The sequence below is a fragment of the Lathamus discolor genome, chromosome 9 (assembly GCF_037157495.1).
Source record: "Lathamus discolor isolate bLatDis1 chromosome 9, bLatDis1.hap1, whole genome shotgun sequence".
Taxonomy (NCBI): Eukaryota; Metazoa; Chordata; class Aves; order Psittaciformes; family Psittacidae; genus Lathamus; species Lathamus discolor.
In genome coordinates this window covers 19,689,434-19,977,791 of record NC_088892.1, presented here as the reverse complement: position 1 = coordinate 19,977,791, position 288,358 = coordinate 19,689,434, and the positions used below count along the sequence as shown (strand labels likewise).

The window sequence follows — 288,358 nt, the reverse complement described above, 5'->3', positions numbered from 1 at the left end:
TCTTCTTTCTTTAGATCATTTTTGTCATTCAGAGTGCTGGCAATCTTTCTGGCTAGGTGAGCACAGAAATGTTCAGGTTATAATATACGGAGCATCTGAAAGGCATGACAAGGAAAGGCAGCACTGTAAGTATCTCAGAGAGATTACAGGGAAGGGAGATGCGGTATTATAAGAAGTATTTGAGAGGCAGGATGAGGAACAGATATGCACTGTAAGGGGATCACTGACATAATACTATAAAGAGAGCTCAGCATCAAGGAATGGAAGGCATTTGAGAGAGACAGTAAGGAAGAGAAATACTATACAGACTATCTGAATGATGGGACAAGGAAAGGAGATCCGTGATATTCCTGGAGTTTCATCATAACTGTATCATTCATCACCAGTTGCAAGCTATTCAGGAATGAGTACGTTGCAGTGGGAGGTGTGGGACTGATAAAAACACTGAAAAGGCTGCTGGCAGCTCTGGAGTTACTTAGCTGTGACGTCTGACTGAAAACCTGCTGGGAGAAGCCTTGACGTGGCAAGGTGCTGAGCACCTTCACCGAGGACAGCAGGGGACAGCCTTTACACAAAGGTGCTGAGCAGCCACAATTGCACTGAAATCAATCAGACCCGCAGGGAGTCACCACCTCTGAACAATCAGGTTGTGGGAGCTGAAGGCACCCAGCAGGTTCGGGTCTGAAGTGTCACATTAGGGATATGGCAGCAATATCTAATAACTCTCTCTCCTCACACGTATACGTGAGCATGACTGAGCACACACACGCATTTTGCCACGCTCCTCCATCTTTCATTGTTAGAATTACACAAGCATAACATTTAGCAAAGGCAATCAGGGAACTGGCAATTATCACAGTGGGTCTGAAACCTTCGGCAGCCCAGCAGTGGGAAGGAAATGCAGTGGATCTTGACAGACAGCTCAGACACACCGAAAACTTCTTCCTTAACTACAGCAACCTGCTTTTGATTGTTCTATCCCTCCTTCAATAGCAGGCAATTGCGAACTGCAGAGCAGTTGGGCACATGCTCCGAGATGAGAACAACACTCTGCTTCCATTCACCAAAGAGTCTCAAACCCTGATACAGAATCATAGAATGGTTTGGGTTGGAAGGGACCTTCAAGATACACACATTAAGTGAGGATCCTTCAGTGATCCTTCTCTGGGTTAAACATTTCTTACCTCTCCCAAAGTCCTGTCCTGTCCTCACCCTTCAAGCCGAAGCGGTGTGTACAATAATGGTGCTGTACAAATACAGCGTGACAACACTAACAGAAGTGTGGTTCAAAGCACTGCCAACAACACTTGTTTCCTTAGGGCAGACAAAAGGAGACAAACATGGTGATCCAAATCCAGCAACAGTGCAAATGACAGTAGACTTAGCTCCTTGTAAAACACATGCAATGAGCAGCAAAACAAACCACCTTGTCTATTAATACAAATTTTTACACTTGCTGTTTACTAAATGATGCCAAGTAGCCTTTTCCCTAAATTTCCTCTCCTTTTTCCTCATGTCTTCACACTGACTACATGACACCTCATTTCTGCCAGCACAACTTTTGATAGACAGTCTCCTGTGGCACCTTCTTATAGCAGGGTAATCTCTGCCAGTTCCCAGAGGCTTAGCACACTTGTCAGAGGTAGTCGTCTCAGCTCTCCTTCCTTGCACTGGTTTGAATTCACTATCATGCTAATGCTGCATAAGCACACTGTACATCCTCCAGAACTCCATGCCCTCCATAAACACCAGCCCATGTGGGGCAAGTCCCTTTGTCTGGCACATTCTCACTGCTTTCCTTAGGGATTCATTCTGCATCTTTGAGTAGACACTCGAGAAAACCCTGTTTCAGATCTCAGTCACAAGCTGATCTTTTCTCTGGGACTCAATCCCAAAAGATCACAAGAAGGGCTCTTCAAACTTGGATTGGTGCAATTTGCCTTTTCCACCTTCCTTTTGTAATTTTTAAAGCTGCTCTTATACAATTCCTTTTGCAAGGAGTGCAGCGCTTCTCAAAACTGAATATAAAATTAGCTGGAAATACTAACGCTGTAAAAATGACTCCTTACCGATCAGCCCTCAGATGTGTTCTGATATATCTTACCTTCTGTGCAACATAAAATGTAGTTCCACTTGGCTCATATCAATGCCTCTTCATGATAGCACTTTCCATAATATTTGACAAAGCCAGACAAGTCAGTCAAAGACTGTTCTCAACCTAATGTCTCTCCAGACTCCTTGGCTTAGACAAGAACATTTCTGAAGAGGTGTCAAGGTTACTGTGAATTCTTGGAGCTATCAAGAAATCACAGTAAAGCAATGATTTAATACCTGCCCATTAAAAGATTACTGATAAAGCACCATATGCTGTGGCGAGGGCGATCTCCTTCTACAGACAACTTCAGGTAAGTGACTGATTTCAGAAGGATGAACAGAGCACACCCAGAGTGTCTACAGACAGCAAGCCAGCTGCTGTTGCCTAAGGGAAATTGCCAGTCAGTTAATGCATGGCTATTCGTGTAAGTAAATCAGATGTCAAGTCACTTCTGCTCTCGTGTTCTTGTAGGACTGAACGATCAGCAGCCCGATCTCACCCCAGAAGCAATGCTTTTTGGTGGCATTTGATCTTGAAGAAGACATTGCAGTAGAAAAGAGCTGCTCAGAGATAAGACAGAGTAATCATGATACCAGCTCAGCTAACTGCAATAAATCTGGGCTTTTTTACCTTTTAACATCTCTGGCATTCCCTTAGATAAGGCACAGGCTCCCTCTTTGAGCTCGTTTGGACAGAGAGAGCAGCACGATAGGAACTCTTCTGCCTTTTGCAGATCTTCTCATTCTGCTGCAAGTTTGTTTATCATTAACAGGAATTATGAGGGGTGTCTGTACAATTGGAACAACCTTTTCTCTAACAGCATCATCTCAGTCTTTTTTCTCTCTAAGCTGCAGTTCACTACAAGGGCTGTGACAGCTTTTATGTTTAACAGAATCTTTAGTCTGGCAATCATGATTAACTCGTCTCCACAGAGAAGTGCTATTTTAATAAGAGCAAGCGAAGAGTTCTAAGAAAATCTTCTCCCTGTTTTTTTTTTTTTTCCTTTTTAGAAGACTTTTACATCTAAGAATTAAGACTCTGTAAGTAAAGTTTAGCTACAGCAAAGCCAATTCTTCTGTTGGCCCCTTGCAATATTTTGGAAGGTTTCCAGCAGACCCAATTATTTCAAATATGCCTCAGAAGTTACATTAAGGCCAGCAAAACAGAATCTGGGAACGTGTTCAGTCCTTGCCCTCTTCCGACCTCTGATTTCTTTCCAAATCAAATGTTTAACATGACTTTTTCCTTTTATTTTACTTTTTTATAGGAGTTTCTGGGGCTCAGGCACTGGCATTATTTGAGATGGAAATTCTCCCAACCCTAATGGCTTCTTCAGGGTCATGGTCATGTTTTGGAGCAATGACAAATCAGGAAACCTTGTTCCACAAGGCTGAGACAAAAGAACATATTGTCCTTTCTTAGGAGGCTTTCAAAAAGCTCCATAAGCACCAACATGGCTTCTGCGAGCCTCATTCTCCAGGCAGTAATGTCATGGTCCTAAAAAGGCAAACATCCTCCTCAGAGCTTGAGAAGGAGCAAGATGAGGAAAAGATACTGAGGGGGTACAAATGCTAGAAACCACCTCATCTTCCCTAATATTGCTCAGAACAGGGTGAATCACTTCTCATTACACAGGAAGATTTGGAAATGAAAGAATAATGATGTAGAAGGAAAGCAAACATGAGCCTTTGTCTCCCTCATCCCTCTTCCCTTCCATTCATAGCCCGGTGCTGATAGATCTGTAGCCTGAATTGTAGGATTTAGCCAATCTCTGCACAATACCTACCTGGGGGCCTAAAAGTTTCTGAACAGCGAGGTCAGACAGAGGAAGAGGTCAGGTTAGGAAAAGCTTGGGAAAGAAAATAAAAGCACAGCGGGGCTCCTGCTTTTCTGCTCTACAGAAAGGTTTTTATGAAAAGAACATAAATAAAGAAGAAAGCTGGAGTATCTCATAATGCTGCAACCGGATAGCCTGATAAAGTCCTTGTTTGGTTTGTTTTATTGGAAACCCTGCAGGAATCGATTGGAAAGCAAAGCAAGGGCCAGGGGGATTTCTCTTCTTTGTCACACCTTCAGTTTGTTCCAGTGCACACAGCGTTCAGCTCCAGACAGACTCCTTGAGACATCACAAGATCAATAATCAACAGAGGTCTCTGATGCTTCCAAAAACTGGGAAGAGTAAAGAAAAGGCAGGTGAAGCTATAACCAATATGAACTTATTGGTAGGACTGGTCTGCCAGCTTCCTAAGGAAGCTCACCTTCTCTGTGGAAGAGGGAGATTTCTGGTCCTTGCCTCCCTTGTAAAACTCATTGCTGCATGAACAGTGTGAGATAATCACACTGGAACTGGATCAGTGGAAGAGTGTGAAAAATGTGGCAGCATCCGAGTTTCTGTTTGAGAAGCAGCATTTACCAGTCTTGGGAGAGAGAGAATAAGAAAGTGTATAATTCAACATTTCCTTTTGATCTGTAAACTGCTTTTTTCTTCTGAGTTAATTTGCTTAAAAAATGCACAAAGAGGGAGGGCAAAGCAAAAAGTAAACGTGCTAAAATGTTTGACAGAAATTCAAATGTTTGTGGAGAAATGCGCTTGTTATTCCACGCACACAGAACATCAGCATTTGCTTTGCTTAGTTGGGTGCATAAATCTAATGGGCGAAGAGGTCTTAACACAGGATTAGACTGGAGACAAACTCCCCAAACGGATGCCTTTTGTCCGTTAAAGGAACGTGATCCACTGTAACAACATCACTGTGGACGCGCAGTGCAAACCACTAACACAGACACTGTGCATTGGGGCAAACCCAGGTTTTCAAAGATATTGCTTAATCCAGAAAATTACTGGAGGCTGCATGGATAGACCCACTCTAATGGGAGCACTGCAGTGTAAATTCCCATGCAGGAGACATGCCCCGAGGAAATGATAAAGAGATGGGTAATAACCTAAACAAAAATGGTAAAGAAAGTGTTTTGAATCAGATTATGCTTTTAAGAAGATAACACCACGTGTATGTAGCTGCCCAACCTCTTCTTAATAACATTCTGGATTAATATCATGCATGGGAACACCACATGCAATATGAGCTCCACAATGTTAAATGCAGAAGGATTAACAATACTGCTACCCTGAGTCATGTTCTTTCCTTGAGGTCAGCGGCCTCAAGGCAGGTTTCTTGGGGGATCAATAAGATGGGATGTGGAGGTCTGCTGCTGAATGGAATATTTCCTGGCTAGCAACCGTGAGTGACTGAGGTGTAGGAGAAGGACACTTGAAATGAATTATTTGTGCTATGGGAAGTCTTGCTCAGGAAAGGTGCCCTTCTCCCCTAACCCACATGGACAGGAGACGGCAAAAGATCAATTTTAACAAGAGAAGGATCACCCTGCCTGTCCAGTACGCACCTGATGCAGTTTGTTGGGGAGGGAGCAGCCCACATCACTGTGCAAGGCAGGATCAGGAGCTCCTCAGTCCCTTGCAGCTGGGCTAGGGAAGCCAAACGCATGCTGAATTCCATTTGTGCTAGACACGCTATATAAATACTTGTTCACAATCACTTTGGAGTTCAGCACATTACTGCACATATTATTGTTGTAGAGCTAAAACTCATTGGCAAACTAACATGTTAGCCACAAACCTAGCGCTAATAGCACCATAACACTGCACCCAATGTGGGGGGTACAAATGAAATGTTAGGCGACAGTGCTTGAGGGCAGTCACTCTAAGTAGTAAAGAAGTTCCTTTCTCAACGCTCACTGCTCCTACCTAAACAGACCTTACCAGTGCACCCCACTGGAAAACAGGCAGCCAGCCAAGCACCTAAGAACCAAGAAATGATGGGCTCATGGCTCCCATCGTGCACCAGAGCTGTTTATTCTCTCCCCTGATGGAAGGAACACACGGATTACCGTCTAACGCCAATGCTGTATGACAAATGTTGAGGAACAAAACCAGGCTATGGTATATAGACGCTTAGTTCCTAAGGCACAAAAGAACTGGGTTCAAGTAGATTATATTTGCAGGCTCCATACAAGCAAGTTCCATCTATTTATTTATTTATTTTAAAGAAATAATCCAGGTCCTTGCTGTTCTATACTAAAGTGAAACCCCACGTTAATCAGTCTGGACGCTGGGGTATTTAAAATCTGTACCCAATTTCGTGATACAAAATTTAGGCCTATTTATATGCAATTTATATGTAAATTTTGAAAAATCAAAGATTATTTCCCTAATGATAGATTAGCCTGAATTAGTGATGAATACACAGATTTAACTCTTCTATTCCTTACGTTTTGCCTCATTTGCAAATGTCGTGAGCCCATTAGACACTTCAAAATGTATGTCAAGTAAAACCACAATTCCTTACAGAAAACAAAGTAAAATGTTTAACGATATAATGAAGACTCATTAATGTAATGCTTATTTTTAATATTAAAAATTCACAAGAATTGTCATAGCTCTTCTTAAGCAGATGAGCTCTTGTAATATTTATTTGTGCTGTAATTTCATAAATATTTATACATCCATTTTCAAACTTTACTGGTCTTTGCTTTATTAAATACACTTTAAACTTGTTACTATTTGAGGAATAATTTCTCCGTGTGTAATCACAGAGAAACTTAGGGGTACAACCCTCTGTGAGGAGCCTTTCTATACCAACCTCTACATGATATACGCACCTTCTTTCAGGATATATGTGCACTTGGAAATGATGTCAAATGTAAAGGGTGGAGAATCAGACAAAAGTATCTGAGATAGCATTCAGCATTAGGAATTTAACGGAGAAATAAATAAGTACGGTATGGAGTCTTTCAAGGAAGAAATCAAACATTATCCCTGAATAATGGAAACCCTTACAGAAAATCTCCCAAACAAGTCACTACTACACATGAATTAAATTAACATTCGTCTGGGATGAATACTTGGTACAAATTCATACACTGCTTCAGAGAAAGGGCGCAAGGCACAAAACTCCTTTAGTCTTCTCTCAGCTTTGCCACTTCCTACATCTTTACCTGTGGATTGAAGTAAGATTTCTCACTGTATTAATTAAGGATAAATTCAGCAAACGTAAAAAGTGTGTGGTGCAAATGCAAAGCTGTGAGTGATACTCAAAGTGTCTTTGAGCTACTGAGCTTGAATACTACTAAGTGCTATCCACACTAGGCTGGTACTGTCTAGGCTACTACATGCTGGTTCTCAGCAGAAGTAATTACACCAGGTGAGGATATACATGCATAAATGTGTAGCTGTGCTTACGTGTACCTGTGCTATTCATGCTGCCTCAGGTATTGCTATGAGAAGTATGCAACGAGCATTGCACTGTGCCATGCAAACACATCCTTTAGGATGAAGGGCCACAGCACTTGCTGAAATCACAGCCACCTCTCCCTCAGCTCCTCTGTTGGGTATCTGAGCATCACTTGCTGTCTGCAGCAAGGATGAAGAAACTCTAAGTTACCCAGCAGATCAAGATCCAACAAGTAATTTCCTTTTAGGTCTCCTGCTCATGCCAAATGAACTGGAGAGGTTTCATACCATCTACCAGAAGTGCTCATGCTAAGAGCACTGATGCCTTTGGGCTCCTCTAGCTATGGCAGGGAAGGGGCTGCCAGCTCCGGCAACAAATAGCCTCCGCTGGACGCAAAGCTAAGCTTAAGGTTTCCTGTTTACCCTTTTGAGTATCCGAGGGGCCAGCTGTGACTGCCTTGCTCACACAACCTCCTACATTAACTGCTTGACATTAGATGGGAGATCTTCCTCTAAAAGACCCAATTCTAACAGCATACAAATAGACAACCAGAAAGCACAAGAAGTGCTTACACTTCTAAGCCCTTCTGATACAGCACTGTGAGATAAATACCTAAATATCTTGAAGGAAAGTTTTTCACTTCATCTCTCTTGATTTGCCATCCTTCTTATAATTTGCATAGTAATATTCATAAACAGTAATTATTTATACACAGTTATGGACCTCTTGAATTTGATTCTCTTCTCACTCAAGCTATAAATATGGAATAAAATTAATTTAAGTCAGAAAAAACGAGGACCCTAAAGACTAGAATCTATGTAAAATCACTAACAGTCCTCTAACTTTATAAAGAGATTTTTCACTTGAATATTCTCCTGGGTTGCAAACACTACAGGGGAAAGTTTACATGCAATCAAGAACACATTTATTGAAGTGCTTAAAAATGCACAGAAGCAGCTCTGCTAATATTAAGGTTTCTAACCCTCTCTCCTGGATTAAAAACAAAGCAAGCCTTTTTATCCCTGACATTTTAGCATTTGGAACACATCAAAATGCTTCTTCTACTGCATTGGAAAGAAATCACAATTTTCTTGTCCTCCTGTGTTTGAGGCAAAGAAGCGAACACAGAATCTACAATCTGAACTGAAGAATCTTACAAACTGAACTCCTTTGCATTTGCAGCGAGAAAAGAAGGAAGAAGCAGAATCCAAACACAGAGAGAGACATCCATCCCTCTGGATCAGTAGCTAAGGGCCCATGCGCCTTCTGAACCTGGTTTCAGTGCCTTTTTGAAATACAGGTTTAGATCATGCACATTTTATGGGACTCAGGGTAAGCAAAATAAACAGCTGTGCTATTTAGGAGGTCGGACCAGATGATCTAACTCCTTCTGGCCTTAAAACTTAAAAATCTAAAGGCTAATTCTTCTGAGATTCAGATCAAAATGCAAGAAACGCCTGGCAGGCTCAGGAGATATCATGAGGATTCCGCCACTCAGTTTGGAGATTAGGAAATCTTTTTCACCATGGCGAAAACGAACCTGAAGCATCCTGCTTTCCAGGCTTTTAACAAACACTGAAACACAGAACTGATGTAGATCAGAACAGGCTCTCCTGTCCATCACTGCTTTGAATTTAACACTCAACTTTGAAGCTTACAAATTAGATACTTCTCTTTTTTTTTTGCACTGAACTTAGACACACTGAAAAGAGAGGAGGTTGAGAGAGAAGAGAACAGGTAGAAAACAGTTCTGAGAATAAGACCTTGATGTTTGTGTCATAAAACCATAAACAGAGTACATGCCCATCTGCAAAGATTAGCAGTACCCTGTTTAGCAGCAATCTTACTTTACAGCTTCTAGCCTCAAAGGTGACACCGTTATAGCCCACTCCAGTCTTAGGCTGCGACGTTTCACGTGGCTCTAATTCACTGTGATTTCTGTAATGTATTCATCCAAGGCAGCACCTGCACATATGCAGTTGCTGTTAATTTTAATCTGCTTCATTATTATCTTTGCCATTTGATAAATACAAGCTCATCTGAAAAGGACATTCAAAGAGTTGCCTTTTTCTTCCCCTCTCCCCTGGAAATGAGTGCTGAGTGATGCTCACCATAAATTAATTTTTCAAGCTTTGTAGAGGTTATGTAAATTTGCAGAATGTTCTTCTGATGTCTAAGGCACAGTTTGACAACAGCTTCAAAAACTGGTCGGAGAACTCTTCTTACTAGCATCTGCTTGTTGAAATATATGTAACGACATGGTTGTGTAACACTCCCCATTGATCTTGGGATGCCAGGTGATCACTCAAGCTAAAAAAAATGCATGTGCACACAATGGAAAAGGGGAATTTAGATCTTTAAAGCAGTGGAATGAGGAGGGGGGGGGGGGGGGGGAAGCAGTAAATTTCCTTCACCTTCTTTAAATTAGTATTTTAAAAGACCCAGGAACAGATACAGCCACAAGGGTATAACTAACACCCCTTCGACTATTGCTAGCCATTCCTACTGCTGTTCCTGGTAACTATTTTGTCTTCCTAGAAAAAAGCCTGAAATTGGGATCCTCATCACAAATCCCAGTTTAGGGGGTTTTAAGTAAAGTTTAAAGCAGCTCAACTGCTCATGGAAAAATGGGATCGCTGCAATTTCCTTTGAGGTTCAGCTGTTTGAGAAAGCACTCAATTAAAGCAGAAGGGAAACTTGTTTTACAGCGCCTGACATTCAACGTCTGTAACGCTTTTGTCACAAACGATGTCTCTTTTCAGCAACATGGTCTCCCTGCCACCAACATAAGGCTTGGTTTAATTTAAAACACAATTTAAAGTTTTATACATGGTGGGAACTCTCGCTGTCAAAACACTCTGCTGAACACAATGGGTGCAGCCTCCTTTCGAGCACACTGTGCTACAACGGAGAAACACAGACATGCAGTCAGTGCTGCACAAGGAGCAGGATAGCTGAGTCTGCTGGGCATTGCCAGTAGATAAAGACTGCACCGTATGGGCAGATGTGGCAATAAATAATAGAATTCCAACCTTCTCAAAATAATCTGTCTTATTTGATAAGCTGGCACGGTTCGATTTCCAAATATATAATTTTTAATTCTACTTTTATATAAAAAAGTAGATAAATCTGCAGCTTTGTTATCCAAGAAATTAAAGGACTTGAGGCTCTCCAGTGAAAAAAATTATCAGAAAATACAATGCACGAAATATTTTCCCCAGTAAACAACTTTGTTTTCAAATAGCTTTCTTTTATCAGGGAAGTAAAAACTCAGCATGATTTGTCTAAAAAGCAGCAAAGAGGATTTGGGATTAGTTATCAGGGAGAAAGAATTGTGTAAAATACTGCAGGTGACAAAAGTGTGGAGCAAGACATGCTTGGCTTTATTACTTCTTCAAAGCAAACAGGCTGTATATGATACATACATTAGCAAGCCCATTTGAGAAAACACATTGCTTTTCTACCATGAGAAAAAGAACCCTATTGCTATGAAAGCCTCATCCACTTCCCTAGCCAAGAGTCAATTATTTATGGAATTTCTAAAGAATGAATAATGGCATTCTTGTTACAGAGATGTGCTTTTGATTCTTAAAATGAGCTTGTGTTCTCTATGACAACAGGTTACATTAACTGGTGACCTAGGTAATACCACTCATCACCTCGCACAAGTGAATGCTCACTGCCTGGTGCAGTTACACCACCACGAGCTGAAGCAGAGGCTTTCAGGGAGCTCTGTTCATATGCTCTGTGACAGAATTTGGAGTCATGTCAAAAGTACTATTTAGAAATCAAAGTGACCAGAATCCCTTGCTTCCAAAATACACAACACTTAAGAACTTAAAAGTCCACAGCACAGAAAAAAAGGCAAGGAAAACTCCTGTGGATTTCTACCTAATCAATTGAGCAATAAATCCATCAAATCCTTCAATTGCCTTTTGACAGCATGTGGAGCCTGAATTTGGAGATATTAAAAAAGAACTACTAGGACACAGGCGCTGTTGGTATTGGACATTGCTGACTGTGTTCACCTTGTTAAGTGGCATTAAGTCATATTGTCGCTTGTCACTAGTAGTGCAGACGACCATGCCTGGTACAAATGGACAACTCAGTGAGGCCAGGATGATTTCCTTGAAACTGGAGCAAACAGGTCCTGCTATGCTTTTGCTAACCTCAGTATCTTCATCTTGACTTAACCTGACAGATAAATGTTCATTTGCTGGATTTTTGGGTATTTTTTTCTCAATATTTTCTTTCTTCCACATCTATTATGTATTCTGTCCATGCTTACACAATTTTTTAGCATGTTGTGTCCTTGTGTATTTGCAATGAATTCTTAGGTTAATTATTTATATTCTTTGGAGAAGTGGTGAGATTTTGAAAGCTGTTGGAAACTCATTGGAAAAGTCAGTATAAACAACAGATATTAACATTTATAAAAGGACTTGAATAGGGACTTAAGCATTGGCAAAGTCCCACATTTTGGAAGGGAGCATGTGGATAAGCACCAAAAATAAGGCGTCCTTCCCAGGCCCTCATGTCAACTGTTTTCCATTTCGCTTGTTTTTCACAATTTGGTGGAAAAGCTTTCAGTCTGGGTTTAACACGAGATTCCAAATAGTACCCACATCTGCTCAGGTTAGCAAAGTGTCAACACAGACTTTACAATGGTACTTCAACACTTTACATGAGCTGAAGCTGGCAGCAGAGGAACGTGAAAACAGCATGACAGGAGAGAAACTGACAAATCTCTTCCAGAATCCACAAACCCACTCTGAATTTTGGGTGGAATTTTAGGCAGTGATTTCTCTTGACAAACTGGTGATGAATTCCTATGGAGCCAGACACTGGTTTAGAAACATTGCCCTCCCCTCATGAAAGCTTTAATTTAGCTGTTGTTATGATAACAGGGACCTAGTACGTATGGCTAAATAAATTCTAGTTTATACAAAATACTGTCTGAATGACTGCTATAACCCTCACTCTCTCCCAGATAAAACACTGAAATTAATGATGTGATGCCCTCCAGTTTGAGCTCCTTGAGTAGATTTGTGTGTATTGCGTATCCTTGTCCATCTGTGCCATTGTTCTCTATGTGAAACACATTCTACAGGTGAGCATTTTCTAAGTGTAAATCATTTGGTTTCCACCTCCTGTTTCTTTGAGAGTAACTAATTCCTACTGCTTATTTAAACTGGCAGAGTGCCTGCTTTATTATCAGTTAAGAACTTGTGCACAAAAATGACACCAGTTTGCATAATTATCATGAAATAAGACAGGCTTTTTTAGGGGTAACAATCTGGTAACTTCATAATAAATCTGTCTGGAGCAATCGTAATTACACAGTAACTCATCTTAATACATTTGTATTTGCAGCAGATAAGTGTGGCGATAAGAAGTCCCACTATCATCTGTGCTTCCCTGAAGTGAGAAACTGCACACAGAACTGTTATATAGTACAGTTTCTAGAGCTTTCTACCCTGTGTTAAAGGCTTACTGCAAGAGCCCAAGGGTTTGTTTGTCTAATCTGGAAAACAGCTTGAATTTCGTCTTTTATTTTTTCCCCTTGGCCAATGATACAAAATTGCATCAGAAGGAGAATTTCCAGTGTGTGTAAATTTGTATACACCCAAACATGTGAACAGACGCTCCTTCGTGCCACCAGTTGTGCATGCAAATTGGTTAATTGCCTGTTTACCTCTTAATGTAATAAGCAACTAATCAATGAATGCAGGGACATGCACATCTATGTATCTTTTACACCATCCAAATGAGAGACTCTTCACTAATTCTGCTCTTATAGGGGATCACAGTAAGAAACACGTCTGAGGAAAGTCTGCTTGACAAAAGAGCACAACAAAGAAAGGAAGAGTTAATAGTTGTGATGTATTCCACACAACTGGATAATGAAAGGATGTTCTAAAACTTGTTTCTATGAATGGAAAATTGAAAGCAGCTATACGAGCTCACATCAATGGTGATAAGAATACAAAAGATGAGAGAGATTTACCACCATATAAAAGACAAGCAGGATACTACACAAAGTTGTCCAAACTTGGTTGTTAGTAACCATAGGCAAAAACTTGGAGAAAAACAGTTAGAGAAGCACCACCAACCTCTCAACAATATTCCAATGAAGTCCTAAAACTGATACCGTATTCTTCTCCTGCTAGACTCTCAGTTACTGGTGGACCTGGCTTTTATCAGTCCCTGTGCCACTGCAACCACTCAACAAACTGTTCTCCTCACTCTGCCTTCCAAATTTCATTTGTTTGTCAGCCATGGTTGTCCCTCTCATTTACTTCCCAGCTTATTAAGTCATATAAATCAGATCCAGAGGAATTGCACAGGCCGTATCACTGCCTAAAGCATAAATAACCACATCCAAGACATTCCTGACAGATGTTTGTCTGAGTTGCTTTTAAAAACTTGCAGGGAGTGAAAATCCATCACCTCCAGAACTGCTGCCACCAGGAGAAACATTTTCTTAACGCCTCTTTTACATTCTCCTTGCTAAAACTTAAGTCTTATACTTCTCATGTTATCACTTCTATTTTCTCTAAGTCTCCCTGGTTCTTTCGCACTTCCTATTTAATCTCCCTCTGTTATCAACGCCATTTATTCCTCATACAGTAAAACCAAGGGTTTATTTTTAATGACAGACAAAGCACAGAAAGACATACACCCACTGTCATTCTGTCGCTGTGCTTTAGATGGTTCTCTTCTTTCCTGCTTCCTTCCACTAATTTTTAACCCTTCAGGCTGTGCGAGCGAGCACACAATACAAAACCCAGGAAGTCATCAGTGCAAAGAAAATATCACTAGATTTCCCCAGACCCTGAGACCTAACAGACCGATGGTGTTCTGTGGACAGAGTTATGGAAGAAGAGGTGCCAAGTATTTAAATCAAGAAAAAATCTAATCTAACATTCATATATCCCTCACCAGTTTATCATCTCTGGCACTACTGGAAACGTTAAGCACAGAACTGTCAAAAGAGAAGATAGTCTACAAATCTGGCCCCCTGAACATAGACTTAATACAGCAATTCTTAATTGCCGCTAAGGAAAAGTCTGAGAAGATCCAGAAGTTCATGTGCAATGAAATGTTACTGAAAGTTGCAGATGGGGGAATGTAAAGGATATACAGGATTAATTCAATGTTGATGGGAAAATTCGGGGAATTAACTTCGGGGGAAACTCGGGGAATTAACTCCAGATGCAATCTGATCTTTTATGACACACAATGAATTACACAGGCAATAAAAAGAAATTACATTGATTATTATTTTTGACTCTTTGGTTTCAGGATTAATGTGGAAAATGTAACATTTGGTTCTATTTTCAGAGAGCAAGAATGTTTTTTTTTTTCAAGGAAAAACACCTAAACTTCATTTGGAGGCATAGAGGAGCAATGGCAACAGAATAAAAGCACATGTGCTCACTCTCTCTAAAAAGCAGAATTCTACATGTATGAACTAGAGGATGAGACCTGCAGACAAGATTCTCTTTAAAACATTGAAAGAAAATAGAAAGTGAGTATGTTCTAAGTAATGATTGGGGAAAAATACGGATTCCATCCTCATCAGCTCCAGCCAAGGAAAAAAACCCCACAACATCCCAACTCCTTTGTTCTTCCTAAATAGTAAGAGCTATAATATAAATAACAAAATACAGAACACTATCTCCCAAAGAAGTACCAAACATCCACCACAGCAACGGAAAAAGCAGAGATCTTGATGGTTCCATGTCAGTTCTTTGGGATACTACTTATGGTACTGGCTAGAAATACTGAGCAGGCATGAGGGCTCTGTGGTACTAATCACAGTACACATAATAATCTCTGCCTCAAAAACCTACAATGAAGATGGCTAAAAGAAGTTACAGGTACATAAAACATAAGTTAGGTGGAGGGAGGGGGAAAAGGTATCCCATCAAGGCAGATGCTTTCACTTGGTCCTCACCCACTGCCGTGCATCAGCAGCTCATGATGTATGTCAAAAACCAAGAGGAAAAAAAAGGCTTTTTCTCAGCTCAGAAAGCAGCACATACTCTTGGGAAGACAATGATTACAGTTTTCAAACAGAGGAGGAGGGGAAAGAGAGGACTAGTAACTGTCTTTTCTGGACTCCAGCAGTTCACCCCTATTTTGCAATCATTCCACGCATGGCCATGGTCAATGTTGTACTGCAGAGATAGTACTAATTTCAAGCTATATTTAGTTTTTACCAAAAACATGTAGTTGTATCATTATAAGATAACTTGAATAGCTTATCCCGGTAGTCTAAAGCTCATTTCAAAGCTAGTGTTTTAATAGCAGTTATCTCTTACCTACATGCTTAGGGTAACCTCATCTTTATCATGCCAGTCTCAACTACATTCATACATCTCAACTACATTCACAACTATTTCTGCCAGCACACTTAGAGTTTCAGAATAGTCTAAGTCTGAAATGTGACTTGGCTTGAGAAACTTCCCCTTATTTTTAAATAGCCCTGACGAACTGAAGTTCCAATACAGAATGTCCTTTTGGATAAGTGCACACTGGGCCAAAGACACTTCTAGCACAACCCTGCCAAGCTTCAGATGACGCAAGGGATGCATTTAATGTTTTTCTCCTTTTGTTCAAACTAGCATGAAGTCATTATGAGACAGAGAACTGAGACTGGATACAGTTTTACTGCTACAAATAAACCAAGATGATTGAAAGGAGGAAGCAGGAACAATGAAGAATTTTGTTTCGCTATTTCCCCTCCTAACCCTGAAGCTGGTGTTTTCTTTGACGTTACAACTAAATTTCTGGTGACCCACAAGGTGTCATTAGCACAAGACCTTTCAGCAATCAAACAGTGCCAAGGATTAAATAGGCTTTCATGTAAACTGAACGCAACATTTTCAGTAAGTTACAAACAGACTCTACTTAAACAATTACCATGTAAGCATTTTCCTCACACTCAAGGCTCTGCTGTATTTAGCAGATTCCTATAGATCTGGTTTCAGAAGAATCATTACAATGCCCCAATATGAGTTTGTAATATTTCCTGACCTTGTAGTGTTCTCTGACTACTGCCGTAATATAACTATATGATCTCCTGATTCACTTTATTGATTTGTTCTTTACTGTTTTAATGGAGGCGGGAGTGAGGCTGCCTTCAGCTGCTATATAGCTTCATTAGCTAAACATTACTGCATTTAGAAGAAAGCTTATCGTGGAGCCTTTCTCATAGGACTGTTGGAAGAAACATGCTTGGTCACTGCATTTCCGTGGATTGGCTGTAATGTTGCACATTGGGAATTAACAGGCTTTGCATTAAAATCTCAGAGGCTTTTGCTCATTTACATGGTATATAACAGAGGTGAAACTGAAACTGAAAGGTGAAGCTGACTTTTCTCTGCTTTGTTGAAGTATGGGTATTCAAGACCTAGGAAGTGGTTTTTTTTATGTCTGCCATCATAAACGTTGCTTTTGAAGTACAGAGTTATACTTTCTAAAGCAGTGTCCTGATTTTGCTTGTACAGAAGGTAGGAAAGCGTCAGTAATCTTGCCAATGCAAAAGGACTCTCAAGAACCACCTCTGGTAACTATGTTTGGGAAGCTCATGACAAATTGGGGTAATGCCTTCAGTTCTTGACCACCTCTTACCAGTGGGAATCTACATTTCCCCAGTCCATTGATATTCTGGAGCTGCAGAAAGCGGTTTTGACTTTCTCCTTTAACTTTGAAATATTCAAATAGCACAAATTTCTACATAAGCATTTATCTCAAGGACTGAATAAAATGATTCAAGTAACCTTAGAATATAGATAGCTCGGCAGTAACTAATTTGCTATCTTTGATACACCAGAGGTGAACAGATTAAGCAAGCTAGTTTGCTATCTACTAGATAAGAGAGGAATGTATTATCATTTTCTCTGATTAGTATCTTGTGCAGGTAATTATACTTCTCCTTTGCACATAATTAAAGTGAAGGTTGATTTCCATTCATTCTTCACAGTGGTAAAATTATCAAGTTACTTCTCAACTAATTATTTTCTGTAGTATAGCAGTGTTTCAGATCCCTGTCACATTCCATTTAGCAGGCACAATAGCTCTGCATAAAACTTATCACAGCCTGGGACTTTCATGCTATTAATTTGTAGGGGAAAAAAAATCTTTAGATGGATGCTATCCAAGCTGAAAATGAATTTAATTCCAAAACATCCGATCAGTTGTTGGCATTTTTTAATCTTGCACTGAATCTTGTGTCTTTTTTACAATCTCCATCTTTTGTTTGCTTAATTTCTCCTTAATTTGTTCAAGTTCGCAACATTTATCTGGCAAAGAGTCAGTGAATGAACTTCTTAAGATAAACTTTTTTACTTGATGATATTCATTTTATGTGAGCTACACCTTGTTTTAAGGCTCTCAGGCTGCTAAATATAGCAGTGAAATGTGTTTGTTGGGATTACTTTTTTTGAGACACAGGTAGAAACACGACCAGCATTGTGAATTGCAGAGGAGTAGCCATGCAGAATAAATTGGCAAGAAATCCCTACATTATCAACACATGCAACTGTTGGCCAAAACCACTTTTTAAAAAGGCAATTTCTTGTATTTTTTTTTTTTTTCCTGCCAGAAGCACTTAAAGGACTCTGAAACTGCCATTTACAGAAGGAAAATTTAGCTCCCGCTATTATTTTCCATCTTTCCGTTTAGTATCCTTTCAAAATAGCTCTAAATTACATGGTCTGTCCCCCTCCTGATTCTTAGATTTTATGTCACCCTCCTTCAATGGTTTTTCCCTTTTCTAGCAGTAAGAGCAATACATAATTAGTATTACCATTCTGCAGGTGTCAAATTTAAAGCCATCCTTCAGCTGCTACCACTTTGCAGTGATATTTCTTCTCCTGTTCATTGTCCTGCTTGGCCATTATGGTTCTTTGTTGTGCTTCAAAAGCACAAGTTCTGCACATTATTTTTTCTCTGCTCAAATGTAGCTCTTCCCTGCCAATTGGATCAATATGATTCCATTACAGATCTCTGAGAGCTGGATTCTCCCCTCTTATTCCACAGTAACTCCATTGAAAATGATCTTTTCCTTGACTTGCCTCAACAAAAACTAGAGTAGAAACTCCCTATCCTTTTTACCCCTTTTTTAACTTTCTTTTCCTTTCAATGCACTGGGATGTAGTGTTTGCCTACAACTGTCCTTTATCTGTTGTAGATAGTAACAAATTCCAGTTCCCCCTCACCTCCACTGCTGTATCCCTACAGACATAACTTGATAGCTTGAGACTTCAACATGACCCGCTACATTAGTGGTGCCTACTGCTGTTATCTGGCATCTGACATGCTATGAGTTATTTATTCTCCTCCTTTATTTCACTCAGTAGTATTATAATTGGACATACTGTCTCAAAGTTCTGACCCCCTTCGCTCTCCTTTCTCCTGAGTCTGTTTTCATTGCAGTCCAGGCAAGGTGCCATCAAAAGCCTTGAGCAATCCTGAATAGCACAACCTGCCTTTGTCAGCTCCCATTTGCATCTTGAAAATTCTGATGTCTGCAAATTATGGAGCAAATCAACCCCCTTCCCTGTGACCCCCGCGACTTATGACTCACTTATAGAATATTTAAAGAATAAGAACTTTTAATCAGGTGCACCACTCAATAATGTCGGGGTTTTTTCCTACTTAATTTAGTGCCGAGAACATTGCCAGATACTCAGCATGGAAGAATTAAGCTGATTTACCCATGGACAAGGTACAGCACAAGCAACACATACTTCCCAATACCATTTGATCATTATGCTTCAGGACGGACCATGGAGAAACCATATTTAAAGTCTAAGAGGTAGAGCTCTGTCACCACTCCTGCAGGCATTGATCCAGCAGAGCACTTGAGTACATCCACAGTCTGATTGATTTCAGTGGAAGTATTATATGCTCAAAGTTCCTCATGTATTTAAGTGTTTTGCTGGATTAAAGCCACAATCCCTTGATTCTGATAAAACTGGCCAGCGGCTGTTAAGCTCCTCCAACATGGTCTTGTGAAGATATGCTTGTTCACTGGGATATGGATTGCCATCACCAGTTTGATCACAGAGCTGACATTCAGCTGTCCTAAAATAACTGCTCTGTTCTGGAGGTAATACCCAGGAGTAAAAAATCCTCCTGTCCTGTTGCCCCTTACCTAAGCTAGCCAAAGGAAGCATTGACCTCCTCAAACTTAATAAGATTATTTTACAGACCTTAAGGAAAATGCTTAGGTTCCTTCTTAGAAAATGATCAATTATAAACTGCACTCTAAAACTAGCTTTGTATCTGGCATTTCAAATGGCTTTATTAGTGCTTGAGATAGTCCTTTCTCTTTCCTAAAGGGTACTGCATGCGTGTGTGATTTTGTTCTACAAGAAATACTTGTGAATATAGGGAAATGAAGTGAGAAAATATATTCTACCCTTTTCACACCTGAGAAGAAAAGCAATGCTATCAATTATACTCTTTTTTCCTTACTAAAAGTAGATTTAAGAGATATCGCTCTCAAAAGAATTCTGTCCATGGATATTGAAACCGTAAGTCATTCAAGTTCACGAATGAAAGTCCTCTAAGGCAAAAGAGAGCAAAGCTCAAAGATGGAGCACCTGCCCAGGAAAGGAATTTAAATTCAAAGAAGAAACAAGGCACTACAGGGTCTGCATTACCTGGCCACTGGTGCATGCCTTTGGTGCTTTGTTAGGATCAGTGCCAGGTTTCAAACAGCCAACAGCTGAGGCAATATCCACTTAATAGGCACCCCAGCAAGATTAACTGTAGCTTACTCTGAGAAAAAACCTTACCCTTTCTAATTATTGCAATGCTCTGAATATTGCAAAGATAGAACACAAATGAGAACTGTGCTTCTATACTGAAAACTACTGCATCATCTTATCTACACCCTTTGTCGATTTGCTAGTTGCTGTTAGCAGTGATGATTTAACCCCTTCCTTACACACAAGAATATTGGTGTTGTCATTCTTCACAAATGTAATTTCTAACTGGATACCAAGGGCAGGGCAGCTGCTCAAATGTCCTCCAGAAATTGTGCTGCTGAGTGAAGCAAAAGGAGGAAAAAACACTTACTTTCCTGAAAAAAAACCAAAACCTCCTTGTTTGCTCAAAACAATAATCAGTATGTGTCAAAACTGAATATACTCTATTTAGCTATTTATTTATCTTCTAATACACACACACAGAGCAGGAAGAAAACACTGACATCTCTGAAGTGATTTCTGAGAAGTTTCAACAACTGGGCATGAACCGAAATCAGTCCTATTCATCCCTCCAATTTGCACATTTTCAGGTAGAAGAGCAATTGTTTCCAACAAATAAAAGAAAACAAAGATCAGGAAAAACAAGCAATGATAATAGCGATTTCTTTTTCAGCGCTTTTCATCTGTAGATATTAAAACGCAGTAAGTTTACTTGGCAAATGTGGATCGCAGAGCACTGTGAATTTGCAAAAAGAAAAGAAAAAGCCAATTATCAGGGCAGATTTCTGCATCCATTTTAAGCATGATGTTTGCCACTGTTATCAAGGCTGTTGTCCAACACTTCCGAACTTCCAGACCTGGAAAATCCAGCGATAGGTGTGGATCCCTTATTTTTTATTCCTTAAAACCTAGGCAACTATGGAACACTAACCTTATTCTTAAGTACATTCAATCCAGTATTATAGAATCACAGAACGGTTTGGGTTGGAAAGGACCTTAAGATCATCCAGTTCCAACCCCCTGCCATGGGCAGGGACACCTCACACTAGATCATATCACCCAAGACTCTATCCAACCTGCCCTTGAACACTGCCAAGGGAGAGGGCATCAAGCCAAAGCCAGACTTACACCATCATCACTGCTGATTCCAAGGTCCATCTCTGGCTTCTGGGCACACAACATTCAGCAGCATGCTGTGACTAAATCCTTTCTTTCAGAAATCCAACTCCTAACCAAAGCCCACTCCCAAATTTAAAGGCACAAAAATCACTTTCATCAGAATAAAACATGGACCATCAGCCCTGCCCACATCCGACCTTCAACTAACATTCCATTACCTAGGAGATCCAACCATAAACTTACCTCTTTCCAATCCCCTTTCAACATCAGGTTCATATTACCTTTAACCATTTTCAAGTGATGAGAGTGTAAAGGAGAGCTGCATTCAAACCCCTCCTCCCTTGACTACTTTCAGGCTACACAGAATACAGCAGTTTCAGGACTAAGCAGTAAACTAAACTCTCCTATATTTCCTTCCCAAAATCCTGCTCTAATGCTAACCCTGTTCTTTTCTGTAACTGGCATTCTGCCTCACACCAAAACATCAAATACTACCTCAAGACTGCTATCAAACTATAGCATTTGGATCCAGGAGGATGTTGCAACAAACCTTGGTAAAAAATGATTTTTTCCTCCTAAATCTTAGTCCTAACCATTTCATCAGCTGAACCTCCCTGTAAAGGACAACTAGAAAACACTCAGCTTCATCGCTCATCTTTGGTGACATTACCACTTACACAAAATAATGCAAATTTACCCAAAGCAAACTCATAAATGCTTTTCATAGAACCACAGAATGGTTTGTGTTTCAAAGGACCTTAAGATCATCTGGTCCCAGGCCCCCACCACAAGCTGGGACACCTTCCACTAGACTCAAATTAGGCTCACATTCAACCTTAACCTATACCAGGGAACCTAAACACATGCAACTCCTCCCCACCGACCTCAGACCTCATCCCAGATTCCTGGATTGGCCAAATACTGCTATAAACCTAACTCAGAAATTTCTCCATCTAACTTCACTTAACCAATTCCCTCATCTGAATCCAAATGATGTGCTTCTGATGAAAACCAAACGTTATCTATTCTTCCATACTCGCACTCACATTTATCCTAGTAAACCAGCAGTGCTGCAGCAATAAACCTGATTCATAAGTACGTCTTTTCTTCGTCCCTAATCCTATCACTAGCCTTAACGATACCCAGGAGAGCAGAAACCAGAAGAAAAACAAACAGTTGTTGTTCATCACTGCTGACAACCTCACTTATCCTACAGTTCCACTCTGTGGAGAAAACAGCATTCAGCCCACCTCAGAAATATCACAAATACGTCACTCTAATCACAATCCCTCAAACATCACCCTAGTGCTAACCTTCGCCGTATCAGGGAGCCAACACCTAGAGGGAAGCTGATATCAGCCCATCAAACATCATGCATTTAAGATGAGTGCAAGCTCATGCTGCATTTTCCTGCCCTAGAGAATATAGAAATACATTTGACTTAGAAACGTTTGATGCCCCAGACTTCCCTCGTACCTAGCTTTCATTAAAACTGAGAGGCACTTACTTAGCCAAATACTGAACATCAGGCACTTATTCCTGCTAAGACTTGCAGTTAACCCAGCTTTCTGAGTCTCAAAAAAATGTAGCAATAAAATCCATTGATACAGGTGGGTTTTTTCCACAGCCCACTTTTAGTCACTTCTGTGTGACTGGTAGCAATTATTTAATTCATTTTTTATTTCCTGTCCAAAAGAAACCTTCAGTCATACATGCTTTCTTTAAAGCTAAACCTGAACACTAATTTCAGCCTTAACTGTCAACTATATGTGTGTGACTAAGGCAGAGAAGAAAATGTATCAGTCATTCATTTTGCTTGACAAAAGACCTACAAACCTCCTGGAAATGCTATGTTCTTCTGTGCCTAGAGGACAAAAAAGCATCAATCGTTCCTCACTACTGACACTTTCTCTTATATTTCCAGTCCATACAGAATGTGGAATCAGTTCACACACAATTCCTTTCCAAACATCTAAATCATAACCTTTTACCCCAAACTGAACTAGTCTTGACACTGGTACTTGCCCAGAAAACCCCCTCTACCAGAATTACAAGCATCCCTAGCTTCCTCACTTTCTAGAACACAGCTTCTCCATCTGCGACCTCAACTCCAACAACAGCCTCAAACATAGCTTTATCCTATACTGGAGCCCTCAGGACAAAGTTGGAAATGATTTGTCAGTCTCTTATCCCTGCTGGTAACTCCACTCACCCTTAGCTTCCGAGTGTCACTGAATGAAACACAAATGCAACGTATGAACACATTTTCCCCCCACCTTTAGCACCGGTTAGGCTTCTTCTGACCAAGACTGAATATCAGCCTTCAGCCCCTGCAGTCACTAGTGTCCACCTTAGATTTGAGGCCACACAGAATACAGGAACAGCCTTGATAATTTAATGTTGTATCTTCTCCAAAGCGCCAACCCTGCTCTTCATTAGATATTTAATCACAGCAAGAACTCACATTAAACCCAACACCTGTTATAAATCCTTGCCAATACTTGCACTCATCCTACTTTTCTCAGCTGCAGACTGCAGTGACAAGCTAAATATATAAACCTTGATTTTCCCACACTCAGGCTGGCACCTACTTCTAACTTTAAAGTGAGTTATGTGCAGTAAGTGGTACCTACAGCGAAATTACTCATTAGCTGCTCCTCCCCACTGACACACAGGCTCACCCCAGACTTCCAGACTTTGCAGAGATACTAGTTTCTCTACCAAGGATGCCACTGCATATGTGTGTGTTTATGCACACATACACATATATATGTAGAGTACAATACAGGGTTTTTTCCCCTCATTCTATCTTAATGTACGACCATAGCCAGAAGAAGGTTTACGTGGTTCAAGGAGAATGAGATGTGAGATAAAACACTGGTATCCAACTCTTTATGTGGAGACAATGGTCTCCAGGATGGTTAAATGCCTGCTGGCAATTTGTTTTACAGGAACTGCTCTGCTAGAAAAGAGCAGCCACTCATTGTGCTGCTCCTCTGCTAGGGCCTGCCAATGCCCAAAGTTGTCCTGGCTCTTAGGGTCCTGGAGTAAATTTTGTTTTGGTGGGCACAGGGACTATGCAAGTTTTATAATGAAAGATTGACTTCTTGGCTTTTCCCAGTGGATGGAAAAGCAGAAAAACCAGTGGTATTCAGCATTGCTGGGGCATTTTTCAGTCTGAGCAGGAAAATGCAGAGCTGATGGGACAATCCTCCTTATCACCTTGTGACTTCTTCACATTTTCTGTTCCCTGTGATACAGGCAATTGGACAAAGTTATGAGGACAAAACTGTGAGTGTCCACCCACTTCTTTGCATAGATAAATCAGCTAAATTGCAAAGTTATAGCACTCTTATGTGATCGGGAATACATTAACTATTCCTCTTATTGAACTCTGAGGGCTGTTGCTCGTTACCCTGATGGAGGACCTATTCCGCATTATAGATGAGGCATTTCTTATATAATCTTGCATCTCATATATAACTGAAGGAATGTAAACCTAATGATAAACACAGAATATCAAATAATCAATGGAACACTCACACTGAACTGCTCTGCAAACAGTTTATTCACCACATCAAATAAAAACTATTAATTGAGCAAGTTTGAACAAACACATCCATAACAGTCTTGATCTCCTCAGACAATCTGCAAACAGTTTAAATGAGCTCAGTCACACTAGCTCCTCTTCACAAACCCTTCCTCTTTGAACCTGCTTGCTGACAGATCTCTTTTACCTTGAAGACATCTATAGGGTATGCAAGTGACAAATGATGAGATGGAGCTGCTGCAGTAGTCACACAGCACACCAATGTGAAAGCAGACCCCCAAGCTCAGTGTGACCTGCCACATTCCAACCTCGGGTGCTCATTCGACACAGACGTGCATTTACTCATGCAAACCCAGGCAGCTCGTGAGGTTTCTACCTGCAAATTTTCTCACTTATTTGCTACCATGACCTGCCTACAACAAGAAAGTACAAGAAACGTAACCAGATGCAAGAAAAGCAATAAACAGTAAATCACACCAAGCCTACAGACTCAATGGTCACAATGAACAGCCAGGTCAGCTTTACCATTTCTTCTCTTAACATTAGCTTTGACTTTTGAGCTAATGGATTGCCTTTTGAGTGAAGTGATTGTCAGGTAAACCATCTACCCATGAGGCGCTCCACACACTAGCAGCCAAAGTCTTCTAGAAGACAAACAAAAGCACTTACCTGCTCCCATCCAACTGCATTTAGTAAGCTCCCAAGAACACAATCAGCCAAAATGTCACATCACAATCTCATAGCTTTGATTTAGGATGTCTGACAGCTCAATGTTTTTGTTAATGTACTGAGGTGGCAACAGTTAAAGCCAAAGGACAGGGAGCTGGACTTCAGGTGCAATAGCAGAACTTTTCTGAATATGTATCTTGCATTATGCACAAAGAACAGAATAATCACAGCTTGCATAGAACAGCACTTACATGGCATGAGTGTCAATCAGCTCAGGTAATGCATCACTTTCAAATTACCAGAGGAAAGTAGATTTTTTTTATTATCAGTCACATGAAAAATTAATTATTATTGCCATTTTCTGCAAGCTATCATAGGCTTCCTGTATCAAAATAGGTTTATGTGCCTTGTTTCAAGAGATGGGGGCTTTTCCAATTACTTCATTTTCTATTGGCTGTGTGGAGACTTCAGAGCAGCCTTTCAATATCTGAAGGGGGCTACAAGGATGCTGGAGAGGGACTCTTCATCAGGCACGGTAGCGATAGGACAAGGGGTGATGGGTTCAAACTGAAACAGGGGAAGTTCAGGTTGGAGATAAGGAAGAAGTTCCTTAACATGAGGGTGGTGTGAAGCTGGAACAGAGGAGCTGTGGCTGCCCCATCCCTGGCAGTGCTCAAGGCCAGGTTGGACACAGGGGCTTGGAGCAAGCTGCTCCAGTGGAAGGGGTCCCTGCCCGTGGCAGGGTTTGGAGCTGGATAAGCTTTAAGGTCCCTTCCAACTCAAACCATTCTGTGATTCTATGATTCCTCTGTCTGAGGACACAGAAAAGGAAGTTTGTGAAGTATCTCTGGGTTCCACGCCATTGCAGAAATTACTTCACCTTTTAAAAGCTGCTGAAAGTTGCCTGAGAACTCCCTGACTTGTCAGGATTCACATGCTAAGCACATAAAAGTGAGTATTTTCAAGCTGAGCAGCAGGCATAAATTAGGAATCAGCACTGATAGCTATTAAGAGCAGGTGAGAGTTAATGGCAGACATCTCAGGGATTTTTTTTTTCAGACTACGTAGATTTTTGACAAAAAACCCACATTTGCCAAAGAGAACAGGAGCTGCTGGGAGACTTTGAAATTAAATTTCTGTTGTGAACAGCGCTGAAGAATGCAAAGCACATCCTTATTCCAGAGATCTATCACCCGCAGCATCAGTATGCGACTCACTCATCATTAGAGTGAAACATTTCAGTTTGCTGTCTCTAGGTCTAACTTATTTTCAAAATACTCAAGTCTTTCTGCTTTTTCTTACCTTTTTTTTTTTTTTTGGGGTGGGGGATGTGTAAAGGGTTGGCTCATAAATAAGCAGCTCAGGCAGAATGCTATGAAGCAGAAGAGCAAACCATGAAATTAATTTAGTAAGCAAAGCAAACCTTAATATTGAGGTAAGACAAATTAGAAGAGATTGTCGAGTTAAGAAACCTGCAAAGGGGGACGGGCACGTTCCCGAGTGCTGGACCTGGGTCAAGGCTTTTCAATGGAAAAATATACTTTCGTAAAAGAAGATTTTTGCCTTTCGCAGAGAAGTAACAACTTCGTCGAAGTACATTTTAAAAGCGAAAATGTGATGGACAGAAAATGTGGCTTTCAGGGGATGGTTTGCATCTTTCAGTACATGGAAAACAGTAAATAGCTGCGGCTCTGTTTTTCCTCACTATTTGGAATTTCTTGCAGCTTTGCTGTCTAAAAATACCCAAGTATAAGAAAGCAGGAGAAAAGAGAGTTTTGGAATTGCACATGGTCTGCCGGCAGATGGAAAAGAGTGAAATAAAAAGAGAGAGAAAAGTTTTCCCCCTTCCCCCATCCTCCCTCTGTCCTTTTCATTCTCACACAGGAAGAAAGTTGCTTCTCAGGAAAATTTTCAGTGAGGTTTTCCCTAAAATCCCCATGGGAGAATTCTCATTTCTACTCAGCTCCATTGAGAGTCATTCTCATCCCTTGAGATAAGCGTGCCTTTTGCCTGTGCCACGCTGCTCTACAGATTCTTGACTATGACAAATGCTTAAGACAGTGATTTTATAGCCCTATTTACTTCATTGGCATTTTCAAGCACTGAACTTCAGGGACAAACATCAATTTCCACTTATTTATTAATAATTGAGATTACCTATAGGAGCCTTTTCCCTCAACCTCTCTCATGAACAGTGGGGGGTGAGACAGCTGTGCAGGAGTTGAGCCTTTCTCTGCTCCCTCCGATGTTCACAGCTTTATTCCAGCAAGGCTGACATAGCCAGGTTATATCTGAAGAAGAGAAGAAAAATGACGGCAAAAACCCCAGTAAGGTTCTCTGATGTACTGCTCCTTTCCGGGTAGCTACGCTGTACTATGATGTACTGCTTTCAAAAGCTGGCTACTGCTACTTTAAGAATAAAGATAAAGAACTCACAGAGGTTTCAGATGGGAGAAGTGCAATGGTTTAAACAGCAACAGGTCGTTCTTTGCTCCTACAAGACACTGGAATTTCACAGCTGACTGTGGAAGACCAGAGCACGTGCCTGCATGCATTCAGAGATGCCCAAGACATTAAAAAGTCAGCTTTTCCATATTGTACCCTATACATAGGATGCTTTCCCCATCTAGACTGTAAAGATATTAATATGTCTGCCTTTAACTTCCTTTCCAAGGTTTCAGGAGGCCAATTCTTATAAAGCTAAAATGGGTGACCTGTGTGAATTGGTGATATTGATTTTTCTTCCCTTTTTGGTTTAAGTGTATTTAACAAGAGACAACTTTAAAATGAACAATAGCGAGTGATCATACTCATAACCAGTGTATTTTTATATAGCACACTGCTGTGCCCAGGTCAATATTATTTAACTCCCAGCAGGACTCGATAGCTCAGGATCGGTGACCAGGCTGTAGAGCTGTTGACTGGCTCACCAGGAGTGCAGGCAGGGCAAGCTCACAGCTGCCTTCACATCACTGTGTGAATGCACAAATTCCCTGTAACTCATGTCCCCAGCGCTGTGATCTCTGCCCTTTCCACTGATTTTCCAGTTGTGAGTACCCATTTCTTTGCACACAAAAGGAGGAAAGAGTCTACGAAAACACATCTAAATAATATCATACGGTCAGAGGCATTTGAGCTGGACATCCCTCAAAAAATGAAAACAATCTAAAAGCAGACAATAGAAACAAAGCAGATGCCACAGCAGTTCAACCACAGAAAGCAGGAATTAAAGAGGGAATTTCAAGGCATTCTGCATCAGAAAACTTGTCACCCCTGCATACTTCTCTGAAGGGTGAGGAGAACATAGGGAAGACCTCAGAGACTCAGGATCTGGCACAGCTCCGGCATCCCTGTGTGCCATTTTCAGCGTTCTCACATTTGAATGAGGCACAAAACCTGTTTTATGAACGTATAATGATGATGATAATGCTTTGCACTTCAAAAGCTGCTTCTCTTATACAGTCTGAAAGATTAACGAATGAGACTTCACAAACGTGTGCTAGTTAGCATTTAACTGATCACAGTGTTTACACTGACACACACATCTTTATTCTTGAGAAATTATTTCACTGAAAGCTTCAGTAAATTGCCGAGAAGAGGGAATTATACTCATCAAGGGCCAAATCCTGCCTGCTCTCTTCATACCAATTCATCAGAACCAATTCCTGAGAGCATCAGGATTTGGTCCTAACCATTTCCCATAAGCAGCAGCACATTTCCCAGTTTATTTTCCTTTCTCTTATATCCTCATATACTATAATCTTCTTTTGACTCATTCCCTCTCTATTGATTTGATATCATTATTTCTTTTTCTTTCTCTTGTGATAGCAACTGTGTCTGAGCAGACTAAAGCGAGAGCAGCAGCTGAATTGCTTTCCTTGGCTGCTGAGTTTTCTTTTAAGCTGAAAGTATTCCAAAATCTACAGCATATCTGTCAAGCAGAAACCACAGCATGCAAATCAATAGACATGCCTAGGCTGCTAAGAGCAAAACTCTTGACAATCCCAAAATAGAGCTTGAAAACATGTCTTGGTGCATGGTGATTTCTTGCTCTCCCCCCAATGACCACACATACTTGTTATCCTTGCTCTGACTCCAGCTCCAGCAGCACTCAGCCAGTCCTGGTTACAAACTACAGGCTGCTCTTTATTCTCAGATCTAAGCTATTTTAGTCATTACTGATCTGCAGGAGAATGTTTTTTTGCTCCTGAGTGTTCAGCTCCTCTGAGACATTCAAACTCATTTGAAATACTTAGAGAAAATGTAAAGGACAGAGGGGAGGATGGTGCTGTCTGCAGAGACCTGCCAGACTAACCTCGCAAAAACATATCCATCACAAACACTAATCTTTCCCTGAAAACTAAAGCAGGTGTTTCCTTCCTTTTTCCTTCTGTTTACAAATGGTAGCCCCATTCTGTCCTGCTCACTCAGGCACAACTCCCAGTGAAATCCCTCTCTCATGTTGAGCAATGTTGTCTCAGATGACAGGACAATATGTCTGTATTGACTGGGGGTGACAAGCCTCATTTTCCCTTGCTATCATCATAATGTCTCTGATTAAAGTAAAATAACTCAAAAGATACATCTAAGTGGCAAACACAGTTGGGTGAATAAAGAACTATTACTGAACTACTCTGGATCTAAGAGCCATAAAGCTAGTAAAAGCCATATCTACCTGGGCAGGCATGGGCAGCAACATGCTAGTGTTCAACTGGCCCTGTCCTCGCTTCCAGCTGCCCTGGGACAGTGCAGATTCTTAACCCTCATCAGCCTGCTCAGCCTGTCATTGCTGTTGCTCTGAGCAACTGTGCACTTTTGTTTCTAGCGAGTGAAATACAGGTAGAGTTTCTAGAGACTATCCCCCCGCCATGTGCCTTTCCAACCTCCATTATTCTGCTAGGTTCAAGAGCAATCATGAAACCATGATTGTAACAAGAGTTTCAGCCCAGTATCCTCCAAGCAAAAGGAGAGCAAAGAAATCCCTGGTCCTTCAAGAAGAGGATGGCAAAAGGGTGGGTGCAAGCAGAAGAGTAAAATGTGTGAGGGGAAGAAAATCATCCTAAGATTGGACGTAGTATCTTGCAGGATGCTTTGCAACATACTACAGATCCCCTCTTTGTAAACCACGTATATACTACAGTGCATAACAACTTTCTTTGAAAAGAGACATACCACACTAAAAGGTAAAAATATGCTTAACACGCCTTGTTCAGATACCCATACGTCAAAATCAGAGCATCTTACTATTATTGTACTCAGAACTCTAATGACAATACTGAACAGAACCTACTTGTAGCGGCTTCACCACTAGTGAGTGAGGAGACACTGGCGAGTCCACACCAGGGCCAGGGAAAGAGACTGACACCTCTCCTTGGCTACAGCAAGAGCCACTAAATGCAGCAGTTAAGGTGGCTGCAATTAATGTCCTTTTAAAAAGCTGCAATGGCAATACTGCCACTCTGAGAGATGAATATGATGGCAAGACCACTAATGAGAGAGCTAATTGATTCAGCAGGTAGAGTAGTAATGAAGAATCATCTACTGGAAGCCTAAATCAGATCATCTGGCACCTGCAGAGTATGAGTGTGGCTCGTCCAAAGTAGTGGGCCTGCTGTTAGCCTATTAATAATTTCATTGTTCATTTCTCGCTTCTTAATCTATTTGTTTCACCCAACTTTGTGTGTTTGATTAAAAAGAAAGGCAAGCAAACAAACAAACAGCCACACGCTGAAATGATGACATTTCACAACAGCTACCCCTCTTGATTAATGCCATTTTCAACTCCTTGCAATGAATCAAGTAAGCCGGTATTTACTAGATCCTAACCATTTTTCTTTCCCAGGCTAGAAATGGGGCACCCTTAGGGGATTGTTGTAGCTGATACGTTGTCGGTTTATATCCTATTTTATATATTGGTGTTTTGAAGAGCCGTGGATTTTGCCGGAAACATGCTCATTTTTCCTGGTGTTACCACCAATTTCCTCAGGTGACCAAAGAAGACTGAATTAAAATTCTATCAGGCCAACTGCAACCTCTAATCACTGGCAGAAAGCCTGTATGTGAATAAAGCCTACCTGGTGAGTAAGAAATTGAACATCTGTGTTGTTTTCCTGCTAGAAAGGGTGGGTTTATGAGTGTAGAGATACAACCCAACTTTTCATCATGTCATCAAAATCTAAATCAGGCAGGGATGTCTGTCAGAGAGTCGCCTGCTATAAGACATTATGACCATTGTGCACATTTCATTAAGAAATAATCCTGCAGCACTTTATAACCCTGATTCAGAATACCCAAGTGTCCATATCTAAAGAGTCACTGCAGAGAAAGAAGCACAACTGAGAATTCCCCATTGTGTGAAGGATGCACTTATCCTTGGGAAGCAAGTAAACATTCTTGCCTCTCAAATAAAGTATGTCAATAAGCACATCATAAAGTACTGACCCTGGAAGGTACCCAGTATTTTTGGCTTCATTAAGTTGTTTCCACTGGGAGACAGCGTTGCTTGTATGAAGTAGGTATATGACAGAACAAGTCAGTGTACAGACAAAATGCTCCTGTAAATCCAAATGGAGAAAAAGAAGTCCTGACAATGATCATGAGTTTCTTGTTCAGAAACCCAAGCCCTCAAACCACCCAGCTCCTGTGTCAAAAGGAACTACTCTCGAGCTTATCTGGGGGGCAATACTCGCTGCTTTTGAGATCTGACACACTTCACCAGCCCCCCATCCTACTGCACCTGCAGCAAGGCCTGGGGAAATCTTTATTTAAGTTTTTTGTAAATCAGACCTCTCTGTGCTGTTCAGTGATTTGGATGGCAAATCTGACTTCTTCAGCTACCCTAAAACTGAACGATCTGTACCCACTCCCCTGTTTAACATGAAAGAACAGCAGCTGGTAAAACCCAGCCTGCTTCACTGAGGTTTACAATGAAATCGCTACCTTTTATTCCTCAACAACCATCAGCATGTCAAGGGAGAGAAATTCCATGATCGAAAAAAATGGGTCCTCATAGAGCAATGGAGGCTTTATCTGTGATGGAAACATTTAAATCATAGTTAAGTCCCAAATCAGACTTTCCAGCCTTTAATCTCTATTCCCACTCAGGTGCCAATTCAGTACACTGCTTTATTACAAGCTTTACATATACCAGTACACCTGTGTCTACTTACCACCCATTTGCAAATTAAATGAACCAAATTCCATTTTGCTTTCCTATCAGTAGGCCAAAGGTGTACATTAGCATTTTCTTCTTGTGACACTGCCAGCTTACGCTGACCCACACCCTGTGATACACAGCCTTCCCCTGTTCCCAGCACACAGTAGACCAGTATAACTGGTTTTGATGCTGTATTCTGAACTGGATCAAGGCATGGATCCAGATTACAGATAAACACTTTTCTGGCTCGCCTGTGCCCTGTAGAATTTCACTGATCAGGTTCAGCACCTGCACCCCGGAGCAATTGAGTGTCACAACAGACAGCGTGGCACGGAGATGGGTACAACCTGCTGAAGCCAGTACTGCCACCAAAAGAACTGTTTGTCAAACTACAGCTTTAAGATACAAACCAAAGCCATTTCACAGCTTTCTACTGCCACTCTGGAAGATGCTTTCTCAAAGAACAGCTTGTCAATATCCTATTTGCTCTCCGGTTCAAAAAGGTGGGGTTTTGTTTGTTTGCTTTAGCATGACAAACTACGCTCCTATTGCCACACTATAATCTAGAGAGCAACTCCCCGGGGTGTCAGTGGAGGTATGTAAGATCAGTCCTCTGCAGCTCCAGAGTCTCTCATTCATTTACTGGTGATGCTGTATACCACAGTGCTATCCCTTCTGTTTCCCCTCTTCCCTGTCAGGCAGATACCGTTTTTTCTCACTGCCCTCTCATGTGTCGTTTTTATTACCCTCCTTGCGCTGTCATTTATCTGAGTTTGGCCTTTCTCACGTATCTTCCAACTGTCATTTCCAGTTTACAGTCACTGTTCCTGGGTTTGGAGGAAGTCCGTCTCAAACGCTGAGCATTTTGCTATAGCAAGGTAGTGTCTGCAGGGACACTCGCAGCTTCTGCTCTTCGTGCCTTCCAGAAATGTTTCTTTAATAACACACATAAATATTAAAAGAAGAGAAGGAAAATTGGGAGGAAGAGAAGGAGGGTTTTGTTATTTTTTCTGACCCAATTTCCATCCATCACTTCAATTAGGTTCTCAGAAAGAGATGATCTTCTGCATCCTTTTCCCCTCTGATACCTTCTGCACAACTCCATATGGATCTTCGAAAAATCCTGTCGGGCTCAACCTTCCCTCCCTGTTCCCTGTCTGCATGAGTGCCCTATTTCTATTCCTTATTTCTTGGTAATTGTATTCAAACACTCTCTTTGTTCTTTGTTTGCTAACCTGCTTTTTTTTTTTCCTCTAGTCAGCTTATCTCTTTTTTAGTCCTTTTGATTAAACTTCTCAATTCATTTAGTATCTTTCTGTTTCTCCCCAGTCCTTCTAAAGTGAAACTACAAAGCACTGCAGGGAATGCTTGTATTTACCTCCCAGTTCTCTTAGCCAGGCTTTCAGGCTGACTTGTGAGCTGTACACTACTTTGGAACTACTAAAAGTTTCCAGTCCTACACTGAGCCATTTTACTCTTCCCTTCCCATTCTCCTCTGGCAACAGCGACACCTTTACTTTCTACCCCCATCACGATCTTTTAGACTCATGATTTGCTGCTGCTAAAGTCTTTTCCTGATGATCAGACAAACTGAATAACCTGCACAATTTGGAGTGAGCATCTCCATGCACTGGCAGCAGAACTGCAGCAGGAGAGGCGAGGTGACAGGTTGCTACACCGTGCTTTTTTCAACACACATTATGCCGCAGGTTTTTATCCACCGTCTGTCTGAGGTAGCAAGGAAATTGGATGAGTGTTAGACTGTAATTCTCCTTGGATTTGTCTTAGCTTTTAATACAAAATCCAGGGGAAACAGCACACAAGTGTGCATCACAGTCAGCCTGGTCTGATTTGGGCTCTTAGCATTGTTTCAAATGACTGTTTTTCTCTCTTCCACAGGCAACATCCTGGTTTGCAGCCCAGATGTGTTTCTACCCACCACCACATCAATACCAGTGAGTTCATCATTCCATTTTCACTGAAGTTGCTTAGTAACAGAAGATGAGGGAAAAGGGTATCCAGACTGCACTGCAATGTCTTACCTTCAGGTTCATTGAAAAAGATGGACTAATGGACCACCAATGTGACGACGTTGTTCACATTTGAATCACTGCATCCATCTGATACTCCTTAAAGAGCTTTTAGAAGAAAATTTGTCATATTTCTTTGCAGCACATACATTTCTATGTGAATGCCCTTTGACTATGCCGCAGATAAGAAAAAACAAAGAATTCTCTTATTGTCTATTTTCCACATTGATTCTGACCACTTTGGTAAATATACAGGATGAGCTTCCATGCTTCGGGCAGGCACACTTGGAATCGTTTTATAGTATCATTTTGAAAGTGAACTTACAGTCTATTAAAAGGACAGGCAATCTCAGAATTTTTAATAGAGTGGACCTGAGCTTCATAAAGATACAATGGCATGGATGAATTCTCTCACTACTATGATCCTGAGAACGATCTCCACTCCCACAGCGACCGTATAAAATCATTCAAAAGCAGTACTGCATTAAGGAAGGGTGAAGGTGGGATTTTCGGCTGTGGTCTAACTGCAGTTCATGAAAGGCAAACAGCAGTAGCATCATAGTGCCTCCAAAAGCTACTGCAACATTTTTAATTATCTTTCAAGAAAATTCCACATTAAAAAAAAAAAAAAAAACAACCCAAACCCAATCCAAATAAAAAGCTCATAAAGAAAGGTCAACAGACACCATTCTCGATCACCAACATTCAGACTAGAGTTAGGATAAAGTCAGCTCAGAACTCTTACGCAATGCAATCAAAGCTGAAGTTTACAACTGTGTCCTTCACCTTGATCTTGCAGTAAGGAAAACATCTCTCCTCTAATTCCTATCTTTACAAAAACTCAGTCCCTACAGGAACTAGCTCATCGCACCCAAAGACAACAGCAGCAGCCATCAGAGGGGGAAAGCAGAAGAAAGGGAGGATGCATGGAGTCATGGCGCTTGTCATCCCAAGTCACTGTCATGCATGATGCTGTCCTGGAGAAGGCTGAACCTGCCTGCCCGTGGGGAGGGGGGAGTGAATTTTTGGTTTGTTTGCTTGTGCACACAGCTTTGCTTTACCTCTTAAACTGTTTTACCTCAACCCACAAGATTTCTCAGTCTTCCAATTCTCTCCCCATCCCACCCGGGGGGGGAGCGAGCGAGCGACTGACGTTAAATCACAACAGGCGTGGTTTTCCCCACTCGCTGCAGTGACAGCACACAACCAGGCACTCCCCACAGCCCCAGCAACAGGACAAGCAGAGGGGTAAGGGCAGGCAGAATGCAGCTCGCTGCACCAACACCAGCTCAGCAGCCTCCCAGAGCAGATGCTGTGCTCCCAGCATGGTGAAAGCTTAGCCAGCTCCCTGCCCTCTATATATAGGTTGGCTGCAATTTTGGGGCTCCTTACGTAGGTGCAGCGTGGTGGCAGTAAATGGCTTAACCCATAGTGTGAGTTACATACTTTGACTGCCTTGTAATATGACTGTATGAACAACCTTTGCTAGTTCTGGTTGATCCATACCCATGAAAGACTTCTCCTACTTTTATGCAGATGAAAGTGGGTGATGGGAACAAATATCAAATATATGCTTGAATCTATGATATATGTGACTATTACAAACACAGCTTTTCATTTATTCTGCTAACAATGAATAATAAACAGCACTTTTAAAAGACGAGTGCTGGGTTTGGGTTTGGATGTATTTTTGTTTTGAAAAGGAGAACTGTGTCTGTATATCATTACAGGATACTTACAGCCTGTGTGAGACTACCTCTTGATCATTAGTTTGGGTTTTATTTTTATGTTTGAATCTTAAGAGGAAATGTGTTGCTGCTCCACAGCACTACTTATTCAACATCCCCAAATCCCCAAGGCAAAGAGTTTGGTTAGACACAAGCTGGCAGAGCACAGATCATAATTATACTGAAAGGGAAGGGTTTTAAAATTCAAGATTAAGGAAAAATGTGATCTGAAATACACAATTTCACTAAGAACTTAGAAGCGGATGGTCAGAACTCTACAGGAATATCTCTAAATACTTAAGGGTGCATTATGCAAGGCCTTGCATTATGCATTTATCATTACTCCCAACCTCAGTATCGTAGCAGAAAATAACGTGTGATAACAAATTACTCCTATAAATCCTAGCAAGCAGTTGATACTTCTGTTGGATGTTTCCCTCTGGATTCTTTAGAAACCATAGCCTGTATGTTGCAGAATGGTAACTGCTTTATCTGTGCTGAGATTACAGAAGTGGTTTTACTTGATAAATACATCTGAATTTGGCCCAATGAAGAAACTGCCTGATCTACACCACTGAAACTTAGTCATACATACAAATGACACAAAATCAAACACCTTTCAGTGCACAATGCCACTATGCAGAGTTTTGGACAGGAATTGAAGATACTGAAAATAGGTGAAACTAAAAGGAACAAGGATATTAATGTGATACAAAAATAGCTTGAGCCTGTACTTTCTTCTCTGCTAAAACGTCTCAAAGATTCTTAACTATCTATGCACACATGCTAAGAACAAAAACACCTGCAAAAGTTAAGCCAGCATTATGCTCGAAGCTGTAACGTGGCTGAAAGAACCAGCTCATGCACTGGAAACAGTACTGCCTTTTCATCCTCTGCCATCCAGCACTTACGCTGTGATTCACTGTACTGCAGGTTGCTCGACACATTCACAAGTGTAATAAAAGAACTAGACCATGTCCCAAAGGGATGGAATGAAAGAGAGGGAAAAAGACGCGAACAGTAGAATTCCATTGCAGATACTTCCAGCTTTCCTGTACTTTTTTCCCCCAATCTCCTCGTCTTTAAGAAAAGAGGTTCCCTTCTTGTTTTGTTTGCTTTGTAAATAGTAGCAGCCATTATTTATTCAACATATTTGCCTTTTGTAATGTTGGCTTTAATTTTTAATATTCACACTGATATTCCCCTTCAATAGCGTCGTGTGCAGGGGCATATCTGTTTGTATTTATTCATTAGTGTGTTGCTAATTAAATATGTGTTTCATTAAACTTGGTTAAAAAAAAAGAAGTCGAGAAGAATGAACACAGTGAAGTACAACACCCCAAGGCTCTGAAAAAGCTTCCACAGCTGAGTTGTTAGAAGTAATGTGGGCAGCAGGAGTGTCAAAAGCATCTAATGTTTTCTGCACGGTACCAAGTTTAAAAGAAATGTGTGCGCTAAAGGTAGCAGGTAAGGTTAACATGTATCTGTCTGCTTAGAATATTCATGCCTGGGAATCAAAGCGCTTCAGTGACTCTTCCTCTGGCTGCTCCCCGGCTGGCTTTTTGCCACATGCATTATTTTCTTAGAAGATTCCTTTACAGAGATGTACAGAGATACATCACGCGTAAATGAGTATAAAGTGATTGCCTGCTTTGACTATCTTTGCATGGTGAATACTAAAGAACTGTTTGTCACACCAGAGCCTAGTCAGCGCTGCCCCTCTGACGTCCCACTCTGGCAAACCATATTCCAATGGATGTGGATGTTCCCGGTGGCTGTGCAGCAGTCACTACATGCTTTCTATAGCAAGGCAGCCCTGAAGCACAGCAAATGCAGCAATAGAATGGCTCATGATAACCTTCACTTTAGGATGGGCACACGCTGAAACTCCAGGCACAAACCCACAAGGGACGTTTTACCAGTTTTTGATCCTGTGGCTGGATGAACTCTCACAAGTAATTCTGTTGAGCTTTGCCACTCAAGCCTATGCCTACTGGTCCTGCCATCACTGCCTCACCAACCTAGTGTGACAGCTGAGCGCCAAGTTCAGTGAAAAATGAAATCTGCTCTTCAAGTGAGTGAACGTTCCTCCTGAAGCTAAAAACTTGGTGCCAACACCACCAGAAAAAAACCCCGTTGAATAGCTCAGATCACACGCATGGGATACTCCTAAAGGGAAGTTCTTTGGTGAGTATCTGATCACATGAACTGGATGGAAAGGAACACATCCCGAGATGGTAACTGCCAGCTACAGAAAGGCTGGGTAAAGAGTCAGGAAGCAAGCATGCAACTGGCGCAGGAGCAAACACATCAAGCTGGAGCTCCAGGAATTATGACATGAACTCAGTGTATCAGAGATCTGCAGGGACATCACAGCAATCTGAAGAGCCTGCAGTAATAGCACATAAAATGAAAGAATATGCATGGGAAATCACCAGTTTATGCAAAACAAAAGTGTAGGAAGATTATTTTTTTCAGAAGGATCATTTATCACGCATTTACTTTGACTAATAACAGACAGGTATGATGATGGTGGACACTGAGAGAATGATCTGGGTGCTAGATGAAGTCAAACAGTACTAGCTACAAAAATGTGCTTGTCAGAAGGAATAATGATGGCTTCGAGAAAACAGAAATAAAAGATAAGTTTTAATAAAAGGTTGAAGGCATGAGGTAAGTCTGTTGTGAAAACCGTAAAAAGACATTTGTAACAACCTCAGCATATGTGAAGAATGGACTTGGAAGGATACCATACATGGTAATATATACTAGACCACGCGGAATGATAAAGAGAAGAAAGATCAAGAGTGTGCAGAACAGAGTGAAGAATGGCACAGAACAAAAAGGTTTAGAGATAAACAGAGTTATGGAGCAGATGAAGAACACAAAGTGCAAGGATGTCATTTGGCTCCACTGTCACAGCTGCACTGGCAGATGGAAAAATACAAATAAGGCATAAACCAATGCTCTAAGATCCGTAAGGTGCCTGTTCCATGGTTACAATTGTCCTAAATGCACCAGTTTAGTTTTCAAAAAGAATCAGTATTTAATTTCCGAGTATTTAAATACAATACGTTCTGTGAACATACAGACAAACAAATGCTTCTCACACAAGAATTTACTCTGTGTAGCCATTTACTTCTGGCTTGCCCTCAAGGATTCGGACAGCAGCAGGATCCTAAAGAAAAATCACAGATGACCACACAAAAAAAAAGGGATGCCTTGGTCTTTATTTGCAGCCAGTTGATCCCTGTAAACAGCAGCTGGCTGAGATGAAAACCCAACAAAAATGAATTCAAATGTAGGCGTATTTACCAACATATGGAGTGTTTTCGTTCAACTGGAAGATTAAATTTTTATTATTATTTCATCAAACTTTAACTATCATCTGGAAGAAGCAACTTGTTTTCATTATTTCCTCGGGATATTTAATTCTTTTACAGTAAAATATTAATGTTCAATCATGTATATTTTCCTTCTGTTCCTCATTCTCTCCAGTTTGTGTCCATTTAAATGTTAAAAAAACATAATTAAATAACTTCTCCCTCCGTGTTCAAAGGCTATTTTCACGAGGAAATGGAATTTATTTACCACTGCATGTTTATTGTACATGAATAAACGGAAACAGAAACTCTTCCTCAAAGACCTTATAATCTATTGCTCACAGAAGAAAAAAGGGCAATTTGATAATGGACAATAGGTTAAGTGACACTATCTGGGACTACTGATAAGGGAAAGTTAAGAGACTGCTTAAGACACTCTGCAAAATCCTAAAGTCACTTGAGTGTATTTACTGACTTCAAGGCAGAATTTATGGAAGAATTTAGTGAAACCACAGAAGTTACTCAGTAGACAAGAAAGAAAGATCGTTCCAGCTACGAACTAATTATCTCAGAGACAGTCAAGATAAAGAAATAAAGGTCATTCTAAAAGAGGGATGAATAGATCAAGTGAAATAGCACAACAAAAGGTTATAAGAATGAGAAGACAATTTTCACTGATGAACAGTACTGAGGAATCTGAAAACAAAAGGAGGAAAGAAAACTGAAATGGAAGTAAGACGGTTTCTGCACATCTGCAGGGGTAGTACAGGAGACTCAGGTTTGAGGAGTATAATTAAGATAATACATAGATTCCAGAGTAAGATACGAATAGAATGGAGGAAAGAAAAACAAACCATTATAAATGGCAAAGTTAACATAACATTTAGAAGATGGACAGTAAGGAATGACTGGATTAACGCTAAAGGTAGAGGAAGGGGGTGATAAGATCAACTACAAAGATGGTAATATTCAGATAGTAGCCAAAGAATAAACATGTTTTCAAAGTGATAGTTCAAGAAACTGGATGACAGGTCAGGAAAAGCGAGTTATTTAGGATTCATCTGAATATGAGTATAGGCTGTGTCACTCACGCATGTCACAGAAGTCAGAAGAGAGCTAGAGGCAGAATAATTTAACTGTAAACACCAGGAATCATTCTTCTATCATTACCATACTAGCAGAAGTCCCCCTACAAACTGACTGTGATGGTCTATCAATTAAACTGTCTGCTTAAGAAACTGAAGTAATGGTTTCTTAGATTACTTCTGGATTCTACTTGACTCTGCTACAGATAACCTTAACAGGGAGACACATATTAATTCATACATAACTGCTGATAGTGACATAGCTTTCACAACAAATAGTCAATCCAAATTAATATAATGTAGGTTTTGTAGGTATTGTAGATATAGAACAGGATTCTGTAGTATTAATATATAGTACATAAATGTAGCATTAGCCTCAGTACAGATACGAAACTGAAGTTTAAAAACTTTTCCAAAAATCTAAACACAATAATAACACAGCTTAATCCAATTACAACACCGATTAATCTACCACTGCTTAGCCAATCTTCAAAAGCATTTATTTCCCCGCAATTCACTCCTGATTGTCTATCATGCCTGATATAAAATGGAAACAAGAAATTATTTTAATGTCAGTATCCTGAAGAGTATTTAGAATTGTCCTACATAGTTATTGCTAAAAATCAGGGAAGTGTTAAAATAATGTCAGTATTTGTCATTCTTTAGTTATGAGAAGTGAAAACAGAAGTCCAGTGTAGATTTCCCATTCTCCTGCCAAAATACCATATGGATGCCCACAATTTAATTCTATATAGAAGTGATGGTATCATCCCATATCCATTCTGCTGCAAATGCTAACACTGGGCAAATACAAACAGGGCAATTACTTACACTGTTTTCCCTCATCATCAAGCCCCTTGGTTCACTTCCATATGTGAACGAGCAGCCACACTGTAGTACCAGTTCCTGGTCATTACCAGGTTTCATTCCAGTGCAGAGTTCTGTACCCGCAGCAGATTCTGCTGAAATCAGTGAGCATTACTGCTTGAACAAACCAAAGATGGAAATTTTTGCCATTTAGTTAATCCTTATAACATCCCTTTCCAAAATGTATACTGAAAATCTTGCAAGCATCCAGTAACTGGGTGAATGAGCTTGGTGCCTCTCACCACAACCACTTCCATTTTACTGTCTGCCCCACCTCCAAGAATTACCCAGTTATCTTGTCTCATACACAGGCAGTAAATCCCTGGGCACTCGGCAGAGGTTTTGCTCCAGTGCTTGTAGCATTCTACACAGCAAGATCACGGACTGATTTGGGGACTCTTTAAACTACTCTTCAAACCCAAACAAAACCCCTTCCAACATTATCTAGAATGTGTCAATGAACATTTGGATATAAAATCAATACCTAAAGCTTTGAGCCATGGAGATGTTGGTACATAACCTGGAATCACATTAGAACATACACACTTCATTCATCTAATTACATAAAAATACTCCTAACGTGAGATGTTAAAACAGTAACATATTTGAACTCTACCTCTGACGAGCATCACGTAATTTATACCTTCATTTCAGCTTTGAGTTAAAATCTCCCTCCTTAGTGCTACATATATTAAACCAAAATTATTATTTGCTTTCAATCCCTGCTAGTAAAGATAATGTTATTCCACCTATAGTAATGAAGCTCAGAGCTTCAGAAAGTCCTTCATGTGGCAGCATCATCTGTGTGCTAAGATGAAGTGCCCACATCTACCACTTCAAAAAACATTCTACTTGCTATGGATACCTGCTGACACATGCCCTGTGCAAGAGACCCCTTCTCATTTCCTGGAAACCGAGTGTGGTGCTTAGTGAAAAACTGTTCACCATCCATCTTCACTGACAAAAACGTATCAAATGGTGGAGTACAAAGAAAAATGACAACTGCACTAACACGATTTCGGCACCTCCAGTGTTCATAAAGAAATGACAATTTAAAGCTGTCACGCTGCTGAAAAATCCTGAAATTGCTGTTGATGCACCATGTAACCAGTGAACAGGTGCTAGAAATGATTGGAGCATGGTTCATATTAAATAGAGACCTTTGGAAAAGCAAGCTATGTTCTGCCAGGCAAATTTGGAGGGGTTCAGCTGATAAGGCATATTCATGAATGCTGGCAAGTGATGGTGAAAGAACAGGAGGTAGAAAGGAAAAAAAACCTTGGATGAACACAGTGATATCACAGCAGAAAAGCAGACTGTTTCTCCACTGAGAGATTATAGCCATACACTGTGCGGGACAGTCAAACCTTTAATAACAACAGTGACACAGCACAGACAAGAGTGCCCTCTTGAAAAGAAAATTCAGCCACTGTATTTAATGAAAATCCTATTTTCCTAACATTACTGGTATCTGAAGGACAATCTAGGTGCTTCGAGACACCCCTCAGCCATTATCTCACAAAAGGTTAAATGGAGTTGCCAACTCTTCAGCAACTTCTCTCTTTTTACTGAACTCAACAGCTTAAGATTCAACTACAGATCCAAAACAAAGATAGCCAAAGGTGTGTAGAAAGCTGTTTCAGCCAGTGCATAAAACAGTGGGAAGCATTTGGCAGGTTTTAATCTAGAACCAAGACAGTCCCTTCCAAAGAAGCCAGACAGTTCAATGCCCCTTTTGTACCTCTCACTTTCTACAGCTTCTACTCATCGTTTGACCAGTCTGCCTTTGCCAGAGCTACTGCAGTGTTGGGGACGGGGGTGTGGAGGGATTTGTGAGGGATGAAGAGAGAAAAGGTATTAACAGTTAGAAATAATAACCAAGCAAGGTCACTGAACTGTTGGAATTGGAGCTTAACTGGCTGATAAACACCTTCCATCCTGTTACCTCCTACACAACACAAAGTGCTCAGTAATGTGGCATGTCCGTCCTGTACCTGCTTAACCTCTGAAAATCGTGCAGAGCTCTAAAACATACCGCACATGATTTGGGTGCCACAATTGTGCCACTTTGATGTATGGGTTTACATTAGGCAAACAGGACAGAAAAATAGCTACAAGGGAAAGGAAGACAGAAAAATAGCTACAAGGAAAACAAAAATCTTTCCTCATGCTCAGTATATTAAACTGCCTCGGACTCTCAGGTTGCAGAAGCCACGACATGGCTGGGTGCAACACGTTGTACCCACTCACTAATTTCTATGTACATATGGGTCTGGAAAAGGCAAAAACAAGTTCCCCATCCATCTATCATACACAGCCATACCCAGATCGTGCTTCACAGGAGATGGGCAAGTATAAATTCCATTTTTATGGTCTGCTGCAGTATTTTACCCCTGTAATTATCCTAAACTAGACAATACCTGCAAGAGCAAACCCCTCCTCTCTTGAAATCCCCTGGCAATGTTTTGCCTTCCTGACCTTTTGTTTCAGTTAATTCCAGATTGTGAATACCGCATAAACAAGCTATTTTCTAATACAGAATTTCTTACCTTTATTTCAGTGGCTGAATCCTTAATTCTGTACTGTCGGATGGCAGAAGGCAGGGAATGATCTGATACTGTGGCAATGAAAGTGCTGATAAGGTCTCATCAATTTTATATTTCAGCCAACTGCCTCTAAATAAATCTAAACTTGCGTAACTTCTATTCTTTGAGCCTTTTTTTCAACTCAAATAAAACATCATCATTTAGGAAACAGAACCAGATCAACAAATACCCCCCTGGGAAAGCCAAGTACTTCCAGCTCCTTCTCTATGCCTGAATATTTCCCCATTCAGACAGCCACAGTAGACAGCGTTTTTCCAAGCCTAAGACACATGAGTTTGATTTCAGGAACAACTGCATAGAATCTAGAGAAGCTTCCAGTGCAATCCAGTTCACAAAATATATATTCAGAGCTCAACTTAGTAAAGCTCCCACAAACTCAAAACTTCTGGGTTTGAATCCATCCTTAATGAGAGTGAAGCCTTCAGATATCCCTTTGTATCTTTGAAATGTTGTTCTAGGTTAGCAGAAAACTAATATATAGGGAAGACTTTGGCAGAGTAAAGAATACAAAACACAATGTCAACATACAGTGTCTGAGAAGAACTTTACTAGTGGCTTGTAACTGATATGACAGACATGGGTGATAAAAGCCTTGTGTCCAACTGCCAGATGCCAGGTTCTGGGTTCTACAGAAATGGTATTTGTTAATACCTGCACTGTCAAGCCACCGGCAAGCGTAGCAAGAAGCATGTTTCTCGTTTCACCTAATGATGACACAAACTACTGCAATGACTCATGCAGGAAAGGCAGGAAAACAAGGATCTGATTTTTATATATATATATATATAATGTACACATTTATGTGTATGTATCTGTTACATATAAAAAGTGGGTTTATCCCGCCACGAAACGTATTATTGAGATAAAGACAAAACAGATATTCAAGTGGCAAACAGAACACAAGGCGACCGAATGACCTCAGCAGAATCATCCCCACGTCCCGACAGAGACTTTCCTACTAATTATATGGGTATTTCACTAATGTGCCAAGAGAGATGACTGTAGAGAACCCAATCACTCTGCTGTTTCTGCTTCTCAAATCTTTCAAAGGTCAAAATGAGACAGGAAGTAATCTAAAATGTTCTGCTTTTACCCCTCTGTCCCCAGTGATATTTTGGCATCACGTGCTGAACTAAGCAGCTTGCCACAGAATGTACTTGGCCATGTCTCCACAGAAGGGAGTATATGAAAAAGCACTTAACATTGACCTATTTGTGTTCCCATTTTAATCAACTGGAAAACACAGGCTGGTCAAAAATGGATGCATCCAAAAGCCCTACCTGTATGCGTTAGCGTTACAAAAACTTAGGTGTGAGCAAGTAAAACTGATAACCTGCAACGGTCTCCTAAAGTTTCATTTTCCCACAACAGCTGAAATGAGTGTCTTGTATCTCACGTTCTCTAGTGTAAGAGAGGGATTAGACTTAGACAACAGAGATGGACAAGTACAGGGGAAGGAGACACCTGAGGAAATATCACGGGTGTTAAAACAGGTGCAGTAAAGCACATAGGTGTGTGCTGCAGAGCAGATGGCAAACTGATGCTAGAATGACTGCCCTTAAACTGAGTGAGGTGCCCTGTGGTACCTCAAGATACAAACACATCCCCTTTAATACAACTGCTTTTACATTTTAAAGATAAATCCTGGCTTGAGCAGCAATGGTTTCATTGCTTAAGTATGACCTTTTCTTTTCAAATAAGGCTTTAAACTTTCTTTGACACAAGACTCCATTCTCTTTCTACTCCTTAAGTCACAGAGTGCAGATCTGGTTTCCTGCTGAATTCACACTTTTTGTTTGCTTATATATTTCAAGATCTCAATCAATCATGTTGTCAAAACAGTCTTTTTGTATCATCTACCTACCACCACTTGTCATTAGAGATGCTTAAAGCTCCACTGCTGTAGAGTCTGATTTACACTCTGACATCTCCCACACTGAGCTTATTATAGCTGTGTATAAACTGCCCTTTCACAAGCTTTAATTAGCAAATAACAAATGGTTCAGGAGCATGCTGTTAGGCAGTTTATTCTTTCTAAATTCAGCATTGCCACTGTATGCTACTGATCGCAATGTCAGGCTATGCAACAATCATGTTGATTTCTGAATTTTCACTTTAACATTTAAATCTCTTCATGACCTTTTCCCTTCTCCTCCTCCTCTTCTGCTCAATTTTACAGTTTTCTGAATTGTTCTAGATGCAATATTTTCTGAGCTGAAACAGGAATAAGCTAAAAATAACTACTGCACCATCAGAAAACGTTTATTTTATTAAAGGCCCACTGGAGAGGTGGCTTTCTTGGTTACACACAGTAGTCTCTGCATTCTAATATACCACTGCAGCCTTGCAATTTCACTGAGGACTTTAATAAAAAGTCTGAGATGAATTATATTGTTCAGTGGCTTGGAGTCACAAATTCCAGAAAGGGTTATATAGTTCAATTAACTAGTCACCATATTGCCAGAGCTTATTTTATACAGGAAAATTAACACTGGAGAAATGCATCTATAGCAGCTGCTGCAGACCACAGTATTATATCAGACAAGGTCTGAAGAGATAATCATCTAGATACCGTAATAAATGGAGGAGGAAGTTCTGAAGGTCAAACGTGAATGTGAGCTTTTGGATGCACATCTATGCATCTTTCGTTCGCAAAACTTTGTTCTTCATGTCTGTAAATGGAATAGTTTATTTAGAGAAAAAGACGATTCGAACCCCACTGATACAAACAGTTCTACGTTACCTGTTTCCTTGAACTTCACAAAGGAATGAGCTTTAGTATTGATGAGGAATAGTCACAGCCTAGTCCACCTGCAATCAGTCACTGCTGGTTTGCAGCAGAATAAAGACCTCTGAACAGATCCATCACTACAATTGCCTAACGAGAATTCTATTCTAAAATCTTGTTTGCACTGCACAACACTGACTGCAGCAACAAAAGGTTTGAATGGGCTCAAGGTGTTTCTCCAACTTGCTCAGCTGCTATTTCTCATCTCAGAACTGGTTACTACTGGCGTATGTATTCTCTCTTCAGTACCAGATCAGTCTACTTCAAGCCACTGTTACAATTGTTTAGGTACAAAACCAGCACAGGAATGCATATTTGGTTCAAATGCCTTTTCTCTAGTACTTTGCAACCACTAGTTACTGTCTTATATATAAGAGGCTTCTGCACATCTTGATGCCCAAGTGGCTCTGCTCTCCCACTGGCATTGGCTCCCCAGTGGCATTCTGCTGTTACAGGCACTTTTGCAAGGGCAACTAGAGAAAGTAGTAGGAGTTTTAACATTTTGAGTAGTCTTTCAGTCGAGCTTAGACTCAGCAAAGACAGAAGAATCAGCATGCATGTATTCATGAAGAACTCAGCAGCAAGCAGCACAAATGGCATTGAGCAGTATTTAGGCTTTCATGCTGTCTTTTATATGCTAGGAACAAAAGTGTGTGCATTGCACACTGATAACCTGTTGAGATGAACATGCTGACATAGCAACTTGCTTTGTCAATGCCTGACAACATAGAATACTCCCCTATTTGACTGCTGACACCATCTTCCTTCATGAAGACATGTCTTGAGGTCTGCTCATAAAGCCTGACATTTATCTCTATAATGGGCATTTTGCCGAGTTTCTTTCTGTGATTTCCATACAGTAAAAAATACATACACAAAATACTAACACGATACTTCATTAAACCCACCATGCAGCACTTTCCTCTATAACACGCAAATGTGCATTTGTTTGACATATGAAGACAGATGCATTGTTACAGGAGTGGTGTACTGGAGTGCGCTGTTGATCAAACTAAGCCTAACCTGTTGAAAATTGCGTTTCTGCTTTGTTGGCTCCAATCATTCATCAAACTTGCACAGAAATGCAGTGAACATCTTTCTTCAGGGAACAGAACACAGAGCATGTTTTTAAAACGGATCTATTTTGTTTTAATGAAATGTTTGGCTTTGAGTACATAGACTGATACACACTGTCAAAACGTGTTAGATCCCTAGATAACTGCATAACACCAGAGTATTATCTGACACATTTTTGAAGCCTATTTTTACTTATTTTTATCTATTATTTTATTGACGGTTGGCGCTAGGCTTTGTTTTTATTTATTCACATTTGTTACTTTCAAAGTTGAGTCCTGGCATTTCATCTGTACCCACTGTGTACTTTTGGCATGCTCAAAGGGCAACGGTTGGAACTGCTATGTGTAAAATTTGTACTGGCCCAATGAATCCCGCAGGACGTGGATCTAAAATGGTGTAATAGAGTTAAGTTGAGAGAGGGCCAGGTTCAACTGTGTGCTGAATGACTTCCAAAGGATGGTAATTTTCCACTTTCCAGGAATGTCTTTATTTCGCAGCTATAAAGAACTAATTTCCATTTCTTCTAGAGCTAACTCAAACTCTCGTTTGCTTATAAGGCCTTCTTTAAATCCTGTTTTTGTCAAGGTCATTTTGAGATACAATGTGTTGTACCATTCTTCTATATAAGAGTGAATCTCAAGGGTAAATTGTTCTATATCAAAACAAGAAGCAATGAAACAGAATGGAAATTACTTGTTTCCGAAGTTCCAAGGAATAAAAATAATAATGGAATTTTAAATTTCTAATAAATAACTGATTAGTTACCACTCCTTATAACCCCTCTGCTCTGCAGAATCTTCTGCCAGATTGAGCTCCCCAAGGCAAAAATACAGTCCTAGTTTATATGTAATTTCCTGAATGCACAGAAACACCTATACAGAAGTTACAGGCAATAAACCATCTCACAGATGTCTGGAATACCCTTCCTTCATGTCACTGGAGCTTTTTTACCCTGGTCCGTTTCGGCAGACAGACTCTGCAACCATTTTGTGAGTATCTCGCTTACTCCTCATTACAGTGCATATGCTGTGTTAGCAGGGAGATTTATTATACTAACAACAATACTTTACAAAGTCCAAGGGGTAAAAATCGGGTATTGTTTGGAAGGATCTATCTGGATCAGTTTAAAGGGTCATAAATGGCCAAATCCTGTGAAATCTGTATGTTTGGACTACTATATGAAATCCAAGGCAAGACTAACAAACTCAAAGGGGACTCTTAGTGTTCAGTTACCCATGACAGTTTAGATACACAATTTAACCCAAAGAAGTCTCACTTATTATTTTTTGTTATTCTCTATGAGATTATTCCAGTAATTTTGGACAGAAAAATCCCTATTTTTATTATGCAAACAAATGGAAGAAGTCAAATAAAAGTTTCCATTTTATTTCATTCTAATATTCAGCTGCTTCTTCACATTCAGAATTCACCCTCAGTTCCTTAAAATCCCTTTGTTATAGGTGAACAATGATAGCCTGACAATGCAGATATTCCTGCCATATATTACAACAATAGCACATTTTTCCTGCGAATGCATATCTGAAAAGTCCTAAATGAAGTTTCTCTGTGTTAGGAAGGTACAGAGATTGAACTGTACATCAGCTGTACATCTGTTCCTCCCAAATGCATGACAAAGGCTCTGGATACATAATGTACAGCAGCTGTCACAGATGCATTGCCTGCACAGAATACCTCAGACAGATATCTGCACTAGTACTGACTATAGGAGATGTACTGTTTATTGGGAAATTTATCCAAGTAAGTAGCTTTTGTAAGCAAAGAACTTCCTGCCTTCCAGTATATGTGAGGTAAAGAACAGATGCACAAACCCATTCCCTCTGTGGGTGCTTTTAATGCTATCAAAAATTCCTTCCAGGAATTCAATTTTCTGAAAGGCAGTAAAAGCAGAGTGAGGCCTAGAATTCAAGATAGCATGAAAGCACCAAAAAGTCTCTGAAAACACTGAAAATTTAATGGATTCAAATAAAAAGAGAGATCGAAGCAAGGGTATTATTTTCCTGTGATCTTTGTTTTCTTCCCTCATTTTTACACTCCGCTGTGCAGTCTCAAGCACAAGTACATACAGTCCTAATTAGAGTTGGAAACCTTCATGGGGAGGAAGAGCTGTGCCAAGCAACACCACAAAGCTTCAAATCTGTAAGGCTAAATATCCCCATAAAGTTGTAGTTAGCTTTTGCAGGGGGATGTGAGCTCACTGGGTGTGAGCTGAGGGAAAGCCACGGAGCAGTGACATTAAGCTGTAGTTAATAAGATCTGCGGGGAGGTATTTGCTGCAAAGGAACAGGTAGACAGGCTCTTTCTTTCTGATTCCAACACGTACTATGCTGACATTATGAGCGTTTTCCCAAAAAAATAACACAGGAATCTTGGTGGGTCACGTAAGGAGATCACGTCCTAGCTAAATGGTAGCAGAAGGGTTGATGGTTGTAAGGATCAGGACCAAAGTCCTAAATGAGTGACAAATAAGCAGTGAGAATCAGTAGAAGGTATTAAAACGTCAGGATGCTGAAAACTAGATGGATTAGAGAACCCATCGGTTTTGATAAATAGCCCTCTGGAAATAAAGCTGTAATACCTTACTGGATGAAGCACTGGTTGCTCTTCAGCTGAACAAACAGGTCAAGTACCTGTCCAGGCAAATATCTGCTCTTCAACATTAAAGAGAGAGTTACAACTCTGTTTCTCCTCTCTGTCAGTTTGCTTTTGGATCCATTTTGACTTCTGCTGTACTGGTGGGGATTTAAAAAGGACACACCAGACCTGGACAGGCCATTTACTGTGTGTGTATATTTGATTCAAAACTAGACTACTGACAGGAGTCATTCCTGATGTATATTTATACCTTGCACAAGGAACGCTGTCCTGGTATCATTGATTAGGCAAATATACTACTTTATTAAATAATAGAAATTAAGAGAAGGGTTCACCACTTCTGTGACTTAGCACTTGCAAGCTATTTATTCTCACAAAATGACACATTTCTAAAGCTTTTACACCTGACTAACTGAACTCCGCTATTTTTGCTAGGGGCTTCTATGATACCCTAGCTACAGTAGGTAAGATTTATAAGAGCACACAATATTTTATGTCACACCTTTCATCCTGAATTACTTTAAAATCTTAAATTAAATTCTACTTTGGACAAAAGTAATTTATTACACCTCTGTAGTACAGTCCTACTCTATGGTGTGGTGAACTCACCATTGTTTCAAAGACCACAGCACACCAGGGTTGCAAAAGAAACAATCCTGAAGTGACTGTTAACCTAAATGCAGATCAGGATCAACAGCAAGCCGTTTGGGTACACAGTTGGCTTTCAGGATTGACTAAATCCAAAATGCCAGTTAGTGGGGGGCTTTTGCTTATTTGTCTTTTATAAGAAGAAAGGCTTTTGCCTACCTGAGCTAGACCCAGACCTGTCAACTGCTCCTCAAACACCACTGGCATGTCCAGATCCTCAGAAGTATTTGAAATTAATATCTGAAACCATCTGGCCAAGGGATATACACTGAAGCTTGACAAAAGACAAGTGGCAGGAGACACAGGTAGAATTAATTCAATTTTAATACACGCGAGGAGGCAATACTAGGGCATGACAAGGAAAACCCAAGAATTTGCTTTCTCTGTTCCGAACTTTCTGCCACTCTGTAAGAATAAATGTGGCTACTGCTGCCTGAAAGTGCTTTCAGCAAAAGCCCTAACGTTCCAAATGATCCTGCAAATCTCATTTCTGTATGCTTTTTAAGTTGTTTAGTTCTGAATCAGCAGTCTAAAAGTGTGTTTAAACACTGCAGGTAACCATTTCCCATGGAACAAACAGGGAGGAAATCAGGTTACAGCGAGGGCACCCAGCAGGACTCTTCGACTGTCTACTTGGTGTCAACGTAAACTGATTCCTTTAAGAAAGACACTCAGGGAAAAGTGAACAGATTGGGAGGAACATGTTCTGCATGCAAGAAAGAGCATAGAGATGGAATACTGGATACTATGAGATAATTATGCACAGGGAAAAAAAGAAGAATCAGGCAGGATAGCAACAGAATAACAATATTTCAGGGGATGGGAGCAGTACAAACTAGGCTGACTTGCCGCAGCACAAAGCAGATAATAGATGAGCATCCCCTCTTCCACGTCTCTGCTCACTTACTAATTCTTTCATGCAAAATAACTGCCACATGGCAAGTTTCTGATGCTTTCTTTATCATTGTTCAGGTTACTAAAATTACGGGTTTTGACAAGCATTCAGTTGTGAACTAGATGAGAAATGTACTACAGAGAACTATAAATATTTATGCATTAGAATTAAAAAAAAAATAAAACCCAAACAAAAACAACTCTATCAGACGGACCAAAAATTTGATTAGGACAGCTGAAACATCCAGAAAGGTTTGCTGTAACAAGCACAGAAAACCACCTAGAAAGATGCTAAGTAGGCACGAATCTCAAATGTAGGTAGCCCAATACCTCTCTGCATGTACCCTTCCCTGGGCTATATGGTGACTATAAGGAACAACATCTCCCCAGGTACAATCTCCTAATACACTGTATCACAGACTACAAAAAGAAGTGAGAGCAATCAAAGGAGAATGCAGTCGGAAATGTGCTTCGCTGATACAACATCAAGCTGTTTAAATAGGGTTCAAATAGTTCTAGCAATGACCTAGCAGAACAGAACACAATGAGACTATCAAAAGGCAGGATGACTTTAGGGATAAAGAAGAATGCTGTTACTTCTGACACAAAGTTATGTTTTTCTGCAGTTCTGTACTATAGACTCATTAAAGGAGCTACAAAAAAGATGCACAGCCAACAGAAATGACCCACCAGAAACCCTCCTGGGGCAAAGCAGCTTCTCTAGATACATGGCAACAGCAGCTGGAGAAGAGGGCTCTGCACACACAAGGACCAGGTCTAGAATGCTACCGTGATCTCGCCCTACAAGTGAACTGAGTGCAGCCTAAAGGTAAAGGAAAATAAAGCAATGGTTCTCCAATTTCAAATCCATTTGATCACTGTGGGCTTCAAATTTCAGTACATCATAACGCATAACTCTTGATGCATTTTTTTTTTCAACAGAGATAATACAATTAAAAAAGAGAGGCTGAAAACCTCTATTGGGAAAAATGTAGTAAAAATGGAGCAGTGAAGGAAGCTACTGACAAATAGAAAACGGGTTATATGTATATATACACACATATATCTATGTATATAGATCTTGAGCACAAAGCACTGTGTGCATGAAGAACTAACCTGGGCCAATTGAGGTCTGCGAGCATCTTTTTTTTCCTTTTCTGCATATAGACAAGCAAAAAGTAAAAAAAAAAAACCAAAAAAAAACAAAACCAAACAACCCAACACCAAAACCTCCACTTTTAAAAGAATTCATTCTTGCAACATACATAAAGCTTCCGTGATAGGCAAAAAACTAGTCAAAGAAGTTCTTCAACCTGAAAATGGATGACCTCTCCTTGTCCATTTTAAATAGTCAGTAAGCCTACGGCAAGGTCTGAGCTTTTGTTTATCTTATTTCTCAATCTGCTGCTTCCCTTCTAAAACCTCTATAAACAGAGCAACAGCACAAAACCAAACACCGGTTTGAGCACTGTTCTGCAATACGTGGCATATCAAGAAAATAAAACCTAATTTTAGCCTGTGACAGAGTGAAAGCTATGATTTTGCTTTCGTTTAAAGCTTTTGTTTTAGGATAAAGGAAGAGGACCATGGCACAAGTCATCACTGGCGAGAGTTCTGAGATTCTCTCACCTCATGCACAAATTCAAGTTACCTCAAGAGCATGAGGACACGGTAAAATGAAAAGGGAACACAGAAGAGTCACCAAGGAATGGCAGCTGCGTAAATACCACTGTAACTTCAGTTTCCCATTAAGTCACACAAATAACAGAGGGCAGATACACTGCTGCGACTACAGAATGTGAAAGGTAAGGGGTGAGCACAGCAAGCACTGGTAGCTTTGATACTACAAAAATCATAGATTTCAAAACTGGAAAGGTTTCAGACCTAATGAAGAGAGAGTAAACAGGAACTCTCTGCATTGCTGCAAAACCAGTCAACAAAATTAAGGAGCAAATAAAACGCTCTGGAACGGCTAGTAATTACAGAAGCATACAAACGACAAGTGTGATACTCAATCACAAAAACCAGCAACAGAAGCCCCGATATTGTAATTGCAGGAAAAGATAATCATGTCTATAATAGAGCAACAATGAAAACTGTGGTAACCAGGAGATCAGAAAGGACTCTGTAAAGGGTAATACAAAAGAGGGAGTAATGGAGAATAATTTCAGACACCAAAATGAGGAAGCTGGGCAGAAAGAATGATAAGGGAGTAGGAGGGATTTTATATCAGGCTTGATAGAGCTTTTTTTTTTTGTTTTAAAGACCAAGCTAATTAGACACTGAATAGTCATCTAGAACAAAGGTTAAGTATCAGCTGTTAAGACAGAACAGAGCACTCAAGGTGAACCTATCATGGGCTTGCAAGTTGCAATAAAAGATAAAAGGAAGATGATGGAAGACTGGCTTAAAATGTTAGGGATGGAAATAGAAAATGAAGTAAAAAATTCTCCTCTGTTTTGTTATTGTTGGGGACAAGTGGTACCCATATCACTCATGGAGTATACCTTCCTGATGTGCTTTTAACAAGAACATGGCATGGTGCAATAGCTTTTTTTGATGGAAGTATTTTCAAGTGCATTCAGTAATCAGAATAACATCCACAGAAGTCAGAAGGATCGTCTCTTGTAAAATGCAGTTGGTTCACTTTCCTTCTTATTATGACATGACTCCTGGAGCTGTGCTTTCAATGAAACATAATCATGTTTATGCAGATCAGGACCTATACACCTCAGCTCCAAAACAGAAGGGGAAATAGATCCTACAAAGAGAACAGTACTGGCTAGCAATCCATTCCACTCATTATAATCCTTTATTCTGTTATCGTTTGCACCCGTAAATTATTACTCTTCTAAACCAAAAGAATCTGACATCATTTTTGTGGTCATATCATCAGTTGGAAGAATTTCAGTGGAAACTCAGTACTGTTTAAATGCTAGGAACAAACACCGGTTCAAACAGTTCTCTTCTTTGTGTGATCACTCAAACAATTCCCCCCAGTCACAGACCATGCTTCTGGGCAGTGTCACTCTGTAAAGGGCGGCTGCATCAACTCCTACAACCATGTTGCACTAACTGCTTTAGGCTGCAGTTGGGCTTTTTCCTGATGTCCAGAGGAAGAATGCCTTATCACTGCCTTTTATATCTTGCTCTCAAAAGAATGGCATTTGGTGGATTTATACTCTATGTATTTATTAGGAATGTCTGCACTTCTAAAACCTGACAGATTTTCAAAGATTCATATTAAAATAAACAGAAGTTTCAGCCAGCAAGTTCAGAGTTTGCCTGTATGCTCTAAAAATGTTTTAACATGTCTTTTAAAGAAGATTGTTTTACTAAACGTAACAGAAATATATGTGTACACAACTCATTTTATCTGAACACGTACTGGTCATTGAAATGTAACTTGTCTCTATTTTGAGCCTAAATGGACTTCAGTTGTTCTATCCTTGACATGATGCCCACCTATAAGTGGGCAAAAACATTCTACATGGGGTAAAAGCCAGTGAGAATAGAAAGCTAGAGAGACCAGAGTTGACTATTTTCCTATGTAAGCATTAGAAAATAGCATGACTATAAAACACAAAACACACATTTGATGTGTTATTCTCCAAGTGCATTATTTCTGGAACAACAAATTTGGTGAAACCTGGAGTATGACTAGATAAATAAGATATCAAACTGCAAAGCCAGTTAAGTGACAGGTAAACTAAAGCACAACAGAACAGGGACACTGATTTGGTTCAAAGTTCTATGTCTGCAGCAAGAATTATATAAATAAATTGGCAGGCAGGCACAGACAATTCATATAGAAGATGACAACAAAACCAGCAAGGAGTTATGAAGTAGTGAGTTGTTATTACAGCTCTCTGAGACATTTTTTGACCTTCTTCAAACTATTTATATTAGGAAAAACTCAGATACAAACACTGGAAACTGACCACACATAACTATTAGGTTGTGCTATCTTTGGAGACTCTAGACTAGGGCTACAGTCGGTGGACCCACTGATTTAAGGCCTTCTTAGCCAGTTTGTGGTTCCATGGATTATGTCTGACCTGCCAGGACAGCTTTCTGGCCCATTGCCACTCACTTTCCTAAAGACTTCACAAAGGCAGACAGCAATTTAGTCTGGTGGCTCAAAGGTTGTTCCCAACAACCCTCTTTCTTACAGATATGGTCAGAAGGAGTCGTGACAGGAACTCTGGTATGCTGATTAGCAGATGAGCCAATCTCAAGGTAGTAACCATTGAGTTACAGCCATTACAATTGAGGAAAGAGCCATTGCAGAAGATCCTGGAGTGGCTCTGTACTAGGGTATTTCACCTCCTGTTCAAGACTGGAAGACCTAGCAGGACTGGTGAAAGGGATGTGAAGCACTGGAACAGGCTGTGCAGGGACAGGCTGGGTCACCATCCCTGGAGGGATCTAATGGGTGTGTAGATGTGGCACTTAGGGACATGGCTTAGAGGTGAGCTTGGCAGTGCTGGGTTAATGGCTGGGCTTGATCTTAAAGGTCTTCTCCAGTCTAAATGATTCTACTCATTGTATGAACAGGTAATAGCATGGCTGTTAGCTGAAAGAAAATTAAGAAGAAAAAGAGAGAGAAGCAAAAAGAAGAAAGAAGTAGGATGCCCCAGCATTTGCAAGACCAAAAATGACACAAATGTAATAGTGCTGCTAAAAGTGCCTGGAGAAACTTTCTACAGCAACGACCTGACACAAAAATGACCAAATCAGGAGGTTTAAGAATGTCCTGGCTCAAAAAAGACCCCATCCTCAATGGAGACAGTGATACTGCATTTATTCCCAACCCAAGTTGTGTAAACTGAAACCGTCTTCATTAAAAGTGGCTTAACCTACAAGGTATAATCTTATGCAGTAATAGAGCAGGAATTTACTCACAGTCAATTATCCTGGATCAGCTGGGGGCAAGCAGTGGGAGGGGTTGTGTGAAATTCCCAGCTGAGTGTCAGTAATTTCTTAAATAGCTGAAACTCATTTGCTTGTTATAGTCCAAGCATCATTTAATTATCCTGACAGTTACTGACCAAAATCGCCAGTTTAATTCTCTGCAGTCCAAATACATCAGGTATAAACCGAGAGCGAATATCACTTCTGAAAGGTACTATACATGCCACTCTCTGCCCAGGATCCTAACGATTTCTGAGAGCTTCTGTGAGGAACGACTTGAATGAGAGTATAAGGAATTCGGTACCTTGAAGAAACAAGCCTACTTTAAAAGGTAAATCCTGTGTGCCTTGCATATGCAGAACTCCCCCAGACACGTTTCAAATGAGCCCTGCTGTCACTGCACTCACACTGCTCTATCCACAGCGAGGGAAAAAAGAAATGTAAACATGAAAGCTCTGTAGAAAGTGTACTTCCTTAGAGAGGTTTTTTCCTCTTTATATTTCAGCTTCTTGTTCTATTTCCACTAAAGCTTAGGTTTTGTCTTTGCTGAAAGAACTTTAAGTCTGATTGCTTCAAAGAATGCCCACAATCACATACTGCTATCCACAATATCTTATAGGAAAGCCTTAGTGTATGGAACTGCATTATCCTTCGCAACATTTTTAGATCAGAATAGCATGAAGCTGCTGTTTCTCATGCCACAGAGGTTAGCTCTTTTGTGAGGTTATAGGAAGCAGCTAGTGAAAAGTAACTATTATCTGAATCTAAATACACACAATAATCCTGAATGGCTAGCATTTCGCTGATAGTCTGTGAGACATGATTGTCACTCACTGAACTCAGTGAAACAGCCATATAACACATATAACATGAGCTGGAACTGTGTGAACAATTCTATTCAGAGCCCTGTGCCCCAAAATTGTATACAAATTGCAAAAACAGTAGAGGAGAAAACAAAAAACACCAACAAAAGCCTCCGTCCCCAAACAAATAAGGAGTTGGATTGAAAATCCAGTTTGGAATTATTCAGCTCCACCCAACTGAAGTGAGTTCCTCTCTTCCCTTCAGATACTTATGTGTGAACTTACAAAGGTATCTTGCCTAGAAATTACACATGTAGCCCCAGACAGAACAGTTTAAAGTCACAGAAAGTGACATCTCTTTGTGTGCTGTACATCAGTGTAAATACGTGAGATCAAGATGACAGGACAAAATGCAGTCAAGATACAGCAGCATACATGGAGAGATCTAATCCTATAATCCCTCCAGAGACTCCAGGACACAGACATTATTTACACTGATTTGTTATGAAAAATAACTTGATTTTTGCTGGTAGCGATGATTTATTTTTTTTTCTCAGCAAGAAAAGCATAAGCATTTACTGAAAGCTGAGCAAAACTTCCTTAACAATTAGAGTTATTAGTACCTTGTGAGAGCCAAATCAGACATAAAACAAGCAGGAGTAACTTACATGAAGGATCGTGATGAAGTTTCACATCAAGACATGGTGCCTCAGTCATGAAGAAGGTGAGCTACAAGAATCTTGTACACACTTACTCTTGTTCGCCCCTGGCTAAGTGAGAAGTTGCCACAAACCATACAATTTATGCTGGTTCTGCTTGAACCTGTGCAAACACAGACTGCGACACAAGCACAGGCAGATCTGACCTTCACTAACATCAAATTCAGAACAGGGTGAGAGGCTGCTCAGGCCATCCCTGTTCCTGTTTGTGTCCAGGGCCCTGAAAGACAACCAAGGATCCAAGCACAGATTTTAGCCTTGGCTGCTTTTTCCAGCTATGTCACCGGTCTAATATAAGATACCACCTCTTCTTCAACATTCTGCTTTCCTTATACCCTTCAATACTAACTGCACCAATATTACTCTTGTAAGGCAACAGCCAAAGCACACAGTATATCCCATGCCACTTTCTTCCCCATCACTGCGTGTCTGAGGAACAGCTGGCTAGCTGGGCCTATGGAGGACGTCTCGCACCTAAAAGAATCCTCTCAGCATCTTACACAGCTACAACTGTCACCGCAGAGGCAGCTGTTAGGAAATGCAAATCAGGTTGCAAGAGGTTGCAAGATCCTCCTATCTAATCTTAGCTACACATCACTTACAACTCTACTACAAAATACCAAATCAAAGCAAGATGCACGTGTTTTACAAGCCTTTTACAGCAGGCAGGTAGGCATCAATTATACTAAGCCATCATTTACATCCAATTCTTTCCGTTAGCCAGGTTTGCATAACTGTTGATTCTGGTTCTGAAGCAGTAATTTTAAAGAGTGTTCAAAGGTAGGTAGCAAGCACTGTTACCTAGGTATTTAACTTGTTACTAGATTGCTAGATCACAGTATGGGCAGACAGGAAGCAAGCTGAAAGCTGGTGAGTAAAGAGGTCTGCATAATCCAGGAATCTCTCTGCACTTCGATGTGACAAATCTACAAGGCTTTGCTGTACCCATCCCTTCAGAACACTCCTGACTAAGTGATGTCCTCGGGGATCGTACCCAGCACAGTACGCAACAGCACCACTCAACACCACTTCCATCACTGATTTTAGACTCCAAATGTTCTTTACTTCACAACAAAGTTAGAACAGCAACCACAAAAATGGTGTAGCAACTGACTTAACATTTCAATCTCAACTTTTCCAATTTAAAAACATTCAGAACTGGAGCTGCCTCTGTGTGCTCTCAGTATGTGCCAATTCCACTTTCAAGTAAAATCCATGATATTGATTATTCTTTGGGACAAAGACCATCAGTCTTTCATCCTGATCTCAAAGCACTCCCACAGTGTGCAATAGGGTCTTGGTTTAGCTCACTCGGGTGTGAAAAGCTGACCACAAAAATCACAGCAGAGTCCTGATTACCTGCCTCGTACTAGAGGGAGATTTTAAATAAAGTATTTAATTTGTGACATTTCTTAGTGAAAGGTGAACAATGGAACATACTGAGCACAATCATTAGCTCGCATTGCGCATACAGTTATTCCCCCATATTAACACAGTCGTGACTCTTTGAGAAAGCAAATTGTTAAGCTCGTAGATGTGAAGATGCACAGGAAATATTTTAAACTCAATTTCCATGAGCTCATTTGAATTATCTGCGTTGATCAAATATTATTCAAGTTACACTCATCTTATTGGCAACAGAAACAATGCCACGTGACTTATTATTTTAGATTTCTGCATCTAATCAGTGCAGCTGGAAAAGTGAATATTGAATTAACAATTGATCATTAATTCATGACAAATGGTACTGAATAAATCCACAGAGAAAACAACTGTGAACACTCAGTCTTCTGGCAAACGAATACTCACTCTGCTATCCAGCTCTTAGGGCCAAAATCTGGCTCATAAATTTCAGACTATACATTCAGCTCTAAGCTGCAGATTGATTTTCAGTGGGAGGGTCTGAGAAACTGTTTTGTAGGTTCCAGCACACAGATCTCAAAGATCTTTTAAATGTGGAGTACCTTATGTTACACATGGGAACAAGATTTCTTTTCAGTTCACTTAATTCCATCGGCTTTGATTAACATTTCAGGATATTGCTCTTTGCTGCTGTACGCGTGCTAAGCTGTCCTCCTGCTGCCTGCTGCTGTGATGCCCGAGATGGCAGCCACCTCTAAACACGCAATCCTGCCCTTCAACAGTCATTAGTTTGCCTTCAATTTGCAAGTTTAAATTAAATTGCAATTTAAAATGCCTATGTTAGTTGAAATTATTTATTAAAATACATTAGAAAGCAAACAGTAAAGAAATGAGAGGGGGCAGCCACCTCCACCCAGACCTCAGCAATAGGGAGCTCAGGGCTGACGCAGGGCGCTAAGTTCTTTAGCCAGAAAAGAAGTTGGGAAAGGGCATTGATATTAATCTTTAATGCTATAGCTATGACACTTATTTTTGGTATAAAATGTCCTTTTTCTAGTTAGGTCACATTCATTGCTGATTAAAAGCATCCTCATGGGAAATTATAAACAGGACTAGCAGTAAGGCTGTACCAATACATCTGTATTGGTAAATCACTTCATTTCGACAAACAGTGCATTTTTTTTCTCCATATATATAACTCTGCTAAAATCAATGTATTATCAAATTCACTTCAGGAGAGAGGTAAGTAGCCTAATTGGCAATTGAAGAGACTATCTAAGCTAAAACACTACAAGCATGGTACACTTTGCCAAAAGGAGGTGTCTAGGGAACTCTTCCTCCCAAACAGTTCTGAAACAGCACATCCTATTGCTAAACAGAGAGAGCTTGGGGAAGGGAAAAAGGAGTGAACACACAGTTGTACACACAGACACAAAAAAGATATCTGGAATCCATCATTCTCCTCCTAATTGACAGCTAGTTAAAGCCAAATGCTCTCTGATCCAGTTACATTTGTAGGTTTTGGATATCTTTGTTGGCAGAAGACCTACAAACACCAGCCGGTCATAATTAGAAGCATGCGAACTGGATGAAATTCAGTTTGCCATTAACTTTCAGACACTTGCATGCAGCCAGCATAATGGCTTAGTGACTTAATCATGTATCCCACAGCATGGAGCTGTGGAATTACATCCTTTCTTAAACCAGCGAGGCATTAGACACTAAATGGAGATGCAAGTGTCTGGGCTTTAGACTGGCCTCAAGGGGGAAAAAAAAGCAAAGCAAAGATACTGGAACTTTCTCAAAGCTGTACTAGGAAACCATAAAATCCTTAAGAGAAAGAATGTTTCTGTTTGGTGAAATCCGTAAGCTCAGATAACCAATAAACATTAGCTCAGAGGATAAACATGAATTAGATAAAGCCGGCAACAGCGATGCCGAGCCACAAGACCCTGAGAAGAGTACAGAGGTTTGCAACTACCTGTTTGCTCAGTCTGTGGCTAATAGGTAACACAAACCTCCCTTACATTGCTCATCATCACAGGAACCACTATTGCTCTTCCTGTCAACTCAGACTGTAATAAGGTGCAATCTTGCCCTTGAGCATCCCATTTTCTCGGTGTGTTGCCCATGGGGCCATTTTCCTCAGCCTGCCCATGTTCTATTGAGAGAGACTCTGAAACTTCTGCACCTTGAGGAAAATTGGCTCCTCTACTAGCAAACAAAAGGAATAAATCTCCTGTGTACAAATGCATTGTGCCCTTACACATCACAGCAGCTAACTTTGCTGGGCTTTTCTTTAAATACAAGTTGAGCAAAGGATTCCTAGCTCAATCCAGATATTTCAAGGCTCCTCGGCATCCCATTGCTGTGCAGCTTCATCCCTCCCCTACCAACGGCACATTTGCACTCTTGAGCAGAGCTTTCAAACAACTGATGGCAAAGCTGACCGTCATGGATTCTGTCCTTGAGTGTGTGTACACGAGCTGTTGGGAGCATTTTAATTCAAATAGCCTTATTTCCTTTCAGAAATAAAAAGGCAAACATAACACGACCGTAGCAAAGCTGGCTGCGCTCATCAAAGCCGCCTACCATTTATTCTGAACAGAACAGTCATCAAACCAACCCTTGCTCTCACGTACACATTCTGAGAAAGCTTTACTGAAATGGTAAACAGGGGCATTGGTGCAAAACTCCAAAGGAGATAGATGCTGATGCTCACTTAGGCAAGAGCTGCACAGGCATATCTGGAAGAATCTGACCCTTAAAAAATATTCCAACCCCCTATAACAAAAGACATTCTGCAACAGGACTTGTATTGGTGATCGGTGTTGCAGTAACTACTGAAAATCAGGACATGACACTATCTGTACACTGCCACTGGCACAAGTGCAAACTCACAAGCACTGAGAGGCCTAATATATGACTCACTGAGAAAAAAGTGATTATTACTTATTAATCTGTTAACAATAACACGTTGATTTTACAACTAAGTAATAACCGTTCTTATTATTACACCTTGATAAAGGTGAGAACAAGCCATGAGACTTCAATCATGGAACTTCACAATTTTAATGCAGTTTAAAGATTCTGGGGGGAAAAATACCATGGGACATACATATTCCAGAAAATGACTGTATTTCTCCCAAGTAGGATTATCATTGTGCTCAAATCTATAGTAAGAGTCTCACTGACTTCAGCAGAAGGAGAACTGCACAAACACTGACTGCTTCTGAAAAGTCAATGCTATTTATTTGCACAGTACTCTGTACCGGGTACCTTGGAGATCTGCACATGAAGGGAGGCAGCATCTGCCTACTTTTCTACACTAGAGTGAAAGAAAACGCTTGAGTTCAGCCCTGTAGAAGGGAAAGTAAGGGAAACGAAACTAAGTAACACATAAACCAAAACTAGTGGCTTTGAAAACCAAAGATTGGTAAGGGGCTAAGCATAGTCATGTTCTCGCTACATTAGGTATGGTGTGCAGCTCTAGCTATGTTAGCGACCAGCATCATACAATAGCAATGGATCTATAGAGTGGGACAGTTCGTGGCGTGCGCCTGACAGTTACGCTACACACATTCTGAGTCTGATCTAGTGGACCTAGCACCCACGCAGAGCTGGAAACCTTCCAGTGCATTCATTCCTGGAGCCCTCCGACACACGCTGCACTCAGCCCTCTCCAAGAGCTAATAGTGTTTTCTCTCCTGGACGTGTGCTAGTGGCTCATCTGCCCCCGGGTTCTAGAAAGCTGCCTAGAGAAATCAGAGTGTAGTTACCAATAGCCATTTGAATTCGGATTTGTCAAAATACACACATAACATGTATCTGCTGAAGGCAGAACAACTCAGGAGACACAAAGGAAGAGCATTGTACAAGTACACCATCATTTCAGATCGATGTTTATACTGTATGAAGTTTAGTAAGCATTAGCAGATTATAAAGAGGCCCAGATGAGTGAATGCTGTAAGGAACCTCACAAATAGTAGCAGCAATGCAATATAAATTACTGTTGCCCGACCTCAAGAACTAACCATATTTGCTTGTAGGAATGTTAGGTTATAATCCTCCACAAACTGCTGGAGAGGGACACATTTTCTATGCTGCCTGTCTGATCCACAATGATAGATTATATATCTGCTTTCTGTGAGAAATGAGAACACATTCTGATGAAAGTTAGCTGATCCCACCACTGTATTTTGGGGGGGGGGGAAATACTTTAAAGCAGCACAGAAGCAACCAAAACACATCACATGAAGGCATCACCACCTAATGAGCAGGGCGCTGGCATGTTCCTGGAGATCTGAATGCTTTTCTCAATTAAACAGTAGGAGTGGACTGGTTTGCAAATATTTAATTTCCAAGCCTCTAATTACAGTGGCTGAGCTTTTCCTCCTGAGAAAACAGGTGTTGACACAAGATCTGACAGATCCTAGCAACTGGCATTTGCTAGTCCCTTTCTCGGCTTTACAAACACACATGGCAGAAAGGGAAATGCATGCTCTAACCGAAGGGACAAATATTTGGGCTGCGCATCAAGGATCTCTTTGATGTGTGTTTGCATGGTGAGCTGATGATCATCTGGCTCAGCTCTTCCAGGGATGGAAGTTTCAGCATGCCCCATTTTGAAATGGCATTATCCTGACTGAGAAAACCTCCACACACGGGTCAGGTAATAGGAAGTAATTACATACATCCACAATTAAATCCTTTCAGTGAGGGGGATTTAATCTTGTCATCTCCCCTAGGCGCATCAAAAAGGGAAATAAAATGCATGGAACAAAATGGAAAGAGGATATTTGCTGTGCATCAAAAAAAACACCTGAAAACCTATGATGCTTCCAGTCCCGATTCAAACTACAAATGCGAGTAAAGTCAAATTTACAGCTTAAAGTATATTCTAGCTCATTTGCATGCTCTAATACTGCTAAGAATTTAATGCATTTGATGGAAGCAGGACAGCCAGGAAAAACATTACCTATTGCATTGTTTTGCTGTACTGCCTACATGTAGCTAATTACAGCCTCTGCCTTCACTCTAAAAAATCTCTTGCTTTTGTGTGTTTTATTCATTGTCCTTAATGCGGTTTAAATGTAGGGCTTTGTCTGGATTACCATTTTATTGTAGTGTTAAACCTGCATTGAGACATATTAACAGCACCGTGTTATCATGTCAGTCAGTTCAGTCATTAATACATGCAAATACTTTATTTAGTTTATTTCTGTGTCATGTCCCCACCCCCCAAAAAATAGTATTTGCTTTTTGGTTTGAGTACTAATCTGGAAATGCACCGTGCTTCCCCATTAGAGTAGCCTATTGTTCATATTCCTACCAAGATGTTCTTCAAAGTGCACTTCTGACACAGAGCAGTAAAAACTCTATGGGTTGGCTACCGTACACACACACTAAATCCATCCTTTGTTCATGCTTCTACTGCACTAGCATAAAGTTATAACTAAGTATGGTTTACACTACTAAAACACTCAATGGCTGACAAACCTGCCTTGCCTTTTTTTTTTCTGATGTTGAAATATTATTATCCATTGTCCCTTCATTCCCCTCATTAGATCAAGAAGACTCTATTAATATAATTTAGATGCTTTGATATCCTCAAATGAAAGATGATAGCTCTTGTCATCAAAGTGTCTCGTGTCTGCATCACATAACTCAGTTTTAAACAGAGGTAGCCCATCCAGCAAGGGCACTCTGCAGCTGAGAGTGGACCAGCTCAGATGGAGTCCAGGCTGTCACAGCTATACCGCTTGAGGGATCTGAGCTCAAATCCTTGCAGATATATTTCTTGAAACTAGCTATTTCAGAGCTATCTGAAGGAGTTCGAAATGACACGGAGCCATATGGCATATGTATTAAAGAAGGGCTTTTTTTTTTTTTCATCTTGCTCAAACCTTTTCTCTTTTATATTGAATTCCTTGCTATGTAAATAAGAAATCAGTTCAAGGTCTGTTACATTTTTCGTTACTTCCACATCATTCAAAGACATGCCAGACTCGGAGATTAATTCAGCCAGAAGGGACTTTTGAAAATGCCTGGTCTGACCTTTCATGTAACACAGAATCCAAAATACAAGGACATAGAAGTTAATGTCTTTACAACAGGGATGGATCCAGATGATTCGACCTGGACTACACAAAATGCAACCATTTTTAGCTCTGCTGAGTGATTGAAGTTACATGCAATTATTCAGGTCCCTGTGGTGCATTACCAGGGGTGCTCTTCCCAGGTTTTACAGAACCACATGCTATATTGTGTACTTTGTTTGCTCTTCCGTGCATTACAGGTTGTTATTTTTTTTTCCAGCCAACCATCTTCAGCAATGCAGAATATTTCAGTTCTCAACTCACTAAAATCTGTACAGTAGGTAAAGAGACACCAAGGCTTGAGCTTACAAAGTAGACGTGGTCCCAACAGATGGAATATACCCATGCTGCAGAAAAAGACAAAAATCCCCATGAGGTCTATTAATCAAAAAATAGTGGGAGAAAATGTATTCCAATCCAAATCTGGTAGTCAGTCTGCGCTAACCATATGCATATGATATAAAAAGAGAACCTTCTCAGGAACATACTTGCAATGTCCAGGCAGCAGTCCATCTTCGTATCCCACCTCCACCTCCTTTTCTTATCTATTTCCACACAACAGCCATGTGATTTCTCAGCCTCTTTATAAATCAGCTGAATGATAAACTCAATATGAACCTCCCCTCCAATCCCAGGAACATTTCTAACCCATTTAAAAACTCTGCTCAGTATTTCTGTACCCCTTGAAGCTCTGACACCAGAACAAGGTACAAAAATTCTAGTGATAATCTAAGTAAGGCTGTACCCAGAAGAAAGTTCACTTTCCCTGTCATATTTTAGACACTTTTGTCATTTAGCTAAAAGACTCCATTTCCATTCAGCCACAGCACTGTACTGAGAGCTCATGTGTAAGGGCTTTCTTATCCTTGGATATGCTCAAAAACTTCAGGTCCATGGAGTCTATGCTTTTTGTTCCTACACAAGGGAATGCACACAATGCAATGCCTTGCATTGGTTTTATTAAAGAGAGACCTTCACATTTGTGATCAACTGACTAACTTGGATAACTCAATAAAAGCAACTTCTCTTTTCTTGCTATTCCAACAATACTTGCAAAGCCTGCAAGTCTTGCAAAAACATTATATTGACAACTAAAATCACTGATATTAATACTGAATGTGAGAGCACAACTCAGTCCCTTACTGGCCTTACAAAGACAGTTCTGCACATTGATCTCTCTCTCCTCACAATTGTTTCTGAGCTCTACCAGTGACGCAGTTATCAAAAGACACCCAGCTAAGTCCAAGCTTTCAAATCAAAATGTCATGCAGTATTAAGTTCTGAAGTTCACGCAGGCAATGTCAGTTAATTTGCCTTTATCAATCTGCCCATAATCCATTAGAAAAAAAGGAGGATAGATACCAAGTGTCTGTTTGACAAGGTCTGTGTTTCCAAATAACTATGCTAGTACTAATTAAATTTTTAGCTGCCAAGCTTTGCTGATGGACTCCTGCATCTAGCAGTTTGTTACTTTGCATAGAATCAATAGCTGGCCAACCCGCCTGTAGCTTTCCTGGTCACTCTTCTTTACCTCTTTTAAGTAAGAAACAATACACACATATTCTCAATTTCTGTGACATTTCTTTATTTCCATCACTGTTTAGTTGGTGACTCAGAAAACTTCTCATCTTCCTAAAATGGTTCTTAGATATGAAAGTTATCACATCTTCCCCACACTCTCCTTTGTTACATTTGGCAAACCTTCTATTTCAGCTATAGCCATTATAGACAATGGATACATCCACCTGCTTCATCCCAAATACTGAGCAGATATGTCAAGTGCACATCTCACTTTTTTGGTTCTTCACTGCAAAAATCACCCTTATTTCAAACCATATTATTTAATGAAGGGCTGGTTGGCTACTTCATTACTTTCTAGCAGTGAATACTATCTCACAACACATGAGATGGAATCAGAGCTGGTACTATCCAAGTCTATGATTGAAAAAATACCATTTGGAGTTAAACCACATCAACCACAATATTCTGCTTTCAATGGAATCCCCCCGCTCAAGGCGAGAAGCACATCAAGTATGAGACCTGCCGAGATCATCTCAGCTCAGCTCTGAAAAAGCCAAGTTTGTGTCAGGCAGGAGTGAACAGATAATCAATACGGAAGCAGACACTGCTCAGGGAGGAAGGCTATTTGCCCTGGTAACAGTCTGAAGGAGTAAGATAGACAACTGGCGTCTAGAGACTGAGAAGAGCAAAAGAATAACACCTTTACTTATGTGGTAAAAATGAGTTTATATAAACTAAGGAAATGCAAACTTTCCAGGTGCATGAAGGAACTAAATCTAGGAATATTTTAAAATGTAACAGGCAGAAACAGTACAACAGGATAAAAAGGCCCCTTTGCAACCAAGCTCTGCACCGCTTACAAATGCACAAACTTCAGACTCTAAGTAGGAAACAAAAATGCTCTCGGTCTCTCCAGAGAGATGGTTCATGTTCTGGCACACACCTAAAAGGAAAGACCTACCCTCACAGTCACCTTGACACAGAATTTCTGCCTCTCAAGTTCATACCACTGTCCCCTTTTCAGAGCTATCTCTCTGCAAAGCAGAAAAAGCCCGTATCAGAGCTTTGCAGGTTGGTTTCTCTGGGAGAATAAAGTTAGTGACACAGAGGCGACAAACACTCTTGTACACAAAAAATCCTCCAAACACTCCCATTGTCTGGGATTTTCAGCTCTCGGCTCCCAAGGAGCAACTCCAGACCCAGGACAGAGCTTAATATGAGCTGGGCCAAAAGCTCTTTTGCCTAATTCTTTTTATCCAGAATCTCATATAGCCAAAAGTTAATGGATTGCTTCCAGCATGACTAAAAATTTACCAGTACCTCAATAAGCAGAAACTAGAAAGGTCTGTGCAGCAGCATTGCTTGGCAACACCTTCTGCATCACAAGTGTGAGACTGTCGGAACTTCACTACCCCACATCACTCAGTAAAGATCTTTGTACCATAGGGCTGAGCTCTTTCATCACACGCGCCCGTCTAGAAGAGAGGTTTTATCAAAGGGGTGCAAGTAACAGTTGATGTTAAATGATTTTTAAATAAAACAAAACTGGAAAGTTTCGATTGTTCTGCACTGGTTTATTTTCAACAGCCACTGCTGCTTCATAAAACCAATGCACTCTAAACCCCACAAAAAATTCCAGAAGCAAAACTCCAAAATTAAAATGTCACAATTAAGCTAATTTTTATCCCAGAAATGAGAATTTCTTTGGAATCCCAACAAAATATTCCACTGCACTGCTGGAAAATGGAAATGTTTCTGAACTCTCAAGCCTGCCACAATACACGAATCCTGAATTTCAGCCAGCTTCAGTAAACAGTTTATCAACACTCATTACTCACAGTCAGTGTACCACTGCATACAGCCTTAACATATGCTGCCTGACACCCAGCCTCCCAGGAAAAAGAGCGACTGCTCTAAAGATCTGGTTACTTAAGCCTGAGAGCTAAGAGACATAAAGGAGATGAATCTGTAATTATAGCCCAGTTACTATGCAAATACTTTAGCACACTATCTTGGTAAGAAATCTAGGTCTTGCCTTTCAGAACAGTTTCATTATTAGAAACGATTATTTTCTTTATTCTACCACTGTGATATTTCATGCATCTTATACAGCACAGATAAGGAGCAAACAAGACCAAACAGCTTTTACCTCTGCAATCCTCACTGGCAGCATCAAAATTACAGCCCTGAAAGGACCAGAGATGAGAAATACCCAGGGATTTTAAATCTGTGGTTAGCAGAAAGCCTGAATAATAAGTTGCATCTCATATCTTTAAGACAGCAGATATTTTTAACGAGTTCATAAGGTTGCATGCAGCTGAACCCACATGGGTCAGACACACCACGATACCTTGTGTCATGCAGGTGGTGAGTCTATAATGGATCGCTAACATGTTGTCCTGGCTGTGAACAGGGGTGTTTTAAGTCTGTTTTCTCCTGCTGCTGATTCTTGACTGTGTTTGTGTGATAGAATTAAGACAGGAATTTCACATATTAAAAAGGGTGGCACTGTATGAAGACTGATGGTTTGAGCCCCAGCAAGCACAGCAGCAGGCAGCCAGAGTCGCCAGGAATGCACTGATACAGACTTGGCTTTCTACAGGATTACTGCTGACAGGCACGGAGTCTGACACTGGATGTGCTAGGGTGAATGCTATGTGGACACAACTGGGGTACGCATACTGTGCTGGATAAGCACATCAGACCTAGCTACGCATAGCACGGCTTTATCTGTTAATGTAGGCAAGCTGCTTTAAAGCAGCTTGGCTGAAACATAATTCAGAAAGGAGAAAAAAATCACAGGCAAAGACTTGCCATTGAAGATGTCCTGCACCTTAGCCACAACTTCATTATCTCACATTCACTGGACTACTTCAAACATCCGACATGTTATTCACAGCCACAGAGTTTTCACAGAATCAGCAGAGGATGGAAAAAAAGATGCTTAAAAAGAACTTTCTGCTCGAGGAAGTGAAAAACCAACCTGTCCTCTGTACTTCACCTAGCCCCTCACGTTTATTAAGGGTAAAATAATTTCCCTCTCCTCACATAAAGGGAGCAGATACACCATCTCTCCCCAGAGCACCAGAAGCCACAAGGGCAGGCTAGATTAAGCTTGTAAGACTGATGCAACCTTGTGTGAGGTATTACTTCAGCAAGCGGTGAGTTAGGAACGTGTTTTTTGCGAAGTACTTTGTCTGCATCTCCTGTCGCGCAAACAAAAGCAGCAGTTGTGGGGAGATGTGTTTTGATTTTACTGTGCTGCTGCCTCATCCTTAGATGTAAGCACCCTGTCAGGCAAGTCACAAATGACACCTCAGCCTGCAGCCGAACGTTGATCATTAAAGGTTGCTATGATATTTACAAAAGGGATAATAGATAACTGGACAAAACACGAATATTACCTGATACATGGGAACAGATGTTTTTATGGAGTGCTGGATGAATTCACTGTAATTCTTCACATTTCCAGGCTTGCTACTTTTTCTCTTTTGGAGGACGGGTCCGTATTAGTTTCCAAACAGAGAGCATACTGTTCCACATGTTCTAAGCTCCTGAATCGCACTCATTTGTATTACTGCATTTTTAATTTAATGATTGATATGTTGGCTTTGCAAACTGACTGTCAGAATAATTCATATAGTATTAAAACCCCCAAGTGTACAGTAGTGTTATTAATGCACCCTTGAAGAATAATGAAACCTCCAGCCTTGCTCTAATGAATTCTGGTGAAACACATATGAATGATGCTATTCATATATTCCTGTCCCTCAGGTCGGGAGGATGGAGAGGGAAGAAACAAGGAACAAACCCCCCCAAGATTTTATAGTGATAAAATGGAAGCATTTTCTGAAATAACCTTCAGATATTAAGCCCTGCTAGGAAAAATGGCAGCTTCAAACATCCGCTTACTTATTCGCCTGCACCACAGCATTATGAAGGATTGTTCCATTTAAAGCCCCAGGCACAGCTTTTCCAGGCTCTCTAACAGGACCAAGGCAGGATCTATATACCTAAGGTCAAGTCCTGAAGCCCTAACTCAGCTTTTCAATGGGTATTTTGCTTCAGAAACAAATACTGTCCTTAGCCCATATCCATGGCTCCAGAGACTCATCAGCACACTACGAACATGATGCATGTGACTATACAGAAAAGGCTGAAGCCCTGTGTACAGGTACAAACAATGCATGTGTAGAATCTCTTTTCAGATAGGTTTGAGAAGGCCTGATTTCTTGCAAGGTGTGTAAGCCCCGTTCTATTTATTATGATGTGGAACCAAACCACCACAGCCTATTCTCTTTCATAACATTTTATCTTCCTCTCAGGGGTAATGTCAAGGCAGTTTCATTCCCCTTGGAAGATAGTGAAGAAGATAAGGATGAGGACCTGGACTTTGGTTATCTGTCACATCCTACTCTCCAGAAACCCACTCTATAAGGGACCTCTGGATCTCTGAAATTGACAGCACACCAACACCCACAAGTGTAAATTGCCTGAATTGTTGGGGGTCTCGCACAGAAAACTATCCAAGCTGCTGGAAGCTGGCAGCGCTGGAAGGGAGCCATAATGAGGATAATATCATCCAAGCCAGTAGCGACAAATGACTTTACTGGCCGTGTTGGGAGGACAAGATTTCCCCCACCCAGATTATGCTTCACAAACATGGTGGGTATTGTGTACTTTGTATTTTATTGCTTAGGCTCCTTACATTTTCAATACTCCTTCACTCAGCTGTTGACAAGGCAGCAACTTAACCGCACAAGATGTATAAGGAACAGAAGTAAGGAAATAACTGTTTGTCCTATGAGAAATTCTAACACATCAGTTGTTGACTCCTTTTCACCAGCAGTGTTCCAAAATGCAGCATTTAGAGAAGGTGAAACATTTGAATTTCAATATTTTAATGCTGCATTTTGAAGGAAAATACTTTGTACAGTCAGTTCAACATGAAGCCACCTTCTCTTCTGCAGTAGGCTGCTTTGCTGAAATCATTCACTGTGCTTCTTGATAGCTATATTCTCCATGGGACAAGACCACTGCTTTAAACCATTCCTCTTGAAATAGCCCCACCACCCAACCTGTGGACCCCACCACACCGTGCTGCGCCATGGAGATGAAGGCAGAAAGCATACCTCCTAGCAGAGTACAGCCACTAACTACAGCTCCTCTGCATCAGCACGCCACAACAAAGAAAATGAAATGTTTTATGACAGTCCGTTTAACTGAAATATTGCATGCAATTTAGACACAACAGGTCCGACAGCCAGATCTATTTCTGTTGTTAACCTTTCAGATCACTCACCTGTGAAAACTCCACCTCTCCCTGTCAATTAACAGCTATCATGGAAGCTAAAAGCTGTCTGAATCCCTTAGTGACAAGGGGTGTTGTTTTCCTTCTGCAGCTCCTGACTACCAGGGTAAAGACAAATTTGCATATGCAAGTAGTGGTGATTTACTACTGATTCAAGGACTTGGACCTAAACAAAGGAAAACTTTCCAGAGAACTCAGGAGAGAACAGAACAGATACTGGGAGCACATTTTACCATAACAGATTTCACTGTGACTGACTGAAGTCCAGCGGTTTACCCAAACACTAAATACCTTCTACAATAATTCAGCTGCAGAGGAATAAGAAAATCACCTCAGAAAAAGAGGTCCTTAAAAGCAACTTAAACCTTTACTCACTGGTGGGGTTTTTTATGCCAGCCATATGCTAGGATGGTTTTCTCTGCTTTCTGCCCATTGGTAACCCTACTCAGTTTCTCTCCCCAAAAGGAGGATTCACAACAGTGCAAAAGATTTTGCTCTGCAATAACCGTGTGCTTTACAGTACCATAGCATAACATTTTACCAGGAAGAACCTACTTTTTTTGCTTTTAAGAGTACATGAGTACACAACACAGAAACAGATCATGAATGCTGTTCAAGCCAAGCCTAAAGACCCGAAATGGGAACCATATCCAGCAAAGTGCCGAGTTCCTCATAATATTAATGGCACATTAGGACATAAACCATTGTTTTGAAGAACATGCAGAAAAATCCCAGCACTTACAAACAGAGATCACTTGCTGCCCTTTTGGGGTGGGGGAACGGGAGGGCTGGAGGAACAGAGTGGTTCAGGTTTTCTTGCAACTGTCCTGACATACTCCATCACTACAAAAACACTTGGGCTGTGTGTGACATGGTCCTGCCAGGTAAGAGACGTGTTTACCGGCTCTTACAAAATTTTTGTGACATTACTAGAAAGAATTATTCAGGACTGTAATCCTGATCTATAAGACAAAGCCCAGCGCAGTCAAAACAAACCAGCAACAAAACCCCTTCTGCAATGAAGCTGACAAGCAAGCCAAAGCCATTGGCTCTGACATGCCGGTACACAGTCCCTCGTCTACATGATGGAAAGGGGATGACGGCAGGCCACAGAAAGTGCAAGGAGGTACCAGCTACTGCAGTTGTCTGGAAAGCATCTTATTAAGTGCACCAAACTGATGGTGCAATCACGTGTTTCTCTTCTGACTGCTATGAAACAGGTTCTGTTTTATTATAGTAAAACAACAAGCAACAACAGAAACTTCAGAACAGAGCCATGGCACACTACAGACTCATTTTTCTCAGACCTTGCCAACACATCTGATGCATTCCACATCCCCTACAGAATATCAGATGTCACTTTTCTCAGTCTTTCAAAGAGTAGCTGCATCATGCCGCATAATTCCCAGTGGAAAAACATTCCAAGCAAGTAAAAAAATATATCCAGTTTATCTGGAAAAAACATTAGCAGATATCGGTAACAAATAAAGTCAGCAGTCCTGCTTTTAACTCTTGTCTGTACTTACTAGTTCAGGAACTGGAAAGGAAGTCCTGAAAGGGATGTTTAGGTGTAACCGTTACCAAGTACTAACTGCACAGAAGAATTGGTTTGGAAACTATCTAAATTCCTCATCAACAGATTTCTAGCAGCAAACCTTCTTAGTACATGAAAAAGAAACCCCTTCCAATGCTAGCAGCCCCATCATATCCTGACTTAGACCATGTGAACAGAAAGGGTTGCTTACCCATCTCTCAGGTATAAAGCAATTACTGGTAGAAGCTTTCCCACTGACATACCTACCTCTGTTCATAAGGCTATTCTTTGAAGGTGAGCAATGAGTTTATTCTTCATTATCTATGCAATTGCTTCTTTATCACTGTCAAATAGCGCTAGTCAATTTGTGGGTTTGTGGCAGGGGCACTTTTCTGTTAAAAAGAATTAGATGAACCACTTCCTGCACCTCAGGCTGAATAACTGCAAAATCACCATAGTTTCTGTGAACAGGGGAACAATTTAAAATGGTATTTTAGAGGTTCCAAATTTTACTAACAGCACCAAGAGCATGCCAATTGATGGTTCAGTCCTCACCCAAAACATGAACATTGGCTTCAGCTAGGTAAATTTCAGCAGCCCTACATTTGAACCCAGTTGAAAAGCAGCACATACTCTCATTTTCTGTTTGTTTGTATCAGTTTTACATTGTAAATTTACACCAAAATAAGGAGATTCTGGCTGGTTTTGGTAGAAACACAGTGCTTCTGAGCGACAAAAATCTGCCCCAGCCCCACAGCCTTTTGGACAGTAGACAGTTTGAACCCATTAAATAACTTAGACCAGTTTACTACCCTATGAGAATTCTGTTTGTTAAAGTGATTTTCAGTAAATGCCTTCTGATTCTCCAGTAATGTCAAACAAAACCCAAACAACTAAGAGATACTTTTTAAAACCAACTAAAGTGAAAGAGAACAAAAATTGCTTCTAGAAATTTTCATTCTAACTCCACTATCTATTCACTGAAAAAGTGACAAGTGTCACCACATCACCGTATCTGTAATGTGCGTGCTGCATCTTTACACAACAACTTTTCTCTTTAACCAGAGAGAGAACAAAGGAATAAAAAGATAAATGTAATATTAGTGCTGGATTTATGTGCTGCAGTAGAAATAAGATGAATATACAACTATTGGGCTTGTCAAAGACATATTTGGGTAGTGGCAAACACATTTCAGAAAGCAGGCTACAGTCTCTTGTCTGTCAGATGAAGTGCAGATACAAGTTCAACATTAAAACAAAGAAAAGGAAAAATCCAAGATGAAAGTAAAAATCTGAAAAAAAAAACAACCAAAAAATCTGAAAACTCCAAACACTTTCAGAGAAATTCATCATCTAAAGAGAACAATCAGCTCCGAGCGCTAGTGTCTGTTTTGGGGCACACTGACAGATCTAGTCTAGCAATAACATGCTATGAATACTTCCAAAGCCTCACTAGCCCCATGCTGCTCAGCCTGTATTTGTATCATTTTATTTCTTTAACATGCAAGTTTAAGGTTGATTCGGTTCTCTGCAAAACCCTTTATTTTCAAAGGTTGTATAGTTGGATTTACAGTGTCTGGTTATTGCAAGGAGAAGGAAAGGGAGGAGGGTGCAATCCTACAAGCCTAGGAAAATTGCAGGAATAAATCATGATGGAGACTTTTGCTTTTATTACATTTACTTTTAGAAGCACAGTATAAATAAAAGACTGCAAACAAGAATGAACCAGAAACCAGGAAACGGGAATAATCCTTTCCTCTATTCCTTTCGTATTCCTGCTAAAGCTTTTTCTGTCTTTACTCTAGAAACACAGCACTCTCCAAATCTATTAATATTCCTCGTTTTCCCTAGCTAACTGTCATTATTACGGAAAGTGAGAAATGGCTGTCAAGCTCCAAAGCAAAACCAAGCACATTGTAAATCCCCTACAGCCATACTTGTTCCATATAAGGACATTGCTGCTATTATGGCAATGAGCAGAGTAAATAATTTAAAAAAATAATTAAAAATGTTAATAATTAACAATCCCAAAGCACCTTTTTTTTTTCCTTTTTTTTTTTTTTTCCCCACAGTTTACTCTCCAAATGGAAGCAGGGATCTTTTATTCCACACGATGCTTATCAATGCCCAGGTCACAAGAGACCAGGAAATGTAGATCACAAAGCACGTATTGTATTAGTGGGAGAACAGATTTGAACGAGACAAAAATCTATACCCAAATGGGAATATCAACATGGATTCATCAAAATGGAATGTTGCACTCAGAGCGATGTCTGTGTGCTTCCATCCTAAGCACTCAGAGGACACGGCACAATCTGTCAGTGCTCTAAAACTTCGCCCTTCTTGGCTCCGGAGAGTAACTAGGGGAGAAGAAATATGAATGTCTTCTCACGAGAAGCAGACTTAAATACAGTCTGGAATTGGTTCATCAGTTCATATTCCAACGTAGGGTCAGACTTTAATGACGAGGCCAATGCAAGCCAGTAACTTCCAGTCATAATCACAGATACAGTGCCATGCAGACGTGGCTGGAAATAAAACAGGCTATTTCACCACTCCCAGTTTTCTGGGAAGCGTACGTTTAATCTGTCCAGCGGAAAGTCATTTCAAGTCATTTAGGGCTGATAATTCTTAGTGTAGCCCAGCTTTAGGTCTGGTCTGATATTAAAGTGTTCTGAACAACACAACTGAGGCTGCACCTCCAGTAACACTGTTGGTTCCACATCCTTGACACCTTTATAAAATGGACTGGTACCCAAAATGCAGAACACTTCTGGAAATGCAGTCTTCCTCCTCTGCTCACCGTGCTAAGTTAAACCCTCCACCTAAAGACTTTGAAAGAAGCCCCTTTACGCTTCACCTTCACCTGTGCTCTCATTCAAGGCAGGAGCTCCACTGTCTTTGCTGGGAACTGGCTTTTCTACACACAATGATTTTGACCAGACTGTCGAGTCATCCTGCTCTAATTGTTTTAATGACAATTAAAAAGCCTTATTTCTGATCACTTAAAAGCACATGAAAATTGAGCCCTGAGGCAATGAACAACTGGAAGAAGAGAAGCAGTCCCCATGAAACCTAGGATTTCCTTGTCTCTCTCTTTTTTATTTCTCTGTGTTTTGCCAAGTAACCTCAGAGAAGCAGGGTTTGCAAGGAGAGGTAACATGGACTTCATTAAACCAAATGATGCAGCCCGGAGAAGCAGGCAAAACTTCAGATGCAGTTCCTTCAGGTCAATCATCATAAAACAGTTTCCAAAGGATTGCAAAATTGTGCTTATCTCCAGTGACAGCAAATGTGCTTTTGAGCTTTACCACTTCTTATTAAAGCCTTAACGTGTTGGTTTGGGGATGGACACAAGCCCTGTACAGCACAAATGGAGCAGAAGACTTCTCCATTTGAGTTTACTATTAGAAAAAGCATAGGCTCTAGGAAACGATCCTTAGTTTGTGCAGTGCAGTACAATGCAATCCCAACATAACCTCAGATACCTCTAGTAGAAACATGGAGATGTCAATTCCATACAAGGAAAAGATTTTCACAATGAAAGCAATAAATACTGGAATGGGTAAAGAGGCTGTTGAACCTCCCTCCAGTATTTCAAACTATTTTCATAGAATCATAGAACAGTTAGGGCTGGAAAGGACCTCAAGATCATCCAGTTCCAACCCCCCTGCCATGGGCAGGGACACCTCACACTAAACCATACCCCCCAAGGCTTCATCCAACCTGGCCTTGAACACTGCCAGGGATGGAGCATTCACAGCCTCCCTGGGCAACCCATTCCAGTGCCTCACCACCCTAACAGGAAAGAATTTCCTCCTTATATCCAACCTAAACTTCCCCTGTTTCAGTTTTAACCCGTTACCCCTTGTCCTGTCACTACAGTCCCTATGAAGAGCCCCTCCCCAGCATCCCTATAGGCCCCCTTCAGATACTGGAAAGAACTGCTCCCAGGATATGTTATTTTTTCTTAAAGCTTAAAAATAATTTTAAAAATCAGAGAAATCACTGGTGGAAACATCTCCAGATTCATGCCTCAGCCTGTTGTTATTGTCACCTTTTGTTTAGGTCACTTCAGCAAGACCCTTGAAAACATCCTACATTGGAGCTTACTGCTGCACTTCGCATACTTCTTTGTCACTCTGTACCTACCTTTGGTCTGTTAAGTCACTAGATTTAACCCTTGTGAGTAAGAGCATGGAGAGGAAGGCTCTGCTCACCTCCTCAGGAGACCCCTTATGTGGGCTTTGCTCCTCTGCTTGGAAACGGCTGCTCTGCCCCAGTGCCCACAGCCTGAGCCCCAGCAAGGACTCAGACCCAGCAAACTGTGGCCGCAAGGATGCTAGGATGTGGAACAGGATAAGCCAAGCCTGAGGTGAAAGCAAGCCTCCCTTCTCCCAGGAAGCCATGAGGGGCTTATGAAGAGCCCAGGTCTGTGGCACTCAGCTGGACGACAAAGAAAGCCTGGAGGACATCCCGCCATGACAAATAGGGAGTACGGTTGCTTTTTAACCTGTCATTTACTTTTCTCTCTCACAAATCTGTGTTTTCTCCTTCTAAAGAGTTGCTTTATTATGTTGTGTTATAATGAAACACAGCAAAAGAAATTGCAAGTCTTTGGTCTCTTTCTGGCATGTTCACTTTGAAAAAGGGGAAGAGAAGATCCAGTGATAAAGGACATGAGGTCTAAACACACTCCCCTTCTTCCCCCTAGGTAGCACACTTTGAGGGTATTTTGGAAGGCAGACAGTGTGTTTTACTTTGCTTTGTGATCCTGGGTGCCGCACGTCTGCAGCTATTGCCAGTTTCCTTAAAGAGAGAACAAAGATGCCTTCTCAACTCCCCGAGGCTCTGTTATGAAGTATTTAGTAAGCGACAGTGATCTCATTTTGTGACATTCTTATTTCTAAGTTAGTACTGATAACCCCACATGGTGTTAAAAAGCTCCGAGATACCAAAGGCTCTATCAAAGGCAAAATATAAAAACTAGACCCTTCTGCTCTCAGGAATTACAGGCTCCTACACAACTCAGATGTTAAGGTTGGTGTCCTGGCTGAATTCCAGCCTGAGCACTGCCATCCTTTCTTCCTACTCCTCCTTGAGTCTTCCTTCTTCTATCCAAGGCAGGATTAGGGAATAAAAAACCCGACTCGCAAGCGTGCCCTGTCCCAAAGGCGCGTGTCACAGCACTGGGCTCAGAAAGACCCTGGTATTTACATCATACTCAGAGCATTAAATCCTGATTTAGAAGCTTTACAAGACTAAAAATACCATGAACACGTAACTCCACTGAATAGAAACTATATACACACTGTACATAAATATTTTACTATTAAATCATTGTAGGTCAGTATTAAAAAAGACTTATGACTCATTTCAAGTGGATCTGCAAATGCAGCAACTGTGGCTTTGCAGGCTGGTTGGACTTGTGTACATGTAAATAATTTTTGTGTATTTGTTAACATTCATGCAGCAGACAAATGAGTGGCTTATAAGTAACTGAGAAAACACAGTACCCTTCCAAAAGTTACACTTAACATTTTAACATCAAAAACCGAAGAGCTCAAAAGCAGCTCGTGCACAGAATTAAAGAAATGTGAAAAATTAGTGTCAGAAGCTTAAAAGGTAAAGTGACCAAGCACTTGAAATAGTGCAGTTCTAAGAGGTGATTTTTAGGTCCTAACACTTTTTGACTTCAATATTAACTACTGAATCAACATAAGAATCAAAAAGACACTCGTGGCAGCCTAGTGACCTCGAACTGCACTGTAGTAAAGAACTGCGAGGAGAATCCAGGTGAGTCACAAATGAATATATTTAAGCCCAATTTATTGCCTTATTGAGCCCTCTGAAGCCAAGAAGCTGAAGCTATTTGTGTGCCATCAGTAACCTGGAAAAAATTCTCCATGTAACAGCGGCTTCAGATGTGGAAGGTGGCAGCAGTGTGACAACATACACCAATATACTCATTTAGTTAGCATTAGGCTTAGTGCTAACCTCTGATAAATGTTCCACAGTTGATGTAAGGTCTTTGCATGCACCCTACTAACACAGTCGCGTTAATCCAGCAGAAAACTGTGCAGTGCCAGATTTCTCAGCGCCGTGGTCTGCCCTGTGTCAGCAAGAACACTCTTGCTTAATGTGTGAACCTGGATTAGGCAATTGAACTAACTGCAAATAACTCTCTTCTTTCTTATGTTGAATCAGTTTTTAGTCAGACTGTTGATTGAAGACTGCCCACCCCATGGATATAGAGATGTTAGTGCCAGGGAATGAGGGATTAGGGACACCACCAGCCCTTGGGGAAACAGCTCAGGCTTCTGCCATTGACTGCAGATTCACAGAGACCTGTAAACACAGAGCTGTTTGTTAAATTCATAGGGCAAGACTCTCTGTACGTGACTTGTGCTTTCCTTCAAGATCTTCAGGATTTAGTTTCCTCTCAACACTGGCTCAGTAACTGGTCAAAAGAAACCACTGCCTGATCACCCACTTGCACATCTGTAATAGTGGTGGCGTTTGACTGATACAGGTTTGCCAAGGAGAACTTAGTCTTATTCTGGAGAATTAAGGAGCATCCTCTTTACTGTAGAATTCTTTTATTCCTCCTTGAGTGTATGAATTAGTGTTTTCGTACAACTGAATCATTCCTTAACTTTACTACCCTACGTCTCAAAGTCATTAAATTATTTTCATATAACACTCTGCTCTTCCTCTTTATTGACTGTGCAACCTAAACTTGTGTAAATGGCAAATTTCATTAGCATACTCTTGATTTTTCATAAAGCTCCCTAGTGAAAACATTAAATCTGATCAGGCCTACATCTTGCACAAGCTGAATTTCAGATTAAACTTCCTCCATTGTTTTGGATTTGAAACCCAAGACTAAACCAAGGCTAATGTACTAAACCACAGGTATTTTATTCAAATAACCTATGTGCCAAAGACCACCAAAATTTAAGGCAGAAAATGGCAAACACATGGGTTTGCTCCATGTACTAATTTGCAGTTGCTGCTGTAAGTCCCCCTTCTCCCCCTGATAAATAAGTGTAGACTCCAACAAGTTGAACGGCCTTTTCTCGTATTTAGAGCATTCATCTAGAGAGTGACTGTAGAGATTTATCTATCAATCGTTCACACTTGGTGCTGCCCTCAACTGATCACCCCTTTAATTAACCATGTTAAACTAGCTCCCTGAAGCTTATGATGCTTCTGTCACTTGCCTGTGGGTTTCCTCTTCACTACAAGCCTGAGTGCTTCCATTAAATTTACAGTGAGAAGAAACCAATAGAGGAAATGATGAAGGATATCCCTGGGCTCCATTTGAAAGACTATTAAAGAAAGGCTTCACAGCAAAAGAGAATATAATAAAATATCTCCCCCCGCCTTTTTTTTTTCTTTGGTGCCTAAGGAGAAGAAACAGAAAGAATATATTTATTTTTACTGTATTTAAAATGCTTTTTATAACAGCAAAACACAAATTTCTAAGCAATGGTGCACCACCATAGAGGACTTAGTGTAATCACCAGTTATAATATTCTAGTCCCCTGACCGGCCACATCCATGGTTTCATCTTTGAAAATATGAATATTAACATCCTGTGTACAGGAAGAATTTGGAAACAAAGGAAGGTTTACTTGGACTGCAGATAGATGGACTATATCCTTATAGAATCTTCTGAGAAGTCTCACCTATATATTAAGAATGCAATGGCCACCTTAGAGATCTACCGGATTTTGTCAGGTCAATATTGGTGGCACCACCATTATCTCCTTTAATGAGTATCATAAAGGGCAAAGTGTCAAACAATTAACACATTTCTCCTAGTCTTGCACTTAGGATAACACATATTTCCCAAGAGTGGGAAGGAATTTATTTGGCTTACTTTCAATTTGTGCAACAAGGGTACAAATCTCACCTCAAGAGCAGCAAGTCTGGTATATCATTACCAGTTTCTGCAGGTACACATTTAAGAGTTAGGAAGGCTTCTTCTGGGCTCACAAAACTAATAAACTGACTGTTGGCAAATATGCATTTTGCAAAATGAGGTATTATAGAGCCTTGATAAAGTGATGGCGATGATATGAAAACACTCTTCCTCCTTGCCTTCTTCTGAACAAAGACAAAACCCCAGACCGTAGTCACTCTGGGTGAATTTAATGGTTTTCAGTGGTTAATGCTCTATGCAACCATCATCTGTTTTAGCCAAACATTTTTATTTTTACCAGATGTGATATAGAGTAAGCAAAATGTGGGCGATTTAGAGCTGGAATGGATAGATCCAAGCAGTGACCTCTGCAAATTCACTGGAACCGGTTTACTGGAGCCATGTTCCCATTCTGTGTGTACAACTCCTCTGGATAAATCAGAAAGTAATTCAGCTCCCTCTAATAAAATCCTTCATGCAACAAACACAACTTGAAGCAAACTGCAACATCCCTGTTCCACTCACTGAAAAAAAAAGAGTTTGGCCTGCCAGCAAATGCAAACTGGAATGCAATGTGCCAGATCTGAACAGCTGTATGTATCCCACTTCTCCTGAGGCTCCATCACATGCCACATGCCAGTCACCATAATTAGTGAGAGTTAGAAGGAAAACTCACAGTACAGTCAGCAAACGTAGAGCATTATACATAAATAAAAGATTACCGCTCCCCAGTGCTCTTGTTTCTTCTAATTCCTGTTTTTTTCTCCCCACAGACCAATAGCAGTGTTGAATTCTGATGAAGCAAAGTGTGGTTCAACCTCAGGCATTTTGTGAGGCAGAGAGCAACTAATTGGTGCTAAAGCAATACATAACAACACATGTTTTTCTGCTATGGAAATAGCCAACTAAAGAGTTAAGTTTGGCATTACCAACAAACTTTAACTATGAATTAAAGTTTACTTTATATATCTTTCCCTATTGTGAAATAACTGCTGCCTGATCCATTCCAGCATTTGAATATGGTTTTAACTGTAACCTGCCCATGTGGTCTATGGAAGCCAAAGGACAAATAACGTGCCTAGTATTAAATATGTGCTTAAATGTTTGGTGAATACAGCTTGGATGAATTACAGATTGAGTGATAAGTCTTGATAGGAGAAACCACAGCATAATTTTCATCCGTGGCTCTCCAGACTGCAGATTGGAACAGCAGCAGTTTCATTGTGCCCCTGCAAGAGCTAATGAACCATAACACAGTTGCTAATTTGTCTTTTGTTTCCTGGAAACACAGACGGAAAAGGCAAGTGGTAAACGGGAGATACGGATCCAAAATTCTACCCTTCCTCCCATCCTAGAGCCATCACTCACAAAAGGATTCTTCTGTTTCACCTCTGAAAGTCACTAATAACTTAATGCTTCCATATGCAGAGGGCAGCGATGGGCACACCTAGGAAAGAATGAAGGATGTTCAACATTCGTCTGGTTTTATTTACAAGCAGCAAAATCGTTAAACTATGCTATTTTTAGCAAAATTACAATTTGGGGCTGGCATGTTGATTCCGCACAGTTGGAGCCCTCTTCAATGCCAGCGAACATACTCTGATTTATTGCTCTTTTATTCAGGTCAAGAACCATAACCTCAGGAGCAGCCAATTCATTGGTCTTAGTGTTTTAGACAAGAGGTGAATGTGGCCTTCGGAATTAAAAGTGGTTATGCTGTGAAGGAGAGGACAATCTTCAAAGTGCTGAAACAAGTTTTCTCTAATTAGCTATAACCAAATTTGGCTGCAACCTACTGAAACAGACAACAGGGTAGGAAAATAGAATTGTTTGACATGTTTAAGGGAAATTAAATCTGGAAATTGGGAATAAGCTTGAGCATAAAAAAAGCCCCAACAAAACTCAAAGAGAAACATTAAAGAAAAAATTAAAAGCTGGGAGATGATTAATTTCAATCATAAATCATTCCTTAGATAAATGGGGACTGGCAGAATTTTAAGATGGTGCCAGTACAAACATCCTAAATTATCTTGAAATTAAAGTAAAACACAGTAAGCTTCTGACAGCAGTTAATTTCTCTCATCCAAACAACCACAGTTCAAATGTTACTTGTGCATTCTCTATGCTTTGATCAATAATGTACCAGCACCTGAAGTACAAGCAGCAGCATCTGTACTCAAAGAAAAGCAAACAACCCCAAACACCCTGTAGAGCTGAAGGAGGTACTAAGTAGTCCACTAGAGAATAGAACTGGTTCTCTAAATGCCCTTTCTCAAATTTACAGTAAAGAAGTTGGTGGTTATACAAGGAAAATTAGGAACATAAACATCATTGCTCCCAACAAAAGCAACACAGTTCATTCAAGTCTTCCTGATGACCTGTGTAGTAACAGGAGGCATTTACTGCAGTGTGCTGAGTAAAAGAATTGCGTTGATTCGTGCTGTTAGGATAGAACGAGAAGAAACTTGTTCTTTGTGGCAACCTGACAATTCACTGGCAATTCCTCTTAGGCTGATGGTGGCTAATGTTATGACAGGTGTCAAGGAGAAGCATATAAAAAAAGGCGATCTTAAAACAAAATCCATGAAAATATAATGAACCTTTTAAACTTGGCACCATTCCTTCAAAGTGAAAACAATTAAGCACCATTTTAAGCCAAGTAGCCAAAGGGAATGACAGAAATCAAACATTTTTATTTCCAGATTAAGTAACATTAAGAGAAGAAAAACACAAAACACAAAGAATAAAAAGGATTGGTTCTGCATTGCTAAACCATAAGGGACAAAAACCAGTGTTGGCATAACATTTTTCATTAACTACAGCAAAAGCAAAATGTACATATCGGTGTTACACATCCTTTTCTTGCCTAAGGCTCTGATTAAGTTCCCCAAACTTTCTTTGCTCTACAGCTTTTAATGCACCACCACATATTTTTTTCTGCTATCATTGAACATGTCAGAGAAATATCTCTGCAGCACACTAAATCTAGGTTAAGAATCATGGAGACAAGGAATTCTCTTTTCTTATGTGGGATATTAAAATGGCCACGGTGAGGGATTTTCTCCTAGTCAACTACATCCATATCTGTAAAATAACACTCTCAATTCTGTTACAGCATCAGCCACAAATACTCAGGTGACCCAAAGTAATCATTATTTGATTGATAATGGTCACTGGAGAATTTCTCTTGTATAAGAAACTCTCCTGACACGAATCCGACACAGGTGACATGGTCTCCTCCCATATAAATTCCTTTCTTTTTCTGGTGTATACCACAGGTGCTTAAGGTAATGCAGCAGAGGAGAACATGGTCTATGGGATTTTTCAGAAGTACATAAGAAAGAATAGTTCCTTAATTTTTCATCTCGCTGAATCTCCAAACTGTGAAACATTCCCCTGACAGAATTCCCTTTCCTTTGCAAAAGGCTGTAACACTTGCAATCCATAATAACTGCTGTATTGTAACATCAGGTAGGAAAATACTACTCCTGACACAGACATCCAGACAGTTAGGGGCTGAACAGTTACTGGTATACTTACCTGCGTAACAAGGTATGTACATTCGGGTGCTTGTAACACCTATTTGACCAGCTCTAAAAAGCACTATTCCCTTCAGTTTGTACAGGATGCAGTCAGGAGAAGGGGAATATGTGTTAACAGCATGTGTTATAGTGCACACAGAAATAATACAGTGCATATAGATAATACAGGTGTAACAAGTGAGCAAAGATTGCTAACAGATTTCCTTTGCAAGTATGATTTCCGTTGTGCTACAAACAACTAGAACTGTATCTCCTTTACATGTAGAATATTCTGGGAAGTGTGATCATGCTTCAATATCCATAAACCAAAGCCAGCTGTTAAACTGGTAGAAGAAACATCTTTAGCCACAAGCAAGTGAAATTCTCCCTGCAGCATAAAGCAGTTTTTAGCAGTTTCAGAATGATGCTATGCGCATTTGACTTCCACACATACTCCCCCTTTCACAAACACATGCTCCCTACCAGAGGAACAAACTGCACCTAAAGCTCTCTACTCCTCCCTCCACAGGATACTACAGAACAGCTGTGCAATCTGGATTTCTCATGTCCGCATACATGTGACCATGGTGGAGGAAAGACAGCAAGTTCATGTCTTCTATCCTCTGCTGTGCATCCCAGCAGGTTGCCTGCAGTACTCGGAAAGCCACAGCTCTACCAGCATCTAGGTGGGCATTTGGTGAATGGTTCCTGCCTAAAGGTGAAACTGATGGAAAACTGGGGGTGATCTGCATTTCTCACCAAACCAAAGGTGAAAAACAATAAGAAGACAAATACCAACTACAGAATGCTCAAACCTGCTAACTGCACTTCTGGTCATAGCTTTATCTGACAGTTTGCAGGCACCTCAGTAAGCTGATCATGAAGGCAGGTAAGAAAAATTAGTATTATTTTAGGCTTCTGTGACTGATCTTGATGTGAAGGTATTGGATTTGCACTGATATAGAGATCAATATAAAAATACTGAGCCATAAGCTTCATTTTATATATCAAACCCTGACGGAGTTTTTCAGGCACCATTAAAACCTCATTTATTCACTGAGCTTAGCATGAAGCAAATGTACAATCTGATTACTCTGTACTAGTGCCACTAGGATAACATCTTAGGATAGAGGACCACAGACATGTGGTCTTGTCACACCCACCAGAAAAGAGAGTTGCTTGTTCCAGTGAGGCTCCTACACCGTTCCACTCCCCATAGAATCAAAGGATAAAGAATAATGGCTTTTATGACAAGCAAAAGGAATACAGATCACAAGATCACCATTATTCAGGTGAATCACAGTGAATTTTATGCTATTAAATGTATCACCCTCAAAAGAAAGGCTTGAGTTTTAGGCAATCCAATTAGCATTTGAGTGCATGCCTAAGCAATTAACGTACAGTCCAAGTTAACACGTGATCCAAGTATATGTAAGTGTTTTGACATCTTGGCCAGAACTCCAGAACTAAATATTTGCATTGCATTACTGATGTCAGGTCCCCTCCAGGTCTCCTGGAGTATTCCGTTGTTTTCTTTTTCTCATTATTTTATTTTTCTACACATCTCTGCATGGCCAAGATCTGCCTGGAAACAGAATTAAAGGGAATTAAAGTAACAGCGAAAGCCAGCAAATCAGAGCAATTCAGAAGTCCACAATATTAATAATAGAGTTTTTCAGGAGCTCAACATGAGGGCACTTTCAACAAACTTCAGAATACTAAAGGCTGGCTAAGAGGACAGGTCAAAACAAAACACCAACACTTCTCTTGTGCCATATATCCCAATTACTGTTAACATACTGCACTTGATTTAATTCCAGTTTCACATTTCCACTGACAGGCTCCGTGAAGTCAATGAAAACTTAAGCTACTGGATTTCTCATGCCAATCTCCCCAGTGTGGAGAAAGTTTTAGCCTATGCCTAGGAAAAGATCATTTAATATTGCCAGTAAAACGTCTCATGCAGACGCTAGTAAATAAAACAGTTTCTCCTGTCTTATTCTAATGCACTATATAATGTGTGAAATCTTTCCTTGGCAGGGAAGCTGGAGAAAACAGCTCCTTGCTCTGTCTCTTTCCTTCAGCAATTTCTCAGTTGTGTATGGGCCTAGAAACACAAAAAATGACTCAATTCTCCTACCTGACAAAAACCTCAGCTCTTTATCTCCTAGAGCAAGAAATTAAAAGCCAGCTATTTTCTCTTTAAACATCACTTAAGGGATTATCCAGCTTTAACCATTATACGTCACAAAAATATTCCCAGCCATCTCGTGTCAGTAGAAATAGATCATTATTAGTATTGCTGAGAGTTTGGTGACAGCGTGTTAGCAGTTAGAAACTGCTGACAAGGGCAAAGAACCCAGTGAGTGCAGTCTATCACAAATCTTTTCATGACATCGGCATGGTGTGAGGGTTGAAGCAGCAAATACAACCTTCAGCAAATGTCCTCATTTGTAATATCTGGAAACGGGATGTAACTGTGTCCCAGAAAGATGAATTTGCTGTGGAATAGGCATGGAGCAAGCCTACTGGGATGGAGAGAAGAAGGGGGAGTTAATCTGAGCCTGATTTGTTTGGCTTTTCCAAAACGAAAGCTGCAAACTGTTACGACTGCTATCCGTAAATACACCCAGACAACACATATTCAAACTGAAAAATAACACTGAAAGAGGAGTAAGTATACATAAAGCACCCATACTGGTAGAGCAATGACTGGCCATGATGAAGATGCAGCTGAAAAGTCACATAAGTCATTGCCTATGGTGCAATGGGATTCTAAAACTCTCCCCTCCCATTGACAATTGGACAAAATGTTTGACCTGTTTGAAAAGGGAATTTGGTCAATTTATGTCAGGACTTGTACAGTCGAGAAGTCTGGATTCAGTAACCTCAGAGTACTGACTGAGGAGACTTTGCGATGGGTTGTTTATCTAGTTTGTGCAGGTCTACCATGATGCCACATCAACCGTTTCATGTTCCCAGTTTCAGAACCATTTTCCTTTACAAAGCATGCATACTGTTCCTTTAACTGAGTTAACTTAAAGCACTACGGGGATGCACAGGTTTAACATTACAGAGAACAATGTCCAGTGAATTCCACCTAAGGCTGGAAATCCAAAACTTCTGGAAGAAAACAGATCCTTTTCAGGCTCAAGCCTTGCAAAATTTCCAGGTTTTGTCCCTTTTATTTCCAGAAGTCTCCTTTCCATCTCAATTCACTTTTAACTAGCTCTAACATCACAGCCACAGACAGTCCGTGTGTCTACACCACACTGGCAGACATTATATTCTCAATATTTTATTACAGCTATTAAAAGCCATCACAGGATTGGTTTGTTTCTAAGCTGAACAAAGCCATATTAAATGAAAAGCGCAGTGCAGAAGTAGAGGAAGAACTTTACAATCACAGTTGACAGCTTAGCTATTTATGCTGTAAATGCATCATAAATTATTTCTGAGGTCTTCATACATTTCTCTATTTGGTCTGTAGCAGGCTCATAAATAGATTGATAGACCTTTATTAACCAGTGATGATATCTAAACTTTAAAGTAAAGCAGTGCCATAGCCTGCACTAAGCAGCGCTGGTTAGAATTCCCAGACCTGCTCTTCACAAGCAGACACAGTGAACATAGGAAACAGTTTCAACATGAGAATCAGATTGATTTTTCTCACTAAGGGTCTCAAACACATGAGAAGCACATTTCCACAGATGCTCAACACAGGCAAAGCCATACACAATGTCAGCTTTCCCAGGGCTCTCTCCTGTTGCTATTCCACATAGCTTCCATTCGCTCGTCTTTTCTACTAGCTACTGACTTTATGTCCATCCCTTCTTTGCTACATTCTGTACTACTCTTCCTTTCTTGGTTATCAGCGTTTGCTAATGGGACATCTTTTGTTTCTGTTTAGCAGATCCCTAGCCCTTAGAAATCCTTCAGCTTTTCTCCAGGTCCTCACTTCTACCCACTTTGTTTTCCCTCTCCTCCAGCCTGTGCCTGCATCTGTTTCTATTTGTTGCCAGGCTTCTTTTCCACCAAGCCTTAGTCTTCTGCCTCCTGATCTCAACCCTTTTGGCCTCGTTAATTGCTCCCCCATCTATATATATATACACACACACACCCCTATCTATACATATAGGAGGGTGCATAGATGTGTGTGTGTGTACATATGTGTGTATGCATATATATATATGTATATATATATTTGCACCCTCCTCTACCACTCGGGGTATAGAGGGGTTTGTTTTCCTTCTGTTGACCAACAGCTTCTAACAACTGAAGGACTAACTATATGAAACTCCTCCTCAACAGCTTCACGTCTGCGATGGAAACATCCTTAATTCATCTGCAGAGATGGTATACACTGAGATTTATTGTCCCTGTATGATAAAGTGACAACACTTTCTTTTTCATTAAAATATTATTGTAAAAGATAACGATTTCTGCTTAGAAAAGTTCTTCTAGAGTGGGTTTTTTTTTTCCTGCTTTTCCAGCAGGAAAAACTAAAGAGAGTAAGAACAAAAGAAGGGAACAATAAAAAGTTGCTCAGAAAATTGCAATTTACAAACTTAGGTATTTCTACAAAAATAGAGTCATTTACTCACATAAAACAATGTACAAGGCTTAAAAGTAAGATATTTATGCAAGAACAAGTCACCAAGAGGCAATAAATACAAACATACTCCCTGCAAAACCCCCAAATTTTAAATTATAACAATAAAATCACAACCTACAAAGTACATTTTCTGTAGGTATCTTATTTGACAGCTGCTGGATTCTGAACACGCAGACCCTTAGTCTGACCCTGTATGGATGCTTTTACACAGCCCTGGTACCTAACCCACCTTGCCTTCTACCCTGAACCTTCTCCCACATACTGCAGTCTCACCAGCCAGCCCACAGTCTCTGACATGCTCCCGTACACGCCTAGAGCAGGGACCTGCAAACCACACACATCAGATTACTTCGATTCCTGTCTCAATGTTTTTAATTGTTCTTGACAGACAAATTAGCCTGAAGAAGTACCTGGCAGCTCCGCCACAACACAGTAACAACAAACACTGAGCACAAAAAGGTAAAAAACAGTTGTTATTTAGACTCTTAAAACAGTCAATACTTCCCAGGCCAAGTTTTTATTCAGTTGCTCAGAAATGATAATTTAAGCCTGCTGCTGAATCCTCACTGCCCCCCTCTGTACATAACATGCCTAACTGTACTGCTCAGCAACACACACTCGTGTATTGTTAGCTTGGGCTGGGAGTGCAAGCACAGGCTCTGGAGGCAGAGAAGTGATGATAGCTTCATGTAGCGTGAGATTGCTCAGCTCTGTCCCCTTTGGACAGACAGCGAGAAAACTCAAGTATGTTCACCTCATATCCTGCAGTTAAAAGAGAGGAGACTATCAACAGATTCAGCAGTACTGTTCTCCTTAACAAAAACACTGCTGAGGAACACAGATTCCATAAGGCAACGTTGCGAGCCTTTCAATCACGCCTCTTCAGTTCTATCTGATCTAGGTTTGAAAGGTGCATTACGCAGAAGGAGAGAACTTGGCATGCAGAGTACCTGATTTTGCTATGGCCCTTGAGCAGTTAAGTAATTATGAAATATACAGCTTCTGCTTCTGTCTGGCAAAAGCCATGCAAAACTAAACAACCAGCATTTACACACATTTAAGGTTTTCAAAGTGCTTTACAAATACTAACATTGCAAGGAAAACTGCACAGGAACCCAAAATAAGGAGATCAATAAACAGGAAAAATGTGTCCTGCTTTGAACCTTGTCTTTAAAAGTTAAAGGGGTAGAAGGGGTTGGAAAGTGAATGAACAGTGGAAGAGACACAGAAATTCAGAGATAAGAAAGGCGATGTCGTCTGATGCAGTGGAGAAATTGACTGATGTTAACCAGAAAACCAAAAGTAAGAAAAAACCAAAGTGGGTTAAAACAAAGCTACTGGGCAGTCAAATGAGGACAGCCACAGAAAGAATGGGAATCAGAGATAAATGCAACATGACAGAATAGCAATTCTTAAGTGTACCACCAGTATTAGATGATACAAAATGGTAGTAGAGTAGCCTTATGCAATAACACTGTGAAGAAACAGGAAAAGAACAGCAAAGTCAGTGCAGAGCCTTTTGTGATCAAAATCATTTTAGAGAAACATAGCAAAAGAATAGTGAGGTCCATTGAAGATCTACACAATCAGACTTGGATGCAGGTAAAGTAAATTCTGTCAAAAACGTTTCCATACACTTCATGGAAAGACAAAGGGCAACGGTAGCAGGCAGATGTCACCTGGAGGTGATTACAGTGTTTCAGGGACTCGGGGCAAATAAGAAGTAGGGATCTCCCTCTTCAGCCATCTTATGAGATACTCTGTTTGACAGCCATATTATTAAAATAATGCTAGAGGAGACTTAGAATTACACCTCATTATTTGGAAACATAGACAAAAAAACCTGAATTGAATGCTTAAGTACAAAATGCCATGACACAACACACAGCTGTGAAAGGTTAAATCAGGAGAGGTATTTAAACAGGACCAGTGAGGCTTCATCTGGAATAACGTATAGAATTCCAGTCAAGGAAAAGAAATTCCAGCTGCACTAGTAGCATGTCTGATGGAATTAACACGTATTTTAAAGAGGAGGCTCTTGGTTTGTATAACCTCAAAAAATGAAAGTTGAGAAGGATTTCACCTATTTTCCACTCTTTCTCATTGCAGAACTAATCAGCAGCAAGGAAAAAGAACCGTTTCAGCTAAAGGTTGATGCTGGCACAAGAACAAATGATATAAATTGGCCATGAACACAGTTCAGTTATAAATTAGAGTCTATCTAGGAAGCAAGGGGAAAATGAGGAATAGAAACAGCAGAAGCAAAAAAACACAACTAGTTGGGCTAATCAGTATACAAAAATGATTACACAAATGTGGCTGCATAAGGCTGGGTATGATGATCAGCAAGGTTTCTGTTTGCCTATATGCCCATTTCCCCAGTTCTATCAGTCAGACTGTCTCTAACTGAGGTCTCTGTTTCCATGGATCACACCAAGGAAGAAGCACCCGCAGTGCTAGAGGAAGCCAGGGAACCGCATGCCTACCCTGCAACAGTGTCTTACTTATTCACACTGCCAGAAGGATCCATTGTGAATTACTGAGTCATGTGAATTAGGGAGTGAAAAAACAGCCTTGCCAGATGTGCTTTTTTCACATATTTTGACAATTATAGTTCAGCTTAATCATTTATGATAATACTTCATAATGTTCTCGCGAATGCTCTGGAGTATACTTCGGAAAAAATAATGAAGTCTTAAGTAACATGGCAACTCGCTCAGCTTTTAAATCTTTGCTGAGAAGCAGGAGGAAACAGCCAGTGTTTTGTGCAGATTATGGAGAATTATTGTAGTAAAATTAGGAACACTTCCATTATTGCTTCCCCATCAGTTTCTTAAACATCAACTACTGTAAGACTGATTATACAGCAATGAGACACTCACAAACAAGATCAAATAAGACCATAGCTTCTCAGCTTTAAAACCATGTAAGATAGGGCTAGGCAAAAGAAACCAGAGGAAGGGACCAATAATTTCTGTGCCTACATTCAATTCAGTACTCTGATTCTCATTGAAAGTCAGCTGTTAAGTCCTCCGTAATTTAACCGTCTACTCCCCTGCTTATCATGGCTTTGCTCAGCAATTCAGCTGGCTGCAAACTATCACAAAAATGCTTCTTTCACTTAAAAATTAAAAAAAAAAAATAAAAAAAAATTATTCTGATAGAAATTTTCCATCTGACTCCTTCATCACAACTTCTGGACAGGGCTGGATAAGCACCAGAAAACCATCACATGACCTGGCAGAGCTCATTTACACAACACATAAAGCTGAGAGAAGCAGTTAAACATCGTGTCAGTAACACCAACAACTATCTCAGCTTTGGAAAATGTCAACAACTGAGCAGTGCCTGTACTTAATTTCAAGGAAATTAAGGAAGCCTGTGGCAGTCACAGAAATTTGCTATTTCCAAACTTCCTTGTTTTGCTGATTGGCAGCAGTTGCCGTTCTAACATAAGGTGGAAAATAGGAACAACTTGCACAGATCTATCATATGTTCCACATTCTGTAAGTGTTTAGGTGGGAAAGAGTTATTGTTCCAAAGCTCAGAAAGAGGTAATAGAGTATTCACTGCAGATGCAAGTCTGAGGCACTCTCCATTTCATAAAATCAGAATCCTTCCAAATGTTGTGCCAATGGAGACAGTAAACTGACAAGAAATGTAGATCAATGTTCTTTAAACATTTCAGCTTTTCTGATAAGCAAACATTTCAGTCTGTGTAATATTGTCAAACTACAGCTGCAGAGAATTTTGAAGAGGCTCCTATGTACGCTTTAAATATTCCTATTCCTTTCTCCCAGAAAATGTTCTCAAGAGAGCATAACGCCAACACAATCCTGCTCACATTGCAGTCAGTTCCCTGTGGAGAGGGATTGTGACAGAGAACGGGCAAAACCTCAACAAAAGCTTGGCATTTGATGTCACTGCCTGACTGAGGTACTTCACAAATTGCACCAGTGCAAACAGTAAGCTAATTTGCCCCTTGATTTGTGCATGAAAAACCTGACTGATGTTGCACTGACAGGATTTGGCAAAGCAGGCAGAAGGCTACAGGCATTACATTGCCATTCCACCAGCATTCAATCTTTCCTTTGCAAGATGCAGCATTTTCCTGAGAAATGTGATCTTTGCAAGATACCAGACTCTGGGATCTGTCAAATAATCAAAAAGCTCATTTCCTGGCACAGGAAGTCTTCCCATGAAATAAGACTTTTTGAATGACATGGAGAAGTCACCAAACTTCTTGGTTGATGGGAAGAACAGAATTATAAATACCTCACACTAAGAGGCAAAAAGAGTCTTTAATGTTATGGTGACTTCATATATATGTGAAAGGATCTATATAAATTCCATCACTAAAGCTAAATCCAAGAAGTCCAAAGAGATAAACAGAGTAGCGCACCTAAGTCCCAATGGACTCAGGGACTTTGTCCGATGTAATCACAGAGGAATAGTGACTTGTACACTTTGGCCTATGTACAAAGTTCATGTTGTTTTGCTTGTGCAAAGACTAATAGACATTTGAAAGGAAGGAAGCAGCTTGGCAAATGGGTTGTATTTTGTAGTGTTCCTTCCACATGAACCAGTAAAACTCTCAAATTACTCTCCTTCATTGCTCACAGTTAGGAAAACAAGAGAATATTCTGTAAAATTAAATGATAATTCAGTATCCGCTTAAATTATTTTCTTTGTACCTTTTCCCTTTCTTTTAACTTTTGCTATCAAATCCTAGAATAAAGAACAATAAGTCTGCCTTAGGCTAGTACAAAAACATTCAAGCTGACACTTCTGGCTGCAACAGCAATGACTATTCACTTTCCAATACACACTATTCAACAGATCTGTTTTGATGATAAAAATTAACCCGTATGCTTGTGAGACACCAAGTAGGGGTGTTCTCCACGTAGCAGAAACTTCCTATACTTTGAAGATAAGAAAACAAATAACGTTATTAAACTTGCCACAAGCCAGAAAACAGTAACATGGCTTGCTAATCACTTTGCAATGCTTATCAATATGTTGGCTGTGGCTTTCCCCAATGAAAACTTGACCCAGATAGTTCATTGTTACTCTTTACAATAACCAAGATTCATCATATAAAGTAAAGACAGGAATAAGAATAGCAACTAGAAAACTGAATTTTCATGTCATATTTCAAAGAGATTGAGCTCTGCAGGTTTCATGAAGACTTCAAGGGAATTTGAGATACAGCATCTGAGCTCATTACAAGAGCTCAAAATCGAACAAGATCAGAAATGCCAAGAAAAAACAAAAGATATGTCTAGTATCTTCCAGAAAATCAACTCGTGTCTATGACTTTATATCAACATAGAAAATGATAGTAACAACAGTCAAGCACCTTTGCATCAAGTTGGTTCTAGAAAGTGACATTAAAATACTGTGTGCTTGTATGCTTTTATGAAAGGCAGTAGGAGCCTCCACATTGACACAACAGCTCAGCTATGCAGCCTTTCAACCTTACGGAATAACAAAGTTAACAACACTGCTTTAACAGAATCTGAGGTTTACACATTTCAATGACTTTTAAATGACATTATTTTAATGACCTTTCACCTGACCATCCTCTCTCTCCCGTCTGGTACCTTGCATGGCTATTTTGCACTTCTCCGCTTTTGCTTTTCTCTCTGAGCGTTGGTTTTAAAGACAACTCCAGTTTCCTTCGCATCCTTCAGCTGCTGTAGGCTATGGGAGCACTAAGGATGGGTGGCTGGCTCTTGCAACTTTCCAGTCTCAATTTTGCTATTGAGAACACAGATACCTACAGAAAAGCCATGAAGATGAAGCCCAATACACTAACATGCTAACACTTCATGTACATGCTTAACATTCTTCACCACCAAACTAACAGTTCAGAGACATGTACAATGAACATAGATGTATGACTAAATCAATACCAAAGGCTTGTTAATGAAAAGGACCATTTTATAAGTTGACTGCTGTGGTGTATTCACCCCCCATTGTGTAACAGAGATCCTGGTACAACTTTATCCTCTAGTACAGCCACAGGTTGCTATGGAAAGCAGTGGAGAAAGGCAGCATGTATACCAAGGTGTTAAAAGATACAGGCTTATCCAATAGTTCAACATGAGAAAAAAGGTCTCTGAGGTTTTATCTTGTATTGATTCAGCTCTTCATACAGTAGTTGGAGAAAAAATCTCTTTTCCTTTTGGACAAAAATAAAATAAATAAAAATCAAGCAATCTTACAGCATAGAGATTTTTTGTTCAAGACAGTATTTACTTCTCTACAGGATTAAGCAAGCGTCTATTCTCAGGGAGCAGAGAGGATAACCTGGATTAAGTTTGTTGCTTCTTCTACTGAGAAATAACTTGTTTGCCACTTTTGAAGTAACTGAGCCATCCAGAAAGTGCAGTCAAATTTGGAAAGTAGAAAAAAGTGGTAGTAAAGAAAAAGGTTTAGAAAACAAACACACCATCAAGAAAAATAATGTTCCAAATGGCTATATGGCAAATACTTATTGGTATGTACCTATCTGACTTCCTCTGCAAAAACTCACTAGGGGCCCATAGATGGGTAGAAGGAAAAACAACATATGGCAGAACAATAAAAGATACAGAAAGAAACAAATATCATAAAAAGAGTTATGAACACTTAGCAAGATAGCGACAACTGCTTTCTTGAATCTTAGCTCCTAGTTTTGCAATGTGAAAGATTTCAAGCAAGGTGAAATTCATGCGTTTTGTCACTCTAATTGAGACATCATTGGCAACTGACTACCTATATTACAATTCCTTACATTCTTCTAAGGACATTCTTTAGTAAATGAGCGTCTAACACCTGCAAGAACCATAGTAACTCCTAGCTCGGAATAGAAGGCTTTTACCCAAGCTGGTGACAGAGAAAACAAATACATAACTATACTCAGACATTAAGGTGACAACACAGAGAGTGAACTAACTTTTCCATGAGGCCAGTCCAGAATGGACAAGCTGTAAGGAAACCAATTTGCAGTTACACAAGCAAACCCACTGATATGGCAGCACAGAAGAGAGAAATCACACACTTCAGAAAACATGTAAGTTGCTGGAGGCACTGAAGGACCTGTGTGCTCTGCAGGTAGCATCCAGAACTTGCTAGAAAGAGGTGCTATCTATTGTTAGTCCAGTACATGTCCTGTATACTCCAAAGATCTCTTTTATAAAAGCTGTCTGGTACAGAAGACAGATTCGAAAGTCTGTCTCCACAGGAAGATTACTATCTTATGAGAATATTCTAGCAAGGTACAGGTAGGGATCTTTGAGCTGTGGATAGGATGAAGTGGCCACAAATGTGTCATATTCTCCAGGAAGGCAGTTCATGTTCACAATCAGATGCCTGCAAATTTCTAGCGACATCTCCATTTCAGTGTATCACAAAAGGAGGAAATATATAAATACCAAAAACCATTATCTTGCTTTTCGATTCAAAGATGAAAATAAGACTTATTAAACCTTCTCTTGTCTATAATCGTCAGAAAGGCAACAACTGTCTTGGAATCAGGCCAGCATTTAGTTAATGAGAAGCACTCAACAGTAACAGTAACTAACCCCCCCCCTCCTGATGGATGGAAACATCTTCTGTGTTACCAGAGGTGCTTTGTTCTTCCTATGGAAAGGCAAAGTAGACACAGCAGCAATGTGGTAATAGCATGAGCAGCATTCTAACTTCCCCACTGCTGGGCATCCTCGAGAAACTATTAATTAGTTAGAAAGTTTAAATAGGCACCTTCCACCGGTTTCTTTGTAAAACCACATTATTCATCCCAATTAAGTGGAACCCCACAGAATGCCTGTGAGGAGTTCAGAACAACACCTACTTTTTCGGAAGACACTTTCTTATTTCACTGCTTTCTTTTCTTTTGTTAATTGCCTAATTTCACCTTTTCCTGACTGCACCCCCCTTGGGAGGTAAAGACCACTTAGCTATTTATTCACATGAGCAAAGGGACTCTGGAAAAAAAGAAAAAGTCTTCTCATTTTCAGACATCTGACAAACGAGACCAATTCATTAGTAATTAAAAAGTATGGCTGTTTAATAGCTCATTGTATTGGCACACTGGAAAGCAGAGGGAAGAAAACAGAATAGCTTTGGAGAACGAGGCTGTCAAATGTGCATATGTTTGCTTACATGAGAAAGGTGAAATTCTCACATGGTTCATCCTTCCCATTTCTCCATCCTGCCAGCTTCATCTGTAATGACTGATTAATCCTCCCAAAGCACTCTCATGGGACTATCAGTTCATGTCTGATGATAGTCAGAAGGATAATTCAGTCTGCATCTGCTTCCATTTTTGAAAAGTCAGAGTACCTCAGAGTTTATCATCTAAACATTACCCTTGTGGCTATAAAGAGAGATATAGGTGCATCTTACACTGTTGGTATCAGGGTTTGGATAGGAAACTAGCATTCACCTGTTTTAATACAGTACTTGCATTCTAACTTGTAATGGAAAGCTCTCAAAACTACATTGATGCAAGAAAACCCCCATATGTTACAGGATACTTTTAGTACAATCTTCTGTCACTAGCCATGAAATAACAGCAATACTTCTAAAACATCAGCCTATGGAGTTGGTTTTTTTCAGTTTTTCAGAGTTTGGTTTTTTGGTTTTGGGGGTTTCAGGTAGGGTTTTTTTTGTTGTTGTTGTTGTTTCTTTAAAGGAATCACTTCTTTCACAGCTGTAAAAGTTCGAAAAGTTTTAACTCCACAACAAGCAACAAACTTGAAACAGATTTCTGTAAAACAATAACACATTGATCTTATTGTTTGCAGTTGGTAATCCTGTATTGCATTTGATTTGGATCCAAAATAATTTACTTCACCTTCATCCCTTCCCCTCGTATTCAGTATTTTCCTACCTCAGAATGTACTGCAATGTTGCTTAATTTGGATTTCCTGTGTTGGATTTGTATTCCTACTAATATGATGCTTTCAACTTTCTTTTTTCATGTAATATTTTCGTATTTACTGACTGAAGCAAGAATTAAAGTACACTAGTTCTTCCAAGGAAGAAAGGGACAATCAGAAAAGTCAGTCTTAACTGGAAATAGAGGTGTTGCGTAAAGTCACTATCAGAATTCCAAAGAAAGTATTTCAATGTAAAACAATTTCCAACCTTCTGAGTGTACCACTCAGAAGTCCTTGTTCATCAACAACTTTTTAGTTACTCATCTAAAGATCTCCAGTAACCGATTACTAGTTTATTCATGTCTTGCAAACATTCGGGCTTTTGGTTTAGTAGCTAAATTTCTTCTTCCTCCTAGAATTCTTTCTGCTGTTTAAATGTAATAAATACTATCTCCAAGTATTTAAATAAATAAATGATGCATGGAAAATGTGAAGCTGTGTATTTTCACCCACCCTTTCAGATAAAATGTTCACAACTGGACATGTGCCCAGATGACCAAGAGGCATTTCAGCAGTGTCCCTGGTCTTTTAGCTTTTACTCACATGATTTGCTCACATCCCTTCCCTGGGACTTTGGTGAACATGATGGTTTTGGGTTCTTTCACCCAGAGGTGTATTCAATCACTCAGCCAATAACACAGCTGATGAAGAGCAATGGCCTTTTTATAATCTTCATCTTCCACAAGTTCATACCACTGCAAAATAGACCAGAACATGAGGAGGCATTTCATCAGCTTCAAAAGCATGAGTCACTTTAAGGTTCATTAAAAACATATATTCTGCTGTGCTTTAACTGTAAAACCTCTGACTCTAAAATGTATCAACAAGATAAAAACCAGTGAAAACTATACATTCAAGTTCGTTGAGTTTTCCAGATTTAGGGCTGACTTCAGCCTATGTGAATGTCTAACACAATGCCCTTGGTAATATTTCCTGATAGTCCTCGACACATAGAATTCTTTAAGAAACACTAAAGCTGGCACAGTAGATAATAATAGAAGGTTATATAGAGTCGGTTTTGGTGTGTGTCCCAAGTTTCCATTGGAAGATCCATCCATTATAAAAGCCTTTCCTCCCTCTGTCCTACAAAAAGTTTCTAAGTACTGCTTAGGCCTCTCACAATTATGACATTTTATAGCTTACAAAAACTTAGTGTGCTTAAGAAAGGACAGTTAACCTAATTTTGTTAAAGCCGTGCATAGACTTGGCTGTACTTAGATTTGGGTAACACCTTCATGACTAATCAGATAGAGGTCAACCTTGTTAAAAATACCTAATTGTCTCAAAAATGTAGATCTACCACTCAATGGGACAAGATACATTTAAGTTTGAATACTTATTGTGATATAAGTTCTTAAAAATTGTTAAATATATCCACATCATTACAATGCCTCAGTTCAACTTCAAGTAAGGTAAGTTCCAGCAATAGCTTAGAAATAACCTATTCAACAAGAATAAGCCATTTAAAAGGCACAAAGAAGCAGTTATATTTAATCACAAGTACCAAATGGAAACACATTTACATCATAATATTGATTCTGGATGGGATTATTATTGATAATTTGGCAGTAGAACACAAATAGAACACCCTTCGATTATGGTGTTCAGTTCATTGTTAACCATGCAAATCTAGCTCAACAAAAAACTGCCTTTTAAATTATTTATTAGTAAATGACAACATAAGTGGCTTTTGTATTGAGTACACATCCCTGGAATCAATGAAGCTGTTTTACATGAAAGAAACTCTTGTATTATCTTAAACACCTTAAGAGTGTCAAGAGACTTGCATGAATTAATCCCAGGCAGATAACCCATTAAAAACTACATCCTTCTTTGGGTACAAGACTCATTAATATTTAGCAAGAAATATTACTTGCTGAGACAAGCATCCAAGATCATCAGGTTTTGGTCTTTGTTGAATTCTTCTCAGCTATAATTAATTCAATAGTGAGCTTGGGCACTTCTAGGGCAGAGGTCTGTGACATCTGCGCTTTGACCTTGAGGGCAAGTGCTGGCTGGGCAAAGAGGATATTATTATGTAAGTTTGAAAACTTAAGTTATTGGGGCTTGATCCTGAAATGTGCTTGGAGACTTCAAAATTTAAGAGGAATGAAACATTGAACAGCAATCACATTCCCCCAAAACAACTGGCTTTAAACACTGTCTAAACATAGAATCATTAAAAAAGGCTGTAGTGTGTTAGAAACAGCAGTGGCTTTGCTTCTCTCAGACGATGATCTGTGTATCAACATAAGTTGAGAGGAATTTGTATCATAAAATCACTTCCTCCAGTATGGCCTGGAACATCTTTAAAGCAAATCATGTTCTGACTCAGCATCTAAGCCATTTCCTAAAGAACACATCAAACTGGACGAAGTATCACTCTACTGCCATATGTTCCCTCCTTTTCTTATCATGCCCAGAAAAGCAAAACCGCTTTAGTAACATGGGTGCTGTCCTACACAGGTGCAAAATAGAGACATGGTTATGAAATAACCATCAGACCCACACCAGCTGTGCCAACCCTTCTGAAAATAAAATGTATACAGAAGATGCTGCAAAACAAGTGGCAGAGCCTTGCAGTAGAGTCAGGGGCTAAAACCAGAATCCAAACGCAACTTCAGAGAACAACCACCTACCCCAAAATTACTTAAAAGACCCGAAACTATAAACAAAAGCTAGTTCTCTATAACAGAGAGGTTTTACTCTTCCTATTATGAATTCTATCAAAGGAAATTAAAAGCTTCCAAATGCTTTTTCCAGATTCCAAAAGATTATTTAATTGTTGATCGGAGGAAGCAGTTTTGCATTGCAATAATAGCTGACATAAAAGAATTCAAGTCAGAAATGGCAACAGGATCTTCCTGGAGAAAAGTCTGTACCTTTGGAGTATAATGCTCTTCAGCACAACAAAAGCCCAGATGCGGGACTTTCAAATACAGTGTGCTATCTCAGGGCAAATGGCAAACTTATTCATAGATTCTCTTGTATTTTTTGTTAACTGAATACAAAACTACTTCTCCACTCTGACCTCAAGTTTCTTCTGTTTACTGCATGTTCTTCTGGCTGTTGTTATGAATATTTTTATTGCTCTAATTGCATTCTGATATTTTTCATAATCACTAATTGCAATAAATTACTCTTGTGATCAGAAACAAAGCAATCGGGAGGAATTAAATGAATGGAACCATCCTCAGAATCAATAACCATGCTGAAGTCTTCCTACATACAGATAAATCTCTTCTTTTAATATTAATATTTTAATCTTCATAGTTAATGCAAGAGCTTTGGTAAATATGAAAATGGTGCGACTTTTTTGTCTTTCTGGAATTTAGCATTGCGCCAGCTTTCTTATTGCCTCTAATATACAACAGTTTGTACTGGTGCATAGAAGAATTCATTAATGCTGGTTCCAACCCTATGGCTGGATGACGGAAACTTATAGAATGAATTAAAGGAATTAAAATGAAAACAGTATACAGGGAAAAAAAGGCTAACAAAACGAATTTGTTGTTGTTGCTGTTGGTTTTGAAATGATTCATAATTCAATTAGTACAGATCGCAAGTTTGTTCATTTGCTAAAGACAGCTCTGCAGGCCGTAAAAATATTTATATAATGACTGAAACAGCAAATACAATCCAAAAACTATAATCATTTAAATTATAACTGAAAGTTTATTAGCATATTAAGTATAAATTGGAAATGTCAGGAGAAGAATCTCTTAAAGAAACACTTCCAGTCAAAACAAAAACTACAACCTCAGCCAAGCTGAGCTTTCCGTTATTAAGATGCCCCAATTACAACTTATTATTCTCAAGTACTTCGGCTGTGCATACTACAGAGTAAACGTCCTGCTTTTGTAATTTTCACTCCTATGACCTAGTCAGTTCCTAGACTAGCTGGACATTCGTTTCCACAGGCAACTGTACTGACTTACAATGAAGTGTGAAGGCATGGAAATGGGACTGGCTTGTTCATGTCTACAGCTTTACAGCACAAATGAAGAAACAATTAGAAATACTAAGTATTTTATAACGTTATCAATGTCCTGTCTTATCTAAGTGACTACAAACTGGTGGACATCTCAGCCATTTCTTAAAATGACCTACAGTAACTAATGACAGCAAAGAATGAAGGTCTCTACTATATACTTTTTACTTTTTACTTTATACTTTTTACTTTTACTCCAGGGATATAACCCTGGAGGGCAGGGGGGCCCAAGACTGTTGGTTGATATTCAAGGATCACCTGCTACAAGCTCAGGAGTGCTGCATCCAAACTAGAAGGAAGTGCAGCAGGAGGGCCAGGAGACCTCCTTGGATGGATAAGGAGCTGCTGAGGAAAATTCAAAGGAAAAAAGAGGCTTATAAAAAATGGAAGCAAGGACAGGCGGCCTGGGTAGAGTACAGGGATGTTGTCCGGGAAGCTAGGGACCAGGTTAGGAAGGCTAAGGCCCAGTTAGAATTAAACCTAGCCAGGGATGTTAAGGATAACAAGAAGGGATTCTACAGGTACGCAGCAAACAAAAAACAGACTAGGAACAAAATAGGCCCCCTGAGGAAGCTTTCGGGAGAACTGGCTACACAGGATTTGGAGAAGGCTGAGGTTCTGAATGACTTCTTTGCCTCAGTCTTCACTGGCAAAGGCTCTGACCACACCACCCAGGTCTTAGAAGGCAGATGCAGGGACTGTGAGAATGAAGACCTTGGGCCCACTGTAGCAAAGGATCTGGTTCGAGACCATCTTCAAAATCTGAACGCACACAAGTCCATGGGACCTGATGGAATCCATCCGCAGGTCCTGAAGGAGCTGGCGAGTGAAGTTGCTAAGCCACTGGCCATCGTATTTAAAAAATCATGGCAGTCAGGTGAAGTTCCCGACGACTGGAAAAAGGGAAATATAACCCCCATCTTCAAGGAGGGGAAAATGGAAGACCCGGGGAACTACAGACCAGTCAGGCTCACCTCTGTGCCTGGTAAAATCTTGGAGCACATTCTCCTGGATGGCATGCTAAGGCACATGAAAAACAACAAGGTGCTTGGTGACAGCCAGCATGGTTTCACTAGGGGGAAATCCTGCCTGACCAATTTGGTGGCCTTCTATGTTGGGGCTACAGAATTGATGGATAAGGGTAAAGCAGTTGACGTCATCTACCTGGACTTGTGCAAAGCGTTTGACACTGTCCCACACAACATCCTTCTCTCTAAATTGGAGAGATATCAATTTGATGGATGGACCCCTTGGTGGATAAAGAACTGGCTGGATGGCTGCACGCGAAGAGTTGTGGTCAATGGCTCGATGTCCGGCTGGAGACCAGTTACGAGTGGTGTCCCTCAGCGATCAGTGTTGGGACCAGTCTTGTTTAACATCTTCATCGCTGACATGGACAGTGGGATTGAGTGCGCCCTCAGCAAGTTTGCCGATGACACCAAGCTGTGGGGTCCGGTTGATATGCTGGAGGGGAAGGGATGCCATCCAGAGGGACCTCGATACACTTGTGAGGTGGGCTGATGCCAACCTTATGAAGTTCAACCATGACAAGTGCAAGGTCCTACACCTGGGTCGGAGCAATCCCAGGCACAGCTACAGACTGGGCAAAGAAGAGATTCAGAGCAGCCCTGCAGAGAAGGACATGGGGGTGCTGGTCGATGAGAAAATGAACATGAGCCGGCTGCAGTGTGCGCTCAAAGCCCAGAAAGCCAACCGTATCCTGGGCTGCATCCAAAGGAGCGTGACCAGCAGGGCGAAGGAGGTGATCCTGCCCCTCTACTCTGCTCTTGTGAGACCTCACCTGGAGCATTGTGTGCAGTTCTGGTGTTCTCAACATAAAAAGGACATGGAACTGCTGGAACAAGTCCAGAGGAGGCCACGAGGATGATCAGGGACTGGAGCACTTCCCATATGAAGACAGGCTGAGGAAGTTGGGGCTGTTCAGCCTGGAGAAGAGAAGGCTGCGTGAAGACCACATAGCAGCCTTCCAGTAACTGAAGGGGGCCCACAGGGATGCTGGGGAGGGACTCTTCGTCAGGGACTGTAGTGACAGGACAAGGGGTAACGGGTTAAAACTTAAACAGGAAAAGTTTAGATTGGATCTAAGGAGGAAATTCTTTCCTGTTAGGGTGCTGAGGCACTGGAATGGGTTGCACAGGGAGGTTGTGAGTGCTCCATCCCTGGCGGTGTTCAAGGCCAGGTTGGATGAAGCCTTGGGTGGGATGGTTTAGTGTGAGGTGTCCCTGCCCATGGCAGGGGGGGTGGAACTGGATGATCTTGAAGTCCTTTCCAACCCTAACTATTCTATGATTCTATGATTCTATGTCTCCTCCTGAACACAGGCTATTACAACAACTGTGCAGTTACCAGGGCAAGCACCGATCCAAAAGAAAATGGGTCAACTATTTTGTTACTGAGACCTTTTCCAGCTACAGTAGGATTGAATTTGGAGATTTTTGCGAACATGTGGTCTCTTACAAAGGTTGTATTAAGGTGGAAGAGAGAGCAGCTACCATAGTCCATTAGGCTTACAATGGAAGAAGTATAAATATAGCACGTACTGAGAACAGTATCTTGAAATAGCGCTGCAAAGATTAAGGTGCTATCTTACTGCTATTAGTCCTGCAGTGTGCTATTGGTTGATTACTGGAAGTGTGCTTGATTTCACAGAACACAAACGAATAATTTTATACAGAGCTCTCTGAGCAGACTCAGAAGATATCTCAAAGATGTTTCTGCTGCTCTAATGGAAAACAATAGCAAAATCGTTTCAAGAAATAATGTCTCATTCGCACACGAGCATAAACCAAGTTAAACCAGGAACTACAGAGATGTACTCTACCACATCCAGCCTAACACTGGAGGGAGGCTTTGACCATGCTGATGCCTACATATACCTGAACAGGAGGATTGTAACTTATGTTAGGCAACATGCATCTTAGTCTTTGCTGTATTTCTTTCTTCATAGACAGTACCCTGTACTGAGGAATAAATAATACTTTGCTTCGCACAGGTTTCTCTGTTTAATATTGGTCACAAGTTATGAAGAGAAGCCTGCTGAAGAGGCAAAAAATTAACTGGACTTGAAGAGAAACTGTTACAGTGGAGCAGAGAAATAGAAATCCCACCTTGAAGAAGAGAAATATAAACTTACAAACTGCGCATGCAAAGAGGCTAAGCAATGGGTCACAGGAACAGCTTAACCTAGGTGAGCGTATCTGAGCAGAACAGAAAAGCAGCACTGAGATCAAATTCCACGCACGCTGCAGAGCACAGATACTTTCAAAGCCAATGTCCTGGGGAGAAGTAATCTCCATTAACTCCGACAACACAAGCGCCTTAGCATCAAAAGCTGAATGTAGTCAGTGTTTTTTTAATCAGTACAAGCTAATGAGAGCTAAAGAAAAGTTAATTTTGACACATACTTTTAAAAGTTTTAATAAATTAGAGTTAATTCTTTCCAAAGAAAGAGATGTGACTTCTGTTGTTCTTTCAGAGGAGTATTCCAGTCCCTGGGGCAAATAACATCCTCTTGTGTCAAATATAAAAAGGGGCTTGCTAACAAGTTGTAAGGAACCACATCTTTATTTATCAAAATCTTAACAATTCTAAGTTGCCAGTATCATTAATTTATTCAACGTTAACTAAGAAGTAAGATTTATAGTACTGCAAAATAGAAGGTCTACAGAATGACAGTTGGTATTGAGGGCCAAAGGTCCACAATACACTTATAACTGAGGACAGAGCTATTTAGCATTGGGAGTGGTCTGGTTCCAGGTACAATACTCTCATTAACAGACGGATGCTATCCTGGAATGCATCTACTCATCCAATGAGTGCCTATGAAAGTAGGATTACCTCCAGGCAATCATGACATTTAGTTCAAACACAGACACCTGATCCAAATCAAAATGCTAATGTAAATTCACCCATTGTACCATACAGAACTATAAACATCCAGAAAACTCACTAGCAGTAACACCAATGATCTGCAATTAAAAAACGAGAAACTGCAGAAACATTTTCTGCTCTGTATGTCTGTGCAAGTTTCGCTGTACCACACAAGCTAACCCTATCACAAAACAAAGATCTAGATATTTCATCATAGTATAGAAAACACTATAACCACATAAACAAAACACAAACATAAAATTTAATATTATATAAATTAAAAGATAATTACATTCTCCTCCTCAGGAGTCTTATCTGAATTAGGAAGAGGCTTAAGTTCCCATTAGCAACAAAAATAAGTGGAGCTTTCAGATGTGTTAAGCAGCTACCAGGTTCCATTTGGATAGCAAAATACCTCCCACAAATGAATAAGTGTACAATTTCCAAAGACTCCCAAATACACTGAGGTCTTCTAGAGATCTGACTGCGATTGCAGTTACGATGTTCTTTTGCCATGTTGAGCCTCAGCCACCCAACCTAACTATGACTTCTGTAGAGGTATGGGTATTACACCAGTTATCCAGTGACATAATGAAAATAAAAATTAAGTAAAAGCTTTCAGAGTTAGGTTGAGACAGGCTGGAATTTATAAGGAAATGATCAGAAATGATTAAAGGATGGAGCTTTGCTTTAAGTGGTGTGAAATTACTTCAGTACCAGCGGAACTTCATTACTTTTTCTGTTTGCGTATAATGGATTTTTTTGAGTATAATTTCTCTCTTGAAAAGCTTTAAGATATTAAAATATGTTTGATTAACTAGTCAAGAAGCAAAGTAAACAGCCATTTTTATATACTAGTATCCAAATAATTCAGGAGAATAACTGTGAACACAATGAAAACTAAACAGAGCCAGAGATACCTTGTAAATATTACAGTAGATGCTTCTGCCAAAATATTGTCAACTTGCACAGATTACACAGTGCCATAATTACAGTAGATGACAAAATTATTATAAATGAACAGTTTCTAGTACAAAGTCATACATTATATATTTTTAGTAGATTCATACATAAGCATATGAGATGAAGAACTGTGAGATAGCATAAAAGTGATTAAACTGGTCTCAACTTTGTATACAACAGAAATTACAGGTTCATTTTTCACACGGTTTAAACTCAATGCATCTGTTATTAAGCAAGATTGTTGGGAGTCAGGGAGAAAGGTGTTGAAACCAAATATTCCATTTCTGCATCAGGATAATAACTTCTTTTAAAAATAAAGCTATGTATAGAAATCTGAATCTCAGGCTACAGGATTTTGAACCAAAAGCTGAAAAAGGAGTAGGAATGAAAGATGACTTCATAATGGCAGGAACCTCTGATATGCTGCAAAGTCTCTAACCTTTGTCTCTCTCGTGTCGCTAGCACTGGAAAAGGTTACGAAGATCAATATACTTTTGATATGACAGGAATTGATATCCTTCAACTGTGTGAGTAGTCTTGCATTCTCTTTTTATTCTTTCTAATGGAAAATAAAGTGCAATGTTGATCAAAATAAGCAGAAAACAATAACCCCTTAATATAACACATAAAAGGCTTAGCGGAAGCTTAGATTGTAAGGACTCTGACACAGGACAGGATTGCTCCATCATTGCCTGGAAACCTGTCCCTGAATCTCAATGCCGTTTTAATCACATGATCCAACCACAAGTATATTTTCACATAGACACATTTTCATGCAAGTAATTATCCACTGTTTCAGTTTTATATGATAACACCCACTGTCCCCACAGTTATGAAGACTTGATATGTGATTTGGACTATAGATCTTTGTGTAAATGCTATACTAGATTTTCTGTCAATGCGATTAACTGTATCTTATCGGTATTTGTGTGAATATTTATTTTCAGGCTATCTGAAACATTACTGCTTAATACATTTAGCAAATATTCTTCATTGACCTTACAGACAGAGTTGATCTCTGCTGTTAAATTCCACATAAACAGTAGTTCCCGTTTATTTATTTGCAAAGACATATCAAGATCCTACTGCAGAGACTCCTAGGGTGACCATAAAGGAACAGCCCTATTTTCCACTGGGGAAGTAAGACTCGTTTCTGTAGGTTAACATATATATTTTATATATGTATGCATATACATGACAAGTATATTTGCAGACATCTGGGACGCACAGAGATTAAATTGACCTCAGCTTTAGCAACCACTTTTAAACTCAGTTTTCCTTGATTTGTTGTCACTTCTGCAAACCAGGCAGGACCAGAATGATGCTTTAGAGATGCATTAAAAACTCTGCGTGTTCCAAGCACTGAATCTTTGTACCAGCAGAGGTACATTTAGGAATGAACTGGTCTGCAGTTCTGTCTCTGATTAGTCTATTAGAGATAATATAACTTTGATTTATTACATATAAATACATCTTTCAATATATCAGCCAGTGACTTCATCTAACAGAATTTATCTTGCAAAGAAAATGTGCCTTCTCCAAGGAGGACTCTTGCACAGTCCTAGTAGCTGTTAAATTTAGGAAACAAATATGTCTGTGATCCGCCATTTCCTTCCTGCTTCTGTCTGCTTTATTAAGGATTAGATCTGGTCTTGTATGTCAGGGTATATACTCATGGCAAATATATTAGAGCTGCACAGAGCTCCATAACACCAGTAATGGAGTTAATCAGTAAAAGCATACATCTATAAAAAACAACAGCAGCAGATGTCCCCTGCACACTGTGAACCACTGGAATCTGATCAAAGACTACAAAACCCCCACCTCATCAGCACTGAGTTAAATGCAAATTAGTGAGGAAGTTTTGAAGTGCTGGAATCACCCATTGCAGTTCCTGTCACCCGTGCCCAGGAAAGCTTTGCTTCAACTTGGCCAAACATCAAGTCTATTCTTGCAGAGAACAGAGAAATGAACGGTAATAGTAGATGGTGTATATAAAGTCAGACAACCAGCAAAACCAGAGTTAACAGGCCAGCACTAACCTGGCTTCTGTTGTATGACATAATTCCATTTTACAGAACATTTTGCCATAATCCTATTCCACTGATCAACAGCAACAGCAGTCAATTAATCTAAAGAAATATGACTGATAACATCATGATTTCACACCTGTAAGAAAGGAATACTGCCAACTCATCAAAACAGTTTAGTGAACTGAAGATCAGATTACACAGCTCCTACTACACCAGAATATTCATAGTCTCTGAAGATCTGTGTCCACCTACAGTCATAATTTAGAGAACACAAGTATAGAAAAAACATCAGAAAGCCTTTTTTCATTTCAAGTCAAACTCCAGTTTTATTACGCTGCATTTCAGTCAAATAGTAACTTAAAAATCATACGTTAAAATCCCCACAATATCTCAAACTCTTCAGTTTTATACCCCCAGTTTAGAAAATGGCTCTACAAAAGATCTTAGGCAGACTGCATCCAAACATACTCATCTGTCTGTTTTAATCCTTCCAAAAGACACTCATGCTGAAAGGCCAAGAGAAGAGTTCCCTCTAATCACAGGTATTTTGTAAGCTGGCCTCCATTCAGACCATTTAAAAAAGCACCTGAAGTTCGGGGTTGTCATTGCTTCGTTCCAGTTCTCGCTCATCTCTAATGGTCTGGGAAGACCAGACAGTGGATTTTCCTTGGCACGAAAGCTTCCACAAGCAGGCTTTAGTGAGCAAATCCAATCTTCATCTCCTGTGATTTCCTCTGCCTATAGAATTTAGCACTTTTGGAACTGGTATCATAACTATTTGTCAGTTAATTCCCCTGAATCGAGCAGGATAATTTACACTTGTGAAACATCAACAAGAAAGAGGAGGTTGAAACATCCAACACTAAAACAAAGCATGGTTTCTGTGTGATAGCTCCAATACTAGCGGGTGAAGTACAGCTAACAATCTTAGGCACTGATTGTCAAAAACAAAACCATGAGAAGCTGAAATTGAAGAGATACTGAGAAGTTCTTAGGTCTGCAAAAAAAAACCTGAGCTACTGTTTTCTCTTTATGACATTTTCTTAGTGTTTATTTTCTAACAACGGTGTAATGTTCATTGACACCTTTTCATTCCCACATCATCAAAAGTTCTCTAAAGGCTGACACTGAAATCTCACTGCTATAATCACAGTGGTATCAAATTAGCATCCTAATGAATCCTCCATGGACTTGCACCTTTATATATTTTCCCAATTCTAATCACATACCCTAACAGAACCATAACTGATTCCCTATGGATTCCTACCAAAATCATTATGAGACAGTTATCATAGATACACTACAGTAAACAAAAAGTAAGAAGCACTGTAAAAGAACAGATTCCAAAAAGTAACTACTAGATACAGTTATGAAATCCATTTTGATTTTGGTTGGTTTTGGTGGGTTTTTTTCCTCCATAATACTCCCAAAGAAGTCAGCCTCTGTGATTCTGTGATTCTGTGATAATACTCCAAAGAAGTCAGCCTCTGTAAAAAAAAAGCTACCTGGCACCCTTATCAGAGTCAACTGTATACTAAATCAGTGTTCTTTTTAATGTAAAAGGACATTCAACAATGCAGCTAAGCAAGGTCTGCCCAAAACCAACTGAATGTCAGGTGCAGGAACTGAACTGTAGAGCTCATGACTTCCAATGAGAAGAGCACAACAGATTTCACTGCTGAATGCAAATTACTGGAGATAAGATTAATTCCGTCTCTTCAGGAAAAAAAAAAAAAAACAAACCAAAAAACAACGCTTTCCACAGTCCTTAGTCGTGATTCCCCTATGAAATAATAAGATGCAGTCCCATAAATTCTTATGTAAATCCTACATCTCCATCTCACTTCAATCTGAATTGGCAGTGGATTAATTGCTTAGGTCTATCATCTTTTAACAAGAAAAAAAATGACAAAACGTTGATGGTACTTATACTGGGAATGGAACAGAGTATAATAATTAAAAATGAATTACAAACTTGCTCATGACAGAGTGCTACTCAAGGAAAGGTTGAGTCACTAAAAATTTAGGTGATTAAATTTCTCAAGCACTGCATGAGTTACAGTAGTAATGGATAGCATTAATGACAGCCTGCCATAAGATAGAACATTCTGACAGTCTTTTTGGCATAAAGACTCCTGTATAAAACAGATATCTATGTTGAGGGCTTCACTAGCAAGTTAAGAATAGATGGAGATGAAAGTGGTGTACAGCTTACATCTGAAGAACACAGTCCTACAACAGGCAATACGAGAAGGATAAAAGGATGAAGTAAATTCAGACAGTCAATAATCAGCCTTCCTTTCGTAGGCACAATGTGAAGTATTCAGGCCAGACTGCAGAATTACTCTTCATGTTACCAGGAAGTAGACTGATCTTGAAGGTCTGAAGAACAACAGTGTTTAGAGTAAAGATGTAAAATCAAGGCTGTTGTCTGAACTGACTTGAAACATCTTCGGACATCCTGATCAAAACTGGATATTGAGCTGCTTCAAATTCTAACATGCTTCCACATGCTTGACCTAAATTAAATTCATTACCTATGCTTAATTTTGTTTTAACCTACAATGCCTTAAAAAATGGTGCATAAAATTAAAGTTATTTAGACATTGAACATTTCTCCTATTCAAAAAAAAAAAAAGATCTCTGGCTGAATACAGAATGGATCTCAAGCCATTGCTCTCCACTTTGTCATGAGATGTCACTTCAGATTCTCTAATGCAAAAACACACCACAAATAAGTGGCATGGTTATACAAAAAAAGCTGGAAGTAATATGATCTCCAAGAGCAATAAAATCTTTGGAGATATGTTCACTTTTTCCTCCGACAGACAGAGAAAATTGTTTTGCTACAGATGTTTTCAAGTTATAGATTTAAAGCAATCTTGATAAACAGGTTAATGGTTAATTTCAATTCTGTAAAAAACAGAAACATACAAAGAGTGATGGAATGATCATTTGAAATTATTTTTCTGATATTTTTCTTCTTACCACATTAACTCTTAACAGTAGTGATTTTAATCTTACCCTTATTATGACAATAACAACAAAACATAAAAGGAAACATCCCTCATAATAACAAAGGAGGAGTATATACATGGGCCATTGAAGCCTAGTTAGAAACCCAATTGATGGCGAATTTGTCAGTGCACTGGCAATAAATCGACCAAATTAGTTTTCCTGCTCATCTTATACAAAGAAATAAACCTAACTGATGTAAAAGAATCACTTCTAAAAAGGCTATGACCACTGAAAACCTGAACTGCTATTAGCAGACTAGCAAAGGCATGAAAAAAGAAAGATCTGCCAGTGTCTTGCCAGTATTCCCTTAAAGGCAGAAATTATCATCATGTTCTTGTATTACTCAGTGAAAGCATTCCCTCTGAAAGCATGTGATAACTATTTGTAGCTGCAGAACGCTGTCTGCTTCAATTCTAATTTAGTGTGTGGCTTACCTAGCCTCCACATCATTAGTGCTTGCATAGATAACATTCTATATAAAAAGCAAACTGGTGCCTCAAAAATTCTGCAAGGAAATTGCCATGTAAGTGCAGGCTGAAAAGAAAGGCAATATTGTGCTACTCAGAGATTTTCACTAGCGCACAGCACAGGAGGCGAAGACACTATCTCTGGGGCTCTTATCTCACCTACATGCTTCACACACTGAAATGACATATGCTATAGGGAGTCGGCAACGTATGAATTTTCCTGGCAACCCTAAACAGAAACAAACTGTATAGCCTTGACATTGCTTCATGCTATGCTGCCTGAGATACAAACTCAATTAACTTTTCACAAAGTTCAACAGAGATTCTTCAGGATTGCTAAGATCACTGGGATCAAGATGCTCCTCCATCTTCTTTGGAAGCACAGCGATATATCATCATCGTACCAGCCACAAACAACTAAATGGGCTGTAGAGACATTTTAAAATAACATATGCCATACCTCTGAGAAGAGCCTACTTCAACAATATCAGGGAGCTGTAAAGTATTTTGCAACTATTTCTTATAATTTAAGCATTTGTATATAGCTCCTGCTATTGCCTTTTAAGCATTCCTCTTAAATTCTATCATGTAAAAATCATGAAGCTGGGAATATATTTTAAGAAAACATAGGAGCATGTACCTAAGCAGGGAGGGGAAAAAATACCACACCATCAAGCCATTTGTGAATAAAAACAGTCACTGAATGGAGTTTTATGTCCTGAAATGTGAAGACCTGTTAGCTTCTTACACTTCCTGAAGATGGTCATATTTTATGCGCTGTTAAGATGTGCATGTGAATAAGAAATCACACCTCTTCTACTTTGATAAGCATTCCGCCACGCAAAAGCTCACAAACACTTCCCTCACATCTATCGAGGAATCATTATTTTTTAAAAAATAATAGAAAATTGGCACTCTCCCGTCAAATCATTTTTTTTAAGGAAAATAAAAAAGGCAGAAAGCAGCATCTTTTGCAGACCACAGCAGTTTTACTGAATGGCAAATACTCATTACTATGCACTGATATGCAGAAGATATTACTGACAATTCCCAGTGTTCCCTCTTTCATAAACAGACTGTTGATGGCTGATGCATAATCCATCCAAGCAGTGCAATAAAGGGAAAAATATCACAAAATGTACACCGGGCGGTCCAAACACTAGGTGCCAAAACTGCCACAGAGAGTCGGCAATACATATTCTTGACTGCACACAACTCTCACAGACAATTGCATTATTTGTGAAGGAATGTAAACTCTGACACCTCACCCGCAGATTTCTGCGTTCTCAGAGACTTCTCAAGCATTACTTGCCTTCATTTAATGGGGTATTAAAACCAAGAAAAACTGTCCTGATATGATACTGCTGAATGCTGATGGTTTAATTCCTTGTGGTGCATGGAACAATACCAGAAAAAAATACTACCTTATATGATAAATCTACTCAAATCTGCCTAAAAAGCCCAAGTCAAAACACACCAAATCCTATAGAATGTGAATGCAACAACAAATCATCAATTGGGATTACACTTTTTGGCCTCAAGTGTTATTTGTAGAGAAGTTCTTCATAATAAATATTTGATTTTAATGTCTATACATACAGCTGCTAGCATACTGGTTGTCTTAATGTCAACTTAGGCCTCTAGGTGTTTTTGTAATGCAAACCACAGATGTAACGAGAGCTGGAGAAGTATTTATTATGAATAATTTGTGGCAAGTTTTAAGATTTGTTTTGAAACCAACTGCTCATAAAAACTTGCAATTCACAAGCAGCAAAACAGTATCTGTGAATCAATCACTAGACACTATTCCAGTGCAACCAAAGCTCTCCCCGAGTGCTCCAGCAGTCAGTGAGGCTGGCCATGCTTGCTGGAAAGCATGGAGTGGCTGGCACAGCCATGCAGGATCCCTTGAGAGTACAGATAGCAAGAGCCACCGATGCAGAACCCAGTCAGGAAGGGCTGGCAGGAACAGCTACAAGTGAACAGATCCAGAAGGGATAGTCGGTAGCAAAGACAGGAACACCTGCTCCTGGCCACTGACGCTATGAAGATCAGCAACACAGACGGCCAACTCTAACTAGACTCCATTATCTAACAGAGGAACCATGGCTAAAGAGGTTTTGCCTAGAGCCCAGGAAAGTCAGGGCCCAGTTTAATCACAGAATCACAGCCTGGTTTGGGTTGGAAGGGACCTTAAAGCTCACCCAGTTCCAACTCCCACCCAATGGGCAGGGACACCTTCCACTAGACCTGGTTGCTCCAAGCCCTATCCAACCTGGCCTACAATAATCCACGACACAGGCAGCTCTTGGCTGCCTTGGCAAGACTCTCTTCCCCAGCAGATCTTGTGCTTTCCCAGATGTTCTGAGGGAGAAGATAGGACAAGTGAGGAAAAAGAAGGGTCAGAAAATCCAGCTAGAAAACTATCTCAGAAAGATGAGCTTTCTGTATTTTAGTCTTGTCAGAGGTGACAGCTGCTGTAGGATTGGGACATCTGCCACGAGATCCTCACTCTCCACTCTTCCCAATTTCATCTCCAGCAACAGTAATAGGGGCAGCAGTTATCTGTGTTGGCAGGAAGGCTCTAGGCTAGTCTGGCTCCTTGTTCTGATGCACCAGAAAATCTGACAGCCTATTTCCTTGCACCCTGCAGTGTGACAGTGACATATGCCTACCTGCTTAAACTTTGAGCTGACACTAGTTGGTTTTCTGTAACCACAAAAAACAAATTCGGGGTGGGATCCAAGAAGTGAGGACAGGAGTCAGCCCATCTCAGTAATTCCATTCTCAATGGCAGGAAAAAGATTTAGTTGGGATGGTAGCCAATTAGGAGAGTGGTTGGGGTAGAGGACAAGAGATAAGTAATTCTGCCTCTTTTGGTGCAACAGATTTTTCAACACAATCTGTTACTGTGCTTACTTTCTCCTCCCCTTTTCCCCCTTTGTTTTCTTTCAAAACCAATAGTCCTTTCTTCTCTCTTCCCCCATGTCAGCATGATATAAAAGCAACCCTTCAGTGTAACAGTCATTCATATATTTAAAGCCAAAGCCAATGCAGGAGTTAACAGAAACTAAGCGTTCATTCACCTTTAACTTCATGTTTCAAGAAACTTAATACATGTATGACAACCCTTGGCCTGCTTTATATTCCCGTTAGTGTATTTTCAGTACAAGTCCTTTATGGTAACATTCAAATATCTCACTGCCTTTTGCTCCTCAAATATGAAATCTAACCCTTGTTTATGACATACCAACTAATACTGTGCAGCTGTAATTGTAGGAATGGGATGTCACTAACACAATTTTATCAATTTCAGTGAAGGGTAAACAAAGAAAATGACAGAAACAGATGGGAAGTTCTGCTCTAACTTTCATATTTTAGAAACTTTTCATTATGTAATTCTTATTTCTTTTTGGTTACAAATTTAAAAGAGCTATGAGAATATTACTATCCACAGGCTTACTGGGATATGAAACTTTCCTCTGTGAAATCTGTGGCTCTATCACAGTAACTGAACTATGCTGAAATGTCAGCAACGTGTTGTCATTGTTATTAAGACATCTGAATTGAATCAGATTTACAACTGGAAAAGAGAGCACCTAATTCCAGCCTAGGAACATTCACTGTGCTGTCACTGCTGCTAGTGCTGCCTATGTGCCTTTTATAAAACAAAATTTGTTCATTTCTTTCATGCACATAAAGGAATTTAATTACAAAGTAGAAACACAAGAAAAAAATTGCACAGGGCATTAAATATGTATTAAGTAGTATATTCAGTGTTAGCTTTTCAGTTCTGCATACAATGACATCAGCTAAATTAATACCCTATTTCTAAACCCAGACATACGCATTACAGTCAATTCTATCAAGATATATAAAAGGTTACTAACATCTGCGTCCCAGGCTGCCTTCCTAAGTTACAAGACAAACTAAAGTTTTGAATTTCCACTGCATTTAAGACGTTGATTTATTGATATTTAGGAAAAGAAAAGAAAACCAAACCCACAAAGGTCAAATCGATAGATAAGAACAACTGTAACAGTAATTTGTGGCAGGTAGAACTGGTAAGTGAAAATATGACTGATAAGGTCATCAAGTTCAGTACATGATTTTGCTTATTCCACCTACATTCTTGAAAAGGCTATAATCTTCGCCATATGCTGTACGTGGCATGGCAGTGCTCTTCATCTTACTAATACAGGAAACCAAAGGAGAGTAAAGAAAGAAGTTTTCAGCAAAATTAGAAAGATTAAACCGAAACTCCTTCTCTGAAGCAACAGTTAAAAGGAGCACAAATTGATGCGGACCATTAACCAGAGGTCAGGCAGCACCAGCTTTCTTAATAAAAAGTTGCAATTAAAAAGATACAAAATGTCACAAGAAAGGCTACCTGCATTTTTCCCTTTGAAATATGTTTCCATGATATATTTTCTTTAAATTATTACATAATTGGACCATATGCTGTATGGAAAGCAACTCCATCATGAACTTGCTTTGGGTTCCTAATTGCTGCCATGGCTAATATTGGCAACCTCAATGATTAAAATATTCTTCAGACAGACATACACACAAATGTGTAGTTTTAACTAACACAGTTTGCTTCTAATTATTTGCCTTATGTCAGTTGATAATTTAGGATATACATAGGACACATTTCCCAATTAATCTCCCAGAACCCTGAAGCAAGAATTACTTTTGTATGTAACAGCTGGCATTTTCAAATATGTAAGTCCAAAGCTGGAGTTCAAAAACCCTCTAAGACACCTTGAAAGCAGTTTTTGTAATACCGCAAAACTGAAAATGCTGCTATTAAAAATGAGTGATTTCCAGCCTAAATAATACAATTTTAGATTAATGAAAGCAATAGACCAACAGAGAATGAACACTCGCTTCAAGAAATGTGCGGAATATGCTTTTATGGTGACAGAACGCTTTACAAACCTGAAAGGTTTCCAGCTGAAACACGGGCACAAAACAAAATGATCAGTGACAACTTCTGAAAAGCCCTAAGTAGTTAGGGCTCAACATCTCTAAAAAGTTGTTGCTTTTGGTATCTGCTGTTAAAACTGATGAACAGAGAAGACAACAATTATGACATAGGAATAGACTTTATACAGCCTTCTTTAAGCCAAACTTATCTGTAAACAGCAATTTTTGTTAGTTCTACTTAGGTTTGCCTGGCAAGTATCAACCTGATGAAGTCAAACTGAAAACTGGTTTCACCAGACTCATAAAAGAATTTCTAGTCATGACCACAAAGATGCACGCACATTTTTACTTACTCCACATCAGTCTAAAATACTGCATTTCAAATTTTGTCTATATTTTCTCCAGACCAACACAGTGATTCTCAATTTTCTGTCTTCCTTCAGTAGCATAAAGATACCAGCTGTTTGTTTCTCAGCCTTCCTTGCTGGAACTTGACTACTTCACACAAGTAAACTACAAAATAGAATGAGACACTCCTATGATAAAGGTAAACACCATGTGGTTAGTGCTTGTCCAGGGATACGGAAAAGAGCAGGTGCAGGATATATGATGAGAGCATCCTAATCCCCTAGGTTAGCATACTGAGCTATTTCAAGTCTTGCGTTTGCCATTACAACACTTACAATTTTACCCTTTTGACAGGTAGAAAAGTAGTTGTGAAATTAAATTTATATGGCCACAATTTCACAAGACAATGTTTCACTGCCTCTATTTACACCTTACAATCCGAACTGAGACTCAAATACACCACATGTACCTCAGCAACGTCAAGTCCAGATCCATCCAGTGAGGGGAGTTACAAACTCCTAAATTTCAGCAGACAGAAAACGATGTTGCATCTCAGGTTAGTTACTGGTTTCCCATGTCCCATTTTAAAGTGTGATGTTACTGGTTCTTTTAACGAATTTATTCTGTTGCTATGGTGACAGTTCATCTCTGTCATTAGCAGCAAACCACCAAGGCACACCTTTCTGTAAACAATTGCAATATTCTGAGACACAACAATGAAGAAATTGGATTATCTTTGAGGAAATTGATGTATAACCTCACAGTAAGAAGCCCAAATAATCTTTATCTCCTTACCACATTTATTTTTGTCATTAGAGTGAACATGGCTAAGGAAATGCAATCATCTGAATGAAGCATTTGGATGAACGTACTATCCAAAGCCTGCGGAGAACAGGCTGCTGCGGTGACGATGGGACAGAAGAGATGAAATGTTAAATTACTTTTTCTCCACTTCTAACCCATTTCAGTAGGTATGTAATAGTGGATGCCTATAACTGTAATAAAACAGTGGGATGGGTATTAAATTGAGAAAACTATGCATTCTATGCATTCATATCTTTTCATAACATATATTAAATGCCTCCATAGGAAGCCTGAACTGAAAACTCTATGCAGCCCCCAAAATACACTGCAGCCCCACTAAGGGCAGAGCACTGGCCTGAAGTTTATATTGCGATGGTGCAAACTCAAATCTCTCTCCTCAACACTTCACTTCATTACACAGTTATCCATTCTTTTCACTTCATTATTTTCCATCAGAAGAAGGCATACACAAGACCATTTAACTTGGCCAACAGCTTTCAATGCTTCGGCAGATTGTCTCCGCTGGATCACTTATTTTTAGTATTTACCATTAAATGCAATCTAGCAAAGTACTGAATAAAGGTTGAATACTTTTGTTCATATTTCAGCATTCTCCAGAGTTTTACGCTTCTCTCACGATCTGAAGTTTCATGAAGTCTTCTTTAAATTATCCATTTTACCATGCTTATTCTTGCAAATAGTTTGAAGAAATCACCTATTTCTGCGCTGTTCTTTATGCTCACCAGTTAATCATTTTCATTTGCTTTATTAATTCAGTTTAATTAAGTGAGTTACAATATCATTGCTGCTAACAATTTCTTAAACATTTCAAATTTCTCTATTAAATGATTCACTGTGTGTTACATTGATACTTAAATTCCTTCGGGCATTTTAATATTCCCCCAACATCGGTGGCTTCACAATCAAACTTTTGTTTCTTTACTTATTCTTAAGGCGTCTGTTCAGATAATACTATGATCATCACTTCCAATGTGCTCCTTTTTGATTAGACTTGTCTTCTTCACAAGATTAGCTCCTAAATAGCTTTTGACAACATGGATTGTTCACAAATTGTCTAAAATAATGCAGTATTACCATTAAAAATACATATTTGGAATAATATAGCAATCAAAATCTCAAGAATTAAAATCCTCCATGATCAAAGTTCTGGCTCTCTTGCAGACTCTTTTCTTCCAAATCAGCAATATATTTTGTTATCTGCTTTTCTTAACAGCCCTCAAGGGCTCTAACAACTGGATTACTTTATTGTTCTTACCTATTAAAGCTTCCTGATGTGTCAGCCAAAATACATACCTATTTCTCTGTAACACAATCTCATATCAATGGAATCAAAACATTGCTCTGGTTTTTCTTGTTTATCCTACAGTAAAATGTTGCAGTTTTCAATGTTAAAATGTCAGTGATTTTCCTTCCTGGAAAAGCTCTCATCTCTGTTTAGCAGACTGCATCAGGTATGGTCCTGGCATTTATTCTAGAGAAAGACAGTGTGTTGTTTTGTTCTCTTCACATTTTCATCAATTCTTATAGGTTAAGCATTAAGGGGTCCTAAAGTTGAACTTTACCTTCATTTTTCCCCTATTTTCTTAATAGTCTAGAAGTATCTGCTACATAATCTAAGTCAACTTGTTTTCTCCTCACAGGACTCCTGTGTGGTTTTGAGCAGTAGTTTTACCAGCATCACTGTTCCACATGCATGCAAAATCACTCAAAAACCAGACTGTAAACCTGTATTACCAGCAGCTCCCATCACAGCAGGATCATCTTCATACTGTGTTACAGGAGAAAGAACTAAAGATAGAGACAGATGTGACTATGATATTGCCGAGGAGGTGAAAAAGCCCTGCCAGGCAACTCTATTAACCACTGCATCTGAGTCAGGTAGAGAGAAATAGAAGTACCGCAACCATTATGGGATATACATCCAAGGAACAATGGCCCCTGAATAACTATAACAGAGGAATTACTATGCCATGAGTTGGTGGTAACACATTACAGATAGTATTTCCAAGTGATAGTTTCCAACACACAGAAAACAAAGTATCTTGGAACAGTGAATATGCTAGAGCTCCAGATGTTAAGAGGTCTACATTGCTTGTTTTCATCATAAAATGTGCCTATTAAAGTCTTCCGTGAGGTAAGGGAAATCTCTTATGCTTCTGATACCATCCCTCTAGTCAGCGAGCAGTTACTTTTGAACAGTTATAACACAGTATGTATAAGGTGCCATCTAGTCAGCTGCACATTGTCCCCACTAAATCCTGTTTATGATTCATTTTCATCAACAACATTAATATACCAGCAAAGACAAATTCCATTTAATACCATCTTAAGTACTTCAGGTTTCTCTAAAACAGCATATTGCTGCAATATGCTTCTGCTGCTGGGAGACAAGATCTTCTATATCAAAAGTACACTAATCTCTTAAAAGATGTCTGGAGATGGCAGGATTTGGATTTGCTTTGTCTTGATAAACAGCTGGGCTGGAAAATACAAGACCAAAATATTGAAGATGAATATCCAGAGAGTACAAGATCACCTATATGCCAGTGGGAGAAGCCAAGCAGGGACAGGCTATAGAACTTTTCTACTGACTCACAGTATGAAGAATCAACTTTTTCATCTTACCTGCTATGAAATTAATCAGATTTCCACATTAGAGTAGTACAAAGAGTTACCACCTGTGTAATTTCCTGAGCTCACTGGATTTCCTTTTGTCTGGCACCTTCTGTGCTGCCCAGTGTCATTCCCATTTTGTTCATAGGCTTTGACAGTGTGAGTACATTTTCTCTCCAGAGCAGACAGCCCCCAGCTGTAGCTTTCCACACTGTGAATCTAACAGTGAAGCTAAATCAAGATGTGCCTTAAACTTGTCCTTGAAGTGCACTGTCTATAGACTGACCTCTCAGCTATTCACTAAAATTTTATAACAAACAAAAGGGTGGGAACAACGATGTCTAGCACCTTTTTAGTATCTCCATCCCATAACTGAACCAAACCAGATGAACCTACAAGAATACCACTACAATACTATTTAATTACACCCTCAGAATTGAAATCCTTTTCCACAAACATTCAGGCATATATGGATAGTAACTATGGAAATGGCTGAGATCTTGATGTAGTAGCTACATGTCAGAATGTTGCAACTGCATAGAGCAGTAACAACAGATGGCTTTGTAGAAATTTACTTCTGTTTGAAGTTCATTGATTATCATTCTAGACACTTTTATTTCACCAGACAGTAGGTTGCTGAGTGGTTTTACTACTGATCATCATGTTCTCATGCAGCAGGCTGCTGAGTAAAAAGTTAAACTAACTAGAACTAATGAGTAGTAAAACACGTTAGCACAGGTACAAGCAGTGGTCAAACAGTGGCAAGCGCAGGACATGAAGAGGAATGTGTCCAGTATTTCAGACTGACTTTTTTATTTTGATGTTTAGAAAGAGCCATTCAGATTCATTGTGCAGAGAATATCACATTAACCTGATAAACCGATATACTTTAACATGCATTAAATGGATAAACTGATCTATTTTAGCACAACGTTAAAATGCACATATACCATATGAACTAATTCAGGAAAGAAGAAAACAAAAAAAAAGAAAATTGCATAAAGGAGCCCCATTTTAACCTGCTACACTTTTCTTCTCCTTATAAACAGCAAATGTAATATCCTCCTTCTTTAGCAAGGCCCTTTATTAACTTCGCCTTTTAAAAGCAATTAAGTGCCCTGATAATTGCTTCCATATACTTCCAACCCATGTGAAATTGTTCCCAAACTGAAGCTCATTTCCCTATTTTTTCTATACTTTGTTCCCTGGTTCTTCTACTTTTCATGTGTTTGTCAAATCCTTTTTGGATCTTACCATTTCCTTCCTTTCCAATGAAAATGTAATTAATTCCTGAAGGACTCAATTAAGATTTTGAGCAAAAATCATGCTGCAGGAGTGGGACAAGAAAGTCTGGAGCAATGCCCAACTAGCGATGATTAACAACGTTACTAGTATATCGCTGAAACCACAAACCATCCCAATCCCTGCAGAGAAGAATGAGTACTTTAGAAGTTTAGTACTCATTTATTACAACGCAATACCATACTTTTGCTGAGTAGATCTAAACAAAGCCTTCTTGTGATACCTCTGTGCTGTTTTGAGAGCATACTTATTGCCACATAGCTGCCTTGTGACTAGAATGATTAAGATTGCCTTCTTATAACCAAATTTGTACTGGAACACACCTAACATTAGCAGAGCTATAACTTGGCTTGAGTTTTTCACTTACTGACATCCTTAATCATGCTGGGTGTCATAACATGCAAGCATTAGAAAGCAGAACCATTCTCTTATGCAGGTAACCAGGTACTAACTTCACGTATCACCCCTTTAGGTGAACACCAACAACTGCACTTTCAATAGCATCATCTGCAGTTTGCCCCTCTGCTTAGGGTACCAACTATCTCAATCTTAAAACAGTAATCTTAGGGTAATCTTAAAAGATGTTTATCTAGAAAGACTGAAGGCTTCTTACATTAGGCCATAGAGTGCCACATGCTTAGTAACATATTTTTTCCCATTGCACAGTAATGAAACTTACAGAAATTGCTAAAAATACATAGCTAAATACATTACTTAAAATACTAAAACATTAATATTACACAGATGTACATTTTGGGACTTCACAGCATCAAAATACTGGAAAAGACAATAGCCATCTTCCATTATATCTTCTAAGATAATAAGCAGCAAAGAGTGTAATTAGAAGCGCTCTTAAGAAATTGGGTTTTTTTTCCTGTAGATTTTAAGGAAAACAATGGTGCGAAAGGGAGCGTGAGCTTCTCATGAGCTTGAGAAGTGTAAAATAAGAAGAATATAAAATGGTAACAAAAAATGTTACTTTTTCAAAGCTGAGCAAAAGCCCGAATACACAATCTAATGAAAAGAGATAAAAATCTTACAGACCAATGTAGAAATATTTGAGAAACCAGATCCAAGATTAAATCCTCAGGCTACATGGGCTCCTATATGATCTGGGTGAGAAAGAGCTGGTTAATTTTCTTGAAAATTGGATTGCAAAAGCTTAACAGCTTGCAGTTGAAGATGACCCACTTTGCGTTGAAAAGGCATACAGGAAACCTTTAAGAAAAGAACAGAGGAAAGGGGCAGGAGGGGGGGGAAGGAAAAAAGAAATCCTGAGTAGGAGGTAGCATTATGCTTGGCCTCACAGATCAGAGATATAAGGGAAGGATCCTCAAGGCAGTGTATAAAGATAGTAAACTTATCTAATACACTTAATGTTTTCATCTTTGTTTTCTTCCTTCTGCCTCAAGTGCTATAATTGCAGCAAAGATTCAAACTAGCCCTGCCGAGGAAGAGAAGCGGCCATTTCTGCTTCTCTTTCAACAAGAAATAAGTTTGCACATTACTTTTCCCTCAAAAGATTGGGAAGGACAGGATATGCATACCTGTTACATCATGCTCTGTCATTTCAATGACATGCCTTTCACACATTCAGAGCTTTACAGCTTTGAAAAATCCCTATAGCCAAACCAACAAGCATAACCTAATACATCATAGAAATAATGAGACTTCATAATTGAGTTTTAAATCTTTTTTAGAAGAACATTCTTTTGACGCAACAATTTCCAGTCAGCTCCAGGTTTTGATCTTCACCAGTGAATGTCAAGCAGTACCAAATAACAAGCAACAAACATTCATTTCCAAAATGGTAATGACCACAAATGCACTGATTTCTGCAAATTTTGCACTTGTTCACCACCTCTGATGACAAGATCTGAGATACTGTCACCGATATGAAAATTGAAATAACTGAGTCACTTTGACCTTTCTTTCATCATGGGATGCTGTTCAGCAGCATTTTTTTTCCTCTCCTCCCTTTCTAAATTCGAAATTCCATGACAGTCTCTCAAATCATATAAAATCCCCCAAACCAACAAGCTTTCAATAGCTTTATCAAACAAGTTCTTCTATATATAACGCCTACCGGAACAATCCCAACCAACCTTTGAGATACTGGCAGGTATCATTACCTGACTTTCTACTGCTATTAGGAAAGACCAAAAGATAGAACTGTAACTTTTTTAATGTAACCAGGAGATTTTCACACTTCATGGTTGTTTTTTTTCTCATACTAATTTTCTTACTTGTTTCAACTTACATAAATGAACACAGGATTATACAAGATCCCATTTATATTACATCTCATAGTTGAACAGCTGCCCCAAAACCTTAATTAAAAGCATTCAAATATTGTTAGTTTTCAAGCCTTCCAAGAACATTTTCTGTCATTCTACAGTTTCTTGAACTGCTTTAGCTGCCATTCTTTTTTGTAGATCATTTTTCTCTTAAGTACCAAGTTGTTCCAGTCCTTCCTTCAGAGATTTATTGACATTACTTATTTAAATCACTATTTATCCCATGCATTCAGTTTTAAGATACATAATTGGCCTATAGTTGAAACAGTCAATGCCCAGATTTCTTTGGATGTTCTGCATAAATATACAGTCTGATTTACTGCATTTAGATCTTTATTTAAATGAAACATGTTGTTTCCAACTGACGTTCATGAATGTAATGAAGGAAAAAAAGAAGCTACTTCAGTTTTGCTACTTAAATTACTTAAATGAGTTTTGAAAAGATTTTCAGTTACTTTGGGGGATTTGTTTCTTTTTTAACCACTTCTAAAGATTTTTGAATCTGTTAGTTGGAGAGCATTGGGCTGCATTCAAAACTATAAAGCAGAGTGCATAATTTAAGGAATATAACCTTTGTGATAATTATTTGATATTTTTTCTTTAGATTGCCAAATCATGTGTGTTTTGAAGTATTCTCTTGTGAGTGTATGTAATGAAAGAAATTCTATTTCAGCAGGTAATTTTTCAGGTGATTTGCTTGCAGCAAAACAAAATGCTGCACAAAAAGATGATAGAAAACAATGTATTAGTTCCTTTTTTTTTTCTTCTTAAATTACCATTCTTACAGTTGGAAACTAGTGACTTCTTTTATTGGTGACTTTAAAAATGCAGTGGCATTTTGCTTTTTTCCTGTAAAGCTAATACTGCATCAGGAACCTTCTGTAATATTGTCTTAGAATCACAAAATGGTTTGGGCTGGAAAGGACCTTAAGATCATCCAGTTCCATCCCCTCGACCACATTGCCCAAAGCTCCATCCAACCTGGACTTGAACACTGCCAGGAATGAAGCATTTAGCATTCGTTTGGGCAACCTGTTCTAGCACCTCACCATTGTCACAGTAAAAAACTTCGCCCGTGTATCTAACCTGAATTTCCCCTGTTTAAGTTGTTCTATCACTACAGTCTCTGATGAAGAGTCCCTCTCCAGCATGTTTGTAGGCCCCTTCAGATACTGGAAGACTGCTACCCAACTTCCTCAGCCTGTCTTCATACGGGAGGTGCTCCAGCCCCCTGATCATCCTCGTGGCCTCCTCTGGACTTCCTCCAACAGTTCCATGCTGAGGACACCATAACTGCACACAGTACTTCCAAACAGGGTCTCATAAGAGCAGAGGAGCAAAATACACTTAATTGCATAATTATTAGTATTAGCATCCTAGGCATCTACCTGATTATATTCTTCTACTTCCAGATTGCCATTCCTGCTCACAATGTGCAAGAAATCCAAATACATCTATGATATATTAGAGAAACAGAATTCAGTACTTTTTAAAACTGAGCAAAACATTCATACACCTCTCAACTGCCTCAGTTCTTGGAACTGCAACATACCCCTTGATACAGACTTTAATTCACTAAAAACTCATCACTCTTCATGTCTACTTTTCACACCATGAGATTTTCTTTTCTAAATGTCTGACTAGTTTACCTTCTGGATCAAGTACAGCCTCATATCAAGTATCAAGTTTGGTTCCATTTCTTTTTGTCCCTACCTCAAGTTCTGCTCAGATATAAGTACCTTCTGTGGTACCAACAGCTTCACAGTTCTCTCAACTCCACTAGCAAAGCTGTTTTACCCGCCCCCCTTTTCATAAAGTACATTTTCGGTTCCAGGCATTTAAAGCTAGTTCCCTCAGTTCGGTTTAAGCCATCTCATGTTCCCTTTTAAGGATTGGGTTTTTTCTTCCATGATTTCCACAGAAACAGAAAAACAGTTCTGAACTGTGTAGCCTCCAGAAGTCCTGTCTGTTGACATACTGAGACTACAATCACAGGGATCCACTGAGCTTGGGCTGGGAGGAGAGGAACAGATTTAAGGCGGTAGGCATACGTCTGCTATGTGCTGCTAGCCTAGTGATCCCTTGGACTAGGGGATGGGCTGCCTGGGGAGTAGCATGTATAGGCAGTTTTATAACAAAGCAGACAGCTGTTCTAGTTGTTCCTTTGATATGTTATCAACCAAGACACAGAGTACTACTAGAGAGAAAACTGGAGGCACTTTTACAGCTCCCTGTATGCCATTTCCTTCTACCCATCTCCACATGATTCACCTCAACATCAGCATTCATCCTTTCTCACCACTATGTTTATTACTAGCTGACACTGAAACATCATCTACAATGCAATATGGGCATTTTAAAAACAAAAACCTAAAAAACCAAACAAATTAACCCCAAGGAAAATGAGGCCTGTAGTTGTAAGCACCTATCAGCAATACAACTAAGCAAAATTATTGACACTGGGCAACACCCATACATGCACCCCTAATTTCAATTTGTTTCCTTTCACCAACCGCTGTGAATATTTTAAGCCATGCTATTTGGCAACAAAAAAAGGCAATAATGAAAGCATGCAAAACATCACTCATTACCTACAAGCAAATCTCCAAATTCTATTTATTTCCACTTAATCTGTAAAACTAATGGGATGAAAGAACATCAGCAACCCAGCGTCGTTCACTGTCCTACACCATGAAGGACAAATTGAGACAAACTGTGAACACTGGAAGTACACCACTGCTAAAAAGGGAAAAAATTCTATGCAATTTAAAACATTCTGTTCTCATGAAAGTAAAACCACATGAACACAATTTCATAAGAGTACAGAGCCTTCTAAGCAGCGGAATACAAGGCAAAAATTGAATCCAAAGCAGCAAAACAAGATCATTAACATTAATTTATGTCCTTTAAGTCTTACCTTGTCTTCACAGATCTCGATTGCGAAGCTGCATCAGTGCCCTTTATACCTGCACTGGAAGAGAGTGGAGAGCGATGCTTAGCACACACAAACTATTACAATTGATAAATAAGAGCTGTCAGCAACAGTTTCATTTCAATTTAATAGTTAAACATTTTGATTGTCCATGATCAATACAATTAAATGTTAAGGGCAAAATTATTTTTCTATCTCTAAGCAGAGGAGAAAACCACATTGAGTTCATTCTGTTATCCTAAAATTTCTGTCATTATAACAGTTTTTCATTCCATATATTTTCACTATCTCACAATTGACAAGACTTCTCCCAAACAGAAAAGAATGGCTCTTGTGCCTATAGGCAACAAAGTAGCCAAGGTTTAACTTCTAATAAGACAATGATGTTTGTAAGGACACTACAGAAAAGGTCAAGACAACACCAACACAGTACTTCACATCTTATGCAAACATTCCTATCCATGCAAAATGAACATGAGCTCCTATCAAGACAAGAGGGACCAACTTTAAACCACTTGGCACAATTTGCATCCACTTGGCAAACTGAAGAAGTCATTCTACATTACAGAGAAGTCTAGGTAATGTATTAAGACCCAATATTAAGCACAATGAATAATTATCTTATTAATAAATGTGCTTAAGCCTATCAGCATCATCAAAACTTAGCAATTTCCAGATCACCTAGAAAACCTCTTTTCTTTGTTTGCAAACCATTTCACTACTGCATTAACAATAAACAAGCTAGTTCTGAAATTGCTATTCATCCTATATTAAAATCCATCTGAAAACATGTATCTATCAATTCAGAGGGTTATTCAAATAAAAACAGAAAAAATGAGAGCAGCATAAGAATTCAAATCCACAGCTTAATCATTACAGATACAGCTCACTTTATTTTGACCAATCAGCTCTTAATAGTTTAGCTTAGTAAGACAAAAGTCAATTAGTACTTCTTTAATAGACTAATCATTTTGCATTTAATTGTCATATCAATAATACTGGCATATCCCTATAGCAAAGTCAATAGTTATTACATCAACTAATTACAATCTGAGTTAAAAGGTAACTCACTGAGTGTTCTATTCACAAAACACAGCTTCTTAGAACTAAAACCAGCTCTTCACAGCAGGGAGTAGGGGAGGTTCATTTTCTTCTGTGACTCAACCAAAAACATTGTGTAACTCACTCTCACTATACAAGTGACTTTTTGATTGGCATAATGAGAAGAACAGTAAAACAGATGGGTCTTCTCTGAAGTTGCACAGGATTCCCACTGGATAATATAAAATGCTGACAGATAACAAAAGAATTCCACAGTTGTTATTCACTGCAGATTAAAATTTAAACATCATCTGAGCAAGCCAAGTATTTGAACTATTTTTCTTAGCTTTGCATTATAAAATACAATAACCTAAACCAGGAATTGGACTGTTTAAGACTACAGTTCTATTAACGACCCCAGGAAAAAATAATCTTATTTACAAATCATGAGACTAGGAACACCACAAAGTTGCTTTACATTTTTCTGCTCTTAAGATAGTCTGGGAAACCACATGTGACAGTATTAGATATATCACTCGCCAAAAAGAGTAGTCAAAGCAGACACAAAGAAAGATCAAATATTGTACATTGCTAGACTTTTTTAGAATGATGCTATTGAATAAGCTGTTTTATGTATAAGAAAAGCCCCAAAACATAGGAGAATAGAGTTTGATATCTGAGCGTTAGTCAAAATTGCTGTTATTCTTTTTTTCTCTTTTCCTAGCAGATAAATAGTAATAATAATAGAAGAAATAAGATCTAGGATATCCAAACCCCAAGGATTTAGGGCTGAACTCAAAATATAGACTAAAACTGAAACATGAGAAGAGCCAAAACAGACAAAAACTTTCTTTGTAAAGGGAGGGAAAGCAAACTTATCAAATGTATAGTTAAATGAATCTCCAAAAAAATAAAAAGCGAGAGACAAAACAGAACAACAAACATTGTAACAAGAGAAAAAACGGCGTGAGATTATTGTAGAGATGGATGATCAGTGATCTCTTGGGAATGCAATAGCTTGCAGAGGTTAAAGGAAATTTTGAAGTGCCTGAGATAAATAACCCTGTATTTCAAGCTGAATAACATCCAAGATAACAGCAGAAACACAGACATTCTTCTTGGACTGCAACTGCCATCCAAAAAGTATAGAATCATAGAACAGTGTTGGAAAGGACCTTAAGATCATTTAGTTCCAACCCCCTATATTTTCCCAGGTCCATTCATAAATCAATTGAATAATTGCCCTGTGAGCTGATACACATTGTGCGCAGATTGGTTCACTGTGTATTCACAGCAAATATACCTTGAAGCTGCAATTCGAGCCCAATCAGTTTTTAAATAAACATTTCTACAATAACCTAGGCCATAAAACACACAAAAAACCCTCAATAACATCAGCACACATCTTCAAACATGTATGTTCCACTTTAAATATTTTTTTAGAGAGTGTCATGCAAATATTTACCATTAAATTCTAGTGTATTTATAGGATATAATTCTGGTCTGATAAAACCAAACAGATAAGCAAAACCATTGAGAAACTGAGATGAAAGGAGTGGCAAAACAACAAAAATATGTCAAAAATGTCAGATTCTTAATGCTCTACAGCACCACTAAGTGTTATATCGTCTCTAAAGGTGAAGAAAAAGAGATGTACAAACTAACAAGTTCAAACTTCTGCAAAGAGGATTGCTGTGAATAGAAACTCCATATTCCTAGTCCTTCAGCTTCAAGAATATCAATCTCTAATGATTTTTAACAGGGGTTTTCTGAATAATGTTGATGCCATTATGGTCTTCATGTTTATGTGTGTATATATATATACACATTATATATATATATACACATAATATACATATATATATATACACACACATGTGTTCGCAAACATGCACACATACACTGAAGTAAGTCCTGGCTGGGTGGTTTACCATAACTATAAATGGAAAAAGAAACAACACTGCGCTCACTAGGAAAGAATAACTTCAATGTTTCTTATGCAAAATCTACCAGTTTTCTTCCTGAAATGTATCAGATTTGATTTATGGTTAGAAGAGATCTTTAAGATCTCTGGTCTTAAAAAGATGGTCTGCCAGCATCTACTTGTGTTTTTTCCATCTTGCATCGCGAGACAGACTAGACAGTCTCCTGAGGTCCCTTCCAATGCAGTCTTTCTACAGATGCACTTTTCTTCTTCATACTATGAATGCATAAGAGAAATCAGAGAAAGTGCAATGGGATTGTTATTAATAGCAAATAATAATTTTGAAAACAGAATGTAGGAGGCCTATCACCAATGTGATTTGACTACTAAACCACTGTACTTCAAAGCACATAACCTCTTCCCTCATGACTTAGTAATGTATGCAGAAAAAACCTGCAAGAGCCAGAGATTTATTCCGCTTCCAAGACATGTAGTTTGTTGTATCAACCAACTAATGCACAATATATATTAGAATTAAACCCTGTCCACCTCTCCTGAAACTACTTCAGGAAATTCATATCAAATCTGTCTGCTGCAGTTAGTTTTTATGACAGAACTATTACAGAGAAATAAAGTGTCACTGGTGAAAGTAATGTCAAGCTGCTTTGAATTGGCTAAACAGCATCTGATGTCCTCAAGGATTATAGTGCATTATGACCCTGCCCTGCCAATCTGTTTAGCTTCTGACACTTCACCATATGGGGTCAGAGCAGCGATTCCTCATATAATGCTAAATGACCTAGAAAAGCCTGTAGCATTTACATTGCAAACACTTACTAACATAGTAAAGGCTTGCACAGACAAAAAAGCTTTAAGATATGTATTTTGATAGAGTCTCATCATATTACGAAATTTGACTATATTTATTCCTTAATGGCTAGGATAACCCAATAAACACGCACCTCTATGGGTTTCACATATACTTCTTTTATCTAATCTCAGTTAGGAAATGCACGCAATGTTTCTGATACCACCTGGAGACTTGGACAGTGTCATTTTTCACTGATAGTGGCATTTCAGGGAAGTTATCATGGCTTGGCAGGCCAGCAATGCTCCTGGGGAAAATAAAGATGAGGTGATAGAAGAAAAAAACTCCTAATCAATTTTAAGAAATGCATTCTGAGCAAACAGCACAGTGAAATGGTCATTAAAAGTAAATACTTTCTTGTGATGAGATGCAGTTTAGCCAAGCAAACAGCACTTATTCCAAGTCAACAAACTGTTCTCTTTTTTTGCACAAACTCTGCTATTACAACATTATAGCATTTTTATCTCTGAAAACAGAAAAAAGGTATGCCGAGTTGAATGAAAGAGAAAACAGCTTCTATCAAGTTTGCTGTTTGTGTAGATGCAAAGAAACCGGAACAATATACGAGCAAAGATGTTCTCAATAAAGATGTATTCATGCATTCTTTAAACATTCAAAACTCACGGTTTCAATGGGAGTACCAGTCTAAAAATATCCAGGCTGCAGATCTATACATACACAACAAACAGACGAAGCTTTGAAAGTTAAAAGGTTTCTCCAAGATTTTATTTCCTTTCTTTTTTTTATGAGATAAATTGGTCTGTTTTCATGACTAAGTCATAAACATGCATGTTAAACCAACAGAAACAATATAATCAAACATTACATTCCTTATAAACAAATGATGCCACTACTATAGAACACTCCAAAACGCAACAGGGAACTCTCTTTCAGAATGTATGTATGATTTCACAACCAAAGAGTAGTATCTGGAAATTCACCCTCATTCTTCCACAGGCTTTTCTGTACAGAAAGTAAGATACAGTTTTACGGAACTACATACTGTCCGTCCTTCTTCCCAGTCTGCTTGGCTTTATTCCTGGCATGTAGCATTAACTTCATGTCAGGTTAAGTTACTGGTATGTTTATGTTTACATTATGTACGTTTACGTATATATTATTGGATATAGGAAAGAAGTTCTTTACTGTAAGGGTGGTGAGGCACTGGAATGGGTTGCCCAAGGAAGTTGTGAATGCTCCATCCCTGGCAGTGCTCAAAGCCAGGTTGGACAGAGCCTTGGGTGCCATGTTTTAGCATGAGGAGTCCCTGCCCATGGCAGGGGGGTTGCAACTAGATGATCTCAAGGTCCTTTCCAACCCTAAATATTCTATGATTCTATGTATGTTTATGTAAATATTAAGTATGATCACGTTTATATTAGATATATCATGTACGTTTATATGTATATTCTGCGTATATTTGTATTACTATGCTTATGGCTACACTAAGCATGCTTATATTTGCATTATGTTTGTATACATACATTTAGTACATTTGTATTTACATAGGTGTGTTTCTGTTACATTATGTATGTTTCCATTTACATTATGTATGTTAACATCGCTACGTTTATATTATGCATGGATATTTACATTGTGCTCATGTTTACATTAGGTATGTTTATATTTATAGAGGTATATTTATGTTCCCATTAGGTGCATTTACATTTACATTGTGTATGTCTATAGTTACATATGCTTATATTTACATTAGATGTTTATATTACTTACATTTACATTGCATGTTTTCATTTCTACGCTTGCATTTCCATGTCTCTGTTTTTACGTTAGGCATGCTCTACAGGTACATTGCTATGTTCATTCTTCCACTATGTATCTTTATATGTATACTGCTATGTCTACATTTATATTATATACATTTTATGTTTACATTAGGTATAGCACTGCTTATATTGTGTATGTTTATATTTATATAGGTATGCTTCTGTTTACACGCTGTTATGTTTAAGTTCTGTTCACTTCTACTGCACCATTCGAAAACCCCACTCGACCGGGATAGCTGCTGTATCATTATAGAAATGTCTATGCAATTATCAGCAAACTAACAGTAAATGGTGTATAATATATGTAATAGTGATGCATTTAGAAAAAAGCAAGTGCACAGAATAATGTTTATTTGCTTACAAATTCCACCTCAAAGTGGAAGCTCCATCTTTGATTCGACACAGATCAATGTCTTTTTTAGTATTTCTTTGTCATAACCGTAACTATTTGCCTGATTTTCCATTGCTGAATTTGGTAATATGTCTAGATTTCTTTCAACTAACGCCCCTTTTCAAGTCTCCAGCCAGCACTGCAATTACAAAATTAATGCAATTAAATTTCATTAATATTAACATAAGAGCTACAGATAATGAGAAAGCCTAGGAGAGATGAGAAATGGGAGGGGACAAGCAGTGCACAGGAAGGGGTAACAGATCAATAGGTTAACCGTCTTCAGCAATTATTTCCCAGTGCAACATGCTGGAATATCTTAAATTAGCAGAAATGACTCAAAGGATACAAAGGGGTATGTACTAAACATCCAAGAAAGTAATTCTGATGTGTTTACAGGGCTGTCGGAGGGAGCAATGTCAAATAATAAAGTGAACATGATTTGAGTCTACAGACAATTACGGTGAATATTGAGTGCTTCACTCAGGAGCAGAGACCCAGCCTCCATTACCGGTAATGGGAGCACTGACTCCAGCTACAGTTGTAATTGTGCTAGAACTGTAATTGTTCAGCCTCCAAATATCAAAGTGCTGCTAACACAAAAAATATATCGAGGACTTCTTAGATGTGGAGCCACTAGAAATACTACACCAGGTAAGACGCATCAGCAGAGAAAGAAATTCTCAGCTCCTATTAGAGTCTTTCCTGTTTCAGGATTATGCCTCTTGCTAAGAAACAATTGCCTGTTTCCCTTTATTCTCACTTATATTTTCCCTGCTCCTCCTACATAAAAAAAAGTAATAAAATTGGGTTTTTCCCTCACTTTATAAACTTTCACTACTGCACATTCACTGAGCCTCACCATCACACCATTACTTAGCACCGATGAGTTTCCTTTCCTACAACTTTTTTGCTTAAGGGAAGGGTTGACTAGAAAACACAAATTCAATTTAATGAGAAACAAAGAGCCAGATAGCTTAGAAATGTTTTGCAAACCAGGCACCACTCTTGCATAGCACAGAAGGAGACAGCAAGTATCATAGACAAACTATAACCTGTGATACAGCAGACTCATATTTGTATCGCTATTCTTCACAGTGAACACACAGAGGATATAAGTGCAGCCATACCAACCTACTTAGCTCACTATCTCCTTACTCGCAATGCTATGTATTAGATGATAATTCAACAAGCTGCAGCCCAGGAGCTTCTTAAATATTTCTGTATTTAGCAGACCATAATGATTTTTCTTCTAAGAAATTACTTCAGTTCTCGATGAACCTATGTAAACTCTTCATACCTAGAGCACCCTGTGGCAAGGAGTTGTAAAGCTCTTACTAAGGTCCACTCTCCAGCTTTTTATTTTCAACATAGGGTCAAATATCTCAATCTGACTATTTCACATAGCAGCAGCACGCCTTAATCCCTAAACTAGGCAGCTCTTACTCTCTTTAGGAGACATTCTACTTAGTGTAATTACACTTTCACTAAGACAGAGAATGAGAGACTAGCTTTGGTCCAGTGCTTAAAGCAGTTACCAAGGATCAGGAAGAACCTATTAACTGGCATTTTCCCAATAGAAAATATATTTCATTGAACAGTTTGCATCCAGCTATGTTAAAGATCAAACGTGCTGGGACAGAGCAACGACCTTTCCCTCACCTTAAGGGAAATTCCACCTTCAAAGACCACCTCCATTAGAAACTGTACATACTGCCTGTGCTAATGGGAAATAAAAAGATAAACCACAGAGGCCAGAAGCTACAGAATATTCCTGAGTTTGACAGTGTGAAAGACGGATTCTTCTTAATCCTCATGTTCTCAAAAGAGACCCCCGAATGGACTGAATCAACACACTGCTGGATAATAGCTACAAGAACAGAAGATAGGTCACAGTGCTTATGGTACCATGAATAAATGCAACCAAACCAGTAAAATCCTTGGTCATTTGCTTCATTTGGAGCAATGGGTCAGGCCCACCAGGCAATGCCTGCAATTCTTCAAAGGTTGATCCCTCTTTGAGAAAAGAATTACCTGGTACAATTCGGAAGTTACTGCTCAGGGACATTATGAAAACAGAGACACAACAGACTTGAGTTTTCAAGGCAGTATTAATAGTGGAGTAAGGGAGACCTACAGACTTCAAGCCAATTGGTACAGAACAAATGAGAAAGGCATTCCCAATACTGTCACACAAACTCTTTGGCTCTATTTTTCTTTTTATTCCAAATACAATAGTGTTAACTATCTACTCATCATTTATTTAACACCACTAAACAGGTAAATTTAAACCCTGGACTATTACATTCCAAACTAAAAGGGAACAGACAGACAAGTATATTTTCATAACACTTATTCTGCTGTTGGAACAAGCATTCCCCTATTAACACATCTTCCTATGCTACCAGCAGCATTTGGGGGGGGGTGAGGAATAAAACTTCAGACAGAGCCCCTTTTGTATTACTAATTTATTTTAGTGTAATGAAGAATTCTACTAGCCAAAGAGGTGGTCACAAGCTATAGCTTACCTTCTTTAGTTCACCTAATTCTGTATGCTAAAAAATAACTCACAGAAGTTCAAAAACTCGGCTCCATTCCCAAATACTCAATATAAAAGTTTCTGCTTGAACAGAAACTCACCATGAAAAATGGTCAAAATTTGGGATTTGACCACGAAAACCAGTCAGAATTTTAAACGAGATCAGTTCAAGTGGCATCAAAACACCCATAAACAAAATCCATCCATTTCTCTTTACGCTTTATGCATTTGAACATAACAAAAGCACATATAAAGCCACAATTTTTGCAAGTCTAATTTGTTTAGTCCCATAATTCCAGAAAGGTATCAGCAAGCACAAATGGCATTTAAAATAGCAATATTCACTGAGAGCATACGTAAACAAGTCAGCACCTATTACAATGACAGGAGCTCGAATTGGTCGGAGCTTTGACAAAAATCTGTCTAGCCCTTTTCTGAAGAGCAAGCACATCTAAAAAGATCAGAACGGCTTTTAAGCTCAAATGCCAGGTTTTTTGAAAATACACAACAGGCAAGTAATTTTTGGTATGGAGAGAACTGAGAATGACTGGGAAAGATCAGAAATAAAGGAGATTTGTAAACAAATATCTTCCCCTTGCATCCTTGCAGGGTTTTCCCTTACTCTCAGGCTTGCTTTCAATCAAGCTATTCTTCAGGGCTTCCTAGGCTGCAGTAAACTGTGACACACATGCTCCATTGGATCTCTAGGTATAAAGTGTTTTGTGTGCTCCCTGTGAAATCTCAGCCACCGCTGCACTGTAGGTTTCCTGCATGTTCGCTCCTGTTTTCTTCTTCCAGTATCATAGAATGCTTTGGGTTGGAAAGGCCCTTAAGATCACCCAGTTCCAATCCCCTGCCATGAGCAGGGATGTCTCACCCTAGACCATGTTGCCCAAGGCTCTGTCCAACCTGGCCTTGAACACTGCCAGGGATGAAGCATTTACCACTTTCTTTGGCCACTCTGTTCCAGTGCCCCACCACTGTCACAATAAAGAACTTCTTCCTTACATTCAACCTGAACTTCCCCTGTTTCAGTTTGAACCCATCACCCCTTGTCCTATCACTACAGTCACTGATGAAGAGTCCCTCTGCAGCATCCTTGTAGCCCCCTTCAGATAACCGGCAGGCTGCTATGAGGTCACCACATAGCTTCTCTTCTCCAAGCTGAATTGCAAACCAGAGGTTTCTTCCTTCTTGAATATGTCCATAAGAAGGAGCAATATAATGCCACATGCCTCCATTTCAGCTTAAGACAGGACAGGACAAACAAGATTTTTCTCTCTGCCCTGCCACAGCCTTTACAGACTGCTGTAATGTGCAAAGTAATAAAACAGTCTCTGTCCATGAAAATTGTGCAACGTATCTCTTAATACTATTTTAGGAAAATTACAGGATTATAGGACCTAGTTCTAAAAGTGAGTGTTCTAGAAACTGATGCATTAGACAAGTCAGAAGACGTTCTCTGATTTTGCAGCTGAACAAAAGGCCAGAGGCAGAACTCCAAAATACTGGATAAAACCAGTATTAAGTACTTTATCCATATTTTATGACCAAATCAATATGACAGTTGTACAGTTAGAAAGGAACTAAAAATTGACATCTCACTTATCTTTCATGAAAGTTTTTTCAAGCTTTTGAATATGGGTTAATTGTATAAAATTAAATGAACAAAAATAACCCACAACAAAACCACAAAACCCTGCACCCAAATTCTTCCATTCAGAATTCTAGAATTATCATATAATGACTCTTCTTCTCCTACATACTTCTCTATATATTTCTTACTTGAAAAACAATTATTCTTCTGTAAAACACAGTGCACGGGCACAGAAATAGGCAGTGTAAGTTGTGGTTCAAGTTTATCCAGTATATAAGGGTATTCCTTCCATTTAAAAAGGACACAGCCAAGGCCCATCTGATCTGTTCATGCCATATCTGTTACGACAGCATAGATCACAAAAACTGACTGGACATTCTTATACCTTTGCCTCTAACAGCAAGGCGCTGCTGTAAACAAAAGCTGGCTTGAGCCCAGGACAAGCCTCCACAGACCTGCACAAGCCCAGTTTTCCTAAGACTGTGCTGCATTCCTAGGGAGTAATAGGGAGCCACATCCATTACAGAAAGAACAGCAAACAAACTACTGTGTAACAACAAACAATAAACCTGACACGATGTAAACCTCTTCCTTTAGTGAAAGAGAGCAGAATGCATTTCATCCTCTAGTTACTCTTTGCTTATGACAACAGTAGACTAAAATATTACCAGCTGGAAACACAATTTGAGATCAGCTTGAGAAAATGATCCAACTCCACCTGGCCCAGTTGACATGCATTTAAATTATATCCACTTAAGATGTTCTCGAAGAGCACTAGCTTCACGGAACAGATTTTTGCTATAATCTCAGCTTCCTTCCATTTCCTGAAGCACACACAAGCTGAAACAGCTAGAATCATACATCATTGAGCAAGCCTGTTAGGATACATTTCAATACTTTCCATACATTTCATTATTTTACATCTGACAGGATCAAGCAGCTGTCTTGATCGTTATTTTTATTTTCTGTCCTGTTTCTTGTTTCATCTCTTTTCATCTTAGAACTTTCCAGTGATTTTATTTGCCTGAAGTTTGCACAGCCTGTGGGAAGTGCGCCAGCAGTAAAATATTTACACACCACATTGGCTTTTTCAAGCTCTGCCACTGTTAATGGCAGAGGAATCTCACCTCAAACTTTTTCAGCATACTGATTAGAAATGTTTTAAGGAGCTGGCAGCGAAACCACATTGCAACAAAATTATCTTCTGAAAGACTCTAACTTTGGGTTAAATAGTGAAGATATTTTCTTAATATTGGTAAATATAACCTGACCCTACTAGAGGTCACAGTGATGGCGACTGACAGGAAAAGTCATTTCAGATAGCAAGTGAAAGCTTCTGGGTAGGCACTTTGAACTCAAAATTCCACATACTCTGACTTGGAAGGTTACTAGAAATGCTCATGGCAATCCCACCAGCATCATACCTGGGGCTGACTGACAGCAAAGGCAGCAAAGTTGATCATGGAGTGTAAAAGACACAGTCATTTTGAGTACACTGTGCTAACCTGCCATTGTCACTTGGGGCTTGATATTTGGAAGGTCTGAAGGTCTTCTTTTAAAGTGGTTCTTCAGGTCTGGTTTGTCAGGATGCCCAGTCTTTCCAAGGATATTAGCAATTCATTTGTGTCCACCCTGAAAGAGCTGGTAACATTTTGCTCTGTGTTCTCAGCTTTCCCAGAACTGCTTTTTCTAGGAACAGCAGGTCTTCAAATGCCTCTTCAAGTTGTTTCCCCTGTCCATATCAGTTACCCTCTCAATGGTTAAAATGAGATTATTTTCTTAAATCTCTCCCAAAGAATTACATGATTTGTCTCTTCTGTAGGCCATAGTCCAGTGAGAAAATGCAATAAATTAGATTGTAGGCAGTCATATCAGAGTGCCAGTAGTGCATTAGGAAATGGGGTCTCTTTTTTACAGGCCAATGGAGACGAGGCTTTTAGGTTTTACTAAAATACAACATGAAGAATGTCCATACTGTGGCTGCTCTACAAGACAATGGAAAATTGGCACTATACTCATCCCTATGTCGTAACTATCCATTGAGTGATGTAATTAGCAGTTCTAGCACTTCTATTTAGAAGTGCCTTGGTGCTATGCTTTGACACCCAATAAAAATAGAACACACTGCAATCCCTTTTTCAAACTGGGATTAAAGGACCTGTCTAATAAGAGGTCCGAAATACACATTTTCATCTCAGATTACTGTATGTTGAGTTTCTCTATTTTACAGTAAAAATTTTGTCCTGTTCTATTTTGTTGGAAATAAGTCTTTATTTTCCTGGAATTTCCAGACATTAAGCAAACAGTAGTTCTAAAGAAAAACCTCAAGCACACGGAAGTCCAAGGCCAGCAGTCACAAAGGCATATGTAAGACTAAGCACATGAACACTGTCTGCTATGTCCTTCATTTGATGTGCATGCACCTCAGGGATTTTTGCCCTCCTATTTACTGTCCAGGGAGTCCCAGTAAGGATATACATGTTCTGTCCTCTCTGAAGAAGATAAATATGAACAAGAGCAAAAAGGAATTGAACCAGAATCCATCAAGTACTTCTGGGGCATCCCGACCCAAGCATGAAATAACCTGACAAATAAAGAGTTGTGCTCCTCATTCTGATATTAACCTCTACAGTTCAAAACAAAAAGGTCACTTAAATGCAAGATTCTGATGTAGATTTAAGCCTTTGAGAACACAATACATAATCAGGGGTTTACTATCTGAAATTAAACCAATTCTAAGAGGATGATTAAGTGTCTGGAGATTGACGTACTACATAGGTGTACTTTTTCAGATTGAGTATTGTCCTGCTCTAGTTACAAGGACAGGGTGCATTAAAGAGGAAGCCCCTGACCTCTTCCGACTTGTTAAGAGTCTCTATTCTTATCCGTACCACTGGCCCCTACATTATGAAGGCTTCCTTATGAAAAGCTAGCTAGGATCTTTTTGAGGTCAGTTTTGGAGTCTGGCACCAGTCAGGCTATTAGAGTTTCACTGCCAATGTTTGTTACAATGCCCAATATTGACTCACTGTTTGCTTGCACTTCCTCATGTTTATAAGCTTTTAAGTTGCTGTTTTATAAACAAACTGCATGGCTGTTGATGGTGGGGCTTTATCCTCTCATTCCTAATCCTGTTCTGTCCAATTATTTTATTCTTGTTTACCCTGCTACACAATTCCTGTTCAAAGGACACCCAACACAGAAGCACAGTGGTCTACAACTGACATTGTCAATGCCAAGAAAACACCAACGGCAAAAGCAGTGAACAGCAACTTCTCTCCTAAATAGATGCAAGATGGTGCTTTCAAATCACAAATAACAAAGGTGCGGTTACTCTCTTCAATCAATATTTGCATTGCATAAAAAGCAGCTATTTAATACTTCACTTTTTTTTTTCCAGTGAGAGATGCGACAGAGAAGACATAAAAACTTTGGATATGTCGTTTAATGTCTCAGCAAGATATGCTGATTATGATTCTTGGCCTGGTAACATGGACAGTTGTCGTGGTTTAAACCCAACCACCAATAATAATAATGATAAAGGAAATAACAAGAGGAAAGAATACAACACCTCAACACCAGCTGACCAATAACTCACCCCACTCCCCCCAGCCAAGCACCGACCGATACCTTCTCCAACCCTCCAGTCCCAACCCTTCCGGGTAACTCTAAGTTACATCCTGGGCATGACGTGCTGTGGTATGGAATACCTCTTTGGTCAGTTTGGGTCAGGTGTCCTGTCTCTTCTTCCTCCCGGCCTCCCCTCCTCCCTGGCAGAGCATGAGGCTCAGAAAGTCCTTGGCCACACCAAACATTCGAGCAGCAACTGAAAACATCGGCGTTATCACCACTGCTCCAAGGCCAAAAGATCAAAACACAGCACTGTACTAGCTCCTAAGAAGGAGAAAAATGACTGCTGCTGCTCAAAACCAGGACATTATCCACCCCTTATTCCATACCATTCACGTCATGCTCAGATCCCACATCTTCAATATGCCATCACTCTTATATATATATATATACATCTACATATACACAGAGAAAAACATCACTTGTTAGTGCATGGACCTATAAAGCTGCTGAGTCCATCTGGTCCATGATGTCAGGCTCGACCTCTTGTAACAGTGTTCACACTAGTGAATAACCTGGGCAATAGTGTCCATTGCTAAGTCCACCCCTCGATCATGAGTCCATCTCTGTGTCGCATCTCTGCCCTGATGGCCTGAAGTGCCATGGGCCCACCAGGTTCAAAATAATTCACTGTCCCCTTCAGCAGTTTCTGCAGCTTGTTGCTGGGGACTCCATAGAGCTGCCTTCCATCTCCAATGCTTCCAAAGCACTGGAGGGGCCCAGTGGACCAGGTACTCGCTCATACTGTCCCACACACCCTGCCACTCATGACTGTCCAGCCTTGGGGAAGATCTCTTGTTCCTCCCATATTGTGGTCTAACCCCAGACAAGAAGCAAACCTGACTCTGCTTAACTTCTGAGATCAGACAAAATGGCCGTGGGTAGAACACGCTCTGTGTGTGTGCCAACATGCTGATCCCCATCACAATCAGCAGGCAGGTCCCAAGGGTACCCAAAGGCCATTCAAACCCTTCAGAACTCTCCAGTGATGCTGCTGTACTTGTCCCTGGGGCTGGTGCAGCTGCTGTGCTTGCCGGCTCTCCCACCACCGGCTTCTCTTTCCCTGGGTGCAGCTCTTCCTCCTCTGCCTTGCTGGGAAATGCTGCCTGGGCTCCTGCATCCTCCTGGGGCTCGGCGGGCGGCTGCCGGGGGACGCTCTCGGCCGCCGCGGGGCTCGGCTCCTCCGCGGGGCTCGGCTCCTCCGCGGGGCTCGGCTCCTCCGCCGCCTCCCCCGGCCGCTCGGCAGCCGCCTTCCTCCCGGCCTCGGGCCCCGCTCCCGCCGCCGCCTGGTCCCCGGGGCCGCTCTCCCGGGCCGCTTCGGCCGCCGCCGGCTCCCGGGGCCGCTCCCCCTCGGCTCCCCGCAGCTTCACAAAGACGGAGGCGAGGACAAGGGCCAGGGCGCTGAAGAGCAGCGGGACGGCCGGGTACAAGTCCACGGCCACGTCCATCTCTCCCTGCTGCTGGAGCCCACCCGTATTACAAGCCATTGCCATAAAGTACAGTGAAACAAAAACCTTAGCCCAAGCCCCACACTTGATAAACACGAACACAGGGAATACCGGCTCTATGTAATGTACTACATTCTGAAGCACTGAGAGCAAGAGAAACAACTTTGAGAGCCAATAAATCAGCACTGTGACGACTATTAATCTGATCATCTCCGTCGTTATCTCAACCCTTCGTGCCCCACGTTGGGCGCCAAAAAGAACTGTCGTGGTTTAAACCCAACTACCAATAATAATAATGATAAAGGAAATAACAAGAGGAAAGAATACAACACCTCAACACCAGCTGACCAATAACTCACCCCACTCCCCCCAGCCAAGCACCGACCGATACCTTCTCCAACCCTCCAGTCCCAACCCTTCCGGGTAACTCTAAGTTACATCCTGGGCATGACGTGCTGTGGTATGGAATACCTCTTTGGTCAGTTTGGGTCAGGTGTCCTGTCTCTTCTTCCTCCCGGCCTCCCCTCCTCCCTGGCAGAGCATGAGGCTCAGAAAGTCCTTGGCCACACCAAACATTCGAGCAGCAACTGAAAACATCGGCGTTATCACCACTGCTCCAAGGCCAAAAGATCAAAACACAGCACTGTACTAGCTCCTAAGAAGGAGAAAAATGACTGCTGCTGCTCAAAACCAGGACAACAGTGAATACTAATGTATCTGGAATCCTTATTTGCAGATTCCAGCTTAATTAATCTTTTCTAAAAATAGATAAAAATGGAAGTACCGTTTCTAAACCTATGAGCAAACTGTCCCCATGGGAGGAATCTCCTGGGAAGCTGATTTTTCCGTGTGATTTGATATGCAATCGTGAAAAGATGCGCAAAGATTTTTCCAGTTGTAATTTACACTGAAACTTCAGTGTATCTGTAACCTAGCAGTCCTCTATATTTTAAGGTAAGGTCATCAGATGCTTAAGTGGGTTTGTTGGTGAGGTTTTAGGGTTTTCTTATCGTGTTTTTGTTCAAGTTTTTTGTTCATTTGGGCTTTTTGGGGGGGATGGGGTGGATACTTATGAAATGATAAATAGTTTGTCCAAATTATTTTGCTAGCTTAGACAATAACTGAAGAAATCCATCCCCTGTGGAAAACATGTCAACTTCAGAATTATTTTAATTTATCATCTAGCAGCATTTTAGAAAGTGGGTTTTGTTATTCAAATGTCTGATGTGTAAACAAATGCGCATCTACTTCTAAGACTTCAGAATCAAGAAAGTTGGGGAGCTAACAAGCATAAAAGCACCAGCCATACTACAAAGAAAAAAACAAAACCGAAGAAGTGCTCACAGTTTTTGTACTGGAGCCCGAGAACAAAAGTATCCAGAGACTTAAATTTGTGCAGTGTCTATAAACTTTCCACTGAAACGCAATGAACTGTTGATTTTCCAATATGAACAGCTTAGTAAATAGAAATAAGGCAAAACTAATGGATTTTCATCATGAAAACTACAACCCAAGTATGACTTCCTGGGTCTCAACAGAGCGCTGCTTACAGTCCATTCAATACTTATAACTTCAAGTAAAATTCCAAAAGTGACTTAGGACAAGGGGTGATGGGTTCAAACTGAAACAGGGGAAGTTCAGGTCAGATATAAGGAAGAAGTTACTTACTGTGAGGGTGCTGAGGTGCTGGCACAGGGTGCTCACAGAAATGGTAAATGCTCCATCCCTGGCAATGTTCAAGGCCAGGCTGGACAGCGCCTTGGGCAACATGCTTTAGCGTGAGGCATCCCTGCCCATGGCAGGAGGTTGCAACTGGATGATCTTAAGGTCCTTTCCAACCCAAACCATTCTATCTTTAAAACAAATGAAAGACCAGCAGTAAGACCAAACCAACCAATAGACCATTTCACCAAAGCACAAGGAAATAGTTCATAGCTTTGGAAAAAAAACAAATTCCACAAAGTTTTAGTCCAGAAGACAACTGACATAACAAAGTTATTTGTCAAATTTAGAACAAGCATTCTAGAAAAATTTGGACTGACTCAAAACTAATTCAACGGCCGCAATGAACTGACTAGACAATATAGATTCTTCTATTTCCAGAGCACTTTTGAAACATTAATATCAGGGAAAAGTGATGGCAGACCTGAAAATTTTAAAGCAAACATGACTTATGAAAATCAATAGATTCATATCTTTATTGAAACCAGGACTTGCAAATCTAAAAAGAAGAAGTCGTCTAAGAATCTAAGAACTTTAATTTGAGTTTGTGGTTTTGTTTTGATAATCACCTTTAAACGTCAGAATTTGGCCCTCTAGACACAACTCAAGAAGGTACATAATGTATTTTCTGATATTATTTACAGGTACTGGAAGGAACTGACAATTTTACAGCTTGGGAAAAAAAACAGACAGGAACAATGAAAGTTACTGAGACATTGTTTCCTTTAGACACAAAATTGCACTAAGGATATTGCATTTAATTGAGAAGATTTTATTTAAACTCGGAAGTTACACTTGCTTTAATGAGGATTTAGAGTATTTTCTCACTTATATGGATGGGTAGAAATGGCAAAGCATAAAGCTTCCAGCAGCTTATTATTTTATGCTATATAGAAACAATTCAGTCAACAAGTCCTAGCTAGCAAAAGCTAGTTTGCCAAAATGGGAAGCTAGGAAATACCTCAGCACTTAATAGGAGAGTTAGTGTAAGGCCCTTTAAGACGGCTTAAATTATCTATAAGTGGAATTAAACACATCTGAATCACTTGTCAGCAGTTTGAAATCAGATGCTTTCCCTTTCTAACAAGCTTTTATCAACTGATGTTTATTATTTTATATCTTGTTATCAATCACTTGTCACAATGGCAAGCTCCAACAGAAATTTAGCATTCAGTACTACCTACAATCACTTTAATGGGGAGTACAAACAATCCAGATTTTGCTGGCCCATTTTTACAGTGCTTTGTTCTCTGTCTAGGGCACAAACAGTACTTGTCTGGAAGCATCTAGAGAAATAGAACCTTAATGTATACTGACTGTAGTTACCAGTTGTGCATAGTTCAACAGAAACTCATTTTCCCTTTACTTTCAAAGTAGGTATCACACCGCCAGCACAAACTGCTGCTAGCTAAATCATTCCAAAGACTGTGCTATAAAGGCAGCAGCCTTTCTTGAGCAGCATATTGTGCAGTTCTATAACTGATTACCTCTGATATAGGTACCATCACCCATTTGGGTTTAAGTCTGCAAACTTAATGGGAAGTCAAACAACGCTGGTCTTCGTCATTGTCTCTCATCAGAGGATATAGACTTTGAATGTTCCCCTTATGCTGATGATAATTCTCAATCTATGATTTACAGAATGCAAAATCATCCTAAACACTCCTGAGCTAGTCTGCAAATTTTCCTATATTGTTTTGGCTAACAGTGCACTGATAATACTGCGTAATTGTCTAGGAGGATTGAGAATTACTGTGGTTGAGCTTCCCATAGAACTGTTTCAGTGTGTACACCACAAATTGCATTGTCTAGACTTACTTTCAGTGTTTTTATCATTTACAAAGCAAAACTTACTGCTTCTCTGTTTCAGAGAAGCAGTGTCATCCGAGTGTGTGCAATTTAAAGTAAGATTGCTTGCATCCTGGATAAGAATGTGAAGAGTGAAATGCTTGGAGATCTAGTGAAACTGAGCTGCAAGATGACTTTTAATAAGCCTATAGAGGCCAAATAAACTATCTAGAATTTTCTAACTGAACAAAGGGAAAAATAATAATTCCCAGAAAAAGCATCGAAGTTTGCTAAGGCAGGAGACTTCAGCCATTTTAAATTGGAGGGAAAAATGTTAACCTACTTCCACAATGATATAAAATAAGCTGGAAAAGAATTTACTTCCTAAATGTCAGTACTGACGATTAGACTGGTTCAAGACATGTGTGCATGAGTGTCCACACCTCAATAGAATTAGTAAATGTAATGATGATGAAGAATCTCCTTTTATTACTGAGAAAATGAACAGCTTTTTTTCAGTATTACTCAAGAAGCACAGACAAAGACACTGCCATTCCCCACAACCAAACAAGCCACACCGCACAGCAACCAACCAGACTAACAACGTCCAACATTCCCAGAATTTACTTGGATACTTCCCCTTCCTACCAAAAAACCTCCCCCAGAAAACCCAACCTTCAGTCCCAGGAGCATTTGGTATTAAAGATAAAATCTGAGATTTGCAGAGAACATTAATAGCATGCCATGCGCTTTTCCCCAAACATAATACAAAGACATTTTTAGCTGCAGGTTCCTCAGAATCATGTTAATCGTGTTGGGGTTTTCTGTCTGAACCACACTAATCCTCCCCACACTAGAACTCCCGCCCATCCAAGTTAACCTGCTCCAAAAGTTCACTCCTCCTAAATGTGCAGATTAAAATTCAGTGTAACAAACAGAGGCCACGGAGAAGAAATCCACAAGAAGTGACAGAACAGCCTGGAGAGCAGCTGCCTCTTGAAAACCCCAGCACTGAGAATTCTCTGAAGCTGCAGAATTTCTCATTAATGTCTGTTTTTTCGTCCCTTCAAAGTCCAAAGATCACATATTTTCAGGGTGAGACACGAAGCAGGTATTCTCCTGCTTGTCAAGACACCTTCCAGACATCACAGCTGTCTGTGTGCAGAAGCACTAGCATCTTGAGAAGGAGGGATGACTCAGATCTGCAGATACCATTAACCCCTATCCAGCAAACAAGAGAAGTGAAGCAAACACAGACCTGTTCCAGGCTTGAACAACATATTTTTTCCTGGAGTACTCTCCTTTGAATTCTTTGAATTTGTTTCTATCATTATCTACTCTTTAAGAACATACCTTAACACTTGCAAACGTCCAGACATGCACAGTTTAGTAGTCAAGAAAAATGCTAGATTGACTCCTCTGGAGGTGTAGCTTCTCCAGCCACAAACTAGATAATAAAAATCACAAGGGTGAATCTTGTGATTATGTTGCCAGAGAACATTAAACCTGTTCCAAATTAAGATCCTCAAGCAGTGGAAAGAAGCCATATTTCAGTCGCTAATGCTGTTTAGTCATTAGCTTCCTCCCAAAGACATAAATGTAGAAACAAGAATTTGTGCCAAACATAACAATTCTATTTTGTGACCTGAAACTTTAAGATCGAACAAAACATCAGTTGATAAGAACTGTGAAACATGACTGTTGCCCACTTAAACACATACACCCAGAGCCAACCACTTAAGCATCTAATATTCCTATTTGAGCCCTCTTCATTTAATATGCCTTTGTATGCTTTAAATCAGTTTCTCAAAAAAATAATATCTCTTTGCTTATTTACCCCGCTGTGTTCTTACATGTATGGAGTAAGATGACTGAATAAACGTAACATATATATTGCTGTATATTGCAGGACATCAAGCATCCCTTTGTTACAAAAATGCTACCTGTGTCTTGCCCAGTTTTACCCTCAAGTACCTCATAAACAGTTAATCCAATAAAACAGTAGTACAATAATGAAAGATTCAATTGTTTCCAGAAGCTTCAACTATTTCATTGCCAATAGATTTCTGCTTTTGTACATGAAAAGCACTGAGTAGCCTGCCAGAAACAGCTGTGAATTTGACAGGAAGGAGACGCTCCGGGAGGACTGTTTCAAATCCTAAAACGAGGGAGTAAGCAGTTTCACTTTGCAATTATTTTCCTCTAGTTCTAAACCAAGTCTCTTCCTGTTTTTCAGAGAATTTCTCAGAATGCCTTTCCTTCTCTAGGAGTCAAGGGCTCAGTTGATTTCCAGTTTCAACATCCTTAACAACCAGTGGCTTTTGGGGAAAACAAAAGCTTATTTAAACCTCTGGCTATGAGTTCTCAACCTCGTAAAACTGTGGTCAGCAGCCCACACCACAGAAACAGCTTTTCTGCTTCCTTACCCTAAGTACTTGGTGATCAGGAGTCTGCCGACCCTGCTGTCTTCCTTTGCTTCTCTGTGCTCAGAGAAACGTTGGGTCAAGAAGTTAGAAAATACAAGCATTTTCTTTTTCATCATCAGCCATTGTATGCCTCTGGGATTTAAGGGACGTTAGCTACACGCCATACTTCCACTGCAGAGAAAGAGAGAAGGCAAACGTCAGAAAGAGATAAAGTGATAGAATAAAAGCCAGTAAAGTGCTTTGATGACAAAGGTTATGCAAGCGTGAAGGAACACTCTTACACTTCCCATCAGTAGGGAGGAAGGGACTTTGAAGCGCAATTTAATGGCCAAACAGAAGTCATGAACTGACGGAAAGTTTCAGTTCAGGTACAAAGTACAGCAGTGACAGAATATACAGTGACAGAATATACCTCTATCACCCGGGACAATTCTGACATGCATAAAAAAAGAACCTGATAAAGCAGCAGATCTTTTTTAAACATAAAGACCTGTTTAAGCATAAAGACCTGTTTTAAACATGCAATTTTCATGCCTCAGAATCAGACAATGATGACGGCATACCCTAGAACCTTTCTCCAGAAAAGGTAGGCTCCGCTGGGCATTTCACACAATCATAAGCAAGAACAAACCCAGCACTGAAAAGCAGTCAATACATGCCGGATTAGCAGAATCAGGGAAAAAACAAAGAAATATTGTAAATACATTAAAAATTGATGCTAGCATGTTTTTTAAGACACTTAAAATTAACTAAGCATTCTTTATCCTGCTTGCTCTAGAGACAAATGCACAAAATGGAGAGCATGATGAATAATATAAAATAAATCTAAATCACGTATCTTACTCTACGTATTTTTCAAAACATTCAATAGGAAAACCTGTCTCTTGCTGAAGCAAAAAATATTCAGGTCTGTTTTCTTTAGGATATGATTAGGCCACTGCTTGCTACCTCACATTTTCCTTCTGGGATAGCATGTTCTCTACTCTGCATCATATGCATTCAGCATATTCAGGCTCCCCATCCTCACGTGCTGCGGGAGCCCTTTTCCTGATCCAGTGCTCCATGTGCAAAATGCAGGCAGAAGGAAACCCAAATAAACCTTATAATCCCCAGACACATCCTTACCCCCTTTCTCTGCTATATCATGATGCCAACCTTATGAAGTTCAACCATGCCAAGTGCAAGGTCCTACACCTGGGTCGGAGCAATCCCAGGCACAGCTACGGATTGGGCAAAGAAGAGATTCAGAGCGGCCCTGCAGAGAAGGACTTGGGGGTGCTGGTCGATGAGAAAATGAACATGAGCCGGCTGCAGTGTGCGCTCAAAGCCCAGAAAGCCAACCATATCCTGGGCTGCATCAAAAGGAGCGTGACCAGCAGGTCGGAGGAGGTGATCCTGCCCCTCTACTCTGCTCTTGTGAGACCCCACCTGGAGTATTGTGTGCAGTTCTGGTGTCCTCAACATAAAAAGGACATGGAACTGCTGGAACAAGTCTGGAGGAGGGCCACGGGGATGATCAGGGGACTGGAGCACCTCCCGTATGAAGACAGGCTGAGGAAGTTGGGTCTGTTCAGCCTGGAGAAGAGAAGGCTGCGTGGAGACCTCAGAGCAGCCTTCCAGTACCTGAAGGGGGCCTATAGGGATGCTGGCAGGAACTCTTCATTAGGGACTGTAGTGACAGGACAAGGGGTAACGGGTTAAAACTGAAACAGGGGAAGTTTAGATTGGATATAAGGAGGAAATTCTTTCCTGTTAGGGTGGTGAGGCACTGGAATGGGTTGCCCAGGGAGGTTGTGAATGCTCCATCCCCGGCAGTGTTCAAGGCCAGGTTGGACAAAGCCTTGGGTGAGATGGTTTAGTGTGAGGTGTCCCTGCCCATGGCAGGGGGGTTGGAACTGGATGATCTTGAGGTCCTTTCCAACCCTAACTATTCTATGATTCTATGATTCTATGATCCTGTGATCTATGTATAATCCTGTCTGTCTGAGACCATACAGACTAGAACAGAACAAACCCTAAAGCTGTCAGCAAGGCTTGTTCCACCAATGTCTACAGCACCCCTTAAGCAGGGAGGTTGTCAGAAACTGCTAATGAAATCCTTTCCCCCGCTTAATGAACATGGTAAACAGTAGATGGAAAATATCCCATGGAAGCCACTAAATCAAACACAATTTGCTTACTTAGCAACAGCATGGCAATGAAAAGTTTTTGAGTACACATACATGTATATAAATATAAATAACGGGAGAAAAAGGACCTTTAAATCACCCATAAAGTTCAAGCTCTGTTCCTGTTTTCCAGAGCCTGATTTACAAATGTAATATTTAAATTTCAAGCCGCTAACCTTCCACAAAAGGAAACAAATCACACAGGAGAACAAACAAAACAAAAACAACCCCACAAAAAACTCCAACAAACTACCAACCTCAAACCCAAAGCAGGTTCTTAAAGCAATTTTGGTCTCCCATATATTTTGTTTCCTTTAACTTTATGGTTGCAGTAGATTTTCCTAGTGGCAGGTCATGTTTCTAGAAATAATGGGCTCCCTTAATAAAAGTTACTTTTAATACTTTTAATAAAAGTTACTTTTATTCTTATGTAAAATTGCATAAAAATCAGACGCAGATTATAGCAACTTCTCCCCCAAATTATACCATGAAATAATTTTGATGGATTTTTATAAATTTTTAAGTAATGTTTACTTCTGAAATGCAGCAATGGTTTATGACATTTCTTTGATCTATACTCAATTTTATCTATTTTTATTGTGCTATAGAATACACCTGGTTCATATATTGACATCTTTTGATGTACTGAAGTCTTCGTATAAATTTCTGTTGTGCATCATACTTAAAAAAATGGATAAACAAATATATGGAGAATATTTATATACTGTGTGCAGCAGATCACAGGTAAATTCAGTCAGCTGTTCATGAATAATAGAGAGCAAAATTCTGATTGAAAACAACTTTTTATGTTTAGACTGTATCCATCTAAACTTAACATTACTTATACCACTAAACTATGTTCTTAGCAAGATGCAGTCTGCAAGTTCTCGTGTATTTATACTCATGCCCTAACATATATGACTTCAAAGTTTTGCATGTGTACAAAATGTACTTCTCTCTTTTCCTTCTACACAGCATAGGGACCACATCCACTGGCGTTTCCATTTCCCCTCTGATGGAGGCAGAGAAAATCTAAGTGTCAGGTATAGGTCCTAGGAGAATAGCAGTAACAGATAAGCAGCACTTTTTCCTTCCAGGTAGAGTCCAGGTCTACACTCTCATGCTGCAATGTATGCAGTTGCTCTTTGCAGTGTATCTACACCCCATTCCTGTAGAGCAAAGAATTCCTGCACAAGGTGCAACAGCACTTCAGAGGGGACCACTCCTTCACTGATTGCTGAACTTAAGCCAGAACAGCATCCAGGTGAGCTGCTCATCTGAGTCTGTTCCAAACAGGGCTTTTTGGCAGAGGTGATTTAAAAGGTCTCTGCCTATGTCTGCTCAGTTCACACACCAGGGAAACAAAACCTTGGTGGCTGTAATCGTCTCAAACAAGACAGGACTCCTGCATTAGACCTACTTGAAACTTGAAGGGATGACAATAATGGCAGTTCACAACAAAGTGGCCATCACCAGCACTACACAAATACCTGGAACACGTGTGAGGAAATGGGCTACGAACCTCTGAAGTGTCACAAGGACAGAAAGCGGCTCTCTGAGAAAGCTTGTAAGATTCCAAAAGAAAAGCAAAGAGCATCACGCAGTAAGAACACTCAAGAGGCTGCACCAAACTGAAATGGTGGTAGATGTGTTTGCCTTCCATGGCACACATCAGGGTAATGAAGGGAGTCTAGAAAGTCTCCCAAAAGAGCATGAACGTGTGTCCACTAGGAGAATGCACAGCCTCTGAAAGAAGACAGGGTGTGACATAGCGGTTAAAAGATCAACACAGAACTACTAATTTAATATGTTAACATATGGACTTATACAAAATTCTATACATCATAAATATATTTACATGTGCTAAAAATAACTTAGTGAAATCTTGAACCATGTGCCATACTAAATTTTAATGCAGCTCAATAAGGGAGCCAATAGCCAGGACTTTTGCATACCTTTGTGTAGTATCTTTTAAAGCAAACAAACAAACAAAACCCCAGTAAAGTTGCACAGGTTTTATCATCACATCAATGACCAGAACTTATTTTCATTTGCATTACTAAAATCTGCTGCTTCTTCCACCCCTTTCTTGGTTAAATAATTAGTTACCATGGAAACAAATATATTTCTGGTACAGGCACCAATTTGTGACATCAACATTAACAACGTGAAGCGTCTCCTCTTTCTATAGATACATATGGACAGCAGTGACCATGCAATACGCTTTGTGTTATAAACAGCTTCACACTGTGATGACAAACAATATTAACTTTGGATAACTTTGCAAAGCTGTGCAAATAATAAGAAATTACAATTATTTTTTATTTTTATGGAACTTGTCTTAGATTATATGCAGCAAGTGTTTCTTCTTCCTCAATTTACAGCTATTTTAACTAATTGCTTTTGAAAAGTGAATCAAAATCAAATCTATGAAGGAGGAACTGGGTGTCACCTGGACCTTCAATGACAACAGAATATGTGGCTTTTTCACTTCAACTACTCCATAAAACCTGGCTGGCTGGCAAAAGGAAGTTATCTATAATGCCACCTCAGGAGACTTTGATTTAAGCGAGTAATTGGAGCTCTTTCATCAACTCCTCTCGCTTGAAGATATAAATGGCCCTCAGAAATATGGGGTGCAGAAGCACTCATGTCAACATTTACCCTCACAGGTATTCCTATGCAAATAAATGCATACTACTAGATGTAGGAGAGCTACTCCCATGAGTAAGGATGTGCAAGCCTACCCTTTAATTAGAACATAGCTTCCTGTCATTTAAAAACTATTTCATATGCAGATACAGTAAGAGACATCTAAATGAAATCATTTATTCCTGCAATTATTTCAACATGAAAAGGAATGTCAAAGTATGAAACTATGACTGAAAACTGACGTGGCTTTAAGGCTGTAAATACTACCCTGTATTTTCAGATTCATAACTGCATAAATACAGTACTTAATTTACTTTTTTTTTTTGGCAAGGGAAGGGAGAGAAATAACGATTGGGAAGGTATGAAAGGATGGCAAAGAAGAGGAATAATTGTATTTTGGATAAATTTTGCATAAGATCGCTTTAAAATATTTAAAGCCTCACAATCCTGGGTAGTTTTCTCAGGCTTACCATTTCTATCTTCCAAATACTTGGGTTTACATTAGCTTGAATTATCAATTCACTCAGAGTATTTTTCTTGTAACCCAAATAAATCGATAAACTGGGAAGAGTGGAAAGAAAAAAGAAGTCAACAAGAAATGCTTCAAATAGCACAAGTCCTACTGTTTCTTCAGAGTAGTTCTTCAGAAGCTAAGAAAGCAGACTCCTCTAGAGGAACTGGAGACAGAGGAAACGCTGCATATAACCCACAGTGATACAAAAACAAGATCAATGTGTGCATGGACTGGAGATCCATGTTTGTTCTATGCCATCATGTACATCCCAACACACTAGGCACCCTCAGCTGCTGATACCCATAAGCTCATTAAAGCAGAGGATCATGGATGACACACAATTCATCAAGGGCCCCTTTTTTCCTCTTTGTTACTGTTGTCAGTAGATACAAATCTGCCTTTCCTTCCATTCTAGACATGAAGCATGCACTGTACAATGCATCCATATACTCAGACCTATCTATACCATGCTTCACTGAACCTTGCTATAAGGGCCCCCAGCCTTCTGTGAAAGAGTAAAGGCAACATTCACCCACACTTAATTATCTCTGCCATTTACTTTCTGAAAGACAGGATCATAAACTGGGTAACCAACTATTAAGACAGCTCAAGCATCCCACATCACTGCATTTGGAAGAAGAGACCTGCAAGTTGCCTTAGGCAGAGTGGCAAGAACATGCCAGGCTGCCAGCACAACAGTAAAACAGGCAGAGATACACAACACACAATAAAACCCAGAGATACATCAAATACACAGAATATCAACACTCGAACGTCATCTTGACCAGTAGGAAAGAAAACTCTTAACACAGACTGTCACACAAGAGTTGGGAAATGTAAATTGCTTTCTTTGCATGGTTTGAGTAATTATGCAACTGTGTGGCCTGTAAATTAAAAGACAACAGAAATTAAAACTGCTAAAATATTGGACACAGTAAAACCTTACACAGAATCCCAAACCGGTTTGGGCTGGAAGGAACCTTAAAGCTCATCCAGTTCCAACCCCCTGCCATGGGCAGGGACACCTTCCACTAGATCAGGTTGCTCTAAGCCCTCTCCAACCTGCCCTTGACTGTCTATCCAGACAAATCCATAATTAAACTTTCAAGTCATGACTGATGTTTGCAGCACAGTACATTATATTGGTTATAACTCCTTCAGTAATCAGCCATCAATTAAGAAAGATTAGATGTGCAAAACAGTTCATACTAGCAATGACAGGACTTCACACATGGTATATAGTTGCAAAAATGCAAGCTCGATAATTTTTGTTCTTTAACACCAAGTTACCAATGTTCACTTGAAGCCCATTTTACTTTTCCATGTGATCCTCACCCTGAAATGTGACCATCGCACTTCACCAGGTCATTATTTCAGTGGCGCTCTCAATTATTTGGTCACACTCACAGCATAACTGCATTCAAATTGCCACCTGAGTAAGCTGTTAATGGGGTAGTAATATCACAGGTGACTACCTACCCATGCCCTGATGTCTCTCTCAGACCTGCAACCTAACAGAGTGAAGGTTTTTAGAGATACTACAAAAATGTCTTTAACTATTCACCAGGAACTGTCTCTAGCTGTTGTTAGAAGAGCATTTTAGCTTTTTTGCCTTCTTTTCTAAGCAAGGACAGCTGACACAATCACACTGTGAAGTGCAAATTGGCAGTTTAAGCACCCATCACACCGCTGGATGTCAGTCATACTTGATAACTATTGAGCTGACTGACCAATTATAACCACTGTGACAAAAGCACAGCAGCTTCACAGACCATTAAATTCCTGATTGGGGGGGTGGGGGGGGCAGGGGGTGTACAAGACAGAGAATTAGAAGGGTGATAGAGATATTATAATATCAAAATTAGTGTGCCTTGCACAGTGAAGCTTCCATGTCAGCCGAATCGGTCTTTCTTCAACCAGTCAATGAGTACTTAACTGGAATTATTTATGATGTTTGTTTTCCATCATTCAGCTAGAACATGAGAAGGGTTTGAGAACGCTGTGTAAGAAGGGGCAATTGGAGGTGGGAGGAAATGCATGAGCCTGTTAACACTTCAGGAGAGCTCAGGAAATAAAGAATATGGTGCTGAAGTGTAAGAGACTAACAGGAAAACTACAGGAAGCCCAAGTCCATTAGTTCTCCTTAGGCACAAATCAATTTTGTCATCATCCGCCCGCCAAGCACTCTAAGATGTCTGACAACTAGTTTCTTCTCAAAGAGAAAATTCTTTACAGAACCACATTCAAAGCAGTGGTTTCAAAACTAAGTCACCCAATAAAAATATGCTGATAAAAGTTACAGACATATGCCATCATTATCTGCCACATGCCTATCTCATTGTTTCAGTATTCACCACCTACCACTCCATACCATGCTCTTCTAATCACAGAATCATAGAATAGATCATGATGATGAATGATCATCAGCCTCAGAGAATGACCAAGTTCCATGGGCAGCAAAACAATTTTCCCCTTGAGAATTAATGTAATAAAGAGGGAATATGTTCAAGGACTTCTGAAATATATAGAGAGTATATACAGTAAGAAGGACAGAAGGCAGGAACAAATTCATCAAGCTCAGCAGTCAGAGTAGATGCTGGTATTTCAGAGTCTGAAAAGCCACTCGCCTACACAACTCAGTTCCTGATCATCTCTCCTTTTTCCTCCACCTTGTTTATCATCAATGAATTTGCATTCATGTGAGGAAAGCAATGTTGATGACAATGAAAATGTAACTATTGAGGAAGACACAGCAAGAACACTCATGCTAATGGATTAGCATCTCATTGATCAAGTGGCTTGGATATTTCAGAACAAAGATTCATTCCAAAAGAGCCAGTGTCTGACTTGGACCTCTGGGGATGTCATTCACAGCGTGCTGTGGATGAGCAAATTGACACTGAGGTTTTGTAGAGAACAGTTTCTGGAAGTTGGAGCCCTAAGAAAGCACTGGTATGATGAGTGATGAAAGGATGATCAGATAATAGAGAAGCTGAAGAAGGTGGAACAATACTGAACATGATAATGCTGACATTGCTGGAGAGAAGAGACACTGGGCCAGTGACCAGGCAGACAAATGGTACCTCTGCACTTGTTTACCATCAACTTTTCCCTCTGCTCACTAGCAGCCATGCTGCTGCACCGTGTGAAGGATACCAGGCAGCCCTTCCAATAGTGCTTTACCCCAGGAAAAACAAAACACAAAACCCCCCCAAAGCTCCCCCTACACACACACAGAGCAGATGGAGAGGTGTGAACAGACCTCTCAGCATGTGCTCGGGCCTCTACACCAATCTATTTCTCAATACCCTTGAATGTGGGAGCTCCTTTATACAACACTTCCATAGAAACTCCACAATCTGCACTTAGGTTGCAGTGACAATATGCCCCACAATGACTTCATTTCCATGTTGGATTAAGCTAGTTAAGAAGGAACAAAGTGGGGCAAATTTCTTTGGCAGGAATTTAGGTCAAGCTCAATTCTACCAAGAGTGCTCAGTACTCAAGTGTAAAATATTTACACGTGGATGAGGCATATTTTGACACGCAGAGAACCAGACACAGGCAAATATCTATGATCTGCCATCTTAAGTGGAGGAATAATAATTCCATTTCATTTTGGACTACAGTCTGTTTGACAGCTCAAGTCTAGAATCCACAACACTGACACTAAGTCGAACTGTCACTGACATTTCTCTGTCTGAGAAATCCTGAATCTCACAGGTAAACTGTGAAGTCTGAGAAGCAGGGAGTGAAAGTGTGAGGCTCATAACTGTGACAGTAGACAAACTCTAAAGAATCACTTTGTATGACCTCTGCTTTCTTATGACTGGGGGCAGGATAAAACTGGGAAAAGAGGAAGGAATAAAAAAACCCACAGGACTTCTTGCAGACGGAAGAAACATATGCTCTACTAGTAAAACAAAAATTACTCATATGTGGTAGACTAGATGAACCAGACATTATTTAAAGTGAAATATACCCTTTGCATCTAGATAAAGAATGCAAGAAATACATTCATGTTGTCATTTTTATACACTGTTGAGCAGGCGAGAAGGAAAATACAAATCTGAATTTCTCAGCTGATTTTTCTTTTGTACTTTTAGAGAAGAAGATTGTATGGTGGTTTTCTTAAGGCCAAGAGAAGAACCAAGACCTACTGAGCTCTATAATTACAATTTATTGATTTGACGTGTTTGTATCCTGGCAGTATACTTAATGCTGTTAACATTTACATAGACAGATATATCTCATTAAGATGACACTCACATTCTGAATATTCCCTTTCCCCAAAAAGAAAGAAAAAAAGCTCTTCTCTAATATAGGAAAATTTTAGCACTTCAAAGGAGCTAACAAATGTGACTCATGAACACCACAAGCCTAGAAGATAAATCACATGCCCTCTCAGAGCAAAAGTAAAGCTGAAGTTCCTCAGACAAAACAGAAGCACAAAAGCACATCTTATCTGTGTGACTCTTTATCACCTCATTTATACAGAGTCTTCCAGACACAAAATAGCTTCCACTAAAAGGAAAAGGGCTCAAGATATTTACTGGAAGCACTGAGGACCAGCACTCCAGGAGACATCTTTTGTCAAGTCAATTAATCCACTAAGAAAACAAGTAAAACTTTCAGGAGAACACAGCAAATCAGTAACTGGATTAAAAAGTCTTTATTTTAAGCTATTTATAAGCATAAATTTGTGCATTATATAAAACCAGGGAATATGCCCAAAGGCAGTAGCTAATATTTCATGAAACACACCTATATTTTGTGCTGCTTTAGGAACTTTTACCTGAAAATATCCAGAAGATGTTCACAAAAGAAGAAAAGGGTTTATTAACCTTTTTGAAAATATAGATAAATTAGGCATAAAACCACGCAGAAAAAATTAAATAAATGAAAGGCTTGCAACAGGATGGTAAAAGAATTAGGAACAGATTTTTACCTTGAGTTTTTGATTAGCTATGCTTAAAATTTACTATTTTTCCTAAAAGCATTGAATAAGATTCTGAAGCAGCTACACCTGGTTTAAATAATCAGGGAAGTCTGATGGGAATATAATACCTCCAAACACTGTACTGTCTAGATTTGAATTCATAATCTCTTACTCCAAAAGGACAAGAGGCAACATGCACAACTTAAGACACACGAAATTACAGATGAACACAAGAAAATATTAAATACTTTTGTTTTCTGTGTAAGGGTGGTCTAACACTGGAGCAGGTTTCCCAGAGAGAGATTCAAAACCCAACTGGGCACAGTCATAGGCAATGCACTCTCTGACCCTGCCCGAGCAAGGTGGTTGGACATGATGAGCTTAGGAGGTCTTTTCCAGCCTTAGTACCCCTGTGAAAGTTGTGATGAAGCAGACATTAGTCATCTGTTTACCATCCCTGATATTTTTGGGCCTTAGCCAATACATGGTATACATAATATGATTAATTTAGTATCATGAATAAAACCTGACTGCAGTTTTCCCAAATTCCCAAGTGCTGGAACTTTCCAGAGTTGAATTCACTTAAACAGTAAACCAAGCAAAACCTCACCCCCATCCCAGACTGCACTAAGTTGCTCCAAGTACTTAATATTCTTGTATAACATGCTCCTCAGCCTTCTGAAATTTACCCTGATCTCTGAGCTTTACCCCAAACCTGCAGAGAAATTTAGGGCCAATTTTGTAATCCTGTTTTGCAAAGAACACACTTTGCATTTGCATAATCTTGTCCAAGTTATCTGCTACTTCATACTAAAGATTCTGTATGCAGTGTTTGTACCTGAGTTAGCTTTCCACAATCACCCAACCTTGAATTTTAAAGCCAGTTTATTCATGTAAGCAGTCTTACACATTTTACAGGGGAGAGCTGTCAGGCATGGAGGAGCTGAGTAACAAGCAAAATCAGCAGTACAAATAGGAGCAGTAGAACTACCTCCTCCAACAGTTAAAACGATTGCATGATGGATGAGGAATAGAGAGGCACATTTTCCTTTAGAATCCATGGAAGGTATTGGACAAGAAAACCAAATTTCTCTACTGATCAACAGAACTACCCCAGTTTCGGGATCCTTACACAGCTATTCCCCTGTCCTTCAGCATAACCTAAGGACCATCTGTAAAGTAGAGGAGAAAATGTATAGAAAAATTCCAGGCTCATTAAATTCTTGGCCAGAATGGACAGAAATACCTGCGGTGAGTAATACTGGAGGAAGAACTTGAACTGGTGACCCCACATGAGCACACATATACTTTACCAATTCCCAGAGTTAGAATTTACAATGTGACTCAACCTGCTATTTCTGCAGAAGCAACCAAGAACTTTAACTTACAAATACATCTATCTTAATACTTACAGGGTATCTCTCAGTTCGACGTGTCTATGCTCAAATATATCAAACAAAATAGAAAACTATGCTTGCAAGATCAGCATCTAAGTGACTAAACTCAGTATTTAATTTAAATTAACTTCAAGGAGCTAAGGTCACAAAGGTTAGCAAAAGTCTTAAGTGTTTTCCAGAGCTAGAGCATTGTATGCAGAGATTCTACTGGGCTGCCAAGCTGTAGAGCCAATTTGGATTATTAGTTGTTGATAAAGAGTGATGTTTTGTGTTCAGGAAGCATATGACAGGAGCTGCCATGCACCTTGTCACACTGCAGAGACTACAAGTGCTGATAATGCTAGAAAAAATGGTGTTGAAACTGTTCCCAGGCACACACATACACACACCAGGTCTTTATAATAAGAACTATGTGTTAGTGGTATCAAAATTTTAAGATTTGGACATTTTATTCATTGAAGAAAAGGTTAAAATAGAAACTGCTCAAGATGCAGTTTCAAGATAGCAACTGCTATGCCCTTCACTTTACTTGCAAATACCACACCAATGTCTTTTCTAGCTCCCGTGGAAATAAGCTGTGTATCTTGAAATGATATTTGGTACTGGACAGAAACACACACATTGGATAGAATATACATATGATTATATATAAGTAATATTTGCAACTATTTTGGTTTACAACTAGTTATATGCAAATGACAAGTCCAGTTCTCTGAAACATGGCACCACACAGAAAACAAACCCACACAATAGCTCAGAAAGTACAGACTTCATATTTCAGCCTCTTATTTTCATTGTAAGCTCAACACAATTGAGAACTTTCTGTATTAAAACACAAAAATCTGATTCCAAGTCATCTGCAATCCAAGCTGACTTGAGTACTGCAGGATGGTTCTGAGTTTCAAGCCAGAGCATTCGCCCAGCGTCTCATATGGATTTACTTTTTCACAGGCTGCTCATGTAATATTTCAGTAGAACTATCCTGAGAACACAAATGTTCTGAAATAATGTCTGAGAAGCTGTGATCCATCCTTTATATTATGGAGCCTGTCTACAGCTGGGCGCTTAAGAATAACCAGCCCCATATGACCAGTGACTTACTCTTTAGAATTTACCTGAAATTCCACATGGAAGACAGGCTTAAGGAAAGCTTACGTTTCTGACAGGCAACTAACAGTAAGTCTACATCGTGCACTTTTGCCAAGACCAGATGAAATCTAGGTAGTTCATTTATCTGGACTACAAAACCTTTAGTTTATTAGAAGCATACTGGATTCTCCCCTATGTGACCTATTTTATGAGTTTCCATCAGTACTGAGGAAGCCTCTAAATTAAGTAGTAACCATAATGCTGCCTTTTATTAGCATGCTAGATTTATTCCTACACAATTTTTTCTTTATTTTTGATACAGAGTTTAAAAGCTTTTCATAGCAACATATACTAAAGAATCCAACGAAACTTTTACAACAGACTATGCAACCTCAAACAGCTCATATTAAAACCTGATTGTTATAAGTGCAAAATGAATTAACATGGTAAAGTTCTGTGTACTACATTAAGTTAAAGAATATTTGACAGATGTGTATTTATAGCAGAATTACACAGACATATAAATTTGTTGCACAATAAAAAGTCTACACATTCAGTACACTGCTATTCTATTTCATTCATGTAATGATTTGTAGTTCTAAAAGTTGTTAGGCATTCTAAAAGCCGAAGTATGAATGGGATTGCAATCTATCCTAAAATTTACTGCTTTCAGTAAAGTAGCAGAGCACTCAGGCTTTGAAATCATGTACTGCAAAGGCTGTTTATTCCGCACATAAAGTCTTTCAGGATATTGTACGGACGAAGATATAAGAGCTGCAGCAGAACAGACTGCTAAAGAGCGCCAATATTAATTTATTATCTTCCAAAGTTGTGTTCAGAGAGCATACAGAATGGAATGAAATAAAATAAATGAAGGACTGGTTTTTAACCAATAACTAGTCGGCCATTCTGCAGTTTAGAGTTTGAGTATTTTAAGGCTGTGAGTTATGTGAATGGAAGATGAATGTGAACAAATAGATTCATAAAGTAGATTTTTTAATACATATCATTAAGGCTATTTCTTTTCTCTACGCTTACATACATGAAGGAGGGTAAAAGCAAGAAGAAGAGCTGCAAGGAGAAGATACTGGAACAAGAAAAGGGAACAGGAAAAGCAGCTTTGTAAAAGATTTTTTTTCCCCTCCATTAAACCTTCTGAAATACCATGGATTTCCTTCCCTTCCCAAATTTAATGATTATCAAGAAGCCATGTTCTTGCTTCCACCTACTGCTTCTATGTATTTCTTGAATCATGAGCAGAAGAGTACTAATCCTGTATTCACACTGGTGGTGTACCTGCCCCAAATATCTGAGAATACAGGTCCTGTCCGTTCCCAGAACAACTGTGACAGAAGTTCTTTTAAAAGGAGCAGAATTAATTTTTATCTACTGATGTGGAAGCATCCATAAAGCTTTGTATTTATGACTTCTAACACTACAAAATAGCAACCTGAACATCCTTTTAGTTGTGGAGCACTTGAATTAATATGCATTACACTTAGACATGTTTATAATAGTTTCTTCTATCCTGAAAACTCCTATAGCAGATGACCTTACATATGGTACTATTTCTGTGTAGGTGTTCTGTATTTAAAGCTGGAAGGTGAGAGAAGAGGAGGAGGAGGTAGAGGCGTGTCCTGTCTCATTTCAACTCCAATTACAAAGAAACCTGATCACATAACCTTTCAGTAACCAGATGCCATTTCTTAGGGACTAAAAAGCAAAAGCTGAGAGGCAAGGGACTTGCCCAAAGAAACAGAACTCTGTATGTAGAGTGACACCTATCTAGAGCGATAACCTAAAACTCAAGTTCTGTATTTTAGCCAGAAGAAAGTCGTTCTCTCTGAAAATTAATGATGATTAGTTCTAAATGAAGCATAGTCTTCATTGGGTGATTTTACATACCCTGCAGCCATGAACACTAACGAGACACCAACTGATATTAAGACTGCTGCTGGCTTCTGTAATGTGGGCATCTGTGTGTCAGGAACTGACCTGACAGGCCAAATCTTATTAGGCATTTCACTGAGAAGACCAAAAGAAATCTTTGTGCAGACAAATGTCTAGTTGGAATCCATCTCTCCCGTAAACATCTGCAGACCTCTCAGAATCTAAATAATAAAGTTTTATTGCCTTGCAATGACAACACCTTAATCCTTTAATAAAAAGCTGCTTCACAACATGAATTTTATATTGGAGACGTACTTCCAGTAGAATGAAAGGAGTCCATAATATATCTACTGTGAAACTGAAACAACAAGCCTGCATATTCAGAGGCAGTGCATAACTAAGTAATAACCCTTAGTAATCCCTGCCTCCAATGAAAGTTTCTTTGGTTTAGTTTGGGGGTGTTTGTTTGGTGCTGGGGTTTTTGTTATTGTTGCTGTTGGGTTGTTTGGGATTTTTTTTCTTATTTTTAAAGAGATCATATCTCTTTCAGTAATTCCTATGCAATTGATACCTTCTGGGCCAAAGGAAGCTTATGGAGCATCTGTTGCTTCTGTGCATACACTAAAGGAAATGTATGAACAGAAGACTAGAAACTTTGAAGTTGCGGGGATAAAGAGCATCTGCGAGCAGACACAGTGGCTATCTCCAGAAGTGAGGCACAAATATCTCGCACTACATGCACTGAGATTCCTGCACTGGACATGTCAACTACAGGAGTATTTTTGCTTGTATGCGACATTGCTAATTTCAAGATTCACCGTGTCAAGCCATGACAATCTTCCTTCTCTTGCAGGAAATTGGGCCAAGCTACAATATTAAGAAACAGTCTGCTCAGCCACAGAGTATTTCTCTATGTCAAAGCATCCAAAGTAAAAAGACAGGAAAACTTTTTCCCTACTAGAGAGACATTTTCTCTTTTTCTTTTTTCAGCAACATAAGACCAACTCTGGATGCTAAAAAGAAACTGACTTCAAGCAGAAGACTGCAAGAGAAGTGCCATCAAAAGCCAGTTTGATGGGAGAGGCTGCTTGTTTCTTACTAACACGCAGCTCCATTCCAGTCAAAAGTAGCACAGACGCTTCGAGCAGTTACGTTCATGGAGATTTTCTCTGAAAGTAATAATTACTTGCCAGCACACTGTTCCTTCTTTGAAGTATACAGAAGCCCTGAAAATGTTTGTACAGATACAATATGGGAATCTTTCAACAAGAGAAGCCAGTTTGTACCAAACAAGTGCCATGTGCCGTGATAAGGATTGACTGATTCCTGTGGCTATGCTATATACATTATGAGCACAGTAGCCAGTTAAAAACCGAGTGCAAACAAGCATTAATTGCACTAGGAATATTGCACAACTGACAAATCAGATCTCTTCATCGAGTATTTACAAACTACTATAAAAATCAAAGTTTATTATTTACCTCATTCAGAATGATATCAAGTTGTTGTCATGGTGTACTAGGGGTAAAGAATTCAAAAGTTCAATATTTGCCACTGACTGTATCAAGAAATCCAAATAATTAAGTGTTTTTCTAACAGCCTTTCTGGCTGATCTGTAGAGAAAACTTGTGTGAAAACTGCCTGCTGAGTTGTCCAGATCATTCTGAAATACATGCCAACTTCTACTGCAACAACAAAAAAAGAAATCCAGTGAGCAAGGTTCCCTTAGCAACCAGTAAAATATTATCTACGTCATTCATATTAACATTATTTACAGTACCCTATAACTAAGAGATACCAATTCACAAAGAGCATACACATTCCTCATTACACAACTCGTTAGCTTTGAAAATTCAGTGATGCTTTTAAGTCCTAACATTTCCATTTAGTTCTTCCCTGCAAGAACTATATCCTGCTGTTTTGTGCCAAGCTAAATCTCCTTTCTGTTTCCGAGCACAGTTCTGTTTCACAATGACTGCAAACTCAGTTCAAAAGCACATTTGACATGAATGAATCTTTTTTGATACTGAACATGCTCTGCATACAGGTGTGGTATCCTCATCATACTGAAAGCAGAGCTAAATTCAGGGGGACATCTGTTTGGAAGATTTCTGTACAAACTGATTTAGTAACCTTAAAGTCCTCTTTGCTCTAAGGTATAGCCCCAAAGGATTTTTGGCATTACCTCTGTTGTGTCTTGCAAACAGAGTGTGCAGAGTGTTGTGCCCACAGTTTGGTGGGAGAGAGATTTCACCAGTATCCTGTAGCCATTATAAGAAGCAGTAACAACTTACCAATGTTTATAACTGAGGCCACTCAGAAGAGACTTAAGTTTCCCATTTGTAGTTTTAGACATCTAGTGTACCATCACATCAATATTGAAAACGATTACTTTCATTCCCTGCACAAGTTATTCACAGTAGTGAAGTAGACAAACATGTAAGCAAAGATGTATAACACCCAATACTAAAGATGGAATACCACTAAGAAATTACACATTGTTAGAGATAACAACTGTTTACAGCTATACATTTAGACTAGAAAATTTTGGAAAGTTTTGAGTTCAGAGGAAAAAACATGCACTCAAATTCCACTTCAAAAAACAATTCCATTCCCTTAACCAGAATATTAGATCAAGTAATGCTTCCATCATTTCAAATGCCCCGTTCTCAAGGTACCAGAGCCATGACTTATAGCACAGAGCTATTTCTGCTTGACTTCTGGTTATTTCAGAAATGGACATGTAGGAAAACATGGGAAGGAAAGAAGAACTGAAGAAACCTTTTACTAATTTCCAAAACTGAAAGATGTGCTGACTTCTGGGTGTAAGTTTAAGGTTTGAAAAGACGTTCTAAATTTTCCAAACACTTCCACCTATCACTTCCCATTGTCATAATGGGAATAAACACGTAATGTTTAAATGAAATGTAAAATTACAACTTAAGCAACATGAGCCTACAGTGATTTCATATATTATTACAAACTGCATGCACATCACAAATATCAGCATACTGACTCCATTAGTTAACAACAGAACATTGCTAACATAAGGGATATAAACACTGATCTTCAAAAGAGTGGAAAAACATTATGCTAATCATGTGTTCTTATTGAACAATTAAAATCAGAATCAGGATGACACTAACATCTAAAATCCATACATAGAGAACAATTAACCAAAGCCTGAATTAATATACTGTGAGATTCTCTTACTAAGGGTCATTTCAGATGCATATATGGTTTTATAAATAGGATGAAGAAATGTAAAAGAGAGCATGGCTCTTCAAGCATCTTTTTCATGAGAAGTGCATTTTCTTAATGATTAGAATTTTATTTATAACCAATACAAGACGCCCGTGTGATTACATCTGCTGCTTAGCTGTTCTTCACTATTGATGATAAAAATCATATTTTCCAAGTGCATGAAGGAGAAGGAGTTTAAAGAGAGAGGAGGAGACTAAAGTGTTCAGCAGCAGATACGTAGGCGTTTGCTGAAACTCGGCCAAGACTTACGACTTTTCTGATCAAAGAGGATAAAACTGAGTTTGGGGGGAAGAATTGTTGTTAATGAGACTAACAAAGAGCGACACCTACTAGGAAGAATCAATAGCCCAGGGCACTAGCTTGTCAGACCCAGAACAGCTAGAGTGAACATCAGCTCCCCTTTGCTAAGGCTGTATTCTTATTGCATGTGAAGAACATTCATTGCTCTCCAGATCAGCTGCAGGGAACCAAGTCATTTTATTATCATAAAAAGCAAATGGGAAACCAACTTTCCTCTACTTCATGTATCAGCTAGATGCCCATTCCAATTACAACATACTACACTAAAGAAACAACACAGCTTTTCTGGCAGAAAACTCTAGATCAATACTGCCTAGTGAGACTTACTTCATAGGCAAAGCAAGAGCACACTTCTTATGAGAGGCATCATTAGGACTAACTAATTCACCTTGCTGGAGGTGAATGAAAACAAGTCAGGTTTCTTTACTCATTCTCTCAAAAATTATATTATTTTCTCATTTAAATCTATTTAAAAGAAAGAACCAAAATAATCTTTATATTCAGAGTAACTCCTTTTTTTTTAATGGGCAAATGACATAGGAAGGTAAGTCACATACTTTTAACAGCTCTTTAAAAGAACTTGGCTTCTCAAAAACAGACTGAGTTGTTCTCGGTAGTTATAACCAGTTATTTCAAAAGGCACTGAAAAGTAAATGGTTAAGCACTACTTAAAACCCCACAAACCAACAAAACCCCAGGAAACAACAAGAACAAATATTGCTCAATGTCTCTGCATCTGTTTGTCACTAAATGGCATTATAAAATAAGAGTCCAGGCTTCTCTGATTTTATGAAATCTGGCTTAATATTTTTCTAACAGCCCTAGGTTACCTATATGCTTTTACACATAGTCTTTTTTTACAACAGCATTTCCTTCTCCAGTGTAAATGCTGATTTCACACCTGACATAGCGCATTTAAAATAACGCGGTAAAAGAACTAGGATGGAACCTGTCCAGATCCTGTTCCCATTTGGTTCCCTTCACTGGTACTTTACACATCCTAACACATTAATCTGCGAGTTTTTTGGCGTTCTGGCCCTTTTTTTGTTAGCTTGTTTTTGGGTTTGACACATTTGTTAAACACATCCCTCTCATCAACATATAGATCAGAGAACATCTCATGACCCCTAAATTCCTACAAATCCTAATGCCACAAGGCACGTTTCAAGGTGCACTTCAGTACAACTCTAAGGAGGTGACAAAAAAGGCAAAGAGATAGAAAAGGTGTGAACTTCATGTTTTTACTGCTAATCCTAAATTAAATAGTGTTGCAAACCTGCCCCAATGTCCTTCTCTCTGCTTTAATAAACTATAATTCAAAACAAAAAAGAACCACACTGGTTGAACTTGAAAGGTTATACAGAGGAAATTCCAATATCCCTTCCCCCTACGTCGAACAAATGAATGAATAAATAAATTTAAAGATCAAATATCCCACCTTACAAACTTAGTATCTTTGGGGGAGAGTAAAGTTATTTTTAGTTACTTTGGGGAACAAAAGATTGATTTGTTTTTTCTAGGTAACCTCACTATCCTTAAAGCCTAGCACAGACAGATTAGCAGCAGTGCAGTCGTCTCTATCAAACCCAGTGTTGTGTTTCTACTTAGACTTTTTTGCCTAGACCAACCTTGTATGTGTAGGGATTCACTTACGCTTGCACTACATGGATACACGGGTAGCTCCTTCAGCTTCTGTGTTTAGCCTTGTCCTTCAAATACAAGTTAAAGGGGCAGATTTACAATCTGAAAAACAAGGTGCTTGAACACTAACAGCTTTGGTGGAGCAGACCCAGAAGGCTTGCAATAACTCTGCACATGCTTTCATACAGTTATTGGATATCCTTTCTTGAGAGGAATGCTTGACAAGGGACATAGCATGTGTTTCCACTCCCTTCAGCAATTTGATATAAGGTTTGCTAGAAACCACAGCAAAGGCAATATGAGTCTATTTATCAGCTGCGCAGTGTTCTTATTTTGAGCAAGCAGCTAGGTGATCCTTTACATAGTATGACCACTCCATGACATTCCCAGGCATCTTTTAATGAACAATAGTAACATTACACATTAATCAAAAGTTAACAGAATATAATCATATTGACATAAAGGTGCAGAATTCACCAACAACAGGAATAAGAAAAATGACATATAAACAGAAAGTCCACTTTCTACACACTTAGCTCCAACCTGGCTTTAGCAGAAAGTTAATCACAAAATCACTTAGGTCACAAAAAAGACATGAGCAAATATGAACCGTCCATGGCTAAGTATCCCAAAATATACATTAACCTGAAGAATTTACACCAAGTATAAATGAAAACCTAATGTTTCACAGCTTAAGTGACCTCTAAATATTGAATCTGTACCAGAGAAAGAGAGTACATGCTGCATTGTAACTCAGTAAGTATATCTTTTAACTCCTATATATGTCAAGTATCAAAGTAACAGCAGATCACAGGACAGCCATATAACAATACTTAAAATGATGCACACCACACGCACATAGTGCTTTCCTGTAGGCTTTCAATATTTTTACATCCCCTGAGGCAGAGATTCATGGGTGTGATTCCATATAAACAACCACTACTAAAACCATGGGGAAATCACCAAATCATCAGACAAAATTTAGAATGGAGACACCACAGAGGGAAACCAAGCTACATTCCCAGACTCGTACAAGGAGCCATACAAGGAGCCGTGTATTATTGCCTGCCATGTACCAAGTGAATTATACTTCTTGAATCTAACCGAGCTTGATATGTGTCGCCCTGACCCTTCTCTGATTCATTTACATTATGTTCCTTAGCAATATGAACAACCTGAAGCCACCATATCTTTGGTTTGCTTCATATGCCTATACCAAAACGTAATCAATATTTCTTGAAGTCCGGATGACTTAGATAACCTTGAGGAAAACAGATTGACAAAACAGAACAAACCCCCCAAAAAATAATCACCATGATACAGCCTTATTTTTAAACATAAACTTCTAATAAGTGTAAGCATTATGGCAAACACTCATCTTGCTCTCTGAAAGCTATTTTTAGGGAACACATTTGCATTCAGGCTGAAATTCTGCAGAACCTGAACATGCTGCAATTGAGAAAATTAATTAAAGCAAAAAGAAATGGAGCCTCAGAAATACTGCCTCAGCCCCTGTAATGACAGCAAAATGGTTGAAAGATGTTGCAAGCTGTATCTGATCCAGTTTGAAATTATTGGCAGAATCTTACAGCCAAGAGACTAAGCCACTTCCGAATATAGAATTAAATGGTTGGGTTTATTTAATATCCACATAATACTACTTTGAAAAGAAATCCTTTATTCTACTGCCGCTAGAACAAGAGAAATGCAGATTTTTCTCTACTGCCTGTCAAGTGAAGTCCCTTTTTCTTTTTTCTTATGTACATGTGCTGTGTGAAATTCAGCAATTTCATTTCACAGAGTGTCTTTGGCATTAGCCACAGTGTAATGTAACTGGAACTACTGAAGTTCATCTGATTTCACACCTAACCCATGCAGCCTCAGAAACTGCACATTCCTTCAATGAAAAGAAACACAAATTGCCAAAGTATTTCTGGGGAAAAAATTCATATTCCTTGAGTTTTCTGATCAAGACAAGCTTGCCAATGAACACAACATGTGCTTATGCTTTGTCATATGATGTCTACATGGAACCACAAGATTTCTGGGTCAAGGTTTTTTTGCTGTTGTTTTGGGTTGTTTTTTTCCCCCTCAGAAAACACTGTATAATGATGACATTAAAAAAAAAAAAAAAAAAATCAAAAAAGAAAAAAAAACCCCACACTTCATGCACAACTTCTGTCTCAATATTGTGGAAAATTAATGCAAGATTTTCATAACTGGAATGAAATTTTTCCATCCTTCAACTACATGAATGTTTCTGTCCACCTTAATTTCTTCCACCAAATGTAAAGCAACATATTTGGAGGAGATTATGCAGGAATAGTTACTAAAGAACAGCGGGGCTTTTAATGTCTAGAGCACCACTGCACTCTGGATTTTATGATCCCAGTCTCACGTCCCTACCATCCTGCCGCCCCAAATCCTAAACTGATTTTGATCACTTTTCAGTCATCTTCAGCTCTAATGATGCATTTATTGCCCCTCCTGTTGAAGTTCTCTGGCTACATAGCTCATCCTAAAAGGCAGATCCCAGCAGTGGTTCAATCTTTGTGCTAGGTGCTGCAGAGTATGCAGCAAAAGAAGCACAGAAGCTGAAAGCTTCATCACACCTAGCAAGTAAATAGCTCATCCTTTCTCAGCTGTTTATGGAGCCTGACTACATACAGCCTCTTCCCTTCAAGAATGGGCTTAACAAAAAAAACAGCCCTCAAATAATTCTCATTTATTTCAGGGTAAATGTTCTGCATAGTCTGGGATCATAAAACTGGAATAGTGATTGGAAAAAAGAGAGGTTATGGCAGAAAGCTGGAATAAACAACTGTACACAGCTCATCTTTTGTTCAATAAGGACTATCCTACAGTGTGCTTCTAGAAACACAAGAGCAGTGGTGTAATGAATTCTACCAGTTCTAATGAGTTCTACCAATTCTACAGTAATTTCAGCTGCTGAAGGATCTTTGGAAAGTAGTTTGGGGCAGGGGAGGTGAAGCCCCAAAAGACACTCACCAGTCATCACATTAGGGATAAAAAGTAAGAATACCTAGGGACATCAGAACATATTAATCTCATCGCACCAAATCTTTATCCCCCCAAAATTATCTTTAGGATCACTTGTTTGAAAGATATTCCTTGCATATACCTTTAACTACAAGTCAGCATACATTTTATCCTTTAGCCACAATTTATATTCCTTTTATCGCCTCTGTTTTTAAACAATGTGCTTTCCCACTTTCATCTGGAATCCACACCATTACGTACCCAGCACTGCCACACCATTTTTCTGCAACTCCCTTTTCCCCTTAACAGTCAATCAACACTCACAAACACACAGAGAGATGCAGCCTGAAGTACAGCTCAGCTATTGCCATTTCAGATGTGAAAAGACAGAATTTTCAGGAAGAAAGGCTAATACACTGAGGGGGGAGGAGATGTGCCCATTCTCTTGCATCTCATTTTTAAGATGCACATCTTATTTTCCTCATTTGTTTCAGCCATCATTTTTGCCTGCAAGGGAGAACAGCTTAACTTTATCACCCACTGATACTTGGTAATATTTTGACTGGCAGCCTGTTCAGAGACAAAATGAGAGGTACAAGCACCCCAATATTAACGTCACAGAACACATCACTACATTCCTGCCCTATCCTGGAGCACAATAAACTTCCAGCATCCAGGAATTACGCATGCAGGCAGTGGCTAACCGTCAGACGTTCCTCCTATAACAAAAAAAGTAACAGAAAATCTTCTTTGTGAGAAGCTGATTCTTTATCTATATCAATATTTTTTCTTATAAATCACAGAAAGAGATGTACTTCACCGGAATAGAAAATAACCTTGTGGATAAACAGCCAATGTCACTGAGACTTGCAGCTCTGCATTTCATGCAAATAAATTTCAGGTTTTCTCAATTTGGAACCAACTATTTAAATTGATATTGAAGCACATTGATGAATTTACTGCCTGAAGTTATTAGGAGCACATACACATGCCCTAGGTGACATATTCATTGTTTTTATTATTACTGTATGATAATTTCCATATCTTCTTTTATAAGAAACTCTCCCTGGACTAAGTAATTGGTTATTGTTCATGCATGTTTTAATAGCCTTCAAAAGAAAGGTTTCCCAACAAACGCTAGCTAGTAGGAAAAACTACTTGAACTGCCTTTATTCCTATGGCAGATCTCCCTAGTTGGCCAATTAATTACAAGGCATGAAAGTCTTCTTAAAGTCACTTGAAAAAAGGAAAAACACAACACATAAGCCAAGACAGACAGTTATGGGGTTTTGTTCCTGTCTTGAACTGATTCTGTTAATGTACATAGAACTGCTAAAAGTGTTATATCTAATATTTCAGGTACAAGCCTGTAAAGTCATCAACGCTAGCAAATAAGGTTACATTTCTACACACTAATTTTCCCTCATTCAGCTAACACAGATCACTTAATTAAAAGTGACAGCACAAAAGGTGCCTACTTGTAACCATGTGAAAAGTATACTGCTTTGTGTGTGCTGTACTCGGAGAAACCAAAATTACCTGGGGAAGTCACAAACCAGCATGACAAACAAAATGCCATTGTAAGGAACTGAATTCACAGCTTTTCATGCTGACATTTTTTTGCACATAGATGTAACAAAAATAACGGCAACAAATGAGCTTCAACAAGAACCTTCATAATTGACAAGTTAGACGCGCACATTCAGAAAAGCAAGATGGCATTCCAGCTACCTGATTTATAGGACTAAATATTAAACAAATCCTTTATTCTCTCCAGGTGTAGCAAGAGTTCTTCTTAACAGTATGAAAGCTTCTGGAACACTGAAATGGAATCTGTATCAATTTCTTCAGATACAAACATGTTGTAAACCCGCTAGCTGTCTGCCAGGAAGGTTCAGGCACCACAGCAGGACAAGGCATTACAAGAAAGATCCTCTGTTTATTCAGAGCAGCAGTGGAATCTAATTCTTGACTTACTTCTATCACTCTGACCATCCCACAGCTTTTCAACAGCTGCAGCTACCAAGGTCATGATGAAGAACAAAGCATCAGAAACAGTGCTCAACAATCCAACAGCCATTAGAGGCTTACATTTGGTTTGGATTAGCTAAAAATGTAATGCATATGAAAAACTACAGTTTGGACCTTTAGAACTGTAATGAAATGCTGGAAGCTACACTTCTAGATGCAACCTCAACCATCAAAGAGGCGATAATATGACATTTAACTTTGCTCTACTTGTGAATACTGTTTCTTTTTGCCAGTGCATGCTCTTCACAGAGCTTTCCAGCCCTCTTCAAGGAGAGAAGGCTGCTTCTGCAAAGACAAAAGTAGAAGAGCCTAAGGGTATTCAAAAGATATCACCAGGTTAATACAAAGAAAAGGATCACAAACTAGTAAATTTAAGACAGAGAAATTAATCCATGGAACCTCATTTGAATTGTCATTATTATTGTCAGCACTAACAACTGATAAAGGACTGTTTTAAGATGACACTGATGGCAGAGGGGAAGAAAAAGCAAATTGTACAGAGCTTTTGTGGATGTGCATGGTACAGGATACTGCCTGACCTAGTGCAGCAACCAGAGAAGTTACCTAGCTGGAATTCAGAGTATATACATATGAAGCAAAAGCTCCTGATTTAATCTTCTGTCCTAACCTACTGCTTCTCAGTCAAGTGTCTGTAAATAAAAAAAAAAAAAAAAAAAAAAAACAAAACAACAATACCCAGAGATTAAGTTAACAAGCTGTTTCCAGAAACTCAACAAACTAAAACATGAGGAATGGCCCAACAGGAGCTGAGAATAACAGGGAATTAATTGATTGAATACGGCAGTGAATCAAGTTCACTGAAGTAGCCAACATCCAAAGCACGACTGCCCTCTTCCTTAATTGTCATTTTTTTCCGTGCCATCTTTGTGCTAAAATTCTCAAGTACCTTGTTTGTTTTCTGGTACAAAAAGGTGTGGCTGCATTTATCCTACTTCCCAAGCCTGTTTTATCAATCTGTTTTGTGCCCGGATCTCTAGCAGCATCTTTCCTCCTGCTCAGCAAAGAAACGAGAGGGATGAATGGAGGAGAGTGTTAGTTTGTTATGCTGCTGCTTCTTTTTCTCATTTTTATTTCTTCAGTAACAACAAAGCAGCACTCGGGAAAATTATTAAAGAAAACATCCCAGAAATAAATTAGAGTCTAAATGAGGCTGACATTGTCAGTAAGCTTAAACAAATTACAGCAGTTATTCTTAGAAAAACTGTTCTCTCCAGCAGACAACACATCAGTACAATGAAGAATATACATAGCACGTTGCTGAAGCCTGTTTCCTTGGCAATATACACCAAAATAATGCATCAGGAATGTTACTGTTATTATGAAGTTTTTTATCAAAACCTAGAAATCAATAATCTGTGGCCACTCGAGCTTGCTGTAATGCAAGTCATACAATATTTCAGAGATAGAAAAAAAATCTATAGTAAGCATTTCAGTGGTATAATTATTTTGGGAGGAGAAAAGGATAGAAGTGAGAGCTGCAATAGTTTGCAACTCTAAACCACAAAGTGATGCACAGTTTGCTAATAAAGGCTCCAAAAACTTATCCTTGGTGCCCAAAACACTATGCTGGCCTACAAACATGTAGAGTGACAAGAGAGACTAGGTCCTTTCTGTATGCAGCTATCAGTGTTGCAGGTCTTTTCGTGCTTGATGTTTAAAGCAGCTGTATCATATCAAACAGGATTAATTTAGATCTGAACAGTCCATTCTTGATTTCTGCACCAGCAGCATTCAGACCTATTAAGATCAATTGCCTAATGAATAGCTGCTCACTGCAAACCATTAAACTCACTCCATTTGTGCTAAGAGTTGCAACTGGACTTGTTACCCTGGGAGTACAATGCTTATATGTCAGACTAATGTATACTTCTTTCTAATACAACTTGTATATCATTAAAGCAACTCTCCTTCCACTGCAATTCTGTTACTTTTCTACACTTCCCCTGTCAGAGAGCAAAGCCGATGTTATTCACCTACCTGACACATCTTAACAGCAGAATAATTTTCCCTGTTTGTAGAAACGCTGAATACCCAGTGTTCAAACATGTATAGATATAGGTGGTAGTACAGCAATGTAAAATCACAGGATCATAGAATAAGGTAGGATATTAAAAATGTTCTCATACAGAAATGATGATGTTCCAATTCCATGTTTTGAAACATGGAGGACACGCATGATAGACATATCATTACAAAGGAAAGGTGCACTCCACACGATGGTCTAGATTCCTAGTGACATTGGATGCCTTTTTATTCTCTACCAAAGAAGAAAGTCCTCCCCATCTGTTTCTATTATTATTTTAACTTGAGAGGAATCGTTAACTCCACCAGCATCTCTAGAAAAACGTTAAGTCTAGAAGAATGAAATAAAAAATCACTGAGCAGCTCTCACTTTTGAAAGTCTGAGACTGTTCTCAAGACAATGCACTACATATGGAAAGTCTTGTGACTATCATAAATACCCATCTTAAAATCCCACTTGCTAGAAATATTAAATCACTAAGCAAGTGCCCAGAGAAAGAAACAAAACCAAGTTTCCAGACTGATTGTTACTTCGAGTTGAGTATAAAATAACACAAGTTGGAAACCAGTTCACAAATTTAAGTGCAAAACTTGCATTTTAGAATGGCATTGCTCTTAATATTTCACACAAGTTCTTATTCAAGCTTTTTTAAACATGTATTTTTCTGTTAAGAGTTCAGAGTTCATAATTTCAAAAGACAGACTCAGAAATGTCCCACAGCAACACGTTGAACTCAGACTCTAAAGCTGGCTTACCTGCTATAGCTTCTGAACTACCTTAGAAGAACACAAGACCTATTCCATCTTTTTCAATGAAGTGTTAAAGCATCACTCATGCCTATTGTTAAGCAGCAGCATTAATGCTCAATACAAGGTAGTCTGTGGGCACAAACCAGTACATTTAGCGCATGGGAGTCTCAGAAAAAGGAGACTTCCAGTGGTTTTTTTTTCCTGCAGGGGAGCACAGAGGAAGGGCTGGCAGCTAATGAGTGTGTTAATGACCCAAACCAAAATGAATAAACCCATAACCATAGACACTCGTTAATTCTGTACAAAATATATAGGCCAGAAATTATTAATGTTGCGAGAAGCTTCTGTAGCTACAGTGGTTTCAATTGACTCAAATCTTCTGTAATCATACACTTACGGCATAGGTTATTTGATTTATTTGGGTTTCAACAGAAGTACCCATCTCAGATTTTATTAACAGAAGTAAAAACTATTACAGACCTGACAGATCACTTACAAGGTAAGCAGAACTTCATATGGATACGCAGGCTAGTTTTATACATCTGTAACACACGGTTGTTCTGCTTGCACAGTACAACCACCTCGAGCACACTGACAAAAACCTCCCAAAAAAGCGAGAAGACAATTAATCCAGCTACTCTAAAGTCTGTAAGGTTTAGTGACACCAAATGCAACAGATCTGCACAAATGAAAACATTAGTTATTTAACACAGTTAAAAAGATACCTTCTACTACCCATAATAGTGTTGATCTTTCGGAAATTAGAGGGACTAGCAGACTTCAGAGGAAAAACCCAACAGTGTTTGAAGCATGAGGGGCATAAAGAATATTTCTTTGGCTAACTAGCTCCTTTCATTTGTGAATGTGATGTGTGAAAATTACTCAGTCTCTTCAGAAGGAGAAAAAAGAATGAGGCAAAGGACCCCACTTTCAATTGTGTGAAGCCCCCAGAAGAATCAGGCACAAACAGTGCTTGTTCTAAGGCAATGGCATTTTAGATAAAAAAAAGTCTAACTTTCCATACCAATCTGTTAACTACCTCTGCCTGAAGCACATAGATTACACTCACCAAAACATGATTCTCTACACTGGAAAATCATCATACATGTACATTTCTCCACAAAGCTTTCCAGTGACAGTGCTCTACAAGGCCTGGTTAGTAGGGCTTTGCCTACTTGGTAAAACAATGTCTCATGAACCCATACACATTAACTATTTGGTAGACAGAGAAGCAGTTTTCATACATACTTGCACAAATTTTAAGTCTATTTCTTTATTAGTCAACTGCATTAGCCATGTGTACTGTCCTGACTGTCTACTAGCCACGTAGCTGGCATATCTTAAACAAGGCATTAGCATTTGTTGTGCTATTTGTGTGTTTTAGACAACCTAAAAGCCTGACGAGAGATTCTATATGCATTCAGAATGGAGAAAATATTTCAGCTTCACACCTCAGCAACAGCAAAGCAGAATTTCTCAGCAAGCACCAAACAAACCAAGGAGGACTGAAAGTTTTGGATTTACAGTTCTGCATAAATAAATGATGGCAGAAGGAAAGAATATTGCAAAAGGCAGTTCATTATGGACACTCCAACATTTTTTCTTGCCCTCAGCCTCTCCACAAGAGTTTGAGCACAGATCCAAACTTGTAAGAATTGAGACATATATTTTTATAGCTGTATAAAAAGCAAAAGTAGGCAAAAGAATGTTACAAAGATGGAGGAGCCTGAATAGCACAAGTTAAAAAAGGAAGACATGAAAATGCCCCAAAATTAGACTCTGGGTGTTAAATCACTTCTTTAATTTCATGCACTTGTAGGATTTGTAAGGAGTTCAGGTTTAAAAATAAGTATGAAAAAAATCTTTGTCTATACATTTTAAAGTCAGATTTGCTCCCTCCAAACATTCCAATTCACAACCGTTTATTTGAAACAAGAATGTTTTGCTAATTCACTCCTGCCCCTTCTCCACTCCTGGCCACATAAATCCAAGAGAGCACTATGAGCAAAAGCAAGACTCAGGCCTGAATATCACGCTAACAGAGTTGATAGGCAAAAATTGAACTACAAAGCAAAATCAGCTTGACTGTTTAGTCCCTGGTGCAAATACAGAAGTGCAACCAAGGATTGATTTGGCTGGCAGGATCTTTCTGGCAATGGCGCACAGAAGCTCGAAAGGATATAGCTCCATTTCCTAATTCTAAAACAAGCTTTCTAGAGATTTTAACTTTATATATATACACATATATATAATATATATATATATTCTTTGTAACTGTGAAGTAAACAAAATTTTCTCAGAAGTCACCAAGACAACATGAGATCTCGACGGACGGCAGCTTCTATTTAACAATTTTAAACACGGAACTCACTAAAAAAGCATGTTTTAAAAGTGAAATGTTACTATTAACATGCAAATTTTCAGCTTCTGAATTCCCAGGAAAGAAATGAAAATTCCTTTCTAATCATGCACATCAACCCCAATTCATGGCAAGTCAAGTGAATCTCATTATCGCACCTTCTGCACACTACAGAGGAGGTTCCACTTGGTAGCAGAAAACAGGAACCAGTGGGTCCCTTTATAGGAGGAATGACTTGACAAATGATGACTGACAACTATAGTTCTTGTCCAAGGAATGAACAAGCTAGCGGAGGATCCTTGGAAGAGAATGGCTCTTTAAGTGAAAGGAAGATGGCCTTATTTCTGTGACTTCTTTCTCTGTATTTCCATGATCATTCTAATAGCTCCTTATATGACAAACTGGGATCAGGGATTTTTTTAGATTACTGATCCTAAGGAAGACTTTAGGAAAAACAAAATCATGAAATTCAAATTCAGTTGACACAGTAAATACACGCTTTGAGGAAATACCAGTCATTTTTGTCAGTTTTTTCCTCTAGGATAAATGCTAAATTTTAGCTTTCAGAGACAGCAGAAAAACCAAGGCAAAACCAGCATTCTCTTGGATAGCATTTCCCTAAGGGAAAAGTCAAGGTCTTTCATAATTGCCGTAATTGTTTTTGATGCTGGGTAAGCTAAGCAATAAAAACGGGATACAAAAATGTTGCCTTTCAATATAAAAAATCCTCAGCATATGCCCTCCAGGAACACCTCTCTGTTTAAAGCTCAATCAATCAATCAGTCTTCTAAAAAGTGCTTACTTATTTTTACCTTTAAAGCAAGCATTTTCATCTAATGAGATTAACAAAGCTGAAGCAGCACCTGGGCTGCAAAACACTGGCTTTATGTCAGATCTTTACCCATACAGGAAAATAAGCTGGTCCCAAGGCACCAGTGTATCTGGTATGGTATATATGATTATATCCCACTTTTGAAATCTGCCTTTGAGCTCAGATATAGGAACCTGGCAAAGAGAAAACAGAAGATTAAGCAGAGCATGAAGGAAGAATCATCCCAAAAATGCTTAGGTGCAACATGGAAATAGCAGCTGACCTGGAGGGAAGTTGAGGACAAAGACCCGCTGTCCTCTGCTTCTGGAAGAGAATGTGCCTGTGCCCAGCCTCTCCATGTGCCAGGGCTCTCCCCAGCCCTTTGCCAGAGTGCCATAACTGGGCCAGAGGGAAGCTGCCACACTGAGATATTGAATGGAAAAAAAAGAAATAGATGATGAACAATGTTAATTTTTTTTCTTTAGTGACCAGTGAGTAAGTATTTTTATTTTCTACATCATATCGCTAAAGGACAAGGGAACCAACTGTACAAGGCCGGAACAATGGCATGCAATGACACACAATGAAAACAGGCATCTAAGAAACACATGCACTTCAGAGTATTTGGATGACATTTGTCATTTCTTTCTAAAAACATCCCAGTGCACTCTATGCCCAACAGTCCTTGCTTCAGAGTGCAAAAAGGGGATAGATACAACACAAGCCAGAGAACGTGCAGCAATAAAAACTAAAACATAACCCTTAGAAGTAATACAAAGTTGGGAATAAGCAATTAAGCTGACAAAACATGCATTTCACAGCAATCTAATTCACATTCAGATGTAGAGGACTGACTAGATACAGGGTTACCCATTGAGCAGCTAATCACAAGCAGGGCTTGTCTAATTTACAGTCAGCACATTAACTTCTCTTGTATGGCTCTTTCTTCACAAAGACAATCTCCTTCCTCCCTCCTTTCCAAGAGTTTCAATCTTTCCCTTCCTCTCACCTCTAGAATACAGATGCCCATTAAAATACCTGGACAGCCATCAAGTACAGAGAGATGCGACATTCACAGAGTGAAATAAATAGTTTTCTCTTTATTTCATCCAACAAACTGCTGCTAAGAAAGAAACAGCTTTGTGTCTTTGCTGGGAAGTGTCCACTGGGATCTCACTCTGTGGAAATCCCAAACTCCCAAACATGTCCCTGTCCATGGCAAGGGGGTTGGAACTAGATGATCTTGAGGTCCTTTCCAACCCTAACTATTCTATGATTCTATAAGCCCGTGACAGTGACAACCCCAGGCTTTACGGATGCCACTACGTAAGGATAAAGTGAATACACTTTGCTCAGCTCTTCGATTTTACACCAGAGCTCATCTGCGATTATAATGTTGCATCAGTAACTAGCCACCATCGGAAGAAAAAGACAGGACCCACAAACTGTTTATTTTACATTACCAACAGCATTAATGTAGGAAAGCAACACAAGCACCATTGTATGAGTTTACCCAGTCTATGCCATTTGTTTTCACTGAATGACCTGCTACACAGTATTTTTGGCTTCCTTCTTACACTACATTTCCTTTTCTTGGCACGTTGTCCCAGCATGTACCAGGCTGTCAATTTTGACATCCCAACTGTTTATAATAAAAGGAAGGGCAGTGAATAGGTTTCAGTGCAGACACACACACTCAGGAATAACCAGCAAACCTGCTGCACCCTTAGAACTTTTGAGAGCTGCTCCATCAAATCAAACACAAAGGCAGAGAACGGAACTGTTTCAGAGCAGTGATGTTACAGTCTTTTTCAGGAGACAACCTCCTGACCCACTGAGGCTTATGTGTTGCAGCAAACACAAGAACTGTGATAAAAGAAGTTTTTACTCGTTGGTGCACCACTCGAGGAGCATAGCGACACTGTGGAAAGCAGGCTGCTGAACACCCAGGCTTCGTGCCTGCCCCATGCCTTCCTAAAAAGAGGACTACAGCATCACAAAACCCCAGCCACCGAAGGAAGCAGTATAAGAGAGGGACAAAGGCAGTGAATGGAACTGAATCATCCAGGTGTTCTGTCAGCTTGCCACTGATTAGTAAAAGGGGTTGAGGGAGCAAAACCAAAAGCAAACCCATAAACTTTTGTGAGTGGAAAAAAAACCCCACACCACATTCCCAGGGTAATTTATGGCTTTGGAATTGTGAATGTTGAAAATAAATGTTGCTCCAAACGGAATCATCAAAATTTCTGTGTAACATCAAATACAAAACTTGGTGTGTCAGAATACATGGCAGGGGGGTTGGAACCCAGATGATCTTAAGGTCCTTTCCAACCCTAACTATTCTATGATTCTACAATTTAAACTTCAGAATTCTGGAATGCAAGAAAAATCCTGGCAAAATTGTATTTCAGGGCGGAAGTCTTTTATCTCCAATATTTTCCCTTTCACTGCACGCGTATGTTCCACAGGCACAGAGCCTCCACAAAGCACTAGATACCAGAGTCTGTATTTCAGCTCCCAGTCCAAACAGACTTTAAGCCCAAGTGGGGACACCTTATTCAACATTTGAAAGATAACACACTGGTCAGCTGCCACTCAGCAACACCCCAGAGCACCGCTACAACCCATGCAGGGTTTGCTTCCTATGACTTCTCTTATAACCTTCTTCCTGACTTTGAGAGTGAAGCTCACTTTCTTCCTTTCAAGAGCACTACTCTCAGCATAGGTGACTTCAATTTCCACTTTAATGAACGTCTTTCCAGTGCTTCTCATTAACCTTCCCCTTCACTCTCCAGCTCTGGCCTGTCTTTCACAGTCACTGGCTTGTTGATTCAGGGCCTGACCTGGCAAACTCGTATGCTCATGAATAATTTCCCTCCTGGGAATAGCCAGCCTAACTTTTGTGCGATTTCTCCCAGAAGTTAAATTACTTGCATGGATGTGGCCAACAGGATGGGGTTTTTTGTTTGTTCATTTTTCCTTTCTGACCTTCCAGGTCTTGGTTCTGGCACCTTCACTATTACTGATGTCTTCTATTATTTTATTTTAGGTTTTTGAGGCTTATCTATTAGACCATAGTGAATAATTGATAAAGCATAATTGGAAAATATTGGAGGTATGTATATGCTATACTGCAGGCAAGTAGATACTTATGATTATAATTATATAGATATTATAGATTCTCCAAATGGTTTTTGTTCCATTTGATTAATTTTAAATATTCCAAAGGAAAACGGAATTGTTCTTAAGTCCACAAATGTAATATTCAAATTGCCAATGGTGTTAACCAAGTTAGTTACAAAATAAGTCATGCGCTGCATGACATGGTGGAATCCTACATACCCATTAACACTTCCACAACATTTACAGTCACTCTTCTCTGTGGACATTCACCCTAGTTTTGCTCAGTGTTTTCACTGGAGAAACAAACAACAGGCGAAAGGGAGTGAAACCAAGTTCTGTTTAGAAACCTGAATACTAATTTGCAGACATTTTTTTAGCCAATTTCAGGTTTGCCTTACACTCATTTGTCATATGTGATTTTATCTTCTTTGAATTAAAATTTCCTAGTTTTGTAATTCTTTATGCTTTCCCATCTCTTTAATCATGTTTCCCTAATGCTCCTATGTTCATCCATGTCCTTTCATGCATTTTACCCCCACAACCTACAGTATGCCTTGTTATGTTTCTGTCTCTCTTCATCTTTGTAACCTACTGACTCTTACACTATTTAACTTCCTTTTCATTCTTGGTCTGCCACATTTTCCCCTTCCTAAGTTGCTTCTCTACCACCCCCTACGTATCTACACTTTGAGCTCTATGCAATTTGAATAACCCTGTGTCATAACTGATAGAATGATCCTTTAACCCTTATTCTTGGGGATTTTAATATTAGAACTAACCCTGAATTTTAAAAAATACTCTAAATGTGGGTTTCAGGACAACCTCTCCAGAGTACCTACATGAAGTACACACAGTTGCACAAGTATTCATTGTTAACAATACAAATATGCATGCAATATTTTTATAACACAGTTTTATTTGTACATGCAGGAAAGACTGAAAACATACAACACTAAAACTTGAGTCTAGAAAAATTAAGAAGATAGAAGGGAAGAACTAAATAGCATCTTAACTCCTGAAAATTATGATAGCAAAACCAGCTTTCTATGCTGGAAGCTAGGCAGAGTGGATTATCTCTACTGTTTGACAAGGTGGGTGACAGTAATAACTACACTAACATCCCAGAACATCCTTGATCTCATCACTTCACCTCTTAGATTTTACAATGGCTGTACCTTCAAAATTAAATATTGCTCTCATCACTTTTGCTGTCTAACATGAAGACAATGCACTGCACTAATCTGAGAGCAGCAATTCAGTGCTGTTCCACTGCCTCGGAAGCCACTGGTTAGGGAGCTCTCAATAGAGAACAAATCAGAATCAAACAAGAGAATATTCAGATACATCACAACCAGTCAACTCAATCACATAAAGAGATACTCATGCATTATTCATTCTATGAAATCTGGGAGTTTTTCCAGAGAATATGCCACAGACTAGAGATAGGGTTTATCAACTGTTTTAAATCAGCATGTTTTATCTAATACAATAACAATTTATTTACTGAGGATATTTATACCATCAGAGCTTTTCCAGGCTTAATTGATTCTTTTCATCAAGATCCTCTGCACTGGGAAAACCAACTCACAAAGGAATTTGAAAAGAGACTATGCTGAATATCTACAAAATGATTTAGATAATAATGGGGTGAAGTTATGGATCTGTTAGCATTTCAATTACCAGATTCTTTATCTTGGGAGCTATTCTACAAGGCCCTCCTCATTTAAATGATGGCAAAAATAGTTTTTCTTTTTAGAAAACAGTTTATATGGACTTAAATAATCATTAATCACCAAAGCTACGGTTAGGCAAGAGAGTTTGCAAATATACCACTCGCATTGACAAAAATCTTTGCACAAAAGCTAACATAAAATGGAAATTTTAACTACAAGTGTATCAAGATTGATAGAAGTATAGACCAAGTACAGTTCAGTTCAGCGCGTTTCCCCTAAGCTTGCCATCAACCACTTCAGTGAGGCGAGTCTTACCACTGTAAGAAAACTGGAGCAGGTCAGCGTTTATCCTTGCAGATCAGTAAGGTTAAGTATTGCCAAGCTTGAACTTCAAAAATCATGAGCCAGACACCTAAAATTATGAAAATATTCTAAAAATGAGATTAATAAAAACCAGCTGCTGAGCTAATTCATCACTTGAGGTTCAACCTTTAACCTTTTCATTCCAGTATCTGGTTATTTAAGACATTAAAATATTAACTCAGGAGATAAAAGACAGCTCACAATTCAAATGAACAGGACTATGCTAGTCAGAAAAGCTGCAGTTACCAGGCTGCCAGCAGTAACTGGCTGGATTAATAGGAAGCCAGATCCTTGTGCCAGTCTGAGGCCAGGGAAATCAGAAGGAGGTAATTAGCGCTCCTTTTAATTGTAACAGAAGCTAATACAAGAGAGAAACACTCCCAGACTACATTCTGCTCTGACTGAAAAGAATAATTGCAGAATAAGGTTTTAGATCCAAAAGCAAGGATACTTCCTAATTGCCTATCTTCAGATGGCTAAGTGCCTAGTAGCAGGGTAAAGAATTCTGCTGTAGACGATGTTTGGGTAAATCACAATGAAGAGGAAAGTCAACACAAGCTCCTTTAACATATTGCAGCTGTTTAATTCAATAAAAGCAAGCAGATGTTGCTGCAGCAGGTAAAGGAACTGGTACCTTTAAAGACAGACACCATGATTAGAGAACGTTTCATTTATGTCTGAAAAATCTGTATGTAAAAAGTTTTGCTTCTGTGTGGAATCCTAGCTAGAAATATTAGCCTCTCTGGTATAGAGATTTCTTTTTCCCCTTCTCTTTAAAGGATTAACAACAGATTCTAGTGTAATGTAAAGAGTATTTATGATACATTTCTAACAAAATTCTTCTAAATCCTTTTGACACAGAATGCTATTCCTGCTAAGCACTGGCCAGAGTACACCTGAATGACGAAGCAGCAGGGTAGCAGAGTACTAAGGAAATAAGAACCAGCGTCCTGCCGTCCCCTGTTGCTAGATCCTAGCCCTCCATGCCACACTCTTTGTTCTCTGAATTCAGCTAACTTCTCCACATATGAGTCCTTGACCAATCGTTTCTTGTCTGCAGGTTTTTCACCTCGACCAAAAGAGCCTTTTTGTTTGTGTTATTCATTGGCTGGGTCTCAGGGTTTGTTTGCTTCCTTTAATTTAAATGCTAAAGTCTTTTTATCCCGGAAGGTAAATGTTCTGTAGCTCCAAATACCCAAAACTGTTTTCTGAGGCCACTTTTTATAAAGCATAGTTTCACAGCTTCTGAACCCATCCCTCAATTAATCTGCCTGCAGACAGCACCATACCCAGCCAACAACTGCAAGTCCTACTAAGGCCCACTTGTCCCAGAGGATTTGTCTTTAGAAACAAAATAACTTGGAGAAGGGACAATATGTAAAGGGACAGCAGATTAAAGGGTGCTGGAAATTGAAAGTTTACAATACATGAGATAGCAATTAACCAAGGAACAAACTTATGTTTCTAAGCATAGAGAAACTCAGGGTCTGTGACAGAATCAAAGTCTCCCACAAAAAAAAAAAATTAAAATAAAAAGGCAGCAAGGGAAACTGCTTAAAAATTAAAGTATTTATCTTTTGTGTAAAGGCTGTAAGATAAGTGCTATTTCAGCTCCCAATCCACGGTACAGACACAGAGGCAGAAGCATTAAAATAAGCAACGCTAACACCAAGTCATGCAAGAATCATCAGCAAGGCTCCGGAGCTAGACTGGGCCCCACTGACAGTGGTTTGCCAGTTATATTCAGGATCCAAATGAATTGTCAGATACTAATGAAATATTCAAATTAACTCTTGAGATCTGCAATTTAATAGCTTCCTGATGTGAAATGAAAAATAGATCAATAGATTGATCTCAAGCTCTATTTAGTCTTATGACTTTCTTGTATTTTATATGGAGTAAAGAAGTAGCAATTCTTCTACAGGTTAACAGGGACTTTTGCTTCTCTACTCACACAGGTTTCCTCCTCTGAAATAGCATAAAGATAGCATCTAACTTCTTTCAAAAAGCCCATTAACAAAGTACATCACAAAAGTTTGCTAAGGAAGATACAGTTACAGAGGAACAACACCTCCGCTCATTGAAAGTGCAGACAATAGAGCAAAGAAAGGGCTTTTTAGGAAGGAGTAAATGTTAAAGTAGCATAAAATTGCACTAGAATAAAATACAGTTGAGGAAATTTGAAGTGACCTGTAGAAGACAGTTGATCAAGTATCATGACACAAGTGGATATGCAACATTTAAAGATCCAAAGTAATGTAGGAATTTTACCTACTTGCATATAATGGCACATTCTCAACCAACTATAACTTTGAAAACAGACCAGGATATTACTGTGCAAAGTCAGTGAGACCACTGACTTCTCCTGCAATAGTGGATAAAACCAAAGAGAATTAAATGAGATAAAACTCATCTGGAGAAAATATAACCACAATGTAAGTGAGCAGTACAGCCTCCTCTGTAATAATCCATGTGCTTTCCACCCCCTTTTAAAACGACAGCAGGAAGAAAAGCTGCTAAACGAATATGAACTGCCCCAGATAGATCAAATACAAACTTCTGTCTTCTCCTGAGACTTCAATCTCCAGTAGAATGAAAGATTATCAAAGAATCATGTTCTATCTAATCTGCTTGCTAAACTGAAGCAATGCATGGCTCAGCAAATTAAGATTGTGACTGTTATCTGGGCTCAATGACGTTAAACAAGTTACTTAACCTTCCCTTACCCCAATACCCTAACCTCTTTAAAAGGGCGAAGCGCCTTTTTGTTGGAAAACCTCCGGCAGAACCCAAGCTGTTGGGATAATTATTAAGAAATTAATAAGCATTTCATTAGGTTAATTTTAAAAGATATTTCTAAACCCTTAATTCAGTGCAGAGGAAAACATCATTTGTAACCAGACAACCGGAGTAGAAACCAATGTAAGGCAGCAAAAGCTATTCCAGTAACAGAAACTGTAGCTACATCATTAAGAACAATTTTAAATGCTTACGGCTTTCGTAATCACTTTCATTTTATTTTCCAACTTTTTTTATTAGAACATCGACTACTCATTATCCCGGCACAGCTAAAGTGGGACACAATCAATGCCCTGCAGACTGTCTGCTCTGCTGTTTGTGATAAACACTGTCTAACAAGTTAGAAAATAATCCATTTTGATACCGCTTCCCAATTAGACCTGTTAAATGTTTTTTGACTGACTAAACTTTGTTTGGTTTTACACCTAAATGTGTCGCTAACCTAATATTTTAAAGAGAAGAGCGTTGTGCCATTTCTAGTCACTTTCTTATCAAATTTCAAGCTAAGCAAATCAAATCACAATTGCTTTCTTAGGATTCAATGCAGGTTAATATGTACCCGGTAACTTTTGGAATTCTAGTCACTCATTTTCAGAGCAGCTGATCTAGATGCACACTCAGGAAATCATGTCATTAATGCCATGCTATGAGACAGCCCTTTCTACATGTGCTCAGTATGAAGCATGCCAAAATAAACCCAGTGAATATAACTAACACTAATGCTGGCCCCATTTAATGATATCTCAAAAGGCAATTTTCATAGAATCCCAGACTGGTTTGAGTTTGAAGGGACCTCAAAGGTCATTCAGCTCCACCCCTGCTGCCACACAGGCAGGGACCCCTTCCACTGGAGCAGCTTGCTCCAAGCCCCTGTGTCCACCCTGGCCTTGAGCACTGCCAGGGATGGGGCAGCCACAGCTTCTCTGGGCACCCTGTGCCAGCACCTCAGCACCCTCATAGTGAAAAATTTCTTACTCACATCCAATCTAAATCTACCCCCTTTCAGTTTAAAACCGTTGCCCCTTGTTCCGTCACTACAGGGTCTGGTAAAGAGGTCTTTCTCCACCTTTACACAGAAGGGCTGCAATAAGGTTTCCCTAGAGCCATCTCTTCTCCAGGTTCAATGGCAAGAAGTTTCTTCACCTCCGTTTTGGAAGGATCCCCATCAATGGAGCTTCCACACAGGCTACAGACAGATTGCTCAGCCACACATCTCTTCTCTGCAAAACTTTTCAAAGTCGCTCTCATTCTAAACTTGACTGGTAAATACCAATGGCGCTGTAAGATTCAAGTCCAAAAAAAAAAGGCTACCTCAGATCATTTAAACAATAGATTCTGAAATATTTTATTCTCATTAAAGACCATTTTCCCCATAAAATTAGAACATCTAAATATGTTTTTTCCTTCTGCACTAGTGAACTTAAGAAACCTTTTATCTTTTTGTTCAAGCTGACCTCTGTCCTTCCTTCTCTTACCCTTTTACCCTATCTTCATGTTCTATTATCTGTCTGCATTAAGCTTGTAATTTTTAACACTTGCAAAATCATTTAATCATCGATGTAACTTGCCTCTAAGTTATGCATACTTCAGTTTAATGAACCTGTATTTTCACATCTTAACAGTCTGGGTCACCAACTGAAATGAATATTAAAAACTGTAAGCAAGCATATAAAGAGCTAGCTAATGGACCTGTCACACAGAAACAAGAATAAACCAAATGAGTATTCTCAAAACACTGTACTCCGAGGGTTATTAAGACATAATCTTAAAAAAGAATGAAGATGTTAAGTTTTTATTAACAAAACCAAACTTCTGTGAAACAAGTTCCTCGATCCAGACGAGCAGTCTACCAGGACTGTTCATGGCTGTTCAGTGTACTCAGAGCGTTTAAACCTGAAGTGTTCCCACACCATCTAAATGACTATTTCACTCACTGCCATTAAGCCAGTTTAAACTGAACCCATCCTAGTTGTGGCACTGAATTTTCACTGTTGTTTCTGCTAGCAATCTCCCCAAATTACTGCCTTAGCTATTAATAATGACTAGGATCCTAGAAATACCTTTTTGGAAACAGGAAGCCCATTATAGCTAAACGATGAAATTCTTCTGACCGAGGAGAAGGTAAGGATATGATGTATCATGTAAAGGTAGCGCTGAGTGTCTTAAGGAAAAATTTAAATGAAGTACAATTTTAAACCATGGATTATGGCACAGTTAGAAGAGACAGGGTTGTTTAGGTACAAGAAAGCTTTATATGCAGCCTTACATTTAGCATGGACAGAAATTCTCTTATTTTACATCAAATGATTGTTAGAGTTACACCAAAACATTTACATGGAAACGAGAGAGAACCTGAATTTGCTGCCATTTTATATCACCACTCAGGAATAAATGGCATTAAATCAAACAAAAGGTATTCTTCCCCAGATATTTATGATAAAAAGCCACAAAGGTGTTCAGAAATGGTTCTGGAAATAATTTTCCATAGCAACTGATGGCTATTTTTGCTATAAATAATTGCTTTCTGCTACTTTTATTTATTTTTCCTTTCATTTTTTCATATTATTTGAATACATTCGAAGCCACTGATGACTACAAAATTCTTTCAATCTGTTTAAATAAAACAGGACAAAAAATTCTGGGCAAAATGCACAGAAGACCCTATTCTTCAAACAAGAACAGCAATAAAAGAAACTTTAACAGTTATCCCAGAGCTATGTAGACCATGAGAGCATGTATCTGCGGTCAAAACATTACCTGTTCACAACAAACAAACTGTATTCTTAGTATGAAATCAAAACAACTTGATTTTATCAAAGTGGCAGTTCTTAAACAATTAACAATGACACTGTTCAGGTTTAAAAAGTTACAAAGCACTAGATAGGAGCTATCAGTAACATTTTTGTTTCTTCATTATGGGGGAATGGGAAGAAGCTCTAATTACTGCCTACAAGTGATTGTAGTATGAAAACTGCTGTCTTTAACTGCTAGCAGGAATTCATATGCTTTAGGGTAATATAAGTATAAACACCTGTAGCCTACAAATAATGTAGTTGTCACTCTCACACCCTAGAGAAGTTAAACTGCTGCTGACTAAGCATGAGCAAAAATCAAAGTGCTCTTCCAAGAGGCTTCAGAAAGCACTGCTTTAGAGACTAGATATGACAAGATACAATAAATCCACGGAACAGGTTATTCTGTGTGTTATTTGAATTTAGAAACACAAATAGCATCTGGCACGAAGAAGAAAACATCATCCTGCTGGGCTTGGAAGTTATTTCAACAGCCAGGCCCTCTAAATTAACTTGTAAAGGAAGTGCGCTCCTGCCGCCAGAAATAAGCCATGTTGCGCCACTTAAACTTCCAAGACCTGACTGCTAAACTGTGCCCCAAACTGCAAACTTGGGTATGTAATTTCCTGTTTTCTAAATCTATTCAAGAATCTGCATCGATCTTGGTCCCCAATAAAGTGCTATAGAAAAGATGAGTACACAAAAATAATCTCTTATTATCCCAGAGCTAGTGGTTGTCTTAAGTTTTTGAAGGACACACATAATTCTGAGATCCTTTGTCACCCAAGAAACAACACCCTGAAGGAAGTTGTTTGTCTTTCTTTCAGGAACAAATTAGGTCAGACCAATGAAGTAGACATTGAAGCAGCCTGAGTTGGATCTTTAATTAGCAAATTATTTACCAAATTAGCTCTGGGTTTTGTTTTTGCTTCTTCCTAAATTCTTTGGTTTGTGGAAATCTGTGTTCACGTGAGAATAAGATTATCAGTGAACCATTTGTGTACCAGTGATTACACTGATTGCCTATGACATCCATATGACGGCAATACTACCAGTCTTGGGAGAGTCTAAATGCACCACAATGATTGCCAGTTTAGTGATCATTTGTAGTGGAAGCAAGTAGATTTAACATTCAGGACTATCCCCTCTCTTTTACCATGGTCACTTCAATAGTGAGTAGCCCATTCACTGTACAGAATGGATATAGTGAGCATATGAAAACCAGCGAGCTACTGAAGTCAGCCAGCCTCAGCAACCGGACAGTGTTGATGTCTTACCTCATGCTCAGACAGAACATTTTTAAAGTCCTTTTTTATGGCTATGAATTTCCAGGCAGTTTTCACTCTGCCCGTTTGTTAATAGTGACCATAAATTTAGTTTGGTGCCCTTAATTTGCTACATTTTGTATTCTTTAGAAGTATTCTGCATTGCAGAATTTACTGCCCAACCAAAGACCTTCAATTTCTGCTACTCAGATGAGCTCTGGCAGTACTGCTGATTAAACATATTGCTAATGTTTCAGCTGATGTATTTTCCTGGGCTATGGAGGTATATGCATGCGTGTGTCTCAGTGGTGATGATTTGTGAATACTTATGAACTGATCCACATGCACAGTACTGAAAAAAAATGTTAAAATGTAAATTATGGGGCATCACTGACAATAGCTTGACAATATTATGACATTAAAAAGAGGCAAAACTATGCAGGACAAGAACATTCACCTCTGAAATGAAACATTTTGAACAAAATAAAATCATATTCACTGATAAAGGCTAAGGAAGAAAGCAAGAAAAAATAAACATCAGGGAAGGTCAAAACCAGAAGTGGAGCTAATAATGAGATACTAATAAAAATACAGCCAATTTATAAAGACTGATAAGGAGATTCAAAGCAATTAGTACAAACTTCTGATCTTGAACTATTAAACAAGTGCAGACGAAAATAATCTGTCAAATGGATTTACAAAGGCAATGCAGTCAGCAGGACTAAAATAGTAAATGATAAAAAATAGGCCTAAAGCATTGAACGGAAGAGCAATAATCAGAAATTTCTTATTGAAAAAAATCCAGAATACTTTGAGGAAAACACCTCACACAGACAGGAAAGAAGATGATCATGGTTTAGACACTTCTGCTGATGCATACAAAATGGTGAACTAAACCATTATAACCACGCCAGAGCGGGCATTTAGGCAACAACTCTGGAACCATCACAGTAGGGGAAGGAATCAGAATCATAGATAGTTAGGGTTGGAAAGGACCTCAAGATCATCCAATTCCAACTCCCCTGCCATGGGCAGGGACACCTCACACTAAACCATCTCACCCAAGGCTTTGTCCAACCTGGCCTTGAACACTGCAGGGATGGAGCACTCACAACCACCCTGGGCAACCGATTCCAGTACCTCACAACCCTAACAGGAAAGAATTTCCTCCTTATCTCCAATCTAAACTTCCCCTGTTTAAGTTTTAACCCGTTACCCTTTGTCCTGTCACTACAGTCATAGAATCATAGAATAGTTAGGGTTGGAAAGGACCTCAAGATCATCCAGTTCCAACCCCCCTGCCATGGACAGGGACACCTCTCACTAAACCATCCCACACAAGGCTTCATCCAACCTGGCCTTGAACACTGCCAGGGATGGAGCACTCACAACCTCCCTGGGCAACCCATTCCAGTGTCTCACCACCCTAACAGGAAAGAATTTCCTCCTTATATCCAATTTAAACTTCCCCTGTTTAAGTTTTAACCCATTACTCCTTGTCCTGTCGCTACAGTCCCTGATGAAGAGTCAAACCAACCACTCAAACCCTCACACACAGGGAAATAGATTCTAAAACCTCTGACAGAAGTTCCAGCAGAAATTCCAATGAAGAAATTCCAATGAGAGATTTTTAGCTCTCAAGACTGAAATACCCCTTCTCTTTGAGATGTTTGGCATATGACTAACAATAGAACAGAAACATTCTTCTGCCACCACTTACAACTGTTAGATAACATAGCTTAAATCTCCAGGGTTAGCAGGTTGTCATGAGCCCTATGTTAACAGAAGGAGAATTTTATTCTAGAAGACACTTGTTATTTCTGGCAGTTAAACAAGATACTCCAATACAGTAGAAAAGATCGTGAAGCAAAGTTAATATTCCATTTCTCTTTCTGTACTGATTTTTAAGATACATATTGAAATAATAAATAAACAATTAAATCACAGCATTTTTCTATGGGCATTTCCATTCCAGCTGTATCAGGACAGTGTTGGATTTAGATTGCATTTTGTTAAATGTGCTTGCCATTTGGCACAACTTGTGGAAGCTTAATGTCAGGAACGACATTGAAATGACCGAATTTGAGAGCAGGCTGAAGCCACCTTTCCTTAGAGAACCTTTCCATTTTTACACAGCAATTTTCAGGAGCTCTGAAATATCATTTTCTTTTTCTACTTATTGACTGTTCAAGATCATATAAAACCTTTGCTCAAAAAGAGAACTTGTCCTGTGCTCCCCCTTCGCACAGCTCTGCAGGACTCCACAGCAGGTTTTCCTTTTCTTCTTCTGTTTTTTTTTAAACTATGTATATTGAATTCCATTGCAGAAGCCATCCAAGGGTTTTACCCTTAAAAACTGAATGGGGTTATAGCTTCCACTGCCAATGTGGTATCTGTGTGAGTGGATTAGGTTTTAGAGATATTCCTGGTGGTGGTAAGGAGATAAAGACCCTACAACTTTATGGTCAGGTTTCAAACAGAGTTTTTAAATTAAGCTATTTCCCCCAAAGTTTCTTGAAGGCGTCCAACATTTTTCTGCAAACAATTGTTCTCCACTCAGTTAAATCAACCACTTCTATTTGGTTTGTTGTTTTTGCAAGCTCTCTGCTTTGGTTAAACCATTACCTACTCAGGACAACAGAAAGTGGCAAATGTCAATTAAAACTGTTTACAACTCCCTCAATTAGTGTTCTGCAACATAAAATTGAGAGTAAAAATGAAAAGCAGAGCCTCCAAACCAAATATAATTCAATGGGAGACTTGACTTTTTTTATATTTTATAGTGAAACAATCTTTTTCTAAGGTTTTTTTATTCTCTTTCAGTACATTATAAATTAAATGAGTTCCTTCCCGGTCTGCTTCTATTCAGCGCTAACAAGAGAACCTGATGTGCTATGGAGTCTATAGAGATGAGAGGTGAACACAACTCCTGCATAAACCAGCATTTCTGAATGTCAGGGAGGTCTGAATAGAGATCTGATTTTTTGGTCTACCTTGAGCTATAATAAAGCCAACAAAGCACTAGACTCCACTCTGGCTAAAGAACATTTGTAGTTGAGGTGACACCACAGGGTCATGGGATATACTTTCATTTCACAGGGAAAGACGTAACAGTAAAATATACCCTCATATAGGGGCTAAGTAGGTATGTACATTTGCTAAACACCTCCTTTAAAAAGGCAAGTGTGAAGGTAGCCCTGCATCAAAGTAAACTGTCACTTCCTAGAAAATATTATCCAATTGAGAAAACACTAAATTAGATCACTTAAGATGATTAAAAAGATCTAGCATAAGATTCATTATGCAGCAGATCTCTGAAATACATTGTATCTTAATTGAATGCTTGTGAAGACATTCATATTGTGTTTTATGGTACAATTTTATGCATCATCAATTAGCAATTGGACCAATTTAAAACTCTGAACCCTTGAAAGCTTCAAGCACAAAGCAAATGTTGTTGCCTATATTCATTTCAAGAGCAAACTGACAAGGAATGCTGAGCCTGTTACACATTCTGGAATATCTTTCCCATGTTGCTTGCACACACACAAAATCATAGAATAGAATCATAGAACAGTTAGGGTTGGAAAGGACCTGAAGATCATCCAGTTCCAACCCCTTTGCCATGGGCAGGGACACCTCACACTAAACCATGGCACCCAAGGCTCTGTCCAACCTGGCCAAACAAACAAGCAACAGAACCAACCCCACGCTATTAGAACAACTTCAGCCAAAATAAAACATTTCTCATGCAAAGGATGAAGAGAACCTGAACCATATATTCCAGAATAAATGAAATTTCAATTAGCGCTTTGGATTTTCATATTTTTATCCCCTAGGCTGCTCTTATACAAATCCTCACCAGAGTTGCATCAACCTCTTACTATATATGCAAATTTACTGTATCGAAATCTTTATAATCCCGTTCTGAAAATGCAGAGGATACAGATGAGCATTTGATATTGCTCTATATCATAACCTTGGTTTCTCTATCATACATCAATATTTGCAACAGAACTGACTGATGGCATTAAAGGAAAGGCAAGAATGAAACACCACAGAGGCAGGAAGAACGCACAAATTCATAGCAGATTTAGTCTGAGATAGCTTTTGCAAATTAAGTTAATACAGTCTAGATATACTTACATGGGAATAATTATGTACTCTAATATTTATTCACTGTGTATGATTTGCTCTCCTATAAAGCGTTCAAGGACAGTATAGTTAATGACTTGGTCTTATGATCCCAGTCAAACTCAGGACTGACACCTCATCTGAGGCTAGAAACAGCAAGAACAACAACAAAATAATCACTCCCCCGTTTGCAGAACATTAAGATGCACGCTCACATTTTCTGCATTTCACCTTAGTACAGGCAGCAAAATAATCTCATATATCAGGAAATACTGCACTGCATTAGTAGCTATTGAAGATATTGGCAAAAACTGCAGCACAGTTTTCTTTGAACTGACCAATGCATCTGTTTCTGGATAAGAACAAAAGGGGGCAAAAATTAAAATCCATCCCACCTATAACTTGGCTTCCAGGATTTTCTGTCTAATTTTCATCATGTTTTTCCAATGACTTTTTTTTCCCCTCTGTAAACCTGTGTGAGAACAACTGGATGTTGGCACTATACTTTACTCACATGAAAATGTCAAGCCAAGCAAGGAAGCAATAAAAAACAAAGCAGAAATACGCTGAGAATTTATAATGTGATCTTAGTAGGCATCTTGCTTCTCTGATGTGCAGTGTTGTCTGCAAAAACGTACAGCCAGATTAATGAGAGCTACAGGACGAAAACATTTATCACATATACCGTTTTAACCAATAAAAGCACTTCTATAGTACTTGTTCTCAGTACTCAGCAAAATAGTTCTAGTTTTCATTCCTAGATTGGTGAAATAGCAAGTTTAGCTATTTAGCACCTTGTGATGTTATTTAAGGTAATATTTGCTCTGCATGTGTTTTTACTCAGGAGTCACAGGTTCTGAGTGGATGTAACAGCTCTGATGTAAAGCAACACAGGTATGTGCATCATAAAATGGAGAGGGGGGGAATGAGACTAATACTACAATTGTAAACTGCAATTCCAACCACTGCAACAACCCACAGGGTTACTAAGCACTTACAAAAAGAGATCAGGCTACCCTTTAGTGCTGTTCTTGCCTGGGGCAGGAGCTGAATCAGTCCCTAAAATGCAGGATATAATAGCAGCCTAGTGCAAGGATGCTCTTACTGCAATACCACCACTCTGTGCCACTCCGTACCCAGTACACCATTTCAATTTGTGACTCAGGGATGGGACATTGCATCATCAACTATGTTTTCTTACAGCAGGTAGTATTCTTCTTTTGTATATGATTTCTGTTTGACATATATTGTTTGTGACTATTGATGTTAAGCAGGCTTTGGCTGCTTGTATTGCAGCGCTACTGATTTATCTTTCCCACTGTAGGTAAGTTACTCTGTTTCCTAATATGTTCTGTCCTCCTGACATGGACAATTGAGACATGAGATAACAGAGCGAGAGCTGGGATTCAGAGCACGCTGTGAAGTGACCCTAGTTCACTAAGCAATATTAACACTGGAACCACTGGATCTTGTTACTGCGCGTTCTACTGCAAACATGTGTGAGTTGGGGTTTTTGCCCCAATATTATCTCTTCTTTGCTTGCTTTTAGGTTCTTCCCTGTTGAGAACCACTGTTTGGTATGTTTGAAAGCACCTAGGGTAGGCACACACCTTTCTCAGAGACTCCATAAACACTGGCATGTCTAAGCAGCGGTAGCCTCTCCTCCACAACACAGAAGATGCAAGACACAGCAGAAGAGATGTAGAAAGCAAAGCATTTAATACCTTTAACAGGCACATAAATGACAATAAGCGTTTAAGTGTTTGCTAAAGTAGCAAGGAACGCTCACAATGAAAAAGCTCTTGGAGACTAAAGAGCAGAAAGCAAGAGGGTTTTCCCCCTATCTCTGGTCAAACAAACACATTTATCTCCTGCATTTCCTTAATTGTACACATGGAAAAGCACTCTGGTACCTTAAGTCTCTCAGGCTCCCCACCCCTTCTCCAGCATACTTTTCAGCATTTGCAATATTATATCTGAGAAAAGCCCAAGTTCGCTTCTCAACTCCAGTGAGCCAAGTTCAACAAATGCCCTCTGGCTTTCCTTCCAAAGAAAGCTGGATCATGTTCTCCATCTTTCTTTGGAAACATCATATCCAGAAACATTTTTATGATGCATCATCTGAATGGCTTTTTTTAATTCCATTGATACTTCACACTTCTAAAAAGAAATCAGGAAAAAAACCCCACAAGAAATGGAAGGTAGCATCAAAGTCACTAGCACTTGTGTCATTTTCTTAGTACCGTTTCTCAGTCAGCCTCAGCCAGTTTATTCCTATCTGCTGCGAACTAAACCATTCCATGGAGAGTTTTTGCACAATTTAGCCATGACTATTCTCTCCATTTTTACCTGGTTCCTTCCAGCAAACACTTTCAACTTCTTTATTTCTTCCTGTCCTTCTATTCTTAAAGGTGTATTCCACATCCTATAAGTCACTGTCCCCTCTCCACTCTAAATTCAAAGAGCCTCATTTCAGCTGTAAAATCACTACACTAATCTTCACAGCACAAGGCAGGCAAATTCTTCTATCCCACTAACACAAACTGCTTTTGAGATGCAGAGGTAAGAGCAAGAAAATTCAGTTCTGACACCTGTGTGCTTTACTCTATTTTATCACTTCTCTTTTGATTGCCAGCAGTATTAATTTGATTGTGCATCATGGAAGACTTTCTTTTACATCTGTATGAGCTTCCTGATAGGTTAAAGAGGGAATTTCTTCCCCATTCTGTATAATACAAAGCACGATGTACACTTGTAATTGTTTTAATAATAATATTTTTACCTTTTGGCCTCAGGATGGAAGCTAGAAGTTCACAGGCATCTAGTGTTTGGAAACAACTTCAATGGCTTCATTCTCATTAGATCAAAATTAAACTTCCAAGATATTTTATTTATTCGACCCTTCATAATTCTGGGGAATTCTGCAGATCTTCCCAACTGGCAATAGAAAATACACCCTAAGGAGTATGAGTGTATTTAGTTATTTTAGAGCTGCACTCTAAAACTCCTCTAACAATAAGGAAAATAATGACCCTCTTAGAAAGTAACCCTAGTACAATTCATCAAACACTGGTTGAAGATAACAGGATACACATCGAATCTCAACTAGGAGACAGTGTGGATCTGCTGTATAAATTGGCTACATTCCTTTCAAAGCCTGTTTCATGGGCGCAAGCAGTAATCAAATAAAACCTGTATTTGTTTATTCATGGGTTTAAAAACAGAGCAGGGATTACAAACATTGTCTTTAGGACCAAACTGACCAAAAGAGCTAACATTTTCTGCATCAGTGTAAATTACGTTTAGAGTGCATCAATACACACTCACTACTATGTTTGCATGCACATTTTGTAACATGGATAAAAGAACATTTAAACACAACGAACTCTAAAACTCTGTTTACAGAATACTCTCATCCTTCTTTTCTGATTGAGGGGCACTCCCACGAAAGATGACACTGATTTCAGTAAGGGCAAGATAAGGGCACACATGAAAATACACATTTTCCTCTAAGTGCCACAAAAGTTTGCTGAGCGTCTTTAAAAAGGGCAATGAATACATCCCTCCATGTTTAAACAGTTCTGGAAAGCATTAGGTAAAATATTTACTTAACAACCCAAGAACTCATGTTCTGCCACCCAAAAAAGGCAAGCACACCCTCCAAACAAAAATCCCAAACATCCCACTCCCAAAATAAGCAAAAAATGTTTAGAAATTACCTATTAAAAAAAAAAATAAGGAGAAAGAAAAGACAAAAAGCCTGAGAACAAAACACATTTGGTGCAACAGGAAATGGGAATGCCTTTTACATGTTCTCCACTCTAGGATGCAACTTTGCCAGGAAAAACTCTAAGCTTCTTCAAGCACTGTAAACAGAAAAGAATTGTGGCAGACAATCAAAAAGTGGTAAGACAGTAGGAATAAACCAAATTCAGGTCTTTCTTGTTATGTCTTCAGTCAGGACAAGCAGTAATTACTTGATTCTTCCTTTCAAAGCCTATTTTTTGAGCACCCATGCTGTCGCCTCTTAGCTTTGTCACCAAAATACCTTTTTACATGCAGTAAATTGCATGTCACAAACCTTTCAACCTCCCTAATTTTTGCGAGGTAAGCACTTACTTTCACTTTGCTTCAAACTGTGTAAATATCCTTCAATAAATCTTATAAAAAATGGTAGGAGACGTTTCCTTTTTCACTGTTACCTAAGAAACCCCATGTATCTGGGCACGATGAGCATGCTGCTTTTTAATGGGTAACTTTCGCTACTGACACTATGATCTAACTGAGAAAGCATTTTGAGACTAGAAGACTTTTACGTTGATGAAAACAAAATACAAAAGTTACTACAGACGTTACTTATCATTCAGAGGTAACGGTACAATGTGGTGCTGTTTATACCAGTATCGCTACTAAAATGGGAATAGGCATACACAGTATTGAGTCACGTATCTTTCTGCTTCAACATGCAGAGCTGTATGAACCACTAATTTCTTTTGCCACTAAGACTGGTTTACTATTATTCACCAGATTGTTTTCTTCTTAGGTACACAGGGGACTGCATTGGGAAATGCTTTATTTGAATTACTTTCATTTTCATACAGCTCAGTATCAGTTACTCAGCTATTAGAATCATATACGTATGTCTCCCTACCCTCAAAGGTCTTTGCAACTAGTTAGGGAAAAAGTACTGCTTTATCAAGCAGACATGCAGTGCAAAACCAGAACATCAAGTGAAGGCACTGCTTAAGAACTAGTCAAAGCAGTTTTACAGGTATTCACCAGTAATTAACATTTTCATAGGCACTACATTAACTTTTAACTTGCATGAAGTTAAATATTGGTTAATTTTGTAACAAGCAGCCACTTGAAAAGGCAGTTCCTGCTGCTGGCTAAAATCCTTACAATCCATAGCCAAAATTGAGCTTTGCGGCTCAAAAAATAAGGCACTGAGGCTTAGCTGGGGAAGGGCAGCTCCTGTTGTAAGAAGGGACATGAAAGAATGGGAGAGGGAATTGAAGAGCCTGACTTGTTCTTGCCATGGCCAAGGTAAGCAGAGATTTAAGCAGAGCTATTGCTTCTTCATGGAACAGCCATCCATCCCAGTGCTGGAAAAAGCCTACTCTCCCGTATATTGGCCTTCTGTAGCAGCAGCAGTTCAGCTCTCCACAGCCCTAATGCAGCAATATTAGTTAGAAAAACTGTTGCCCTAGGCAACTGCATGCATCACTTTTTGCATTACTTGTTTTTTGTAAACATGAAACTTTCTGTAATGCTTATTTCTGTTTGCACATGTTACAAAGTGCTGGTAGAGTCTTCAAATTCCACCATTTAACAGTATTCCCCATCAGCATCCACTTAAAGATCACAACCATGTACAAGACTGCTATGCTTACAGACATGAAAATACATTTTTATAGACCCTTATCTGTAGAGCCTACAACCATACTTTAGCAACAGTCCAATCTGCTCTCATAATTAAAAATTTTTGCTCCATTCTTATTTTCATCGAATCATAGAATAGTTAGGGTTGGAAAGGACCTCAAGATCATCCAGTTCCAACTCCCCTGCCATGGGCAGGGACACCTCACACTAAACCATCCCACCCAAGGCTTTGTCCAACTTGGCCTTGAACACTGCCAGGGATGGAGCACTCACAACCTCCCTGGGCAACCGATTCCAGTGCCTCAGCACCCTAACAGGAAAGAATTTCCTCCTTAGATCCAATCTAAACTTCCCCTGTTTAAGTTTTAACCCGTTACCCCTTGTCCTGTCACTACAGTCCCTGATGAAGAGTCCCTCCCCAGCATCCCTATAGGCCCCCTTCAGGTACTGGAAGGCTGCTATTAGGTCCCCACGCAGCCTTCTCTTCTCCAGGCTGAACAGCCCCAACTTCCTCAGCCTCTCTTCATACGGGAGGTGCTCCAGTCCCCTGAGCATCCTCGTGGCCTCCTCTGGACTTGTTCCAGCAGTTCCATGTCCTTTTTATGTTGAGGACACCAGAACTGTACACAGTGCTCCAAGTGAGGTCTCACAAGAACAGAGTAGAGGGGCAGTATTGAATAGTTACATGTTAGTAGTGTTCCATTTCTTAGAGTTTATTTTTAGTTCTGCTCCCCTTCATCTGTAAATAAGTCATGGGAAGAAAAGGTACTATTTTCCCTTTCAAGCTGAGCTGTCACATAATAAAATATTTCATCACATTTGACTACATTAAGAATATAACTTTCAATGTATATCCTTTCTCCCAAGATTTCTGAATATATGTATGTCGAAATTGAGCAAGTGTGACATAGTTCTTGGTTCCCTTGGGAACAATATTCTGAGCTCATTTGAGTTGTGACCTGCTTATGCTGCCAGGGAGTATTAGTATTTTTGTTGGATCTTTGGAACAGAGATGTGGAATGAAGGACAAAGGTAAAAAATAAGACACTTTAACTTCACTGATGGAAAACAGATGAGATATTGCTCTATTTCAGAAGAGAGTTTTGTCTTTTTATAGGATCTGCCCCATTTTGTAAGCTCAACGGGAGAGATTAGGTTTTTTTCATAGTAAAATATTTCAGATGAACTATGCATTAAGAAGCCTACACGGCTGTCTGCAGCACAGCTTATGGTCAAGAGGTCTGCTGAGCAGGTTTCAATATAGAAGTAAGAATGCAAATTAACTTCAAAAATGGAACATATTGGCAAATCCTATGATATTGCCTTTTGTATCCTGACACCATCACCCCATATAGATTATCCATTACATTAAATGGTTCAGTTATCATTTCTGCTTGGAACACAGGACTATGTACAATTTAACCCATGACTTGGGCCCTATAAGTTACATTAATACAAATAAAACTTATTGATGCTTCCTTCATCTGACTTTTAAACTTCATTTCTAACATACAATACTTTCAGTGCATTGATAATCACAAAACCCATCCTTCTACACACAGTTCGTAACATATCAGGATCAGGCTCTCTTTCTGGCAATCCTTTCACTCATATTCTGTTTTGATCAGTTAAAAGCAGGATGAGGCCAGTGAATACTTTTCCATATTCTCTTCTTCAACCTGCTTTGGGTTATATTGCTCCTCTTCCAGTCCTTTCTTTTCACCTTATGTGAGGAATGGCATCCATGGCTGTGGGGCACAGCTGGCAACTGGCTTTTCATTACGCCATAAACATCTTGCATCAATATTGCATAGTGCTTGTGAGAGCTGATCTTAACTGTGTGCATGCATCTATCTGAAGCCATGTAGGTGCCTTAATATTAGTGCCATTTGCTGCAGTCATTCCCTGAAGTGTTTATTGCTATGAAACATTTCTTAAGTAAATAACCATTTTATAAGTGAAAAAGTTTCAAGCACTCACAGAACAAAAACGCCATTTCAAGACCTCTTATTATCAGACAAGTTGGATTTGGAAAGGCTGGAGACCTTGCTTGGCTGACAGTGTAAGCATCCAGCAAGAGCACGAAAATAAATAGCAGGGAATTAAAGGTAACAATTCAAGTCTTAAGATTTCTGCTTCTAGAATCTCCTTTACACCATAAACGCAGCACATGCTGACAGTTTTATCCATCAGATAATTCACAAAAGAAAACATTTTGTTTATGAGCTGCTTCTCTCTGAAGCTTTCTTCAGTTCTGACCTGTTTCTGCATCCAACAGCAGAAAGCAACTGACAGGTCAAAAAACCCTGCTCAGAGACACTGGTTAGATACCAAGGAATTTTCCTCCAGTGCAGATAATCAACACATTTCTGTTAACATACAGACATTTTTAATATTGCACTGAATCATCTTGAGTTTATTAAACTGCCTCATGTTACAAGGCTGAGACAGTTGTATTCAGACATGACGACGAGTTAAGGAAAAAAGAAATCTTATTTCTGAAGAGAACAGCAAATATGAATGTGTTATATTAGGTTTCAAACCATCTTTAAGTTTGCCTTTTCATGTATTCCCTACCCCCAATACAACACTGACGTTGTTCCTCCTGAATAGACATAATTTATCATTGTTTTTCCAATGGTCTTGTTTTGCTGCCTGAACTTCTTCTTTGCAGTGCCTTTTTCTGCAGCAGGACAAAAATCTTTTCAGGTTAACCTGCTAAATTAATAAACTGCACTTCCCGTTTTAGTTGTGTTAAATGGAGCTGCATGAAATTGTTATGACATAGCCACAAAACAGCAGCAGATGCAGTATGTTCAAACTGATTATTTTCTTTTAATTTTATAAACATACAGAAAGTTTGCATTATAGCCTCTGTTTAATTTACATCCCTGCTGTAAATTAAAGATGTGCCAGATTAGCTCCAAACATATTTTGCACCAACAAACCCTGTGAGGTCGTATACTGCAAGATGACAGCAGCAAAGCAAGAGTTGCAAGCATTGGCCAGTAAGGTATAAACCTCAGTCCTTGGCGAGTACATAAGCAAACCAGGTTTACCTACGCATGGAACAACAGCTCCCACATTCACCAAAACTAAGGAAGATTGCTCAGAGAAACAGTGTGCTGAAAAATGGGGTAATGCACGATGTCACAGGCAACCATTGAAGAACACAAAGAAAGGACAGGTAACAATGGAGAGGGCCTCCAACTGAGCATAATATAACAAAGAAAGTACTTTACAATATTAGTATAGAAGACTTCTTTAGAGATAGTGACTTGTTGGTCAGATGTCTTTTTGAAAAGCACTTATCTACAAATGTCAGGCTTTTGGGAAAGCTAATGCAGGACTTAAAAAAAATCATTACAAATCAACTGGCAATCTCTTTGGAAAAGCAGATGTCAAAGGTAACTGCACTGTGAGGGCTTAAAAAGTTTTCTGATGCTGTACAGAAGTAATAAACCTGCAGTCTTTTAATGCCAATTTGATTTTCTTGGAGGGTGTGGGGGATTTAAAACAAGAAAGGAAACAAATACCACACATTTGTGCTCTTCCTAATGCAAGTATGTCTCATCTTGTATTATTATGCTGAGACATTGCAGAGGATTTTAGTACTGTTGTGGCAGCGAGGGCACACACTGTCTTCGCGCCTATTTGTCCTTTTTAGGACTGAATTAGATATAATGGGGTTCTGTGTGGCATTTACCTAGATATATACAGAATATTTATATGTCTCATTTCATGGGAGAGGGGGGTGTTAATGAAAGACAGTCAACCTCAGCCTGAAAAATGTCAGCCTGATAAACACAGAATAATTCTATTCTTCTTTTACGTGAAAATACTAACAATTCTGTGGAGGACATGCTCAGAGTTACAAGGTGGAAAACAATTTCTCCATTAGGATTGGACTTCTAAAAGCAAGGAGATCTTCCAAAACATTGCACATGTGCAATTAATAACAATACCCTCAACTTCTTTGGCATGCAGTATACCAGGGGAGTATTCACTAAACCACCACAAAATAACTAAGTTACAAGTAAGAACCTTATCTCTCTAGTTAGTTACAGAGTTTTTTCACCTGACTAAAAAGCTGTTGGGTTTTGGGGGTGTTTTGTTGGTTGGTTAGGCATTCCTTATTGTTGTTTTTTGGAATGTAGAAAAGCATTTCATTCTGCAAAGGTTTTAAACCAAGCTGTTGCAGACCACCATATCACAGCACTGCAAGAGTATTCAGCTCTTCACCATTAAATCAGCAGAATGAGAGAATACCAAGGAATTCAAACAAAATGCATTTAAGTTGGCTTCCAAAATGTAGCTTTTTTTTCTGGCAATATAATAGCAGTAAAATTGTAGGATATAAGGATATAGTGCTTCAACGCAGAGTAAAGCATTTTAAAAATCTAGAAAGAAATAGTTATAGATCTCTATATATTTGGACAAATAAATGGCACCATAACTACTTTCTAAACAAGGTTTTACACAATATGGATAGACTCTGCAGAGTTATTCAGAGACAAGAGTATAAATAAGAAAATTATAATTTCACTCCCCAGTGTTATCCTCTGGGATCAGAATGAAGGGTCTGAGTGTCTCAGGAAATATGTGAGATGTCAGGGTACAAGATAAACTGGAATTGACTCATAAAGAGGACTGTGTGTCAAAGAACCAAGACTTGTGTAGTTTTAGTAGTAGTAGTAACAAAGTTTCTGCACAATAGACAGTTCTGTCAAAAGACCATAAAAAAAAATCTAGGGTAAGTTACCTGCTGATGAGTAGAAACCTGAGTAAACCAGTACAGACACAAAACAACAAGCCTCTAAGAATATGCAGAATCAGACCTCAAAAGGAAAAAAAAACCAAGGTAACAAGAGAACATACACATTCCTGTAAGCTTTCTACCAAAAAAACCCCATATTTAGAGATAACATTTGCATGCATTTTCCAAACGTACATTAACTGCCCTAATCTGCTGTAGCTTGGCATTGCAAAAGCATTCAAAATTCATGCAGTGTTTCATAGATTTGGCTACTAAAAATTGATCCAAGCTTCAATCAAGGCAAGAGGAGATTCTGCATTGACCTCAATTAGCTTTTGATCAAGCCTTAAGAGAATTAACAATCCTCTAAACAGTCATCGTTCGTGGGTATATGCATAGACAAAGCGTTAGCACCTCCAGAATACGCAGTTACTCTAATTGAGCAGAAGACCAGTCCATCCTGTGTTTTTTTAAGCAATGATTTCATTAAAAGTCTGCTAAGTCAGGCTTGCCCTACTGCTGAACTAAACCTCCAGGTAACCTGCAAAGAATTAAATGCAGAGAAAAGAAAACAGAGTTGGTGACCTCAAGCAATTTCACGTTCAACAAAGGCTTCTGAATCCAGCTTATCTTCATAACTGAGGGTCTAGGTAGCTGGGCAGCTTTGAGTAACTTTTGCCTTAGCAAAGTTCACTTGAAGAACAGCTGTGAAGTGAGAAGCAGCAAGCATGCATTCCTACTTCTTCAAATCAATTCCTCACTAATAATTTGTATGCTCTTGTGATCCTAATTCTCAACAAGGGCAGAAGGAGAACTAATGCCGAAATTGAGAAAGAAAGGATGGGGGGGGAAGGAGATTTATTATGAAAATAAGATACAACAACAACGACACACAGTTTAAAAGAAACACCACCCACATTAAGCCTTGATTCACACTTCTTCAATAGCAAATAAAAATATGTTTGATCGCTAGACGCCCTCTTTCTATACAAGGTGACAGCTGAGTAAGTGCATTACAGAGTTCCCAAATTCAGGTTGAGTAACCATAGCCAACTGTCAAAGCTAGTAATGAAGGTAGAGATACAATACTGAATGCTAATTATTTGTGATTAGGTTCTCCATTTGAGGAAGACAACTCACTGCTCCTTCAGCTTTAACTACCTCGGCATGTGATTCTAGCCCTTTATATGAACTACATTATCTCAAATTCAAGCAAGGTGCACAGTAAGTAAGATAAAGTTTCCTGATTACTCAGATACAGAGGATACAGACAAACTGTCTTTAATTTCTCTATATGTTGGTACCACACAAAAGACGCCCGGTCAAAAATAGAACCTTGCATGGTTTTGAAGCCTTAGGCTTTTGAAAAAACATCTTTTTAATGGAAACAGGAATTTCTTTTTCCGTGCCCTTAATTTTCTCTTGTCCTAGCTCCTTCCGAGTAGTGAAAGTGCTATAACCCCTGAAATACTTCACACTTCAATCTGAACAGGTCACTTGTTAAGATGCCAGACCCAAGTAAAGTCCTTAGCACCTTCAATGAGACTTTTCATAAATTTGCAAGGTAAAACTGTTACAAAAAGAATTGTTACACTCACATTTCAAGGACATTTTCAAGAGACATCACAAGAAGAATGTAGTAAGAATTTCCTTTGTTCATGAAGAAAACTAAAGGATGAAAAAAGTGACATCTGAATATACACCTAGTTCAAATGAGCACATGACACAGCTTTCGGCACATATTGAGAAATCAGGGGGAAGAGAAAGGAAACAAGGGAAACAACAAACCTTCTACATATATATAGCGCTAAATAACTAAGCAATGTAAAGCCTCATCAACGCCATTAAAAATATGCCTTGTAGAAAGCATGATGCATACAGCAGTGTGAATATGGGCATTTGCATTTCAGTCTAACAGGAGTTAATAATATACTAACAACAGAAAAGAAAAGGAGGCTCACGGGAGACCTTATCACCATGTTCCAGTATTTAAAGGGTGCCCACAAAAAGATGGAGACTCCCTTTTTACAAGGAGTCTCATGAAAACATGAGGCGTGAGTGATAGGCACAAGTCACTCCTGGGGAGATTCTCACTGTATACTAGAGGAAAATGCTTCAGTAAGAAAAAACAGGCATTGGAATAATCTCCCTGAGGAAATGGTGGATTCCCAAACACTGGACACTTAAGATTTGGCTGGTCAAGGACATCTAGTCTAGGCCATGCTTTGCCTAGAAAGACTGGACCAGCTGATCCTTGAGGTTCCTTCCAACCTAATGCTCTGTGATTCTATGATACAGTGAAAGGAGAATACAAAGCTACCCCACCATTTTTGGCCTATGTTAAATTTCAGTCAAGTCTTAACAAATCCCTATATTCAGCAATGGAAACACTATTTTCTGACAATTGTACTGGACAAAATGTTGAAAAATGCTAAGCAGTTTGCAAGGAAAGAAGTAGGATTATCTGATATACCTTCTAAAATACCATTTGAGGTATTTTAACTAACCCACAACTACTTTCCTTAGCTATCAATTCTCATCACATGAAATATTGAAACCACAAGTGATTTCTCCCTGATTTACACCACAAGGAATGCTATGACAAACCAGCTAGCATTTACCAGAGACTGAGCCTTGCATCAGTTTAAAGATAAACACTGGGTAGCAATTCCACTGGTAACCAATCAGATTTAATCATCGTATACTGACACCATCATCTTTTAGTCTGAGGGAAGAAAAAGCTCCACATCTAGACTGAACTCCAAAGTACATGTACATGGATCATAGCTTATTTTTAATTTCTTTTGGATAAACAAAGGTTTTAATTATACAGGTCCCTATTTGTTCTGTTTGTTTTCTAATTAGAGAAAAATGGCAATTCTCCCAATCCAAGCTCTTTCCCTCTGAAGAATTTAACAATACATTTGGACAGACACATATATTTATTTGGAAGCTACACAATGAATGAAATCCCATTTGCACTTAACAGAGCAAAGTTTGCCAGAATTCCATATGTGAGCCAAGGCTCCACACTCTGCTAATGGCAAAAATGGCTGTCCCTGCAGTTGAGCACTGGATTATGTATTTTCCTCTTGGCAAGTTTAAGCCTGGAAACACCCACAACACCTGTTGTTTATTATAAATGGCTGTGTTGAAAATAGACATGTTCCTACTGTGAACATAAAAAAACGGAAAGAAATAAGTGTGTGCACGGGGAAATTACGGACCAAGATGGTAACTGCCAACTCTGACCTGATCCTGCTGGAAGTACCTAACTGCAAAGTGCATTTACATAGTAACTTTCACCTAAAACCCCCAAAACACAAAAGCTTTCTGGAAGGATAGTTAAAGATTATTGTTAAGCCAAAAGGAGATGAGGGAACTTACGGGGGTCAGGATGAAAGCCAAGACATTTGAATTCTAGTGACATAGCAAATGACCACAATTCTGTACTTGGTTAAATCTGAACTAACATGGGTGGTTCAGTGAAAATTCTCTCAATGTATTTAACCAATTTAGAACTAAAATCAGTAAATTGTGTGCAATTACTTTCCATATATTACTTACATGAGCATATTGAAACATTACCAAGTAACGAGGAGGAATACAAGTACCTTAAATAGTTATCTATCCAAAGGGAAAAAACAGAAAGAAAGAAAGAAAAAGATCACTGAAAATCTCCTACAGCTTTCGCCAGTAAACACAATGAGATCTAAGTCCTACAGCCTCTTCCTATTCCCATTTGTTTAGACTGAGTCATTCTGTGCGATTCCCCAACTCTATCCTCTTCTCTGAGGAAGTTATCTCCCAGCTTTGTCTTGAGAAATTCTTTCTGCAGGACATATCAGCAACTGCATTGTTTTCCTTTTGTCTGCAGCTTTTTGAGGTGATAATGGAATTATGCTGGTATGAATTTTAACTGCCTTAATCCATACCAGTAGGATACCATGATCAGATCATGGGTCCTGATCTTGCTTTTTCCCTTTATAAAATATGTCACTGAGCATCTCTTTCAACAAGTCTGTTTACATAAAAAAATAACAGCACTAGCAATTATACTGCAGAGCAGATACCGGTTATTTCTTTCACCTTGAAAACAGCATGACAGCATGTAGTTCCTACCAACAAACCACACATCTTACAGTACACCACCTACTCTCTTCTCAGGATCTTTATGATTAAGGGGGTTATCATCATGTTTTAATTGTGAGAAACAAAGGCACAGAAAAAGGCATCCATAGGAAATCTCCAACAGACATCAAAAGTAGACTTCCAAAGCCTATCAAATACCCGGTTTGTAAGACTCTTTTGGCAAGTCACCTCAGTAAAAGGAATTTTGCTGGTTTTATTAAAAGGGTCTTGACACACTTAAAGGATTAAAAAGGTCTTAGTCATTTATGCTCAGCCTGGGACAGAATTTGTCAGCTTCAGCCCCCTGCTTTACGAGCTGGACCTTAACTTTCCTTTTCCAGTCAGCTTTTCTATCCTTCTTCCAAATTAAACCACGCTTTCCCCACTTTTCATACCCTACAACCAAGCATCCCAATGGACAATTCTACAACAAAGCATCCCAACAGACAATTAACCCCTAACACATTTTTAATACTTTGTCTCCTCCAGTGCACACAATGATTTTCCCAGTTCTAAAATTGCCTTTGCATTTCTTTAACCCATCCTAAAAGGAAGCCAACCTATTGTATGGGTGTTTTCTGTGTAACTTGGCTTTGAATCTGGCTTTCTTACCCATCGACTGAACAGCAGAGCCGCTCAAAGCTGTCAACAGAACAAAGTCAAGCTGAGCTGTGCCATGATTTATGCAGGTAGGGCCAGACCTGTCAGTTCCACTGGCATGACAGCAGGGAGGAACAGAGGGGCACAATTCTTCCTGCTGAAAGTCTGGCTTCACCACATCAGAAACTCAACACCGACTCCAAAATGACAGAATGTAATTCAAAAATCACATTTCCCTAACACAACAGCAGGATAAATAAATCGGGAGACAATCTATATTAATACTGGAAGCCTAAGAGCAGGCTGCTTATTTTCCCCATTTAGAGTCCAGACTGAGGCTAAAACATTTTGGTTAAACAGAGGTACAATAAAGCAAAAAAAACACAATGTGACTTATTATTTAAAGAGAAATCACATGTATTTGATTATTACTATTTATTTGGCATTTCTCACAACTCTTAGAATCTAATACCTTCAAAACATCAGAATTCACCTTGACAAAGCTACCTGCATTTCACCCCAAGCAGGATTTATGTGGATGAAGTTGTCCTTGGGTTATAAAATTATTCCTTTGTTACAAATTTGCCAGCATTACCCGAGTCACCTGATGAAAATCAGTATTTAAGTATTATGGTGAGCTATATTTCAGCTCCTGTTGTAACTGATAAACCATGTTATTTGGGAAAGGGAAAAAAGAGTTCCAGTCACACTAAACACAATGTTTTGCTCTGGTGATGCACTTCTGCTTATTCTCACAATTAACACATATGTTAGCAAGGTAAATCCATGTATTATTTTGTCAGACAAGTCTGAAACTGAAGAAAATCTCTCATTCCATTTATGAATGAAACCAGTATTTCAACTGCAAGAAACACTTGTGTATGTAGGTAATCACTCCATTTGAACTGGCATATGTGTGCTTGTGGGCACTTATTTGTGTGAGTCTTGCAAGACATATGTAGAACTAAGTTACCCAAAGGGTTCATTGGTCTTTCTGTTTTCAGTAGCAAGTACACCTCATAGATATTATCGACACTCATTAACAGTCTGACCTGATTTCAGTTGCTTTAACCACGATACAGTGACAGGCTTTTTTTCACTAAGTTGCCTTGATTTGTTTTTATTATTGTATGTTTGGCACTCTGCGAAAACTACAAGGAAAATATCTATAGCAGCTACTTGAACTGCCAGAATCAGCTTAATTTAAACTAGCTTTAATGCAAGTGAAATGATTGGCATTAAATATCTGGAGAAACACGGGGAAGATTCTGCAACACAGTAAGTTTCCTTAACATGATTTGTTTTGAAGCTTCTTTTTCTTGGTTCGTAAGTGGAATAATTCATGCACACTAGATGCACACAGGAACCATAGACAGGTAAGAAGAGAATGAAATGGCTGATTTCAAGTTGAAACGGCTGATTTTAAGTTGCCAAAACCAAGACGAAGGTAAAAAATGCCATCATCATCTGTCCTCTTTCGTTATAAAGGGATCATGTCTATAGCAGTTTCTTTCTTAGTATTTTGCTTGCAGCTATTTGTTAGATTCCTCCCTCATTCAGTACACACACTCCCTGCTATCAGACTGGAACTCTAAAATGAAAACCCACTGTCAAAAAAAAAGGGCATCTAATTGCTCCCTTTCTTGGAGGTGCATCATTCAGTTCTCTTGTACAACTGATACAATCTGACATGAGCATTGTAATTCAATGCATCAACTAGAAAATGCATAAAGACAGCTTTTCTGAAAGGGCAGCCACATTATTTTTTCAGAATACAAGAAGGGAATAGTAAGTAAACCTAATGTATGCCTTATCTTTATCTTGACAGGAGGAGTATATAAAATGTACAACAGCAAGCAATATTGTGTATATCATTACACACACAAATTTAAGCACCTATAAATGTGGACAATAGTCTGATATCCTGTCAAAGCAAGAAACCTGGATCATAGAAATAGACAGTATGTGGTGGAGTTGCATTTTATTTTTTAAATTAATGATGTGGAGATTATATATAAAAGCCAGGGGAAAAGTGCTTTTCTGCAACTAGTAAATATGTATTGCTTAAAATGTTAGCTGAGGATTATGCTTTCCTATAAGCAACTCAATTTTTACCCATTTACTCTACCTACTGAATAACATCATACCTAAATGAAGGCTTTCTATCACTAACATACAAAAAAAGCATTAAGTTGGCTTGAAACAGTCAGGGGTTTTTCCCCTTCATTTTATCCCCTATTTCCCTTCTTCATGGATTTCTGAGCTATACAGTAAAATACCAGTGTATGCCATTCTGTTTTGCTAATCAAATGTCTAAATATAAAATGCCAAAGCAAATAAGTAACAACCTGAGACAGAAAGACATGACTTTTTTTCTTCTGGTAGAAGCAAAGTGGTTTGGTTTTGGTTGGTTTGTTTAGGGTTCTTTTCTGGATGTGTTTATGAAAATTAGACATGAAAAGCCAGGCACCTAAACCCGTAGAATACTACAATTCTCAATAAGAGCCACTGGATATTCTGCTTTCTTGAACAACAGCCCACAAAGAAAGTAAAGTCACCTGTCTTTTTCATTTAAGATTTTATATATATATATATTTTTTTTTTTTTAAAACACCTTCAGTCATTTTCCAGGATGCAACTACAGGACGTTTTATACTTATCCATCACTCAAAGGCGCTTATAGGAGCACTTCAGATCTTTCAGATGAAGCTAAGAGCTGGCAAGTGTATGTGTGTGGATAAGCTGGAACTCCATTCTCCATATACCTGATTTCTTCAAACATGGGTAAAAGCAATCTTTGGTATTTCTTTGTTCTGAAATAAGCACCCGGTTATGAAACTGCAAGCAAATGGTCAACTACTATTCCTCAGCTAACATAGGAAGTCCTCAGCATTTAATTTTACTGTAAATTATAATGATAAGGAAAGGGCAAGTGCCTAAAGTCATTACTCAGCCTGATAAAAGAAATCAAACCTCAGTATGGTTGAATGACAACGTACTCCATTTCTTCCCTGGAATCCATTAATCTCTTTTATACAAGAGTTCTAACAGATGTTTTTACTATTTTTTTTACCTAGATACAAGGTTCTTTTATTATCAGCTACTCTATCTCATGCTGCTCTAAAAAACGTACTCTGCACACAGCCTGTAGTTAGAGGGCTCACAAATTAAATGGCTATCTTGTCTAGTGGCAATAAAATATCACTATGGAAAATAAAGAGGTTGTCAGTGATAGAAATATAAAATTCAACAAGATACCTGTTGACTGCAATAGATAAAGACTTAAAAGCCATACATGACAGGAAGAAAAAAAGCAGCACCAACTCGCATTGATAACTGAAAGCTGTGGTTTACTCCCTTTGCAACCCTTCAATAGCATCTTACTCTGCAAGAAATCCAATTGAAATAAGCAAAGAAAGGCACCACCAATGCAAGTACAGGTCAGAGAAGACTCAACCAAAAACTAATGCTGAACTGGAAAAATGCAGCATTGTGTTATGCCCATCTTCATTGACATACCATGCATCTACTCTAACTGGAGAAAATACAATCCCGTAATTACAGTTGTTGAAATTAGTGATGCCTTAAATTTCTTTTCCTACACAATTTATTATGACTATTAAGCATCTTTTTATTCCACCCTTTTCTTCACCCTTCACACAATGGATACAATCTTATTTGCCCCAATATTCTAAAACTGAAATGAAAAGCGTCTACCAAAAAGCAAGCAGAAAACTGCATAGCTATGCTTATTTATTAATAAAAATTAAGAAATGGCAAGATGACATAGTGAACACACGATGCTTTAATAGAGCAGCCTTGGGCAACAGTAGTACATGAATAGTGTACGCTTCTTTTAGTCAAGCAATTTATAATACATTGCTCAGGCCCTATGGGATCTCAGAGCAGCTCAATTCAGGGAAAAGAAATACAAAGGCTTTTTGCAGATGTCTGTAACACTCCTCCAACTCCTAAAGTGGTGAATTCTCTGTTTATCCCCACCCAAAAGATTGTAAGAAATAGAACAGCAACTGAAAACTCCCAATATTGCTGCCCTCACTTTGACTCCCCACCCATCTGCCACTTACACAGCCTTCAAACCAGTTGCAAAGCCTTTCCTGGCTGGTGAGTGCAGCCAAACAAGCTCCCCCAACAGCTCAAAGGCAGAGAATCAGGTTTTTGAACCTTCCCTGTTCCCTTGTGATACAAAATGAAGATAAGGATTACTCAAGCTGCTAAAGTCTTATGGGTTCTGTTTGTTCTGAATTTTTACGCTTCTTCAATGGGGCCAGGCCATGCTTTTGGAGAGCTCGAGCACCACCTCCCTACCACGCTGGACAGCTATTCCCATTGCTTCACCCCTCCCCTTCCTTTCCCAAGTCAAACACCAACCGCAGCCCCTCGGACTTTGTCAATCCAGTAAACTAAAAAGGCCTTACAGGTACAAGCACTGTCCCACAGCCACTTACACTGCCAATCATTCAGGTGCACTTATGTCAAGTAGCTTGCACTTACATCACTCCTTATGTCAAGTAGTACAACAACTGGTCCTGGTTCAAGAAACAGGAAAAACAGGAACTGCACCCAACTGTAAATAACAGATGACACTGTTGTAGAGCATTTGGCTTTACAGAACCGATTTCTTCCATGGCACTCACCCCCAGTATCTGGGAATAAGTGCTGTCCCTTTTTTATTTCCAAATACAGGTGGTAGCCTCATGGTCTCCAAACAGTAAATCAGCTATTGCAATACTATTATCTGGAGTTATACGTGGCTACCTCCATTTATATTAAAGGATTAAAGCCATGCAGGAGTCATCAGATGCATAAAGGACTCAAGTTACAAGGTTGCATTCAAAGAGATGACTGCTTAAAATCCACAGTGCACAGAATGACAACAGTTTCAGTATTTGATTTTGCACTAGTTAAAGTCTGTCTCTTATAGCAATATAAGCACTAATGCAGCTACCAGCCACTGAATGCATGAAAAATCATGTACAATGGCATACAAGACAAAGGTACAGAACTGAAGCTCCTTAGACATTATCCAGTCCCAAATGAAACAAATAGTATTTAATAAATTTGATTTTCAAGGTAACTGATTTTGTAACCTTCCCTAGGTTATTTTTAAACAACAAAGCTGGGAAAAGGAATAAAATAAAAATCACGGCTTAATTTGATCATTTCACCACATTGCACTTGACACTGAGCATGCTAAAAAGGAAAGAACAAAGATACAAATCCTGATACTGTTCCTTTGTAAAACAAAGGTATTTTGTATTAATAATTTAGCTAAAATATTCTTTGTCTACTCTAAAACAAGAAACCCTGCAATTTCTGTATTTTTAATGGTATTTGGCAATTAAAATTACTCTTCCCCAAAGCCCTAAAGATTTTTTTCTCCTGGGCAGGTGAAATTTCCATGAGGAAAACAGTAACTCACAAAATTCAAGATGATCTGTACTACATTCCAGAGACACTGATAATTTTTTTTCATTAAAAGAATTCAGCACTTCCTACACCCAGTACATCCAAACGCTGTATTTCACACATCAGTTTTTGATCATAATTTATGCACAGACTTTGCTCTTGCAATACCTCCTTACTGGAGACAAATAAAAAAGCCTTGCAATCTCACCACTGTGGAAACATACGCTCAATTTAAATACTCTAACCCACACATGCTCCTACCTATAGCAGTCCCAACATGACTTATGTCCTTTTGTCTGTTTATGTGACTAAATAGAATGGCAAAGTCATTTGTATCCTTGCTTTTATGAAGTAGTCGTTTGCAAATACAAGTTCAACTAATACAGCAGAGAGCTTCAGCTTCAAGTAATTTACATAGGAACAGCAATATGTTCCTACGTAATACCAGTGTACCTGAACCATTTTAAGATAAGAAAAATCACATACCTGTGTGGTTGAACAGCAATGCTAATATCTTTAAGCCCTGAAAAATATAATTCAATTCTCCCTAAAGAAAAAAATAATAAAAACCAACTAGAGAGATAATAAGCAAGTTTATTGAGCTTTAACGTATCTTAGTGCATGGTATATATTGTCAATCTTATTCAAGTGTAGTGATAGCTATAATTTAGAGACAAGTAGGTACTATGAGGTTGCCATCGCTGTCTTCTCTGTTGCCTCCTTGATTCACAAACTGAGTTCCTAATGGCTTCTATACACTAAATGCACTGGGGACTATTCTCAGCTTATAGCAGATAGGAATTGGAAAATGAGGACATGCACTCGAACAGCCACCTAACAGGGGGGACACTAAAGCAACGCTTACAGGTCATTTCCAGGACTTAACCTGAACAAATGAAACTCTTTTCCTTCAATCTTATACCACTGTCCATCACCAAAAAAAATAACCCAAGCAAGTACTCATGCATGAATTCTTTGCAGAAGCAGTTATCTTTTAAGTCACTTGTACCAGATTCATGCTTAGCTCAGACTTCTCTGAAGCGACAGAAGCTTCCATTAGCTGAAGACACAAGACTCTGGGAATGTCCCTGAGTGAGGAAGTCAAGAGGCAGATAAAGAATACTGCACACAGGTTTACCTCCATCTCATACCTTCTAACTACTATAAAAAGAAAATGTGTACATTTGTTTTAAAAGGTCCTGAAGGTATCTAGCAACTGAAGATCCACTGTCACACTGCTCTAACAACAGCAGGTGCCTCCTTTCATTCAAGTAAACTGGTTTTGCGCTAGGTCAAAGAAAAGTAATGGGTTAACGCACAAATAAATCAACAATCAAAAAGGATGAAAGGTTTGGAAATACTGTAATATTTTAACAAGCTCACCAATGCACATATGGTATGTGCAGAAAACAGATTCAAGTTTGTCCTTTCAGATATTCTTTTCTAATGCTGCCTGATGTATGCTAGCAGGCCCCCCAAATATTACTGTTTCTGAAGAAAACAGATTTCACTTTATGAATATATTTCTGGAATCAGAAAAGTGTAAAACATCAAAGACTTACCATGTCACTAACACGTCTGTCAACAGATGATGCAGAAATTCTTATTACAGTGCATTGGCACGTTTAGTTCAGTTATAATGAGATGAGGCTTTCATCATTTCCCTTTTGGAAACAGTTTCATCGTTTGTTGAAATTTACTTATTTAGGTATTTCTGTCCTAAAATACAACATTAAGTCTTCTTTTCTTCAATTTCTCTTTGCTGCTGTTAGGATTTATATTGCTGCCAACAATCTCTGTCCTTCCTGGGTGTCTGTACCAGCCAATCTCTAGCTTGTGGCTTTCCACTGGACTTATTATAGCAAGAATCTCAGCTACTGTAGTTACCTATGGAAAAGTTTAGATTGAAGCCTGCTAAGTATCTTAGACACTTGGATTATATTTGTTCTTTCAATAAGAAGAGAAGCCAAATATCCCTTTTTATAGTTTTTTAGCACACTATCTCTTCACAAAGAGGTGACAGAGTCAAAAAATCAGATTACTGCAGTCATTTGGCTAAGTATGGCAATATTAGGACTTATACTGCAGCATTTACATGGGAGATGCTTTCATAACAGACAACCATTCATTCCTGACCTACCATTTCACTAATACTACCTATTGTGGAATCTACTGTTCTGAAGAACAGCATTTAAAGGCTGCATACTTGAGTGTAAAAAATTTAATACAAAGCAGCACAACCACTGGTTCACAACAGACATGCTTCAGCATTCCCAGGATTCACTTTTACATGCATGATGTAGGAAAAAGCTTTGCCAGTCTTATGAGGCTCTTTTCCTATAACCTGTCTGCATCCTTCTGCAAGGCTGACTTAAATTCTGCCCTTGAAGCATGGCTCCAATATTGCTGCCAAGATGCACAAAATTCTTTCTCATCCAGTATTTCTCTTATCACAGAATTTCTGCAGACAATCTTCAGTCAGCACTGCTGGCATGACGTCTTTTGCTTTCCAATTACATTCTTCAGCAATACAATAGAATACAGCCCCACAGATGAGTCACAGCTGTGCTTATTGTGGTACCAACAGCTATCTTATGAGGCTATCATCAGTTGACACAGATACTAATCTAACGGGATATTGGCAATGTGACCTGCAGATATACTGAGCTTTGACTTACTCCTGAAGCAGCAGCAACACACAAAAAAGTGATAAAAAATGGTTTTGTGGAACCAGCGTGCATAAAGACTTTCTATAAACCATTGCCTTGCTGATGCCCTTGAGTCTTTCCAGGCTTCTCTAGGCCTTAATGGAGAGAAGTCCTGACCCAAAAGAATGAAAAGTGCTACAGCTGAAGTTTTCCATTCCCTACTTACTACAGGTGGTGCCTACATGAAAATCATGCTTGGAAGTACTTCAAATTCCTACCGTGTACAGCCATGTCATGGATCTTGCTTAATGTACTACTGCCTTAGCAAAAGCATCTTTACGTCACTTACTGAAATGATACTTCCTAATTTAACAGTCTAATTACTCCTAGATACAGGTAATGTCAGAAACAGAGTTAATCCACACCATGACTAATATAAAGAAATAACCATTCATTTTATCAGGGACATTTAACAGTTCTCACATACAAGACTCTTTTTTATCTTGCCTTTTATTTTAATCTTTTTATCATCTGCAGATCATCAACAGAAAAAGCCTGATTCCTCTTCAGAAAAAGACCTATTTTTATTACTATAATTACTTTTGTTGGTCTGTAGGCTACTGGTGTAACCCAAGTCAATCGAAAGCAATCAGAATAAATCAAATGGAAGTTTACTGCTATACAAAGAAAGTAGCTTTACACACAGGTTTCCACATTTCCCAAAATAATGCAAAGTGAGTATGAGGTCCAGTAAGAGTTCACAGACTTTGGAAATAAAAAACCTGATACACTAACAGAAGCAATAGTGACCCAAATATTGAATGTATTAACAGCTTTTAAGAAGCACTGACAGCTCCTACTTATCCCCTGAACATCAGACTTGATTGTGCTACCTGAAACATACTGCCTTGGAACTGTTCTATATCAATGGTTACTAGGAAAAATCTCAGTATAGAGCTCAAAGGTCCTTTCAGTCCACAGGAAAGAGAACAGAGTCATGCCAGCGCACACAGGAAACTAAACTGTAAGGAGTCCTTAATATTCTTCCACATCCAAAAGAATCTGTAACGTTTCCAATTAAATATCTCTGCCCTTCATACATATGACTTACTGTATACTCCTTGGAGTACTGAGCTGCACTTTTTTGGGGGACTTTGAAAGCACCTCTCATGCTTTGCCAAGTACTGCAATAAATTATAACTGGCCTGAGAATCTTTAAATGTACATTTTTTGGCTGTCCCCATCCACATTAAGTAACTGCAGTCTATCATCTCTGTTTCATAGCATCTGAGCACCATGGACAAGTGAATAATTAGCTTCAACAGGAATAGCCAGATTTATGTTAGGAAAAATTTAACTCCTAGAAAGCTCAGCAGCTCAAGAGATGGATTTCTCTCTTCATGCAACACTAATCTCAGTTCATATTTCCCATGTAGTTAAGACAAATTGGTAAAAATGGACATGATTTAATTAAAATCTGAAGCCTTCACAGTGCTTGTCTCCTAAATGAAATTTCTAATGAAAATGAAAAAGACTATTTCTAAAAACTGCAAGCGCTACATTTTTTTATTTAATAAATAACTCATCAATAGAGTCATCCCTGTAGTAATAGAGGTAGACAGGAACCACAACTTTCAGGATTCCCCCCCCCAACGTGGAGTATTACTCTCTAGCTCTATAAAATCTACCCTATGTAAAAGCACTGAATGAAGGGTAACGGTCATTCCATGCTTCCTGAAGTAGCTGCCCAGCACAGTGAAAAGAGCTAGCCCAGTACGTGACATACTGTTTTGTCAGCATTTTAATGTAACAAATAACCAATATCCCAACAAGGGGGGTTAGCGTTTGCCCTGTGAAGGTTCAGAAGGTTGAAATGTTTCATTTCCTGGCTGCCTCCTCCCTGAGGGATACCGAATAAAAATCTGAAAGCTAAAAATATTCCCCCTCCCATGTTGATCATTGTTGCATTGCAGATCTGAAGTTAAATTTCTTTTCGCAGGCAAATACAAGCAGGTGATTTCTGGTTTGTTGTTTTCCTTTAATACCCTCACAGACATAAATCCAGTACCTCAGGGTATGGCTTTCGAGCAGCATACTGTTTAATTTTCTTCTTTCGTATGGGTTCACTCTTTGACTTTGTAAAACATCAGTTAAAAACTGCACTCCCAGGACTTCTGCAGAACGCAACACTGAGCATAGTTACACAGAGAGCATCTAAGAGAAAAACACCTCCCTCTGCCAACACCAGCACTGTGAGATTTGTATCCAGGTTCAAACACTATCTCCTACAGGGAAATGTACAGGCCATCGAAGTTAAAGTATGAAGTGGAAATACAGACAAAGACAACCTCCAGCATAGCAAGCCTTTTATCATAAATCACCAGCTACAGTAAGAATGCAATATGAACTCTCCTTTTATTAAAAGTCTCTAAGCATTCGCAACTTCATGACTACAGTAAACTGTTTGTAAGGAAAGGACATTACAGAAAGGTCACTAGCTAGTACTTAAGTATGCACACACAGATTGTTTCAGAGTGCAACATCAAACCTGCGCAGAATTAATGGAGAACTAGTAAAAAAACGAAGCTGGAATATAAGGCCGGCAATTATGTTCTCTCTCTCACTCATCTTCACATGCATAAACCAAAAGAATGTTACAATTAAAAAATATCTACTGGTTTGTACTTCCAAAAAGTGTCAAGCAGAAGTCACCAAAGTTGGTTTCATTTGTACATGGGCTCAACTACTTTTTCTTTCCACACATTTTCCATTAAGGGCTATTAAACACAAATAAAATCCCCCTAGTTCAGGAAGCTCTGAACTCAAAAGTTCCTGAAAGCAAAAGGTATTATGGGGAAATACTGTTGGTGTTCACCTCATCCTTACATTTCTGTTTTGCCATCCACTGCTGGCCACTACAGGCAGTAGCGCCCTGTACTAGATATAGATTAGGTCTGGTCAAATAAATACACAGATTTTCACGTTATTTTAAGTTCTGTTTCTAGAGGAAATGCCAATCAAGCAATCGCACTCTCCATCTGTCTGCCTGCCAGTACTTCACGTCCCAATACAATTCTGGAATCAGCAAGTCAGTTTCAGCAAAGTTTTCAGCAATTATTTTATTCTTACAGGTTTTGTGAGACTTTGGCTGCTGGGTGTAAGAGACCCAGTATCTATTGGTAGTGCCTGCCCAACAAGTCCACTTAAGAGTTCCACCCAGTGTTGCCATCCCTTGCCATAGAACGACAGCGCAGAAAGGAGGAGCGGGATCATTCAAGTTACTCCATTATCACACTGGGGGTGGAAACTATGAAAAAGGTGACAAAAGAAGAGGAAAAACCTACTTCCATCATTACTCCACATAAAGAATTTATTTTCAGTTCAATCCTGTTAAACTCCAGTAATACATGAAAAGACAGAGGTATTAGAATAACCAATACTGAGAGAAACTGAAATTACATCTATACTCAGCTAAAGATCTAGTTCAGAGTTCGCAAGACATTTATTTTTAGAACTAAATGCAAACCAAGAAAACAATTGTTTTTTCCAGCTATTCTCCTTCTAAAACATAAACCCGAAAACTAGTAAGAACGGCAATTCTATTGCAACACAAAGTGATGGACTTCCAACAGGACCTTGATTCAGTCTATAAAATCAGAAGATTTCATAGCTGAAGTCTGAATCACCACTAATGATAAAACAGAAGTATTTTAACTGAAGAAGTCTTTGCTCAGTTTTTGATACTGTTGTGTATTATAAAGTAGAAAGCCAACACAATAAACTGTTCTTTATTTAATGATGCTGTGCTTTATATGCAAAACCATGGTTCTGTTTTTTGCAGCCCACCAATAACAAACAGAAAAGATATGCATTATTGATTAGTTGTCATCTTTTGAATTAAAAAGAAGTGCTGAAATTGTCCACACAGTTCTTACGAACTTGAAGGTTTTTCAAGTGATTATAAATGCAAGTCTGTCTTCTAGAATAGAAAACGAAAAAAACGAGACTTTTATTAGAATTACATTATTGTAGGGGATAAAAAAAACCAACCCAAACAAAGTGACTTCTGCAAGTGACAGTTTCTGGCAACAAACTGGGTTTTTAAACAACATACAGGTAGCCGAGGAGCAGGAGCTGTAAGGATGAAAAACTCTGCAAACAGCACTGGCATTAGCACCCCAGCCTCCCTAACCCACAAAATATCAAGCTGCATTTCTCAGTTGATTTTCCAGCTCTCTTTTTTCAGACTAAGCTTCTCTTTCCATAGGAACTTCCTGCTGTCAAATTATACAAATCCTAAACCACCTTCTTGGTTCCACTAAACCTCACATTCCAGAAGCGCTTCACTCTGTCCACATGCTGCATATGGAGCCTGTGCATCTAATTAAAGACATTTAGCTGAGTCACTTGATAATGTGACACCCAGAAGTGTTAAACTGCTTGACCTTAATCCCTAGTAAGGGCTGTTGGTTCCGGGGTTAAATGCAGTTGGAGCTGATTAGTGCCAAACATAGTTCCAAGTGAGCCACAAAAATCCCTTTTGCTTTCCTTTCTCCCCTTCACTCCCCTCTATGTACACCTGCCACAATCACTGCTCTTTCTGTGGTCACCCTTTAACCTCTTAAATCTCATTTATCCTCCCTCAGAACCCACGTCTGAGAAGGTCTACCCACTGCAACCCCATGAAGTCCCACATCTATATACTACTCCTGCACTAAACCAAGCTTTCCTCTCACCTGAAGATTCCCTTCAGCCTTTAATAATACTTTTTAAGCTTTTACTCACTCCTATGCCTACAAATGAAGGCCTTTTTTTAGTATTGTGCCTATTTTTCGCTATCCACTGAGGAATGAACACATTTCAACAAATCAAGAACGCATGAAAAATTCATTCATGTATTTGTACAAGTCTTTTACGACACAATTATGAATCCCTGATTTGCCATATTTTAGAAACTGTCCAATTAATAGCAGAAATCCTAATTTGTAAAAAGCAAATTGACCTACTGTACTGTTCAAGATGGTATCTTTATTTAGAACGAGTTTAGAGAGGAATCCAGAAGGATGTCTAAAAAATAGACAATATACCACTGGGAGATGTTTTATTCATACAGACACTGTGAAAAGAGAATTGAAACATTGAAAATGACTTAATTATAATCTTGAAATTAATGAAACAATTATATGTATTTCTCTAGGCAATGTATGAACTTTTAACATAAGCTGGGGCAGTACCAGGCTACAGATTTTGGGGAAAGAATTGAAAGTAATGAGATTTCAGATCTATTTCACTCTTTCCCCTGGATTTATTGAGGGTTTTTTAAGGTAAAACTATAAAATAATAGACAAAAAAGAAAAAAAAAAAGTTGTGGTTTTTTTTTAAATATAAATTCTCTGCAATTCTACAACAGGCTGTGTTGCTTGACCTTTAGGCAACAGCACAGAAATTCTACAGAACATATGACTGGGAAAAAGCATTTCCCACATGAAAGTAAGGACTTCAAGATGAGAAGCAACCATTTACACACCCCAGGGCAGGTGTGTAGAGAGTGGGAGTAAGCACAAAGGCCTCCTTCCTTTTGTGCCTTTCTTGAAAGCACAGCTATGATGCTACAAATATGAACAAAGATAAAGCAGCTATGACCTGACATAGGAAGAAGTATTTAATATATAGGAATAGCCAGAGTTGAACCTGTTCAGAAGCCCAATAGTAACTGTGGTCAAAAGGCTGCTACCCAGCAATACCTGTAAGACATCACAAAAGGCACTTAGTCTTCTTAATACCTTTGGAATCATCTGGTAAGAACTCCAGAGCTGTGACTGCTCTGAAAGCTACAACAAATCTGGTGCTCACACCTTCTGTTTTTTAATTACAAAGATACAGTGAGGTGATACAGTTCAATTGGAACTAGTATTTTCCTCATATCACTTCTACACAGAAAAAAACGTGTAAAACGATCGATTGGGACAAATAACAGAAATTTTATATTCAATATTGTTGCTTTTTATGTTTCCTTTGTTCATTTTCTACTTATTTGCTGCTTAATGCTACTCTAATGAAAACAAACTACTTAATTCATTTAAGTCAAACAGGTTTTATGCCATAGTATGGCCCAAACTACAGAGCCTGCAGCTTTGTAGCCCAGTGAACACAGTACAACTGTCCCTTGTAATAGGCACCAGGCTGCATGCCATGTTAACACAGGTCTCTGGTTTTATCTGGTCTTTCTTGGACCGCCTGAAGAAAAGAATTGGTTTTGCCTGTTAAACAGCAGCAATTGTCTGATGATCACCGCTTCACTTCTTTTAGGCTTTGTATGACTGCGGTGTTACCTCTACTGTTATAAACATACATATGTATTCTTGAACTATTAGACAGTAATAACAAATAATTATTCTGTGCAGAATGAACTAGCTATGATCCTAGTATAAGAATGCAAAGGAGTACAGCCATCGGATAGTAACAGATGCCCTAAAAGCATAGGCACAGGATAACAGATCAATATGTATCTATATTATCTATAACAAATAAGCAATCACTGGTCAATTACTGGTCAAATGCTGCATGACTTAGGAATTTGGTAACCCTAGCTTTAGGAATAAAGTTAACAGAGATCAACTATTCAATGTATGTAAGACACATCATATGCAATACATTCAGATGTGACATACTTGAAGACCAAAGACATGAGAACGCAGCATAAGACATACTTAAGTATAGATCACGTAAACCACAGAGATAACAGCCTCTCTGGCAAACCCATATATGATTACCCTGCTTCAGTTCATGTGCAAGGAAAGAGAGAGAAAGAAAAAAAGAAAACCAATCAAGCATCCATTTAAAATAGCAACATTTAACATGAATCAGAACTGAAATGCAGAAATGTTACTTGCTTTCTTCACAAAGAGTGCAAAAAGTAAAAGTTTACAGCATGGTTTTAAAGCAAAGAATGTAAGAAACCATTTGCTTACTGATCTGCTGCCTATCAGACATCTGGGAGGTTTTTATTATAGTTTTGGCCTAAGCTAACTGACCTGGAACAACTAATTAATGATTCCATGCCTTAATTTGCCCATTTGAAAAACAGACTTTCACCTGAAGAGCCTTGGGAGGTGACTTTAATAGAAGTGCAAATTCATATCGCGGGTTTACAAATTGCAATGCATTTCAAACCACTGGAATTTAAATAAAGCCTTCTTCAGTATCCAGGGAGAATTCCGGAAACTTCCTTTGCTCAAAATTAGATTTCCAAGTTTAAAGATTATCACTTCAGTGACTATTTCTATTATATTGTGAAGTGCCTTATGTTTTTATTAATTCTAAACCAGTAATGTCTTTATTAAAAGAAAAATCATTCCCATTATACTGCCTGAGGCATGTGGTAACACTGGAGATGAGTTTTATCTGTCTTTAATTCATGTTAGGATTTACAACTAAGCAAGATACAGCTTAGCATTTTTAAAACTCATGGTATAGGAAACAACTTCAATTCTCATGATGATTCTTCACTTATTACTTTGTGGGGGCAAACAAACAAAAACCACAACATATCAGCTGGGCTAAAACCTTTTCAGCTTTTACTCTGACCCAGATGGAATTTATTTCTTAATGGGGTGGAAAAAACCCCACGCAGTTGGTGGAGTTACCCAAGAATTAAAAACCATAAGTAAATAAAATGTTTTAGCTATTAAAACTGTGCCTCAGATGTGTTCTCCAGATCAGTATGCCCTAAAAGGATGTTTGAAATAGCAACACACAGCTGGTGTAGTGAAAAGCTTTTTAAACAGAGATGCAATGATGTGGAAATAAAATCTAAGGTCAGTGCAATATTTGGTATTGACTCACTTCATCAGAAGGTGATGTTCCCATTGTTTTGGGTGCCCTGGACCTCACAGAAGACCTGTTCATTGTTACCTAGTGCAGGAAAAACAAGTAGGGAAAGTCAATCATTGCAAGAGGAAAGAAAAGGTGCAAAATAAAGGGAATTAGCGGTCATTCTCTTATGGCACCACTAAAACCAACTCCCATCTGCCCTGCAAACATTTACCTCATTGCAATCAAATTATTTCACCTGTCCTTCAAACTACCACATAAGGACACATTGCACTTACCACAGAATACTATGGGCTTGGCATTTATTGTGGGACAGCAAATGCTCAGTAAATTGTTACCTTTACTGAAATATGGACCACAACAGTACTGGCTAGCGTGCTTCATGGTCATAGGTTTCTGACCTACACTTACCAGACACTCGGCACTGTAGTCATGCAGTACTTGGAGAATGCTTTGACAGGAAACTAGTCCTGCTACTTACAATACCTCCTACCAGTCTAGCACGATTTGCCACAACCATTAAATGGCAAGTACACTACTCACACAGCACCAATGTGACTTCTGTGCTTACTAATCCTGTGTTCTACTTAATTTCCCTCATTCACCCACTGCACCACTGAAAAATATTCAGGTCAGAGCAGTTAAAAAAGTTACATTTCTACGTTTATTTTTAAACCTGTTCTTTCTAAAAGGTATTATCATCCCATCACCTTCATCCCACCTGCCAGTTCTGCCACCCCGTGAACGCTCCCTGACACACAAACACACTGGAACACAGTCTCAGATGGCCTTTCAAAGAGATGTGAATGGGTGCTCCCGCACTGTTGGGGTGGCTGCTGGTAAAGGCACAGCTGTACAGGGATGACTGGCAGGAAAATGAGGCCTTCGGTATTTAGGGAGAAAAGTTTTGTCTGTTTTGGCATGCAATAATTTGCACTAAAAATATTTTTTAAAAGCAATGTCATCTTTCATGTTTAATGATGCTCCTCACAAACCACAACCATGAAGCACTACAGCAGGGGTCGGGATTTTTCCAAATAACTCGCTGAAGTTAATGCCATTTTAAGAGAGTTTAGGAGCAAAGTTGTAGTGGAGAGCTAATTACAGTGAGCTGCGAATGCCTCCAGTTTAAAAGCTACTTAATCCCTGATGGTAGAGCTGTGGGTGCCGACTTTCTTACCCTCTTTCTAAAGTGCAACCTGTTAAAAATGCTAATTGTCTGAATGCACAAAATTCTCCCTTCAAAGATAAATAAAACGGGTTTGAAAGGCAGCTTTTGAATACTATCTTGATTCTAAAGCAGCCTATTTAGAGAAAATGGGATCCATAAATGTCAACACCACCTGTAGTCTGCCTGAAAATGTGCCTGCTTTCTGACAACAGCATTGATAAGCCACAGGCACACTAGAACAAACAGCCCTCACTTTATCTGCTACATGAAAGTTGAAGGAGGTGGTGGTTACTAGGAAACTTTCTGTTCCTAATTTGTTTCAACAGAAATCTCCAAATACAAGAATAAGCATCAAACAATGCTAAATAAAAATTCAGTAGGTTAGCACTTCTGCTTAACAAGACAGAGAAGTTACCAGAAGCCTTCTTGGGTTTAGTGACAACCCCTGTAAAACAGGGTAAAACTATGCAACATTTGAAGGCAAATTGTTATCCGAGTGAATTGTGACCACAAGAAAAAGCTTTCACATTTTATATGAGAAGTAGCCATTCTGATTGTGCAAAACACAATCTTTTGTCTTCTATTTACAGGAAAGGCATGAGAGAAACGGCCTTTAGGCAGGCAGAACACCTTAGAGTTATAATATAAATATATTTAGATAGTATTTTAAATTAAACTACTGGATATAAGTTACGGCTGTCCAATTATGAAGAATGAAATTTTGGCACTGTGATAAGCACAGCTAAAAAGAACAAAGGAGGAAAAGCTATACCTAATAAAGTGGTTTGGGGTTTTTTCCCCCTAGATATTTCCTGAGGGAACTTTTAATAATGGATGCCATATTTCTACAGCACTGAAAACAGCGGCTTAAACCCAAAGAGAACATAAACACTTAAAAAGAAATGCCCAGGAAGCTGTGAAAACCTCTGTGGTCATTTTGAAGTGAAAGGTGATCACAACAGAAAGGGATCAAAATGTGATGTTCTAACGATCCCTTCTTTACTGTTTCAGAAGAACAATAAATGAAACCTGAAGTCAAGCAGCATCACAGTCCTCCATGAAATATTCATTACTACTAGAACAGAACAATTTCTATGTTGTTTTGCATTAAAATCTTTTGAGGAGAAGAAAAAAAGGAAAACACACAGATCACCGCAGTCACCATGCAAAAGGTAAGGCAAATGACCCATCAAGATCAGTATCTTACGCACTTTAACAGATAATTACAGTGATTACAGACACATCAGAGAACATAGGAAAGGTTTTACCATCAGGAACCATTCTCAAACTGGGAAATCACTGAAAGACTGTTCAGATTCATGTTTTCCCCCACCCCTCGACAAGACTCAATGTATCTCAACCGTGTAGAGTCTGGACCATTCATACAATTCTTCTTTTCAGACTCTAGGAATTCCCCTGTGGTTGCAGGAGCTGAGCAAAAAAGGATGTAACAAAAAATTTAATACTTCCCCACACCAGTTCAAGACTTTCCACAGCATGGTATGTGCACTGTCCAATTCAGCTTTCAATAAAAACCAAGCCAAAGGGCTTCAAAACCATTTCAGACAGCTTATTGCAACATCTAACACATTTTGTTGGTTCTAAGTAAAAGGCTTTCTTTCATTAGCACAGTTTAATTCCCTTAGTGAGTTGGTATTCTTTTGAATCTACCAAAATACTCCAATTATTCCACAGTGGTTATAAAAGAGGCTTTGAATACTTGTTAATATCTCCTTTCAGTTTGCCAGCCTTTTAAAAACCTAGGCCAAACTCTCTATTGCTAGAAGTCAACATAGCAAACTTGAAATTCATTACAGCAAACATGAACCCGCAAGAATCCAGGTGGAAGAAGGATTAAGAAGTTGGGCAAAACAATACACAAGCATTATGTTTCACCTGTTTATTTTGCCATCAAAGGATGACAAAAGGATGGGAATCCAGTTCTATTTAATAAGCCAATAACACTTCTTATTCTGCAAAAATATCTTGTGGAGTATTTGCATATTTATTTTGGTTGTCCACATTGTGCATTCCTATTTGGACTTCTTTCCTTTTTCCTTCTCCATACAGCTAGTGATGGCTGCTTAAGTTTCAAACAAGTTCTAGAAGGTTAACTGCTCCTGAGCATTAGACAGGACTTTCTTGACCTGGTTTCCGTAATTTCATAGATAAACTCATGTGAAGAGGTTATTTCTATCAGTTCCAGTTTTCTCTTTCAGTTACTAGAGATGCCTGCACTTTGCATGAACCAATTAAGCTATGTCCATGTTTTTTACCTAATAAAAGAATTGTAAGATTCTCTGGAGCTTTAAGACCTGCATGAAATCAGACACTACTTTGACATGAGTAATTTTTTGTTTGGTTGGAGTTTCTTCCTAAATGCTCTGTGATTTTTCTTTTAATCACCTCATCACATACACTCATTAACAATATCGATTTAGCCACAAATGAAACCAAACTCTTAAACAGCTACTGAAGAAAGAGAGCAGAGACAATAGAAGCAAAGACTTCCCGGTCCCAAACTGCCCTCCTTATATTCCTCAATACACAATGAAAAAGCATATCATCTGCAGGCACATTTGAAAAAGTTAGCCTGTATCATTTGCTTTGACACTACTCTTAAGAACATAAACCAGTGGCAGTCAAAATGAGAATCCTTGATTCAGATATACAAAAAGAGAACATTTGCCAGAAATATTATATATTCTGACTCCAGCTTTATAGAACTGTACTTCAACAATCCAGCACTGAAACTTTATCAATCTACAACTTGTACCCTATTGTAACACAGAAATGCCAGAATCATACTACATTTTTCCTGAGGTATTCCATATAATTCTATTGTAGAATCCTTGAATAAAATCAGACAAGATAGGTCAAAAAATAAAAATAAATTTTTCCATGGAACTGGTTTCTTTCCCTTCTAACTTACATTTTGCATAGTATCAACCTCTTCCCTTCCTCTGAAACCCCATTTTAGCTGGATGTCAGAGAGAGAGCAAAAGGAGGAAGTAACTTTTCAATGTCATCTTCTTTAGCTGAAAGGTCTAGCTAGGACATGGATGAGCAAGGATTGCCTTCAGCATGAAGAGAAGACAGATGTTTAACACAGGTTTTTCTACGTTGACACTCTGGCTCAGGACTGACACTATGACATTGCTTCAGCTGCCAGTGGCTCAGAACGGGGGCACTGATTTTCAACTCAGAATTACCTACAGTTTTTGGATTGTGTTACAAGTTTCCTTGGGTTTGACACCAAAATGTGCTCATATTAGCAAGATCACATAATTGAGTTTATTATTTTATCAAAGAATTGGCTGTCTTGCACTTGAATACTTTATATATAAAGACTTCAGAAGAAACATTTGAAGCTTCATTATTGTGGTACAATGTCAGTTGCAGAAAGTTGATTTATTCTTAATAGAGAAAGTTCCTTCAAAAAACTATGTTGCCTTCTAAGAAAATCTGTAACTAATAAAGAAATCCTTAAATATATCTGGTCAAAATAAGAACTACCAGTGGTGGTAAGGTCGAATAGAAAAAGCAAAATGTGATGATTCCTCATTGAGGAGTACCATTGAAGTGTCAGACAATGACAGCAACACCAACTTTTGTTTTCCCCTTTCAATTCTAAGAGACAAACATTAAGCCTTACCTTCAGTAGTTAAAAGCATTTTTCCACTTGGTCACATATTTATATGAAACTCAAGAAAGAAAGCAGGCCTCAAAATTCTAGATAAGAATATCTCCTGAGAACTAACCTATTTCCAGCTTCCATCTGTGATGTCATTAAAGCTCCAATCTGTTCAAAACCATAAAGTCAAGCTCAAGTGGAAGAGTCTCAATCTGATTTTCATACATCTTGGAGCTAGTGATCCAGATTTCTAATTCAATAACAGTTTGGGTCAGCTATAAATTCTACATTCCCTAGTTGTCAGATGACTTGCTAGCACAATAAACCAAAGATTCAGTTTTCAAATGTTGGTTGTTATTCAAAAGATGGACATTTGCTCAAGTCCACTTCTGCTTAGAAGAAACTGAATTGTCCAAGGTCCCTACAGGGCAGAGAGAAAATTCCCATGCACCATGCGGTATACCAGCTTGGGTCCAGGAAGCTGAGAACCCACATTAACACAGCATCAGACTTGGTCTGGTAAACTCTGTCTCCCTAATGCTACTTTTATTTCCAGAGCCTGCAGGCATAGGGCTCTTTGCACTCACTTGTCACTGCCTGGTGTAAATGGACTTTGATTTGCTTCTAATTTACACTGTTAAAGAGGACAAAGTCTGATAGTTTAAATGAAGATTTGGGCTAATTTTCGTGCCTCAAAGCTGTGTCGTGCCCACCCCCACCTTCCATCTCCTCCTCTACAACTTCCTAGAAAAAATAAATTTAACTGGATTTTTCTAGAAATGTCAAAGGAAAGTTAAACTGTTCCTGTCTCATTCACCAGAATTATTTTTTTCCCCCCTCTTTTCATACTCTTTCTTTCTGTGGTACAAAATAAAGTAGCAGATGTTTTGAAATAGCACTAAATGACAAATAAGGGAGTTTTATTTTCAACCAAAGAAATCTGCTGTTAGATCGTGTACAAAACCCCCTAACAGTTGACACTACTTTTTTTTTTCTTATATATCTGATTTCTGACATTCAAGAATGTGACCTTCAAAATTAATTTCCTTTAGAGTCTGATTTTTTTCGGTTCCTTCTTCTTCAACAGTGAAGTATCTCATAAGCACACGCTGTACATCAAAGTAGAGAACTACCACAACACAGACCTTACTTTATTTTTCTCCATTTGTTGTAGTTCAAATTTTCACCTCTCCTGATGCACCTGTTTTGAGGTGTAAACAAGATTCTTCCCATTTAAGCAAATCTTTCCATACTTATTTTAAACCAGCACCTGTTGCCCCTCAAAGCCCGGCTGTTTGCTGCACCTTCTTGTGATTTCACAGCAGTCGACCAGAGTTGGATTTGGCATATCCAAGCTTTTAAAGCAATACTCACCACGCCTCATTCCACTTCATTGCACCTCATGTGTAGGGGAAGGAGCTGGAGAATTTAGGAGCAAGGAAACAGCATTTTTGTTGTTGTAGAGTTTTATATGCTGAATCAAGAACACATAAACCAGGCTTCGTGATGAATTATAGCAACTTCCTACCATGAAACTGCATAAATAATCATTGAAAGAGTGGCTCTCTACCTGAAAAGCAGATAAATACCTCTGCAAGCATAAACACAGAGAACACTTAACGTTTAAGTACCTTTAACTGCCCCCATTCCATTACTGCTAAGGAGAATTTTACTATTTACAGTTTCCATCTGGAACGCCATTCCAATGGCAATACTAGAGGCAAGGAAGAGAGCCGAAAATGAAAGCAGCCCAATCTAGCTTTTGCATTCCTTAAACTGTCAATAATTCAGATCCAAAAGTATGATTTCATGACATAGGTTATGTCTAAAAATAGACATACTACAGCCAAAGGATTATGAAAATTAATAGGCCTAGTTTCAAGTACTTTCAAAAATTGGGCTATCAAAGGGAGTTTAGCATCTGAGCTCCCACAGCTGCTGGATAGGAGCTGTGTTGTGTTTCAGATTTATTTTTCCATAAGGAGATGAAACACCTAAAAGCTGCATGAAAGAAGCACGTACATGGTTTTAGAACAAAATCAGGTTTCTTTTCCAGTAGAAAAAGAGAAGGGAATCTTCTACCAGGATCTGTGTCTCACAAAAATAAAGATGAGGACTTAAGAGAAGTCAAATTCTAAGCTCAGTATTCCACTCATTAAAAGCTGATGCAGCTACTAATTCTTTAAATTGCCACAAAACTAGCATGTCCGTGGCCGTGAGGAGTATGTATAAAGAACGTAGTGAACCTAATCCTTGGCAGCTGGCCTATTCACCTCACCTATATACATAAATCTTGCCTACATCCAGTGCCACCAGAGCAACAAACATAGCTCTGTGCAGAATTATTTCCAAGGAATTACAGACAAAATTGAAGGAGAGGTTTCCCATCAGCAATCATAAAATCCAACTTCAGTTTAAATCTTGAAAGCAGCAGAGGTAAACTGGCTCTTGATGAAACCTATGCAGCAGAAGGCTGCCACTGGTACAAACATTACACTACAGCACCATTTCATTAACCCAGAACAGCACCTTCTACTCTTTCCATTCCCTTCTAAAAGAAAGAAGGCTGGGATGAGGCAGAAAACCAGGATGATGTTTTAAAAGAACCTTCAGAAAGAGAGCCACCTGAAGAGGTTTGTTCTGATGGGGCTAAACACCACAAAACCTAGTTTTATCAGAGAGTAAATTAGGAAGAAAGTTATTGAGAGCCAGATTCTTCTACTCCCATCAATGTTACATTTATTACCTGCGTTATGGTAATGCCCACATGTATCTGTAAGACTAAGATATGTTGTAGTAGCCACTGTTAAATATTTATGGGCGTTATCCAAGGATTAAGACTCTCTTGAAAATTTAAAATAACATACCTACTCCTAGGTACAATCTTTGAAAGCTGAATTATCAATATAAAAGCACTTTCAGCTACTTAAATAATACACAGGGAAGCGAAAAGCACCATAACCCAGATGAAAGCTGTGTTGCTTGTCAGCACCACTGGTCTTTTTCTTTTAAATCCCTACAACTTCTCCTACCTCTATGTAGGAAACAGAAGAAAAAGGTGCATGCTGAGGGGCTCAGGGACTCTTCATCTTTCCTTCCCACTCATAATCATGAGATGACTGTCAAAAGATTTTTAATTTCCTGTACTATGGAGATCAGGTTAATCTTCAGTGATAGGTGTTAACAAAATCCTATAAGCAGAGCTAAATTCTATGCACTGAAAGTTAAAACCATTGACATCCATCATTAGTAATTATTCCTATGCCCAAATAAATCTTTTTATATGGCAATCACTACATATGTTAACTGTAATTCTGACGTGCATGTGTAACTACTGAATTAAAAGTGTGAAGTATTTACAACTTGTTCTGGACAGGTAGCAAACCTCCTGGCTTTAGAAACTTCTGGAGTTTTACAGAATCTGACAGTAATATGCAAGAATTCTTGACGTGAAAGGCACTCGTACCAAAATCCCTAAGAATTATTAGCATGAAGATTGCTGATCAGATCAATCAGAGGCTATAGGCTTTGCACATCTCTACCTAGGCAACATTCACTCTTGAATTTATTTTCACTTCTATAGACTAAAGTAGCAGGACAGATCCCACTAAAGCTTCCAAACCTACTACTCAAAGCCACTGAGAGTGCCAGGTTTCAAAGATGATGGCTGAAAGTTTATGTAGTATTAAGTATAACCTAATAGTATAACCTAATTTCTCAGCCTGCATGTTATCTGCTCATGATATTCTAGTACCTAAAACATTCACCCGTGAGCTGTTTGCCGATTTCTGTTTGAACATATACAATGAAGTATTCTTCCTTTGTCTTGATGTCTCATTCATTGCTGCAGATGCACATAGCAAGTTTTCCCTAAACGGTCCCCAAGCCAAAAGCACAACCTACTTAGGAAAGAATACTCTTAACAGAAGAGAATTGTGCACCATCATCACAGAACTGTTAGAACTGTTCCCCTGTCTCTAATGGCCAGTAATGTGCTCCTCTTGGACACATCTTGGACCCTGAATAGAAAGGTATTAAAGGACCACAAAGTCAATTTCTAACCCAGCATTTTAACAGCCTTATTATTACATCAGGTTTGACACATAGATTCAAAAGGTGTGTCTGTACCAGTAATTTTAGGATTTTAGAAAAAAATCTGATACTTGTAGCCTCCTTTTATACACTGGCTGACATTGCAAAGTGATCTAAGAGTGCCTGAGCTGAACTCCTTTCAGACATATCTAATCCAAAAGATGAACTCCAAAGTCATACTTAATGCTATGAAACCACTAACAGACTCCATTTGCAAACTGGATCCTGTGAAGTGTGCAGAGCATGGACATCAGCTTCTTAGCACCATCATTTGTGACGCTATAAATCCTCTTCTACTGTGCTGCATTAATTTGAAAGTCAGCTTTAATGTCAGCTATGATCTCAGTTTTTGAAATACATAAATATTTCTATGCTGTCATTCATCATGACACAATGCTAAGCAATGTCCGGGCCTTCCTGCAAGTTCTCAAGTGAATTGTTTCCAGTCATAGAAAAGATGACTTTCCCACAAACTCAACATTCAATCACAACAGAAACACATTTGCTTTAATAGTACATGAAGTTGTTTGGGCAAGAAAGATGAACTAGGAGAGCTTAATTGTAATCCAGGGCTAGTTTTTGCTGCTGTCCTGTCATAGTACCCGCTACCTTTCCACAGCTTTAAATTTCCTCTAAACTACAAACATCTGAAGTATTAGCAGCAAGAAAAACTAAACAAGTGGGGAACAGAGACCAACCACTGTAATGAGTGAGAATGTTAGAGAAGCTGACACAAAAAATTGCACAAATTACTTTTCTATTTTCCTTGCTCAGGGAAAAAAAAAAAAAAAAAAAATCACCCAGTGGTATAAGTACATATCTAATACAGTCTGATTTTCATCCCCCGTTTCTGCATTCGCCAATCAGTGTAGGTGCTGTCATGTCATTTTGTACCACTATTGACTTTTCTCCACACACACTGCCTTTGTTAAAATTACATCTGTGATAGTGTAGCTTCTGGAGCCAAAACTACGTCCACAATACAAACTGGCTGGCTTAATCTGCCATCACACATACTCAAACTGACAACCTTAAGCAACCACAAAAAACAACGGTTTCACTATGGAAATCCTGGTAATGGGTATGTCCAATAATCATGTACAACTGTATCTGCTGTAGCACTCTGATAACAATCACGCAGTGCTACACCACAATGCTGAAGCACTGTAATGGCAGCAAGGAAGAGATTAGGTATATAGATTATAAAGGGGATAGATTATGCCTAGAATCTTCCATCTCTCTGTGGGAAGACTTCAAGCTCACAGGGCTTTTTTTGGTGCAGCTTTTGAGGTTTAGTGTTTTGGTATTTCTATTCTACTCATCTGCAAAACAAGTTAAAAGAGAGTGGGGAAAATTATTTATTAGACTGCTGGGAGGAGGTGGGTTTTCTCTTAGAGCATTTATCACTCTTTCAAGTCTCTGTGCTTCAACATACTTAGCTGCATCAAAGTCAAAGCATACACTTCTAAGTTTTCTATTTACTGCCAAAATCTACATTCTTGGATACCACAGTGTTTGCTCTGCTTTCTCCAAGCTTAGGAGCTAGTTTTGGTACTGACACAGCTAGAAGACCACTAGTTTAGATGAATGCAGTCTGCAAGAATATTTACCAAGAGAAGAACAGGTTCATTGTTTAGGAAGCATAAATTAAGGCTAAACGTTTACAGGAAAGCGCTTTTCATTCCTTCTGTCCCTGCAGCTAAATTCTCAGTCATACATTGGCTCCCAAAACTTGAATTTATGACATGAAATAAAACTGGTGTCATCTGCCTTCACAATAAAACACTAGGGTTCACACTGTGCTTTTAAGACAATGGAAATTTCCCTTCCAGGTGTCGAGGTTTCCTCACACCATGCTTCTAAACTAGCAAACTGCACCCGAGATGCCCATCTCTCTACTCTCAGCCTGTCTCAAACATCTGAGATATATCGTCAGATGTCAAGCTGAGAGACACCCAACAGCAGCAAAATATTGCTCACTGTGCTGAGTGTGTCACACAGACCTGCTCTAAGTTTTTCCATCGCTGTTGATTAGTACTTCAGCTGGCTAGAGAAAGCACAAGTGAGAGGTGCTGGCGGAACCCTGTTTCTCCTAGTTGCTGTACTCAGGGTTGGTAGACATTTCCAAAAGGCTTCACGACAACTTATTGCCCATGCATGAAGGAAATAAAACAATAGATGAAGCAAAGCATAAGAATTTCAAACAGAAAGGTTTTCATCTTGAAAACAGATACTACAAATACTATAATTCTTCCCATTTATATCTAGAATAAGTCTTTTACCAGGTATTCAAAAGGGACTAAGAACTAAGGAAATCAAGAATTACTTCACATTACACGCCACATTGTTGAAAAAATAATACATATATGAGATAGCAAAAAGCCTACTTTGAGAGGCTACATAAAAGCAGAATAAGCAGAAAGCAATCTTCCCAACTTCCTGTTTCCCTAAATTCTAAGTCCAAGCCAAACTATTATGTCTGGCAATAACAGCACAAAAAGCTCAAATGTGAAGCGTCTGACAGCTTGATACACACGTTTGGCCAAATTAACAGTTACCATTGTCAAGACACTGTTAGATTATACAGTTTATCCTCTGGCTAAGTATCAGTCCCTCTGTGCCAACTGGTTACTATCACCAAAAATCTCTTTCCTGTTTCAAAGACATGCTGATTACACACAAGCTTGATACTGAGGAAGCTAAACAAGCAGCTTGCCGCACTAATTTGTATGCAGCTATCACATTTACAGCTCGACCTCATGGTTTCTAAAGAGCCAGAATACTTTCCACATACTACTTCAGAAAAGTAATTCAATAGACTTCAATCCTCTTTACAAATTAGCCTTCAACTGGCAATTTTCACTGCAAAACTATTGTAACAATTTGCTTTTCTGTAGAAAACCAATTCAGCTCAAGCAACAGCTATTCAATAGCATTTTCCAAGTAAGGATAAATACACAGATTTGTCAGTCTACATGTCCAGAAAGGCCTTTATAGGCTATTAATATATTTCCTATTTTGTATATGGATTGCATGCTACTTTGGAATATAACGGTCCATTCAAACCTCTCACTGAAAAAAGGTAAACCCCAAAGAAGCTATGTGCTTCATTCATCTAATCAAGAGCTACCACCCTACTCATCGCCCCCAACCCAAACCCAACCACCCCACAGAACTGAGGAACAGAGGAAATTTTCAGTCCTTAAATAAGCAGTCACCACTCATTGTGAAGCGCAAAGACACAACTTCCTCTAAAAGTAACACTTCTTACAAAACAGAGAGCAGGATTAATCCCCAGCCATCAAGTACAATATAAGCCTTGAATGTTTTTATTATGAGCAAGAGGACAAATCGGTCTTTTCTCACCCAGAGATATGCCAATAATCAAATATGATACAGTCACAAAGAAAAGAAATTCTTGCAGAAAAAAGTTCTTGTTTCAATATTTAATATCCAATAGAAAGATACACTTAAACCAATATGCTTTGCACTATGTAATAATGAAAATTCCTCTTGTGGAGTCCAACAGAAAAGCTACAAAGCCTTATGAAATCACAGTGTACCAAAGGTCTTTGCTGCCAATCCCTAGCAACTACCTGCATGCTGTGAAGTTATATATTTCTTTTATCATCAAGTTACACATTACAGACATTTAATATCATTCAAAGACCGTGATTACCACCTTTCCGAGGTACACACCATCCACACTGTAGCTATGATTTTTTTGTTTTAGCTGGTTCAAAAAGTACACAAAGCATTATGTAATTTGAAAAAAGGCCATTCCTCCAAGACTTTATTCAAGAGTAGAAATAAGTTGCAAAGTATTATAACAAACCATACTTAGTAACAAGTATTATGCCAATTACTATGAAGTTTCTTGGAAAAAAATTCTACTGAATTAAAGTACAGAAGGGTGCAGTAATATGATCAACAGCTCCAAATTCGAGAAATATGAATTACCAATTACCTAAACATTTGCTAAGTAAGAGGCTGTTGAAATAAACCCTAACACAGATCCCAAGAGTTTCAGTAAAAAAACTGTGATTTCAGTATTAGATTTGTTTCATTAGTGGTTGCACAAAATTCTCAGTCTTTAGCTCAGCACATTTTACTGTAGTGGATAATGGAATAAATTGTGTAGCAGCCTGTTATGAGCCAATGGTGGCAGAAACCGTATTAAAAAGGTAAACTAAGGAAAAGGTTGCTATATAAGGGTTAAACATAAGAGGAAGGGAAAAATCAATGGAAATTAGGAAAAAAAATAAATTGAAAGCTCTGAAGAAGTATGAGTTTGTCCCAAACGCTTTCTTACATATTGAAGGGCAGGTTTGGGTAGAGAAGGGGAGGTCTGATTTGGGGCTTTGGGTTGTCCTCGGTCAGTTGGTTGGTTTTTGTTCTTCCTAACCACAGAGGTCACCACAAATCAATGCAATGGAGAACTGAAAACTTCAAAGAGCAATACCAATTCCCTTCAGCTGCAAGGCATTTTTCTTCATAAACATCTCAACTGGAACAGAAGTTAGCAACAAGAGATCAGCAAGAGCCACGCAAACCCATCAATTTTCTCTTCACCAAGTCTGAGTGCTCGCAGACACGTAAGCTTCAGGGAGTCACCTCACTCCCTGCTCAAAACTGTACAGTTACTGTATGGGGTGGCACGAATCCAGCCCTGCTGAGAATGAAGGCTGCAGCGGTGGCTACACAGCGCAACCTTTTACCTGACCCTCTCCCACCCGCAATACGCATTGTACAGGTAGAACTAGTGGAGGAGTCCCTGCTATCTGTGGGTCCTAAACCTGAATTTTAAAGGCTGTTTGCTATGAGGACATAAATAAATAAAACGCACCAGTGGGTAAGTTCTCCCTCCCCTCCTATCACCTTTTCAAAACTCTGCTTCGCAAGCTTCCAGAGATAGCTTATGCTATTACTGCATAGTAACACAGACAGAAAGATAAGGATGATTTCAGCTTTGTAAAACCAGCATTGACTTGACATGAAAGAGCATAGTTAATAAGTGGTTCCAAACAAACTAAAGGCAAGTAAGATATCATTTCAAAGAGCAAAGCTCTCCTGTTTGTAGTACTTAGTTGTCTTTCAGTTACCTAGAACACAGAAACTACACTGCACGTGGCAAGGGTTAAAATATGTTCTGGAGATACTAAGTGGATACTTTAAGTCCAGAGGTTAAAAACAATGGACATGCAAGTGGAAACTCAATCACATTCACTAGTGAGAACTACTCAAAAATACAGAGATCAGAATGAACAGTAAATCCTGAACACAAAGGTGTAATGGTTCTAATGTAGCAATTAAAGACTGTGGCAATTGCTCTAGATAGTATGTCTGAAAATAGACTCTCTCAAAAGAAATGAGTCCCTTAATCACTATAATGGCAGTGGTGCATTAGGTTATGACAAAAAGTGTTCATCATAACTGAGTAAGATTTGGTGGACAATAAAACTTGGATTTAGCAGAACGTAATAGAAGATACCTAAAGAATACCATGTGTAACTGATCAAGAATGCCCCATTTAAGGTGGATAAGCTTAGCATAGACCATAGTGTGACAGTGTCATTAACTGTTAAGAAAAAAAAGCAAATTAATTAAAAAGCAGAAAATTCACAGACTCTGAGGTTCATGTTGCAGAAGATTTTAACTAACAGTTCCTAAGTGTAAGAAGCCATCAGAAACGTTACTGATACAGTAAAATCAGCCAGTTGTATGGTTACAAAACTCGTATTTGGGAAACATGCACCTACATGCGTCCCAAAAAATTCCTGATATATAAGAAAATAAATAAGAAAGATGTAATACAAATTCTCTTGTAAATCATGTGCAATCCTGTCTTAAATTACTGCTGCCAGGCAATACAGTGAAGTGGCTCAAAAAAGCTATCTCTTTTATAGTCACTGTGATTTCTATGCATTTCAAAATACGCTTCACTGAGGAGACAGCCCTGGAAGTAAGAACTGGCAGAGTCTTGTTGGAAGCCGCAACAATGAAATCTACCATACCACCAAGCTCAGCCTGTAGTATAATTATAATTAATCCCCAAATATGGGATCACTTGTTATAAAAACAGTAACAGAAAAGGTAGAACAGAGGCTGGAGACCCCTGCATGGATTTCAAAGCAGAACAACACCCACTGTCAAAGGAAGAACAGCTCTCATTTAAATTTAGCAACTGTAAAAGCCTCAAAATTCTCTATTCTGTTTTTCCCTCAATCCTAACCTCCACTCTGTAACCTCTGACTGGACAGAGGAAGGAGAATCACTCTATGGGGCTCAGAGAATGACAGCCTCCACGCCTGAAGGGATAGCAGCCATCATCTTAACCTCTGGAGTATCGCAACCTACAGTAGTCCCCAAAGGCCTCCATTCTGGAGCACCCCTACCCCTAACTTCCAACATATAACTGCAGCATCATCTCAAATTGTACAGATCAAACTATTAAGAAGTACTGAGGTGAAAAATGAGCAACCAGCACCTCTCAGTCTTTCAAAAAGTGAATGTTTTACTGTTCAGGACTCCCTCTAATTTAACACGCAGATGTTTGAGATATTTGCCTACTTAGTAGATATATTCAGCTGAACTTAGAGAAATACATAATCTTTCAAAAATTATTAGTCTCTTTTCTGACATTATTTCTTTATCTAGAACTATATTTATTGGTTTTTAGCTTTCTGAAATTAGCTAATATTTGGCAAGAATAAGTGAAAAATCTTTAACTGGTGCAATAGATTTTAGCAATTCTGCTACTTTTACAGAAATAGACATTGATTTTTCATGAAAGCAAGCACTGCTGAAGAGGAACATTAAAACAGTTCAAGCAGTACAGGAAAAAAATGCAGCACTGAACGAAAGTGAAGGTGTTACTACACTCGATCAAAACTGCAGAAGCTTAGATACACAGCATGCAATTGCTTGCATTTAAGTGAGTTGCCTAAAAGAAGGCAAACATGTCATAATAGTCTAAAGGTCTCTGAAGAACAAGAGATATAGTGAAAAAAAGCCTTCTGCATATCACTATAGACAGTAAGAGACCTTACCCTTACCAAGAAAGTGCTGAATATATAATCAAAGATTACACAGTGCTAGACATTATATTCAGCACTGTTCCATAGAGAAAAAACATCCCTTTCAGAGGTATAAAATTCGAGTTTACAGTTGTCAGACAACAGCTCAACATCTATGTCAGTCAATAAGAATGACTTCCAAGAGACACACATTTATTAGCATAAGTGAATAGATAGTGCTTCTATTCAGAACACTTAGTATTGCTTGTCCACATAATACACCACAAATAAAGGCACATGTTAAATGCACTGCATTAATTATAAGAATGACAATAATACCAAGAAACCTCTTATCTCCTTTCATATGGCCATTTTAGTCAAATTAGAAATAATCAAATCCAGTAGAAAAGCTTAGTAAAAACCAGGAGCAATCAACTCTCTCAAATCATCTCTTTAAAAGTTAATGGGCTTTGTTTAAAGAGACTTAAGTGGGAGCCACAATTTAGGGCCATGAAGAGGATTAAAGGGTTGGAACACCTCTCTTGTGAGGAGAGGCTGCGAAGGCTGGGACAGTTCAGCTTTGAGAAGTCAAGTCTCAGGGGGATGATTCTATAATTTTTATCAATGTGTGTAAGTACTGAGTGTGAGGACGTAAAAAAGTTAGAGCCTGACTCTCCTCAGTGGTATCCACTGAGAAGAAAGAGACAATAGGCAAAGACTGAAATACAAGAAATTAAATTTATATTGAAGAACAAAAAGCTTACGGAAAAAACCCTACCAAAAACATAACAGCACCACAAAAACATGCCACCACATTCTGTTTGCTTGGGGTTTTTTGTTTGTTCATTTGTTTGCTTGTTTTTAAGTGAGGCTGAAATGGGTTGTGGAGCCTCCACCTTTGCAGGAATTCAAAACCTGACTGGACAACAATCTAAGCAATCTGTTCAGTTGACCCTGCTTTGAACAGGGATCAGACTAGATGATCTTCAGCGGTCCCTTCCCACATCAGCGATTCTGTGAAATCCCTGTCCATAAATTATCCACAAGTTGCTGTCACTGATGAGTTGCTGCCTGAATTCCTTGATTTGTTGATCTTCATTAAAAATTAATGCAGATTTTCCAGGTTTTTCAGAAAAACAAAATGGTTTAAGTTGGGTTAGCACTCCCAGTTAACCTACCATGGTGTCTCAGCCAGAGCTATCACCTTGATTTTTGTCCAAGAAATCATGCCAGAATCAGAGTCACACGATGTATTATGGATTTTAGTTGCTAATTTATACTTAGAAGTAGATGTTAGCCCTTTTAACTTTAAGATTTTTAAAGTTATTTATTTTTTTCAACAGATATGCATGAGTAATCTAATTTGTAGGAACAGGAATACAAGGTCAAACAAAAGACCCATGTAGTTCAATACTCTGTCTCCCAGCAGCAGCCAACAGCAGATGACTGAATAAGCTTGTAAGAAGAACATGACAAGTATACAGGGATAAAGAGTACAGAGTGTTCTGTGAGAATGTTCTGCAATACAGAGATTGGCAAGTCAGGAATTTATTTTAAAAGAAGTCATTTTTTGCATACAATAAGTCTTAATAATTCAAGTTTCTCACCTGACTAATTGCTTTTGAAGCCACACAAACTTCAGTAAGTACGTACAATACACTGCATCAACTTCCACTACTTCACTTCATGCTATGTGAGAAACCATTTTCTTTAATCATACTGAACCAACACTTGCTGAGTCTGACAGCCCTTAATTCTCTTACTGGAAGAGGCAGCTACCTCCTGTTCTCTTTTTCCATGTCCTTCATATTTCCTCTACATTATCTCTTTTCTATACTAAAACCTCCTAGAATAACCAAGTTGTTCTTACTCAACAAAAGGTTCATTTAACTGATCATCATTTAGCATTCTTCTTTAGATCTTTTCCGGTTCTACTACATCCCAAGAAAAATCAAACCGACAGACAATACGAGATACCTGTACAGTATGGATTTAGAGAGATACATAATGATGTTCTTTATTTTTCAGTCCCTGTTCATCTCCTAATAAATCTTAATGTTCTGCCTGCCTTTCTGGATTGTTTAAGCACTATCTTCAATAATTTTCACAAGCCATAAGGAGTGCCAAGATCTTGTTTTGGAACCTATCATTTTATTTGTAAAGCTAGGGCTGTCCGGGATACTTGGAATGAATATGGTGGAAATTGGGATATTTTACTTAGCCACATAATTTTAGCATCATTGTCTATCAGACTTCAAATGTACTTTGAAGGTGCATTTGCCAGCACTTCTTGGTAAATACATTCATCATGCATTTTCTTATTGGAAGAGTCTTTCCCAAATGAAATACAAGGCTAACAAAAGCATTTATTCTTTACTCATGGTTTTACATCTCGGTGAAAATGGTTCCCAAGCCAATATAGCCAATACTAACATCTGCACATAATTTGAGAGGAAAACTGCAGTCAGTATGAGTTACTACCAGGGGCTGTACTACAGAATTTCATTTATGGTATCAAATAGTTCCCTATAATTCATGGCCCAATTCGATAAAATACATGTACGTTTTGTCTACATGGCAAGTTAATTTTCTTGAAAAAATAATTAGCAAAATATTCAAAGTTACCTATGAACCTTACAAATTCAATGATCTGCAGTTCTGCTCACTCCTGAAGCACGTTTTCACAAGATCGTAAAGTCTTTCTACCACAAAAAAAAAAAAAAAAAATCAGTTCAATTCAAAAATCACAGTGCAACAGTATTTGGACTTCCTAGTCAAACTTCATCTCCTAGAATATTCTAGCATACAAATTTTCCAACTTGTTTTTAATAATCTTCTCTCCATGCCTACTAGTAGCATGTCACAATTCTCATTTCTATACCATTTTATTTTTCTGGGGTAAGGGCTTAAGCATCCCTGCTGGGTTTGTTTTGCTTTCCACTGGAATGGCAACATGTATCATATGCTTACTTTTTCTCTAAAACAACTCAAAAACATTTGAGCCTCTGTGCCAAAGTAGCTCAAACCCTTATTATTACCCCACAGGTCTTCATCAGATGCTAATCTTTCTGAGCCAAATGATACCAAATTTTATATCCATTCCTTGTAGTAAACATATCTACGGGATGATGTTCCCGTTTCTGGCAGGGGGGTTGGAACTAGATGATCTTAAGGTCCTTTCTAACCCTAACTATTCTATGATTCTATGATTATATGATATACACTCAATTAATCCAAAGCAATTCAGTCTGGCATCGATTCTGGTCCTGAGGACTCCCAGATCCAAAAAGTTAGTTTTATAAAATATATTCAGTTTTGAAAACTAACTGCAACCTTAACAAAACAGACCTTTATCCCTTCAGATATCAGTCTATATTTCTTAGGCCTACAGTCTTGTGCAACCCAGAAATCAACCCAGCTCTTCAGACTTATGCTCCAAAACACTAATCTTCATATCCAAACTATAGGGTCAGCCATGTAGCAATAAAGCTACATCTGCTTCCACCAGTCCCAGAAAACTTCTTAACATCTGCCCTGTGAAGAAGGCAAAAACCCTGTGGTATCAGGACCACAGACCTGACAACACTTAAGGCCCACAAAAGTAGACTGAAAATCGGACTGAGACAAGTTGCTCTCAGTTTGTTCTGGATACAGAGAGATCGTAAGCCTGGAGTCAGACCTTGAGATAAGAGATTTTATAGGCAGAAACAGTAAACATACTAAGCCCTACAGACAATTTTAACCTTAACAAGTTCAACTGTAGTCCGTGACATGAGCTGTATGTTAAATACAGCATTATTTAACTGTACACTAATATTTAACATATAAATATACAATATATTTATGGCAAATAGACACTGGTGCCAAATGTGATTGGCATCCGTTAAAACCCCTGTTTTTTAGAAGAAGAGAACAACACAATTAGTAAATGCTATATACCATTTTCACCCCATAAATAATCATCTTATAGTATCTATTAAGCATCAAACTGAACACAATCAAAACTCTGGAATTCCCAGAAATATACAGAACACATTTAGGCAGCTCCTGAGTAGAAATGATGCGGCACTACTAAGCGGTTCACATTTTTATGTGTATTCGTTAGGGAATTTTCTGTACAGGCTTCTGTTATCAGAGTGGCAATTTGCATCCTTTGTTTTCTCTCTAAAACCTGCCAGGATAATTAAACCCACAACTCAGCATGTCTCAGTGACTACAGAATCTTCTGAACAGACATCAGAAGCCTGGCATGACAGCAACTCATGTCTCTTTTAACGAAGAGGAGAAAATCTCCAGCACCAGATGTCCAGCTAATCCAGCCTCAAAGGCAAAAAAACCCCAACCAAGAAACCAAATCAAAACAAAAAAGAACCATCACCCCCTCCCCACCAAAAGGGCTGCTGGCCAGATACATCTGTAGTATCTGACATGACCAAGTGCACATCCTGAACAAAAAAGCAAAAAGAAACAAGAAACAAAGTTTTTTATTATTGCAGCCTTCATTTCAACCTTCTCTATCTTTACAAAAGTGACCCACAGTTCATTATGATGTCTACACAGCAACATGATTCTATTATAATTCTGCGTTATTTCACCACATTCCAAGCATCCCTGCAGTCACGTGCAGTCCAAACAGACCACCTGCATAAATTACAAAGTTTAACCTATGAATCTGGAATCAACCTTTAGCAGCCTCAAGTAATCACAAATGATTTAGATTTGATATTGGAAAATTTCTTCACTGAAAGGGTTCACCATCATTATCAGGCTGCCCAGGGAAGTGGTGGAGTCACTATCCCTGTAAGTGTTTATAAGATGTGCACATGTGGTGCTTAGGGACATGGTTTAGTGATGGACTTGGCAGTGCCGGGTTAACTTGATGATCTTATAGGTCTTTTCTAACCTAAACAATTCTATGATTCTGTGTGGAAGTCTCAAGTCCTCTCATCTGGTCAGAGCTCTAGTGTACACCTTGGTGCAAGAAGACTCTTAAATCATGGGTTCCTCCCATGTGAGGCTCATTTTGTCAAATATTCTCAGAAAATAAAAAAAATTGCTTTACAAATGGAGATTTTTATAGATAATGAGTGCAAGAGGAAGAAAACATTTGGGGACTGTCTGGCTAGCCATGTGTGTCTGTCTGTCAAAAAGCCTATTTGAAGATATTCACCCAGGAAAGAGGATATCTATTTTCACTTCCTCTATCTGACTTACTTAAGCACATATTTTGACTCAGTTATTACATGCTAAAGTCATTCTCCAAGATTAAGCCCACTGGATTTTCAAGTCTTTCTTGAACAGTCTTACCGACACCATGTTATTCTGCATAATTACCCATAGTCTTCAGTTAAGAGCGGGCCAAGTCAACTCTCTGAGCTTCACCTTGGCACTTCGCAGTGTCTCCTTTAGGTAGCTCCCACTCAGAATATTGGCTTCTGCAAATTCCACATCTAGAATGCAACACTCACTAAATATTTTATAGCAATACTGTTTCGCAATTCAAAACTAGGTATTTCTTCAAGCACTAACTAGTAGCACTGCAACTAGGAATCAGACAGATATGTCAGTGCTCTGCATAAAAACAGGCACAGCGCAACTCACCTTTCCCTATATGAAAGAGAAACCTGCAGCTCAGTTGTCAGAAGCATGTCTTTCATCCAGTGCAAAAAAGATAGCTAAAATACGCAGCATTAAGTAGGCACATTACAAGATGGTCAGATTTTTAAAGCAAAACACATGGACTTGTTATAGCATCTGAACTAGATATTGCGAGATTGAACAGATACTAAGGAACCTTTTTTTGTGCATTTGGATTTGGTTTTAAAGACACAAAGTCTAAAGACATTAAGAAGTTTCAGTAGCTGGATATTGACCAAATCTCTCAGGCACAGCAATGAGAAAGTCAGTAAGGTTGTCTCAGCCCTCTATATACTATTGTCCAAAGTAATCTGAAGAAGACTTAATGCATATACTCACTAACAGTTATGGAAGAACACATACTGGTGGAAATGGAAGATCTATACAATATAAACCTTCTACTGTTTGACATGCAGTTCGGAACCCACTGCCAAAAAGCAAGCATTCATAAATTATTTTAAGCTGCTTTTACACATCTTCTTGAGCCAGGGATCCAAACATCCCATTACAACCTATGGGATTTAAATGACTTTATGTCTATACAAAGCTGTCAGGGTTCAGAGATTCCTTCAGAAGACAGGTACACCAACTCAAAACCGCAAACTAACAGTGCCTGGACCAAGACTGGGTGTCATTGCGTTGCACTCTTGACGCTGTGCAGAGCGTCACAGGCTACTCTAAGAACTGCAGCGCTATTTAGAACCAACGCAGGTAATAGATATCCCCAATAAGCTCCTAAAGACCTTCCTCCATAATATATATCAATAAGTTCTAGCATCCTTAAAGACATAATGAATGTTTTTCTCAAGAGAGGAAAGAAGGATTGCAGATTTTACACTCTGAAAGTAAGGTACCATTCTTTTTTTCCAAACTAGCATCATGTGTCAGGAGATACGTAGTCAAAAGTTCTCAAAGCCAACAAGTGCCTTATTTCAGTATTTCCAGTAAAGCATCACTATTTCTATTGTTCTCCAGGGTAAGCTTCACTTTAACTTTGTCCATTTAATATAATAGAAGAATAATCAGAAATGGTTCAAAAGTGTTCAAGCACCAGCACCAAGTTTGAGTCTTCGATGGCAAGACACCATGTTTCCAAACCAGCATGTCCTAAAGGCTCTATTAAGTGATAACTGATTTTTCAGCATTCCTAACTCCTTTTAAAACTCCTTTAAAAATAAATTTCTCATCCCTTATTTCACAAAAAACAGTGGAAGTCAGAAAAGCATACTGGAAATGGTTGTTGAGTCTGCATATACAATACATTCCCATGATCTGCTCAGTAACAACAGGACAGAAAGGAAAATACTGCAACATGGAGCAAATCCTTCCTGTCAACATGATGAAAGCTTGAGAACAGTGGAAAAGCAATTCTGATTTCAAGAATGATATACTAACTGTGCTGAACACAAAAGGTAAAAGGTAAACTGAAGTTCTGTTGCAGCAAAGCATGCCCCTAAAGTTCCATGGGTCAGCATTTCTGATGCTGGCACTCCTATTTTTTCAAATCTTTTAGGGCACAGTCAAGGAAATTGTATTTGCTGTCTTTCAGTCTAGAAGAGGTCTTTTTAAAGAGCAAATGATGCGTACTTCATTTTTATAATAAGCTCTATTTAATATTTTGCCCATTTAAAGAGAACATTTTCCAAGAGAAAAATAATCTATAGATTTTTATGTTGACAAATACAAGAAAAGCAACAACAAAAAGATGCTTTAGTTATGAAAGAAGGAAGGTGTTAAAGGCTTTTTTTCAGGGGTGAGGGAGTGGGGGGACATATGGTTTTTAAATACAGCCTTAATTTGAGGGAGACAGTCTTAAAGATTCCCCTCATCTTTTAATGCCGCCATTAGTCATTTTTCCTTGAGCACTTGTCAAATTCCTGCTGTTCTCCCATTCGAAATACTGCAAGTTTCAACTGCATCCTTGCATATGGATTATTTTGAAGTTCTCTCTAATTAGAATAAAGGCAGCCTTGATTCAGTAGAGCACTTAAGGCACCAAATGATCATTTTGTTAGATTTAACCTTTCCCATGAGATACATCTTCTAGCTACAATAGAAAATTTAACAAAATTTATTATTTGATAGTCTTTACTCAAACATATTGTACAATACATTAGCACTGCTTCTATTTGATCAATGTCTAAAAAAAGAGCCTTCAATGTTAACCCCTTCATTGGCAGGCATCTGTGTGCACTGTAATGTTTAATGTCATTTCACTCAAAGATACACAACTGAGCATATAAACTATTTCCATACAAAAATACTACAAACAAGCAGAGGCTGGCAGACAGTTCCTATTGTATAACTGCTGTGTACACGACTGTACATGTACAGGCAAAAGACAAATCCAACCAAAAGTCTTTACACATACAACACACAGAAAGGAAACTACCGCTCCAGCAGTCAGGAAACTTAGCTTCCCTTCCTACAAATCTTTACCAGACATAACCCCTGGAAAACATTTCTATTTCAAGAGATGGGCACACAAAGCTGCTGCTTGTTTTATTCACTTATTTAAGTTAACAACCAACCAACCAAACTATGCTATTTAATGCTTTCACAGTCTGTAGTTCTGCTGATGCCATCAACCTAATCAGTCATAAAACTGTACGCTAAGATCTCTATCTCCCATCATGATAATGTCAGAATAAGCTACATATATTTAGGTTCTGTGATCTAAATATCAAACTATGACAAACTAAAGACTGTAACAAAGCTAAATAGACACAATTATTTTCTCTCCATAATGACTATGTCATTTATAAAATGAGCAAACAAAACACTACCTTTATTCTGGCAATGGGATTTAGACAACTGGGAAAAGTCTAGTCCAGCACAATGAAACTTTTTTTTTTTTTTATAACATACCTTGAAAGATATTATGTACATACCTATGTATGAAGGGAAATATAGACCATCATACGTATGGAGCAGATCAGGAGCCCCTGCCTTTCATGTAGGAGGGGTTTGTTATGATGCTTATTTGGGTTTTGCTTCAGCCTTCAAACATGAAGGGCTGTACTGAAGAGGAAGGGGCTAATCTGTTGTATAAGCCCAGATTTGGGAGGATACAACATAATAAATGGCAGTAAGGAGAAGTCAAGCTGATACTAGAAAAAACTGCCTACAGTAAAGGCAAAGTGCGAGAACAGGCTGCCTGCAGAGAACAAACATTTAAAATTGTCAGCTAGAAAGAGGTTAGCAAAAGGACTGTGAAGGATGACAGTAACAGCTGAGTGTTGTCAGGGGTAGGAGACATTTAGTCCCATGATTTTTTAAAATGTGAGAAAGAAAGAAATTCCACATAAATCCACATGATTCAGCCTTTTATTATCTGAAGGGGGGGGGGGGGCTACAACGATGCCAGAGAGGGACTCTTCTTCAGGAATCGTAGCAAATGGATAAGGGGTGATGGGTTTAAACTTAAACAGGGGAAGTTCAGTTGAGATATAAGGCAGAAGCTCTTCCCTGTGAGGGTGCTGAGGCTCTGGCACAGGGTGCCCAGAGAAGCTGTGGCTGCCCCATCCCTGGCAGTGTTCAAGGCCAGGTTGGATGGCGCTTGGAGCAATCTGGTCTAGTGTGAGGTGTCACTGCCTATAGCAGGAGGGTTGGGACTAGATGATCTTAAGGTCCCTTCCAACACAAACCAGTCTGGGATTCTAAGAAATACCTGAAAACTTAAAATCACCTCTCCACAAAAGCATCATTACTTTTTAATAAATGATAACATTTTAACTTCTTTTTTAAGCACAATCCAAGTGCCAATTATATTTACACCCACCTGTTTGTGGTCTTAGGGAAGACATCGAGCTGAAAGCCAATATAGCCAAAAATACTTCATCCACTACCACCAGGTAGGAAGTTCTTAGGAAAGGTCAAGAACATGTAGCTGGGGGTAGGGAAGAAAGGTAGGAGCACAGCATCCCTACCTCTCTTAGCTTTACCACTCACAGAATCACACTGTAAATAGTAGGAATGAAAATTCTTCTAACATACTGCAAAACTCCATGTAAATCTCAAAGTGATTTTTAGTTCCCCGTTTATGTCAGGCATTTAACAACCAAAACAGGATGTGTTAATCAGTATGCTTTCAAAATATTAGTAAAAGCAGTTAAATCTTTCTTCAAAAAGAGATAATAAAGTACACCTTTGCCAACACAGAAAAATAACCACAGAAAGATACAGGGCGGAGGGCCTGGCAATACCTGCAAGAATATTTTTATACTGATAATGTTGTAAGTCAGGATGCTTTTAGTTTTATTTTATTCCTAATAGCATAAAAACACAATTCAAGAACATAGTGAACAAAAACCTTTGTAAAAAATCATTTGCACCTGGCATATACTCATTAATACATAAAACCACAACCAAATGCATAGTTTTATATTAGCTTTGCATATTTGCAAGGATAAAAAAAAAACCCAAACTAACTAGAATTTCATTTCCTCTCAAAAAAATCCCAAGTTTGCAACTATGAATGTTGAAGGAGGCAAAACACTTCCCATTTAGTCTCCTACACTGGAGATATTCAAGGCCCGCCTGGACAAGTTCCTGTGTGATGTACTGTAGGTTACCCTGCTCTTGCAGGGGGGTTGGACTAGATGATCTTTTTAGGTCCCTTCCAACCCTTGGGATTCTGTGATTCTGTGATTCTGTGATTAAATAGTGTTACAGTCTCCTCTAACAAACCCATCAATGCATGAGCTATACCATTAAGAGAAATTAAAGGATGTGAAATTAGTATCTTGGGGTGGAGTAGGGGCAGAATTTCATAGTAAGAGAGGTCTTTCTGAGCCCATTCTCAAGCAAAGAATTGTGTAACTTCTTAAGCATCTTTGCATTTCAGAATGATATAAATCAGGTGAATTTAATAAACCTGTCCGTGGAGTGTTCTCCTATTATCACCTACCAGAGTCAATATTTTCATTATATTAGCAGAAACTTCATCCACAGAATACCTCATAACAAACTGCTTACTGAGGAAAGTCCAGTGAGTCCACTGGTGAGGAGAATAATGGAGAAATATGCTCTGTTTTGCATTTTAATCTTGATTCATTTTAAAGAGTTCTGAAAACTCCACACATTTGCAAAAAAGATAAATGTATAAAAATAATATATATAAAATAAAAATATATAATAAAAATAAAAAATAAATATATATATAACTACAAATTACAGAGCAAGATTAGTTTTGGTTTCTGATGCCAAAGCCTACTGGCTCTGGCAATATATGCCACATTTGCATGTGATGATGACTGTTCCAGACCTCTTTCACCATCAAATACTGTATAGTAATGGCATTCAATGAGTTATTTTCTGATGGAAAGCACAGGCATTATGCCAACCCATTTTTTCGATGGAGCAAATCTGTTGATATTAAATTCACACTACTAGATTAGACCAAAACTACCACCTACATTCTGGGCCAATTCTTAATTTCTCCTCTGCTGGAGACTTCATCTCAACTTATTTGTCTGATAGAACTGGATGCCTTTCAAATTTCTTCTTGCATCTTTTAAGACATGTGATGTCTGCCTGCGTCCTTGCTCAGTACGCATAATGACCATGAAGCTGGCTCTTGTATACTTTAAAGTCTGATTTTGCTTTCCAAAAACAATTTGCAACTTTTGTCTCTATTGAAAGTTTGGAGGAAATGAACACTCCACTACATAAGATCAATTATCATTAATTTTGTTCTCTTTTGCATTTAGTTATTTTAATTCTCATTATCTTCAAAAAAACAGAAGATGCAGCTTTACACACGTTCCCATTCTGAAATGTCCGTTTTTTTTCTCCAGCAATGCTGCTTTCAGTTAACAAGTGTAAATGAGATGAACACACAAACAATTAAGAAGCTGCTGCTGTGCTCAAGATACTTAAAAACTTTACAAAAGGCAATAAAGGTCCTACTAAAGAGCAAGTATGCAAATCTGATCAATTCCTTTGCAGTGAGGGAGAAAACTATCACATACATATGCACAAATATCTTGCCTGTAGCTACTTATTTCCATTGTTAATTACAGAGCTTACTGTGGAAAGCAAGGAATGGTATCTGGTTCATAAAGATGCTTAGTAACCAACAAGTATTTAGCACACAACTCCTCATTTAAAAATGCATACTTTATTACAGTTGTGTTGTTTTTCTGCATTACTATTTACTGTGCAGGATTTTCCCTGTAAGGGATCGGATGACACAGATCATTGTTATTTTGCTTTGAGATAATATGTATATATATGACAGAGACCCAAGATGCATTATGAAAAAATAAACAGACCCTTTCAGTTCGGGGGGGGGGGGGGGGGGGGAAGATTAATTAAAACCCAAAATAAAATCACAGAAGATGACTCCTATTTAATGAGAGCAAATTCTAGTAGAAAGTCAACAGCTGATTCAAACCAGTTCACAGCTATTTTTGCTTTTTAGAACTACATAATCTCAATGCACCTCAAACCAGCAATAAAGTCACACATCCAGTTATTTGTCATAAGCTCATTTTTAATATGGTCATTAATGGTTACATCAAACCACAGTTTGAGGTTTCTGCAAGCAGCTAATCTGATCTGGTGTAAGCACAACATGATCAAACACTGTTGGATTTTAGCTGCATGCTCTTCAGTCACTTCTATGAACCTGCATTGAAGATTTTCAGGATGTATTAACAAATAAGCTGCATAACAAAATTCAAGAGGCAGCTCAGCACTGTTGAGGAGTAACATATCCCATTTATTGAAATTATTAAACAACATAAACCAAAATCAAAGTGAAGGTCCCTGAAAGCTATTAACTATGATTCAGAAAGGTAAGGCACAGTTCTAAGCAGATTAATCTAAAATGCCTGAAACACCATCATCTTCAGCTGTCCCCACTACTTATCAAGATTAGTGCTACACCACCAGGGACCACTGAGGAACAAAGAATGTAAACCCTAACAAGTCAGTTGTTAATCTAGCACTTAATTATGAACTGCAGTTGGCAATGGTTTGCACTAAGATCTATAAACTGTGCCCAGTTCAGCTGTCCCTGCTGGCTATCCTAGCACCAGAAATTATCAGCTCCTTCTCAGGCTGATTAACCTCCAGGTTTTGGACTTTTTCTTCTTTCAGTTACCGAACATGTTATCCAAGGGTAAAGCCTACGTAAGAAGTGTTTCTTTCTGGTATCCTTTTTGCATTAGTATTTGTCTATTGGCATTATTTTGTTGAAAAAGGAGAAAGTAAAATATTTGCCAAGATTCAATATTCTGCAAGTCATGCAAGAACACAATACTAGGGAGGATTGAAAATTACTTTTTGATTTGTTAGGGTACCAAAGCATTAGAAAATCCCATGATGTTCTTGCAAACATCTTTCAAATACAAAAGGCTGGACTTCCATAAAAAGTCAATTCATTGCTTAGGTTTTGTTAGATTTGTCTGTGAACTGAAAAAAAATAAAAAGGCTTATCGCAATTCCACCCTCATCTTTGCTACTGCGGCCCGTAGCCTCTAAGGGCAATCTGCCAGTAAGGAACAGGTGGGATTGTGATTAGACTTGAACAGCAGCACCTGTAGAACACCTCCACAGAGTCCACAATTTCAGTTTAAACCTGTAATTTGGAAATGAATGCATTTTTTGTTTTGCATTGGAATCAAACTAGGAACAGAGTAAGACAAAGCTCTTCTAAGGCACTCCTCGGACTTCCACTCAATCTTCATAATCATGCTGATGATTTGTAATCATTCTCATTCCACTCACGACCATCACTCATCTTTTATTTCTATAAACCTAACCCCACTCAATTATTCACCTATAAACTAAGTCACTCAAAGGTATTAGAAAACAAACTCTCAATACTCTCCATAGTTTATTTCACAGCAGCAAAACTTTGAGGTAAATAGGTAAAAATTATCTTGCAACAGCTCAGAAAAACATTAATCCTTGCTAATTTGACTGACTTGACTGACATCAATCTGTGTTTCTTAAACAACTCAAACACTCTTTTTGTTAACTGATTAGATTTTTGGTTAGAATATTTCCTCATCTGAAAAGACTTCTATTTTAGAAGTGTGTTCAAACAGCTATTCATTCATCTGGTTCTTTAAAGCAGTCCATTTATTCCTTGAGTAAGACACTTAACAAGGTAGTAGATTTTTTGAGACAAAGAGCTGTAGCATCTCACTTTGGCTCAGTATTATTACCTTCTCAAGCAATTTCATTAAGCCATTAGACTAGATGATAGACACCGTCCTACTTTTACGTTATTCTTTTATTTTACATATTGTGATTAAGGTCTGGATTGATGCATTTTAACTAACACTTCCTTCACACAGGTGTAGGAGGCAACAAAGCACACAGAGGTTAGCACTCTACCAAATAAAATCCATTCATTTCCAAAACAGCTCTTTAGAGAAGTTCTGAATAAGAAAACAAACATTCCAGCACCTCTCAAAAGCCAAGAGACAGTACAAATTGCAGAACAAAATAGAGAACCAGAGACCTCCGAAAACACACAAACCTATTAGCAACTGTACCAAAAGGGTAGCCCAACCCCACCCCATTAATCTTAATGCTCAAAAGCCAAGGTTGGAAAGGTGCAGAAGGGCTCTGCTTCTAAGGAAAGGGAGCCACATACAATAACACAAGCCCTTTCACACTGTACCTTCTCTTCTGGCGAGCAGAGAAAGCACTGTGTCTAACCAAGACTTGAGATCCTCCAGCAAGTCACAGCAATGAGGCAGAGCCCAAGTGAAGCCAAGGCGACAGTGCATGAGGTCTGAACTCTGAAGGGAGAGTATACACAGCTGAGTCGGGGTGGGAATACCACAGCTGAAGCACATCAGGGCAATTAAGACCTACCAGTGCACTCAAATCCTAACAAAGGCTCTCTTCTTTCCTGAAGGTATGAGCATAGGACCAATCTGAATTTCATTTTAAGGTGACTTAGCAATGAATAGATAGTCTACATAAAGTCTTCTTGTAAAATACTATCACACAACTGGCAATCTGCTCCAGCTGAAGTTTTTCATTTGTTTCCATCTGCAGCCGGCAAAGAACAGGACTGCAGTAACCCACTCTGGGAAGGACAAGATTAGAGATCAAAACACACAATCTTTTTGCAAAGCAGATAAAAGAAAAATAATATTCCATGGTCATGTCACCGCATTGAAAGCCAGGTGAAGATAAGCAATACTAAGAAATTACAAAATGAGTCAGAAAATAGAACCTGGAAAAGAGATAGATATTAGTCCTGGTATTAAATTAATTGACTCTTCCCCCAACAACCCACAAATAATATCTAGATTGCATAGAATCAATTGACTTTCCTCCAAAGACCAATCTCAGCCAAATTTCTTAATAAAAAATAAAAAAAAACTAGGGAAAGAGAAGAGGGAAATCAATAAAACCAAAATGAGCTGCTTAAAAACAAGCACTATGAAATATTTTTGCCTTGAATAGTTCAAAATTGGAACTCACTGCCTTATAAGTGAAACCAGGAAATACAGACTGTTCCAAAAATAATTAGACATGTTAAAGAACAATACTATCTTCATAATTACATAATGTTTTCTCTCAATCTTAAAAAGGAGTGAAGCTCGTGTTACAAGATACAGGTCAACAACTAATGAACAAGACGAAGGATAGAGGTTTTTAGAGAGACTCAGGCAGCTGTTTGCAGAAGGAGCAATAAGGCAATGGCAATCTCTTAACCTTTCCTGGGTTAGCTCTGGTAGGAGATAAGAGACCCATAATCCTTTTATGGGATTTATTAGAAATAGTAATACAACAAATATATAAAATGCATATACACACCACTATAGAGTAAGCTTACTAAAGATGAAATAATAAAATGAAAGAACGTCGTAAACGAAATATCCTGTAGCAGATGCTTCAAGAAAGAATACAAGAAACGGCAAAAACCAAACCCTTTCCTCATTCTTCCCTCCCAGTTACAATCTCTAGTTTCAGAACACCTATCTTTGAGTTCTTCGGAAACCTATATTCAGCTGCTCCCAGTGGACCTATCTTCCATAAGGGCTGCATATAATCCTTTTGGGAACCCATTCATAATTTGGCTTCTGCAATGCCCAGTGCAAAGACGTCCATAATTTATTTATACACTGCATGAAAAAAAGGGTTTTTCTTAAATTTCCACATGATAAATTTATTGAGGCAGAGATTAGCTCTTAAACAGAACATAATTTAAATGGCACAAGTGCTAGGGAGAGGAATACTTAGGAATAATCAATACTACCTATACCAAAAGAATAATTGAATTCCAGTAGTTTGCCTAAAGACAAAGACAAAAAGATGAGACAACATTACAGCAGTCATCAGGAAAATAAAAGACTGTTGAAAAGAGGAACAGAATGATCTGTTCTTCATCTCCACAGCAAATAAGCAATAGATTTAAACTGCAGTAAGGAAGCTCAAAGCTGGATATTAGGGAGAGGGGGATGTTGGGGATGGGACATCCTAATAGCAAGTAAAAGGACTGCTTGGGATAGTTGCATAGGTTCTCTAACAGAAAACTGGATGAGAACTTCTCTGAAATGGCATGGATCTTTTAATCTTGTTTTAGCAAAGAGAACTGCATTAAATGACCTCTTGATGTCCCTTCCTATGTAGTACCACACAATTAGAAATAAAGGAAGTCAACAGACTTCTAGCACAGTGGTTTATTTTGCTCCATTAGTCTTGTATTCAGTTTCTGACTTACTTTATATTACTAGAAAATACTTGGGCTTCTCTGCCATTCGGAAGGAAATACACAGCACTGAGATTACCCTAAATAACACAGTAACTAGACAGTGAAGATACACAGAATTTATGACAGCATTAACACTCAATCATGTGACCATGTTCCAGTTGCTTTGGCAATGGATAATTCCCAGGCACTGCAACAGCACCTGCTACAAACCAGCTTTCTGTACTCTCTAAATTAAAAATATAAACTAGAAAACAATAACCTAGCTTTCTGACAGCTATTGTGCCTTTGCCTTTTGGATAACATTGTACAAGTTGTGATCAAAACTAGTTCTCAGTGGGAAAAAAGAGAATAATTTAAAACTAAAGACCCAGTGGCCATCTAAATCTAAATCCCTTGCTTTCCTACAGTAAATTCAAGGAATGGAAATGACTGAAATTGTGTATGTTTAGCACTATATGCAGTAAGAACGTAGCTTTTGGGATTTAACCTTTCTAGCCACCTCCTAGCCTTGGAAGACGAGCCAAAGGACAAATAATAATCTCTTACATAAACCTTTAAAGACAGTATATTCTGACGAGCAGATGATCAGACTGGTTCTTCAGCACCACAACATTTGTGCTACCACAACAGGGAGACACAGAATTAACTCTAAGTGGCTGAGAGCAGGGAAGGACTGCCTCCTCCAGCGGCAGCACTGACTGAGGGCATCATCACCTGGTGGAGAGGCTTTACTGATAAATGCCTTGCAGCTCCACTGCAGCAAATACACTTTGTAGAATGTTAATCATGTAAAGCAGAAATCAATGTGTACAGAAATAAAGCCAAAACTTTGTACTTTGCAAAACCAGCAACCCTGAGGCAATGTATACCTGTTCGCTTTTCCAGTATCTCGTCTACCAGCTATATGGTTATTCATCACGCATTACTTGGTGTGTTATTTTCCTTTATTCCATTTCCTATTTCAGCATCCTCATTAATTTTTATGCACTTTTGTTTTCATTTGTATACTTTTCATCACTTCAATTTCCTAATATTTCAGCAGTCCAATTAGCTACTTGCATATCTTAATCACACTGAGACTCCTTATTCAGCTATAAATACAATTTTATTACTGCTGTTTTAATGACTAACTGTTACAATAACTATTTTATATAAAATAATTTATCTTCAAACTTTCCCCATTTCCTTCACTTGTCTGTAATTCAGTCCATCTCTCACCATATTTTGTTCAGTGGCTCTTACATCATCCTAACATGCTTCCTGTACTAAAAACTTATTACCTGCGGAGGAGGTAAAATTTCACTTTGCTTCACTATAAACATTTCCTCCCCATTTATCAGACTGTCCTAAAGTTGCTAGATGCAACCCAAAATTGAAGAGATACTATCTCCACATTAGAAGGCATACCCTTTCAATAAATATGAAAGTACAGCCTGGATAGGCATTATGAATACAGCACATAGCGCTGCTGTTGTGAATATTAACATCACCAATAAAAACCATGTGTGAGCAATATATGAAGCCATAACTTCTGAATGGGAAATCCAGCTTTATTCTCATCTTTAGGTTCTGTAATAAGATATACTTGCAGTGAAATAGTTAATATTTACTTCTAACTTCTAGAAAATCTCTAACATTTCAGACAGTTCATTAACTTCCGTAAGACCTGAGATGCTGATGCTGCAAACTAGCAAATAAACCAGGATGAAAGTCTCCAAAATGGATTGGTCTGATTCTGCTCAAACTATTACATTTTTCTGTGTTCTAAGTATCCACATTGTGTGAGCTACAAGATTTCTCCATGCTGTAAAGGTACAGATGAGAGCAAGGGCTTCTATATGAAAAGAACACGCAAACACTTATGTCATGTTCTACTGTATATAGAACTTCAATGTGATATGAATTTAAATATACTTCTCATGAAGAATATACTTCTCATGAAGTATATTCTGATTCAACAATTTTTATTTATTTTCTTTTCAATGTCTCTTGAACTGCTGTACTTCTTTAACTTGTTTCTGTGTAGCAAGAATTCAAAGATTAAAAGGCAGTGCAAAGTTACACATTTTTAATAGGTACTGTGTGTCTAAGTAATGAAATTCACTGGTAAAGTACCATCATGCTGAAATTCTTACAAGGGGAGGCTAGGACATTTTTGTGGGGCTGTTTTGTACAACCTGCTTCACTCATTTCATAGTGCACTTGTTGTCTCGGGTGAGGTGGGCTGGAGCTGTACAGTATCACACTTTTACCAGTTCATGCCCTGCAACATGCTTCATTCTAAGCTCCTCTGACTCTGCTCTATCATAACCTACTGTGAAGCTGTCTGTGCTTGAAACCTTCTTTTACAAATGCTGGCTTTTGCTTAAGGGATTCAGAGAATACTGACATTCGGTAAGGATGTATGAGAGGACTGTTTTTGCAGGAGGAAATATCTTTGTGCTTTTTGTTACCCAAAATGGAGACCTAAATCATGTTATTATATACACACTGCATTAGTTTAAGACAAGCCAGGTGGGCATTAGACTTACTGTTGGATTTTAGACTCAGAAGCATAAAATTTTTATAAACCAGACCTAATTGTATTAATATCATTGTCAATTTCCATCAGCTGAATATGTGACTGCGTTTTACAAAACCTAAATTCAGTTGCTGATCCCAAAGGATACCAGAAAAATGGTTTTGTCAAGTGTATATGTTTCCTAAAATAGTTTTCAGTAAATCATATCACAGATTTAAGATATAAATTGATTATGTAATGTTTCATATTTGTTAATTTGTATAATGGATCACCTGGAGTTCTGCTAGCTTTGGAACACTTACCCTTTCAGTGGTAAATAAAGTAACTTTGTCAGCTGCTGAGGCAATTTGATTTAATTCCACAGAAATACACAAGCTTATGCATGTTCGCAGGGCATTAATTGACATATCTAATTACTACTGATGTATACTGTTTAAAATCCTCTCCTGCTTTTTACTGAAATATACTACTAAATATTTGAATTTAGAAATTGCTGGTACACAGACTTTGTTAATGACTACTAAAAAAAATACCACTGATACCAAGACATAATACCTAGAAGCTGATAAACCCTGTTTAATGATAATTTCTAAACCACTTTATTATTGTTAAAAAATGACAGTTATTCTCTATTTTACAGATTCTTCCTTCACTTTTATATTCTTTTCACCCAGCAGAAAGAAGTCTCCCCCTTCTTTATGGGTTTTCACTCCTAGGAAATAACTTGGTATGTATTCAGTAGGAACTCCTTTTATAATCTATGCAGTAGCCCACAGTTGATTTTCTCCTCAAGTAACAGAAGCTGAACTTCAAACAGCTGCTAACCTCTTTGCAGAAGCAGAGGTGGTCATGTTTAACCAGTCTGAGTGATCTTTACAGATGGCCCCATCCTAAGGACTAATATCCTAAACAATAAGGAAGAAAACGAACTTATTTTGCAACATGACAATGTTTTCAGCAGAAATTCCAGAAGCAGTTGCCATTTATACAATCAACATGTCATACATCCATCAAGCTTCTAAATTTAGCTGTCTTAAAGACCAGGATAGCAAAACAGTCAGATCTCACATACCTTACCACGTATGTACCATTTTAAGTTCTCTTAAAACAGAGTAATCACTCTCCCCAGCAAAAAAAAAAACCCAAACCAAATTGAACTGTAATGACCCCCAAACCCTAATGAACGAAAACTTTCAGTCATGATCCTCATGCAGATTAAATTCTAGCTCTGACAAGTGTTTTCAATGTGCTACACCTTTTCTGCAGTGCCATGTATCACACTCATCAAGAAGCCCCCCACCAAAGAGTATGTATATTGAAAATCAGTAACTTGCTGTCTTTCAGCCTTATTAAGAAACTTTACTGCCTTAACCTAACCTATTATCAGCGCAATAACACTTTCCTTGATTTGATACCTTCCATTACTCTTGTTTGCTTGGATAGACCCATTTTTTTTAACAATACACAGTTCATTCTCTTCTTGCTATCATCACTCTTTCTGTATTCTCTAAATTTTTTCTCCTGTTTCTAATTCAAGTAGATGGCAAGACGCTGTCAAAACCTGGATGTTTCAGTAATGTCTCAAAACTTTTTGAGACATAAAAATATCATTTCTTCAAGCTATCTTGAACTGCAAAATACTACAGGACAAAATTTAAAATGTCTTGAGTGAAATGTTTTGTTCATCATTGCGTCTCTGTTTCAGTACGGTCTCTTCTATCCAAGTGTACAAAAGGCAGACTAGATGTCACTCAAGAAGGAGAGAAACCTCTAACAGAAGGTCAACAAAAACAAAGGATAGTAGAATATATAAACATTTCACATGAGGTCACCCAATACTGTATAAGTATGATACATGACCCAAAGGTCATCCAAATCTATGCTCTAGTCAGCATGTTTCCCTTTTATAAAGTTGGATTTTATGGCACTTCCAAGGCACAGCACTGACACAGATAACTATTCATCTAACCAGTTTTGGTTTCCAGTGGTAGACTGATATTGATGTGTCAATCTCACTGACCTGAGTTTGCTATCTGCAGAAATTCACATGCAGTAGGTTCATCACAGCCCAGATTCATTGGACTCCTTGTACAGGAGCTTTGCAGTAACTCTTTTTGTGCACAGCAGTCATTTCTTTGACATTTCTTAAGTTCTAAAGCTCACCAGGACATCACAAGGAATATCAACATCCTAAATGCTACGGTAAGAGACTATGTCTAGAAAAATCTGGATGTTTGAAAGACTCAGGTGCAGCTGTGGAAAAAAACCCAGCAAACAAATGAACAACTTCAGAATAATTAACCAATATTTTGCATTATTTTTCTTATTTTCTTGTAAGCCGTGAAAGTATTTATCCTCCAAATCCAGCCCACTATGGAACTATAACAGACATTCTAACAGTACTCATCAAAAACTTATTCTTGATCATGGTTTTCTCCATAAGCAATGAGTGTCTGTGCTTGCATTTTGTTCCCATGTCATGACTATAATCGTGCAATAATTGGTTATTCTTCACAACAGACAAAGATAGAAGAATAATTGTCTTTAGAATGGAGTTAAAAGACACACTCCTCCACTGCTTACAGAGTACATTTGTCTCTCTGCATATGTTCCTCGGAGGATAATAAGATTTAGGACCTGAGAATGCTTGTAAACTTAGGTCAACAAGGGTACAATATAAACCCGAAACAATGGAAATATATTAATATTGATTTAGGAATGAAACACTGACAATGCTGAGATATTTGCTGAGAAAGGCAGTGAGTTGTTAGAAGGAATGAAAATAGAAGTCGATTTCTCAAATTTCTGTTTCTAGAAGGAATGAACTTTTTATCCTAAATCTGCTCCTCTACCAAACCCAAAGTATTTCATACATTTGGAATAACAAAGATTGTAATAAAGATCATTCTACTCACAAAGTAGAAACTACAAATCTTTGGGAAGATATATGGCCTATTCACAGAGTCCTTCATGACTCTTCTCGAAGTCAGCTCTTCAAGCCATATAATTACCCTTCTTTTTTATTATCCTTGCCAATGATTCCCCAAACAATATCCACAATTTTAAGCTGGCAGATTTTTTTTAGCATGTTCTCCCCAGGGACTAAAGTTCTTTATCATCATACTATACTGCTGTGGAGCCTCGGAGGAGCAACCACAGGTTCGGGTGCAGGGCTCCAGACATTAGGAATGATACCTATTTGCAGTAAACAATCATAACAAATAAGGGCGACACAAAAGAATCAAAACAAACTTGTTACAGCACTATCTTATTTCTAACAGCAAGGAGTCATTTCCTCCAAGAGATTGTCTTCCAGTGTTTACAAGATCACAAACAATAACCGTTCAGTGCTGGTTACACGGAAAGAAAAAGGTTATAGAAATTTCTAGGCTAAGCCTAGGTAAATATGACCCTTGTATTTCCACTACAGACATCTAGACACTTCCAGCTGTTGAAATTATTGCTAAATATATTTACAGTCTTTGTACAATAAAAAGCTTTATTACTTTTACTACAGGCAGAAGAAAAAAGCTTTAAATCTTTAGTTCTGAAGCAGTATCTCCTGTCTTAAAAGCAATGAAGCCTTTCAAAGGAAAAAAACAGCACACTCCAAAAAGGTGGTTTATGATGTTGTATCTTTGTTGCAATATTGGTTCATATATTTTTATTAAGTGTAACCTTTATATGTAAATGAAATGATTATCTAACACAAAGTACTGTTTTCATAAACTAAGAATAGGTTTTATGTCCTAAAAGATAAAGCAGCATAAACCAGTCAGGCAGCTCAGCATGTATTTGATGGCTGTGAAATGAACTATTTGATTTCCTATTATAGCCTTAACACTCTGCACTGTACCATAGCCACCAAACCCATGTGATTAGGCAACTAACCTTTCATTGGGGAGTCAAGCAATATAAAGCAAGTTCTGCATTTCTAATAGGTAAAATACCTCATTTAAAAATCTATGCTTGGAAATAACCCTTACAGAGTGAAAGTTAGGGAGAGAAATGGAGAGCATATTCTGAAAACCCAGAGAGGGAGATGAATGTACTTAGCACAAAAGAAAAGCTCCTAGATCAAATGTGCTTAGTTTGTATGTAAAATGTGGTTTTATTCTCTCCCTCCCCTTCAAGTGCAGCAGGCCCCATCTAGGAATAGAAAGGCAACTTTACACCTTCTGCTTCCCACGTCACTGGACTGTGAGGCAGAACACAGTACCCTGGCTGACAGACAGATCTAAGGATGCATCACGCTCTGTCATGAATCAGGACATGAGGTTTCTGAGATGGCAATCTGTCTGACAGTGCTAGCACTGATTCATAGAAGGGCTTTACAGAATCAAGGGAAATAAAGTGAGCCAAGTTCTATATTTTAATTTTGTGTATAGCTCTTATAACAGGAAGAAGACAACTAAAGCCATAAGTTCAACCAACAGGTAGCATGAAAGAAGATGAGAGGATGCTTTCTAAGATTCATTTTTCTAATAGTTATCATAACAAAACAAGCCTGGCAAGCATGGCATAAGCCTTCTTCACTTAAATTTGAATGTAGGATACAGGCCACCAAATAATGCTGCATGTCTATCTTCCTCTGGACAAAAACCTGATCAAGCCTGGATTTACTGAGAAGTATAGACAAAATCACCTGACAAATCTAAAAAGCTTGCATATCTTTATATTTCTCTAAACCTCCTCTTTGGTTCAGGCACATACAGAAGGATAAAGTCCAATTCACTATGGGATCACCTGGAGAGCCCATAGAAGTGTCTCATTTTAACAGGAGTGCAAGTGGGCTATGAGCCAAAAAATCCATTCTACTCCAATCCCAGCAGGCAAATTAGAACTGACGCCGAACAGCTTTTTGTGTAAGCAGCTGTCGTAACCATTTTTATTAATAAATTGAGGAATAAAGCTGTTTTGCTTCTAAGCATATTTCTTTATTCCTGAATCAACAACTCTCAAAAATCCCCCTGACTTTCCTCAGAAAATCTTGCTGTTTGCTATATAAATCTGAGTCCTCACAATGCATCCGTTTGTTATCTCTTTATTGTCTTGGTAAGCAGGTGTACAGTACTGAACACAATGTCTCCTCATTAGGTCCTGTAAATGCTACAACAACAAAGAATAAAACTACCACAAAACAATCCACTGCTTCAGTCCCTGCATTTTTCTGGGTTTACATTTTGTGGTCTTGGACATTAATTTATCATCGTGAGAGAATCTGTCAATAAAGAGAGTTATGAAAACAAGATAGGATTGGAGAAAAAAATATATATAGATTTTTTTTACCTTGGGTGATTAAATTCTCACTGACATTAACATATGACAACCTGTTAGAATGATTTGTACGTCTTTACAGTTTTATAAATAGCTTTATCTCTTCATTCCACATGAGGAAAAAGAGAAGTATTATTTATTGTACCTTTCTACCACCACAGCATGGAATATTTCAAAGACTTACTTCAAGTTTTGTGGAAGTCTCTTGATATTAAAGGACTGCAGATACAAGATGATGAAACCTTCTTTATATCGTCTGCCCCCCTGCTGTACATGTTGTTACACACTGTTTTGTAAAAGAACTAGCTCTAATCCACACAAAGGAATGCTTTCCTTTTATTGTCATGCAGTTGTAAAGCTAAAGCAAGCCATCATAATTTCATTAAATCATGCTGAATTACTTAGAAATGCTGAGAATGACTCATAAGATGTAATGTTTGCTTTACAAATGGATTGAATATTAATAATATTTAGTTTATACCATGTTATTTATTCTTAAAAAAATGACATATTTGGTTTTGTTTTCTTAGTAGAGCATAAGGCAAATTATATTAATTAGGCTATTTACATGATTTCCTAACTTGGAGCACTGAAAGTTGCCTTCAGCTAGCAAATAATTGCAATTACAATTGCTGGAGATATCACAAGTTTTTTAATTATATCAAGCTCTATCAAGCTCTGATAGGACCTTAATAGTTACTTCCCCTCACTGCCAGTGCTTTCTCTTCCCGCTAAGCCATTCCAGTGTAGTCAAAGCCATAAAACAGAAATATATGACAAGAAACAATAATCTTCCAATTTTATTCCCCAGGCTTCAGGTTTACTGGTATATCCCTTTGGGAACATAATGACAGAGCTTGTCTTCTATAAGGACATTGGAAATAGATTGTAGTCTAAAAGTTACCATAAGATTTTGGATAAGCAATCAGTTTTGTTAGACATAAAAGTGAAGTATGAAAAATACAGAAAGGCTAACACAGCACAAACATATTTTAGCACAGTAGAAAATTCTTGCCAACAGGAATAGTTTTTTCTTTGCCTTTGGAAATCGGAGCGGAGGAAGAAGCTCACTAATTCAACAGTTCATTTCTAAAACACACGGAAAACCCAATGAAACACAAGTTTCTATGACAAGAAGAGAACTGCAGAACATCTATGATAAGGAGCATAGAATCTAGACTTACGTCAAGTTTGATTTTAATCAACAGGCATTACTTACTCTTATTAAAGCTGTGAATAACATTTATTTTTCTAGTCTAGCAGTGTTACTCCAACAGCTCTGGACGAAAGACTTGAGAGCTCTACGAAGTGCTTCAGAGGCAGACAATGAACCTGTTCCAAATGACAGCCATAATGACCGAAAGGGATACACAAACTTATTCTTTCAAGCCAAATGCTCCTTGATCTGAAAAGATTGTCCTATGCCGACCTATTTTAAGCATTTAGCCATCTCTAGAGCAGTTAGCAAATGCAAACAAAATGTAAGTGAAAATAGGTATCTCACCCCACTGGACAGAAGCAGCAGAGCAGAAACTCAGTTTCACCATCCTTTCATTTACTAAAAAGTGCCATGGGTTGAACACCTAAAGACTGATGAATATTTAGGCACTGTGGGCAGTTTTTAGGATTTTTTGCCTGTTTTATATTTTTTGATCTTTTCCAGGCAATTCCAGCTCCTGAAAGGGCATAACTATGTGACAGTGGTGTTGGTTGGAGGTGTGTTTTGCTGAAGTTTTTACATCAAGTTTCTAGCCAGCTCTAATAGGTGAAACAACAGTTGTAAAATCAAAAAGTTACACACAAATCTGCACGAGTTAAACACTAATTATCAAACACTAATGCTTGAAGTTATTTCTTGTTTTAAAACATCATAATCCTGATTAAAGAATTGCCAATAGAAGTGCCCCTTCCTAAGACATTATCTACTAATACATCTGCATCTTCAAAAAATCCACAGTTCACAACCTCCAGGGCTCACCATCTCCAGTTTTATATTCCCACCATCTCTACATCCCACCAGAACACCTTGTTTTCTCATTTAAAATAGCACACGACGACTTACCCAGCCCCTATGGTTTGCACTGATCATACATGAGGAGAGAGCATAAAGAAATACTTGAATCTTTTATTTTTTAAAGAGGGGCAGGGACAGTTTGGGGTTAATTTCTGATCAAAATGGTGTCTCTAGCAACATGAGAGAACAACATCCACTGTTGGACCTCAATGTCTACGAGCAATCTTTTAAAACCACTAGCTTATGACGAATACAGAGAAAGACACTTGTGCATCTAGTACCGAATGTTTGTAGGTTTTCTGTTTCTCGGATGCCAGGAAGCTGTTCAAAACTTGGTACTGGGCTGGACTAACTACTTCAGAAAATCCACGAAGCACAAGGAAAAATGAGCAAAACTCCAGTAAACGTTTTCAAGAGTTCTGTCCGGAGAACCGAAAACTCAGTTAACCTCTCAGGGGTTAGCGTACAAAAATTTGGAGATTAAATTCAATTACAGGGTGAAATGGGCATTTTTGTGTCTGCTTCAAGTGCAAGTTGCAACACACTGCTGAAGATTAAGCTGTTTCCAAAGCCTCCATTACAGTTTTAAGGAGAAAAATAACCTCTGAAGTGTTCAGTATTTGTTGTCTGTTAATAATGTGAGTGCCTCAGAAAGAGTTAACAAGGGTGCTGAAGCACTGGCACAGAGTGCCCAGAGAAGCTGTGGCTGCCCCATCCCTGGCAGTGCTCAAGGCCAGGTTGGACACAGGGGCTTGGAGCAAGCTGCTCCAGTGGAAGGGGTCCCAGCCTGTGGCAGGGGCTGGAGCTGGAGGAGCTTTAAGGTTCCTTCCAACCCAAACCAGTCCGGGATTCTACCTATGAGGTAGATAATTAATCAAGATGAGATACAAACAAGGCATGTGAATGCACAAAAGCAAAACACTGTTTAGTCCTCTGAGCCCAGAGTAAATCTGCACCTGTCCATTCAGACACAATAAATCCCTTCTAAAGAGCAGAACTTCATTTGAACAATATGCCATAAAAATATGAATGTTCTAAATAGATGATGCTCATGACTTCTCTGCTGCTGCTGCAGCAACATCGCTGTTCTTTTTTTATCTTTGTCCTTTAGACTTGCCTATTCTGTATCTGTCAATAACACCGTGTTAAGGAAAAGCTCTGCAAAGCACTACGGAAAGTAAAAGGGAGTCGTGGAAGACAAATGACAGCATAATCTTATACTAGAAAAAACATTGCTGAAAAGGAGTCTCAATGAGTCTAAATTCTAATTAATTCTAAATAAATGAGTCTAAATTCAAATTCTACTGCCCAAACACTACAATGTGATAGACACTGGTGTTCAGCTGAGACACAGTTAAACGTATATGCACATGCATGCTTGCAGGAGTAGCCCCAGGCAACAGGATGAAACACAGACATGCTGCCCATGACAGACTCCACTGCTACTTTAAGACCATGCCCAGTGTGCTGAGTCCTGTCTCAACTTATCACCCAAAGTTCTAACGAGCAAAAGCTGGTGAAGATATTTGGCCTTATCAAGGCTGTTGGGTTTAACGCCCTCCACAGCACTTGAGGAGATGAAATACTTTGCCACAGCCTTCAACCCAAAACTGAAAAAAATACATGATTCTTTGAGGAAGGTGTTAGAAACAAAAAAAGAACCCACCCAAACTCAGCCTGGCACCGCAACCAGGATCATTGCAAGCTATTTCAGCCAGTGGTGGGCTGAAGTTAAGGCTAGGAGTCGGGTAACCTGATGTCCTCTTCCTGCCAGTATTCAAGCTGAGATATGGTTCATGCTTGGCATGTACAGTTGCTCCTCTCATTAACACCTTTACTGCTTGCTGCTGCTCAGACAAAGCCCTCACTTCGCAAACTGTTGAAGGCACACTGGCAACATATGCACGAGGGGAAGTTATTTTCTCTGGCTTGCAAATGGGGAAGCTTACATGCAAAAAGGCTGTAGCTTAAATCTTTAAAATGCCTGTGAATTAGCAGTGCAGGATCAGGGTGCACTGATGCCCAAGCACTGTATCACTGGGCAGTGCACTGGGGATAACACTGTGGGTGCAGTGCCCACCACAGACACCAAAGGGGCTTTGATTCTCACAGGCGATAATTTATTGGTAAGGATATTCAGCCAGGGTGCCCCCATGAATGAAGCAAAGACGTGGCAGATGAAATAGATGTACAGGAGCTGAGCAGACACTGAGCTCTACCCTTCTGCCTGCCCCAGGGCCTCCAGCCCTCTCCCACCCAACAGCTTTCAGTAGCTGCTGTGCCATAAAACCTGCTGGGGGAACCCTCTTCCTTCCCACTACTCTGAGGCTGGTCCCTGCTGCCAGCAAGCCCCTCTTACATATGGCAGAGAGCCCTGCCCTTCCCCTGCCTGCAGGCACCATCTTCCAGAAGCTTCAATCAGCCCATGGCAGTGAGTGGGGCCACCGCTGCTTTGACACTCAGTGCTGACAAGTCAAAGCAGCCAGACCCAGAAAGAAGCCATCCTTCAGCTTCATTGCCAAGGGCAGGAGTGCTTCCACAGCTCCTAAGGTAGGGATTTCTGTTTCACCGTAGAGCAGAAGGTGGGGGATAGGAGTCACACAAAGGTAGGGGCAGTGAGGTCTCAATTATCCTGATTTTGCCCTCAATGTGATGCATATCAAAGGAAAGTCTTCACTTTCCTGTGCAATTTGAAGAGCAGTGCCCTTACTCTGAGGTTGAAGGGGGAAAAACGGGAATAAACACTTGACCCATTCAACTCTAGAAGGTCAGTAAGTGGAAAGGAGTCTTTTTGCTCCAGGCAGTTTTCTGTAGACACCAGCTACTTCTTATCATATCGAGTTAATCGGCAGTTTCTGTGGTTTTAAGGATTACAGACAGTGATTACAACAAAGCTCTGCTCTTTTTCTGACAGTTTCACTGCACAGCCATGAAAGCATTACCACAGAAGTATTTCTGTGAAACAGCATCTTCCTGCAAGTGCAACCTCATTTAAATATCAAGGCAAGAGCCCAAAATGTGCGCCCAGCTTTCCACAACAAGCACGGAAGCATCCAATGCAAGAGATTTTAAAGAGGCTGAGCGGAGAAAAATTATGCCTGTTTTCTTTATTTCCAGCTCAAAACAGGATTATACAACACTGCTTATGTCTTAATTGGATTTCTTTAAAGATATTTTAAATTATTGTGTTATTTTACGTTCTCTCCACTGGGAAATCAAAGCTGACAATGAGACACTTTTCACTCATCTACATATCTCATCCTCATTAAGTGAACTATGCTGTATTCTATGCATTATTCTTTCTGAAATTAGACTTTTGGGGAGCTGTGACCTTTGTTTCTCTTATCATTTCGAAGAAAATGTATTTTTTGCCTTCATGCATATATGCAAAGAAGTTAGGCATTGGCTATTCTGATGTAATCATTCTACTATGAACTGAAAGATTTTAGTTCAGGATAATTATACTTATTAAAGTTACCATTAAGTAAATAAAGAAAAAACACATTCAATAAGCAATATATATATTGTGTGAGTTTAGGATTGTAACCTAAACTCATATAAGACACCAAAACCTTAATGTTTTTGTAGGTGTTGACATTTTGGTTTGAGAATTTCATCCTGAATACACTGACTTACAGTATGAAAAATGAGAAACATAGCAGTAAACTTTCTGGACCCATTCTAATCAAACCACCACAAGGAAACGAGAGGCAGAACTGAGCCCCAGGTACTGCATTTGTATTTGGAAGAACAGTGTTTTAGTAGGGGAATCTGTAAGAGAACAGCTCAGTAGCCAGTATATTGCTAGGCTTTAGGAGGAGAAAAAATCAACGTACCTGAACCCTTCCCACATTTAATCAAGAGTCTACATGCAACATGAATCAAGTCATCAAGTTTCCACATCTGGAAAAAACACACAGTACTTCACTACCACAACAAAAGGCTGTTAGAAAGGGGATGGGTGTTAAACAAATGGGGCCAGATTTAGGGAGACAGAAGAATAAGGAATGGACATGCCAAAAGAGAAAAAGCTGAACTCTGACTAGAGGTCTTAAGCACAACAATTCATAACTTGAGCAAGTAATAAAACACAGGGGGAAAGAATATACTAAATAGGGAGAGAAAGTTTATTGTGACTGGCATGTTCCTCCTGCAGTAAGAAATAAATCTGGTTTGGCAAAAAGAAGTCTCACTATACTGCATTTTGTACCACCAGTCTGCTGTTCCTTCACTGATACAATTAAAGAGGTGTCATAGGACCTCCTTACTTTCACACTGAGAGTAAGGAACAACTGCTGATACAAGCTAACAGCTGGAAATATGTGCAATAAACATCAGTTAAGCTACTGAAATCACAGATCCTTTTGAAGAAAGGGATCTGTCTGTCAATCAAACCATATGCCATGTAGCCCTAAAGTAAAAGTTAGGAGGAATAATCAGGGGTATGTGCTATTTTTGTGAGGTAATGGATTAGAAAGATGCACTGTTTTAAATCAGTCATCAGCTAAAGAAGTGGCAGTTCTTTAATAATGCCAGGATTCATTTTATAAGTGAATAAACCAGCAAAAAGCTGGCTGGGTGCACTAGTAATCTTCAAAGCTTGATTGCTTTTTCTGATAGCTTTAGAAAATTAGTGGATGAAAGCATGTGTAATATATCTGGTCTGAGTAAAACACTTGATGTAGTGTCTTACAAAATCTCTACTTGCAAAATTAATTCAAATTGGCTTGGACATGGAGTACTGTCACTTGGATTTAAAAATGGCTGGCTGAGTGCAAATAAAGGGTAATGAAAAATGGCAATGTATCAAGTTGGTGGGAGGCGTCTGGTGGAGCTCTGCAGGGATCACTGTTTGGTCCTGTTTATTTAACGTCTTCATTAACAATCTGGACTAGGGAGTGAAACAGCATGTTAATTAAACTGACACATAATAATAAATCAGAAATTGCTTCTAATGCCAGGAGTAATACTTTACGGAAAAGCAGCATACTACCAAGGTTTCGAGAAAGGTTAAAGTCTCAATAACAAAGACTCAGCTGAGATATTCTACCTTTCAAATAAAATAGTTCAAAACATACACTAAGTGGGAGTCAGAAGCCTATTAGCAATCTACTAATTTAGAGCATGACTGCACAGTGTATATAAATTAAAGTAACTGAAAACTTCCACTTTGTTTTCCCACTGACATTCATATTGCATTAGATTTGCTGGTAAAGACCAACTCAGTTGAGTTCACTAAACTGGTGGAAAACTAGTATGTGAGGAGAGGCTTGTTAAATCAGGTTTTAGTTGTTTCAAGAAGGGATCAACTACTAAATACAACGTAAAGGAGAAAAAAGAAAGACAAGACGGATTAGTGATAGGACCGCATCTTTTAGTATCACTCAAATTTAAATTGGATTAGATATAACATAAACCACCCCTTTAAGTATAGTATAGTTTTATAGTTTCATGTGATGGCCAAGATTCAGCATTTCAGAGTACTGTTTCCACAATGGCAAGAAGCAGTCTACTGATATAGCATGCTGGATTCACTTTAATTATAAATATTCCTAAAAAACCTCAAATAGATAAGTAAAGATGCAGTTGTTGACTGAACAGTGATGAAAATTGATCAAAGCCTACAGTGAGTCACAGAAAAGAGTTCTCAAGAATAGGTTGGGATGATAGTACTCAGTCAGAGACACTGATTTCTCTTTTACAAATTTATGTATTAAAAAGATAGGTCTTAATAACATTGTTATCTCCCTGCTTTGATTGATTGATTTTACAGGAGCTTTTCTAGGCTGGCCCTTGGGCTGCAGTACTGCACTGAATCATAAACAGAGACTTATTTTTAAAGGGTGGTTTGATGCGACTTCCTAAAAGGCAAGAAAAAGAAAGATAATTTTTAGGGTCTCCTTTACCATACCCAGTTTAAATTGTGCTGGGAACTCATGAAGTCTCCAGAAAGCGCGAGTGTAAAGTAAAGGAAAAGAAAAGAAAGGAAAGCTTTGCAGTCCCCACTCTAAATGCTTTGTCCTGTCAGCTTGTTGTTGCATCTTCTGGAGGGCAAAGCCCTATATAGTCAGACAGGAATAGATAGACAAGCAGTTCCATTAGTCCAATGGAACTCCGCTCCAGAATGGACCTCCAGAATTCCTTGTCTTCATTAAACTGAATCTGTCATGCTTTCTGTTTAAAATAAGCATCAACCTATTAGGGGAACCACATAACTGGAGGCACCGTTCTGATGTCACATTCATTAGGTAGGTAAATTTCTATTGCTGAACTAGATGCTGATTCACCATTCAGAAGTGTAAAACATGAATCATCTGAAGTCACTAGTTACACTGATGTAAACGAGAAGAGAAAAACCCGAATTCATTTGCCAATATGTAATAAAATATGATGTATGTATAAAAGTGTTCAATGCTCTTAAGCTGCAGTAGAGAGAAATTCTCTTGGCAGCTGTTATGCAATACCCAATAACCTCTCTTGCAATAGTATAGTGAAAACCCATAAAAACATTAAAGGTTGTTTAGGTATCAGCTATTGTATTACGCTTTTCTCAAGTAATTTATTCTCCGTGGTCTTGTCCCAAATGCTACTGTCCATTAATGGCACCAGTTTTCTCTAGGTTTAGTTTTAATCCTCTCCTTTTAAGGACTTCATTTCTCCTGTTGCTTGGCTTTTGGTTGGTTTTGTTGTGGGGTTTTTTTTTTTTGTAAACTCCAGTAATTTCTGAAGCAGCTGCACTGGTCATGAGCTACTCACATTTTACAATACCTACAATGATTTTTAAACAGGAAGAATCCGCCCCTGGGAACGCTAATCCTTCCATTATAGAAATAATTAAGCTCTTTTATTCACAAGATGAAAATCTTTAGGGAACATATGAAAACTAGCAAAGAGCAAATTTTCTTTTTTTAAGGAGGAAAAATGATGATATAAACATTCCTGCCAGTGTCTATTAAACTGTGGCATATGGAAAGGCATACAAACACTTACATAAATCTTTCTCAGTAGTTCTTCCATTTGGCTCAGAAAAAAAGGATATTCGACAAACTTTCTTTACAAAATCATGATGGCAAATTCTCTCAAGATCTTTTCAATGTTAATATACTTCCATGCTTTCATGGGAAATGTTAACCTAAATACTGTTATTCTGTCTTTCTAGTCTATAATTATCTATAGATGGTACTTGTTTGCAAAACACACTCTTCCCCAGTTAAACAAAACTACTTGTATTAGATTTTATTTACTTGATTTAGTTTATGATGTTGTGGTGCATTTTAAATGCAGCAACTTCTGTTCCTAAGCCTCCTACATTATTTGATTCTATACAGTGCACTGTATCTACACATACAGGACTTAGCACATTTTCACTCAAATATTTTTGAAAGCTTACTGACATAGAAGTGCTATCCAATCAGCAGATTTTGGATTATAAGACAGAAAGCAATATAGGAATATTCCTTGACTGGCCATGCCTGGTGATGATGCCATAGGGGAAAGTGAAGAGCTGATGTTACTGAGTTGGGACGGAGCAGTAGTTAGAGGATAAAAACCAGAAAGCAGACTTAATTTCTTTTTCCTCTGCTCACCAGACCAATTGCTTTGTAAGTGTCTTATTTGAGGCTTGGTTTCCTGGAGAAGACTACACACTGCCTGCCCATGGGAAGTGGTGAATGAATTCCTTGCTTTGCTTTGTTTGTGCATGCGGATTTTGCTTTACCTGTTAAATTGTTTTTATCTCAACCCACAAGTTTTCTCACTCTTACCCTTCTAATTCTCTCCCCTATCCCACTTTCAGGGAATGAGTTAGCTGCTGTATGGAGCTTAGCTACCTACTGGGGTTAAACCACAACAGGCAGGAAGAGATGTGAAGGGAAGGGCTGGTCACTTACAACAGGATTATCTAAATGGAGAGAAAAAATGTCCAGGTAGGAGGAACAGGGAAGATTATGTTCTTGATTAATAACACCATGACAAAAGGTATTGACAAGATCCCTCACTAAAGGCTTCTAAAGAAATTAAGTTACTTGGGGATCTAGGTCAGTTTTCACAGAGGAGAAAGGTTGTATCAGGGTTAGACAGCACTTATTCTTTTATTTCTGTTGTTTCCATTCTTCCAGAAGACGGAGAGCGAACTTGCACCCCTTGGTTTTGTTTTGTTTTAAATAGAATGTGATGTAATAAAATTCTTGTAAATGAATATTAATATTATATGAGGTTGGCTTTTTATGTTTCCTACTTATGTGCATACTTCACCAATGAAATATTTTAAACTGTTAAACACTTAAAATGCAAAAAGGAAACCAAAAATAATCTATTCAGTAAGCAAGTACAACACACTGGAAACTTTATGACAGTATTTTCTAGCAGCACAGCTGGTATTTTGTTCTTGTCCTGGTTAAAAACAAGAGAGGAGCAAAGATTAATGAAAATAATATCAGCTTTTGAGAAAGCTCCTCTTGATTTTTGAGTTTACCTTTTTTCTGAATTAGAACAGTGGCACAGTTCCAGATGTGAGGTTGCTGATCATGGCAGTTACCACACAATTCTGCTATTATTCTCTTAAGAGCTTGTTTGTATTCTAACCTACAAAGCATCCAACATCTCATTTAACACATGCTTATTAAATATAATTATTTCTCTATATATAAGTCAGACTTCTATTCAAATGTTGATTTGGTTGTTGGAAATCAAGTTAAACTTCAGCTTCCAGCTGAGTTATGAACTGGGAAAAATAGGGTATCATTCGACAAATACTGACCTAACAGCTTGTAATCCTTCCACAGGGAAGGATTCACCAGTTCTGCTAAGAGCATATAAGCTTCAGCATTCTGCTTTTGCAGTTTCACTTATAAACTATTTACAGACTGAAAAGATAAAAGGGAATAAGAAAGAGTATTTCTGAAATCACCTTTTGAGAATATCATTTAGACAGATATTCAAACAGCTGTAGATGACTGTACAGCTACTCTGTTGATTTCTACCATGAGCTAAACACTGTCTTGACTACTATATAGAGAACTTCCTCAACCCTGACAGAAATCAAGGAGAACTAAAAAATTCCCGGAATTCTTTCAATTCCTTTAATATCCAGTGATACCCCTGTAGACATCCTATGCTTCTTGAGAAGGATACGCTGAGGAAATGACTGAATTCTGATGCAGTCCGCATATAAGACAGGGTTTTGCAAAACATCATTATCTTATGAGCCAGAATATTTAAACAATTCATGGCAAACCAATGCAATTTGTGCTGCTATATTCAGTGTTATGGTATGCTGATCTGCGAAAGCAGCTACCAGTGATACCTGCAATGCCCTGGAGCAAATGTGCCTGAGTACAGAGTTTCCAAGGTGCTAGAAGAAGAAACTGCTATGTTTAACCTAATTAAAATATGTTCTAATAAACAGTAAATTGGAAGAAACTGACATAAAAAGAGAGTGTAGTATAAAAACCAAACCCCATTCACTTTACACAAAATTTATTATCAAACAGTACCCAACAGGCAAGGGGTTGGCAGCCTTAAATTAGCTGAAATAGCCTTCTTCTTTGAGTACCTCACGTCCGTTGTATACTCAGGCAAATATATCTGACAGGGAACACAACAACTCTTACAAATCCTTATGGACAATACCTACTTCAAAATCCTGCAGTTCTGCATTGCCTTGAAAAGATAATCTTCATTATTTTGTAGCTTTGGGGTGTTTTTTGTGGGGTGCAGATTCCCAAAGAAAAGAATGTATCCTTCCTGCCCCACATCTGAATAAGGATGGATTTGACTAAGAGGTTCAACTGTTCAATTTGTAGGGTCTATACGTATCAGTATACCTGATGAGTGATGCTGCTCATCAGATGTACTGATGTCTGGCTTGTTACAGTAATTGCTAAAAACAGTCAAAGTTTTAGATAACCAAAAGCTATTTTAAAAAAAGCCTATTAAAAAAATCTGTAAAGCTGAATAGAATGTCTCTGTGAATATTTACCTTTTCTTCCCTTTAGTCTCTGAAGTTGCATTTGAAATGTAGCAAAGAGTCATCTTGTATTGCTGCTGCTGAGGTGGGGCACACTCCCCATGAAACTCAATAAAATGCAAAACTAATTAGTAAGAGTGGCGTATTATTTTTATGATCTCTAATTCAGACTACAACCGACTGTCAAAGATGAAAGAGGACAGTAATTTGTAGGCAGACCTATTCAATGGCTAAACAGGAGATAATGTATAAGAATTGAATTTGGTATCTAGACTTTCTGGAATCACAAGCTTTAAAGCAGATATAATCCAATCACTGTTTTATCTGCATGAATTTAATAGACTAAGTTTAGTATTGTGCAGTTTACTGTGATGCAAAATCATACCAGGGAGCTTTAAAAAAGCTTAGTGAGCATCCTTTCAATCTTCCATCTTACTTTCCAATAGCATGTTACTGGATCCATTCTTAATCATTTTTGGTAATTTGATCAAAGTTGCTACTTGATTTGAGAACAATTTTATCCAGAGTTTAGCAGAAAAAAAATAAAAATCACTGTAATTGTGACCAGATTCTGCGATAAAGATCAGGTGCACATGCACACAGTAATGAAAATGTTAGAAAAGTTGGCACTATTGTGACTTCCTATCTGAGGATCATTACGTGTGGATTCACAGGTATGAACCCTCAAGGTTTTCTCCTGATCCTTAAAGAAAACTTGAGATTCTAATGAGTAACTAATATTTAACAAGAAAAAGGTGACAAATTTGAAGTGGACATAATATTGTGACAAGCATGCACCCTAATATACACCCTTCTTGGTGGAGTACTCATGAAATGCTAGTCAACAGAAATTGAATACATTTTTTCACTACATGGTGAAGTGGAGTTAGATCTTTGTCAGGTAAACAGGTCATCACTGCATCTGATCTGCCTGAAGTGGTTTGAAGGGAAATGTTTAAGTGCCAGATTTGGAAATGTCATAATTACAGGAAGAAGTGGTAAGTAGAACAGAGTTTACGTAGACCTTGCATGTCTGGTAAATGACTGCTGCTTATTTCTTTGTGTTTCTGGTTATGTAGCATCTGCTAAATGAGAAATTCAGAATTTGGGGCACAGTAATTAAAATTCTGAATTAAATGTGCACACATAAAGCAATTACTTTACATTGTGCTGCCTGCAGTCACGCAGACATGAGTAAGAAGGAAAATGCCTTCACCTCATCAGCCGATCTTGTATGAGCTGCTGGCAGGTCTCTGTGCGCCCCTGGGGTTTCTCCTGCTCAGGAAACCCCCCATATGCACCACAATACCCTACTCCTCTGCAGAACACACCTGCACCAGAGTTGTTCATCTCTGTGACCTACTTCAGTAGCTCTCTGAATCACTGTGTTGACATAAAGGACCCAGATTTTAAGCATTATGCTCCCCCAGGTTGGAGACGCCAGCCTCTTCAGTACTGAGATTTGTCATCATTTGTGACATAAGATTTCTCAAGCATGCTGAAAATCTGCAATGTCTTTAGAATCAAGCTCTTCCTGTGTGCAGGGTCTAAATCATAGAACCACAGATTGGTTTGGGTTGAAAGGGTGCTTAAAACTCATCCAGTTCCAACCCCCTGCCATGAGCAGGGACACCTTCCACTAGAGCAGGTTGCTCCAAGCCCCTTTGTCCAACCTGGCCTTGAACACTGCCAGGGATGGGGCAGCCACAACTTCTCTGGGTACCCTGTGCCAGCGCCTCACTGCCCTCACAGTAAAGAATTTCTTCCTTACAGCTAACCTGAATCTCCCCTATTTAAGTTTTCATCCCTACTGCTATGAAAAAGAAAGAAATGAAAAATGAAAAAGAAAAAAAGAATGAAAGTGAAAAAATGAAAAGAGCACACCAAGCAATACTTGGTCACTGTGGACTTTGTTATTCTCTGTAGTTAATGTGGTTTCAATAAAGAAAATGTCCCTGCCTAGACAGGAAAAATATGCTAACTCCAATACTAAATCCATCTAGTACAATAAAGTCAATATATACTCCATTACTGTTAATCCTGAAAACACCCTTACACAACAGAATGGAGTAGCAGAGTGCTGCTCTATGTAATTAGACCTTCGTATAGACCTTTATGCAACAAAGACATCACAGAACCAAGTGTTTACCCTAGGATCATTATTATTGTTTTTATCATTTTACATGTTAGGTTTACTTTTTTCACTTCTGTGTCTCCTGTACCTTTATGTAATGGATAATTACTTAAATTGCTTTATATTCTAAATTCTGAGTTAATAAGCAGCATAAAAGTATGCCACTGCCTAAAGTTTTCAGTTCTTTCATAATTCACTTGAATAGCCCCTGTGCTTTTCTGCTTTACAGAATTTATGGACCTGACCTCATTGACTAGCATTAAAGGATTTAGTACTTTGTAAATTAATGTCCCTACATAAAAGAGATATGAAACAAAATGATCTGCCAAAAATCAATATATGTTCCATATATTAAATAGCTAGAAAGACGTTGAAAGTGTTATCAAGTGGGGATGTCACTTACTTAGAAATGAAAATACTTCTGTACCAGAGAAATCACCTAGGAGAAAAGTAAACATGCATTAAAGCTCACATTAAGAAAGACAACAGGAGAGAAGCTTGGACTTAGTGAGATTATACATGTTGGCAAAAAACAAACCTTTAATGACCACCTTTGAGAACAGAAAATAGCAGTAATACTAAAATACAAGAAAATATTGCTAACCGTCCGCAAACCCTTTCTGAAGATGTCATCCCTGACAGTCAGATCTTGATGTAATTTCTGAGCATTTAATTAGAAATTGTTTTAACATCAACTAAGGTACAACACTGTCAGCTGGACGTTTCAATAGGTAAAACGGAAGCATTAAACCATTTAGACTTACAAATCAGGTGTATGAGCAGTGACAGAGATTAAAGTAAACAGAATTTCCATTAGGAGAAGGTTGAGTAGCGAGTAGTATGAAGAGTAGTCCCAACTAGCCTAAAGCCACTCAGAGTACAACAGTCTCTTTCCTACTCCAGAAAGTCTTTATTACATTCCTTGCTTATAAATGTCAGATTAGCATGCATTTCCTAACATTTAGATGAGCAACGCAATTTATCTTTTAACATTCGTGCCCTGAAAACTCCCAAGATAATCTTTTTAAATTAATTGCAAGTATGAGAAGTTATTTCAGGAAATACAGAGAAGACTGTTTCCACACCACAGAGAAAGACATTAAAGCACTTTCACACTTCTAATCCACTGGTAAAATATTTAACAAGAATTAAGATGCAGGCTCCTACTACAATGGTCTTCCAAGGAAAACCAGAAACTGAGTGGAATTCCTCTGTAAGAGCTGCTGTAAGAATGTGTGGACTCTGCCTATGCAACCTTAAACATTTTTTTCTTGCCATAAAAATGTCTAAAGTAGTATCAGTTTTACACTTTAAGGATTATACGCTGATATCATGGGCTTGTCTGAAAATTCCGGAATGGCTTCTTTTAGTTCAATATCTGTCTTGGAGTTACGACAGAAGTTTGGTCCAACTACTGAGATTTTTAAACGGGTGAGAGGTGCTCTTACAAAACTGCATCTCCAACTGCTTTGCCTGCTCAGTAATCTGTCAGCTTCAACTATTATTTCAGACTAAGAAATATCGTAGGCAACCTGGAAAAGTTATTAATTTGATAAATAGAGACAAGTACACTCTATAATCCTGATAAACATGATTAGCAAGAAAAATATTAGCAAATGAGAATACAGATTTATTTTTTTTCCCCTGTTGAAATTAGAAATTCAAATATTTTTCTGGAAAAACTCTGAATTTTGATTGATGATAATGCTTTTCCAACATAATTATGGCAAACCCTCTTAAAGAGCAATTAAACAATATAAATAGGATTTAAAAGCAGATTCAAAATGTGATTTAAATTATTTTTAAGGGGACTTGCTAAAGTATTAAATTTCTGAGTCTGAAATATCCTTGTACTGAGTTGTCTTTTTATCCAAGTACATGGAAAGTCACTATATTTATTCTCTGATATAATTCAGAGTAGGAGGCTAGATTTTCAAAAGTGATAGGTTTGATTCTTATTTTCTTTTCTTCCCCAAGCTTATTTTAATCAGTTTTATTCTCTTTCACTGATAATATAACTGGAAAGATATAAATAATACTGTTTTAAGAAGGAATTCAGCCTCTCAGTCTTTTTTAACAAGAAAATTTATCTGCTGTAGAAATAGCAAATATTTTAGTTCTTATCTAGGAAGTGACTTGAAATAAAAACAAAGCCAAATAACTAAAAGCTTGAGGTTCAACAAAATTACTGTGTTTGAAACAACCCCAATAGTCAGAAAACATTAATGCTATGATTATGGATTCAATTAAAGCAATATAATTAAACATAAAGCTGAATGTAATGTAGGAATAACAGAGTTTCTGATTTAGCATTCCAGAGAACCAGAGAGATGCAGAGTAGGAATAATACTCTTATTCGTTCTAAAAATCTTTGGCAGAGAGAAAGGGACACTCTTCACCTGTGGACTAGAAGATTGGTTCATTTTGCATGAGGGGATAAAGTTAAGGAACCTAAAATGTGAAAATGTAACATTTATAAAATTTTAATTTGATAAACTCCTTAGTTTATCTTTCTATGGCAGACTGATAAGAAAAATTAATGTAGTCCAGGAGAGTGCAGACCAATGAATTTGTTCTTGCAATGGGAAAATGAAACAGAGTTTGCTCATGAAGTATATGCCTACCCTAAGGCAAGTGGTAAGAATAATGATAAATTCTTTGGTCTGAGAATTTCATTAGAAAAAGAAGGTTGCATTTATCTGAAGAGTACATAAGGAAAGAAAAAGCATGAAAACTTTTATATTCATAGCAAATGAACAGGAGGGCCTCATGGCCAGAAGAATATGCAAGAATAACTTGGATTTAAGATTAAGAACTTCCAGAAATTTAGTTAATATTTATAAATTAAATTTCAGGGATTCTGAAATAGCAATGAATTTAATGTTAAATTTAATATTAATGAAAGCAACACTAAAATGGAAATATCAAAAGCACTTTAGCCATAAATTTCAAATTGGTAGATGTTAGGTCACAGAGAAAAAAGGAAGAAATGAAATTAAATTAAATTAAATCAAATCAAACTATGTCTGCAGAAGTATAGGAATCCAGGTTATTGTGGCTTTCCAAACAAGAAACCTGTATAGATATGCTCAGCAGAAATACTTTCATGTCCCTCTATAGGAAGCTCTATTTGTTAACGCTAATTTTGAACAACTGGTTTAAACTGATCTTCCTAAAATCTCCAAGTTTTTTAAATAAAAATTAAACTGAACAATTCGTTGATTCTTAAAAAAATCTGTTTACTATTATGCAATAATAATGCTCTATAACACATAGTCTTCATCAGTGCACTACATATGATACTTGTTGCTTAGAACGGTGGGGTTTTTTTGTCCCAGTTAGTTTCATTTGTATAGTTCCCAACATGCAGCAGTAAAACATTCTCAACAGAAGTTACATTGGTTTAAACATTGCAATGGAAGTTTATTATGTCTTATTGCTTATACTAAAGCCGGCATCAGAGTTTCATAAAAATGAGAAATTAGTGTTATTTAGTTTACATTATGTCACCTATTTAGTCTGGGATTTATTTAAGCTGTTACCTATTTAAGCACACATTATCTAAACTGGTGACTGACACCTTAAAAGGTTGGAGAAGCTCTATTCACTTGCAGAAAATTGATTCATTTATATGATTTGTAAGTTAGAAAAATTATTGCTCTAACAATGATCTGATAATATCATCCTATAACACCCATCACTGTTTAGTCACTATCACACTTACATTTTTTATATCATGCTTATATATACTTATATTTTAAGTATTTCTAATATATTAAAGTATAATAATTATATATGTATATAATTATACATATATATAACATATAATAGAAAGTAATTCCATTATGTCAACCATAATATTAATGTAATTTATTAAGTGAATAAACTATATGCTAAAATTGGTTGTAAATAAAATATATTTTCCTTTTCCTTGCACTCATGTATTTACAGGTTTAGAACATCCACCTGGTCTCAGGCCTGTGCTTAATTAAGAAGTACAAATATAACCAAGGGGATTCTATTCAGCTGCAAATATCTCCTGGGGAAAAAAAATAAATAAATGAAGGAATGAAACTATTTGGTAGAACCAGGAAACCGGTCTCTCAATGTACAGATGTAGAAACTGCAGAAGTCAGTTATTTCTCCGTAGTGAAACTTGAAAAGTATTAACAAACAGTGTTTGAATTTGCATCCAGATACTCAGTCCTAAGAAACATTAGAATTATTTGATCAAGGAATATAAATAGTACTACACTATTTACATGACCAAACAACAAGAGACAAAATCTCAGTTTTATAGTTGAATCTCGGTTCTATAGTAGAATGTTCTGTATTCCACTTTTATCATAATGGATGTGATTACTTATAGAAGATTATATGCTTCTAATTTCATTATCCAATTTTTTCCCTTACGGTAAAATTCTTTAACATCATCTCAACAGAAAGAAGGCTGAGTAAATTCTAATTTTGTTACCAGAAGCCTTCTGGAAGAGTCTGATTTCAACAACCCAGTCTTCAGTATTCTGGACTGGACATTCCCTCAGCAGCACACCAGCAATGGAAAACATCTGCATTCTGCCTTCAGGAATATGTTAGCACTTGAACTATCTTCAAAATATTATCTCTGAAATACAAAATGCAAACTGTTTTCTAGGGTATGTGCTGACATCTCTGGAGCTAAAGTAATAGGAAAAAGAGAGCCAAACCAGGTATGTATTTTCTTATGTCCCTTGCTCCCTCCATCAGGCAGAAATCCTGATTATTCTCTTACTCTGTACAGTTTTAATGACCCACAAAAGCTTCATAGTTTATTAGTAGGTTCAAGCAGCTAAATTTTTACATATGTAAATGCTGCAGAAAGACCGATGTGAAGATGTTCTCTTGCTAAGGCAAACTGTAACATAACTTTCCAAAGTAAATGGAAGCTGCCACCATCTTTGTAGTGCTTAGTCTCAGTATCCATACGAAGCAAACCATGTTTGTCTTTAAACCACTTATTAGGACAAAGGCAGTCTAAGGTACAGGGAAACAGAAAGGACCCTTTTAGCTGTAAATATGTCCTAGAAGAAAAAACAAAGGGGAAGGTCTGATTTGGCTTTACGGCTACAAAGTTTTGAAAGGATCTAGTTTTCATCTATGTGAAGCACTTTCTTATGCTTTAGTTGTGTTTATGCTACCCTAAGCTGATGCTGTCTAGGTCTGCATTTTCTAATTGGCCTCTCTTTTGCTTGTGTTTGTCTTAGGGGCAGGAGGTTACACTAAACTTCCTCAAACATCCTTGTTATACTAGTGATTACTGTATCTTGCTCAACAGTTCAGTTTTAAGTGCAGCTTTCTAGCACGGAGATTGATAGTATTCAGTTTGGTACAGCAAAAGATCTAATTGAATTCAAATGAACAACACACAAAGAAGGGTCAGAACCATTCAATTCCCAGTGCATCCGTCCTTTCTTGCTGATTAAGAAATCAAACTATTCCAAGCCACAGCCTTCACATGATAAACAATCCAAACCCTCAAAACCAAAGACAATTTATGACAGAAAACATTAGAACTAAGTGCAATCCATGTCCTTACAAATACTAGGTTTCCTTTCTGTAAATATATGAAATTAATATCTAACTAAATATCTAACTATCTTAGCCTAAAGCACAAAAAAGGTGGAAAAGAGGTATGTCCTCTGCCTTGGAGCTTTCCCTGGAGTGACTTCTAAAGTGGTTTCTATACTCTTAACAGGAAAAGAGGGTGAGGGGGTGGGAATAGCTGATATAAAGGCAGAATTAACAAAATAAACACCAGTTGAAAGGCATTTTCAATTTTGTAAATATTCTGCAAACCCAGCAAAATGATTGTATTTAAAATAAAGGCATGAGGACTCAGAACTGAGGGGAACAGCAGATTTACCTCTAAACATGAACACTGCTCTGTCACAGTGGAACTGCTTAAACGCCATTGGATGGGGTTTGCACAGCAAGGTTTTGGTAGCAGGGGGGCTGCAGGGGTGGATTCTGTGAAAGGCTTCTAGAAGCAGCAGCTTGTGAAGAACTGCAACCTGTGGGAAGGACTCGCGTTGAACTCTGTGGAAGCCTGTGTCCTGTGGGAGGGACCCCGCACTGGCTGAGGGGAAGAGTGTGAGGAGTCCTCCCATGAAGGGGAAGGAGCAACATGTGATGAACTGTCCAGAGCCCCCATT

The 288,358-nt window shown here is 38.8% G+C and overlaps 1 long non-coding RNA gene across 3 annotated transcripts; it reads right to left on the bottom strand.

The window, feature by feature from the left end:
* Positions 1-82,678: 82,678 nt before the first annotated feature.
* Positions 82,679-258,291, bottom strand: LOC136019546 (uncharacterized). Of its 3 annotated transcripts, none has more exons than XR_010614938.1 (4): positions 258,206-258,291; positions 129,068-129,121; positions 100,017-100,168; positions 82,679-83,857 (listed from the first exon to the last, which is right to left on the bottom strand). It is a non-coding gene; the product is annotated as an uncharacterized LOC136019546 (long non-coding RNA). The 3 variants fall into 3 exon arrangements; XR_010614939.1 differs by lacking the exon at positions 82,679-83,857 and adding an exon at positions 85,084-87,516; XR_010614940.1 differs by lacking the exon at positions 82,679-83,857 and adding an exon at positions 88,372-88,459.
* Between the last annotated feature and the right edge of the window lie 30,067 nt (positions 258,292-288,358).